At 43.4% G+C, this 283,512-nt stretch overlaps 7 protein-coding genes and 3 long non-coding RNA genes across 20 annotated transcripts; 8 read left to right on the forward strand and 2 right to left on the reverse strand.

The window, feature by feature from the left end:
• Positions 1–283: 283 nt before the first annotated feature.
• MKRN1 (makorin ring finger protein 1) lies at positions 284–21,350 on the forward strand. Of its 2 annotated transcripts, none has more exons than XM_039570578.1 (9): positions 284–468; positions 7,580–7,708; positions 12,170–12,396; positions 15,071–15,211; positions 17,026–17,252; positions 17,732–17,946; positions 18,634–18,744; positions 19,187–19,325; positions 19,744–21,350. In XM_039570578.1, the coding sequence occupies exons 1-9, from the start codon at positions 299–301 to the stop codon at positions 19,954–19,956; spliced, it is 1,572 nt and encodes a 523-aa protein (XP_039426512.1). In that variant the 5' UTR covers positions 284–298; the 3' UTR covers positions 19,957–21,350. The 2 variants fall into 2 exon arrangements, with proteins under 2 accessions (XP_039426512.1, XP_039426513.1); XM_039570579.1 differs by having other exon boundaries at positions 19,187–19,301.
• A 4,306-nt stretch (positions 21,351–25,656) lies between these two features.
• RAB19 (RAB19, member RAS oncogene family) lies at positions 25,657–30,910 on the reverse strand. The gene is made up of 3 exons (XM_010410372.3): positions 30,533–30,910; positions 29,495–29,678; positions 25,657–27,431 (listed from the first exon to the last, which is right to left on the reverse strand). The coding sequence occupies exons 1-3, from the start codon at positions 30,725–30,727 to the stop codon at positions 27,166–27,168; spliced, it is 645 nt and encodes a 214-aa protein (XP_010408674.1). The 5' UTR covers positions 30,728–30,910; the 3' UTR covers positions 25,657–27,165.
• Positions 30,911–31,019: 109 nt separating this feature from the next.
• Positions 31,020–53,455, forward strand: SLC37A3 (solute carrier family 37 member 3). 2 transcript variants are annotated; one of them, XM_039571014.1, is made up of 15 exons: positions 31,020–31,113; positions 34,384–34,558; positions 34,661–34,775; positions 36,812–36,904; positions 37,346–37,429; positions 38,597–38,742; positions 39,362–39,458; positions 40,512–40,596; positions 41,651–41,835; positions 44,277–44,418; positions 45,647–45,748; positions 47,364–47,411; positions 48,218–48,369; positions 50,076–50,141; positions 50,967–53,455. In XM_039571014.1, exons 2-15 carry the CDS (start codon positions 34,458–34,460, stop codon positions 51,057–51,059), a joined length of 1,509 nt encoding a protein of 502 aa, XP_039426948.1. In that variant the 5' UTR covers positions 31,020–31,113; positions 34,384–34,457; the 3' UTR covers positions 51,060–53,455. The 2 variants fall into 2 exon arrangements, with proteins under 2 accessions (XP_039426948.1, XP_010408673.1); XM_010410371.4 differs by lacking the exon at positions 31,020–31,113 and adding an exon at positions 31,346–31,439.
• A 21,100-nt stretch (positions 53,456–74,555) lies between these two features.
• LOC109146097 lies at positions 74,556–78,849 on the forward strand. Of its 2 annotated transcripts, XR_002047895.3 has the most exons (3): positions 74,556–75,228; positions 75,698–77,782; positions 78,552–78,849. It is a non-coding gene; the product is annotated as an uncharacterized LOC109146097 (long non-coding RNA). The 2 variants fall into 2 exon arrangements; XR_002047894.3 differs by having other exon boundaries at positions 74,569–77,782.
• Positions 78,850–80,776: 1,927 nt separating this feature from the next.
• On the forward strand, positions 80,777–146,582 carry KDM7A (lysine demethylase 7A). 2 transcript variants are annotated; one of them, XM_039570813.1, is made up of 20 exons: positions 80,777–80,942; positions 106,642–106,727; positions 112,637–112,754; positions 113,613–113,773; positions 115,497–115,638; positions 115,898–116,084; positions 118,015–118,177; positions 120,829–120,916; positions 121,659–121,765; positions 123,971–124,062; positions 127,067–127,156; positions 128,019–128,228; positions 129,672–129,796; positions 130,302–130,459; positions 133,609–133,706; positions 135,965–136,113; positions 136,251–136,459; positions 136,804–136,889; positions 137,985–138,261; positions 138,872–146,582. In XM_039570813.1, the coding sequence occupies exons 1-20, from the start codon at positions 80,827–80,829 to the stop codon at positions 138,964–138,966; spliced, it is 2,757 nt and encodes a 918-aa protein (XP_039426747.1). In that variant the 5' UTR covers positions 80,777–80,826; the 3' UTR covers positions 138,967–146,582. The 2 variants fall into 2 exon arrangements, with proteins under 2 accessions (XP_039426747.1, XP_039426748.1); XM_039570814.1 differs by having other exon boundaries at positions 135,968–136,113.
• An 18,159-nt stretch (positions 146,583–164,741) lies between these two features.
• On the forward strand, positions 164,742–185,265 carry LOC104696180 (cystine/glutamate transporter-like). 2 transcript variants are annotated; one of them, XM_019292615.3, is made up of 12 exons: positions 164,742–167,042; positions 169,075–169,201; positions 169,956–170,071; positions 170,741–170,866; positions 174,451–174,550; positions 174,639–174,683; positions 174,882–175,005; positions 175,318–175,421; positions 177,294–177,390; positions 178,196–178,345; positions 180,646–180,820; positions 181,642–185,265. In XM_019292615.3, exons 1-12 carry the CDS (start codon positions 166,850–166,852, stop codon positions 181,704–181,706), a joined length of 1,422 nt encoding a protein of 473 aa, XP_019148160.1. In that variant the 5' UTR covers positions 164,742–166,849; the 3' UTR covers positions 181,707–185,265. The 2 variants fall into 2 exon arrangements, with proteins under 2 accessions (XP_019148160.1, XP_019148161.1); XM_019292616.3 differs by lacking the exon at positions 181,642–185,265 and adding an exon at positions 181,440–181,635.
• A 100-nt stretch (positions 185,266–185,365) lies between these two features.
• Positions 185,366–193,870, forward strand: LOC104696181 (protein mono-ADP-ribosyltransferase PARP12-like). Of its 3 annotated transcripts, none has more exons than XM_010410367.4 (9): positions 185,366–185,550; positions 187,168–187,208; positions 188,093–188,228; positions 188,707–188,827; positions 189,854–189,938; positions 190,743–190,818; positions 191,483–191,613; positions 192,991–193,142; positions 193,537–193,870. In XM_010410367.4, exons 3-9 carry the CDS (start codon positions 188,169–188,171, stop codon positions 193,815–193,817), a joined length of 906 nt encoding a protein of 301 aa, XP_010408669.1. In that variant the 5' UTR covers positions 185,366–185,550; positions 187,168–187,208; positions 188,093–188,168; the 3' UTR covers positions 193,818–193,870. The 3 variants fall into 3 exon arrangements, with proteins under 3 accessions (XP_010408669.1, XP_019148162.1, XP_019148163.1); XM_019292617.2 differs by lacking the exon at positions 185,366–185,550 and adding an exon at positions 185,574–185,897; XM_019292618.1 differs by lacking the exons at positions 185,366–185,550; positions 187,168–187,208 and having other exon boundaries at positions 188,162–188,228; positions 188,793–188,827.
• A 3,909-nt stretch (positions 193,871–197,779) lies between these two features.
• LOC109146143 lies at positions 197,780–207,564 on the forward strand. Of its 2 annotated transcripts, XR_002047972.3 has the most exons (4): positions 197,780–200,366; positions 201,944–202,023; positions 202,837–202,945; positions 204,558–207,564. It is a non-coding gene; the product is annotated as an uncharacterized LOC109146143 (long non-coding RNA). The 2 variants fall into 2 exon arrangements; XR_005604639.1 differs by having other exon boundaries at positions 197,780–202,023.
• Positions 207,565–234,596: 27,032 nt separating this feature from the next.
• AKR1D1 (aldo-keto reductase family 1 member D1) lies at positions 234,597–269,500 on the reverse strand. Its single transcript, XM_039571482.1, has 9 exons — positions 269,213–269,500; positions 252,828–252,995; positions 248,354–248,470; positions 243,848–243,925; positions 241,395–241,517; positions 239,552–239,661; positions 238,905–239,070; positions 238,060–238,142; positions 234,597–234,761 (listed from the first exon to the last, which is right to left on the reverse strand). The coding sequence occupies exons 1-9, from the start codon at positions 269,303–269,305 to the stop codon at positions 234,719–234,721; spliced, it is 981 nt and encodes a 326-aa protein (XP_039427416.1). The 5' UTR covers positions 269,306–269,500; the 3' UTR covers positions 234,597–234,718.
• Positions 269,501–269,603: 103 nt separating this feature from the next.
• LOC109146151 lies at positions 269,604–278,801 on the forward strand. 3 transcript variants are annotated; one of them, XR_002047990.3, is made up of 5 exons: positions 269,604–272,499; positions 272,689–272,745; positions 273,705–274,065; positions 274,955–275,111; positions 275,294–278,801. It is a non-coding gene; the product is annotated as an uncharacterized LOC109146151 (long non-coding RNA). The 3 variants fall into 3 exon arrangements; XR_005604637.1 differs by having other exon boundaries at positions 269,604–269,898; positions 272,379–272,499; positions 273,705–275,111; XR_005604636.1 differs by having other exon boundaries at positions 273,705–275,111.
• The last annotated feature ends 4,711 nt before the right edge of the window (positions 278,802–283,512 follow it).

Consider the following 283,512-nt stretch of genomic DNA (forward strand, 5'->3'; position numbering starts at 1 on the left):
CGCCGGGGGATCCCGCCAGGGCGAGGCGGGCCCCGTGCCCGGGCGCGGGGCTGCGCCGGGCGCGCTCCCGCCGGCGCCACGGGGACGCGCGCGGGGCCCGCGCTCCCAGCGGCCGCGCGGGGGCAGCACCGGCGCAGCCCCGCCCCCCGGCGCGTTCGCGCGCGGCCGCCCCGCTCGGCCAATGGGAGCCGCCGCTCGGCCGGGGGGGCGGGGCCTCCGCCGCGCCCCGCCCCTCGCGGCCGGAAGGATCCGCTCCCGGAAGTTCCGGCGCTGCCGCCGCTCTGCGGGATAAACAGTAATGGCGGAGGCGGTGGCGGCGCTGGAGACAACGGCGGGCGCGGCGGCCGCGGCCCTGGGGTCACCCACGGCGGCTGCGGGAGCGGCGGCCGTCGCCTTCGACTTCGCGGCCGTGCCGCCGCCCTCCGCGGGGCCGGCGGGAGGCGGCTGGACCAAGCAGGTCACCTGCAGGTACGCGCCGGCCGCGGCGGGTGGGGGGGGGGGGGGGGGGGGGGGGATGGGGAAGGGAAGCGGGCGGGCGCGGCCGCCCTTCCCTACCCTTCTTTTCCTTTCCCTTCCCTTCTTCCCGCACTGCCCCCCGCCCCGGGGCCTTTTCCCCCACCGCCGCCGCGCCCCCCCCGCCCCTCCCCCCATGGTCACGTACGCGCCGCGCGCGCCCGCCCGCGGCGCGCACCGGCCCCGCCCCGCGCGCGTCCCCGGGGGCGGCGAACGGACCCGGCCCCGGGCGGGAGCGGCCCCGGGCGGGGCTACCGGCGGGGGTGGCGCGGCCGCGGCGCCGCCATCCGGGCCGCCGGTGGGGGCGGTGCGGCCCGCGGGCTTTCTGCAGCCGCGGCCTCGTGCGAGGGTGTTCTGCGGCCTAGCGCCTGCGGCTGCCGCGCCGGGGCGCCGGGAGCGTTCCCGTCGCCTCGCAGGGAGCCCTGGGCCGCTCTGCATTGTGCGCGAACGGGCCCGGGGTGGTCGGCGCGAAGGACGCCGTGTAAAAGGAAGTCCTGCAGCCGCGTTCCGCAAAGCGCGACAAAGCAGGAAATGCAGCGTAATTTAAATGCTTGTGCGTTTCAATCGAAATTTAAAATTGGGAATTCATTCGTGACTGATATAGGGAAAACCACTCATTAAACCGGAGAACAGGAATAAGTCAGGACATGTTGCAAAATGTTCGAAGTGGCTCTGCCTGTGTCACATCGAGATTCTGTGTGCTGCGTCATTTCCTATCTGTGTTTTGCCTTAAACTATATTTCTGATAAATCTTCTCTCTGGGGTTATGCAAGCCGAACTGCGTGTTTTAAAGCTTGCCAGATGAACTATTTTTAAACCTACACTGCTGGTCGGTTGGCAAGCAGAAAGGAATTTAAAACAGTTTTGTGAACGTAGACATATATTAGTTAATATAAAAGCAAGGGATAATCCAAGATTAACATCGAGGAGCGTCTCCTGATTTTTTAAAATGTACTTATTTAAATAAATTTTTAAAAAATTAAATTACATTTAACATGTTTCTGGGCAAATGAATTCCAAGTCACTTGGAAGCAAAAAGGAGCATCCCTTGATTAGGAAGGAAGAGGCTCCCGATCTTGATGGAGTGTTTTTTATATCTCTTCTGCTTGTTTTTTCCCCCCATTTGTTCCAGTGGCAAATTGCAGCAGCAGCATGAGGAACCGCTGCTCGGCTTTCGCAGGGAGCTCGCTCGCTGTGTCTGTTTCACGTGCCCTGCAGTGTTGAAAGCGTCCCTGTTCGCTGTTGCCCCACATTTATTTTGGCTAATGCCCAGCTAACTGCATCCCTTTGGGAAGCGCCGTTTGGCAGCGCTCTCGGGCTGCTGCTGCAGGCAGAGAGTTTCGCCTGCGAATCCCCGGGTTAATGTTTGATGCCGGTGATGAGGAAATGACCGGGAGCCGTGCTTAGCTCAGCTTTAAGTGAGGCGCAAGGTCAGTGCTCGCTCTATTTAACTTTGCCTCGTAATTTCTAGAGATCGAAAGGCTCAATTAGGCAAATTGGATTCGTGAGACAGAATAGGTATAGATGCAGGATCGATTTACCGAAGACAGTGACTGCCATGGTACAGATGCAGTCAAGTTCACCAGTGTCCTGCAGTGCAGGGAGTCTAGGGAATAAATTTATTTGCAAACACTCAGGCCGAGTGGGAAGCTAAAGCTACTCTTTTGTAATGGTTAATGTGCTTTAATGTGAGCTTAAACAATGGGATCTTGGCCTTGGATCTAATGAACGTCTCCATTCTTTGTTCTCTTAGGCTAATCCTGCTAGTTATCCCATTGCTTGCTTTATTAATTTTTATGGGAGCATTCAAGTTAGAGGGAGAATAGCTTTACTCAGGCTTTAAAGTGAAATTAGCAATTTTGGCTTGCCCTTCTGGGAACCTGTGATAAAAGTTTTGGATTTCTAGGTTTGGTTTCGATAGGACATGTTCATATTTAAGAAGATAAGTTTTTTACTATTAAATTTTGTTTTACCTTTATAAATGAGCGGGAGGATTTAACAGTAAGATAAAGGAATTAAATTTCAAAACGAAGGTTTTTAGTGTAGGAGGTAGAGCAGTTTCTCTTTGAGTAATGCTGCACAATTCTTTTTGTTCGCAGGCTTTTTTAGTTGAATCATCGTATGGGTGACAGTAAATGCTGCCTCAGAAACTTTTGGGAGATAGTCCCTTCAGTCTAAGGAGCTAGCATGTGATGGCTGGTGCAGAAATAACTGCTGTTTTATCGGAACTGGAAGGTTTAGAATTGGTAGCATAAGTTCTTGCTGCTCCTTTGAATGTCTGATATGATAAATAGGTTGGTTAATGAGTTTTAATACACCAGTGTGGTATCCTTGGGATGGATGATTAGCATCTCAGAGTGAGAGACACAGTGACTAAGATGAAGGACTTCGATTTCTCCTACACGTACAGTTTTGCTGCTGTTACCCTTCTCCTTTTCTTGCAGCTAAAGTTTAGAAGTCTTAGGGTGAAATATAGGAAATCATGTTCCCTAAGGGATGATGAAAATAAGTTGGGTTTTTTTTTACTTTTGTGGTTTAGCAGTTTCAAGGCTTTCATTTTGTAAAAATTTATACCATTTTCATCTAGAATAAATAGCAGGGGAACAAAGCTAATTCCAAATTAGTTTAATGTTACGATCTTTTTCTTACTGATATATTTGAAATAAGAAAAAGAATGGTGGTCCTTACCAAGTTCCTCAGTCCTTCCAGTTCAGATGGCTACATGGTTTTATGGAGCAGTGCTATAGCCAACCTTTTTTTTCCAAAGGCTTGACAATGTTTGTTCTGTGCTTGTGTTTTCCAGATGTCATGCGACATTAAAAGTCATCAAGTTGACGTAAACAAATAACATTTCATTTATTTGTTTGAGAACTGAATGTAAATAAAACCCGTAGTGACTAAGTGGTGTATTTTAAGAGCTGTCTATGTGTTTGTACCTTAGCTGTTTTTCCTGAAAACCTGGGTCAGGTATTTTTTTTTCTTTTCATGTGAAGAATGTGCATCAGTAAAGTAATGCCACCTTAATTCAGTGCAGCATCAGGGTGTAGGGCACAAACCTCCTGGTAGCCTGCCTGGATTTCATGGCTGCTCTGGTCTGCATCTCCTGATAACTTCTGAAGGAGGTTATGGAAAAGGAACAAGGAGCTAAAATGCTATTAAGATCAACTTTTTTTCCCCCCTTTTTCTTCAGGTTATTGACTCCAGCAGAATTTCATTAGCCAGTAATGTGGCTGAATGCCCACGAGCTGTGCTAGAGCAGTGTGCTTAGCCTCCTCTTTCCTGCTACCGTCTTCCCAGGAATTCTCGGTCTCTGTATGGCACCTGAAGAAGCTAATGAGTGCAGATGGCTGTTATCCTGAGCTTCCCCATCTGCCAGTCATGGCAGCGTCATGGGTTTAGAAGGAGGTTTGCTGTTGGGTTGGGTGTAACATTCCTACTTAGCTGAACCAGTAGTTTGATAAACAAATTAACATTACCTGAGAGCAGAAACCTGAAGTAAAGAAGAGAACCCATCTGAATAAGGAAACCCATTGCAAGCTTCCTAAGCTCTAGAAGGAAGCATTGCCTATTGAGAAATACCCATGAAAATCAGGATATGCTATTTTGATCAAGGCATTCATAACTAGACACGTGTTGAACCTTTTTCAGTGATAAAATGCCAGTGCAGGCAATTATTAATTTTGTCTGGTTGTTCCGTGTGTTGGTGTCACTCATGTCTTGTACAATCATGCAGTGAACTGAGCTGGAGAAATGATCTGGACTTAGACCCTGATGAGTTCTCTGGTCTGGTTCCCCAAGCAACTTAACCAAATTACACTTGTATATTTGAATTGGAAGGACAGAGAGCCCTGCCAGAATAAGTGCTTTTTTGGATGACAGCATCACAGAGGCTCAGCGAAAATCCAGTTATATACTTGTCTTGATCTAGTTTTATTTTTTCAGATGAAGTTACATGTGTTCTCTAACTACTTGACCAAATGCAAATTTCAGATATCCTTCTACATGTTGCTGTAAAAGGCAGATAACTCATATTTCTCAGTTTTAAGGATGCTTTCTTACTATAACCAGAATGAAGAGGGTGGTATCACTGTTGAGTAGGGTTAAATTGAATACTCTGCATGTGTAAAGATGCTCTCCAAAATAAATTTCATTATCTTTTCCCAAAAATAATGCACTCTGTTTATTTTTTTACATGGCCAAAGTATGTTTTAGCCTAACACTGCAATTTGACATGTAAAGTGTTAAATTCTTTGTGACCTTAAAGTAAAAATCTTACCTCTCAGTGAGGAGGAGGGTTGTGGAGGAAGTTGGGGTGTAATCCTAAGACAAATACATTTTTTTCCCCTCCCACTCCAGCCTTCTTGTTCAAATAATATTAAGTTTGCTGTATAGGATCGATGGCCTTTAAAAGTGATGTGTGAATTAGAGCCTGGGAGTGTTTTATGTTTATTTTTTCCTTTTATAGCCCACTATTTCAATGTAATAAATTATGACAACTTTTAGAATTGTGCAGAATCTGTATTTGCAGAGGATTTTTTAACATAAACTGGGAAGGAAGGAAAGGGATTTGGAGCTTCATTTTCCCTATCAAGCAGTGGGAGAATCTCATTTTGGGGCTTAGGTACTTAACGTAAGTCGTGTTGACCAAATAGTTTCTATCAGATGTCCTCACTTCAGGCAGGTACCTTTCTGTCAGTCACTTACTTCAGCTGTAGTGGTGTCCCAACACTTTGTTGGCTCAAGGAGCAGAGTGGCTGTGCAGGGTGGTTGGGCAGTGATCTGATCCAGATTAAAAATAACCGTGGGGGCAGCAAAAGGAATGTCAGGTTCCATTGCAGCCATTTCCTGGTCTGTGTCAGCGGGTGGCTGCGAAGTTGCTGCCCCAGCACATGGGGAAGTGATGCTGTGTGGAAGTAAGCAAAGGGTGGAGACAGCATTTGTTGAAGAACAAACGTTAAACAAACTGCATTCTTTTCTTTTACCCTCTTGGTGCAACTCCCACTTCTTGAAAGCAATTGAGCCAGAAATTCCAGTTATATTCTGGTTCCATTACTTCATGGGTGGTTGGGTTTGGTTTTGGTTTGGGGTTTTTTTTGTGTGTGTTTGGGGAGGAGGGGGATTCAGTAGGGGTTTTTTCAGTTGGTTTTGGTTTGGTTTTTTTTCTTGCTTTTGAGGTGGGTCTTTGTAGGTGGGTTAAGCTGTTGGGTGGGTGGGGGGTTGTGGGTGTGACTTTTGGGGTTTTTTGTGTGGTTTTTGTTCACAGTGGAGAGTGCTGGTTGTATAGCAGGGATGGGTCTTGTTCTGTTTCTGCAACACGCTGCTCCTGGTGTGTGCTGGCATAGCTGTTTGTGCTGCCACCTGACCCCGCAGAGCCTCATCTGGGTCTTACAGTGCTTATTTTTTATGTAGGATCGCATTTCTTACCTGGTTAATATGTGTCTACAGGATACAGACAGGGGATTTGGAGAGTGAATTTGAGTGTGAATTGCAGCCTGATGGCAAGTGTCAGCTTGTGGTCTGTAAAGCTAGTTTAGATTTTTTTTTATTCTTAGTATGTTGAATACACTGTTAGTATTGCACATGGAGGGTTATCAGCTCTTTAAACACTCAGCCTCAGGTTTTAATATTTCCTTAAAACTGGATTGCAGGGGTAGCTCTGCTTATGTCACTTGGTGCGTTGTTCACTGGCTTTATCTGACTTCATAAAAGTACGGTAGACTAAGTAGCTCTGTAGGAGTGCGTGCAGTTCAACATCTTAGCACCTTTCCTGGCCAGGAATATCAACTTGAATGTACTGCTTTGTGAAGAGTTGTCCTAATCTTAGTTGTGGCTGCTGAAAGATGATCCCTGTGTCTCTTGTGCTGGCTGTGAGGCTGCACTCAGCTGCTTGGAGGGCCTGGTTCTGCTGACTGTGCAAAGTGCTGAAAGTGTGCAACAGGAGGAGGGCAGGACTGCCCCATTCAGCAGCAGCGTGGGCTTAGATGGGTATAATCTGCTTCTCAGCCTTCCCTCAAGTGGTATTTTGTATGAGACCTAAATCCTCACAAGTTTTCTTGTTTACTAGGTCTTCATATTTCCAGTGAGTTCAGAGTTTGCAACTTGGTACCTGGGGGCAGTGTGGCTTCTTTCTAAACTGAAGTGTTGGTAAACATTTATGGATTCAGTTTTTACACAGGATTTTTTTTCCCCTTTTTTCTTGGCTAATACTTTTATGTGGATTGGGAAAGGTGTACCTGAACTTTTACTTTCAGTTGTGGTTTTGATGTGAATGTACTGAATCTGAACAATTATGGTGCATTAAATTCCAAGAAGCTTGTTCTTCTAGGTTAAAAATTTTAAAAAAATTGAAAACTACTCTTCAGTTTTCTTGAATAACTGAATTGAAGATGCTAAATTAAACATGTGCTATTTGACATACAAAAATTGATCAAACTGTCCTCAAAAGCTTTGAAACTGTCCACGTTTTTCAAGACAAGCAGGACAGTGTTGAAGCAGGGTGCTTTGATTATTGATTTGGCTCCTATTGCAGAACTAATGTGTGTGTTTTGTCAGATGTAATTATCCATCATAAACATGTTTTGCATTCTTGGAGAGGAAATCACATTTGATTGAATTATTTATGAATCCAGAATATATTTAAGATCTTGGGCGATTTAGGGTGTGTCTGGGTTTGATTCTTGTGTTCACTGGAGAGTTTCTGTAAGGTTTTTTCTTGTGTCAGAACTTAGGGCCTACAAGTAAAACTTAGTGCCCATCTACTTGGTCCAAGACGCTTTCCTCTTCGTGTCCTAGCCCAGGAGAACTTTGCTTTACAAGTTTGGTTTTTTTCCGCCAGGCTTTTGTAAGAGCAAGTCCCTAAATGTGCAGCACAGTTCATTGGAGTAGCTGAGGCTTCATCTTTCCTCAGATGTTCTTATTTTTATGGTTATACTGGGGCAGGGTCCCATGAGTCTTTAGTGCTGTTCTTAATGCAGCATACCTTGATTTATAGAATAACAGGATCATCCAAATACTTTGTTTACAATTTCAGTGCTTCTCCTTAAGCCACCATTTTCTTCTCTTACAGGTACTTCATGCATGGAGTCTGCAAGGAAGGAGACAACTGCCGCTACTCCCATGACCTCTCCACCAGTCAGTCTGCCATGGTGTGCAGGTATTACCAGCGAGGATGCTGTGCTTATGGAGATCATTGCAGGTAAAGAAATGCCCCAGGCCATCCTGCAGGAGTCTTTTCACTGTATTTCTGAGTAAAGAGCTCAGGGAAAACCAGTAAATCTTAGTGTTTTCCTCTTTTGTTGACACTTCAGAAATTTATAAGAATAGCTTTTCACAGACTGTCTTCTCTTGGTAAATACCAGTGTTTGCTATGCAAATAAATGGTTAATAAATAAATTGGTTAATAAATAGACTGGCTTTCATAAAAGTGATAGTTGTCAGGGCATGGAGTTTTATTTTTCATTAATAACGTGAGTTGATTAACTGAAATCTGAGACTACATTCAGACTAGCTGAATAGATGAAACTGAGTTACACTATTTAAGTGATCATAATAGCCTGAACAGGTAGGAATTTATTTATTTTCCTGGTGTTGTCTCTTGAGGAATTGGTACTCTGACACTGGAACTACCATTTTGGAAAAATAACTGGAGTTTGTCATGTAAGTTCTAAAATGTTGCCCATACAAAATAGCTTTACTTTATGAAAACATATTATGAATTAATCTATACCCCTGAAATTATAATTAAAAAATTGTGAGGAAAGAAAACACATAGTTTCCCGGTGGAGCAAAGCTTTACAAGGGCTTGGGAATGTTTGTATCATCATACATTCATTTTATTAAAACTTGTCAGAAGTTTTAACATTCTGTCTTACTGCAGGTCTAATTTATGATTAAACATTTGCATCATGATTTTATATGGTAATTCATAGTTGGCTTTGCTTTCATTTTAATGAAGGATTGCTATGTGTAAGAAAGATAACAAAGAAAACCTCTCTGTAGTCTTGTATTTGCTAGTGTTGTTTTTTTGGTCACATAGTTCAGTGGTCTTCAAACTTCAGATCATGCACCCCATCAGCTCAAGGTTTTTGAGCTCCCACCAACATGCATATTTATTTATAGTTTACATATATATCTACATCTACTACTGTACTAATGTTATATACATTATAAAACATTATTAAAAAATCAGAATTTTAAGAAGGGTGTATTAAAGGTGAAATGAAAAATATTTAATAAGAATTTTATGAATAGTTCAAAACTATCTTTACTGTCACTAAAAGCCTTCTTAATATTTTTTTTACTGACAGTAATGTTGATTCAGTGGCCTTCCTTATTTTTTTTAAAATCTCAGTGTAACATTTTGTTAAACAGTTATTTGAAGGTCTCATTCTAAGTTCAGTTTATTTCAGTCCTTGGTTTTAATGATGGTAGTAGCTGAAAAAGATCTTTCACAAAGCTGTGCAGATCCAAAAGGAAGTGTATTGTTGGCTGCATGTACTAATGTGTGATAAATTTAGCTAGTAAGTTTCCACCTTCCCTGATGTCAATCAGCTGCTAGGGCAGATTAACTGGAAGGTGTTGCATTTTTATATTTTTAGCAAATGGGTTCAAAATACACTGGAATTCTGAATTTGAAAGATTTTTAAACATGTTAGAGAAATCACTTTCCAAGTTTTTAAAGTGTACAAGATATGAAAGGTTTTTCGTAGTTGACACATTTGGGTAGTTTTTGGCAATAAAATCATATAATGGTGGAAATACTGGATTTTCAAAATGTTGTCTCCATACCACAAATTTCCTTCAAAAAGCAGTTTTCTGTTCATAGAACGACTTTATCTTGGAGGGACAGTTTGAATGTGGTTGAGTTTGGTTCATTTGGATTTGTTGGGGTTTTTTTTAATATCTGCTTAGCAGCATACTGCTGGCAGTGACTTTTCATCACAGAAAAGGGCAGCCCATTTGGACCACTTGTCTTTGTGAAATAAATGTGCATAACTCATTTGTGATGCTTTTTAAGTGCTTTACCATGAGATAATCAGCAAACCTCTGTGTGGTACAGAAGATTTTCCTGGTGGCTCTCCATCTTATAACTGGGGTAAACATTTGACTGATTAAAAGTCTATATTGATGACATTCTCTTGGGTGCTTCTGGATCCATCTTTGCTACAATATCTTGCCTATGAGTGATGCAGTGATGATTTTCTGGTGGTGTGCTATCCTTGTAACCTTACCCTGGAATCTCTTTTTGTGATCAGAGCAGCTGCTCCTTCAGTGATTTTCCTAGCACAGTTTTTCCATAAAGCATTGTTTTTATTCAAGTAGTTGTCTACTGTTGAGAATATATCTCCTCCAGTGAATCTTTTTGTCTTTATTAAAGAAGCAATTTGTTGAGAATGTTTCTCTTCTGGTGCATATTTTCCTTGGTGTCTCACAAAAAGTAGTTCAGCATTGAAACAGAATCTAGCAAGTATCATAAGCTGAGACATGTGAAAAACATCTGTACTTTTCCTTCTGCCATACAGCAAACTTCCCACACTGCAAAATTTGTTCTACTACTTGTTTTTTCAAATCTCTAGCAATGTTTTCTGTGTTTCCCAACAGTATTTGCTGACAAAGGAATGTGTTTTACTTTGTCACCATATTGTTTTCCATGAGTTATTCAGTCATTTTTACCACAGCAGGAAGAAAAAGTTGACCAGTGGCATATGGTTTTTTGTCTTTCATTGTTATGTAACAAGCCTCAAAAGAGGCTTCTAAACTCTTATTGTGAAGTTCTGCAAAGTACTGGATTGAGTGTTACATGACTTGAAACATCTTGGAAAAAATTGTGGAGGTTTGTCTTTGTGTTCTGGATGTTTTGATTTTCAATGTCTTGCTAGTGGAGATGGCTTCCTACTTTCAGTAGCTAATATCTCAAGGTACAGTATACACTGAGGGCATGGTTCTTCATTAATAGTAGTGGATGTAAATCCATATTTCAGATTGCCTTCTTGGTAATCTTGATTTATTCTGTGGTTCCCCTCCCCCTGAGTTCAAGATCTGATTAGGTTGGCATTGTTTTACTTTGGAGTGTGACTGATGAGGAGCTTGTAGTAGGCGTAGAAATGTTAGCTCTGACATTTTCTTGTTGGCTTTTGCTCACATTATCAGTGTTGTCACCAGCCCACAGTTGCAGGCATCTTTTCAAGCCACTTGTTCACTTTGTCAGGGTTAGTTTAGGTACAACAAGATCAGATAATCTGTTGATTCATTAAGTGGGTACAAGCAAACTGCAATATGTCACAATATGCTGAAAGTGAGCAGACAAGGGGGGTGCCACTGTCGACCCACTGGGTGATGGAACACCTGCTCCTTCAGGGCACCTCACACGTACCACACATGGGCACTCTGGCGTGTGGGCTGTGAGGACACTGCCATCAACATGGATCATAATAATAATAATAATTTATTGTATTTTTTAAGGGGAAGAAACCCACTAAGTTGTAGTATTTTCTTCCTGCACCCCAGTGGGTTGCCTTGGGCACCTCGTATGGTGGACACACATCTGAGGCCACAGATGTACAGATCTGAAGGCTTGAGTTTTAAATTCGTGCTTTATAGGATTAGGATTTCCAAGCTGACATTTGGTTTGGAGCACCTCTTTAATATGCAAGAGCTGGGACACTTCATTGTTTCTAATCTGACACAAGCTAAATGAATCACAGTCACATCAAACTTCTGTATGATCTCAAAAAATTACCTCCCGTTGTCCTTGAAATTAGTCAGCAAATATCTAAGTCTACAACAGTATATTTGTAATTTATTTTTCCCATGTAGCCCCCTAGTTGCTGGAAGACAGATTTTTGAGGGAAATGGTGCCTTCCTGCGTACTGTGGGTGGTAGGGCTCAAAGTGTTCTGATTATCATATTCCACAATGAGCTGAAAGAGGCATTAGAAACAAGTGCTCAAATTCAGTGTAAGATCTGCATGAGGCAAGGTGCTTAGACACAGGAAAAGAGTCATTTATACTGGTGGGGATCTCTGAATCTGTGCCAGCAGAGGCCAGGTTGCCCAAGGCATTGTCCAGTCAAGTTCTGAATATCTGCAACCATGAAGACTATGCACCCATTCTAGTGTTTAACTACTCTTACAGCAATTTTTTTTCCTGATATCCATACCTGTAACTTCCCATTTTGGACTGATGTCTACTGACTGTCATCCTATCACTGCCCCTCTTCGAAGACTCTGGCTGATCTTTCCTGTGGCTTCCCATGAGATAGTTGGAGACAGCAGTGTCTGTCCTTAGTCTTCTCTTTATAAAGCTGAACAAATTCATTTTTCTCATTCAGTAATACTGTACATGTGCAATAGGTACCTGACCGCTTTGGGACATATTTGAAGCTTGTTCTGTGTAAGTTAAGTAAGAATTGTGTACACTGCTCTTTTTTTCTCCAAAATTTCAGAGTACCTTGTGTTTCTTTGAGCAGTGCTGACATATTGCACAAGTGGAAGCATATCTCTATAAGGGGTCATCAGTGTCTTTCTCTTCCAAGCCATTCTGGATCCTCCTTCCACACAGCATGTTTACGTCTTCCTTAGTTTATTTTCAGTACATGGGGCTGCTGTCTGGAGGTATTTTTTTGTGGAAAGTTGACACGATGTGTTTTAACTTTTCAGGTATGAACATACCAAGCCTCTAATACAAGAAGAAGTGGCTGATGTGAATCCAGAGGTGGAAATCTATCCATCAGTGTCCTCAGACTTTGCATCGCTCCCTGAAACAGTTGAAGAATTTATTGCTGAGGTAGAAGATGAAAATACGGATCTGGCAGCAGCAGGAGTCGGGGCTGAAGACTGGGTGAATGCGGTGGAGTTTGTCCCTGGGCAGCCGTACTGTGGACGTGGTAAGCTGATCATGGGAAAACAGTGAATTCCCATCACGGCTCAACAGTTTCTGTGTAGTGCATTTATTTTCAGGCTTTTGAGTACAGCTGTTCATATTTATTGATCAGTTAAAGTGAGCTTAGGTTTTCCCACATGAGTAGTCGGACTGACTGTTCCATTCTGAAACCAGATAGATGTATTTCATTACACTCTCTGCATGACTGGCTTTCTCTTGCTATGTTTCAGAGTGACTTGAGAATCTCCTTAGAGGTTTAGTTTGCCTATGGGATGGGAGATGAAATTACTCGTCATGCAATTAATATTGCTACTCTGGAGAGATAATCTGCTGCCTTTGTGTTTTGGGGTTGGGTGATTTGGTTTGGGGTAGTTTTGCAGTCTTGTAGAGGTTTTTCAGTGGAGATACAGGTTCCTGTAGAAGGAATTGAAGCCTAATGCTTACTTTTATGAATCCTGTGGCCAGAGGCTGAAAATGATGTATTCTAGTTACCTTTCTGGAACTCAGCTTTCTAATACTGTGACATAACGAGCTATTTCTAATAGCTCATTATGAGAATGAGACTGAAGAAGCTCATTGAATGGGACCAGACTGTTTGAGTAGCATATTTGTCATCTGTTTTTCCTGCCGAAGGATAAGAGAGTCTTAAAATTTAAGTGAAAAGTAGGCTGAAGGTGTTCACTTTACCATAATTTCTAATATTTGTCTCTCTAAGGCCGTGAGTACTTACATAATTGTTTGAATTGAAAATGGAAACCTTGCATCCAGAAGAGTTTGAAGCAGTCAGAGTGCTCAGATTATACTACTTTGTCTCCACAGCACTGCTCAGATTCTCAGGTTTGAAAAGAGAATGACCTCAGTGTTACAGGGTGCTGCTTGGAGCCTCCTGCCTTCCAATTTGAGGAGGGTGAAGAGAAATGGTCTAGTGTTGTTGAGAAGTTTGATGATGGAATTTTATAATAGATCTGTGACTGGAGTATATCCCAAAGGAATGAAAACTTGACCACTACCTGTTAATGTGCCACCTTACTGTCATAAAAGATACAGCTTCTGTGCTTGTTGAGACAAAGGATTTTTGAAAATATTTTAATCAGAATATATTAGTTTAGATTGGAAGGAACCTCTGGACTTGATCGAGTTAATTTCCTGCTTAAAGGTTGCCAGGGCCTTTGTTCAGCTGAATCTCTATCCTCAGAGATGTTCAAAGGGCCATAACCTCTGGGTATCCTTTGCAGTGTTTGACTTCTTTCACAAAGAAAGCCTGTTTCCTAGTATGTAATTGGATTTTTCCCTGCCTCAGCTTGCCTTCTGTCTCTTGTCATGTGCACATCTGAGAAGAGTCAGTCTCTTTTCTTGGGCTTCAGCCACATTAATGACTGGCTGGCCCTCCACTGGAATCAGTTCATTGCTAGTTTGAACAGCCAGAGATCTTTTAAATACACACAGTCCTTACAGAAGAGCTGGTGCTTCTTCCTGAAGTCTAGGTAATTCATTATACTGTTAACTTAGTTACTAAAGCAGTTCCTTTTTCTAGGGGTTAGGCTTATTTTTCATGCAAACTTGTGCCAGATTAGGTTAAATAATGTTCTCTTGTGTGAAACTTGTTGTAATCTCTGTTTTACAGCCTTTGAAACTTGATGTATTTTAATGTACAAGCATACTGATCTGTTTCTGTTCTGAACAGTGCTACATGAAGCTAATTCCCATGGTGACTTTAAAAAACACTTTACTTTTCGTAAGCAGCTGTCTTTGTTAAGCTACAGAAATAAAAATGTGTGCAGTGTGTTCCAGTGTATGCCTTAAAGCAGATTATTCTTGTCACATCGCTGGAGAAATGCACAGATACTTGGAAACTTCAAAATGAAACTTATTTCTCAAGGTTGCCTAGAAGCCTGTGTGTTTAAAATTGTCATACAAATGATAAAGATTCAAGGTTGCCAATCTAACTGTACATAGCTTGGACTATAATGCTCACCTTTTACCATGATTCTCTGATTTGGGACTAAACCTGGTATCTTGAAGATGACTTCAGGACCTAGCATAGAAAATAGTGATGGTTCTTCAGGTATGAAGAAATGGAAATATGACACATTTCCATACTTTTTCTGCAGCTATTGCTGCTCAATGTTCTGCAGTAATTGAGGAAGAGTAGAAAGGCAGAAATACAAGAAACACTCAACTGGGTGTCTGCTTGCTGTTAATAAAAGATTAATGTGTTTGATGCTACAAAGTGTGTCCTAAAGTGCAAGCAGGTGGTGTGTGAATCAAAGGTAACAAACCAGTTTTTCCACGAGCATGAATTTAACCCTGTTGACTGGGAAATGGGCAGTGAGAAGGTGGGGATTGAGTCCACCTACTGGTGAGCAGAGATTTGGAAAACAGCAAACAGAATCCTAGAGAACAAATGCTACACTGAGGGATGTTGGATTGGTAACTGCTGAGACCGGGAAGCTTTCTGACTTTCTAATTGTGCTTTCAAAGAGGAAGTGAAACAGTAACTGATACAGTGCAGTGCATACAGAGGATATACACACTGTTCTAGCTTCACACTAAAAGAGTTTCTTCTGAATATCTAATCTATACCCACCCTCTTTCAGATTGAATTTTAGTTTGAAACTGTTACCCTTGTGGTATTACTACATGCCTTTGTAAAAAGTCTCTCTTCTTCTTTCTTTTAGGCCCCCTTCAGGTCCTGGAAGGCTGCAGTAAGGTCACCCCGGAGCCTTCTCTTCTCCAGGCCGAAGAGCCCCAACTCTCTGAGCCTTTCCTCATAGGGGAGGTGTTCGATCCCTCTAACCATCTTCATGGCCCTCAACTAGGTAAAAAAAATCTGTGACAACATTAACTCGAGCAAACACTGGCAAATGCAACGGTTGAGGGAATAGAAACTGAATGGTAGTTGTGATCTTTGTTATGTCTTTTGGAAGTGGAGACCATGGATTTCAAATGGGAGGGCAAGTGGGATTTCAATAAGTAAGTACATATTTTCATGTTACGCTGAGCTACTCAGAAGAGTATGTAGAGCCTAGTGTATGGTTTCTTGTTACTTTTCTTGGTGCTGGTTCACTGGAACTTGTTGGGAGGAAGAGGTAATGAACTTACTTTGTTTGGGAATCTCTGACTGAAAATGAGTGAGCAGGTTGCCAGGTGCCCTGTTACTTAGTTACTCACTTGCTTTGAAAAGTATGTTTCTAACAAACATTGCTCCAAGATCAGCCTGAGTGACCCCTACAATTAGAGGTGGTTCAAGAAGCAGACTTGATCTTATCTTTGAGAGCTAATACTTTTCTGCACTAATCTTCGATACTTGCATGTTCCTCAAAACTTAAGTCACAGGGAGCTGCATTGCTTTTTCTTTGTCCTAAAACTAACAGACTGATACATGCCTACTGTTATGTCCTTGCTCCATGGGGATGAAAACTGTGCGAGTGTGCAGCCTCTGATTAATTTTGAGAAGGAGTCTGTCCTTCAGTTTAGCTGATCCAAGTATGCCTTTGGTAGTTTTTGCTTGTTTCTCCAAATCTAGTACTTGAAGGGCTTCTGAAAGTTACACCTTCTTATAGCATCGATGACTTGTTACTCTTGTAACAGCTTCTGGTTGTGTAAATGAACTCCAGCTGTTGTTCTGCCTGGTGTTTACTCTGAATATAGTAATGCTTTGTGTTTATTACATCTTCAGTTTCACACTGGCTGCTTTTGTCTTGTAATTCAGTAATCATCCTACTTATGTAACAATCTCAAAAGGCTGATTTGTGGTGAGGCAGGCAAGCATGTGTTTGAGGTACAGGGAGGAAGTGTTCAGCTGTCTAAAGGGCAAAAAGATACAGATTTCAGTTCAGATTAGAATTAGGTAAGGGAATTTACTTAGGATTTTGCAAAACTGTTGGCTAGCTTAGAATGCAGTGAAAATAGCCTGAATTTCAGTTTCTTAGGTTCATGTGTCTGGTTAATTGACCAGATAGATACCTGTTTAGGATAGGCATTTTGACAAATAAGTAGAATGGAGTTAGTTTGAGAGGCGTGGACACCACTTTTCTGTCAATCCTAGAGATGCGTGGGAGTCCAGAAATGAAAGTTTGTTCAGTGTTCTGGCTAAACAAGAGTGTGCTCATTAGCCTGCACATAAACTACTGATGTGGTGTTGCCATACTAGCATTTTGTTATGCTGGATACACCTTTATTACTTCAGCTGTGTAATTTCTGGGAAAAACCTGTTAACTTTAGCTGATGTGAAAATTTTAGCTGAAGTGAAATTGATTCAGTGAGAATCAATTGAAAGCAGTGAGAGATTTGTAGCCTTATTTAATGGTTGCTGAACCAGAGTCTGTCTAACAGTGTATTTAAGCTGCTGAGGACTAGTGCGATTTTTCTAGTGTGGAGGTAGCCTGTAAATGGATCTTCCCTGACCACTAAAACTTTGATAGCTTTAATCTTGTCTGGGTTGAAGGATGAAGAAACTGGTCTTGAAATTTCTTGAGTGGGGACAATAATTTGGTTCAGGTTGAGGGTATGTGAACTTGAACTGAAATGAAGCTAAGTAGTTTCTATTATTCCGTTTGGGTAACCTGAGTGTTCTTACTCCCGGTGCTCAGAATCTGAATGTGCTGCCTACTGTTCTTAATTCTGTTCCTAGCTGCTCCTTTCTGTGCTGAAGCACCCTTGCAGGAAATGGTGATTGAAGAAGAATACGAGAAGCAGCAGGCAGATGTGGAGATGAAGAAGGAGCTGTGCCCTTACGCTGCATTAGGAGAATGTCGTTATGGAGAAAACTGCGTGTACATCCATGGGGATGTGTGTGATATGTGTGGCCTGCAGGTCTTGCATCCCATTGATGCTGCACAGCGATCTCAGCACATAAAGGTAAGCAAACAACTGTCTGGTGTTTAACAGCTGTAAGTTATTGCTTCCTAGCTCCCCTCAATCACTTGTTACTAATTCCCTTTCATTTGAAGGTGTGTGCAGGTCAGGCAGTGAATGACACTCTTGGTTGTAAACTAGACTGTTTCCTGCCAGGGCCATACTCAAAAGCAGCTGGATTTCCTTATCTGTGTTGGGAGAGCAGTCTGCTTAAAGATACTGAAGCTTTGTTCTTTGCCTAGTAAAAGTGGATGGTCTTTTAGATTGCCTTTTCATGTTTAAAAGCAGTGTCTGAAGGAAGGAATTCGAACTCTGAATTGATTGTTCCCCATTACTTGAGCAAATTTTGAGGATAAAGATTTTTTTCAGCTTAATCACACTATTTCAATATGCAAAACACCAAACTGAGTTTAAAAACCTGCTTAGACCTCACCAGGTGACCAGTTGTCTCTGTAGTTGTTTTCTTTGTGTCTCCTTTTCAGTCTTGCATTGAAGCTCACGAGAAGGACATGGAGCTTTCCTTTGCCGTCCAGCGTAGTAAAGACATGGTGTGCGGGATCTGCATGGAGGTGGTGTATGAGAAGGCAAATCCTAGTGAGCGCCGCTTTGGGATCCTCTCCAACTGCAGCCACACTTACTGTCTCAAGTGCATCCGCAAGTGGAGGAGTGCTAAACAGTTTGAGAGCAAGATTATAAAGTGAGGCACTTTCCCATTTCCATTGTACTTTGTTACTGTGGAAGAACTTAGTAACTTGTGACAACTTGCAACAGACTTCCAGATGCAGACTGCACAGAGACTGCATTTAATGCATACTAACTTTTAGTTTAGGAGTGAAATAATTGTTAGGGATAACATTTACACTCTGATTTGGTTAATAAGGGTTAAGTTTGCTAAACGCAATGGTAGTAAATAACTGTTGTTTATTTAGTAGCATGTTGTCCAGTTGTTACTGTTTATGTCTTGGACACCCAGGCAGGAATCTGGAAACAGATTAACCAGTTCAGAATGTATTAAGAATGCTTAATTCATTTCTGCGTTAGAGCATTATTCAGTTGGCAAAACATTTCTCCATTTAAGCCTGTTCTAGAAAATACAGAGTTCCAATCAAATAAATATAGGAATAATACCAAAATAAATTTATTTAATTCTAAAGAAAAAGGAGTCTGTGTGAAGTGTTTTTTCAAGCTTTTCTGAGCCAAGCTGACCAGCTGCCATTGCCATTGAGTTCTTGAAGAACAGTTTAGGTTATCTTCATGTATAAGAGAGTCTAGAGTATATGAGTACAGTACCTCTTTAAGGATGGATATTTGCCATGACTTATTATATAGGAGAGAGAGCGCCCTGTAATGTAGAATTTTGCAGCACAGTCTGTTCATTTCCCAGGTCCTGCCCAGAATGCCGGATCACATCTAACTTTGTCATTCCAAGTGAGTACTGGGTGGAGGAGAAGGAAGAGAAGCAGAAACTCATTCAGAAATACAAGGAGGCAATGAGGTATGAGCAATGCAGCCTTTTATCAAACTGAGACTGCAGAGATAGACACACATGGAGAAGAAGGGTGTTGATGTAAAGTCCCTTGTCACACCTCCTTTCCACCACCGTGTGAAATGCGTCTTTACCTATCTGCCCACAGATGCATGCACACAGTCCCAAAGGTATTCCTGTGTTCTTTCACCCCAGTCTGTCCCTTCTCTACACAAAACACTGGTGGTGTAGCCATAAGACAGTCCTAGCTCATGCACTGCACACCACTGGTGTCCCTCTGCATGCATCAGTCCACACATAGTGTAATAAATAATTTCTGCATGTAGGTCTTTTACTCACAAAATACCACATGCTCCTGGTACCTGAGATCCTTGTGGGCTGCAGGTAAATGCAATTCTGGAATCTGATTGGGCTCTGCTGTCAGTAAGGCTTGCGATATTTTCCTTTCCAGCAACAAGCCGTGCAGGTATTTTGATGAAGGCCGTGGGAGCTGTCCATTTGGAGGGAACTGTTTTTACAAGCATGAATATCCTGATGGCCGCCAAGAGGAGCCACAAAGACCCAAAGTAGGAACCTCAAGTAGATACCGGGTCAGTGCTGCTGTTTAATTGCCCTTTCCATAGAGAGAGAGCAGAAGAGGGGTGTACATTATGTCTTCTGCCTTGAGAAGAGGATAGGGAAATATTGACTCTTCTTTTTTCCACTTCTGATAGACCTCTGTAATGGTGAATTTGAAGGAAGCAGTGCTCTAAAGTTTGTGAATGCTGGAGGCCAAGATGGAAAGACTAAATTTTAAAAACTTTCCTACAACATACTTGAAGTAGAAATGTTGGGTAGCATTAATAAGGGTGTGTAAGGGTAAATTCTGCTGGAGGTCAGTATCTCCCTGAAAGAGAAATGTGATTTCTTGCATGTCAGAAAGTACTCCAGGGGCACTGTCAGCCTCTGGAAAGGCTCCTGCTTTGTACCAGTTGGTTACCTGGGGAAATCCTTGTGTTCCATTTGCAGGCCCAGCGGAGGAATCGGTTCTGGGAGTTCATCGAGGAGCGAGAGAATGGTGATCCCTTTGAAACCGACGAGGATGAGGTGGTGACCTTTGAGCTCGGTGAGATGTTGCTTATGCTGTTGGCAGCTGGAGGTGATGATGAGCTAACGGATTCTGAGGATGAGTGGGACTTATTTCATGATGAGCTGGAAGATTATTATGATTTGGATCTATAGCACCTGTCAGTGGAGTGTGGACTGTTGTCTTGGCTTCAGGCAGTAGCTATTACCTGTGGTGTTGTGGCAGTGCCTGTGTTTCTCCTAGGCAGGCCGATCAATTCCAGGTGCTGTTGTAATAACTTTTACCCAGGGTCTGTCTCTTCCCCTCCCCTCCTCTCCCACCCCAGGAGTGTTGTTTTTCCTCTGTTTAAACAAATAACAAGAAATAAATCTTTAAAATGTTAGTTTTTGTAAAAATAAATTTAACTGTCAAACAGTTAGCTTAGGTTTGTTGCTTCATCTGTGTACCCAACAGAGTTCACCCAGTTCCAGGGTTAAAGTGTTTACAGGACTTCCACACTCATTTTGAAGAGCCCAGATACAAAAATGAGCAGTGGCCATGCAGTGGGGATGTAAATTGGCTGATGGCCTTTATTCTGTCTTTGTACCAATATTTCTGATTTCAGGCCAGATAAAAATATTCTTTCTGGAATCAGCTCCGTTCCAGCCCCCTCATGTACACGTCTTCATTTGTGACTTTTGGTCTCTGTTTACTTGCACATTACTATTACTACTGTGTAACCAGAACCAGGTGTGAACGTTCTGGATTTTTACTGTGTTTAGCATGAAAGGAAAATGTCTTTGTGAAAGGAGAACTCTCTATGTGTATATACAGATAAATGTAGAGTTGGACCTCAAGGATGGGGAGACTCTGTGTAAGTTAAAAATAACAAAACCATCTTTCATCCCCTCTTGGTGCATGAAGTCTAGCCTCCAGTTGGACATGAAACTGGTCTAGTGGTCTCAGCCCAGACTGGGAAACGATCCTGACTATCGCTTAACTTGATAGATGGCACTCCCTTAATACACCAGCTCTCTTTCATGTGTATGATTAGGGTTGTCCAGGAGCAGAAATCCGGTTAGCCAAGGTGGGGTCAGAGGAACACCAGAGAGGACCCTTTAGCTTTATCGCTCTGTAAGTTTTAGAACTTCATGTAAACACTTAAGCCGTGAGCTTTGCTAGAAACTCGCTGTGCCTCCCAGCTGCTTTGGGGTACCTGTGCCTCTCTGCAGCTGAGATGGGCAGGTTGCCTGGTAAAGCTGTTCAGTTTATGTGAGTTACTGCTTACAAAGGCAGTCGTGCAGTTTCTGGCTGTAATTTGCATTGAGAAATTACTTTGCCACCAAAGCCCCAGCACAGGAATTTTAACCTTGCATTACATTATTGCTGTTTTTTATTGACTTGTGGATGCCCCGTGATCTGTTCTCCTGCTGCTCTTGTCCCCTAGACTGCCTCTCCTTTCACTTTTAAATGGAATGAGAAATTGTTCTGAGGTCTATAATGTATTGTTTTGCAGCTGCCTTTTGTAAGAAGCACTTTTCCCAAATAAAAAAAGTTAAAAAAAATTAAACAAGAAGTCAGTCTGTTCTTTTAAGTTTGAAGTGTCTGGTTTTTAACTTATTTTTGTGTGTATTTCTGTAAATACCAAGACATTTATGTCACTTATTCTTAACTCCTGCAGAGCCATGTTATGCTTAATACAGGATTCTAGCATTGTTAGAGCCTTTCCAGCAAAGAGCCTGTAACGCAAGGGACACATTCTGAACAGACAGCTGAGACAGCTGATATATTGAAGGAATATCTGGGGCCATTAGTAAGAACAGACATGTCTTGCTTTCTCAGAAGTAAGTTCTACGCTATTGTGTTCATTCTGTTTGCACTGAACAAAGCCAGCTGCAGGATATACCCTTATCCATAGTTTTGTATCATAATGCTGTTTGGACAGCAAATCCAAGCACTGCTACAGGCAACTTCCTGAGGCTCCACGTGCTTGAAGTCTGTGTGTGTTCAGATAGAAGCATTTTTCTGCAGAAATACACGAAGGTGGAATTAAACTGCTGGAAGCATACTCAGATGCTGGGGGATATGATTAAAAAAAGTTTAAGTGAGCAGAGTAAAAGCCTTCCTGCCCTACATTGTGAACATTAGTTTTTACATCCTATTGGAAAGTTTGATTCAAATGTGAGTTTGTAACAAAGCTGTGTTCTGATGGAAAAAGATAATGAACTTACCAGCCAGAGCACACATGTGAGCTTGCTTTCCTAAGGGGTCAGGAGGGGGGTGTGCTTTACTCTCTGCCTGGCTGTACATGTGGCACTGTGGTGGCTGCTGCTCCCGAAGCTTCTTCCTGTACGTGTTAGAGAGGAGGCTGAGAATACCCAGATGAGTGATTTGCTTTGGTGGAGGCTGGTGGGTGGAGCTGCACGGCCACTGATGTGTTCATGTGCATCGTGACAAGTAGTTCCTCTTGCTTTGAACTGTGCTGTGGTTCCTGTTGTGCAGGTTCAGGAACTGCCTGTATTTGTCCCCAAGCCAGTACTGCTGGGTGCTACTTCCCGTCTGAACTGTGCTCTGGGAGGCTTGTTTCTCAGCTGCCTGGAGCATTGTGATTCCCACCCCCACCAACCCCAGACTGGGACAGCTGAAAACGGTAGGGCCTCTGAAATAAGTATGTTAGTAGGCTGCTTTTCCTCTGTGAGAACAGGAATAAATTCAGCAGAATTAAGACAAGCTTATAATGTAAGAAGATTGAGGGTGACAACTTAGGCTGTGCTATATTCTCTTCAAGGAAATACTTAAAGTACAGAAACTGAAGAGGCCAAAGAGAGTACTGTCAAGATGGAAAAGGTATAAAGTCTCCATAAACTTGCACCAGCAGAATCTTAATTTCACATCAAAAATCTTAAGAAAAAGATGGATGCTCTCACTTCAGGTGCCTTGACTTTACTTCCTAGGCCAGAATATATACATTTAGTTTGATACAGACCTTTTCCTCTTGTGAGAAGTGCAGTGAGTGTGCTACCTGTTCTCCCTGCTCTGAACGTGATCATACAAGGTAAGAGCACTTGTTAAAACTTCTGCTGCTTTAGTTCAAATGGTGGTAGCACAGCTGGCCTTGGTGGCCCAAGGTGGATTGTAATCTTTGAGGAAATGCCTCAAAGGCGCATTTAATGAAATACTAAGTAAATTTCCTGCTACTGCAGGTACAGAGGAACTTTGTGTTTGGAGGGTACCATGAGCTATGGGGTGTCTCATGTTTGGAACAAAACTTGTGTAGATGAAATTATTAATGCTGCAGCAACTTAAAATGAGGGAATCCACATGTAATCCTTTAGGATTGAGATACAATCCAGGGCTGTGCTGCAGGGATCAAGGAGCTACACAGTCAGTTTAATGCTAGCATTAGAAAGGCATTAAACTGTAGTTGTGGTGAGCCTCACTTCACGTTAGCAAAACTAGACTTAGGAGTGAAAGCTATATAAGCAGTGGTGTTCATGGACACAGCAGTAACAAGGAAATGTGGGATTGCAAATATGCTGACCTCTTGCCCTGTTAGCCAGGGGTGTGCTGTTTGTCACTCGCTGTCAAGCCACAGTCAACCCCTGCTTGATGTGACTGCATTGACAGAAGCTGTGCAGGCAGCTGAGTGAAGGTAGATTTACAACCGCAGCATTAGAAAAAGTGCTTTAAAAGATTTTTGAAAGCCCTACCCGTCTGAAACTGAATTCCTATTACAAGGTGAAATACTCTTAAGACACAGGGGCCCTTGGCCTGTCTAGAACTATTCTCAAAGGACTGTCATATCCCAGCATTGCCTGTTGGTGTAGTTCTAGTTCTTAACACAGTTGCCTAAGAGTGGTGCTTGAAAATTTTTTCAGGAGCCAGTTTGCTGAGCAATGACTATTTAGGCCCCTCACAGACACCTGCAGGCAAACGTGGTGTTCTGGGAGCTGAGAGCCATGAAAATGCCTGCTGGCAGCCCACATCAGGAAGGGGCAGCTGTAACAGCACTGCTGTTAGAGCACTCACCTGGCTGGGGGAACTGCCAGTTCCTTGTCCAAAACCACAGGCATGCATCTTATTCCTGAAAGAAGGCTCCAGGATAGAGTGCTCCACCACTGTTCAGAGTCTGAAAATGGTCTCCCTTCCAACTACACTTAAACATTAACTGGAGTGATTAGATAAGAACCTCAAGCTTTTGTAATTGAGAGCCTGTCCTCTGCATATGAAACAAAGCTTGACCACATAGGCAGTGCTGTGTACCTTCCACATCATTTGGCTGCTGTTGTGTTGGCTTTTAACTAGTCAGCTTCTGGGAGGTGTCAGTTTGGGACATTTTAAAATATTTCTAATTATTTTTTAACCCTGTTCCACCAATAAGTACTGCTTCATCTCATTTGGCCTGGTTGTGACACCAGTGCAAGTAATGTGCCACAGCAAAGATCCAAATACTTCTTCCCAGTAGATAAGAACTTAATAAATGAGCTCATCTTCAAGCTGAATGTGCAGCTCTTAAAAGTGAAACCTGTGGGACAGTAATAGTTTTCAAAATAGTGTTGTAAACAACTTTATAACCCTTTGTACAAATGCATTAATGATGCTGTCAAGAAGCACTTGGAATTTGATATGATTTGCATATGATGCTAGGGAACAAACCATTAACAGAAGGTTCCATAGCAGTTAATGCTACTTTGCCTTGTCATAGCTGTGTGTTTCCATCTGCTCTCTGATGGGGAACAGCAGAACCACAGAGATTATGCTGAGCTTGTATTTTAATCTAGTGGTTCTCACAGTCTAGAATACTAGGCTATAGTAAGGGGATTTTTTAAGAGTTCATAGCTTCATGTATTACCTCATGAGTAACAGTGTTACCAATATACTCCGAAGAACCTCCTTAGCAAGTGCTGCTCTTCACTCATGCCAGGACATCTGGAAAAGCGACCATGTGGAAACCATTCAGTGTAACTGCCCAAAGGCCTCCTGGAAAATGCCAAATGGAACCAACCAAAAGAGGTCACACTCCTGGTATTGCTGCACAATGGGTAGGTGTCTAAAACTAGTTTCTTGGAGGAGTAGGAAGCCTGTTAGACCTGTTAAAGGAAAGGGAACAGTCACAAGCCTGTTCTCCCTGATCCTGTGTTGCACAGCTTTTTGCCAAGGAAGGTCTTGCTTTGCCAGTAGCTCCATATGTGGGGGAAGGGAATGGCAAGAGCCCTGTAAGCTGGCAGTGCTGGGCACTCAGGATCACATCAGCCTGCAGAAGTCTCCATAGTGAGGGTAAGCAAAATAACTTCATACAGTAGCAGCTAATTAAGATGGTAAACCAAATGAACCGTGCAAAGTTAACACACTGCTGGTACCATCCTTCCTGTAACTCTTGACCAATGAAAGATTGTAACTGGAGATGAAAGCAATACTTTTTCTATTGCAGTCTTCTGGAAGATACTACAAAAAAAAAAAAAAAAAAACACCAAAACCAAAAATGATGGATTACAAACTACTACCAGGAATAGAAATATTAAGCTTACATTTGACTGCTTTTGTAGTGACAAGAGCTGTAGAAACTAGTTTGTTTGGAAGCTGGCTTGCCACTTTGAAAGGCTATGGTATTTACAGTTGCTTAAATGTGCAAACCGAAATGCAAGTACTAGGCTAGTAAAAATGAAGAAGGAATAAAGATTTAAAAAGTAAACATGAGAAGGAGGAAGCCTGAAGATGAAGCTTTCTCCACAGCAGGCTATAGTAAAGAGAGTAGCATGGATGATTCCTCCCTCAGTTTACACAGACCTGCATTAACCCCTGCTCTTTGCGTGTAATAGCAAAGAATCTAGCCAGAGAAAGCATTAAGAATATTAGAAATATATCCAAGACTATTATTCAACGATTCATTCTCCTTTATTTTTTTTTTTTGTGCTTCTCAGACAAGATTTTCCAGCAATACTTGCTACATGTTTTTCCCTATTTTTCAAGGACTTAGGAAAGAGGGGCAGCCAGCCATTGGGTAAGCTGGCAACACTCCAGCCTTCCCAAGGCTGCTTTGCATGTAACACAAACTGTGTTTTATCATTACAGAGTTTGAGTTGCAGTTCATAGCTTAACAGTGACTAAGTGATACACTTTGGTGCACATGGACTGCAGTCAAAAAAACTTCATCTGATATTTCTTTCCTCCTCCTCCTTCCCTGTTTCCATCTACTGGGAAAAAAAAATTGCAAAAAAACAACAGAAAAAAACCCCTCAAAACCCTCACCAAAAAAAGCCTCAGCCCAAAGCCTTCATTCAGCTCAGGTATACAGAAAAAGTAAGCCCCAAGTAGCAGAGCTTGCAACTGGGAGGAGCAATCCAAACCCTTCCATTGCTACCACAGTGTTCAGTCTCCACGGCAGTAGCAGATAATTCACCTAGGGTAGCTCTCTGGTGCACCCCATACCATTGCCTTACCACCCTAACACAATTAAAATTTTTAATTTTTTACCTAATTTAAACCATCTTACCCCTTGCTGAGTTTTACAGGAGCTTGCACCCATCTTTCACACTCCCTTGAAAATCTACAGGCAAAACTCTCAGGCTGCCATTGGCCCATCGCACAAGCTACAGAAGGCTTTTGGTTAAAATCAGCACATCAAAAGCAGGACAAGGTTAGCAGGAAGGAATGAAAAAAAAGGTCCTTTCACTGGAAGCTTCGCTGCTCCCAGCAAGTCCATGTAGCAAGATGCAGATCAGGATTGGAAACAATCCTGACTATAACAAAGTGAAAGGCAACTTTTCTCACCCCAGGAAGAAGTGTATCATATTCTGCCTGCTACGCAACCCCAGAGATGTCTCCAGGTTTGTCTGGTGAGGAGCTCAGGGCAGATGTGAAATCCTGTACTCTTTCACAAATGTTATTAAGCTCCTTGGGATGGGTGGCTACCTGCCTGACATCAGGAGAGCTCCTAAATGAAAGTTTAGGCAGGAGTGGGTTAGTGCTGTCCAAGCACGTGTCAGACTTTTTACAGCCACTGGCAGAGAGGAAAGTGCTTGTATTTAAAACCAGCAACGCAGCTTAGAAGGGTCAGTGCAGAGCTCTGGTGCAAATTTATCTTCTGACACAGCCAGAAAGACATGTAAGGATATAATTAAAGGCAATAATTTTTATAGTTCTCTTTGGTTAAGGCAAGGGCTGGCAGCTTCCTGAGTCCTCTCAGCTCAGAAGTTGCTATGTTCAAAGCAACCTGTGCTACCAACAGCAACAATGATCTCTGAAAATACTCACAAGCCAAACTGCAAGGTAGAAATATCAAAAGGTGGCTTGAGGCCACATAGAACACTTTCATCAACTGAATAAAATTGAATCAAACAGCCTCAGAAGAATGGCAATTTCCAAGTTCTCCCTGAAGTCTCTCTTCAACAGGAACACTGGGTCTTCTCCACACTTGGACTGGCAATCACTGGCCTGGAGTCAAGACTGAAGCTGTTTGGAGGGTTCTCCCCATGAAGTTGTAAGGTATTTCGGGCTATCAGCTCCTTAGCCATTAATGTGAACACCTCTTCTATGTTTTGAGCTTCTTTTGCTGATGTCTCCAGCACAGCTAAGAGCCCATGCTTCTCTGCCAGGGTGCAGGCATCTTCAAACAGCACTTGGCGCTTGTCCAGCGAATCTGATTTGTTCCCTTAAAAGAAGGCAAAGAGATACTTCAATCACTTAGTCTTTCAGAAATTTATTTTTAAATGCCATGCATTAATTCAGTTTTGTTAAACAATAGATTTATGTTGGGAGTAAGAGTTACTGGAAAGAACAAGATGTGAGTACATCAGAGCCACAAATACAGACCGCGGATCAAAACTGCAGCAAATCATACGACAGCAAATGAGACGAAATCCAAGAAAAAACTAAAAACCTGTGTTCATCTAATTACTTAGTGTAGGTAGTGGGGCTAAAGGATTATTTGGCAGCAACTGTTGGTCCTATTCCCTAGTGGGTTTAAATGTTAAATAGCATTTAAGTTGAATATTTTTTTTAAAAAATATTTTAAGATTATGTAAAAAACCAAAAATTCAGATCAGCTACGTTAATGCCTACAATATCTACTTAAGTTGTTGTTGCACATATAGATTAAACTTCTACTTGCAGCACTTTAGTGAAAATCTACCAGAAGCCATGAAACACCTCAGACAAAATACCTTTGTATATTTAGGCAGTTGCTGCACGTGTGGATTCATCAGTTCTAGTAGCTGGCTGAAGTCTACATTTGTAGTTTCAAGACAGCTCTTCATGAAATTCATGTCTTGAATTTGAAGCATATGTAAGCCAACTACCCTCCCATTAAGTCCCTTTCAGTTCTTCTAAAGGAAAAACCAAAAAAACCCACAAAGCCAACCCACCCCACAAAAGAAAAAAACCCCAGCAAAACAGCCAAAAAAACCTAAAAAGCTCCAGCTTGAGGGTTATTTGCCTTCTTAAAAAGAACCCACCCACCTTTTCCTCCTTCAGTTCCATATAGGAAAGTTAGGTTTCTTAGCCTTACCCTCCTGCTAGAAAGGTGTATAACATGACTAAGTGTAATTAAACGTACAAAGACTTCTGCCAAAGTAAGTAAAGCAAACAGCACCAGCTTTGGAAGAAAGCACCAAGCTGGATCCTTAACAAAAGCTTTATTTTTACTAACTTCAGAACTTATCTCTTTAAAAAAACCCCAACAACCACCACCAGCCTCCACCACACACAGATAAGTCTCGTCCTTTAGATTCATGACAGAACTTAGAAAAACCCTGCCAAAGTGTAGTGATTTACACCTCCGCTGCCCCCAGTTCCAAGCACTGCATTAGACGCAGGTCAGAACTTATCGTGTGCTTCTTCCAGAGGAAGGACAGGCGGAACCCCCGCAGCACAAGCACTGAAGGTGCTGGGAACAGAGGCAGCAGCTCAGGGGCCCTGCCTGGGGCTCAGCGCTGCCCCAGCCCGGGCTGCGACGGCTGCATGCGCTGCTCTCTGCACACTGCGACAGCTCAGCCTCGGGAATGTAAACAAACGCTCTGGCGTCTCACCACACCAGCGCTCTCACTTGCAGCTTCTTCCTTGGGGAAAGGAAGAGCAATAATAACCATGAAACCCAAGGGAAAGGAACCACGCGGCTTCCTACCAGCTCCATTCCTGGCAATTGCTAGTCATTGCTTTCCTCAGGAGGCAGTTTCCTGAGTGCTAGGGGAATGCAAGCAGACTGCTCCACGCTCTGCAAAAGCCGTCTCCCCATCTATTGTCTTACCTGCTCGGAATCCCATTACAGAGCAATGTGGATGCATATCAAGAGAACAGAGAAGAAAGATGAGAACCGGGAGTTGTGTTGCTCTGTGCATTCCCCTTCACCTTGAATTATTGAGCTGCTACATTCCTGTGCATCAGGAGTACAGCGTCAGGCTTATTGCAATTCTAACCTCAACAAGGTGGTCCCTTGCCTCCAGCCTGGCACCAAAGCTTGTTGTGTTATTCCAACAGGAAAGGAACAACTGAAAAAGGTTTTGCTGTTTGCAATGGGTTTGGTCCTGACAGGACCAGGCTGTGACTTTCCTCATTTTTTTAAGCTTAGGCTAAATTGACACACTTTGTGATCTCTTTTAATTAGAACTGCATTCTTCCTTAATGCATAGTGTATAGATGCTTCAAGTAGTGGTAGGAAACAAGGGAGATTTTATATTAAAAAGCTACATAACACAAGATTTAAAACTAAAATCCTACCAATTAACATCATGACCAAGTTTGCAGCACCATACTTTTCAATTTCATGAATCCAATGAGGAATGGATTCAAATGTGGACCTCCTAGTAAGGTCATAGGCAAGGATGGCCCCATGGGCGCTCCTGTAATAAGACTGGGTTATTGTCCGGAAGCGCTCTTGACCGGCTGTGTCCCACACTTGGATCTGTAAGAGAAAGGACAGCAGTTGTAAAGACCCGTGAATATCACTTTCCTACGTGCTTGCCGTCAGCATTTGAAACCCTTTGTCTAGAAGGCAGCCAGACCTGTCCCAGCTCACTCTACTACACCAGTGTGGCTTTGCCCTCTCTAGATCTGAAAAGCCATTTACAAGCCTGTAAAGTCAATCTACACAGACCAAAGAGGAAGCTGCAAGGGTAAATCCAGCTTTGCAAAGAGGCCAAGAAGCCCAGTTTCAACAACTGTAGTAAAAGATGTAGAACATTACAGGCTTTTAATAGCAAAAGAACAGCAAAGAACCCTAATACAGGACTGGGCAGAGCAAATCTATATATAAAGGGCAAGCATCCAAAATTTCATCTGCACACAGAGGGAAGTTCTAGCTGACAATTTCTTCTGGTGTTTGTCTTGGAAGTCTTCTTCCTTCAAATTAAGCATACATCAAAGTGGAGCCTTTGCAAACTTTGGGGATTTTCCCTCCTTGGTGTCCCAGCTCAAACCCCCACACCTCTGGAGGGAAGAGACATCCCCTCCCAACTAGAGCCGTCTTCCAAAGAACTCCCTGCACGCAACGCACGAGTCCTCTTCTCAAGCAGAGAAGTCACGAGAGCAAGTATGTACCCAAATTAGGGTGACTGCTTCCCCCAGGGCATCTCCCTGAGAGAAAGCTCCACTAGCAAACTACCCTGGTTAGAAAGGCAGTCAGCTTTCTCCAGCTGCCTTCAGCAGGGCCGAGCAGGAGATGCTGTGCATCCCGCCACTTCCTGGCACCTGCACGGGAAGGATGGCACGACCAAGGTGCTGCTCGCCAGGAGGCTCGGGCTCGCTCCCGCCACCGACCTTTACTTTCTTGCCGTCGATATCCATCGAGCGCACGGTGAAGTCGACGCCGATGGTGTTCTGCTGCTTCTCGTTGTACTGCCCTGTCTTGAACCGGTGCACCACGCACGTCTTGCCCACGTTGGAGTCTCCGATCAGGATGATCTTGAAGAGGTAGTCGAAGGCATCGTCCGTGCCGGAGCTGGGGAACGGCATCGCGGCTCCCGGGCGGGCCTGCGGCGAGGCGGAGCAGGAGCCGCGGGCCCAGGAAGGAGCCCGGGCCCAGGAAGGAGCCCTGTCCAGGCGCTCACCTGCCGGCGCTGCCCTGCCGGGACAGGTAGCGCCGCTTGGCCCCGCCCGGCCGCGGGGCCGGCGGGAGCTGTAGTCCGCCCTCTGCCCTCCCTTCCCTTGCCCGCCGCCCCGCCCCGGGCTCGGCCGGGCCGCGGGGCCGGCGCCGCTCGCTCCCGCCCCGCGCAGGGGGCGGGCAGGGCCCCGGCGGCGGCCGCGGCCGGACTACAGCTCCCGCCGCTCCGCGGGACCGCCCGGAAGAGCCGCCGCCTCCTCCCGCCGACTTCCTCCGGCCGCGCTGGGCGCCGCGCACGGTACGCGGGGCCGGGCGGCTCCCGGGGCGCGGGGCGGCGGCCGAGGTGCGGGGCCGGGCCGCGGCGGGGCAGCGGCGGTGCCGGAGCCGCAGCTGGGGCGAGCCCTGCGCTGCCCGCTCGGCCCCGCTCCCCGCCCCGCCCAGGACGCGGCCCCAGCGCCGGGAGCGGAGCGGTGGGGCTGGGCTGGGCTGGGCTGGGCTGGGCGGCCGTGCCCGCGGCGGGAGCGCGGCCCGGCAGCCCGGATCATGGTCGGAGCATCCCGGTGCTCGGGGCAGCCCGTTGTCCTTCCCGGACAGCATCCGGCCGGGCATCCGCGGTGACAGACGGTGTGCTTGCGCTGGCTGCGGAGGGCCCGGCGTGGGTTTGGGGTTGTGCCGCTGTTCTGCTGTCTGCCTGGAAAAATGGCATACGAGTGCGGGGGGTTGTTGGTTTGGTTTTGATGGGGTTTTGCTTGGTTTTTAAAATTACTATTATTTTAAGGAAAAAAAAAAAATCCCTTCGTTTGATTTTCACATTGGAAGTCCCAGGAATGTTAACTGGGACAGGAATGTTAATGCTGCACTTTCCTGCCGGCTTTGGAGGGCAGTAGGGTAGCATTAAGGATGTTTGTTTTGAAATTAAGGTGTCTTATTTTGACTTTAAGTGAAGGGATAAAGCAGAACACCGAGGAGAGCTTAACAAATAAGGGTGAAAGCCTAACAAAAGCTTACTCAAAATACCGGCTGGCTGAAGGTAAATAGAGCTAAGTAGTTAGACAAGGCAGTCTAACACTCTAAAAGCATGCCTTCCTTTCTTAAAGGTATGTGCTTCATTGTCTTGAGTTCTGTGGGTCATCTTGCTGCCCAGTTCTTGCTTCTCCTCCACTACAAAGTTACTGTGGTGTTCTCACAATAATTAGAAGACTAACTTTAAGGAATGAACTGGTTGCACACTTTTCTAGCCTAGGGAGAATGCCAGTTTTGAATACAGAAAGGGCAGGATGAAGAAAGAGGGAAAACACAATATTTCGTGGTTATCTCTACACTGTGAAAGTGTCCTGTGCCAGAAGGCCTTCTAGAAAACTAGCTGAGATTGGAAAGCTCTGAAGAACAGATTGTTTCAATAGTAAATGCTGTTAAAAAAAAAAGAGGTGACTCTAAGGTCAAACCAGGTCTTAGCTTTAAAAGGGCTCAGTATCTTGGACAAATAAGATCTGTATTTGCATATGTTGACATGAAGCAAGTAGTAAATCTTGTGCTTTGGGCTGCAAACTGATTACTCAAGGAAGGAACTTTTCCCCACAGCATTGCACAACTAGCAGTGTTTTGCTTTCCTCGGGACAGCTCTGTTATCTGCCTGGTGGGAGGGGAGGGAGAGGCAAGGAAGCTCTTGTGTTTGACCAGCAGAGCGTGTGGTTCACAGGCCCGTGAGGACCAGGGAGCTGGGAAATTGGAGTGCCTTGGCTTCCCTTCTGCGTGCAGCTTGTATGGGGGTCAGCCCTGAGCTGTAGGGGTACTGCTGCCTGGAAGGGAGTAGCACCGTGTGATACTTAATGCAGCTGCTGAGTCTTCATTCACTGGTGCTGAGAAATGGTCTGGGACCTCAGGTGAAGGTAGTATCAAGACTACTTGCAAAGCTGTCTCTTCCAGGGCTAGTCTTGCCTTCTCACAGCTCCACTTGTAGGCACTTTTTTTTCCTCTGTGTGAACCCAAGCACTCTAGGCACATGTTCCTGCAAGGAGGTGCCGGTACACCAGGGTGCTCTGTGCCAGCTGGAGCAGTGGCAGTGTGGCTCAAGTGCACCTGGGCTGTGTAGATGGAGACAGATGGTGTCAGGTCTTGTACAGACTCACTGCATTTGTGCTGGATGAGAATGGAGGTGTTCAGGTGTGGTGTAGGATAAACATGACTCCAGTGTCTCAAAGCTGTCATGGCTGGCCCGTGTTACTCAGAGGGTCTCTGTGCCAGACTCCGTTTTGGAGGTCAGATGTGATGTTGCTTTCCATGATGGTTCCTGTATCCAGCAGTAGCTGGATATTGCTGTTAGTCAGGCACGTGTCATCACTGAGAGAACGGGGAGGGGAGGCTGCCAGCAGTGAAAGGTGTCTTGATGAACCTTTAAAAAGGAGGAACAGAAAGTCTGTGTGAAATAAATGGTTTTCAGCAGCAGTAATTTGGATGAGAGACTGGGCAATGACTTCCAATTTCTCCAAGTGAGGTTATGAAACTGAACTTGTAAAATCTTCTATCAGATGTGCAAATAATTACAAACCATGCCTGTAGATACAGAAGAACACAAAGGCATTATCTTCTGTCTTATTTCAGTGCTGATCCTTTGGGGAAACAGGGGTGGTGCTTTATTGTACCTCTCCTCAGCATTCAGAATGTTTGTGGTGTTGGCATGTCTTCTGAAACATGTGGAGAGAGATTCACCCGCTTGCTGGCAGTGGGGCTGTTTCCCAAAATCTGTTAGCAGAAATGGTCCCTCGGCCATGCCAGTGCAGCTGGGGGAGTGGAGCAGTGTGACATGGAACAGCATGAGGAAATTGTTTGTCTGTCATGGCCTTTCCTCAGTGCTGATAATTTCTGGTTATCTCGAAGTTGAGGCAGATGTCACCCATGCCCTACAGGTAGGGACAGGAAGGTGTGACTTGTCATGTGCTGTATTAATGAGTTAGTGACAGATGGAGCTGTAATGTCAGGCTTGAGAATAAATAGGCAAAGATTCCAGCTGTTGGATTTCAGCACTGTCCTCACAGTTACTTCCCTTTTTCCATCTATGCAAGTCCACTCTTGGAAATATTCTTTCAATTAATGAGGCAGTCAGATTGCAAACTCTTCTCCACCCATAAATGCTGCTCTTGTGGCTTCATCACCCATCTGTGTCCAGCCAGGTAGCAGTGGAAAGCTCTTACTTATGGCCACTCTGTAGTGCACCATGTGTGTAAGTGGTGCAGAATGGTCTTTAATGGGGGAATGCTGGAAACTGGTAGATCCAGGGGGTACTCTTTGGTCCTGGGCACTGAAGAGGCATCTGCTAGGAGAGAAACAAAAAAGAAGTGCCATGAGGGTACTGGGAGAATGGGAATAACAAGACACCTTAAGCCATAGAAGGTACTGAGGAATGTGCAAGTGATGAGATGGGTAGTGGTGTGAAACTGGTGGAAAGGCATGGCATAGAGTTGTTCCATCTGAATTCGAGCTGTTTGGGGAGCAGAGCTGTACTTCATATATGTGTTTTAATTCAAATATGTTTTCTCTTCTCCTCCCTTCCCACCTTCTTCTATTTAAGTGAGAAGAAAAATGACCTAATCACCATCCAGCCCTCGTGGCCAAGGCAGGAGCAGGGATAGGGCTGCCAGGAACATGGCTGTGCCTGGAAGCTTCCGGAGGCAGCCTGCCAACAGAGGCCTTGTGTCCCACTGCACCCACCATCATATTGTTGTGTTCCTGCTGACCTTCTTCAGGTAGGTTGAGTGTATCTCTGCTCAGAGATTTGTATTTTCCCCCTTTCCCCCTTAACATCCAGAGAAAATTCAGCCAACCTGTGTCTGTGTGTTTTCTGGCAGTTATTCCCTGCTCCATGCCTCCAGAAAGACATTCAGTAATGTCAAAGTCAGCATTTCCAGCCAATGGACTCCCTCCTGCCTAAACAGCACGGCCCCTGAGCTCCGGCCATACGAGGTAAGGACACAAGGGAGAAGGGAGTGCAAGGAAAGGTGGGCAGCTGCCAGTGGGCTGAGCTTGTGGGGCTGAAGAGGCCCCTTAGGTGTTCCTCACTTCTCAGAATGTGAGGGGGAACTTTAGGAGTTGGCATTGTAGTGTTATGGATCACCAGGCAAGTCTGAAATCTTCCCTAGTGGTACCCAGAGGGAAACTTCTTGAGAAGCTACAGTGTTCCAAAGGAAATGGGGGCCCCAACAGAGTCTGCAATAGCCAGAAGCATGGAGGAGGGGGAAACAGGGACTCTTCCTCTGGAGCGTTGGAGGCAATAAACCAAAGCAGTTAATGGGCTTACAGAGAGTTCTGTGAAATCCTGGCTGTGCTTTCTCTGTGGCAGTGGTGCTGCTGCCACTCTCTTAAAAGGATAGCCAAACCAGGAGAGAAGAGAGCTATCTGAGCATGCTAGCTGCTTATCCTAAGTTGATAGTGAAGAATGATGTTTTATCTTGCATCTAAAAGGTCTGATTTCCATGCTGAGCATCCAGTACGCCTTGTCTTTAAAATCCTGGCTTCAGTGAAAGCAGAGGGAGTTTGGCAGTGCTTGCTTGCAGGAAAGGAAGTTTTAAAGTGCTTGGTTCTCACAAATGGGAATGCAAGAACTACCTCCTGGTTCCTACCATAGGGTGTTTAGGGCCATGCTTGTTTTTTGTAATGCTTTGTCCTGATGCTTTTGAGAAGTGGAAGAAATCTCACATTAACAGCTTGGTCACAGGCCATGAGATCTATTAGAGCAGGGAGTTACAAGTCAGCTGCTGGAGCGTTGCCTGCATTAGAAATCATTGGTTATTTGAATGTTTGACAGAAGGAACAGAAGGATGATAAATGCTGACTTCTTGTGATAAGTGAGAATAGTAAATTTCACTTGTAATGTGTTCAGGATTTTATAGTATGGCCAAAAGGAGCGAGCATCCCAGGGATGCTAAAACAAAATACAAGGTGTTTCTGTTTAGTTCTTTAACTGACTTTCAGACAACTAGTATATTTTGGAAGCTGTTTTGTTTTGGTTTTTTTAATATATAGATGATTTGGTGTTTGCTGGATGTTGAGATGCGTGTCTGAACAAGAAAAATGGTCAAACTGGTCCTTTAGGTATCAATTTAGGTTCCATCTGTTAAACTAAGTGGACGTATGAGTAGTGTTGTCTGTGCAAGATGTTCTCCTGGAGAGCTAGAATCAAGCTGAAGCTGATGATATTTGAGTTAGGCATATCTGTAGGTTGGGCTTGGGTTGTGTTTGTTTGTTTTCTAATGGAGGCGTGGTGAGAAGGGAAGAAAACTTTGTTCTGATTAACTTTATTCATTCTTCAAGTTATCCTCAAAGCTTGCTTTTTTAACCTGATTTCATTAATCTTTCTTTGGGGACAAGTGAGACTTTTCCCCTTTTTTTGATCATATTGAAAGTAAAGTGAAACTCAGGGTAAGCAAAAAACCTAACAACATTAGTGACTGGAGTTTGTTGTAAATAGTTTCCAACCAGTCTACTTCTTCCCCTTGTTCTTTTTGTGGTCTTTCTTTTCTGTTTGTTTTCTGTCATTTCTTATTTTGGCTGCTGCCACATATACTTCAAGGGAATTATTTATTTAATGAAGACAGCGAGAGAAGTACAGAAGAGATGCTGCACATAAAACAGAATATGCCTTTATTGTATTATTCATTAAAATGCTCATCAGTGTCTCAGAGTAAGAAGCTGTCTAACAGTTGCATGGTTGTTAGAAGTAGGGTTTGTTTTGCCAGTCGTTTGTCTTGATCCAGGTGAAAGGAACATTTCTCCCTTCTGGTTTGCTAGCTTGCCTTTTAGAAGTGAAACAAAGTGTCAGTGGACATTTTCTGCCAGAAGATAATGCCAGAATTGTTCCTGATTTGATAATTAAAGTCTTGGAGGAATGGGAGCTTGCTTGGGCCAGATGCTGTTCTGCTTTGGAGCTGGGGTTTCCACTGAAAAAGAGTAGAATGAGCTATGCCTCTCCCTGTTCACCTGTCAAATTTTTCTCTCTTTAGCTCTGGAACAGCAGCCATTTATTTCCTAATGCAGAAGAAGCAACTCTCTTCCTAGGGACACTGGACACCATCTTTTTGTTTTCCTATGCTGTGGTGAGTAAAGCTAACCCCAAGCTGCTCAGCTTTGGTTGACTCTTACTGGGAACATCTCACCCACAATAAAAAGCTTAGTTCAGAGGCAAATCTTTTCTCTTTCGGTTTCTGTTAGTTCTGCCCATGCCTGTCACCCATATGAAGATGCTTGTTAGCAAACACAAGGGAAGTACTATCACTTCAGAATTTCTTACACTCCTGTCACCAGGGAGGACTAGTTCTGTCTCTCCAAGAGTTCTCAGCTGAATTCTTTCAAACAAGAAATGTAATGAGCAGCTACGAGCAGGGTTTCTTTGGTGACAAGAGAAGTGGTTAGAATCAAACTGTACGTTGGTATAATGGCGGTGTTTGGATTAGTTTGGCCTTTCTATGTCATTTTAATTCTTACAGCTATGGGGTGTAAATCTTCTGGCTTTATTTAATGCTGTGTTTTGTTCTCAGGGTCTCTTTGTCAGTGGCATAGTTGGGGACCGCCTGAATTTACGCTGGGTTTTGTCTTTTGGCATGTGTTCCTCTGCTCTGGTGGTAAGTTGGAATGTAGTAGTGGGATTTAAAGATCTTCCTTAGGGTTTCTGGGCAGGGTGTTGCTGTAGGGGAGAAGAGGCTCTGTTTCTGTGTGAGTCTGCTCGTGAGCTGTAGCTGTACCTCAGTGTCTCAAAGCCTGCAGGTATAACTTGGTGCTGGATGCATGTACTGCATTGTCTAAAGTACTGAGTGTAGATGACTCCCCCTTCCTGAAATGTCTAGTTCTGGACACTGTGTTAGAAGGAAATTCCTAAGTCTGAGGCACTGCCTAGAGACTTGATGAACAGCTTTTGTTCAAGATTGGTGTATTTGGACTTTTGGGGACTTAACTTAATCTCTGAGACCATGTATGTTGTTATCGAGGCTTTTGCTTCCAAACACAATCTTCACTCTGTTCTTTAAAGGACGTGCTAACAATCCCAGGCACTCATGTACTTATTGTATGTAATTGCTGGGAGGGTATGTGTCAAAAAAGAGTATCTGCTTAAAAAAAAAGTGTTCTTCAAGTTCAAACCACTGCAGATAAGTGTGAATCTGTTTTATCTCATGGTGGTTTTCTGGCTATTAAAGTAGTAGTAAAATGTGTGGAGTGTGTTTGATTTACCCAGTGGCTACAAACCCTACTGTGACCTATTGGGCTCTGCAAACACGTGACTACAAGTGTGCCTCAAGCACCCTGTGCCACAATGTGTGTTTATTTTGGCTGGTTTGGGTTAGAGCACTTAGTAATTTGAGACCTGGCTGTAGTATTTATGTTAAATTTGGTGAAGATCCATGACCTGTGAGGGTTCTGTGTTTGCAGAGAGCCTCATGGATTAGGATGTCAGTACAGCAGCAGATCAAGAGGCTACTCTATTTTTAGTGTTGTCACTGAAAGTATTTGTCTCTTCCTTCTCCTCTGCTGTTGTAACTGTGCTGTTTGGGGAGACAAAAGTCTTTTGGAGAGGAAGTGCCATGATAGCACGTTTGTCTCTGGAGTCAGAGCTCTGCTGGCTCAGCAGAGGGTGCTGTGAGTCCTGTGCTGTCTCAAACAATGCCAGCCTGGCCTCTGCCCTGGCCCTGCACAGCTCCCTGAAAGCTTGTTCCTTTTTTTAGCACCGCACTCCTGAATGTCTTTCATCAGTAGCCTCAGGGTGTCTTCTCTGTTTTCCCCCTGCTCCTCTCTAGGTGTTCTCCTTTGGCACACTCACAGAATGGTTGCATTTCTACAACAAGTGGTTCTACTGCTGTCTCTGGGTTGTGAATGGCTTGCTGCAGTCCACTGGCTGGCCCTGTGTGGTTGCTGTCATGGGAAATTGGTTTGGAAAAGCTGGGTAAGTTGAGTTGTCTTCAGTGACTCACTTTCTGACCTGCTGAGCAACAGATCATGCTGAAATTCTCAAATCAGAAAGGCCAACTGTTAGATCATAATTAAAATTAGGTAGGATGAAATGTGCCTTCCTTGTTACATTCTCTCTCTCTTTCTCATTTTTCTGGAGCCACAGCACAGCCTGGTGTGAACACAACTGTGTGTGTTAAAAGCACAGAGTCAAACTTCAAAAATCCCTTAGAGTGACTCAATTTTAATTTTCATACCACTGGAAAACCTGTTTCTGTCTACTTACCAATAAAGAGAGCAAATAGTAACTGACTCCTGGTAGATTCTACTCTCTCTCTGGGGTATTGCGGAGGAGTTCTAGTCAGTTTGTAACCTAGTTGCCAGCTCACTCTGCTTTAACACAGATGTTTCAGGGTTCCTTGCTTATCTATTTGACCCCTCCAAGTTATTATGTGTTTTGTTTTAAGTGAACTTTGTGTCTCTTTGAAGTGGTCAGGGAAAATGGTGTAACTTTATTCATAAGTTAAAGTTCACTTGAATGTTTTGTTTTGGTCTTGTTTGTAATGTCATCTGTCCTCACATTGCCTGCTTCAAATCTTTTTCCCCTTCTGCAGGAGAGGTTTTGTGTTTGGACTCTGGAGTGCCTGTGCATCTGTGGGAAATATCCTTGGGGCATTCCTTGCCTCCTGCGTTCTCAAATATGGCTATGAGGTAGGTATTGCTGCCTGGCTTCTAGCTGCACCTGCATGTCTGAATGGGTTATGAGACACTGGCTTCTTATCCCATCTTTGAGGGGCAGCAGCCTCATGTGTCCAATTTCATCTTACTGAGTTCTGTGGAGGTAAGCAGTAGGCAGAATAGAAAGGCTATTCCTTTCCTGACTCTTCCAAACTGGGAGAAATGAGCTTGAGACTCCTCTGTAAACAGGACTGATGTTACTGAGGAGCTCTAGTGTCACATTATACCTTCTTCTGATTTGGGTGGCTTCAAGTGCTCTTCAGAGTCATCCAGCACAGGTTCTCAGTTGACTGGAGTCACTGGAGCTGGAAGGGCATGGAGGCATAGCTGCTGTGAGTGGGAAGAGGCCATGCTGTCCTGTGGCAGTGGACAACTGAGCACAGGGAATGGGAGTGACCCAGCACATCTTGCAGCATGGGGTCTCTGAGGACAGGCTGGCAGAGCTGAGCTGGTCACTCTGGACATGAGAAGGCTTAGGGTACCAAGAGCAGCCTTCCAAAGCCTGGGAGAAGATTGCTGAGAAATCAGAGCCAGACTTTTTCCTGGACTACACTGTGAGAGAGCGAAAAAGCAGTGGGTATAAAGTGAAGCAGGGATGGTTCCAACTGGATATTTGGGAAACTATTTTCCTATGATGTAAAGCAATGGAACAAGGGGACAGAGCCTGTAGGATCTGTCTTTGGAGGATTTCAAGATCTGATTGACTAAAGCTCTGAACAATCTTGTCTGAATTTGGTGTCTGACCCTTCTTTGAGCAGTCCCCTCCAATAGAGCTGTATCTCTGGTTGAGTTGTCTCAGCTGCTTCCTCACTGCTGTCACCTCAGTACAGATAGGCCTAGATAGGACCCAGTCTATTCAGGAGATGCAGAGATCACTTGTTTCCAAGTGTTATGGATGCAGTCTGGGTTGTTGTAGCTGTGTTTGCTCTCTAATGAGGCTGGAATGTAAAGAAACCCTCATTAGTGAGGGAGGTGTGTGTGACTGAAAGTGCTTTAAAGAAGAATGCTTTTTTTATTCCTCTTCAGTATGCTTTCTTGGTGACTGCCTCCGTACAGTTTGCTGGAGGAGTCATTGTGTTCTTCGGGCTCCTGACGTCGCCGAAGGAAGTGGGTGAGTGGAAGAGCTGTGCTATTTCAGTCCCTTCATGGAAAGCAGAGCTGCAGCTTTCCAGGTAGTTCTACTCATTCTGACAGCATTTATCCTCAGGGCTCTTACCAAATGGTCTTGCACCTTAGTGCATTTAATGGAGCAAATGCTTTACTTGCCAAGATCACACTAAATGCTACCCTGCATCACGTGAATAGGGTCTGGATATTTTTTAAAAGCAAAATAAAACGGCCTGGCTTTAACATCTCCATTAGGATATGCCTAATTATCAGTTTTTCTTCACCTGAAACATCAGTATTTGTTAAAGAAACAGCAGACAAACTGATAACTGGTTGTTGTAGGAGAAAACTATGGCAAGCCTTAACTGTGCAAAGGGAAGGGAGAGTAGTTTTGGTCTGCAGGACTGCCACAGATAAATAACTCTTGGGTTGGATGTGTTTCTTCTCTGAAAAGGTGGCAGGCAAGTCAGAGTGTAGGAGGAAAACAAAAGAACTTTGGGGCTTTGACAGGGCCGTGGAGGAGGTTTCCCAGGTGCCTGCAAAGGCTGTAAAGTTGGTAGCGCTAAAGCTGCCATAAAGAGTGCTCATAAGAGTGCTCTGCATCCCAGGATGCACAATGCAGTTCCCAGGCCTTCCATTCCAGCAAAGGCACGAACAGGCAGCAGGTGTCTGTGTCCCTGCTGCTACACTCAGCCTCCACATTCAAGGGTGGTGGCACCCAGGAGCCAGGGCTGAGGATCCCAACCCCTCAATAAGGGGGGAAATGCACTAATTTGTTGTGTCTTCCAACTAATGGCCAGACACTCAGAACAGACAAAGCCGACGCCAGGATCAGACAATACTTTCAAGAGCCCTAGAAGACAAAGGGTAGAAACTGGCGGCACTGCAGAACACCATCTAGAAGAGTTTCTAAGCCAAAGGAAGATGGAGGTATGGGAGAGCAAGGGAATTGCTAGAAGGTAGAATTGCTTAAAAGAAGTGAGCATAGCTTTAGAGTGGGGAGAGGGTGAACAGGCTGTGGTCCGTTTTTCCTGTTGCTTATTCCTTGTAAAACTTAGGCCTCCCTGAGCTTGGAGCAGATGAAGATGAAGTCAGTGTGGAAGAAGATGCCAACAGACCTCTGATGGGCAATGACGATGTAGATGATGATGACCGGAATTACTCCATTCAAGCAACTGACAATGACAACCAGCCCAAGGCCATTGGCTTTTTCCAAGCTTGTTGCCTTCCTGGTGTAGTACTGGTGAGGACACAGGTTCTTAAGTAAGAGCTGACTTATCTGTTAAACGTAAAGCTGGCTTTTTGCGTTGTCAGGATTTGTTCACATCATTGTTAATATGTTGACCATATGTTGTAGTGGTTGACATCTGATGTCTCACACTGTTGAAATGTTGGGGTTGGGCCTGTTATCCTTGTGTGCATGGATGATACTGTCTGGGTGTGTGGTGTGTGTTGCTCTTCCCATCCTGCTTCATGGAGTGCATGTAATGAGCAGGGGAAGGGGAGCAGAGATCCTGCCCTTCCTGCTGTGAATTTGGAAGGGAGACCATGAGCAAAGGTGGCTGTAGGATGCTTCCTTGGTAAGATAGATGCCTGCCCTGAGGAGTGGGGTTCTCACTCCTAACTGAGCATCACACAGAGCTCTGTGGCACTGATACTGAGATTTGGGGTTTTTTAGTTACTGTAAAGCAGAAAGCTGGCCTGAAAAGCCTGAATTGGCATGATGTGACAGCTGGCAAAGTGTGTGGGATTTCTTAGGAACAACAGGAAACCAAGGCCTGGTGATGCAGTTTCCACATATCCTTGTCCTGACCCTTGAAAACTTGTGCTTCTGTATCAGCAGTATTGCCCAATTCATGTTCAGCTGAAAAGTTAACCTGTCATTAAAAACCAGTGTTAACCTTCTGCGTCTGTGGGCTGTCCCCTCTGAGTACTACAGCCAGTACAAGAAAGGGGGCAGAGTGGCTGGCTCAGCAGAACAGTGGGAACTGTCTGGATTTGTCATGGAGCAGAGCTACTGAATGGGCAGTGTTGCCAGGTATCTTTAATGAGCAAAGCAGTTGACTGTTGTGATTAAAGAAACAGGAAATCTGGAAGGGGTGGGTGGAAACCTAGAAATGTCAGTGTGTTGAATGCAGGACAACCCCAGTTCTGTTGTTAAGGCCTTAGTTGAGGGATGGCAAAAGAGAGCAAACCCATCTTGAGTTCTTTCCTCCTCTGGTAAATGCCTTACACAAAATGTTAGTGGTGGCATCTGCCTCAGTTGATGTGTGACCTTTTTCACTGGCCTGAGCAAAAGGAGATGGCAGCAACTGAGGTTGCTGGCTTCGTAGTTTGGGTTTTGAGGACACGTTCCACACCCTAATCCAGCAACCTGAACACCTCTGAGTTTTATCTGATGTCAGATTAGTGCCCAGCCAAACAGGGATACCATGTCAGATTGGTGAGAGACCAAATACTGAGAGAATCTCCAAAGCCTTGTCAAGATTCTACAAAGAATTTATTTGACATATTTTTTCTGTAGCTTCTCTCATCTCCTGCTGAGTGATACAGTGGAAGAGTTTTAGTGCAGACAGCTTTCCCCTGAGCCTCTAGGAATTCAGTGTTTAATCACTCAGACAATCTGGTGGACAGTTTCTTAGTGCATTGAAATAAATATCACTTTGTACAGTGCACTTTTCACACCCAGAGGCAGGAGAACTCTACCAAACATCCCCATGTCTTCCATATATGGTGGAAATTAGTTTGTGTCCTGTAAGAGTGAAAAAGCATTAATAATACAGCTAAAAAGTCTGTATCTATTAAAATAATATAAATTCAGAAGAGATGATTTTGTGGAGTTTAATATGTAAAAAGATCTGCTTTTTAAAATTCAAAATCAAGTGTCCATATGCACACAGTCTCAAAGGCTGTGCTTTAGCATCTTCATCCTTGTTTGCCTCTTCAAGTGGGTTCCTTGAACTGCTGTGTCGGTGTTTATCAGGCGGCTTTACTGAAACAGGGTGACCTGTCCCTCCACATGCTGGGCCAGCAGTCCCTGAGAACTAATCTTGGCCACACACATGAGGGCTCTGAAGGAGGAGATCTGCTAGCTAAGGACAAATTGAGCCCAGCAGCCAGAAGAAGGAGGTTGTCTCAGTTGTTGGGTTTGAAAGCCCGTGCTCAGCTTTGGCCACACCTTTCATCCCGTGTCCGGGAATACCTGCCTGGGGATTACGGATGAAGCTTTCTCTTCTGGTGCTGTAAGCAGATGAGCCTTTTGAGCAGCGCAAGATAGCACAGAGGAACCACTTCACAGAACTTTTCTCAGCATGATGCACAGATGACTAAATCTCAGGCTTGTTTCATGTCACGTGGTTGGCTCCCTTCTCTTCAGAAGGTGAATTAAATTTTCTTTTTTTTTTTTTTTGAAGCCTGATGTCATCTCCTCTCAAGATTACACTGAAAGTGTTTTAACCCATTGCATTCAGTGATAAAAAATAACCTTCTTGTCAGTGATTTTTGTATGCCTGGGTTCCCTTTGATGTTCAGCATTAAGCTTTCATGATGCTGCCTTCTTACATGAAATTCAGAAGCGCTTTCCCATGAAAGCTTTAGCTGGATCCAGAGCTTTATGGGAATAAGCAGAAGTGCTGTTTGCATTTCTCAAGTGCTAACTGCTCGCTGGCCCTCTCTTTGTTCCAGTACTCCTTGGCCTATGCCTGCTTGAAGCTGGTGAATTACTCATTCTTCTTCTGGCTGCCCTTCTACCTCAGCAACAACTTTGGATGGAAAGAAGCAGAAGCTGACCAGCTCTCGATCTGGTATGATGTGGGAGGAATCATAGGTGAGTGAGCAGGGGAGTGACATCTTCTTGCAGCTGCCTGCATAGTGTTTGAGAATGAAAGACAGTGAATGCAGCCAGAGCAGTAGTGTTCAGTGGGATCTCACTTTCACTGAATGTGGGAAAAGTCTAGTTATGTATGTGGCTGCTTGGCTTTTTTTTTTCCTTAAAAAAGTATATGACCCCCTAAAGAGTTTACATTTAACTGAAGGGCACTGTCACACTCTTGAAAATTACCCCCAGCTGGCACTTTTCTTCACTGACTAGGACTTCTTGAAAAGTGCTGTGTACAAAATGGGGCCCCTGCTTGCTACTTCCTTTCTGACAGGTACCCTGGGGGAAGATTTAGATCTGGGCTTAGTGGGTTCTGTACTGTCCTGTCTGTCCTATGTTTTTAAGGACAGACTCATTGCAGATCTCAGCAGAGCAGGCACCAACTGTGTTATGTTCAGAAATTAAATGTAATTGCTCTTGTTCCTGCTGGCTGCAAAATCTGACCCAGTTCCTCCAGAATAAAGAATATATTGTATATGTGTTTAGACTTCCAATCTCCTGTGCTCAGGTTCTTGCTTTATTCCCTTGTCCAGTTAGCTTTCCTATAATAGACATCCTCATTTGGGTCTGTTCAGGGTCAGTGTTTTTGCCTCTGTGGCCTTTTCTGCATTAGGCTTTCTCAGCATTCTGGCTTTTACCAGCAGAGCAGTTCCTGCAGAGGTAGCAGTGGTACGTAAGGTGATTTTTATTGGCCTTTGGCATTTGTTGCATTCAGTTGCACCTGCCCTACGTAGGTGAAGACAGCAGGGAATGTGAGGCCCCTGTGTAACAGTGCTTTTCCTGTGAGAAAAGAGCTGCCTGTTCTTGCACTTTCAGTTAAAGGAACGAGCCACAGTGTTCAGCTTGCTTAATCCAGCGTTGTGGTGGTCGTAGAGTTGTGATTGTCCTATATGGGAAGAGAAGGAAAGTAGGAGCATTGGCTAGTTGCATACCAGAAAAAAAGAAGTAATACATTCCCAATAGAGCACTATGAGTAGTTTTCCCTGCTTTATCTGAGACACTTAAATTTACTGTTGTCTCTGTGTCCTGGGCAGTAAGGGCAGGAAACGTAGCTCTCAGGATTTTAGAGGGAATGTGTATTGATGAGGAAGCCAGAGGCCACTGCACTCAGTGAAATGAGCTTTGTTCAAGGTGTCAGCATCCTGATCTTGACAGTGATATTTTTCTTTTTGAACAGGTGGGACTATCCAGGGCTTGATTTCTGACGTGCTGCAGAAGAGAGCCCCAGTGCTAGCAGTGAGCCTGCTCTTCGCTGTGGGCTCTCTCTTTGGATACAGCCGTGAGTATGCGTGTGCTGCACAGGGATAAGAGGTTCATTCAGTGCATCCTAGGGAGAACCAGAGTACAGCCTGTTCTCATTATGTTTTCTGGTCTTGAAACTGCTTCTGGATCAGAATGGTGCCTTTTGATCTATTTTGCTCAAGTGCGGCTCTGCACAGAAAGAAATCTGTTCTCTGGTTAATGGGGTGGAAATGAATTCTCTGAGTGGCTGCATTTCCCTATAGTGGTGAGTTATGGTACTGGTCCTTCTGGTACTGATCCTCCTTCAGTGTCAGTGAGATTTTTGGCATTGTCATTGTGTCAACACCATAACTGGTAGAACAAGAAATCTCGGGTGCTTCCCTATACTATGAGGAAAGAGAATCTGTGGACAGATCTGTACTGGAGTACATATACACTACACAGAGGCAGGAGAAGCTCTTAGACTTCACTACTTACACTTCTGTAAGTGGTGAAATTGGAGAGTTTCTGCCTCTTTTATGATAGATATAGTTCTTGCTGTCTGGCTATTGAAAGGAATCTCAGGAAAACAAGAGTGTAAGGAGATGGGAAGATGTAATTCCTGTGAAACATCTTATGAAGCACTTCTAGGGGTGGCAGGTATGTGTCTTCAGACAATGTCCTGTAGTACCAGAGTGATTTAACTCACTGGGATGCTGTTTCACTTCTCTGTGTGTTCCTCCAAAATGGGGTGGTGGTCCAGACAGACTTTTATAGAGCACTTTGAGATCTGTGGGTAGAAAACTGCCAGAGCTGGACATGAGAAGTGTGGCTTTTGGAAGCATGCAGGCTTACTCAGATGGTCTCGAAGTAAGGTCAATAAGTTATTGAATAGCAAGGATTGGGTTTGGTGGAGTTTTTGTAGGCTCTTGTGCTAGCTCATTGCTTTAAAAAGTGAATTGGAAGTAAACATGAAATTACTGCTGATGAGGTTTGAAGTTTGTACTAGACAGCAGAGCAGCCAGAGCACCAGGTGCCTTGTGCTTAACTCAAAATGTGCTGCTGTCCAGACAGATACAGAAGTCTCAGGTGATCCAAGGTTCCTGCAGTGTGATAATTCAGCTTCCATCAGCCAAAACAGGAAACCTTATTATGCCCATAGTGTGTTGCACCCAAGAGTAATAATGGCCTGAGAATCTGTGAAGAGGGTGCACCTTGCCTTGCACAGGAACTTGCCATGTGTGGGCCCTGAGTGGAAGTGAGTAAGGAATTCAGGTGATGCCTGGAAGTGAGGTATCAGGGAAAACTGTCAGAAAAGCACTGAGGGACTGTAATGGGAAACTAGCTGCATGTACACGTGCTGCTGGGAAGGCAAGGAGAACCTGTAGGTGCTCAGACATGGCTTTGTAAAGAGGAATTAGGAGATGGGGGTTTGCATGTTTTGCTTTATTGTGCAGCATTGTTTGGGAAGTTGCTGGGTTACTACCTCCAGGTCCAATCTCTGTACTTTAAAAAATGTTTTGGAAAATGGAGAATGAGTGAAAAGGCTTATTCAAATGTTGAATACTTTATGATGAGAGAGTTTGAGCTGAGCCTGACTTCCCCAGAGAGACAGATGAAGGATTCTCTTACTACTCAAGTTTATTTACCCTCACCTGGTCTTTCTCTTGCAGGTTCCCCAAACAGCAAACCTATCAATGCTGTGATCATGGCAATTACAGGTAACTTCTCAAAAGCCGCTGTTATGCTGGTAGACATCTAAATGTGTTGCAGAGCAATCAGTAACACCAGCCAGGTGGTGGTAAGGTGTTTGTGTGTGCTGCCATCTCTGATGATTTTGCAGAAAGGGTGAAAACTGGGGCCCAGTTTCTGTTACCTTTGGAAAACAGCTGTAGGAAAACTGCCTTACAGAGGGAGGTATAGAATAGTGGCCTGGAGCTGAGGGGATCTGCCTTGGCTCAGTATGATGAAGGTGGATTTATGCCAAATTACCAGTGATCTTGTATCTGAGGAACTGGGTATATGGCAGAGTCATGAGCTGCAGCTCAAATTTGAGGGTGTTTGTCAGAATCCAAAATACCCTGTGTACTGTGAGAGGTCACAAGCTTTTTGTGCCACCACACATACTGTGCTGTGTTATGGAATTAAGCCTGCATGAATAGAGCCTTTCTTTCCAAACACTCTTATTTCAGAACTCTCTGTCCTGTTGTTGTGGGTCCTTTTTTTTTGCCTTCCATCTCCTCCTCCATGAACTGTTGGAGACTGAGGCTGTAGCATGGGGGTATGATACTCCAAAGTAATTAAAACGTTCTTGTTGGCTGTTTCTGTGTGGGTACTCCAGATATCCAGGGTGTTCCATGACTGTATGTTTCAGGTACCCCTCTGCTTGCAGTTACGCTCTGAGCACTGTCCCTAGACTTAATTATTGTCCTGAGCTTTGCATGGTAGAAAATCTGGGTTTTGAAGGTGTTTTGTTGAGAATCTGAGTATTTGTTTTGCACCAAGGCTGTTGTCTTGTCATTTTCAGGGTTTTTCATTGGAGGCCCCTCTAACATGATCAGTTCTGCAATTTCTGCTGACCTGGGGCGTCAGGATCTGGTGAAAGGCAGCAGCGAGGCTCTGGCAACAGTCACGGGAATTGTGGATGGAACAGGCAGTATTGGTGCTGCTGTGGGTCAGGTGAGGCTGCCAAAGGAAAAGAGAGGTCTGGGGAAGGAAGAAAAGTGTCTGTTGTGGTTACAGATGTTAGTACATTCCTCAATCCAGAGTTGTATGGGGAGAGAAAGAGAGAGTTGGGGGATTTTTAAAATAATTAAGAAACAACCAAGGGAACCTGTCTGTTTTAACAAAGTTTCCAGTGGAAACAATGTAATTAAGAACTAAACTAAGTATTAATAGTGCTAATGTTAAGGCACTTTTGTAGTTCAAATGAATTTTAGATACTTTCATATCCTGAACTTCAAAAAGCTTCGCAAAGAGTGAAAAAATATTTTGCAAGTTGGAGATTTTTTGTTTTGAGGTGATAGGAAAACCTTCTCTTACAGAAAAGCATATCTCTATAACTGAGTAAAATTGGAATACTTTGGAATGTTACAGCATTTATGGAGCGATTTAAAATTTGCTCTTATTTGTGCTTGCGCTTTTTATCTGTGGATATCTTTTACACCTTGTAAATCCAGCCCCACTTGCTTCAATAGTCCTTACAGTATGCTGCCAGAGGTCTGAGGACTAGAGTGTTGCAGAGGAGGAAGCTGACAGTGTGCCCACTGGGGATGTTTTCTTCTCAAATACAAGTGTTAGCTACGTGAAAGAACACAGTGGTGCTTTGGGGAGGATTTAGGAGAGGCATCGGAGCCAGTTCTACTCCAGGCATCCTGCAGTGGTGGTAAAATACCAGGGATGCAGGCAAGGCGTGCGAGTTCCTTTTCTAGAAAGGGATTTGGGTTTGTGCTTGCCATTGATTGCCTGAAAAATACAATCATTCAGTCGCTCCTTTGTGGGATAGATGCTGCTTATCTCCTCTGAACATGGAAAATTACAAGTGCTCTGAGGACATGTATAAGTGCACTGTTACACTCAGTGTTCTTCTGGCATCCTCTCGGTGTTTTTGTCTTCCCACACACATACCATCCAAACTCACGTCATCATAAAAATTGGGTCTTTGGTTCTGAGAGATTCCACCTGCCTCCCCTTCCAACACTGCATTTATTCCAGCAGAGACAACCACGACGTCATTCCGGGGGTGTGTGAATAACAGCAAATGCACAATGAGCGTGTTAGAAATTCAGATCCTGTCCTGATACACCCAGAAGTGAAGAAGGGAGGCCCTGTGCAGCATCTGAATATAAATCTGCTAATAAGGGATACATTTTCTTGTGTGGCCTGGGCTGCCCAATTGAGCCAGGGTGCAGCTCAGAACAGAGTGTAGTCTCAAGTGTCTTGCCTGGATGAAGGGTTAAGTAGTTACTGGTTGCACAACCCTTGAAAATGTGTCTTGTGTAATTTATAAGCCATTCTAGAGCTTTTAGCTCTTCTGAGAGTACTTACATCCACTTATGTCCCAGTGTTCCGTGCAAAAACCTCGTATTCAGCAGAGTCAATTTGTCACCCTTTGAAACTGTAGTTCAGTTCTGTCTTTGTGCTGCTCTGAGTTACTGTAAAGCTTCAGGATGGTGTCTCTGCTTTGCTGAAACTGTGGGTTTCATACAGAAAAAGGCTGCTGTCCTGAGTCATCTCTTCTGACAGGAAAAGACCAGTTGGAAGATTTTGTGATCAGCTCTGTGTAGAGTGTCAACAGCCCACAAAGTCTAGGAAATGAAAGTGTTATGCCTGAAAGTCATGCTTATCTCCCCAGTTTGAATAATATTTTTTTCATTTCTATTTAGTATCTAGTGTCTTTGATCCAGGAGAACCTGGGATGGATGTGGGTTTTCTATTTCTTCATTCTAATGGTAAGAAATCACCGTTTTTAAAAATTCTTTGTCAAAGCTCAATTTGCCATAGGAGGTTTTTGTGAGAACCTGGGAATTGTGACTTCAGATACCATTCTCAAAGTGGCCTGTGGTGTGGCTTTGCCTCAGGTTGTCTAAGTCAGGTGGGTTCATTTTGGATCCTTTACAGTCCTGTTACCCAACAGGAACTGAGATTGTAGCAGAGACACAAAAATACTTGCCCAAAAATACCTGTATGCATTTCCTAAAGCTCGTACCACCTTACTGACTTCCAAGGCTGGACTTCTCCCTCCTGTGTCTCCATGATACACAGTTTCTAGTATTTTCAGAGAGCTGAAGTGAAGCTGCTTGTTTGTTAGGTCTTGAAGATTAGTGGAAGGAGTGATGAGGGTGTTGAAACTAAACTGAAAATGCCTTGCCCCTGTTTTGCTGCTGGGGCAGAGAATGGTTGAGGCCCTGATGTCCACTCAGCATCACCACAGTGGTGAACATTGCACAATTCACTTGGTCTTCCCTGCTGGAAGTGCCAGGAGAGGTCTTTGCATCTGTGCTGACAATGGAGAAGGCCACTTTGGTAACCAGCAGAGGTGGTGAGGAGGAAGGTCACTGAGGACCTGAAGATCTCATCTTTCATAAAGGGTGATCATGACAGCTGAAATTGTATGAGCTTTCCTGCAAGCTCAGTCCTTCCTCTGCTGTGCCACTCTGTCATTCCTTCTCTTAGCCTGTATCTTTCTGGGATGGCCTTGGGTGCACATTGGAGTGGGGGTGGCTGCAGCTGTGGTTGCTCTGTGCTGACTGTCTTGGATTTGCTTCTTTCCACAGACGAGTTCAACAGTCCTGTTCATTTCACCGTTGATAGTGAGGGAGATCAGGTTGCTGCTGCACGAGCGGCGCCTGCGAATGCTGGCAGAGTGACTTCTGCTCCCCTCTGGAAGGACTGCTGTATGGAACTGACAGCTGAGACACTCATCAAAGCCCTGGGAGACTTGTTTGGTACATCCTCCAGGTTTGGACTGATTCAAAATGACTCCACAAGACTTGATTGAGTCGCCTTAGGCAAGCTCAGTCGTGAAGTACCAAATACCCATCCTGAGACCACCCTGTCACGGAGCTGCTGACCTAAGCCAGACAATCCATGGGACTGACGGATTGTCCCAGCCTCCCAGGCTCTTCCATGCCAGCAGTCACACCAGGGTCTTCTGTTGGGTGTCTCATTCCTCTACCTTTTCTTATTTATTTCTGGATGTGCTGACCAAAGTCAGCTGTTTGAAACTGACGGTTTTTGGGAGGCTGTCTTGCAATGAATCTTGATGGTCTTTTGTGCTGGTGAAATCATACAGTGCAGTTCATGGATAGTCCTAAATTTAAGATCACCTTAGCTTTTAGAAAGGGCAAAAATAATTATTTGGAATTTACGCTGTCCAGTTGTTTAAAAACTGCTGTTGCTAAATCTCTGCACAGATGGACCTCTGCTATCCCCTAGTTATTAACTGTTATATATTCCAGTAGAGTCACATAGAGAAGTTACCTCTGTACTTGTTTTTAACATTTTTTAATAATGTTACTAATCTCTGAGAAATGAGATTTCATGGTTTTTTAAGCTATTGAATGGCGTGCAATACTTTACTGTGATCTCTGAAATAGGCCTTAGTAGGTCCTTTGTATCTAAAGGATCCTTGAATGGCTTCAGGGATCAGTAATGGGACACAAATACTTTCACTACTGCTTTGTTTATTGAACCTGATCAATACTGACCAAAATGGGTGTGAGGTGACCTTCTGAAGGAAACTGATGTCACTGACTTCATACTCCTTGGGCGATTGCTCATCTCTAGCAAAGAAGGATCAGAATGGAATTAAAGGAATTTAAGGGACCTGTCTGCTCTCAGACATGGGCTTCCAGACAGGGACTGAAGCGTACTCGTGGAGTCGCATTAACGAGCAACTGCTGCTCTCTTCCCCCACGCTCCTGTAGCTATGGCTGCATAGGGAACCTCAAGCTCCAGGGTTTGAAAGCTTGAGTTGTATCTTGAAGGGAAAGGTAGCTGCAAGTCTACCTGCAAGCACAAAAAACAAGTGGCTGCACTTGGTGTGGTGTTGTTGGAATGCTTTGCAGTACTGTGGTAAGCGGGATGACCAACTGACACCTCTAACATTTGTTGGTGATCTTAAAGGGATCACTGAGTAACTTCTCAAAAAATTGCTTTGTCTTTATGCCTTGAGATGTTTTATTGCAATAGGTCTGTGTTAACCTGCAGAACTTGTGAGCAAAGACTCCATCTAACTAGTCAGCAATGCCTGGGTGGGGGTGGAGAGCAGCAAAATTCTTGGAGCTGATAATTTGAAACTTTTAAAATGGGAACAGTTGCCTTTTCAAAATGTACAGTGATTTAATTTTATTTTTTAATTGATGAATGTCAATTTTTAGTCATGTGTTGATTGTAATGAGTGGAACATCATTAGTGCCTTACGGTTTTGCAGTTTTGAACAGTTGCTTGGTGATTGCTGCTTCTGCAGTTATATCTCCATGCACAGCTTTGCTTAATGTGGAACTCAGTTGCTCCATTTTAGACTTTTTTTGAGTCTTTCTCTCTGGGTGGAGGTAATTGTTGCATCTTTTTGTTAACCCTCAGAATATTTCAGTGCTTGGGAAAATGATGCCATTAAGCTGATACGGGACCTGAGTCCTGTTCTTGACTCTTCTCATTCCCATTCCAATTTTTGCCTGTATAATTAGAGCCGGAGACTGAGAATCTATCATCCTGTTCTCAGAATTATGCCCTGGGGTTAGTGTTCACATCCCAAGCTACTCATTAGCCCCTGTACAAATAGAATGAAAACTCCCTGAAATTTAGTTCTAAAATTGATGGCGGCACCGTTTACCCCAGCCACGGCGTCTGAAAATCTCTGGTTTCAAATTCCAACCTGGATGAACTTTTTGGCTGCCTCTCTGGGCAGCAGATAAGCAGCTGATGAAAGGTGGGGTGGGAAAGGGATGTTGCTGGGGTCGGGGGGAAGGAGAGGCCGGCCCCTGTAACAAATGGCTTCCTGTAAACAGTTCTGTCCCCTCTTGAGAAGTGTCAGGAGTGATGGAGCGCCGAGCCCGGGCTGCCCAGCCGCTGCATCCAAGCGTGCGGCGCTTTGGGGCCACCCGCAATTAGTGAGGCGTGCCTATGGCCTCAGGATTGCTGCTGTTGTTGTTGTCCTGGATTTTCACTACTGTGTGTTTCTCCAGGGTGCTCTGAAGGAGAAAGGTTTTCAATCTGGTCATGTCCGAACTGATCTCACGTGAATAAACGTACTTCGACTTGATCTGGGCTTGTTCTTCCGTGTGCTTTGTTCCACTCTCCCCGGTGTGGTTCTGCTGAGCGTCCTCCTCTTCCTCCTCCTCACAGGTCTGGCTCTAGCAGCTGCTTTTCACTCAACTGCTGTGAAGGCCTGAGCCCTGGCTAGTGCTGAAACCAAACCCTCATCCCAGCCTAAAAGGGGACCATGTTCCCTGGGCTGCAGTTTGGCACTCCTCCTGATCAGGCTCACAGGAAGTTTTGTGCAAGTCCCCTAACAGAGATGCCCATAATGGTATAATTAATGGCCTTAAATAAAGGAACCAGACCATATACTTGGTTTTATTAATTTATTTCTTTGTTGATCTGCATGTAGAAGTCAGGTGTTCTTCCCCTGGAACTAAATGTACCATGTGCCTGTGGGCCCTGCTGTGCCTTCTCTCCTGTGGCTTGTTCCTTTAAACATGAATCCACATCCTTGCTTAGCTGTGTTTAAATGGACACAGTGGGGAACTTGGTAATTGTGTTTGTGTTTTATAGTTTATATTAAATTCCAAGTTGAGCACAATACCAGACCACTGGAGAAACTCCTGTGCCTGCATGTTCTGTCCCTCAGCCCTGAGTAGTTTGGTGGTGCTAGGATGCTATTCCTCAAGAAAACTAACAGTTCATATTTTTACCCCTTCTCTGTCACTTTTTTTCCCCACCTACTCATCAGGAACTTTCCAGCCTACTCTGGAAGTACTCTGAGGAGTAGAGCTTTGCCTGAGTATCTGAAAATGCTGAGAGTAGCAAACCCCATCACCACCGCTGTGACTGTGATCTCCAGAGCTGAATGTGTGGGCAAGCAAGAGAGGAGGAATTGCTTAACTTCAGAAGTGCAAAGGAAATGCACAAGGAACTGATCTCTGAGTGTTTTAGACAACGCCAGGATGTGACAGACTGACCAAACTGGTATTAAAAGAAAAGGTGTGCTTCAGCCCTGTAACACTTGTCTGTATCAAGGAAAGGCCTTGCAGTAGATGCCCTACAAGCAATGCTGCTGCATCCTGGTTTTCTTGGAAGCGTGGAACCCAAAAGATCTGGATGTCTGCCTGGTGGGTACCACAGTGCTCTCCAAAGCAGGGAGAATTGAGCTGCTGCCCTAAGTGCTGGGCAGCCTTACGGAGCATGTGAGCTGCTTGTCCTCACCAAACCCAGGAGAGCAGCTTTCCCTTCTGCAGGAGAGTGGGAGGAGAAGCAGCAGCATGCTTTAGGGGTTGTTTTCTGCCAGAGGGAAAAGGACAAAAAGTATTTTGAGATAGTCCCACAGACCTCACCAGTTCAAGCACTGGCTGCTCAGGGATGTCTTGGACACGCTGCTCTTTGGTTATTCTCCTGTAATTTAACCCTCTATCCAGCTGTGGCCAAAGTGCTCTGCCAAACCTGTTTGAAATTTCTCCCCTCCTTCTTTTCTAGGTTCTTTTCTAACTGGAATTGCCTATGGGGATGTTTTGGGTTCTGTATTGCAGAAGTTTTCTAAGGCACAGCATGCCCACCTTCCTGCATCTTTGTCAAGCCTTATCTAATCCTTTTAGTAAACAGCCTCCCGCTCGCAGGAGGCTGTAAATACAAGCTCTTAGGATGCTGTGTGAGGCTGGACTGGGGCTCCCTGTGGTATCTATATGCCCAAGAAAACATGCCCCATCCCTGGAAGTGTTTAAGCCCAGGCCGGATGGGCTCTGAGCAATCTGGTCTAGTGGAAAGTGTCTGTGCTTACAGGAGGGGGGTTGGAACTAGATGAACATTAAGGTCCTTTCTAACTCAAACCATTCTGTGATTCTATTAAAGCCTCTCTAAAGGAGAGTTGCTTAGTACAAAGATGAATTTAGGCAATTACTGGGAACATTTCTTTTGGTTCTCCTGCACTGGTGATGATATTTGTATACATTTGGATCCCAGGAGGTTCTCTTGGAATGTCTCCTTTGTCCAGGGCTGTGACAGCATGCAGGTGCAGTAGCCAAACTGGAAAGTACTCCTGGAGCAGAGAGCAAGCTTTGTTACTCTCTTCTAAAGTTTAAGAGTACTGCCAGGAGAAGAAAGACTGCTGCTGAGAATAGAGAAGTCCAAGTAAAGTATTTGGAGACAATCTATTTTGTTTGGGAATAGATTTTGAAGTGGCAGGTGGAGTTGGTGGACTTGGAGGTGAGTTGGTGATGTCTCTGTCCTTTTGGTGTTCTTCCCCTGTTGTGAAGCAAAGGGAATCTGTACAACACCACCTCTTGTCCTTGAGGGCCACAGAAGTAGCAATAGAATTTGGAGTGTACCAGTGGAATGACAGCAGCTAAGGAGGAGATTACTTACATGTGCTAATTAAATCTTGTTTCTTTATAATGCAGTTAGCAAAGTATTGGGGATTTGGGCTGGGTTGCTTTCTCTGGGCTCCTGGATTCCAACACGACCCCAGAGAACTCCTATACCTGGACACCTGTGTCCTCACTCCTTTTCCTGTTAGGTGGGACCCATTTCTAGAAACTCACTCATCTGCTCTGGGGTGCATGGCAGAGAAAAGGATGTCGGGCTGACAAGAGCTGGTGCTTGCCTGCAGCGAGTGCCAAAGATGACAAAGCAGTTGGGTTTCAGCCCACTGCACTATCCAGCCAGAAGGATGGGAGTGTTTGAGAGGCAGTTTCATTGGGACTGGCTCAGATATCCATTTATCTCTTCTTCATCCTCCTTGCTCTCTGCTGTAACTCCTGCATCCTTCTTGGAATAGTAAGATTTCAGTTCTTCCAGTCAGTAGCAGGTTCATCCCAGGACTGCTTATCAAGTCATGGCAACAAATAGGGCAGACGACAACAAGCAGCTGTGCTCATTCCTCTGGAAGGCAAAGGAGCTGTTCGTGGGGATGGATACAAAGGTGGGAGCCCTGCCCGTGAGAGCAGTCCTGTGTCAGCATCAGGGACTTGGGAATCAGCCCACGCGCCCAAAATGTCTGGAGCTTTGTCTCTCTGTGTATCTCTGAAGCTCCCAGGCTCATTTTTAAACCCTGCCTTGGTCCTTCGTGCTCAGGTGGCATCAGGGCTGGTTTCCCTGAGGGAAGGAGGAAGGGGAACATGGAGCTTGGTTCCAGCAAGCTGGGTGCCAGCCTGGTTATGAGGGAATCTGGCCTTTGCTCCCAGATGGCAAAATCCCACTTGCTTTATGCACCTGGTTCCACTGTACTTCGTCACCTGCCTTGGCTGCTATTTTGCTCTCAGTTGAATGAGGATCTCTGCCTGACTTCTCCAACTTGATTGAGCACAGTTTTCTCAACTGCCTTCACTTCTTACAAAGAAAGGGAGCAGGGAGTTGTTTTGGAGGGTTTATCGTAGGACAAGGACTAGGTTTGCTGGCTTTTCTTTGCTCTTCTCTTCCTAATTCCACTGCTTCACCTCAGTTTACCTGTTTGACCTCAGATGTACAGGACCATTTTTTCTGTCCCCAGTCTGTTTTCTTTGCTGCAGCCTTTGTGGTAGCTTGTCTCCAGGACCAGCGAAGGAGACAGTATTTTCTGTGCTAACAAAGGCAGCATTGTTGTAATGCTGTTGCAGAGTGGGTGGATGTGATTGCCAACAGACATATTCCTTCTGCTAGGGTGTGGATTAAGGCTCAAGGTGACTTTATTCCTTCATAAATTCACTGACTTTCCCCAGGGAACTGAAGGGGCAGGACTGGGAGGGAAGAAGTATGATAAATGAAAGTGTTGGAAGGAAATGCACTTACATAGGCCACGCTACCTAAAGAACAAATGCATGCTCTGAGAGGAGCTCTCACCATTGCTTAAGGTACCACTCAGAGGGTTAAAAAACCCAGGAGGATGTTTAGCTGATAAGTTGAGCACGGCTCCCTGCAGGCTGCTCTCCCAGCGTAATTGCCTGGGTAAGTGGATTAGTGAGCAGCAGCGGGGCTTGTTCAGGGTTAGGCAGGCTCTGAGGGAGCGAGCAGAGCCCTGTCCCTCACAAGAGGACAAGATGCAGGCAGCGCTTGCTGCGGGGAGCAGCGCTGCTCCCTTCCAGCCAGACGTGTTTGATGCCAAAAGCTGTGGCTGACGGTTGGTTGTCATTGCGGGGGCTCGCTGGAAGGGTCCCATGGAAACAGTTCCTTTCAGAGCTATCACTTGTCCTTATCTGCCGCGAGGTGGGTATGGTGACAGCAAATCACATCTTGGGACACTTCTTTGCCTTTGTTGCCATGGGAATCGGTGTCTTCTGCAGCTTTGTCTTCTGTGAAAAAAAAGAGGGGTATTGTTACCTCCCCTGGCTTGCCCACCAAAATGTGCTGAGGGTGAGAGGGGGGTTGTGGTCAGCCACAGAGCACCGGCAGAAAAGCTCCATGCTGGGGACAGACTGCGAGGTCACTTTGCTTTAAATCTCAGCCAGCCACGCAGGTCCCTCTGCGGTAGTTGCCACACCTGCCCTGTGGGGTGGGGATGCAGAGCACAAAGGGAGGCACCCTGGCCCAGGTGGCCCTGCTCCACCAGCCCTGCATGTCAGATGCTATCAGACCTTGCCAGAGTAACAGGGCTGGGACTTGCCCTTGCATCCACTCCATGGTTAGGTAGAAGAATCTGGGTCGTGTCCGACGTGCCAAAACATGACATTGGTTCAAAAGCCTGGCATGGCCCAGAGATTCAAACATGGGAACTCAGATGGGGTCCCCTGCCTTTGGGGGAGTTGTAGGGTATGGACAGAGGTGTACCAGATTTGTAGGAAAGCTACTGTGTTTTGTTTCCCTTCCTGGGTGACTGAGTAGCCCCAGCAGGGATGTGGGAGCCATGCAGCTGGTGCTTCCTTCACAAGCAGGAGGTGAAGGCACTGCAGAGCCACTGAGGGGACCCAAGGATTTGCCACAAAGCAGGACCCCAGCTGGGTTCCTAACCCAGGATCTGCATCTCTCCTGTGATTCAGTTCATGATCAAGCCCCTTTGAGTGTGGTAGGGAACTCCCTGTGTTTGTACCATACATCTCACCCCTTCCTCCCAGCCCACACTTGTGTCATTTCTTTAGAATTGCAACTGATCTCTATTTTAGTTACACTTCTAGTGTGGATTCCAATATGCAATTAAAAGGTGTCTATCTGCCCAAAACTCCTACGTAATACAGTGGTGGTGTTATTTCCCCTGTGCTGAGGAACTGAGTCAGAGAGAGGCTAAATGACACGTCTGAGGTTACCCAAAGGGGCTGGGAGCTGCTGGGAACTACATCTGGAAGTTCCTCTCACTGTTGCCAGAGCCCTCACCTCTTCTTATGTGGCACTGGATGTGGGGCATCGCCCTGCTCTGCTCCCAGCCTTTCATCTCAGCCTGGGCCCTTGGACTCTGAAACGAGCCATAAATACAATCAGCCCTTTTCAAGGGGAAGGAGTGATTTATCTCAAGCTCTAAACTTTTGGCAGTGGAATTAAAAGTAGAATTTGAACTAGTCTGTGCAAAAAAACCCACAATTACAATCCAGTGCTTTTGCTTAGACTTTGATGTTTGTGCTGCTTCATGCTATGCAAAGATACTTTTTAATGTTCATCCATTCAAACTAGAAGTGGTTAAACGTAGAAATATAGGTAAGAACTGTGGAAGTCTAGAGCAGCAGGAAAATACCATAGGAGTTTAATCTGGGATAGAAAGAAAACTTACAATTTTCTCCGAAGTGTGTGCAATTTTTTTAAATATAAAAAAACCCCCACCTTTGTAATCAGCTGGCTTGAGTCGTTCAAAAATGCAGGAAGTTTCACTTTCTAGTCTAAGAGATGCATGTTTCCATGCTTATTCTTTTGCATATGTATGAGTATATACACATATAAATACATGAAATGCTCACACTGTTGTAGCTCAAACAGTTTTTCTATATTTTTCTCTGTTCAAATGGTGTTGCTTATTCTCTGAGGATATTCATCCCAAAACTCACTTTAACAGAAATGGGCTTCACTTACAGCTTGAAGCTGTTTTTGTTGCCTTTGACCTCTGCTTGTGATAGGGCTTTCTTGGAAGTAGTCACGGATATTGAAATAAAATGATGGGATAAAAACAATGAATAATAGAGGGTGGGCAACTACTGCGTCACCATGAAATACTGCCAATGGAACTTGCTGAGCTCCATCCCGGCTTGGTCTGGCTACCTATGTCTCATTGCTGAGTTCTTCAAAATGTGCCACTACAGCCAGCTGATGCAGCCAGCTAACCACAGGGAAATGGTACAGCTTCAAAGCTCTGGGAATAATAAAAGTCATGTCTGCCACTGTCTGCTTACTCACCCTTGAAACGAGCTGGTATGAAGGCAGCAGAGAGCAGTTTAGGCTCACAGAGTGACTCGTAGGCTGTGATGTGTTAGAAATTAGTCATGTTTCTGTCTGTGCTTCTGATTTTGCTCAGAGGTTGTCTGCAGTGCCTTGGTCTCTGCCTGCTGTCGTGGACATTGGGCAAGGCAGGAGAGGCAGGGAGTGATGGGGACAAAGGGAGGCCTCTGGAAAGGAAAACTAAGCCCTCTGATCTGCCCCACCACGTGTGGGGAACGCACAGAGCAGCGCTGGAAAACAGCCCTCCATGCCAGCATGGCTGTGTCGTTGCCTCTGGTCAGGGATTTGCACAGCGAGGGATAAGAATTCCTGGTGCTGCCGGCAGGCAGGCATGATAGAGGTTGGGAAGTGCGTGGATATGGCATTTGAAGGCACAAGGGGATGCTTTATTGGCACGGGGCTTCTTGTTCAGTGCCTTCCCCAGTGTGGACACCTCTACGAGGTCTTTTACCTTTGTCAGAAGAAGGGAAGGGAAGGTGGCCCCATTGTTCTCTGGCTTGAAGCTAGCTTCCCCTCCCTGAAACTGTGGGGCCAGCGGGGGGCTGCTTTGGTGGTGTTTTTCTTTCATGAGTCTGAAGTGGGTTAACTTGATTTTCAAACACCTTCCTCCAGCCTTTCCTTATTGTACAGCCATATACTTCTGCTGGCAGGCTGTAAACCAGCAGTTAAACCCAAATCCCTTTCCGGTGGGCGCTGTGAACCCCCTGTCCCCCCTCCCCACTGCCTGGGGCTCAGCCCTGCTCTGCTGCTTTTGAAGACAGGCCTACAGACGTGCATCCACCATGGCCACAGGGCATGCTGGAAGTGGACGCTTGCTGGCTGCTGTGCCTAGAGCCCCGTTTAGCCCAGGGAGCTGCAGACACCATGGGACAAAGCCAGGCCCTTTGTTCCCCTTGTTCTGTCCCAGGAGCACATGAAGGCTGCTGGCATTTCCACTCACTGTCCATGTGAGTGAAGACCTCCTGTGGACACCCATCACACATGGGATACCAGCACTGAGGCGAAGTGCAGTGAGAAACAGCTAGGGGAAATGAACCCAGGGGTGGCACCTCATTGTCCTCACCCTCCAAAACTTGGTGTCCAGTGCTCAGGGAGGGAACAACGATGTTGTGGTACTGCTGGTGCCACATGGGGAATGTAAAGGGCCTGAGCAGTGGGTGGTCTGATTTGAGGGATGTGCAGTGCTGTGTTTCCCCATGTACTATGGGTGTCCTGGGTTGTAAAGCCTGCTGAGAGAGCTGGGTGCTGCTGGAGCCCAGTTCTTATCTAATGCTTTTTCTTTCTGCCCAGTACCAGGTCACAGGGGACACAGGCAGAGTGGTGGCAGAGCAGCAGAGGGGATGCCCACCCACCTGGCATATTCCCCTGGCACGCCCACCGACAGATGTGGTGCTGCACGATCCCACCTGCAGCTCGCAGCTGTTATGGCAAGCAAACCTGCCTTTCAAATACGAGCTGAGCAACAGTGACAAATCTGAGCAGAAGGGCAGTTCTGGCTGTGGCTGTATTTAACCCGTAAGAGGCCACCTCGCAGGTGAGGGCAGCTCCCTGCTGTGGGGGCCTGCAAAGGGACCCCCTCCTAGGGTGGACCCGGTGCTGCTGGCAAAACGCAGAGCCCTGTGTTGGGTTGGGACTGCTTTAATGTTTAACAGGCACGGGTGCACCTGTGCAGCACAGGCGGTGCAGCAGGAGGCCGGTGGCACTCAAAAGAGAAGGCGGTTTTACAGCCCGTGCTGCAGGCGCTTTCTGAAATGTTAATGTCACATCATCTTGCTTCTACTTTTCTGAAGTGGTGAAGCCCAGCTCGAGTAAAAATCTTCCATTGCAGCTAATGATAGCTGCACATATCAGTTCTTTTGAGCAGCTGGGAATTAATAGTGAATATTTTATCCTTTAAAATGCTGGGCAAACATTAACTAATCCTCTCAACACCCATCTGGGATAGGTAAATACTACTCTCTCCCAGGTGCAGAAACTAAAGAGGAAAAGTTATGTGATTTGATTAAAGCCACAGAGGGAATCAGGTGGGGGTAGAGATGGGAGCTTTTAACAGCTTGTGCCTGTGCTTGGGCTCATTACAGGTGCTACCTCTCAGACAGTGTTCTTTTATAAGCTCAGCTGTAGTGGTGGGGAAATGGGCTGGTGTCTGCTTAGCGCTACGAGAAGTGAACCAGCTGATACATGAGCAGCCAGGGTCTGTGAGTAGCATGGGCTAAAGCAGGGGCTTTTGGGGACAGGAGTTCCAGGAAGCACATGGCTCTGCAAAAGCCCTCTCACTTTGAAGTCAGTTAAGTTTTGACCCATCACCTTCAAGGCCAGACTTAAAACTTGTTTCTTCCAGGCTGAGTTTGCCATGGATGGGGAGTGCCCCGCAAGGGCTTAGTCCCAAGCTGCCTGTCTTTAAAGTGGGTGATAAATGTTGTCTGTAGAGCTGGGCTTGTTATCTTTGGGATTTACATCCGAGATAGGGTGGCGGGACAGACCCGTGTTTGCAGACCTGGAGAGAAAGCTGAGCGCCCATCCCGAGGAGGGGGCTGCTGCCGCTGCCTAGGCTCAGCATTCCCGCAGTGCCTGCTGCTGTCTTGGGGTCGGGGCCAGGGTGTCTCTGGGGCAGCAGTGCCTGGTGCTCCACAGAGTCACAGGACACTTCCCTCCTTTTCTTCGTGGTTGGGATTTTAAACAGCCTTGTAGCGAGGGAGTTCTCTCCTTGTGCTTAATTGCACCACGCTAACCTCTGCCTGCTCCTAGTCCCAGGGCGGGTTGGTTCATCTCCTCCTTGCTTGTTTTCGCATCTTGGACCTGGCCAGGGCTTTAGTTTACAGGTGACAGACAAAATTCAGTGGAAATGTTTGTCTGTGAAGCTGCTCTCACCTGCAAAGGTAAAGGTCACTTCTGTGCTTCCAAGTAGTGCTGGCGTTTACCGAGTGTTTGCCCATCGGACTGTGACCACAGCCACTTCAGGGCAGTCTCCATCCATGGGAAAGCCCTTGTTTGTTATCCCCTATCCTGTTTCAGATGCAGTCTGAGGCAAGGCCATGTAGTTGGGGGTCTGTGTGATGGGTTGCCAGAGAAGGCTCCTGTCTCTGCTGCCTTGCGCCTGGGCTCTTTTAATTAGAGACACATGGTTCATTATTTAAAAGAATATACTTTGCTGGTTGTTTGTTAGGATCTTGTATCTGAGAGTGCTGCAGCTTGTGAGCCTTAAATTAAGCTGCAGGAAGGACACTGAGCACCTGGGGAAGGGGCTGCTGCAGAACCGGAGCCTATTGTTCTCTCCCTGAATTGTGGGGAAGCTCTTTCCCCGTGCTGGCTCTTTTACTTGGGAGCCAACTAATGCACACGGCAGTTTGCTTCTCTCTCCATCTGTTCCAACTTCAGTTTATTCACGGCTCTGTAGGTATTGTACACTCAGCTGCTTTTTTTTTTTTTTTGGGATGGAAGAGCCTCCCCTTTTCATGGTTCACTTACTCATTTTGTAGGTCTCTGGCTTCCTTGTCAAGATTTCTCTTTTGTCGTATTAATTGGTCTTAAATCTATAGTCAGGTGCTGCCTGCGTGCTTCCCGTGTACACCTTAACCATCTGCTGGGTTTCATCTCCATGGCACCCAGGCCAAATTCCAGCTCTGGTAATGACAACCTGCCTCCCTGCATTTTTCCTGTGCTTTTAATTGGCTTTAGTTCACTTCTTTTTTGTTGCTTTTTTTTTTTTCCCCCTGTCCTAATGTGCTCCTCCACTCAGTGATGGGGGTGGGGGGGGGGGGTGGTTTGGGGTGGCGAGGGGCTCCAGGCTGCCAGCACCCACCTGGAACCAAGATGTCCAGCACCACAAGCAGCAGCCACAACACAACATGATGACTAGAGAGTGAAATGGCAAATGCACGTTTTCAGCACTGAAAGCAGTGGCATGACTTTCAGAGGCACACACTGAATTTTGCATTTCCCCGAAGTTCTTTCAGGGAGAGAATAGGTAGCTTTCTGAAACTGGTGCTGTTTCTTCCTGCCGGCCCTTCTGTCCAAACAGATCAGCTGTAGTCCCTGCAGGAGGGCAGAACAACAACTGATAATGTTTACCCTTGTCTTAGCACTCCTAGATTCCGATACTTGCAGGATAAAAGCTGATGTGTCCGAGTGATCCCAGAACGTACTGAAGCTCCAGGAGTCTGGCTGGTGCTGTTGCCTGGCTTATCTGGCACTTTAATAGCACAGCAGTTGTTAGCTTTACAACCGGGTTTTGGGAGGACCAGACTGATGTCTGTGTTTGGGAATTGCTCTGTGCAGCAACATGGTTTTCTGGGAGAGAGCAGGTTCTTGCTACTCTTTCCCCCCCCCCTTTTTTAAAAATACTTGAGTCTCATTATCATTGAAAAGATTCTCTAATGCTCAGAACTTGCTTAAAAGCGTGGCCTGAACTCCTTATTCACTTTTTCTATTTCTTCCTAGCCTGGAAGGCTAATCCTGTTACTTCCAGTGACAGCTCCAGCCGTGGGGGTGAGCCACTGGTATGGCCCTGACTCACCTGTGCTCTCTGACTGGGAGTCCTTACTGCCACAGCCTGGCTCCTGTTGTCTCACTGCGTGCTGTATGCATGACTGTGGGCACCCAGACAGTGGGAGGGAGGCATGGAAGGACTCATGGACAGCCTGGAGCTGCCAATACTCATTGAGAGGGTGGGTCCCTGCTCTGGATGGCAGAAATACCTGCCTCTTATCCAGCCTTTTATGGCAGGTAAAATCTTACTGGTCAAGAGCACAACAGTGGTAGAGACTGGATTGTAGGCAGGGCAATGATGAGCACCATTTTTTGCTTCAGTAGGCAAAACATCCATGGGATTTCAAATTCCTGGTGGAGGTTTCTACTGCTTTGGAAACACCAAAGGAAGGATTGGCATTTTGGGAGTATTCAAGGGAGTACTGCCATGTGAAGTTATATCACCTTCTTATGTGAACCAGTGGAAGGGCTTGTCCTTGCAGAAGTCCTCTTGCCCGCCACAGACCTTCCCTTGAAAGAGCAGTAAGCTGCCTGTGTTCCCTTTCTCTTAGAATCAGAATTGCTTAGGTTGGAAAAGACCTTTAAGATCATCATGTGCAACCATAAACCTAGCATAGCCAAGAGGATAAAGTACCTGTTCCAAAGTCTGCCCTAGCAAAGCAGCATTGAGCACGGAGGAAGAAAGACTATCTCTTATCAATGAGCAAAGCAGTACAGCTAGCAATAAACCCAGGTTCACTGAAGAACCCTGCGAGCCTCAATCCAACAAAGTCCTTGCAATATGAAACATTATTTGTCTTGTGAGGTCTTTATGAAGATGATGGCCTGCTCAGCAGTGATAGGCATGCACACACGTGCAGGTAGGAAAGTGTCTGTCCTGAAGTAGAGTCCAAGTCATTGAAACAGGTGGCAGGGGCAGGAGAAAGGAAGGGCTGTGGATCCTGTTTCCCTGACAGGGCATAGGCTGACTATAGTTCAGATTTTAACAGTATTTGGAAGCATGGAGATGTGGGGAGGAGGATTCCCTGAATGTTGCTTGCTGGGACGCTTCATAGCATGACCTTTGGTGCATCTCTGAGTGAGTAAATGTCCTTAGGGATTTGGTCTTTTACTTTTGAGACCTGGGACTTCAGCACCAACTTTCCAACTCTGAAATAGACTTTTAACCATGGCAGCATCCTTAGTTTGCTACAAGGTAAGGCTTCTAGATCAGCAATACACTGGGTCAGATTTGATTGTTTCAGTTGTGTGGGTTGGTTTACCAGTGTAGAGGGTCAGCACTCTGCTTGTGTGTGTCCCAACACCCTGTAGCTCTAATGTCTGTAGTGATGGAACAGTTTGTGAATCCTAGTGGATCCATCACTGCTCCTGTGAGAGAGAGAAGTGGGTTTTCAATTTTTACAAGGAGGTGGTGTGGCATAGAAGAAATGAGGCTTTTAAGCTCAGTGTCAGAGGAGAGGGTGCTGGCACGGTTGTGAGCAATGCCTCAGGTGGGCAGCATCCTGCCTTCCCCATGGGGATGCTTACAGCAGGGCGCAGAGGTCTCCCCTGGTTAACGACTCTGTCAGTGCTCCCTTCTCCCGCCTCTTTCCCTGTTCCCACAGATCAGATCAGCCCTCTGTGCCACAGCCTGTCATCTGATTTATGGGAGCCATAAACTGCAGAGCAGAAAGAAATAAAAATACTAAACACTTAGTTTTTTAAAAGGCCAACAGTGCATTGAAGTCTCGGTGATAATTTGCTCATAAAGAAATATTATGCTTCAGATCATAATCCCAAGCTGCAGATGGAGGCTGAGGTCTGGCCTGAGTCTCCCACACTTAGGCTGTAAAAGGAAGGCAATGGGATGAAAAAAGCACATAACATGTGGGGATTAGGCTCTGCTGTCTTGCTGTCCATCACCTCTGGTGCCTGGGAGGTCTTGTGGAGAGGTGCTGATGTTCTCCAGAAAAAGATCTGTCCTGTGTTGGAAGGACAGTGGGCTCATGGAGGGATGAGAGGCAAGAAGGGAGGGGAGAATAATAATCCATGAGCAACAGTCAAACAGCTGAGATTTATAGGCTGTATGCAAGTGCCCAAGTGATGAGTTGAGGGCTGTTTCCCTTGGACTGAGCGGGGGGCTCACCTATGTTGTCTGTAGTATTGCCAGCACGGCCAGCCAAATGCTTGTTGGCGCTGCTTGGGCAGCAGTAGCCTTTAGTAATTGTTGTTGAACACTGATTTTTTGGTCAATACAGGTGGGTCTCTCGGCTTCCAGAGGTGAAAACCAGCCCTCTGCCAGCAAGAGCAGAGAAACAGTAGGTGTGTGAGCAGGTGAGACCTGCACTGGTGTCAGTGTTTGACTGCTAAAGAGGTCTCCCAGCTGCCCCAGGCAGGGGCCTGTTCTGGGTGGATGAAATTCCTTTCTGGTTTGGCTTCCTGCTGCAAACACTGTCTGTGTCTGTTTACCTACTGGGCTTGCACTGGGGACAGGCACCTGGTGGTTAAAAGCAATGCATTTCTTCAAAGGAGATCAAGGACTGCACGGCCATTTCAGTGCAGATGTATTTTCTCCTATCTGATCTTCTCCACCTTACCCTGTCAAAACCACCTGTTAGTACACTGCCATCTCAAAAGAATCTTGCTGTGATGCTGGTAGGGCTGCAGAAGGGTAGTAAGGTTATCAACCATGTTTTTTTTCTTTTTTTCCTTCTGTCCTTTCTTTATATCCTCCTGGCAGGAAGGCTGCTGGCAGCACCGTCTGTGTCCTGGACAACACAGAGCTTAGTTGCCTTTCTCAACTCTTCTTCCTACAAGAAACTATCCTTTGAAGGGAAACCTTTCTTTCTCAGATACATCCTAAACATGGTGATGTAGGGCCACTTATAAAGACACGGGAACTGGGAGGAAATTGTCACTTAGGGTTTTTCCTTGATTTTTTTTTCTCTAATAATAAAAATGAACAGATATTCCATGAATCCCTAACTCTTCTCTGGGACTCAGAACATTCATGAAGCCTGCTATTCCAACTCTGTTCCAGGTGCAGCCATAGCAGTGGTGAATTATGTTCTCCCCAAGGCCTGCTGGCCACACTGCCCCTGACACTGCCTGCTGTGCAGTTTGGGTTTGCAGTGAGAGCACACTGCTACTCATACACTGCTTGGCAAGCCTGTAACCCCCAGCTCCTTTTTCACTGGGCAATTACCTGGCCAGTCTGTTCCCAGCCCATGTGCATGCCTGTTGTTACTCCTCCCCAGGCCAGATTTTTGCACTCCCGTTCCTGTGCATCATAAGGCTGCTGTTGACCCAAAAGCTGAATTTCTCAAGGTAGTTTTGTATCCTCGGTTTGCTGACAGCGTGATCGTTCTCCCAGGCTACATTTAAAGGGTTGTTATAACTCTTTGAGAACTATTGAGTTCAGCCTTGCTGCTTCTCAAAGGCTTGCTGGCGGTCTCAGCAGACACATGTTAATGGTAACCAAAGGGGCAGGGTACTGCTTTTCAACAAGTACTTTCTTAATTAAAATAAGAAGGCTTTAACAAAAACAGATTCAAAGCATAAGTAGCCTGGTTGAAAAGGGAATCTGAAGTATTTGACTTCCCCCACAAAGATGCCGCTCAGGGAGTTCTGGGGTGGTCCTGGGCTAAGCAGTGCCTGTGCTCCAGTGGCAGGAGCTCCTGCGCTTCTTGTGCAAGCAGGAGAGTTTCAAACACTCTTCATCAAGGGCATGAGTCTAGTTTAACTCTCCCTGGGGAAAAAAAAAGTCACTTTTACCTTGTAAATTAATCCAGTCAAGAGTGTTCTCTCCTCTGCAGCCCTTTACAGCATTGACTACCATAGGAGAAACTTGTCCAGGAGAGAGGGCTCACAAGCCATTTCTCCTCTAGTTTGACTAGGCAGTTCATTTTTTTGGGGAAATCAAAACTTTCAACACTTCTGGCTGCCTCCATCTTTCCCCTAGTGTTTCCTGAAATGTTTAACAGCATCCTCTTTGCTTGTTTACCAGAGACTGAGTTCCTCTTTGCGGTCAAGGTTTCTCTTCCCTCCTCCTTAGTCACTGAGAAGTAAGGACCTTGTTAGTGCATCTTTGCAGGGAAAACAGATGATCCTGATGGTCAAAAGGCATCATTTCTTCTGGTAAGTGGCTGCAGAAGTGGAACTTTGTTCCTTTCTCCAGTTGTATTTCCTTCTGCAAACATGAGGGAGAATGGATGATTGCTCCCACCAGACAAAAAGTAATTTGTAAGTGTGGTGAGTGTTTAGTGATGCCTTTCAATAGCACACAAAAAGGAAGAGGTTCTGAACTTCATTCCCCCCAGACCCTGCCTTTGATTAGAGATGACAGGTGATGTGCCTGCGCAGGTTTGGCATTAGTCACTGGTACCATGCGAACAGCAACAAACATCTGGCTTCTAATAGGGCTGAAAGAGTGGCCCTTTATGGGTCACAATAAGCAATAGAAGCGTGTTCTCATCTGGTGCCAGAAGTGGTTGATAAATCACCGATTGCTCTGACAAAATGCTTAGAAATGAAGAATGCTTCCAGGAACTTTACTTGGGTGTTCTTAACTCTGACCTTCACAGAGCACAGATACTTACAAAGAAGAATCCACAGATACTGTTCATTATAAAGTATATACATAAGTCCCCTTTAAACAACAGAACTATATGCTCCCTGGACACCTGCAGGTCTGGATAAGCAAGGAAGCACACCTGTGCATCGTGCTGCAATTCCGTGTAGCCTTGTCTGTTGGCTATGAGGCCCCAGGCTGTTAGACACACTGGTTTGGGCAGCAGCTGCACAGCAATTGAAACCTTTTTGGCTCTTTTGCTTGTGAGCCTGCAGGGAAGCCGAGGGTAGCAGAGGATCTTTGGCTGCTCTGCTGGTGGGGAGGGAGTTATAACTGCTGTGTAACCTCTTCTCGCTGGGTAACGTGATCACTGCAACAGACGTAAGTAGTGGTGATCCCAGGCCAGGCAGAATTCAAAGCATGCCACCTGCTCAGAAACTCTTTTGATTTGATTTTGTTTCTGGTGCCGTCCTGCCCAGTGATACCTTTGAAAGGCTGCACTCACAGCTCCATCCATCAGCACTTCTCTCCCAGGTTTGATCAGCAATGAGCTCTCACCTTCCTTTCCACTGTGTCCTCCTTGCAGGTCCTCTGTGTGTACCCTTGCTGCCTCCAGTGGGGTGACCATTCTCCATGTCTGCCAGGGTCACTTTTCCCCCCAAAGGAAAGGTGTCTCAGGAGCAGCAGATAGAAAAACAGCCCTGGGAACTCTGCATTTCTTTTAGAGGTGAGCTGGCTTGTGTGGGCTTAATGGCCTGACAAGAGGCTGGCTGTGGGAACATTGTGGTGTTGTGTCTCCCTGCACACAACTCCCAGTGATGGGAGATCTAGCCCTGTTGCTCTCATCTGATGCTGCGGTGCCACACTGACTCTGCTACCCACCCTGCTTGTCCAGTGGCAAAGTGATTAATTTTCTAAGTGACATCATATATTGAACACTTTAAGTTGGAGCACTGGAGGTGTAATTAGATTAAGGTACAATTCCAGCTGAAGGGGAGACACTTAAAACATGCAGTGTAATCTGCCTTCTTGATGGAGAATTTCCTCCTAAACCTGGGTACGCTTTTGGGCATCGCTCGGGTGCAAAACTGTTTTGTCACAAGTGGAGGAAGGACCTTGATGGAGAGGGGTGCAGTAGCAGAGCAGAGCTGGCTCCTCAGGCACGAGGTGGTGAAGAGAGCCTGTCTCATGACCCAAAGTGGTGCAGTGGATGTCTCTGAGCAGATGGGCACTGTATGCTTTCTCTGTATGTCTCTTTTATTCCTAGGGAACCTGCACAATATGCTTTTCAAGTCTGCTGCTCCAGAAGAGCAACTAAACACCTGCTGAACTTTGATCATGTGAGTCTTGTTGTTAATAAGTTACAAACTGACCTGAATGCTTTGCAGGAGCCAAAGGCAGCATGGGGGAAGTTCTCTGCTTTTCAGTAAGAGGCACTTTGTAAGAGTTACACCTCATCCCATGCCCATCAGCTTCATTAACTCAGGCAGCCCCTCCAAGCTCGGATTTCAAAATGGCTCTTGTATTAGTTTCAGGTCTGGGCTGATGCAGCCGGTTCTCCTGCTGCTGAAATGCCACTCTGCAGGTACACCAGCTTGCTGCTGACCTGGGGGAGCAGAGCTGCTGTGTCCCCTTTTGCCTGGGGAAATAGGGAGGGGTCATGGAAGAGGCATGGAGAGAGGCCAGAAGCTCTGCCACCGACCTGCTGCCCAGCAGGTCTTTCCCCTTTCTTTCCCAGGTCTTTCTGCTTTCCTCCAGTCTTTCCCCTTTCTCTGACTTTTTGAAGATTAAGGCCTTTTGCTTCTATGTGGCTTTTTGCTTTATCTGCTCTCACAGACTTCTCTTATTTGGTGGCTTTGGGAACAACTGCCTTGCTTCTGCAACTTACATGTTGCTGAGAATCTCTTGTCCATCAAACTCAGTATGATTCCTGCTGATAAAGCACAAATATACTTTACAAGAGATGCTGAGGCTTCACTATGAAGCAGGAAAACTCAAAGAAGGAAGTGATGCTGTTTAGATTCAAGGTTTCTACCCTTTTTTCTTTTTTTAAGTAGGAATTTTACAGCTTTCTTTAGCAAAAATGTATTCCTGAACAAAGTGTGTCTGGAGACCTCCTTGTTGGTGGCCATAGAAGTTTTTTGCAATAACTTATTTAGAATTTATTTAAAATATACCAAATATAATGAAAAAAATAGGAAGAGAAACTGCACTTTGGGTAGAGCCTTCCTCTTTAATGGCACTCCTTAGTACCAGAAAATGTCAAAAACTGTTTTCCCAGAACAAGACTGAGAAATGGGTTTAGTTATATACTGCCTCCTCACCATCCCTGTCCCTTGTGGACACCCTCAGGCTCTGTCAGCAGCACCCCTACAGTAAGTGTCTTGGTGCTTGTTCCTGGACCCTGTTGTTTTGTGCCAGAGCTCCCAGCACTGCAGTCCAAACAGAGGAGCAGGAGTGTACTGGGGCTCCTTTGTGGTCTTAGGTGCTGTCCCTCAGGAACAAGCTTTTCCCTTAGGTTTGGACCTTTTCTTTCTTTCTTTGCTTATGTTCCATTTGCCATATTGTTCAAATGACACCCAGATCATTGCGGGTATTTCTGTGCGTGGCTAAGATTGGTTGTGTGAGAGATGTGCTGGTGGAGAGGAGCGAGACAGCCAAGGGTGGCCAGGGCAGGGACTGCACAAGGCAGCGTGCTGAGTCCAGATGAGCCATACCTCTCTGGGGCTCTCTCGCTGGAGCTGATCCATGTGTTACAGCTGGGACCAGGGAGCACTGTAGTCCTTTGGGAAGTGGTATGGGCGCCGTGGGGACACCCTGCTCCCTGCACTAGAGAGACCTGGCTTTCCCCTTCTTCTCTCTGTCCTGGTCATTCCAGTGCCAGCGTGCAGTGGCAGTGGGAGGAGAGCTAACAGTTTGCTGTAGCTGGGGGCGCTTGGCGATTACAGCTCTGCCCTGAGACAAGGCAATCTGGATCCTGCCACCAGCCCTGCAGGACTTGGGGGGTTGCAATGCTGCAGCCACAGACGTGGCTCGCAGAGAGGGTGCCACAGCCACTGCTTGACAGAGCAGTGGAGGTTTGGCAGAGGTATCTCTGCTGCTCCTAAGGCTGGGAGGGATACAGGCGGCGTGATGGGTGCTCAGTGCATCCCGATGTCCATGCTCAGAGACCTGCTCCCTCACTGCCCCTTCTAGCCAGTGGCACCAGCCCTTGATCAGTGACGGGGGGCTAGGGCAGCCCTCCCACGCTCCTCTGCAGGACCTGGTGACCATTCCACACCCGCCAAAGGCATCACAGCGTCCATCTGTCAGCACTGCTCTGCAGCCCCTGCTCCGTACCTGCCCTCTGGGGCAGGAGCAGCGTGGGCCCGTGTGCCAGACGGGCACGTACGGCAGGGCCAGGGCAGGAGGCTTTCCGCGTTCGAGGGCTCCCTTCAACAAAGCCGTGTCTGTCCTGCTCCCACTATTTCTGCCTGTGCGGTTGGGGACCGGGGGGTGGAGGAGCACAAAGGACCCCAGACAATAGGGCGAGCGGGAGCATTCCTCACACCCATGGCGGCAGGCAAACGGGCTTTGTCTGCAGCCGCTGCCTCCCTCCGTGGCGGGGGCAGGCGCTGCCGTCCGTGCTCGCTGCTCCTTTGTTCCCTCGCTGCCTGCCAGGGGTGAGACAGGCAGGTGAGCGGCGGCGAGGCAGGGGGCTGGCGACGTGCGGGCGGCGGCCGCATATTAATGGATTTCTCCAGCCTGTCGCTGGGTGTTTGACTTGATTCATGAGACTCCTCCGTCGGATGCGGCCGGCAGGGAGAGCGAGCAGGGAGACAGCTATTGTCTGCCAGGCCTGGGGCCCTGCCGGTGCTGCTCCGGCGGCTGCCACAGCCCCAAAAGCACTTCGCACCTTTGCCCCGCTGTCCGTCCCGGCCGGGGTGTCCGTCTGTCCAGGCCGGGGCGCGGTGGGACTGTCTGGTACCGCACCCCACGCGTGCCCCTGCGGCTGGAGCTGCGCTGGGGAGAAGGCAGGTGGGCAGCAGGCAGCTCCCCAAACACAGCACCTCGGAGTGCGGGAGCATCATGCCCCAGTCGTGGTGGGCTGTGTCCAGGCAGGGCTGCATCCAAGGGGGGCTTGTGCAACTAAAACCACTTCCATCCAGTGCCTCAGTGACACCAGAAAAATGCTTTTGGTGTTTGTTTGGTTGTTGTTTTTTGTTTTTTTTTAATGGCTGCTGTAGGTGCCACATTACATTTTATGACTGGCTATAATTTTTAAACAAAGCAAATAGGCAGCTGGTGGACAGGTATTAACCAGGCAGCAGTCAGCCTGTCTTGACAAGGCTGATTCAGGTACAGCATTTGATAATGCTCATGTGGGAAGGGTGTGGATGATAATCCCAGAGGAGAAAAACAAACTGGATAGAGTGCACTCCATCATGCTGACAAAGACCTGAATTGTACATGCTGGGGTGCAAATAGGATTGTTTGCATATTCAGCTGACTCGCTCTTCCCATTTCCCATCCCCGAACATAGGTGGTGCCTGAGCTCCTTGGGGAGCTGTTTGAGTTGGGGGGACAAATGTGTATGGGGGAGGGGGGTAAAGGAGCATGTGGAGGAGGAATGAGAGCAGAGAGGGTGCTGATTTCAGGGGCTACAATAGAAAGGGCCTAGCTGGTGGGGAAAATGCTTCGGGGATAGGATTTATCGGACTGAATATAGGAAGCTACAGATAAGCTTGTCTGACAGGCTTCCTTTTATATCCCTGACATGCAGTTTATCCCACTCTGAACTAGACATTTGCTCTCCAGAGCAAAATAAAGGTCCAAGATTTGATTTCTTTTTTTTCCCTTTCTTTCTTTTTCTCAGCTGTCAAGGGATAAAGCTGAACTGAGGCGGGGAAAGGAGCATTTATTCCCAGTGGGTAAAGAGAGGAAGGCTGAAATGAAGGATTTTCTCCAATGATAGCACTCCCAGAGCAGCAAACCCCACCTCTGAGTTTCCAGTAAATCTGCAGGGAGTACAAAGCAAACCAATCAAGAAATGTCAAGGTGTATTTGCTGTCCTACTAACCTGGTGCCCCATTCCCTCTCTGGCACATGCTGCTGGGACACAAAGGTGCATCCCAATGCTGTGTGTCGGGGAGGGAGCATGGCCGTGAGCCCAGCTGGGGCAAGGTGACCAAATGGCTCCCAACTCCTGCTCTCCAGCCATCACAGAAAGGGGGTGCTGGAGGTGAGCTGCCTGTTTTGGGAACAGTGGTGCTTGGGGTCTGTGCCAGTCCTTTGTACCATGCTCTCAACGAGGCAGAAATCCAACTGTAAAGAGGAACTCACACACACTTATCTGCAGCTGAAGCCAAGCAGCTTATGTTAGAGATCACTTAGACTTGACTGCTGTCAAATACTGGCTGCAAGTGAGATGGGTTTCCTCAGTGCCATATTTTACTTGGTGGCACATCTAGAACTTTTGGAAAGAGCTTTCTGAAATAAGCTCATCTTCAAGTTTTTTGCAGGTGTCTTTTTTACTTTTTCTTTTTTTTTCTTCTTCTTATAAAGAGAATTGGGCAATGACAGAATTTTCATGAAAGTTACCTCTTATTCTCTTGCTTCATATCCCAATGAACTATAAAGGAAATGCTGATAAATTTGGTATATTCCCCATCTAATGTTCCTCTGTGCTGTCCTCAGAGCATGTCCTACCCCTAGTTGCTCTGTTAACTTGTCTCTGCTTATAACACTCCGTACATAAAACACAACTGGGCGCTTTTTGCTCTGATTAAAATCATGCTGTGCAATAGGAAATACAAATTAGCTCTGGTCTTTGGGCTCCTGACAAGTTTCCAGTGCCGCTTTCAACACCACAGAGATTGTGTAACTCCATCTGTGCGTGCTCTGTGTGGTGACGTCTCCCCCTCCGTCATGAGCTGGGCTGGCTGCCACTCATCCAGGTTCAGCTATTAATACTTCAAGCAGCTTTTAGAACTGAAGGAGGAAGAGATGTTGCCAGCAGCTGGGTGAAATGCAGAAACCAGCTTTTCCTTGCTAGGGGACTGTGTGGGAAGGGTTAAAAGAAGAAGGATTTCCTAGGTAATTCCCTCAGTCTTGATGTTTGTGCAAATACCTCCCTCTTCAATGAATGATTGAGGAACTCAGCACAGGAGAGCCAATGCTTCAGTACAAGATTAACCCCTGAAGGAAGAGCACAGTAGCCTCTTATTCAAACTAGAGCTTAAGTTTGTGCTGCCATGAAGCGCACGGCACTTTCCTGCCTTCTCCAGGGATTCAAGCCAGGCACACTGTGTTACATCATTTCAGTGTTGCTCACAGAAGGGCTGAGGCTCCAGCTATCGTGTCATGTTTTCAGCAGAAACCTGTAAGTCTCGGCGACTTCCTCTGAGGATGCTGAAGCAAACAGTGCCCAGACCTGTGAGTGAACAAGTTGCAAATGACATCGCCAGTTTGAAACGGTGCGTGGGCACGACGTGGGCGAATGTTCCCTGCACTGGGTGTTTTCTAAAGGTCTCTGAAGCATGAGGCATGACTGAATGACTTCTGTTTTCTTTAAATGATGAGTGGGAGAATTTTGAATCGTTGGTCTGCTTTTATTTTTGTTAAACGTGTGTGGGCTGGCAACATGACTCAGTATTTTCTCTGCAGATAAAAAGATCATACTGCCAATTCTGGGTATATTTCTGACAGCTTCCTACAGAGAACTGGAACACTTTTTCAGTCCAGAGCTTTGCTTTTTGGTAGCCTTAAGCCTATTGATGTGAAAATAAGTGATTTTAAAAATGAGTGTTTTGCCAAAATGTACATAAATACACTGAAGAAATGACCAAACATGGGGAAAGTCCCTCTACCTCCATGTTTTCCCAACAGTTTATCTGATTTTTTCACGGCCATCAATGTCTGATTTTTCTTTCTGATTCTCCCTAGCCTCAGTTGCTGCTGGGCCATCTCTTTGACTGCTGGATATCATCTCTGGTGTTTATTTAGCCATCCATGTCCTGCTGGGTGACAGCCACCATCCTGTGACTGATGGCTGTGAGTTGTCCCCACCTCCAAAGAGACAAGTAGGCATATTTGTGGGTGCATGTATGTAGTTCAGGCAGAAGTCCCCAAAAACTCCCCTTTCTCCCTTCTGGCAACCTCCCTGCCCCGCTCTCCCTTCTTCATCCTCCCTTTATGCCATGTACAGTGTATGGTGTGTGCTCTGGGAGATACACAAAGCCAGCCATGGGCTTTGGATGCTTTCATTGTGCGACAATGAGTGCCCTCTTCTCCCATGCCCTCTTCTCCACTAATGTGCAGTGTGCTGGTGGTTATGTCTTTGATAAGAACAGGTTTCTTGCTAAGACCCCCACCTGTAATCATAACTCAACATTCTAGAGCTACCAATAAACCACTTTTCCCTGCTGATAGCAGCCCTCAGCCCCGTGGACCTTGCTGAAGGTCTGTGAATGGCTAGAGAATAACAGACTAACAGATGAAAGATGTTGCACAGCAAAGGTTATCTGTGAAGATGATGTGCCTGTAGATTCCTTCTGTAGAGTGTGCAGAATGAAATGAATTCCATACACTCTGCTTATTTGATTGCTAACTTCAACCACAGAAGAATTCCCACATTCAGTCCCTAGGAATGGCCTTGGCTAATGTGACCTCTACTTAGCACCATGACCCAAACCCCACTGTGATCCTGACTCTATACTGGCCCATACAACAGTGAGCTGTACCTGACCCATACATGCACAAGCATGTATTACAGTACTAGGCAACTGTATCATCTTCCTATCATTCCAGTTCCTCAGTCCCAAGATCTTCTTCCTGTTCTTGGTGTTTTTTGCACCTTCCACTGTCCACCCATGGCAATACTTCACCCCGAGCTTAAGGCTGAGCACATCCATCATCCCTACAGACCTCATCAGAAGCCACTTGAAGTGGTTGACTCAAGTGCCTTTGCACATTTATCTCATAATGATAAGAAACAGGTGGCAGGCCTTATAGTTTCTCCACAATCTTCACATTATTCAGGAATAATCCTACACTTTAAGCCCTTTTTACCCCACAGCCTGATTCTAGCCTTAAGGATAAACTATCAGCCAGCATTCCTTGAAACACAAGCAGAAGCACTCTGCCTTACTGAGTACCAGCACTCAGGCTTGCCCTGAAGAGCAAGAGGTGGTGCTCTTTAGTCCTTGGTGTCCCAATCTCTAACCCTGACTTCAGAATCTGAAGAGCTGATGCTCTTTACTTACAGTCCTGTACTTCTGAGTGCTAGAGTCACTCACCCCTGCCAGCCCCAGCCCAGACTGTGTTTCTAATGGTTTTGCTGGAATCTAGGCACAGAGATGGAAGCAGCCACTGGGACTTGCTTGGTGTACAAACTGTAAGTTGTGTTTTTCAGAGGTTGTGCTTGATGGGGCAGAGCATGGTTTGGTGGATTTTAGGGTGGAAAGATTATGTTTGGGCACGGCTTGAAGGACTAACTGGCTTGCTCAGCTGCTAAGGGGATGGTAGGCTGGGTACAAAATGGGGCATGGGGGACTGTAACAGTGTCTGTACATCAGTGAGCGAGCAGGGAGTCATGGTGTGTGGCACTGATCACTCTCCTTTCCTAAAACAAGCTTCACTGTTCCTGTCTTCTTACTTCTCACTGCCCTTCCACTGGTTCTTCACCACTGTCTCCAGCTTTTTTCCTCCAGCCTATGGATTTCCAGAGCTACCTGCTGCTCTAGAGTTGGTTCTCCAGCCCTTCCACGCCCTGTGTCATTGCTGTCTTGCCTGCTTTTGGCAGCCAGAGCTCATCCAGAGGCCGAGCATATGAACCCTATGTTGCCTATTAGAAGGCAGTCTGCTGACTGTATTTCACGTTGGTGTGTCTTGCTGGTTAGGAGACAAGAATGGAGAGTGCTACAGCCCCAGGTGTCTTCAGGTGTCATTGTGTTGCTGTGAATAATGAGCTTGCTTCTGAAGATTTTTGGGGATTGGCCTTTAAACTTGCTTCACTTATTTACACTGAAGGTAGGTATTGGAATTTTTTTGTTTCTGAACTGCATTTAATAAGACTGTCATAGAAAAGCTCTCATATTTCTGGGAAGAATACTTATTAAAAGAGGTTTTGTAATTGTTATGGTGTGCGGCCCTCAGCTTTCCTGAAATTTTGCTGTGTTACATTCAAATATAGTCTAGTGTGAGAAGCTTGGACTTCGAACTTTGAAAGAAAGCTTGGAAAGAGAAAAGTTAACAGCAGGTCAGACTGAGGGAGGTGGAGCTGCCTTATGCTGCTTTTTCTCCAACAGATGAACTTGGTATTCCCCGCCTGCTTAAGGAGTGCCTACAGTAGACTGAACCATCAACACACCTTGTGCTGACATAAATCACAGTGGCAAAACGATATTGCTTGTGGCAGTAGGCAAAGTGCTTATTAAATAGTGAGCATTACTTTGCATGCTTAAGATCACAACTACTCTCTTTAAAAAAAAAAAAGTTTTTTCCATAATCAAGGCCAGTGAAGGGCACAGGGTGCTGAGACCAGCCTGCTTCCTCATTCTTTGCACTCTCACTGATGGGCTGCTTTCCTCTGTGTCAAGTGAAAACTTCCTCACCCAACCCAGTAGTGCTGCACTCACCCTGAGCCCAGTCAGGTCTCCTCCCCATGTAGCACGTCTGGCAGCCTCACCCCATGTCTCCCGGGAATACCCACCCTATTCCCATGTGCCTTACCAAGGTGTTCAACGGGTTTGTCGCTTGTGGACACTTCCTGATACGCAACACGTGTGCATTTTTACAGCCAATTTGGATCAAGTCATCACTCCAGCTGGTAACTGCAGCTTCCAGATAAGACTGACCATGTGACAATGTAAGAAACACCCAATTAAGGAGCAAGGAATTGTCCATTTTCAGACTTCAGAGTGGCTACATACACCAACACTTTGTTGCACAGACACAGAATAACAACTCTAACTGGAACAGTTCTCTTGGTAGTCGTTACACTGCCTGTAATTGTTTCTGCAAGAGTTTGCAGGCCTTACCATCCTGGGTGTGCCTTTGAATCAGAGTAATAAAGGGAAACACTATTTTTAATGAGAGAGCCTTTTGGTATGTATTATTTCTTGAAACTCTGAAATCATCATTTGTTAACTTACTGGTGTTTTTTGCCCCTAATAAATTTTACATCAGCTTTTTAGAGGACTGCTGGGTCTGTGGCCACATTTAGAGTTGCTGAAATACTGGGATGTGTTGGAAAACTAAAGAGTACTGAAACATCCACAAATAATGTTCTGCAGGTCAGAACCTTGTGCACTTTCTAAATAGGTCAGGGTTTGGTTTGAGAATCTGGTGTTTTTTGAAGATACCCTTTACACTTCCTTTATTTCTCTGTTTCGTTCTCCATTCACAGAGTCTGCATGCTGGATTTATTTGTTTTACATTTCTTTGCTGTCCATTTTGCTGCCAAATCATCATCTCGTGTTGCTTGTCTTATATAAATGTTAACATTAGCAAGCTTTACAGTAACAGTCTGGAAAGGAAACATTTACTTCTGAGCTTCCCTCTGCTAAACAAACCTACAGCGTTTGCTTTTTTGTGGCTACTGGTGGTTAAGGCCATGGGTTGTAAAACTGTAAGGCTGTAGGCAGTGTCTATTACAGTTATGATCACTGTAACATGCACTTCAACATATTTACCGTTTCGCTTTTAAATTGGTACATTCAGCGTGGAGGACATGGCTCCCCATTCCCTCATACAGTATAATCTCCATAGGTCCTTGAAAGGCTGCAGGAAAAAAACAACTCTGTTTTAAATGCTACGTTTTTGTTCTCGATGACACATAATGAAAGCATCAGTGTTACTTTTGTGTCCTGAAAGAAAGGGTGATAGCATGGAGTGGAACAGTGATTCACACGTAGGCAGAGAACTTGACAAGAAATAAACCATTGCAACACCGAGTTGAGCAGCATGGAAACACTGGCTTGTCCAGGCTTCCTAAAATCAGATGTCGCTCCGAGAGAAAGCACCACTGCACGTCCCCTAGCCTTCCGTGTATGGAATTCGCTTTGTGCCTGATGGCTTTGAGAAAACATTTTCCAGAAAGTGCAGCAAACGAATGCTACGTCATTGATTGTCTGTGCCCCGTGGCTGGGTCTTCAATTGCTGGACCACATAAGGGGAGTTCAGCAGGAACCGACGGAGAAGACCTGCGTGGGTCCCCGTGCCCCGAGCAGGGCCGGCCTGTCCCCGCCAGCGGCCGGGCTGAGGCCAGGGTCGGCGGCGAGGGGGCGAGAGGTGGCAGCACGGGCGCTGCGCGACCCCTGCTCCGAGCGAACTCCGCCGGCTCGTCAGAGGGGTGTCCGGCCGGGGCAGGGCCGGGACACGGCAGGGCAGGGCAGGGCAGGGCAGGCCGGGCCGCCCCGAGCGCCGCCGCCGCCGCCGCGCTCGTTACATAACGGGGGGGGCCGGCGCGCGCCGCATCCCGCGCCCGCCTCCACGCGTGTCCTCGCGGCACCCCCGCCCCGCCCCCTCCCCGCGTGACACCGCGGGGGGGGGGGGGCCCAGCGCGTGCCTTCCCCCGCCCCGCCTCCCGGGAGGGGCGGCACGTGCGCGCCCCGCCCCGCCCCGCGCGCTCGACGGGGAATCGCTCCGCCCCCGACCCTCGCCGCGCATGCTCAGTCCCCGCCGCTTCGGGCGGCGCGGGGCGGGGCGCGGAGTGTTCTGCGGGGCGCAGGCGCGGCGGGGACGGTCGCCAGGCGGGGCGGCCGGGGCGGGCCTTCCCCCCGCCCCCCTCCCATCCCCGTCCCCATCCTCCTCCTCCTCCCGCCTCCGCGGGGGCCGGGTGACGCACGTGCGCGCGCCCCCGCGCGCTGTTGTCCGCTCGCTCCCGTGCCGCCCGCCCCGTGCGCGTGCCTGCCGGCGGCGGGGGGCGCGCGCGGCGTGCGGGGCCGGCACGCGCGCTGTTGTTATTGGCGGCGCCGCCGCGGCCGCGGCGGAGGGAGCGGGGCGGGGGGGAACGGGACGGGACGGGGAGGAGCGGAGCGGGGCGGGCGGCTCAGTCAGGGAGTTCTTTAAAGATGGCCGGAGCGACGGCCGCCGCTGCGACCCCCGTGTACTGCGTGTGCCGCGAACCCTACGACGTGAGCCGCTTCATGATCGAGTGCGACATCTGCAAGGACTGGTTCCACGGCAGGTAAGGCGCCGCGAGCCGTGCCGGGGCCGGGCGGCGCGGCGGGGCAGCTGCCGGGGCGGGCGGCCGGGCGACACCGGGCACAGGCGGTGGCAGTCACCTTCTCCCCTCCCGCCGGGGGGGACAATGGCTGCGCGGCGGCAGCACGGGGGGAGCGGCGGGCGCTCGCCCCGTCCGGCTCCCCCCCCCCCCCCCGCTCCCGGCGGGGACAGTGCCGGCGCCGGCGGGGGCGGTCGTCCCCGGGCACATGGGTCCGCGGCTGCGAGGGGGCGGACGGGCCGGGCCAGGCGGCCGGGCGGGGGGGGCCGGTTACGAAAGAGCAACAGATGCGGGGCTGGCGGGGCCGGGGCCACCCCGAAGTTGTGCCGACTGTGCGGAGGCGTCGCGTGTCCCCCCGCGACCCGGGGGGGTCTCTCCCGGGACAGGGCGGTCTCCCAGCGGAGAAGTGCGGGCGCTGGGGTTGTCCCCGGCCGGGTGCGAGCTCCAGGCTGCCCGTGCGTTTTGTTCGGGGGGCGGCAGAGGAGGAGAAAGAGGGTCGCCCCGCACCGCTCGCCGCTTTGACGTTTCCAGCCTGGTCCCGAGCGGCCGCCGCCGCCGCCGCGCGTGTGATTTGCGAGCCGAGCGTGTGAATAATAAAAGGCCCGTCGGCAGCCGCTGCGAGCGGCAGGAAGCGGCGGCGGTGGGGATTCACGGGCAGTTAAACAAAGGAGCAAGTTGGGGGCCCGCGGCAGCGGCGGCAGCGGCTCGGCCGGGCCAGGGTTGCGGGGCCGCTCGGTGCCGCCCCCGCCGTGCGGGGAGCGCCGGGGCGCGCGCGGCGCCCGTGATTGACAGCCCGGCGTTTAAATACCCCGAGCGGCGACAACAACAGCGCCGGCCGCCCGCGCCGCGCCCCCTGCCGGCCAGGGCCCGCAGCGCCGCCCCGACCCTGCCCGCGGGGGCCGGGTGCGGGGTCCTGGTTGTTTGGGTTTGCTTTTTTCTTCGTTTATTTTCCTGTTTCTTCCCCTCAAATGGTAAAAGACAAACGCCGGCAAAAAGTAGGTTGTGTATCTGGGTACTGCTTAACAGTAATTGTTACACACGGGTGTTCTCTTACCACGTTTTAGGACGAAAGGAAGGTTCCCAGCATTTCAGATGTTTACTCGTGTGTACGTCGAGTTGATTTGTTCTTTCTCCATGGGCTTCGAACTGCAGTATAATAGAAAGTGTGAAAAGGGCTCTGTAAACAGTAAAAACTGTCAAAGCAGGATTGTTGTACCTTAAAAACAACCTCTCATTAATATTTTTAACTAGACTGCTACTACTCTTGCCAGTACTGTTGTTTAGAGCAAGACATACAACAGCTCTTTTGGGTTACAACAGCTTAATACAAGTTTGTCAGAACTCGGTCACTGCCTGCAATAAAGGTGCAGGCATTGCCTGAAGGTGTTTGTACAGTTACAGGTTCTTTCTCTTCCAAGTCTTTTTCTGCGTTTGTGTAGTTGCTCTTTCAGAATGTCCTGGCAATTGCTCAGGTTCCATGCAGGCTTAACTTAAATGCCAGCTTTGTGCATCAGTATTACTGGGGTATGGGTGAATTAAATTTCTGAAATTGTTATGAGGAGGAAAGCATTACCTGATTCAAAGGTGGGACAGACCACTTGGTAGCTTTCTTGGATCTTGATCTGCAAAAAGCTCCACACAGGTTACCGTGATTGAGCTCTGTCATGTAATGGGTAGAAAAAGCCTGCTAGCACTGAACTGCTTTGATAGTCTGAAACCCTAAGAGTGGAAAATAAGCAAGCAGGCCAGCAAGAGCTGGCAACAGCCATGCTGCTTTGGGATTTAGCTGCATGCTCACCCAGTCCCATGACTAAGGAACAGGTTTTTGGGAGACACGTTGCCCCCTGCCAGCTGTGGTCTGCTCTGGGAGTGCCTTTCCCCTTGCTTTAAGAGTGTCTGAAGACTGTTACATAGCTTGTAAAAGAAAACACACACTCTCAAATCTTGAAGTTTTTGGTGGACTTTGTAGTTTCCTGTTTTCTTGATTTTATATTTTTTCTTTTTTTTCCCCTGGCCTGTGGAATGGGACTGATGTGTCTTCTGTCTTAAGAAACATATGAACCCAGACTGTGGTGTGCTAGCATGATACCTAGCACATATTATTGGATTGCGGACTCTTTGCTGCCTTCCTGTGTACAGTCAAGAGAGTGCCTGAGCAGTACAGTGGAGACAGTACAAAGTCTGTTCTGGCAGATTGTTACTTAGTCCCTTTAAATTTTTATGTGATTTTTTTTTTCTCTGCGTTCTTCATGTGCTTTCTGTCTTCAAATGATTGTACTTTGGTTTGCTGTTATCAATGTATTAGTACTATGAAATACGCATTTTATTGCTTCTGGCAAATATTTGTGTTAAAGCAAATGTTTTGTTGTGCCTGGCAAGGCTGTGAACCTGCATTGTGGGTTTCAGTTACTCTGAGTGGGCCTAACATCCAGCCACAGTCTGGTGTAATTACCCCTTGTGAACAAAAGAGCGTAACGCGGGTGCCTGCGCACTGTTTGAGGCTTCGTCGCCTTCCTGAACGGCTTGCAAGAGAGCAGAGACTAACGGAGCTTTAGATGTGACAAACTGTCAAAGCTTTCAGATGGGCAAATCCATTTATATTTTAGATAATTTTTGTGTTTTCCCCATCTTTTTCTCTGCTTTAAATAAAAATGTCACATTAAGCTGATTCCCGCTTTCTGGCTTGTCTAGAATGTACTCTAGCTAGAATGCAGCATAAAAAGTCCTTTATACTGCTCTGTGTGCTCAACTTTTTCTTGGATCTGTTCCGTAGCTCTTGAAACCTCTTTAATTTCTTGGTTTCATCTTCAAATGATATGTATCATTCTATGATACTTCTCATGCTGTCTCTGCCTTCCTTCGTTTTTTGATGCTTCGCCTCAGTTATTAGGTTAACTACATGCTGTCATCTTTTCTTGTATGTGTTTTTTGCTGTGATGTATTCTGTGCATAAGTTACATATCTTTTTTTAAACTGATCTTAAAGTCAGCTCTGTTCTTGAAATATATTTGTGAAATTTGTAGAAATCCTATTGTCAGCTTTGAAATTTTTGTCCTTTTTTCCGTCCATGATACGTGTACTTGACTCGATTAATATGCATTGCGTAGATGTGACTTATTCCTGTAGACTAGATTTCAGACAGGTCAGAACAAACTGAAATTTAAGCATATAATTCAGGTTTTGTCTGCACAGTGTAATGTTGTCTGTAATGTTTCAGGAGTAAAGTACTGTAGAATTGGCCTTTTGAGGAGGTTGGGTATGTAAAGCTGCACTGGTACCATACTAGTTGAAAAGGAGTGTGCGGAAGTCAGTCAGGTAAACTGAGAGTTAAAAATGCAGATGCCCCTACAAAGTCTTCTGTGTAGCACTTTTCCGGGGATGTTTTGTTTCTCAGCAAACACAGTGAACTTCTAACTTGCCTCCATGATGAATAGGTTAAGAAGTTATCAAATGTGTGCATGTCAATTACAGTAACGATCTTTGCCTTTTGAAATGCCTGCAACCTTTCTAATGTATTTTTTTGCATTTAAAAAAGATATTTGTCTTTTTTTTTTTTAAACAAAGGAAATATTTTACTATTCAAAGAATGTTTTACTATTCAAAGTTAGAGCAATGGGGCATAGAAAGGGAAAGCATCCTTTTTTTGTTTGTTTAAAATTAGCACTTCACCTGAAAATTTTGTAATGGTGTCAACTTTGGTGTCTTCCCCCTCAAAACCAAGAATTTTTTTTATGTTTACAGAAATAAATATTTAATTTCAGCAGCTTAGAGTGCAATAAGGGAAATACAGCACTAATCTGTATGTATGTACATGCTTCTGTTGCAGAGCAAAGTCAGATTGATTAAATTTATATGGAATTGTTTTTAAATTGATAGCTCTTCTTCTCAGGATTAATTCTGTATTTTGTATAGTCTTGAAAGAATCAGCTTTTCCCTTTCCTAGAGCAGTTCGTTGATGGTATTTTGCCATTAGGTGTTTGATGTTTTTTACAGCTTTGTCATTATTAGAAAACATTTAATAACATCATTTGAAAAGAAAGGTAATTCGTGTACTGTTTGAAGATTATCATTTAAACTGCAGATGCCTTGAGGCCTTTTTTCCTCAAATGGAGGAAAAATTCAATGCCAAAGTCACATCTGAGCAAAGTTCACGTAGAACATATTTTTTCTGATATTGTGTAGATTTAAACGTGTCTTTGGTGTCTGAAGAAACACAAAACTTCTCACCCGCTCCTTAATATGATCTCGATGTAAAATCAAGGTTTCCCTCTTACAGCTGTTAGGTTATGTGGTACAGGTCTCTCAGTACGCACTGATTTGTGCTCTGAAGGCAGGCTTTTTCCTTAAGAAGGCAATGCATGTGCTATAGTGACTACTTTTCCCGAATTGGCTCTTTGTTTTGGAGCTTTATACATGAGGTTCTGCACGATGGGCTTCGCCAACTCTTTGCTGCTGAAAGAGGCTGTCCCGCTCCTGGCTGCATGCTACTATAATTCCTCTTTTGCTGGTTCAGTGCTTGCCTGATTGGTAAATCAACTCTGCTCAGAAAACTGACAGAACCCATTCTCTTTCAGGGTTAGCTTTTTGTTGGGTTACTGAGCTGAGTGGGCTTGTCAAAGGCTAGGATGAGTCCGAGAGTGTTGCAAAACACTTGGAGGAATGTGTTGTTGGAGATGATACTGCTGGGAGAAGACAGAAGAGTTGCTCATTTTTCTTTCCCACTGCCCACTTGGGATTGATAGCTCACCCAGTTTTGTAGAGCCTTGTTTTTGTGTCTCAGTCACCATGTGTGATTCTGCCCAGACTCAGTTGCTCAGCTAGTGGGGTCCAAGGGAATCAAGGCATTTCCAGTGCAGCTGCAGGAGCACAACCCCAGAACATCATCTGTTTGCAGGGGTAGGTGAAGCTCTTGTATCTGTCTTGGAGTTGGAGAACAAGGCAATGGTGATGCTTATGTCGGGGAATGTGGAGATTGCAGAGAGACCTTTACAAGTGTTTTCTGGTGCAGACCTCTTTACAGAAAACTAAGGCCTTGTAGTTGACACATTCAGGGGCTTGAACTGAATCAACAAATCTTTGTCTGGTCAATAGGGCTTTGGTATGGCACCAGAGAACTCTCAAGCTTGACTTTCTGGCTTTTGTGATGTATAAGCCTTAAATTCTTCATGTGGCAATTTGGTGTATCTTAGGGAAGTGTTTTAGACCAAGGGAAAGCTAATGTGTTTAATCTTACTTTTCCTTGGCTTAGCCATGTTTCCTCAGAAGATGGAAGCCTCAACTTCAGTCAAATAAGCTGTGTACCCTCTGCCAAAGAATTAAGTAACTGGAAGTGACTTCAAGCTCTTCTAACAATACAAAATCTGAAACAGTTTTAGTTAAACTGAAATGAAACTAGTTATAATGAGGATGCTAGACAAGCACTTGTGTAACTGGGTGTCTGTTTCCAATCCTTTTATATTCATCATTTGGACAAACCATTTTTTTCCCCTTGGTTCCCATCTGTGAAGTGGGAAGACTTATTAATATATATTAAAGTTAGATGTGTTCTACCATAATAAGCACTGAAGAGTTAGTTGCAAGTATTCAAATTGCTTCAGTTTTTGAAACTGTGTTTCAAACATGTAGAATTGTGTGCAAGTTTTTCTCTTTATAGTTTTCTTGAAGAACTGGCTGTATTTGAAGTAGGTGTACTTTGAAAGTTAGCACTCCTTTCCTTGAGATCTGTAATTTTGTACTTTTTTTTTTTGCATTTGTTCTGGAATGAAACATAGATGTTTTAGCCTATGCCTTCTGATATAGTAACTAGGACAAGAAAAAAAACATGCTGTCCAATAAAGATCTGTAAGAGAACTGAATGGTACACAATTCAGCTTTTTTAATTAGAAGTCCAACAAGATTCTAGTGAGTTTCTAAACAGTTATTAAATGGTAATAGTTCTAATTTCTAAAGTACAAATTAATTATTACCTTTTCAGTGTTAGTTAAAAGATACAGAGGTTCAGATTTAGTAATTTAAATGCTACCTCTAATTTTCTGTAATATTATAGTTAGCCTATATTTTTGGTATAATTGTTTTTGTTTTGGCCATTCTTGACTGTGCAAATGAAAGCACTGTAAGTATTTGTGTAATTTAACTGTGAATTTTTTATTAGCTAGTTAATTTATGATGATTTTATATTTCAAAATGTCATTTGTTGATGCTCATGTAGCACTTCAGTATCTTCCTTTCCCTTTGTTATGTTTAATACATAAATGATTTGACTGAAGAATTCAAATGTTTTCAGAAGGCTCTGTTTTGTGACTTTTGTATCTAAAACTAGAGAGGTAAGAGGAGTCTGGTTGGGTGACTGCTGCTTGGTACACTTAACTTCTGTATATACCTACTAGGTGCTATAGTGCAGAATGTGAAATATATTATTTTTACTTTAAACTTACCTTGATCTGTTGATAATGATGAGTTCTCTTAGAACAACACAATGGCAGTAAAATGGCCAGAGTGGAGTATTACTCTGTTAACTGCCAGTGGGAAAAATCACATTATTTTGTTTTCATTCTTCATTTGTGGTTTCTAGCTTTTCTTTTTGTGGATAGTTTTCGAATTCATTAGCAGATTTTTTTAATGATCGGTGCAGTTTCAGTGCACTTCCTGCATCATCTTTTGAAAGATCATGCAACAATACAGTGTCTCCATTCTGTTCACATGACAGTTTGCACAAGTTGAAGATGAACTAATACTCTTCATGTAAATATTTGTACTTTCCCTACATCACTGTAAAATAAAATACCGTTGTCTCAAAACAGCTCTCAGTAATCAGTAAAGATTTACGTAGGTACAATACACATACTTAAAACCATAAGCATGCTCAAATTTTACCTTTGTCTCATTGCTCAAGTATGAAAATTCAATTAACAGCATTGCTGTTGCTTTATTATCAACATATCAGAGATATTTTAGTGAAATACAGAGCTTTTAAAAAAGCTAAGCTATTTTTCGTTTTTTCGGTCCTTTCTAACGTATTATAACATTAGCTCATGAATACACAGAACTAACAATCTGTGGAGTATGAATTGTCTTGAGATGTCTGCTGTGTGGTGGTAATATGGATTTATGTGGCTGGTTACCCTCCTCAGGTCAATTCTGCTTTTGAATGGAATTAATATTTAATACTGTTTTCTCCATTACTTCAGCATTAACTAAAGTAGACTTCAAAACTGGTGTTTCTTTTTGAAAATACGGAGTTCGTTGTTGCTCAGGCAGGCATAAATGCTGATGTTCACCACAAAAGCAAGAAAGCTTTTTTTTTAAACCCTCCCACATTATTCTGTCTTAAAAGCCATTTGGAGTAAGTATGATTGTTCTAGATTTTTAATATATTGTGGTATAAAGTCTATTTATTTTCATCTGAAACTGTCAGCTGATATTGCAGCTAGGGTGAGAAATTAATTTCATAAATTTAATTGTGTTTGTTCCATTTACATTAATACTTTATTCACTTAAAAGCTCTTTAAGCACTGTTCATGAAAATGAGTGCAAGGAAAGGTGACTCTCTGAGAAATGGAATCTTTGATATTGAAGAGATGGGATTCATCTGATCTGTCATTCTTGCCACTTATCAGGCGGTATTTTCTAAAGAGGGTGACATTTTTCTTTTGGGATATTGATGTTTGACTGCCAATAAACAGAGGCCAAATCAGATAAATGAAGAGCAGCCAAAGAAATTGCTGTCTTATTACCCAATAGTACTTACAAAACTTCTAGTTGTCTTGCTCAACATACTGATTTTTAGTTTTGTTTCAATAACAGGAATATTTGGATCTTTTCACTAAAGGATTACATCATGCTGTTGACTTGCAAAACTTGGTGTCAAGAACAAGCAGAACAAGAGAAATGAGGTGTTGGGAGTCACCATAGGGCTTTCGGTGGTACTGCTGGGCACATGTCTGAGGTGCAGAGTGCTGTACGGAGCAGTCTAGGAGCAGTACCAAAAGCAAGGTAGCTGTGCTAACGAGCCACTGTGCTCAGGCAAACATTGCCAGTCTGCCTCTCAGCATAGTGCTGTCCCTTATTTCATGAAGGTGTGCTGTGCTGACATATCACAGCCTCAAGCCCACTCTGTCCTAGGTATTTCTGTGTGCTCTATTGCTTATGTAACAGAGGACCAAAATCACGTCAAGAAAACTGGTGTGCACATGTAGTCTCTTAAATCTCAAGCTAAGTTCTGACTGCAGTATTTGTCTGCCCAGAGGACCCATCAGTGTGAGGCAAAGGTGAGCAGCAACTTGCTGCCTCTGATGCTGTGCTCTCCTGTGTGAACTAAAGTCAGGACATCTCGGGGCATCCGTTTGCATCTCCTAACACTGCAGTAAAATGTGCTGCTCTGATGGAATGAGTATGACAGAAGTAGTTTAGAATGCTGTTCCTATTCTTGCTAAGAACAAATGGGACAGCTGTAGTATTGAGTGACTGGACTGATGTCCTTGCTGAAAAGTGCTTATTTAACATTGAACTGAGTGAAAGCAGATGCCTTGGCTGTACCTTACTTACACTTCCAGCATGGTCAGCTGGCTTGTGCTTGAAGCATCATGAAACTGAAGGATTTAGGTATTAACTGGGGTTAGGAGTATCATTTGAGTAGATCAGAATTTGCAGAAGCAAAGGTGCAACTCTTAGGTGCTTCTGCAAATGTTACCTCCTGACCTTTGTATTTTACTGGTAAGGGTGGATTCCAGTTTCCCTTTGGTTTTTGGAATTGGTGTGTCAGCTGGGCATTGCCAGTGAGAATATACTGTACATTCTGTTTCCTGGTCCTTATTTGACTGTGGAAATAAAGTTGCTGTCTAATGAACAAACACAAACCCTCCACTTTAGAGAAGAATAAACCTTTTTACTCCTAGCTAGTTCTGATACTGAATAGATTTATTACTATAAGAAAGAACAAAATCTTGTATATAGATGAAAGGAAGGTATCACTGGTACCAGTGTTCAACCTCTCAATGCCAGGTGCTGTTACTTGCTTCTGGCAAAGAGATGCCTTGTGTACAAGTTGTCTTTTCCCAAAGATAGTTCCTTACATTAAGGAATAGATCTGAGATTTCTGTACAATCCTGTTTGCCTATTGCACATTAGTGCTCTTGTGCCTTTTTTCTTCCCCCCAGCATAGGAATGTCGGTGCTTCTGTCTAGTTGGCTGAATCTTTGTTTTTCATAGGGTTGCACTGCGTCTAATTCTCTTTTTTCTTTGATGTCTAAAATAGTGATGTTATGTGGGTACTGGGACAAGGAAATGAGCCAAAATCATGAAAAAGTGGTAAAACATGGGAAAAATAAAGCTTAAGCCTTTCATTATGATCAGTGAAATGATTTTGAGCAGACATCTTGTTTGTCTGGACTACACTTACATGAAACAGGCATGGTGTATTTACACCGTGTGATTAAGAGTGAACTGCAGTGCATTCCTTACTGCTTTTGGTACACGTGTGCGGAGAATGGAAGTGAATGCATCCCTGCACTATGCGATGGCAGTTCTCAATGCAAACTACATGGAAAATTCTCGGGGAGTTGCTGGTGGACCATAGCGGTGATGAAGCAGTAAAACCTCTATTTGCAATTTTCCATTCCAGGGCAACAGTACTAAACTCTAACATGATTTTCATGACACATTATTAAATGCTTTGAATATTCTTTTTTTCTGGGGTGGTTGTTTTTCCTTTTTCCTTTCTTTTCTTGTACTGCTAATAGGGAATTTGGAGACAGAAGTAGCAGATAAATGTTTTATATAAATGTGTTGGTTAACCTAGTAAAATAAAATTCTGTTTCTTATGCCAACCTGAGGAAGCTGGACAAGCATCTTTCTACATACACATTGCTCTGAGCCTCTGAGAAATTCATCAGCATTCTATGAAGCTTGTGCACCATGATACTTTGGAACAAGGTTTTTGTTAGGAAATGTGCTCTATCCCTTAATGTGCTTGCCATGTGTTTAGAAGAAAAACTGTAAATCTCTAAATGGTCATTGTTGGAAACATACTGACTATATGCCAAGAGGATCGGAGTAAAGTAGATACTTCCTTTTCAAAACTGTACCAGACACAAAATAACTGAATGGAACGTATGGTTTTCAGGTGTCTGAAAAATTGGAACTGAGATCAGAAGATTTTTCTGTTCACATGGGGTATCTACAAAGGGAGTAAGCAGCCTCATATAGAAGAGTCTTGTAGGCAAAAAGCTGGATGGAGAGAGATCAAGAAAGTAAAGACAATGCAGAAGAAAACTGTTATCAAAACAAAGAATATGTGGAGAATATTAACTTGTACTGCAAGAGTGTGAAGTTTTAGTTTGAACATTAATTTGTGACTGGAAAAAGCCTCTGTGCTAAAGTATCTGTTGCATAAAATAAATGTTGCAGTGACCAGTCACTCTGAAGTGATGTGAGGAAGATCCAAGTCCTAAAGGAGCCAGTGGGCTTGGTGATACTTGCTGATACAAATGCATGGTTGAGTTTTTGACTGGATGGAAGCTACTTTATGGTGTGCAGAACATAAGGAGCGATGATCAGCATTAAATTAAATTTGAAATGTAACTTCTAGTATCTTTCTCTGAATGGAATCTAACCTGAATCAGCTGCACCAAGTCCAATTTAATTTATTGCATTTTCTGAAGATAAATACATAGTTTGAGGTTGTCTTATGTAACTCTATGGCTTAAATTGCTAAAAGAAAAAAGATACCTTTTTAAAGAAAGCTGACTCTGAGTGTATTTAAATTGATGTACTACAAATTACATTGTAAGGTTGGGGAATTCTCATTCTTCAAATAGCTTGATTTATTTATTTTTTTTTAGGTATTTCTAGTTTTAGTTAGTTTCATAGCCAGTGCTATGTAATGTAAGAAACCCCTGATAAATAAACTTCTGTAATTGAATTGTGAGAAAAGCTTTATACTTCACATTCAGTGATATGTCAAACTCATTAAAGGCTCTTTAGAGATCATTGACCTCTAAATCTTTATCTAAGAAACACTTCTGGGAAAAGATTATTCTTCTGTCAAGTATTTACTACTTTTTGCTAATTATCAAAGAAAAACCTCTTTGGCACTCTCACATAATATTAGTGAAGGTTGTAAAGAAAACCAAAACATCATTATCACTTTCAAGCCAGAAAAGCAACACCTGTTAAGTGTTACTTATAATCCAAAAAGTCTGGCAGGTATGATGCAGATCTTAGGCAAATTTCAAGTCCTTGCCAGCTCTTGAAATATTTAGAGAAATTGACAGTTCTGCCTTTTTTAAAAGAAAAACAGGTACATTTGTAGTCTAGGGAATAGACTACTATATTCCTGTAGGAAGTGCTATTAAATCTGAAGACTGAAAAAAAGTATTAGTATATCTTAAGACTTGGAAAAGGTTGTGCTGTAATTCATGCTCACATTATCTATTTATTCACTAATGTCAGAAGCAGGGACCAGAACTTAAGATAATCTTGTCAGTGTCTGAGAGTTTTAACCAGACCCTTGTGTTCGGGTCATGTTACATTCTGTGTTGGGCCCATAATTCTTGGATACCTTTCTGTAGAGTAAGAAGTCCTAAGTGGGGGAGATAAAGGATATCTTTACATAAAAAGTGAGCTGGAGGTGAACATTCCCCTGAGACATGTGGGCTTGAACTCTCACAACCTAAATAAGCACTGCTGCCATCTCAGTTGGAAAAACAAAATAACTTCTCCCTTCATAACAATGTTTTAGTGCCCAGCACTTCGACAGTCCGGCAGCTGTGCCTGCCTCCTGGCTTAGATGCCAGGGAAAGTGGCACATGCTGGGTGGGAGCACAGGGTGAGCACAATAGTGGGTGCTTCTGGAATTTTCAAGTGAAGTGCTGAGGTGCTAGCTGACTGTAGGTACTTCTGAGGTTAGCCTTCTTCTGAATTTAAGTAGGCTTCAGGGACCAGCATCTTTAACTGGATATTGCCCTAATAGCCATATGTAGATGAATCTTTTCTTCTGTGTTCTTGCAATTTCGTTTTTTCCCCCCTCCTGTTTAGATGGATTTCATGTGCTTTGATCTGCGGCCGTTGCCATTTGTCCTGTCATTGGGCATTAGTGAGCAATGTCTGTTACCTTTCCCCTTCCATCAGGGCAATTTTCACACATTGATAGTTACACATATTGATAAGGTCGGAAATTTTCTCCCAAAGAATTAATTTTGTGTTTTTCACAATAAGTAAACCATAATGTCTCCTGTAATTTTTACAGGAGCAGTAATTCAGTATTCATTTCCAGGAGACCTTTTGCAAGAGGTCCTCTGCTTCATGTTTCATATTTTTCCTGTGCATTTCTTTGAACATTCTCGTTTGAGTCATGGGAATTTTGTCCTCTATGAAGAAGAAGGTATTTTAAGAGCTACATATGTGCACACTACACATATACTGATATATGGATAAAATCTTCTTTTTCCCGTATAAAAGCACTGGAGCTGAGTAGCACAGACTGTGAAGTCAAGGTTACCTCTAAAAGTGTTTGTGTATAAAATTTAGACTAAAACATGTGGATTTGTGCTTTTGCAAGTACTTCAGAGGACTCTAAATAGCATATGATAGAGCAAAAATGGTTTTGGTAACCTGGATCTGAACTCATAAGAATTTTAGATTAAAATCAGTATGTCAAATTATATCCAGAATAAAAATAATGAATGCAGATAGAATTCAGTGCTGATGTAATGCAATCCCCAAACTCTATTTAGCTTTGTTCTTCACTATTTGAAGTTTCCACATGGTCTGGAAATTACTGTGCTTCATTAATTCCATCTGAAGAGGATTGAACAGTTAGATTTCTGTAGCTAGAATAATGTGTAAAAGTAACTTCTTGATATGGTAGGATTGCACGGGTGCAGTTTTGACCAGCATGCCCCTCTGGTCCTCTATAAGCAGCTGAGAATCCAATAAAGATCTCCAAATTATAGGCATTATCTAGTTGATTGAAGGAGCTTTTTCTGCTTACTGCTCTGCCAGCCAGCCAATGTAACATCTGATATTTAGACTCATTATCTGTGTATCTGAAACAGTTTGCTTGTATCATAGCTTAAATAGAAGTTAATGTAATCAGATACTCCATCTGCTTTTGAAACGAGCATGGTGAGCTAGAGATGAGCCAGTTTGCTCTCAGATTTCTTCAGAAATGAAGCATCTGTCTCTACTTGCTATTGACTGCAAATCTATTTGCCTTATACAAGTAAGGTATTTCAAAGCTATAGGAGCCATCGTATTTTTGTGTTGTGATCAGAAGATGCAGAAATTATTCAGCTTAATAAAAAAGCTTGCTAAAAAGTTCTAGCAGTGTCTGAAAAATATTGCAGGCTGGAGGAAGAGTTACTCAGTTGAGGAGCAGATGAGTTGGAAAATGTCCTTGATTTTTATTTTTCATTTTTTATTTTTCTTAAAGGAGAACTATTTCATGAGTTTAATTTTGAAGCCAGTAAAAGCTTTATTTCAGGTACTGCTGCCGGGTCTCTGAATGCTACTGTGACTGTTCAGGCTACTTAGTAGAAGGCTCCAGGAGGTCTTTAAACCAATCTGGGTAAGAACTTTTTAACCCAGTTAGGGGGTAAAGTGTTTTTGGTGTAAGGAGCCAATTAAAAGGTGTGTAAAGCAGGCTGAAGCCAAGTTTGCTGTTGCTGCAGTCTGTAAAAGCAGAAAACAGACATACAGTAACCCAAGAATAAGGGATTTGCAGCAGTGGAGTTTTAAGTTGTGCTAATACTGGTTGCTGGTGCTAGAATGTGGGAGACAGAAAACTGTATCTCCTAATGTTGTTAGCAAAAAAGTCCTATTTTCAAATCATTCCTGACATCATTTTTCAATTGAAGTGGCACAGTTTAAAAACAATCATTAGTGTCCTAATGATTGCCCCTCAGGCCAGGAAGTCATTGTGGGTTTGTTGTTGTTCGACTCCAAATCCTTTTTTATCACTTGAGATACTTGAGAACAAGACAGATCTGATGGTGTCTACTGACAGTGTTACTCAGGATGTCATAAGCTTTGCAGACTGTGTATTGCATAAAATAACAGTGCTGATAGTACTTGTCAGGCTTCACAATCTTTTTAAACAGCTCATCTTTATTAGGCAACATGATCTTTCTAAACAACTCATCTTTATTAGACAACCGGAATAACCAGCTCGTACTCTCTCTGTAGGAGTCTGCAGTCCGTGCACTTTGTAGATGAGGAACATTCAACACTTCTAGCTGTCAAGAAGGAGATGGAACTGCTGAAGACATACCAAAAAATTTCCAAATGAATTTAAAAATGCTTAGAGTGCAGATTGCCTAAAAGAGGTGGTTGAACTAATATTAATGTTAGAGACAATTGTTACATAAAAATAATATAATAAATGTTTTTTTGTGAGACTTTGATGTAGGTAATTATGGAATTTAGAAAGTGCTGTGAGTATGCAAGAACCATTAGTGAGATTTTGTTGTGATCACTCTCTAAAAAACACAGGTATCTTCCCACTTCAGAGTGGTCCTCATGCATCTCTCAAATTAGAAGGTGGGAGTTTAGCTGAAAGTTTGTGCTTTTGATCTTCTTCTGCTTTATGGAAAACTGTTTGATGTGGTTTAGAAGTGTAGCTTCCAAACTGTTTGGATTACTTGTTTTATAGTTACTGTTGTACTTCAATGTATTACTGGAAAGAGTGTTTTGTAGGCAAATACTATATTGGTAGTAGCATAATGTCATACACCTGCCCAGAACTTGCCTCAGCTACTCCTGTAGCTGGAGCTACAGATAATTGGTCTCAGGGATCTGATTAGACACTTCATCAGAGCAGGACTGGGATGCCTAAAAGAAGTCAGACTAAGACCGTCTTTATGCTGTGCTGTCTAAGAAACCCTTGGTTCACATATGATGTTTAGTGCCAATGTGTCCATCTCTTGGACTTGGTAGTGCCTCTCTTGATGTTGTGTGGGGTATGTGGTTGAAGTCAAGGAGGTTTTTCAGGTGCAGGCAGGGATGTTCCCTGCAGTTTAACTGGTAAGGTGTTGGCAGTTTGTCTGTTAGGCCACAGTAGTTCTGAGTCTTAGTGAATAATGAAGTCCCAGCTGTGGGTCTGACCAGGGGCAAGTCCTGCTTCCCGTATCCCTCTCTCCGAATTACATAGTCCTCTTCCCTCTCTCATAGATTGCCTCTGACAGCGGCCCAGCTGTGCTGTAATCTGACTTGATAAACAGGCAAAAGACTGGCTAGGTTAGTTTCTGTCAGATTAGTGAATAAAAACAGGTTGCCTTGTAACCAGGCAAGTACCAGGGCTGCTGCAGGGAAGGGGAGTGGGAGTGCTTTCTTGGAAGGGAATGAATAACCTGCCTCTTCCAGTGGCTGCAAGCCGTTGAATCAATGCAAGCTATGTCATGTAATTGCTTCCTAAGATTTGTTTGTCATTTTGGATTGAACCTCAGTTTCTCTTCATAGGGTGTGTGTTTATAATTCCATTAATTTCAGTCTTTTTTCCTTCCTTTCCAACGCCTTCTCTCTTTGAAACAAGTAACTAATATGTCTGTTCTGTGTATAAAAGGTCCTTGCTCTACCTAATAGGAAACTGCTCTGGAAATGGAACTGAAATTCCTGTTGTTTGCAGTCAAAAGACTTGGTTGGGATGCGAGTAGATCTTAAAACCGTATAATACGCAGTATTCCATTAAGATGGCTATTGAGAATTGACAGGAGTCTGTGTGGAAGTTGGAGCTGAGGAAGATTAGGACAAAAAGCTAAGAACCTAAAAGTTGAGGCAGGCAAATATGTGTAGACTGTATATCATAGAATCGCTGTGGTCAGAAAAGATCTCGTAAGATTATCTGAGTCTAACCATTAAACTAACACTGTCATGTTCACCACTAATCCATGTCCCCAAGCACTATATCCACATGGTTTTTGAACACTTAGAGGTGGTGATTCCATTTTATATATATATATATATGTATGTATATATATATAATTAAGGACATGTAATAAGCAGCTTTAATTTGCTGTGTTAAGTTGTCGTAGTTGCTTCATTCCTGAATGAGTGAACGTTTAATTAACCTGTATACTGACTTCCCTTTTCCAGCCTTTTGTTATCTCTGTAGAGCTTAGGATATTTCTTCCTTTTTTTCTGCTGGGGAAATAATGGTAGCAATTTTAGTAGTAGTTTGTTCTTGGGTAGAATACAACCACACACAGAGGCACTCAATTAAGATGTCTGTTTCAAGATGGGTATGGAGGCTGTTTTAAATGGTTGAAGATTTTGTAGTGTGGTGCTGGGGTTGTTTTTTTGTTGTTTCTGTTGTTTGGTTTTTTTGTTTTTATAGAATCAAGACAAGAGTGTCAGTTCTGCCTTTAAACCCTCTGGTTTGAAGGTATTATTTTAAAGTACTTAATTTTCGCTTGTTGTAAGTTTGGGATTTTTTTTTTTTTTTCTTATTTATAAGCACAATTAGAATAACCCTGTCTGGGAATTGAAATAAGGCAAATTACCTAAATAAGATGCAGTTATGTGTCAGGGCGGTTTACTAGATTCTGTTTTATCTTAGGGGGGAAGAAGTTAACTGTTGACTTGGAGTCTTGAGGAAGAGATAAAAATACATCACTGAAGAACTTTCTTAATCACCTATAAAACTTTTGTCATTAGTGTATACAGAAGAAGTTATTCTCTGTCTTAAATAACTAATGTGTTTTCTTCTCTTTGTTTAGGGCCCATACTACTTAATAGTGCTGTTCTAGACTGTGCCTTATAACCAGAACTGAAATTCATGTTGGCTGTGGTCAGATAAATTGGGACTCCAGTGTTCCTAGAATTAATTGAAATCCAATGTTAATCCTTTTTCCTGCATCAATTGTGGGAAGAACAGGATAGTTCTCATTTATTTCAACAGGCTTAAAGCAGTTGCAACTTCACTAAGACACAGTGCCTGAAGTCAGATTGGACTATTGTTCCTCCTTCTCTTTGGGGTGTCAGTCTGGCCACACTGGGAAAATCAATGGAGAAGGAGGAGTCTGAACTGCTATAGAGAATCTTTCTGAATTCCTTAGCAGTGTGCTTTGCTTCATATCTGAAGGTTTACACAGATTGCTGGTTTTAAAGTGCTAAAAAGAATTTCTTCATGTCAGACCAATGTACATTTTTCTTTCTTTCCTAGAAATCTTGTGTCATGATTCACTTGCTGGTATCATCCTTGTTTCTCTCAATGGTTTCATACTGAAATAAGGCCTTCAGCTATCACAGCTGCTTTTAAAATACTTTTTTTTTTCTTCTCTGCTCTCACTGACAAGCTGTTTAGTTTTGAGGTCTGCTGTAGTTTTTTTATATGTTATTTATTTGATTGTCTTGAGGCAGCTTATTTTGCCAAAATCTACACTAAAAGATTCAGACGAAAAGGTTCAGGTTCATTCGGACCTTCTTTTTTGTAAAAGAGTGATTTTAAAAGGACAGGAACAAAATTAATTGTAAATACTCTTTTAAATCAGCTTGATGCAATCAGTCTGGCTGGGAAGAATAAGTAGAAATCTCCTTTGGCACAGGAAGGACGAAGAAATTTGCTATGTGCTTAATAGACGATACTAAGCAGAAGGAACACATCAAAAGCACTTCAGTAATGTTAACTTGGCTCAATCAGTAAATTGTCATTAGGAAAAGTAACTTCTCATAAACTGCTACACATAATGCACGATGGTTGCTGCCACTATGGGTTAACCTGGACTGCATGTCTCTTCCTAGAAGTCTTACATTGTAGTGAAAATGTTGTTTGATCTCACTGTATATTTTTGCGCATAAAGCTGTTTGGATTTTCTGAGCATTTAATTCTTTCACTTCAGTTTGAACAGTCATTTGACTTCATTCTGCCTAAATTCCTAGTAGTTATATGAAATGCTTGTGTAGAAAATCAGCTTTCCACACAATCTTTTCACCAGTGATTAGAGATAAGAACATGTTGATTATGCCAAATATTCAGTTGTCAAAGTATTTTCTAAAAGTAATGACCTTCTCTCCTACCTTCATTCTAACAATTTCAATAAATTAAACTTACTGTACTTAAAATCCAGATCTTGGAAAAAATTGTGTTGGGTTTCAAAAACATACCAGTTTGTTTTCAGACTGGACTGATATTATGGAATGGAAGAGTCAGTTTACACATAATGTACATCACTATTTTTTCCTTGAGCTTTTAGGTAACATGATGATTATGTTGACTATGTGGCTACTTTCTCAATGCAAGTAGAAAGTTTGTTGTATTTGTGACTGAATCTATTTCATTTTGTAACTTGATAGCTTTGTTCCATTGACCATAATTTTCCTATTAGGTTTCTACTTTCAGAAACCATTCCTTAGAATTAGGCTTTCTTTGACAAGATGTCATATACTGATTTTATTTATTTGAACCTCTGTGCTTTGAGGGAGTGAAAAGCACTGTTACTTGAGAAAGAAATTATGTATACTGATTTTCTTTCTCAATGGAAAAATGTGCAAGAGTACTGCCATTAAAAGTGTTTTCCGAAAGGACAACACTAGAATTGCTATCAAACTTCAAATTTTATCTCAGGAGGTGCAGGAAGTCTGAAACTTTGGAAGGCCCTTTGGAATTCAAAATAGATCATATACCTGTCTGCATGTTTGGGTTATTGCAATACCTCATTTCAGAGAAATATTACATAATTTAAAAGCAGTAGGGTTGAATTATAGTAGGGAAGTCTAAACCTATGTAATGAACATCAGTGTTTTTAATGTGCAATTTGGTGGTTAATCATAAGTAGACCAAGGCCTCTTAGGACTTTGGAAGTACCAGAACAGATGTGTCTGAGCAATCAAAGGTCAGAGTTTTATGTATATTATGGCATGCAGCATTGTTGTTCTTGGGATTCTTATCTGTGTTGAAGGATGATGCAATGTTTAATAAGTTAGTATATCTTTAGGTGTTTTTGAGAGTTGGCCTTACATGTCATTTTTCTGTCCTTAAGAACTTGGTTGGTGGAATGTGTTTGAGTGAATATGTGCTAAAGCTAGGTAAGCTGCTGGGCCAACATGCATATATCCTGTACATATCTAAAAAATGATTTTGTTTTTTATTCTGGAGAAAATTGGTAATTTTGAGAGAGGGGAATGTTTGCTACAGATAGAAAAACAGAATAACTGCTGTTTTAAAAATAATTTTTAAGTGTAGTTATGCATGTTCTTTGGGTTGTGTTTATATCAGTTGCTCCCTTTTAAAAGGTATTTTGTTTTGCAAAGTGAATATGGCAAAAGTAAAACCTCTTAATATTTTTATGCTGAGTATTCTTTTTGGTAATTTAAGGTAGCAATTCTATATCTAGTGTATAGAAGTTGGTCACTTTTCAAAAATTATTTCATTTCAGAAGTAAATCCTTGTAAGCTTATCGTGATTCCGAAACTGTTACCATGCTTATCATGGTAAGATGAAGAGATAGTGGAAGGAAACACCAGCTTTCTCACGTTGCTTTGTGGTTTCTTTTGGTCTGTTTTGTTTTCTTTGGTGTAACTGCATGCATTTTGAAGAGTGGGGCTGGAGGGGAAATCTGTCTAGCTTAGGGTCCAGGTTTTTAAAGCTCACTACATTTATTTTAAATTTTAAATTCTTCTTCAAATGAACTTCATTCTTTAATCTGTTTTTGTGCTGTGGGATGGTACGGAGTCTATCAATAGTATTATCACGCTGACTTTGTCTTTCTATTCCTAATTAAGTATTTTTTTATTGTCCTGTAACAAGTGGCAGATGTGGCTGTTTGGTTGTGGCAGTGACATCTTTAGTGCTTCCATTGTTTTGACCTGTAAATACTGTCTACTTGGCATCTCTTTCCTGCTTGGAGAGCATAGGCTTAAATTAAATGACTAACCAGAATTCCTTAAAATCTGCCAGACAGACTTCCTACCCCATACTTTTCTTTGCATTCTTGGGATGGAGTAGGAGAAGCTGTTATTTGCGTAACTTGCAAGCTCACTAATTAATTTTGGCAAGAATTATGATCGTTTTTTTGGGTTTGTTACGCTCAGATTAGGACTGAAAGTAGCAACTGCAGACCTTGTTACAGATAAAATGAAAAGTTTGCTATAATGCTTGCCTACTACTTAGAGTTATTTGCTCAGTATATTAATAGAAATAGCTCTCATCCCTGGTGATTTGAAATTCAATATGAAGGCCTGATAGTAAAAGGTATATTATCAGCATAAGATTGCTGAACAGTCATCTCCTTCCTATTTAGCAATCATTTTTAGAAAGACAAAATAGAGATGAAGTAACAGAATATTTTCTTTCATCTGTCTTCTTGAAAATAGCGTTGTTATCTATTTGCTAAATATACATATAAGTTATATATACATATAAGGGTAACATGCACCATTTTATTTTTTATTTCTAGGAATCTTACTGTTAAGGTTTCTAAAACCTATTTGAAAAAGTGAGTTGAGTGGCAGTTTTTGTCTTTCGGATCAGCTTATTGAACTGACTTGTCATGTGGCTGCCTGATGGTTTGGATTTGGGGAGAGAAACAATGGAAGCCCATGGTCAGGCAGTTGGAGAAAGGAGGGTGGGACTTTTTTTTTAGCAGTGACAGCTATGTTCAGTTTAATGCTATGAGAAGCTGTACCCTGCGGTAGTGACTTCAGATTTTTTGACAATTAAGGCTGTGCTGGTACTAATGAATCTTTGCTACCTCTAGAATTGCCTTGTTCCTTTCCTCATCACTGTTAAGACACAGCAGAGACTCACTATCTATATATCTTCTTGGCTGTTCTGTGGATGACTGGAAATTGAGAAAGCATTTTGGCGATCTGCTCTGTCAGATAATAGGAAACATGCTTATACCCCTAGTAATTGTCTATAGTCCTGCCTTCTTGGTAACAGGGAACATGCTTTAATACCCTTAGTCTTTTTCCACTCTTCCAGGATTTTTGTTGATTTGTTTTCTTCCTACTGGATGTCAAGACCTGTGCTTTTTTCCTCCTTTTACGGATAAAGCCTGCAGTGCTCGCTGAGGCATATCAGGGAAAGGTTGTGGGTGCTGATGCAAGGGTGGACGTGAAGAGGACGTGCTGAGTTCTTGCTCAGAAACAGGATGGTAGAGAAAGAAAAAGGTTGTCCATAGTGTTTATTCAGGGAGAATATAAGGGGATCTTGGAAAACATAATTTTTAGTAATTTTATAGCTTGGAAAAGATGCCAGGTTTTGTGCTTAACTAAACATACTAGCAAGAGCCCCATACCTGCATTTTTGCTGCACAATGACCACAAAAAATGTCAGACTGTTCAGGTCAGACTGTGGAAAACCAAGAGATCTTGGGGCCTGAACTTCATGTGTCCCAATAATAAATAAGAGACTTTAAAAAACTGGCTCAGTTTTGAGCTGTAAATCAATATCTAATTGTAAAATAATATGTATCCAACAATATCTGTTGAAGAACTAGTGCTAGACATGCCTGTGATGTCCTGTGCTGTTTCGTCATCTGCTAGGTGAAGCTTACAGGTGCAAAGTGTCGTGCTGGTTTGGAGAGAAGCAGAAGCTATTGTAGGAGACTGCCTGAAAAGTCCAAGTGCATCTAGAAAGATGAGCCTGTAAGATTGTTTTGCACATGCTCCTGAAAGAGGTGGGAAAGGACCTTATGGAACTGAAGCAGTAGGGGGAAGGAACAGAAGAGGGAAGCCAAGAGGATGATGTCCCATATACAGCCCATCTTCTTGACAAATTAGCTCTTTTCCCTATTGATGGTGATTCATCTGTTTTCTGCTGTCCTTTTATTAGATCACTGAGAATTGCTTACATCTCTCAATTTTCGAGGTTTTATTTTCAGGATGTTGTATACAGGAAATCTCAGAATTTTCCTAGTAGGAATATCTTCCTGGTTTAATCTAGGAATTAAACTGGGAAAATGGGTGTCTACACCTTGCTCATTTCTTGACTTTTATAGTGCTATTTGTGTAATCAGTCTCTTCTACATTTGGAATCTTATATAATGGTAGAGCACATATACTACTTGTTTTAATAAATCAGCTTTTCAAGTAGTCTTACACCCTTAAGAACACTGAAAATAAGGCCTTCGATCAAGAGTGCTTTGGATTTTTTTTCTTAAACCAGGATTCTTTCAGTCATGCCAGCAAAGGCAGTTAAGCAATCTCTAAAATGTTGTGCTTGGTAACAACAGAAGTAGGGAAGAGAAAAGCCAGGCTGGATTGAGAGCAAGCAGGTATTAGATGTGGAAGGTGCAGCAGCCTGTGTGGTGACTGACATGGATCCAATGTTTATTCACACTGTGCTGCAGTAGGAGAGATGTGCCAGGTGCCTTGGGTGGCTTACAGTGTACAGCCATGCAGTCTCCAGGGATAATACTTCTTCTAACTGTCTTGGACTTTGCAAACTCCTTGTACAAGACTTTCCAGCATAGTTGTGAAATAGTTGTTGAATCTGTCATTCTGAATTATCGGTACTTAAATTGTAAATTAATAACAATACTGCAGAAGAGAACAGCCTCTGCAGGACTTCCCCCATCACTGTGAAAGAAGCCCTTTTGGCCCTTTACCAAAAAGCAGTGGTCTACTAGTGCTTGTCAGAGATGTTAGAGTCCTCTTCTGATTGTTTTGGTTTAAACTTTCTGCTTTTACATAGCTACAAATTTAATGATCAAATGGAAAGCTGAGACTAAATCAAAAACGTTCGCCTTCCAGTGAGACTTAAGTCGGGAGAATGGGTTCCTCCAACTTCTAGTAGCCAGAGATTTCTTCAGATGCCAGGGATGGGCATGTTCTTGTGTGTGAAAAAACTTACCACTTCACACTTCTTTTGCTACCTCTTGCTGACCTTGCCTTGACACTAAACACTTTGGGAAGTTGGGAGTGTCTGACCACTCTGAGACCGATGTAATGAAATCTGTTTTTAACTAATTTTTTTTACCTTGCTACTCCCTCTAGGGCATTGCAAGTGAAATGGGGCCTGGTTAGCCTTTCCACCTTCATGAGCAGAATTAAAGGTGTATTTCTGCATAGTCTTGTACCATTGTTTTTTCTTTTTAATTAGTATTACTGTATTTTATTGTGTAATACTGTAGGCCTTCCACTGTTCCTGAGGATTAGTCTGTGACCTCCCTGTAGGAGATGAGCAATTCAGAAACTAGGTAATATATACTCAAGACATTTCAACCCAAATGGATTGGGTTGATTGCAAGGTGAAGGGTAATAATATTTCATACAGGAAGACATCAGTGGATTGGGAGTGTTGCAGTGTTTGTTAATGTTTTCCAGGCTCTCTGCTACCTCTTGGTGACCTTGTTTTGATGCTTGAGGTCTGAAGTTGCGTTTACCACAGTAATTGATTGCTTGCTAGTAGCCAGAGTGATTAATGTCAGATTCATCTGTGTATGTTGGAGAAAGAGATGCAGGGAAGTGACTTGTAATGGTGCTGTGTGTGATTGATGTGCTCTGTGGCATCCCTGGCAATGCTTGTTCTTGCAGGTGCTGGCACCTCGTTTGCCCTCTGCTTCAGTCAGGCATCTGCTGCTGGATTCACTTCCATGATCTCCAATTAGTGTTTTGTGTTTCCAGTGCCGCATTTATGGCATAAATAGTAGACTGAAAATGTTTGCTTCCCTTACTGAATGGCTATTCCATCCATTGTAATACTATTCCAGTCTCTGTACACAAAATCCCATGTGCCTCCATTAAAGGTTATGGAGTTAATCATTAGTGCTAAGCCTGAAAATAAAGCAGAAATTCTGTTATCTGTAACATTCAATAAGAGACAATAAAATTAAGATTCTTAAACAGAATAGGACAAATAGTTGTCAAAGCTGGAGGCTATTTTTACTGTATTTTTATGCAAAGTTCTTACTGTTAGCAAGATAATCTGATTGGAGTGATGATGAATGTATCAGATAAACACCAAGAAAAAGGGAAGGGAATAAATGAAGTGCAAACTTGATCAAGATACAGTTCAACATAAATATCTTTAGCTGTTCAAAAATTAGAAATTTAGCTAAAATAATGAGATTCCTAAAGATTTATAAAACCAGCCTTCTCATTTGGGGCTTTTAGAGTGTACATTTTAAAACAATTTTCTTATAATGCATAGGATTATGAGTCATTAATCTATTCTATAAAAAGAGAGAGAACACAAGCAGAAGGAAATGGGACATGCATTTTTAAAGACTGCTTCTGGCTTCCTTTTTGTTTGTATGTCAGCTGGATTTTCATGTAATAATGATTCTTGTAGCTGTGGTCTTAAAGCAGATGCTAAATATTGCAAGAATTGTGATGGACTGTGGCAGCTGATTGTATTTAGATTTTAAAATAGTATGCATATAAAAAAGCTAAATAATTTCTGGATTTCGTGTGCTATGTAGGGAATGGGGAAGTAGAACTTGCTGAATGTTTAGAGGGAACTCAGCATGCACTTCTATTTGATAGTTACGTGGGAGATGCTCTTCAGGTTCAGATTGGATTGGCTCATTGTGCTTTCAGTGCTAGACTGTTTCTTGTATTGTTTTGGCAGCATGTACTGACACTTGCTGGAGCGTGTCAGCAGTTTTGGCACAAGGCTGCTGAGGAAAAGACTTTGTGTAGCTGGATCATTTCAAAGCTTCAGTATCTGAGCACTCATTACATTTGATATGAAATGGGTTACGTGACTGGGGTGGTGTTCCAGCTCTTATGTTACTAGAGTGCACTGAGTGTACGTACCTAATTTTGGTGTAAATGTTCAGGGTTGTATTCTTTTTTTCTGTATGAACTGTAAAGTCAGCAATTTTGTAAGTGTCAATGAACTTTTCAGAGAATGAAGAACTCTGCCAGGATTCAGACCAGCAAGCAGGGATTACTTGTTTTTTTTCTTAAGAACTTCGTGCAAAAGCACATGTTCTCCAATTAACCTCTAGGGTTTCAGCTTCTAAGAAAATGTACTTCACTGACTTTAAAATTTTGTTGTTTAGAGATCAGCAGAGTAGATGCTTTGTCATGACTGTTGCAAAGATTTTGCTTTTAATCGCATTTTAACTGTTTTATCTGGAAAAAAAATGCTCTGAGAAAACATTACATCTCTCAAATGCTCTTTAAAATACTTGCTGCTATTTTCAGCCCAAACCAGTTCTACTAGGTTGTTTGTGTGGTCACTTGTGTAGCTTACAAAGCCAGTTCTATTGTAAAGATTTCAAGAAGAACATGAAAGTATTCTTCATTAATTTGTCTTGGGGGGTAGGAGTCAGTTATGTGCTTTTTACAGAAAGAAAAAGCAAGACAAGAAAAATATCCATTATATCTTCTATAAATTAACAGCACATAAACCTGAGATTGTTTTTTTCTTGACTCATAGCTTCTGTGAGCAAAATTGCTTGAATTATTTTGTATAAACTGTTTCCAGTAATTAGGATCAAAGTTTTGGGGTCAATGGTGTATATATATTGTGGATTTGCTTATTTTTAAAGGAATTTGATTCTTGTTTCCTGTTTATGATTTTTTTAATGGCATTCTGTGTTCAGTGATAAATTATTACTCAAAATTTATGTGGCAACCCAGTAGTTGAGATAATCTGGTATCTCATTATCATTTTGTAGAGTAAGCATGTTTTGATAAAAGCCTGAGATTTAATTATTTTTTAGCTTGAAAAGTAAACCCTGTGTGCATTCTCATTAACATGTAAAAAATATTATTCCAGCTGCGTTGGGGTAGAGGAGCACCATGCTGTTGACATTGATCTATACCATTGTCCCAACTGTGCAATTCTCCATGGACCTTCTCTAAGTAAGTATGGGTTATTCAGATTTCATCTTACATGTTTGGACTGTTTTCTCTCCACATACAAATGCAAAGGACTGTTCAGAAGAATATTCAAGATGAATTTGATTATTTAGAAGGTACTGGTTTTACATGACGAACTCTGAGCTGATTAAAAACCCACAGAACAAACAAACCATCCTGAAAGCCTCCCTGATGTGGAGATGCAGATAGGATAAAATACAATGCACGACTATAGATTGGAGAAATCAAAGTGCACAGAGTTAGTAGAAAACATTCTGGACTTGGCAGAGAGGGAGAGAATGAAAATTAGGGAATCATCATTTTTAAAAAAAAAGGAACATACAAAGATGGCTTCAAGGTTCATGTATTTTAATTATCAAAGTTCTGATAAATACCTAAGTAGGCAACCTTGAAAAAATGTACAAGTTAGGTGTCTTTCCTTTCTTGATGGTTGTAGGTTATGTGCCACAATAGTCAAACACAACTTTCCAACAGTGAAAGCAGAATATGAACATCCTATGAGTGGTGTTTGTTTGTGCTTTTCATTGTTTGTTTTTGATTTTGTTTCCTCCCTCCATTTATGTCCTTGAAAGTTACACAGTTCCAAATCTCAGGTTCTGATTTATAAACAAGGTCAAAATGAGTTGCCAGAAGAGTCTGATACAGAGCAACAAGAGACATCTCTTTGGTTCTCCTTTCAGTAGATAAATTTGCTGTAGAGATCTGCAGTGGAAAATTGAAACATATTTTCTTTTGGTGACTACTGAAAGGATACTGCTTTATTGGACTCCCTAGATTTCCCCCCATGTCTTCCCTTCTCAAGCAGAAACAGTATTATGAAAAATCTAAAAATAAATGTCACCTTTCCAACCATGAATTAAATTTCTGTGTTCAGACCTGAAAAGTATAAGCAATGTGTCTTTACCCTCCAAGCACTGAGCCATGGTCATTTGTGTTTTCTGATGCGGGTTTGTTTGTGGATTTTGTTGTTGTTGATTTTGGGGGTTTGGTTTTTTTTTGGTTTTTGGTTTTTTCCCTTGAAGACACCACATAATGTTTTATAGTCAATGCTGACTTAAGATATATAATAGTTTCAAATCTGAATTTACTTTACGTTTAGAAATAAGTCTAAAACCACCGTCAGTGATAGTCTTGTGGGGTATGAACAAAATGGTTAAGCATCAATTGCTGATTTAATTAATACATGTTGCATGATATGTATCTTCTGTAATATATGAGTTCAAGGTCTGTCAGCTAAAAGGTAAGATAAATGCTGGTTTATGTAGTTGTAGTTTTTAGTACTCCAGTGGTCATTTTCAGTTCAAAAACTGCATGTTTGTCTTATAAGTCAGAATACAAACAACAGCCATTTTTTTCCTTACCTTTCTGTCTCTTTTTTTCTGTGTAATAGAGGGACTAGGAAGAGAAGAGGGATCATATCAAACTTTTCAAAATTTGAAATTTCTTTTTGAAATTTGAAATTTCTTTTCTCTTCTTGATTAGTGGGAACTAGTCTGCTTCACCCTGATGCCTGTAAAATAACCTTTCTTGTAGTGTAAGTGATGTCTTACCTGCAGCAATTTGACAGTGAGATAAGAGGGATTTTTGTTTTGGAAGTCTTTTCAAAAAGACAAGAATCTGTGGTAAAAATTATCCTTGTTATTTCATATTGCCTCAAGTGTGTAGATCATCTAGATTTAGTAGAAGCTTCGACATGTCAGTTACCAACCCAAACAGAGGTGATATAATTAAATATGTCTTCACATTGAATTTCATTAATTGTTCTCAGCTGTCAGAATCAAATCTCTGGCAATTTGTAGTTTGGGCCCTACTTCCTTCAGTTTTTAAAGAGACTGATAATGTCTCATGTTCCAGTTCAGTCATATGAAATTATGTATGTAAGTTAAAAAGGCATTTTAATGTACGGCTTCATATTCTAAAACAACTTTGTCTAAGAGTTTTCAAAGAGACAAAAATTCAGCTAAGAGGGCAAGTATATATCTGTGATTGCAACAGAATTTATAATCAAATGAGGTAGTGCAAAAAATTTACTTAAAATATACAAGAAACACATACTTTATAGTACAAATGGATGGGTACTTTCAGTATCTTACAAAATTGATTATGTAAAAGTTCCAATAATGAAAAGAAAGCTACTGAGTGTTAGATGGAAAGATAAAATTGACTAATCAATTCCTTCATCTATTTAAAAGAAAAAAATCCTCTTCATGATTTGAAATAACAATTTTGCAAGACCTTTAGTAAGCAGCCATGTGTATAAAATGATAAATCCTAAAATCCAAAATAATTTTAGAAAACAGCAATTAAAAAAATAGTAATATACTGTGGAGGGTTTTTTTTTAGATTGTTTGATTTAGAGTATTCATATTCATTTTGTTAGTTTCAGAGTTCTCTCAGTGATCCTTAAGTCTGAAAATGCTCTATTTGCATGAATCTGTGAGTCAGATGTTTCACCAGCTTATGATGTCCAGAGCTTTGAGAAAGCACAAGGTTCAATAAGTCCTAATAAGAGTGTGGTTGTCAAGACATTACTTTCTTTATATGGTTTTGCCTTCTCAGTTCTGTAAATACCCTCCAACCAATATATTTTTGTTTTTGGTATTAATGCCCATGCTTGCTCTGAGCTGAGAATATGAGATGTTGTACCAGGCCTTAGAAGGGTATTCTACGATTTACTGTGTGCTCCTTAAAACTTTTCAGTCTTCCTGTGCAAACATTTTTCTTGCCTTTTTGGTCACTGGGAATCTCCAGTGCCCCTTCCAGGGCTTGGGGCCTCATTGTACATGTGTACATCTCTTGATGGTCTCCATTTGAAGTGTAGCAGATGGTGGTCTCTGAGGGAAACAGTCCAGTAGTGAGAGAAGGCAGGGAAGAGTGTTTGCCTGAGCAGAGACAGTTACTGGCCCACTGTTTTGAGTGTATGCGGAAGGTAATTAAAAAAAAAACCAAAAAAAACCAAACCAAAACATAATCTTTACACTTAATTTTCATTAAAACTTCCAGGACACACTTTTCTTTTTCTCACCCTCCCTGCAGCTGTCTTGTGTAGTTCTTAGTGTTGTCACAACTGGTTTTACCTCAATTTTTAGAAACACCAAGGGTGAACACTGGTTCCTTCCTTAATTTGAGCATTAGGATCCATTCAGTTAAAGTGGTTTTTTTTTCCCAGTTGTTTCTGTAATGTCTAAAGGGGTTAAAAAAGCTCTAGAATTAAGAGATACGTAAGCAGAGAAAGTTTTCATTACTGTTTCCTCTTCTTCAGTGTTCCCTCATGAAAGGATGATGTACATTGGTCAAGTACAAGCAAAAGAATGATTTTATTTTCTGATTTGTAAGTGTTGGAAAGACAGACTTTAAAAAGTGTTTCTATGCTATAAAATCTCTTAAGCAGCTGTATCATCTTACAATTTTAATGAGCTGTTGTAACAGCAGTGAATTTATGGGGAACTACTCTGCTGAAAATTAGTATTAGCCACTAATTTCTTGTATTATTATTTATGACTGAGAAAATAGCTTTGAAAACTTAATAAACCTGTCTTCATTATTTATGAAGTTTTACAGTATTTGGATAGTTGGCTCATTAAGCAGCACTGGTTTTCAGGTTAGCAAAGATCTATAAATGTCAGTTTATTCTCTTAAATGTCTTCTTCTAAAGGGTCCATATTGTTATGTCTGTAGGAAACAGCACATCAATAGGAATTATTCCCTCTTAAGTGTAATGACTATAAGATGTCCGTTATTCCTGTGGAACCAACTGTTTTTTTCTGGAGAAGCAGCAATTTCTTTTTCTTTTTTAGAAACTATTTTCCCCCCCCTCATACATCCCCAGCTTCCTATTTCAGTGAGCTGTGTTTCCAGTATTGCTAATGCTTTTTTACATTTTGGATATGTCATGACTTAGGTGAATTTAAGAATGAGCTCTTCCATGAAGTTAAAATTTGTATTAATGCAGTGGTTTTGCTGGATGTTGTATTTACATTTCAGGCTGTTTGGCAGACAGTTATAAAACACTACTTTTGTTGACAAATAACATCAGCTTTTTCCTCTTCTGAGTTTCCTCAGGATATATACAACTAAATTTCTGTTTAATATTAGTGGTTAAATTATAGATCTGATGTCAGTAAATCTTCTTGGGGCAGTCTTCCAGTAGCAGCTGTCTAGCTGGGGAGCATTTGGCTTTTTTAGCAAAAACTGAAATGCAGCCTTAAAATTACTGGACCCTTAGTGTGTTTCTTAATACTGTAAGTGATATGCTGGCAAGTCAATAGATTAGAAGGGTAGGAAGTTCACCACTCTAGGAGTTTGTTTCCCAAATGATGAGATGGTGGTCCCTTTTGCAGAGGCACCTCTTGATGACTTAATTGGGCTTCTCAGCCTGTTGAGAGTTTGAGGATGAGAAAGGTAGGTTTGTTTGTAGAGAGGGAAAGTGCTCTAAAGAGCAGTGTACTAACAAACAGATGATACCACCAAGGGCTTCCATTCAAGGCTGTAAGCTTGTGTTCTTTATAAATGAAGACGAAAAATGAGTGGTTGATGAAACTGAATCAATAAAATACCCATTATGAAATGATTTGTCGTGAAATTATGAAAATTTGAAGACAGGCAGTTAAGTTAACCATGATATCATAAGTCACTTTGTCCTCTCCTTCACTCAAGGTCAAAAAATTCAAATGGGGAGGCTACATACAGCTCACAATGTTTTACAGAACAATCATCCAATATGTAAACGGGGCTTATAAGTAATGACTTTTTACTGAGGTCTTTAGTGATAGGACAATGGATGATGGCTTTAAACTGAAAGAGAGTAGATTTAGATTAGAGAAGAAATTCTTTCCTGTGAGAGTGGTGAGACGCAGGCACAGGTTGCCCAGAGAAGTGATGCATGCCTCATCCTGGGAGTGTTCAAGGCCAGGTTGGATGGGGCTTTGAGCAACCTGGGAGAGTGGAAGGTGTCCCTGTTCATACCAGGATACTGAAACTAGATGATCTTCAATGTTCCTTCCAACTCAACCATGCTATGATTCTGTGAAAGTATATATACTCTTTTTTCATTTGAGTATCTGTCGTTTGTCATGGGGAGATCACCACAACAAGTTTTTATGAGAATGTCTAGTGTTTCAATTTCCTTGGCCCTTTAAGTATAAGGAGCTGTTAGAAATGCAGTTGTTGCTATTGAACTATTAGTTTTGGATTCCTGAAATTGTAATAGAACTTTAATTTATCCTTTGTTTTTTATTAATATGTTGTAGCAGTGCATTAAAAGCTTCAAACTGCTCAGAAGTTGTATGTTTTGGAGTGCAGTGCCTTTGCTACATGTATTGTAAAGATCACACCTGCCCAAAACAGTTTGCATACAAAACTATTGTGGAGGCATAAGGAATGGAAATGGTAGTGAATAGCAGTAATATTATCAGATATGGGTGTACTTATGGGGTGTTGATAGCACACTGGGATTAAGTCTTGTTAACCTTGTGTGAATATGTAAAATGAAGTCTCTGGCTATTCAAGAGGTGTCATCCTTTTGTTGATTAAAAAAAAAGGTCTGAGCTTTAAAAAATTCAACTACAATTTTTAGTTTTGTTGCTGATTTTTTAGATTTGTGCAGCTTTCAGGCTGCACCTGTTTACTTGTGTTGGATTGGCTATGGAATCTTAAATTGTGTATAGTGTGCGCTGAGATTCTCTTATAGAAGGAGCTATAAAAGTATAGAGAGTACTGTGTCCTGCAGATTTCTTTTGTTGCAAATAGGTAGAGTTTTACCTGATTAAAGAAATAAGGTTTGTTAATTACAGTAATGTGATTGAGGCATGTCTGTCTGACTGATGGGATGACTGCTAATCTGAGTCGTCTGATTTAACTAATTCCATGTTTAATCCTTCTGAAACTTGTAGTGAAGAAGAGGAGAAACTGGCACAGACATGACTACACAGAGCCAGATGATGGTTCCAAACCAGTGCAGGCTGGAACACGGACCTTTGTTAAACAGCTGCGGGCTCGCTCTTTCCCAAGGTACAGAACCTTACTTCCATATTTTGGTTGGAAAACACAGAGAAATGTCATCTGAGTGTGTCTCAAGGGAGGTGACTGATGTTTCTCTGCTTCACAAAGTGAAGGTTGAGGATGACTTCTTCCTTCTTTGGAATTCTTCCCAGTGCATCCCTATTTCAGATGGGTACAGTTGCCTTTTCATGCAGTAGTTTCTCCTGTTCAGTTTTGCACTGGGATGGGTTGTCTGTTGGGACTGCTGCAGGGCAGTCTGAGGGGTTTAGAGTTTTGGGGTGGGGTGGTTTTTTTTTTTTGTTTGTTTGTTTGTTTTTGGTTTTGTTTTGTGTTTGTGCTCTTACTGTCAGAATATTGCCTGTCTACTCCTGTAGTTCAGGAAGAGTTCTCAGTTCCATTCCAAGTACCATAGAACGTTCACATGAGCTTGTAGTCTACCCATTCTCACATGCTTTAGAAGAAAGCAGAGAAACATGCTTATACTTTGATCCTGAGCTTGGCTGGCTATCTCACTGAAACATAATGACTTAACAATTCTTTAGAGCAGCTGCTGGTGGTGGTTGTTACTAGCAAAATGTACTTTAATGCCTCCTCTGAGAATTTCTTTTCCCCATCCTTTTAAATTACTCTTTTCAGTCATATAGAAGGATTATGAGTTTCCAGATTATGCAAGACGGTAAGTTTCTTTGCTTGTTGAGGTTGTTTATTTTGTCTTTAGTTAAATGCTTAATAAAACAGTACTGTGTGTTTCTTTTGGATTCAGATGTAGCCATTCCCATCTGTCCTCCCCCAAACTGAGACTTTTTTTATTTCAGTAGTGCTTGGAGGATGCTCTTCTGCTAATACTGCATCATTTTTTTCCACCAGTGCTGATGAAGTAATTTTGAAAATGCATGGAAGCCAGCTGACACAAAGATACCTGGAGAAACATGGGTTTGATGTTCCCATTATGGTTCCTAAGTTAGATGGTCTGGGACTCAGACTTCCTCCACCGACTTTCTCCGTTTTAGATGTGGAACGCTATGTAGGTAAGAGTCACTCTGGAGTACTTATTAAAATGATCCTGTCTGTAAATTAAAATAAACACTTGCATGATTATAAGAGCTTCCAGAGTGCTAAATATTTATTCTAAATTCAAGACTAGCAGAGAGTAAAATTAAAGCTGTGGTTTGGAGTGTTTTTTTTCTTCCTCTCTCTCTCTCTCTTTTTTTTTTTTTTTTTTTTTTTTTTTTTTTTTTTTTTTTTTTTTTTTTGGTGTGTGTGTGTGTGTGTATGTCTGTTTGGTAGATGTGTGATAGGACTACAGCCTTACTTCTCAACTTTCAAACCTGTTAATTTCAGTGCAAGCTATATGTGGGATGCTGGGTTTTTTTTCTGCAACATGTTGTAAACCAAGGATAATGGGAATTGAATTAGTCACTCTTAGGATTAATAAGTTTAATTATTGGTTAGGCTATGACAAAACTTAATGTTTTGGACTCAGTAAATTGGCCTTTCTGAATTAAATCTTCCTGAAAAATGTTCTACCTTGGCATCCTTTGCCAGGAAAGCTAGGGCTTCCCAAGAACCACTTCTTTCTTATCAGATCTCTTATCAGTCTGTAATTGTGCCAGCTTCATGTAAGCATGCAGTACAGACAGAGACCAAGCCAATTGCAGCAGCACATTTCCTGTAACACATGGAACAGTTGAGAAGTCTGAGTGTATTCTCATGATCACCTAATGTAATGATGGGTGCTGAAAATAGGTTTTCTGTCCATCAATATTTTACAAAGGCACCACAAGTGTTGTCACCATTGTGATGATAAATTGTAATGTGTTCTGCCTTAAAGATTAGTTATCACTGTGATATTTCTGAGTCTTTTCTTTTGGGTTTCTGCCTCTTTGGATTCAGAGAGAAACTTGATTGTCTCATCCTTATACATACATTTTGACCTGCCAAGTGTTACAGTTCAGGGAAAAAAATAGGAATGCCCCAGATTTACCTTTGTATTATTGAAATTAAAAATAAGAAAAAGGAATAAGTACTATTTCAGCTGGAATTTATCAAGATGATACAAACTTGCAGTCTTAAAGCAAATATGTTTATAATGTACATCTAGGCATGTTTCCAGCATTCCAGAATTAAGTGTCAAATTTGGTCATTGTGTAACTAAATGACCATAAACCAATGGCTAATATAGTGTTGTTGTTAGTCTTTGGCTTGTCTAGTTCTCTAAATGTATCACTTCAGAATACACGGTGTGTAACCCCCTCTGTTGTCATGAGAAATGAATCACACCCCTGATAATTATTCAGTGAAATTGCTTATTTGCAAGTTGTGTATGTATGTAAGGAAGGTAGGGGTTTGGTGATGGTTGAAAGGAAAAGTGAGGAAGAGATCTGCCTTGATAAATTTCTCCATGCTACTCTTAGCAATTGCAGCCATAAACCAATTTTTTTTTTTTTAAACAGATGCAGCCATTCTATACTACTCTTTCTTTTTGGTTAACCCCAGGAAAGGGGGTTATTTTAGAGTGGGATTTATTTTTAGAGTGTTTTCAGTTCTGTCCGTAGTTGATTATAGTAATTAAAGTTAAACTTAATAAAAAGTTGGTTTATACTGATCTCTCTTCCAAGAGAATAATGATAGTAGTGGAGTTTTTCTGCAGAAATGTTTTGATAAAGACTGGAAAAAAGTAAATTTTCTCTTAAATACCTGAAATGTCTTTTATCTGTGATAGCCTTAAAAAAGTAATCCTGTTTTTCACAGGTGGTGACAAAGTGATAGATGTCATAGATGTAGCAAGACAAGCAGACAGTAAAATGAAGCTCCATAATTACATTAAATACTTCACAAATCCTGACCGACCCAAAGTATTGAATGTGATCAGCCTGGAATTCTCGGACACAAAGTGAGTATTGACTTCAATTCCTTGAATGTAGGAAGTGGTTTTCACTGAGCTGAATAATATGTGTAGGAATATAATGCCTGTAGTGGGAAAGACAGGAGGAAGTGTATTTTATGTAGACAGCTACTGTGATGTAATGTGGGTATAAAACATGTTTATTAGTTCATAAGTAATGTCTTTGTAGGAAGCTGTCATTTCAAAAGAGGTGTGCTTACTCCTGTTTATATTAACAGTTCTTTTTTGTTTATTTGTTTTTTAAAAGGATGTCTGAATTAGTGGAAGTACCAGACATTGCCAGAAAGCTTTCGTGGGTGGAAAATTATTGGCCAGATGATTCTGTCTTCCCTAAGCCTTTTGTTCAGAAGTATTGCTTAATGGGTGTCCAGGACAGCTATACTGACTTTCATATCGATTTTGGAGGAACATCAGTTTGGTACCACGTTCTCTGGGTATGAATGCTTCTTGATTTACAGAGTCACAGAATATGCTCAGTTGGAAGGAACCCATCATGATCATTGAGTCCAACTCCTGGCCCTGCCCAGGACATCCCAAGAGTTACACCATGTGCCTGAGAGCAATGTTCAAATGCTTCTTGAGCCCTGTCAGGCTTGGTGCTGTGACCCCTGCCCTGGGGAGCCTGTTCCAGTGTACAACCACCTCTAGGATGACTATGACCATATGAAGCAAAAGTTATTCAGTGTGTAGCCTTCTGTTGTGACATTATCACCTGCATGAAATTTTGTGCTTGCAACACCGAGGGAGGAGCTTGAAAGTGAATTGCTGGTCTCTGGTGTTGCTTGGACAGGTGCACTCTTTGCTGGGTTAAGAACTGGCTGGATGGCCAGGCCCAGAGAGTGGTGGTGAAAGGTGCTGCATCCAGCTGGCGGCCAGTCACCAGTGGTGTCCCTCAGGGGTCTGTGCTGGGGCTGGTTCTGTTCAATATTTTTATTGACAACATGGATGAGGGTATGGAGTTTTTCATTAGTAAATTTGCAGATGACTCTAAGCGGGGAGCTTGTGTCGATCTGTTGGAAGGCAGGAGGGCTCTGCAGAGAGACCTGGCAGGGTTGGATGGATGGGCAGAGTCCAGTAGGATGAAGTAAGTCCAAGTGCCGAGTCCTGTATTTTGGCCACAATAACCCCCTGCAACGCTATAGGCTGGGGACAGTGTGGCTGGACAGTGCCCAGGCAGAAGGGGACCTGGGGGTGCTGGTCAACAGCCGACTGAACATGAGCCAGCAGTGTGCCCTGGTGGCCAAGAAGGCCAATGGCATCCTGGCCTGTATCAGAAATAGTGTGGCCAGCAGGACCAGGGAGGTCATTCTTCCTGTACTCAGCACTGGTGAAGGCCGCACCTCGAGTATTGTGTCCAGTTCTGGGCCCCTCAGCTCAGGAAGGACACTGAGACACCTGAACGTGTCCGAAGGAGGGCAGCAAGGTTGGTGAGGGGCTTGGAACCTATGAGGAACGACTGAGGGAGCTGGCGTTGTTTAGCCTGGAGAAAAGGAGACTCAGAGGTGACCGTATCACACTCTACAGCTCCCTGAAAGGTGGTTGTAGCCAGGTGGGGTTGGTCTCTTTCTCCAGGCAGCAACTGACAGAACAAGAGGACACGGGCTTAAGCTGCGCCAGGGGAAATATAGGTTGGATATTAGGAAAAAGTTTTTCATGGAAAGAGTGGTGAAGTGCTGGAATTGTCTGCCCAGGGAGGTGGTGGAATCACCATCCCTGGATGTGTTTAAGAAAAGATTGGATGTGGCACTCAGTGCCATGGTTTAGTTGAGGTGTTAGGGCGTGGACTCGATGATCTTGGAGATCTCTTCCAACCTGGTGATTCTGTGTGACTCTGTGATTTTTATGCTTTTATTTTAGCATGCTGTTGGTGACTTGTAGACTGTAATTGGTTGACTGATCACTTTAGTAGACTTGTGAGTGATATAGTGAGGTTTTAGTAGGAAAAAAAATAATTGCATGAAGATCATTGGCCTACTCAATTTTTTATTCTTCTCACAAATTTGACCACATGTACATCATAGAAGTGGCGAAGTGGTTTCATCTTACATTTTCTCATTTGGAAGGTGTGTGCATATCCATAAATTGTTTATGAAAACTGGAGTTTTTTATACTCCAGTGAAAAGTTTTGCTTGGTTTGTTTACTTCTTTTAAATCACAAGACACCAACTGGTTCATGTGCTGTGTCTAAGCTCTTGGTGGATTGCAGTTGTGAGGCACTGGGCTGGGAGGCCTGAACATGCCATAGTGGGAAGATGGAATGCTTGCCATTTCGGTCAATCTGTTACTTCATTAGGAGTGACTTAGAGGTTGTAGTGTACCTCTAGGAGAATACTAATTTATTTATTTGATGTATTTGTCTAATAGGGTGAGAAGATATTCTATTTGATCAAGCCCACTGATGAAAATTTGGCTCTCTATGAGTCCTGGAGTTCATCTGTCACCCAGAGTGAAGTATATTTTGGGGACAAGGTTGACAAGTGTTACAAGTGTGTTGTGAAGCAAGGACACACTTTATTTGTTCCAACAGGTAAGATTTTACCCTAACTGTTAGGACTTAGCATGTTTAATCACCAGAAATTATGAATATAATAAAGTAATTGCATTATCAAAATTTGGTATCCTCTAAAATTATGGATGAGAGAATAATAAAAAATTAGAAATTTAGATTTTCAGAACAAGTAATTAGCTTTTAAGATTGGCTGACAGCCGTAACAATTATCAGGGAACGAAAGGGTATTTGTTACCCAATTAGAAGACAACAAATTAAAGTTTAATTTGATTATCAGGGAAGTAGTTCCAGTTAATAGAGCACAGATTGTTCACTATTTGATAAGTATCCAGACTGAACTCTTATTCTAATTTTATAATACAGTTTTATTTTTACAGATTTCAGTATTGCAAGGCCTACTAGGCATAATTATTACAACAACATCACATAAACTTGTTATGCTGCAGGCTAGAGTATTAAAAATACAAGTTGGGTGGTTTTTTTGATTTGCTTTTGTGAGAAATGCCAAAACAATTCAACTTCTTTATTAAAGAAGAAAACACAGAAAAATCCTTCAAACTAAATACCCCACCCTACCCAAACTCCCAAATACTATAAACTTACAAATCTTTAATAAATCAAACCATATTTTGCCAATAAACTGACTGCCAGTTTTTTTGTATTTTTGCTTATCCGACTTATCCCTATAAATGGTTTTTATTATTTTATTATTAAAAATTTGTACTGGTGCTGTCTTCCCCTGTTTTTGGGGAAAGAAAGCTTTAAATGATGGAGCATGAAAATGATTTCCAATTCTACTTCTGGAAGAAGCCTTGAAGATTATGTGCAGTATGTTATTCCATCGTGCACTTTCTAGACTACTGCATTTTTCTCATAGCTCGGTTCTGTACCTGTGAGGTTCAGTGTTTACTGTTCTAGTTCACAGCTTGTGCAGAATAAGTACTACCTGATGAGCACCTCTGTGTGCTCTTGACATTCCTGAGCAGTAGAGCTTTTAAAACCATATCTTTCTGGCAAGAGATGGCATTAATTATCCATGTATCTAAGTTCATACAGCTATGAGCAAAGAAAGCAGAATTACAGAATGAAGAATTTTATTGTGACTCACAGAAAATAGTTACTGCTTTCTCAGTAATCAGCTGAATCTGAGCTCTCACTGTATTTCAGCGTGTAAACACATAAAAAAATGATACTTTCAAATATAAATGTGTGTCTACACATGTGCATGTATGTGTATACACACATACTTTTTCATATACATATGATGGAGTACAGTGTAAAAACCAATAAATTCAACCAGGTTTCAAGCCAAGTGTTTAAAAAAATTGGAAATTGTGTAAGACTGAGTAAAGACTTTGAAAAAAATCCAACTCTGATCTTTGGTGAAAACCACTTGCTGTTTCTGCTTGCACCGATGCTAGAGGGTGTCATAATTATTTTATAATCTTTGAAATATGTTCAGAGTAGTTTTCTGATCTAAAATTAATCTTGCATGTAGGTGAATAGCATCTACTGGGAGGCTCTTTAGAGTTATTTAAGTATTATTCAAGATATGCTGTGTGGTCTACACCAAATTTTCATTCCTTGTTATGTAGACCTTGATCAAAAGTGCAGCATAATAATAGCAAGAAGGAATGTAAAAAAATCAAAGCCTTTAGTTGATGCAGGTATACCATAAAACTGTTCATTATTAGCTGAATTAGGATTGTATGCTAGTTTGTAATACATAGTTGTTTGTGATTTGGTCTGATCTTTTCTCTAATTGGGAAGCTTCCTGTGTTTGTACATCTTGCCTACACTCAGTGAAGCCATGAAATAGTCTGCAAATGTCTGTCCAAGTCATCTTCTGTCAAAGATCATCTGTAGGCATGCAAAATCAGAAAAAAGATCTTGACAGAAGAAAGTCAACTTGTAATTTATTTACATTAGAGCTCCACAGGATAAATTTCACAGATAAGTTCTTTTAATCAGGAAGCTCGTGTAATGTGTTCTTTTGTGTACTTAGTTGAAATTATCCAGTAGTAATTAGCTAGATCGATAGCATGATGTTGGCCATGCTTTACCAAGTTGAATAGTGGATTTCATAAGGACAATATTTCAATTATGTGACAAATTTTATAGAGTGTCTAGACTGGGTTTTAAACTGATCATAATTTCAGTTGACTTAGAATGACTGTATTTAGAAAATTTGTGGGACCACTTCTGCATTTCTATTTGAGAAACTTCAGTATTGCTAAATGACTTTATGTTGTGCATACAGCCCAGTTACTGTAAGCAACATGTAAATATTGAAAGACATATAATTTTGTTTTATTTTTATGACTTGATCTTTTGTTCATTATATTTTTCTCCTCCTGAGTTGTTTATATTTGTGGATCGGAGTGAAAACTTCAGGAATTTTTACTTGAAAAGTTGGCTTTGCATCCTTACCTCCCCTCCCAGTGGTAAATGTTTTAAGCTTCACTTGTTCAGAAAATTACAGTTCCACCAGATTTCTGAAACTGTAGTTTACATGTTGTTAAAATTTATATTACTTGTTCCTAGCACAGAATACAAATTCATTTGCTTTCTTTCCTTTCAGGAACAGCCTTTTTACTTATATGTGTATTTAAAAACAGTCTTAGAATAATTCATACGTATGTATTAAGTTTCACAATCTGTCGTTTCAGGCTGGATTCACGCTGTGCTCACATCTCAGGATTGTATGGCTTTTGGAGGAAACTTTTTGCACAACCTCAACATTGGCATGCAGCTCAGGTTAGTCTCAGCTCTTCCTGTACTTTTGCCCCAGTAAGTAGGATATTCTTTTCATAGAGATTTTTCTTCATGCGCTTAACCAGGATCAAATTGGTACAGGCTCTTTAACAGACAATAGTGGCATTTTCAGTTAGAATGTATCAAGCACATTCTCTTATTTTACTTCTGCAAAGTTTGTTTCAAAAGCAAAAGGAAGGCTATGCAAGAATTTAAGTGACTAAAAGGAGGGGAAAAAAAAAAAAGAGAAAAAACTCTACTTTGGAGATTAGTGTAAGTGAGTAAAACAAAACTAAGCAAGCCCAGGTGTGCGACACTGAGTTGAAATGAGCATCCTCAAGTCAGCATTGCTCTAAGGGCAGCTGTATTTAGTTTTTGTCCAAGATGTAGAGCTGTCTTCTAAACATATTGTTTTTATTTATTACAGTGGAATCCTGATAAAATTCCATCTGTTAAAAGATCACACATTGGGTTTGTATCCTAGTTTTATGAAGTCCAACTTTATTCTTAGAAGTGCCGCAGTCAAACTTGATAAGGTCAGAGCCTGAATGAGACCAGAGTTCAATCTTGTCTGTGGTCTTGTTGGGGTTTAACTATGTGGTACTTGACTTCTTTTATTTATCATGGCCATGGTTATTTTATTTCATTTTATTTTGGACATTGTGTCAATTTAAATGATTACATAGTTGAATAATGAATCTGATAATTACAACATTCATGTTTTGTAATATTTGCATTTATTCAGGTGTTATGAAATGGAGAAGAGACTAAAAACCCCAGATCTTTTCAAATTTCCTTTCTTTGAAGCCATCTGTTGGTTTGTGGCCAAAAACTTACTGGAAACATTGAAAGGTAATGCTTGTTTTGTTTTAAGAGATGCACATGTATCTGCTTTTATAATTCTTTTTCTCCTAAGTGATAATGGACCATGGCATTAGTTTTTTTTCTCAGGCTTCTTTCATATCAGTTAAGATCTTTTAATGTCTTTTAATAGCCTTTCCTTTGAGCAAATGGTTCTGTGAAATGATCCCACTAACTTACATCTATGGATTTCTTCTTGGTGGCTTCACAGCTGAACACAGAAGTTTTCTTGCACTTCTACAAATTATCTCTTCTCCTTTCAGCAAATTAAAGCCTTGAACACCACTTGTTTCCTAAGTGAGCATTTAAAGTCTTGGGGTGAGCCTAGAGAAACTCAGAAATCTTGCCAAATAGAACAAACTTGCAGAAAATTTTTCCTTCCAAGAAGAGTATTTTTATCTTGAAAGCTTGCGTTGATTTGTCTCATTCATGCATATTTAGTGTTTACAAACTCGTCAGAAGACATAGGAGCTGTGTTCCTGCTGGAAAAGCAGTGGAACACGTATGTTTCTGTAAGATCTAGCTAACTATATGCTGTGTCTGTTTGTCCCACTCTTCCCCTTCCCCTTTTTATCCCATGACTCCTTGAGTCCATAGGCTGGGAGCCTCTGGTGGCTTGTGTTTTAGGGGAGGGCTGTGAAGCTTATTCTCATGTTATGTTTCATCTTTGGTTTAGCAGATGTTTTGTTGCTGAACAATGCTCTGACCTATCAACTCATCATAAAAAATAAAAATGAATGTTTCCGTGGCTAGGGTGAAGGTTATATTGGGTTTTGGCATCAAGACTCACATGAATTAGGTGTTTGCTAGTCAGAATCCATTGTTTTATGAATAAAGGATGATGCTAGTTTGGTTGTATTAGGGTAATGGTGATGTCCAACTGTTAGCAGTACTTTATATGAAATTCAGGTCAGTAAGGAAAATCAACACAGCATGTCTTCCTGGTTCTTTTTATAAAATGGCAGCAGGGTCACAAACATTTTGATTTTGACTTTTTGTTGGCAGAAAGTGTTTCGTGATAAGTATTATTGCATTCACCTAAATTATTTTTCTTAATTCTTGGGGTTTCAAAATAGGCAATTTGTGCTGTTGTTAATGCATCCTGTACTCATTAATTTGAATTACTTTCAGTTCATGCAGTTGTTTCTATTGCATCTAAAAAATTCAGCCTGTGGTACTGCACTGTATTCTTAAAATTTTATCAACTGAGTCAGCTAATGGGCAGGAAGGTTTCTGCTGCCAGTACCTCTCATACCCTTTAACAAGTAGGAGGCCTTTGAGAGAAGAACAGCTGTTTACTCACAGAACCTTCCTTTTTCTGCCAGCTTCCTAATACATTATCCATGAGAACAGTGTTTTATTAGTGTATTCTTTTAAGGGAATAAAATGAGCCAAATGGTTCTAGTGTTGATCCATTTGCTACTGACAAGTGGAAATATTTGTCAGGAACATGAGGAAAGGTTTTAATCTCCTTTTGTCTGCTTATGGAGGATTTGTCTTTTCTCTACTTCTTTTACCCCCATGAAGCAAAAGAGAGAGTGAAAAGGAATTGCAATTGCTTGGGAACACCATCTTCCTTCACTAAGAAGAGAAGCTTCTGTGGCAGAGTGGTTTCCACCCCCTGTCCCGTTTGATTTTGGGAGGAAAAATGATGTAAACCATATGAGGGGGAACTGTGATAATTGGAAGGGTGACAAAAAATGTTTGGGAAGTGGAAGTATGCTAGTGTGAGCCATTTGCATATGTATGGAGATAAGCAATGCGAATTCTAATTTAGAGATACATCCCACATCCTGCTGGTCCCCTTTGACTAAAATATTTCTCAATGAAGTAAGACTGTCTTTTTTCTTCAAATGTTATTTTTCGTTCTGTATTTTAGATCTGGGTTCTTTTTCCCTAATTGACCTTTAAGTATGTTGTAAACTAACCCTAATTCACACAAGACTAAGTTAAGAAAAGGTTTTATGTAGAAGCACTTTAGGGTTGGATTTGGTTTTTTTGTTGTCATTGTTGTTGTTACAGTATGCATGTAAATGCAGGATGTCAAGTTTCATTTGCTTGCACAATTTTTCCTTTATTGTGCTGTTGCACAATGGCAGCTTTATTGACCGAAGGGTAGAAGAAGACGGGTAGAAGGGTATACTGAAGGTCTTCGCTGTTAGTGTGTTTCTAAATTGGTTTCTGTATCCTTTTTAGAACTGAGGGAAGATGGTTTCCAGCCTCCAAGCTATTTAGTGCAAGGAGTGAAGGCTTTACTTACTGCTTTAAAGTTATGGATGAAAAAAGAAGTAAGTATAAGTGTTGTTTGCTATTTTGGTGAGCTCTGTTTTGATTTAGAACTAAGTGAAGGTCTATGCCCTTTTAAAGTTTATTTTTATCTGTTAATGAGTACTGAAAAAGTCTATTGAAAGTATATACTGCTGATTTGGGGAAGAATCATAATGACAATTTTATATTCCATGATGCTAATAAAGTCTGTTAGACCATTTAATAAGCTCAAGTATTGTAGCTGATTGAAGTAGAATCTTGCTTTTTACCTCAGGATGGGATAAGAATGCCAGAGGATAAGGTGATAAGATGGGGCTTTTTGTAAGAAATGTGTTTATGTAGTCAATCCTAGGCTGAGGCAGTGGAGGGATGGAATGCCATGATGTTTAGCTTCTTCCATTCATGTCAGTGGTTTGGAAAGCACATTTCAGCTACACCTGCTGAAGAGTAGGTTTAGATTCAGATCGAGGAATATTAACTTCAATTGAATACTGTCCTTGCTCAACATTGATTGACTCTTGTGAAATCATAAGTATGCCATCAGTGCTGGCTTTGCTGGTGCTCTTCTCTTCAAGAAAGCTTGTTTGTTTTGGCACAGAACTGGGTCTGGTCTAACTCCATGTGTTTTTTCATGTGTCTGTGCTTATAAGCCCTCTTGGAACTGGTGCTCCTGGGAAGTGCTGTTCACTGACAGGCGGTTTGGTTCTTACTGAGGGTATTAATTCTGGTTTGTTGCTGCCTGTGATGATTTGAACTGGCTCTTTGAGATCTCTCAAAGCTCTTTCTGCCCACAAGTTCTACTTGTAAGAGAATTTACTATACAACACTTATGACAATTGCACAATGCTGCATCCAACAGTATGAGCTTTGTGGAAGTAAACATGAGGTGCAAATGCAGAAATGGTTTTTACGTGTGGAATGTGCTGGGGTCCAGCCTGTGTAGCATTACTGATCCCAGATGAAGCTCTGGTGACCCTCTGAGTTGGTTCTCCAGTGTCTCTTGGTCTCTGCTGTTCAGAATGAAAGCTTGCTAATGTGTAATGTAGTAGTGTTTACAGGATGCTGGGCCTAAGCTGTTAAACCATGTGTGAATCCAAGCTATCTCTGCATCTGTGGCATGGATAATAAGCAAGCTAAGTGATCAGGCTACTGAACTGAGATCAAACATAGCCTATATAAATTCTTATTGTGATTTGAAATTGGATTCAAATTCCTTTTTTCTAGATTGCTGTAGTATAGTATTGTAGCATTTGTATACTGTCTAGTAGCCCACTAAGTATTTTGATTAATACTTCATGTGGAATGTGATATGTTTTCTGCTTTTCTGTGGAACAGAAATCAATTGCACTTGCTGCATTCCGAATGCTTGTTAATGAGGGCTGTGAGTATTCCCAAACCACTGGATGAGCAGACACACCCGTTGTGGGTTTCACCCCAAGACAGGGAGGAAAGTGCAGAGCATCAGTGATTTAGCCACAGTGTTGTCTGCTGTCCACCAGCTGTCATGTTTCATACCCTGCATCCATCTTTTCTGGCTACTGCCTTGTACACGAGCCAGTCTTGTCTATGCGGCAGACCTTGTGGGTGATAGCTTTGTAGCTGTAGGCAGGTGAGGACAGGAGGAGCTTTGTACATTGCTGTTTGGTCTGCTCATGCTGAGGATTTCAGACAGTTTCTGAAAAAGGAATGACAACTGTGTGCTCCCCAAATGAGAGCCCTACTCATGAGGTTTCACATTTGTGTCATGGAGTATGTCTTTCCAACGTAGGTGAATTATCTTAGAGGATTGTTTCGTGCCACTTTCTAGAGAATTTCAAACTCATCTTCTTTTGAAGGAGGGAAGTAGGAAGGACTGAATGGTCCTAAAATGACCAACAACTTGATGGAAAAATTATATGGTTTAGTGACAGAGGTGCTGTTTTCTCCAGGGTGAATGTGTAGAGGTGATACATTCAGAGAACGAGCCATGGTAAATAATAGCAGCTGATTTAATCTTCCCTGTAGAATTAGAGGCACTGAAATGAATGATTATATCATGATTGTATGTTGATGTTGGGTTTTTCTGGGAGGGGGAGAAAGCATTTGTTTTAATGACTGAGAGGAAGCCAGGTTCAATGAAATGCACATACAGTATTGAATTGCTTCTAGCAATCATTTTGCTGCTGAATCTCATTTTTGAAATGTGGCTAGCTGAAAGTGTTTGGGATGTTTTTCCATTTAAATAGTTGATTACAGGAATTCAAGTCAGTCATTCTAGCTTGTGTGTTAAGTGATGTTTTATCTGTTTAATCCTAAGTAAAAGTGTTTTGAGGGACCTTTAAGCTACATACAAAATATTTTTTGCTACATCTAACTGTAGAATGTTTGGATTTTTGTTGTGTGTGTGTATATATATGAAATCTGTCTCTGATAGTTTCAGAGGATTAAAGAGAACATAAACTCTTACAGCTTTCTGCATTTTTTTATAAAAAATGGGTATTTTTTCTGAGTTGCATTTTCCAACCTACTACATTATAAATAAGCTAAAAAGGTAATTTGTAGGAATTAGATGTCAGGAAGATGTCTCAAAACCTGCATCTTGGTTACTCATGATTATTCTTGATTTGCTCTTGCGATTTAATTTTTGTTGGGGTGAAATTGCCTTAGTCTTAAGATGTTTTTAAAGTTGTGACTCTAATGAATGTCAGAAGTATTGCTCTATACTGACCATGGTAAAGGGAAAATAGGTGATTACTGTACTGAGGGTAAAAAAAAATTAAGTGGTTGTCAGTATGGCTTTGTCTTATCTCTTCTTTGGATTCTTGGAGACGTTGAGAGATATCTGCTCACTACTAAAGCTTGGACTGGAAGCTACTGTGTGTGTGTATCAGTCCTGGCAGTTTGGAGTCATTATTACAGAAATGAATCTGGTTTTTCTTTTACTTTTATTTTTTTTCCCTTGTGGTTTTATTTCATACTATTTCTGCTTTTATCTGGAAAAAAACCAAAACAGCTAAGTATCTTTTCTTCCCCCTTTGCATACAGCTTGTAACAGAACATGCCTTTGAAATTCCAGACAACATTAGGCCTGGGCATCTCATCAAAGAGCTCTCTAAAGTGATTCGTTCTGTAGAGGTAAGAACGGAGGCAACCCTACGTAAGCCTGCAGGAAATAAATCTTTGAATCAGGGAACTCCATAGTAGTTATGCTTCTGTTTGACCATATTCACCTTTTAATTTATTTAACATTCATTTAATAATAGAACATCAAGAGGAAAACTGTTGGGAATACTAAGCTATGGGTATTTCAGATAAAGAAAATGGATAGTGAACGCTTTATGTACTTTTTGTTAATTTTTAGATTTTAATGGTGAAATCAGTTGTAGGTTAGTATTTCTAAAATGTAGTTACTTATAACTATTTAAAATAATTACTGTTAATGTGTTGTTAGAGATTTTAATCTGAAATTCTGTGCATATTCCATACTCCTATTCACTTGTTTGTTACTTCAGGTCCAGTTGTCATCTCTTCTGCTCACTTTTGTGTTTTGTGGCTGTTTGTTACATAGTCAGTGGGGGAGGGTTTCCCTTTTGTTTTGGTTTTTTTAATTCTCTCCCATACCAGTGTTCTGCTCCTTTATTCCTCAGTGATTATTGATTCTTGAAAAATTCTCATATTTCTATGTGAAGAGAACTGATCTGAGGGGATGTGATCTGTTGTGTACAACACATGTCTATCCTATGCTGCCTTCCTGAATAAAACCTTGTGTTTTGTTGGCACTACCATTGTGGAGTAGCACAAAAGCCTCAAATGGGAAAGAGGTGTGCAGTAGAACTAAACTTTGGACATCAAATCCAAATGAAATATGTAGTATTTCTCTAAAAGGTCTAACAATTTTCCTTACATAATTTACATTTAATTAGATTAATAAGAAGCAGCACTTAAGCATGTGGATTTATTCCTCTGAGACTATTCTGAAAAGTGCTTTTAATTACAGGAGGAAAACAGCAAATTAGTTAAAACTCAGGGAATTCTTGGGGTGTCTCCAACTTCACGATCTTCACATGAGACAGCTTCCCCTCACCACTCCAGACGAAGGGTGAGGAAGCTGCGAGACCATGCTACCAAAACTCCTTCTAATCTGGACATCCTGGAACTCCACACTAGGGAGGTACTGAAAAGGCTGGAGATGTCACCATGGGAAGAGGCAAGTATGAAGTCATGTGCAAGGAAAAACAAAACCAGAGTAGATTTCTAATCTATGTTGAAAAGAAAATGGTTTTAAGATGCATAGGAATACAGAGTAGAACTCTTTGTCATGTGAGATATGGATAGGTTTGGTTCTGGTTTCTTTTGATTTTTCCCGGTAGGAATATCTCTTTTCCTTGATAATTGTTTTGTGGAGGTTCCTTCAACATTTTGTTTCCGAGGGTGCCCTGAATCCACTACCCACTTCAAGTACAGTTTTTGAATTAGGTCTGATGTTGTTGTCAAGTGGTACTTTTAATCAGTTCTGTGAAGGAAAGGGAACTTGGAAATCCTTGGCTTGGTGAGGCTCTGAGCCAGCTTGCTTCTCTGTCTTTTTACATAGCTGTTTCTTATAGTTCAGTTACTATAATTGATTAGCCTTGGTTTTTTGGTCATGTTCCTATTTCCTTTATTACTGTACCTACCTACCAGTAAGCCTCAGGCTACCTTTGGTCTCTGTATTGGGGCTGAGGACTTTGTGGTTGTATTGCAAAAGTATCATGAGGCAAATGAGTGAAATGTAGTATCTTGAAAAATACTTTTTTTTGAGGTTTGATGATGTTATTTCAAAGAACAGCAGCAGAAGCTGAAGGGCTAAGAGAATGGAAATAAGTAGCTTTCTGAGAATAAGAAATTATGACATATTTAGTTGGGACAGGATGGACTGTCATAGTGGAGATATAATTATTTGGGTCCTTATGTTGGTGTTCATAACGCATGGAACAAGAGACATTCATTTAGCCCCTAAAGACATGAAGCTGAATTTAAAATTTACCACAAATAGTTAACCCATGCAGTTCATTGCTCCTGAACAAATGTTTAGGAGTATCAGTCATTGTCCTTCAATGTAGAAATAAAAGGATCATTATCAGTATGGATTTGTAAAAAAGAAAAATTATTTTACATGGTCCTAGTTTGGGACGTAATTGTATTGCTGATTGCTTCAGAGTATATCTCAAATGTAAATTGCTTTCAGCTAAAAAAGTTCTGCTTATGGCAGGTTACTTTTCATTACTGATGTTTTGCTGTGCTCTAAATCAGTTCTGAGATACTAATTTCAGAGAAGCACATACCCAATCCAGGATTTGCTGTAGCAGTTCCAAGCCCATCTTTCAGCTGGCCTGTCTCTATTGGTATTTCTCCAAAGGAAACATAAAAGGAGTATTATAGGAAAGTTGTATTTGTTTTAGATGCTTCAGGAGAGTATAGATGGTTCAAGGAAGGAGAAGGTGCAGTCGTCTTCTGAAGTTCTTTACATCCCAACATGTTTTGTCTGTGCTTTTTTCAGTTGCTTATCCAGGTGGTAACCATCCTAGTAATGAATTTGATCTTTTATGGAGTGCAGAAAAACAATTGAATTCATTGGAATGAATAATTAGCAAAATTGGTTTTACTTCTTTAGGATATCACAAGCTCAAAACTGAATGGGAGGTTTAACAAGCCGTTTCAGCCCTCTTCTACAGTACCTGAATGGAGAACGAAAGACAATGATCTTCGCCTTCTGCTGTCAAATGGAAGAATAATTAGGTATAAAGGATTGATTGTGGATAGTTTTTCCTGGTCATTATGGTCTGAGTATGCTAATTGTTAATATTTCTAGTTGTAGAGCTCTAAGTTCTTACCACTAAGTGTCGGGTTAGGAATACAGAAGGAATGTCTGTGTCTGCTGTCCCCTAGTGGAGCCACAGTTAGGGAGTGAAGAGGAAGGGGGATTCTTTGCATGTTCCTTTGTTACAGCATTTCATTCCGTTGGCTCAGTGGGGTCTATACTGAAGGGAATGCTTCAAAGTAGAAAAAGTTATGTATCTGTCTATTAGAGTGCTTCTCATTAAAAGTACTCTGGTGTTAAACTTGTATCCTTATGGAAATGACAGTTACGTAGGAAGTAAATGGGAATACCTACAATTCAGAATGAAGAGATGAGCATAAGACAACATTACTGTTATATCTTGAGAGTGTGTTGTAAATAATAAAAGGAAAACAGTTGCTTAAGGTTTTTAAGAGTAACATGACTTTTTTTTCTTGTGAGAAGAGACGAGAGACGTCCATTTACAGATCGAAGTCTTTACACAGCAGATAGTGAAGATGAAGATGACAGGACAAGGTCGAAAAAGACAGCTGTGAAGGTAGAAGACCAGCCCTCAGGATGTGAAGGAGAAGGGAATGCAGATGCCCAGAAACCACTGAACAGTAAGATTGTCTCCAAGTCTTATCAGTTGAACATTTTGATGGCCTCAGTGAGGGTCTAACTACTGTTAGTTAGTCTGACTGAAATATTACAGCATATGAAGAGGATAAAGAAATAAATTAGAGGAGTAGTATTAGAAGTTACACAGAACATTTCTCAAATATTATCTGTCCACTGAAGAAGCTAACAGAATAGAGATGAAAAGTAAAACTCATCCTTTTATGTTAGTGCTGTCTTGAATGCTATGGACAGCATTTTTCACAGCGGAGGTTTAATTGGCGTTCTGAATGAGTATTTGTTACTCTACGTCTGCTTCATAATGTAAGAATGCTGATTTGATTTTGTTTTTAAAACCAAAATATACCTTATTGTGAAAAGCTCATCACATCATTTCACTGTAGAGAATGAAAGATCATATTTGTAGATAATTTTAAAGCTATCTTGTATTTCACTTTTTCTGTTCCATTTGACAATTTCATACTTGCTTATACAATTTTGTATGTTTTACTAATGAATTGCTTTATTCCATACAAGTGATAAGACATAGTTTAGCATTAATAAAATCTTACACTTCCAACCTGCAAGGTTAGGAAAGAATTTAGGTAATCTGTAAAGCACTTTAATCCCACTTTCCAGTGCTTTAAACCATCCTTCACTAGGAACTAATCTTTTCTTGGTCTTTCTGTGGCCTCAAGCTCTCCTGCCAAGTGTTCAGCAGTGTATTAGTAAAGTATCAATATTGAATGCCTGTTGCCAATGCCTACTTTTAACATCACTATCTGTGTGCAGATAGAATTAGTCCTTGACACAGCTGTTCAGCTCTCTGCTTAATTGTAGGTCACATGCTTTCACAGTAGAGCTTACAAGGGCTCAGGAGGTATGTACTAGGAAACTGAAGTCAACACTTAAAATAAGACTCCTCTAGAGACTTACAGTTCCCTGAGTTTCCTGGACAACAGTCCATAACATTTGACTCTGCTGTCAGCCTGAATAAAATATTTAATTATTTTCATTTATAAAGCAAACTATAATCCCTGTTGACTGTGCTTCCAGATGTCACAGAGGACAGTATTAGAAAACCTGCACATGAATGAGGTCTTTCTTGGGTATTCTTGAAACAACAGGGCAAACAGCTTGTTGAGTGAAGGCTTACTGTAGTGTTTTTCCACTTCCAAAATTAAACTAAGTAAATCAAACTAAATTTTTCACTTTAATCAAAGATTAAATCATACAGAGAAATAGTAAATTTTCTTCAAAATCGTTGCTCTTATTTGATACAGAATGAATATGGCAGTGAGTATCCAAATGTATTAAATGTACTTAGAACTGGAAGTGAATGTTGAGATTGTTCTTCCAAAAATTGAGTGCTCAGGACTATTGCTGATATTTTTAATTGAGTATTGAGCATCTTCAAACTTCCCTATTACCTATATGTGATCATTTTACCTTAACTGAGACTCTAGGGAGAGGGGTAAGGTATTGTCTGCAGAGAATTCCAGAGAAGGAACTACCTGTTCCTATAACAGCTGCTGACTTCCATTGTTCTCTCTGGGATTGAGGCCAAGAGGAATGTCCACAGACAGATGCCTTTAAACAGATCAAGCTCTATCTAGCTTTGTGTGTCATGCCAAGATGATGGTTTTAAATGGTGACCCAGAGGTATCAGAGAGACAAAGATCAAGTGCTGTCCTTAATTGAGCAAGGTGCTTTGTGTGGATGAAGAGAAGGTGATTTGAGATTTTTCTAAATTCACAGTGTCTTAGCCTGATCTCACAGATAATGACTACTCTCACTCACCCAATTTCAGGAGTATTCCTCCTGGTCTCTGAAGGCATACAGAGCCATAGATTTTCTTGGAAAAGACAGTAGTCTAAAGGAAAATTCTTTTGATCTCTGAAATTATATTTTCTGTATTGTTCGTGCTATTGCTTATCCTAGAATCTTGTTTGCCTTTTTGAAATGAGCCAAAGGCATGAGTTATCATCAGAAATCCCTCAGGTTGGTTTGAGCTGCAGTAGTTAAAAATATTAATTTTATTGTTGTATGTTGAGCAATAATTTATCTAGCTTAATTTCCTATACAGTGGTGTTGCTCATTTAATGTGCTTGGATATTCCTTGTGGTTCTTTCTAATACTATCTTTAGTTATAGTCTTCTCTAGCTTCTGGTCCCAGCTGTTCAATTCACTCACTTTCTGATAATAAGTCTCATTCTTAGCTTTCTTCTGACTCTAAAAATAATTACCACTGTGTAGTGTTTGGAAATCAATAATATCCCTTAAAATATATTTGGTGCCTAATTGTGATGTTTGCCACAGTCTTCAATAGGAGCAAACCTGTACTAGAATTGCACTGTATATATGGTTACAGGTACATCCTTTATTCTTGCATAATTATGGTTAGGAAGAATTGTGTTCTGTTTATGTGGTTTCATATAAAACTATGCTGAAAACAAACCAACATTTCAATTTTACTTGTCTTCATTCCAGAGTTAATTTCTGATCTGTGTAGCTTTACGTTCAGCATAGTTTTGTATGAAACTACTAATCCTTTAAAAGTCATGTTTCTTTCTTTATCCCCTATTTCCTTGACACACAGTCATAATTTTTTTATTCTACCTTGCTTTTCTCCAAAAAACTTGTGCTACCTAGGCTGCAGATTGTCATCTTTAAGGAATTTATACTTAATCCAGATTTTTGCCAGCAGCTGTGACACAGGTATACATACAGCTCACTGGCCTTGAGCCTTGGAATCCAAACACTTAGAAATGTGTTTCCTGCTTGTGGTTCTTTGGGACAAATGCTGTCTTTTAAGGGTACAAGCTGTTGAGATCTGCTCTGACTCCAGCCTGTACACAAAAGCAGAACTGCCCAAGGTGCCACCTCTGGAGTAGGTGCTCTGTGGGAGAGAAGAAACACAAGCTCCTGTTGCATCTGATTTCTCTTCCTGTCTTTATCTGCTCAGTTGCTTGAGGAGTCTATTAGACAACTCACTGTAGTTCTAAGCAAACTTGTGAACCAGATCAGTGTGTGCATTTGCCTTTGTTTACAGACTGTTAAAAACTAAATATGTGTTTCTTGGTTTTTGCTTCAAAAATAATTGTTATTAACGTAGTAAATCTTGTGTCTTATATTTTAATTCTTCTCTCTGCAGTGTTCTTTGAAAGTGTGAAATCAGAACTCAGGAACGGATCCTCAGAGTACTCTGATATTTCTGATTCAGAAGAATCTGAGCCTGATTGCACTACACAGGTACATCTAGAAAAAAGCCACAGAAATTAATGATGCAATTAAATGTAATTTTGCTCACGTCCTTCACATTTATCTGGTCAAAGTTTGTGTTAAAGCAGCAATGACAAAGTATTCTTGTTCAGATTAATATCTCAAACAATGTTCTGCTTCATTCTTAATTTATTCTAGTGTTGAGAAAAAAGATGATAAGATATGCTAACCTGAGCCAAGTTTTATGATTTCATTGTCATTGGGGTGGGGTTGGCAGAGGATGAGCCCTGCTCTGGAGCAAGCAAAGTCTGAGAAAAGTCAGATCCTAATTGCTTTATTTATTTCTTTAATAACAAGTCTAAATTTTATCATTCGAATTATGATTATCTCCCACACAGTTTCATTTTAGAGCATTCATTTAGAAACAATCTTACAGGTATTCAGTTTTATAAACAACCTGAAGTGGCTAAATCCTATTCAGGTATTTTAGACTATTGGAAATAGATGGGAGTTCTCATTTGGGAATTTGAGGGTCTAAATTGTGGTGATTTCTTCAGAACTAAACAAAATATGAATGCACACATATGTATAGAGATTTACAAATATATTTTAATACAACTTCTAGAATTTAGAAATGTGTATATATCTATAAATAAGTATTTTTTCATTTCATTAATTTTCATTGCAAATTGGGTTTGTACTTAGTAATTTAAATTTTTATTGGTTAGCAGTAAGGTGAAGTGATTACCTCACATTTTTGTTTTGTGCTTCTGGAAGGCTAGTGCCTTGATCTTTATTTCAGTTGTCAGCCTATTATAAGACTTTACAAGAAGTCTTTAAGTTCCTCCTCTTTCCATGGTGGTTGAGATTGTTTTTTTTTTTTTTTTTTTTGATACTTGATGTCTTTCATCATTACCTAATCTAGATGTTGGAATAAGTGATAGGAACCTTCTGGTTTCCTAAACTATATTGCTAGCAATTTTGGCTCACAAGGCTTCCTTTTCTAAGACAGAATCAGTAGTTACTCAGAGGTGATATATTTCATCTTCACAGGAGAATGTTTTATATTTATGCTATACTTACTCTCTTAGTTCTTTCCATATTCTCCTGCTTTTTAATTTCTAATAGTATCTAATGGAATAACTTTTCTGCATGTTTAAATTTGTCTTTTGTAATGACATATCCAAAACTAATTCTCTTGGTAGCAGCTGTAAATCCTTTTAACGTTTTTATATTATACTGAAGATGATCTTAAGAAAAGAATACCTTTTTTACTAACACTGAATTATAGTTATAATTTAATTGCCCATTTGTGTCACTTTCTAAGGGTCAAAGATTAGGAAGCTGCTCATGTGAATGAAACTATTGTATAAAAATGCCTCTTGGTGATGAAATGCACTTCATTCATTCCAGTTCTGTTTTGATGATGAGGATAGTGATGTCAGTCTTTAAGGACTAGGACTGCTCCATGTTCTGCTCTTCCGTTTTCAACACTTCTGCTGAGTGTCACATATATTCCTTGGCTTGAAAAAAAAATTGTGATGTTCTCTGTACTTGTTGAAAATAGATTAGTCTGAATTACCAAGATGGAACATATGTACTGTAGCCCTTGCTTCGTGTAAAGGCATATTGAGTCACATATGGTTGCTCCACCTTTGAGAAGCTCCTGCCCATACAAGCTGTAATCTCAGCAGGAGCTGAAAAGCTCTTTCATTCATGAAATGAGGCTGTGCCTCTGTAAGAGAGGCAACAGCTGTTGTGTCTCTGTTCCTGCTGTGTTCTGGATTTACCTGAGAGCATCTGTCATTCATCAGAGATGGTGCTGTTGAAAGTTACATTTTGTGAGAGCAGGAACCAGAAGCAGTTTTCTGGGGCAGAATGTGTCCTGTTGTATATAATAGGCATCAATTCTGTCTGCTGCTTGGAACCATACTTCTGTGGTTTTTCCCTGTACTTGGATATTGAAGATAAGAATAATTAATGCTCTCATTAAAGAGAATGCAGTGATTTGTGTATGGTGTAATGTGTGGTGGTTTGTAAGAAATGGATTTTGGAGATGCTTTCTATATTGTGGAACATGTACTTATCAGCATTACAAAATTGGGATGTATAGCATCTCAACCACTATATTCAGATTAACTGCATTCTGGATACTGTAAGAATATTTATATTTATATAAATATAGAAAAAGTTGGACCTCAAAGCTTTTGAATTCTTCACTTAGCATAAATTAAGATAGAGTCTCCACTTAGGAGGTCTGGTGACCATTCTGTTTCCTCTTGTTTCAGCAGAAGGATTCCTCCACAGAGGAGTCAGAAAGCTCAGGTGAAGAAGAGAAGCAGGAAGTAACATCAAATTTCAAAGAGGAATCTAAGGTCACAAGAGACCTTTGTCAAAATACCCAGAAGCCATCCAGAAATGAAACTCCCAGTAAAAAGTAAGTATATGGTGGGCATTTTTTATAAACTGTTAGACCTTTTAGCATGTATTTATGGTTTTACTTTATAGCAATGTAAAAATCAGTCCTTCATAGGTTCTGTTTTGAACTGCTTACTACTCCTTTGGTTTTCCTAGGGAATGTCCTACCTCGACAAGTACAGAAGAAGAAGCTATTCAGGGCATGCTTTCTATGGCAGGATTGCACTATACTACATGTTTACCAGGTCATACTCAAAGCACAGACTGCACAAATAAAAGAACCTCTCTTCAGGAACACAGAAGCTACCCCAGGAGTCGGCATAAAGACATAAAGACATCTCAGAGCCACAAAACCATAGAATGTGGTAGGTATCTGAACTAATGACACTGCTGCTCCCTGTTCTTGGACACAGTGCTCAGAATAATCACTCACAGCTACATTTTTAGATTTGTAGTTATTAGATTAGTAGCTTTTAAATAAATCAGACTGACATTTAAAAAGATGTGCTCTTTGGTTTTGCTTTGTTGTGGATTTTTTTTCTATAAAAAAGTAAATATTACTTTTGAAAACTGGGGCAAACTTAGCTTGTCATCAGAACACCCCTTCTAAATATTTCCATCTAAAAGTTTTGTGGCATCCTTACAAGAATGAGAAAGTTGTGGCAAGATTGAAAGTATTAAAATTTAAGCTTGTTGTACTTCTCTTTAGCTAGGTCTGTGAAGGAGGAGGAAGGAGACTTGGGAACTTCAGCATGGACTAGACACCTGAACGAAGCTTCAAGGATTACCCCTCAGGTAAAGCAATACTTAAAACATACTGAACACATTTTTATAGGAGAAAAGATCATGAAATTTTAAGTACAAAAGGCATGGTGGACAGGTCTTTATACACTGTGTGTGTGACAGATACTTCTGGTTCTAGTAACTGGATTATTTTTGTCATGCATTTTTTCACTGTTGTTGTTTTGAATTTTTGCCTTTCAAATTCTCTTCTCTCGTGGTGCCTAATATTTAGGTGTTCAGGGCAGTATCTTGAAAAATAAAAAATACTGCATTAAAAAAGTGTGGATTTATATTCATTCTAACTGGGGAAGCAGTTTGTTGTTTATTCATTGTTACTCCCAGCCAGAACATCAGAACAAGTGGAACATGTTGATAGTATGTATAGTAAAGATACTTGCTTAGGAAATTGGTACTGCCAAACTGATAGCTTTCAACAGCTAGGTAGGAATATTTTTGTCTTCTGATGTCCAGCTGGAATCCAGCAAGGAATGAAAAATTGTGTGTGTCTTACACTCTGAACTTTTCTAGTATTTCTGAACTTGTCTGTATTAGAATAATTAATTCAATAGAACAACTGAAGTTGCAAAATTACAACCTTTAAATAGCAGTGTTTTTTAACTGCATGCTTTGTGCAGAAGTGTTTGTTTCCTAGGAATATCTGACTACATGGTACTCCTTTCCAGTTTGTAATTCCCAATTTAGCATTTGTTCTCTCATCAGCTGAATATTGAAAACAAATTACCTATTAAAGTAGTCAGTGGTTATGATGTGGCTTGTTACAGTGGCTGGTTTAATCAAGAACAATTGCATTTGTTTTGGTCACTGAAAGCTGCAAACAAAACATAGAGAAATTGAGTACATTAGTATGTGTACTTAAACTGTAGAATTGCCCTTAGGTGCATATGGAAAAGCTTGCAGAGACTATGTTGTATGCTATCTTTAAGAGGTATCTATACTGAAAGAAATGATGGACTCATAAAATGGTCAGATACTGGTGGCACCGAAACACCTGTTTCAAAGACACAGTAGTATAATCGGAGAAATTGGGGTGAACCCGTCGCCAGAAGCCACTAACTTGTACATTTTTTCTTCTCATTTCCATACTAGGATGCAAATAAAACTCACAAATCTATCAAGAAGGAGGGTGCATCAGAAGCCAATCTTAAGGTTCAGGAAAACAGAAGCATAGTCCACAACAACAGCTTGAGTTTTCAGCATGGCAAATATACACGAGACTCCAGCCTAATGCAAGGAGAATGTCAGCTGAGTGATGGCAGCCTTAGCCCTGACAGGCCCTATGGTGAAACGTCCCTGTCTGTACCACTGCACCCAACAAAGAGGCCAGCATCAAATCCACCCCCTATCAGCAACCAGGCAACAAAAGGTAATGCTTATCTCCATCCCCTTGCCCAAGTGGTGCGGGGAGGAAAGGAAAAGACTAAACGCAGAAACTGAGTAAAGGACAGGATTAGACCTTGAGGAAAAATACGAAATGAGCGTGCTGTGGACACTCAAATTTTGGCATAGAATATGGGGAGGTGGAATTAAGAGAGATCTAACTGGCCTAAATCAGATTTGCTTATTGAGATGAAGGTTTAAAAGTTTTAACACTTCAGAAACAGTCTCATGAGCATACTATCTAGTTCTTAGTTTCTAGTTTATATTCTATAATTTACTCAAGGGAATAACTTGAGTAAAATTCAGGAAGCTCAGTTTAGGTTCTCCCCTATTACACCCACTGCCCTTCATAGACTGGAAATATTTGTAAATAATATACTCATTTAATTTATGATAATTCTAGTCAGAGTTTAGGGAAAACAGTTCCTGTTTGTTTTTTTTTTTTTTTAAACTATTCTGATTCCCTATTTGCTTTTCAAACTGATTCCGGTGAAAATTTTGCCTGCTTCAGCTTGGAAGCTGGGTTTCGCTGTTGTTCTGCAATGATTAAAATTCATTCTGAATTCCTGACTGAAGTCCTTGCTTGGGTTTTTCAGGCAAACGTCCAAAGAAAGGAATGGCAACTGCTAAACAGCGCCTTGGGAAGATCCTGAAGCTGAACCGGAATGGCCATGCGCGCTTCTTTGTTTAATGTAGCTGCTACTTCTACTACTGCTGTCTTTCCTACACAGACCAGTATTGAGGGCAACAGAGCCTGGAGCTACTGTTATTCCTCTGCTTGAAGCAGACTTGCATGTACCATAGAAAACACTGCCTGATGAACAAAAGAAAGAAAGAAAAAAGAGAAAAAAAAAACAAAGAAAAAAAAAAAACCACACAAAAAAAACCAACCCAATGCTGCATTTTCACTGTGCCACACCTGCTCAGCAATAACCATATGGGAATGGGGAAATCTTCAGAGAGACATGGACTGTGAGAAATAGTCTCTCATCAGGGCTTGAATATCATTTGTTGCTGGTAGTTTCTGACCTAAATTAATGAGGGGAAGATGATGAAGGTGGTTTATCAATAATTTATTTCTGATAGATTTTTCACAACTTTAAAATTCATTTAAGAAACTATTTATTTGGAAGACTTTTTTCTGTGGGGGGTTATTAATTTAGATTTAATAATGTGAAAGTTTTAAATTGTTTTGATAATGTGTGTTTGGTGCAGTGGAGAGCCACATTCATTGTGATCAGTCTGGACTCATAAATTTGATATTCAGGTTATAGTCTTAAATAGGGGTGAGATGCTTTATTAATTATTTTTTAAATTAAGGCATAAGGAATCTTATTTTTTTTCCTGCTTTTTGTAAGCTATTGGCTGGGCTTCTGTTGACTTGCAAGTTGCATATTCTCTGCCAGCTTGATTATTTTTTTTAATGTCCTTTTTAATATCAGATTTATTTATTTAATGGACTAGAAGGGACTGCTAAAGACAGAAGAATTTTTTTATGTCAGTCCAGGCTCTAACTTGTTTTAAGCAGCACCTCTTTCCTCCAAATCTGAGTGCATATTTTCCTCCTGATGATCCATCTGTGATGATTTTCTTCTGTAAAAAGACTCCCTGAAATTTGTATTTGTACAAGTTATTTAAGAGTTGGTAGAAAGGAGGAAGACCCAATATATCTTTTGGAGGAACGGGGGCATCAGTTAAGATGTTTCTTCAGAACAGTTGCTCTCAAATAACTCATGAGCTATACGTTGCAGTCCTAAGATTTGGCATTTTACTTAATGTAGCATGGAAGAAGCATTAAAGTGTTGTTATTGTACGTTAAACACATTTTATTGAAGAGTCATGAGAGCAGGAGAACGTGTGTTGCTTTCAAAGCTGGGTGAGACAGCAAATTAGAAGTCTTAACTGGTCCATATATATATAAGCCTTTAAGTAGCTTACTGGTATCAGAATGATCATTTGTGTCAGGCTTCACACAGAGCTGATAGCAAATGCCAATTCTGAATTGCTGTAAATAATTTTGATTTAAAATTTGTATTTTTCTGTAATATAAAATTAAATATTTAACTTTTGAGGGACGGGGATGAAGGCGGAAAGGGGAATACTTTTACTTGATTCTGGAAAAAGGGCATTTTGCAGGGTCCAGCCAAAATGTAAACATTAATATGCTAGTCACAATATTGTTGGTTGGTTGGTTGGGGTTTGTTTTTTTTTTTTTTTTTTTTGATTGGTAAGAGTAAAAATATTCCTGCATAGCTGTCCAAGTCATGAAATGGATTTAATTTTCCACAACAGTTTTTCCTTCCTCCATATTCTATACTGGAATAATTTTCTCTTGTGGTTTAAAAACAAAGTCAGTTTTATTTTCCAGAATATTTGTGCAGAGTTATTTTTATTTAGGCTAGATTACGAATGCCTTTAGAAATTTGTGGAGGTAGTTCTGATGTCCGGTGTTCTTTATTGCTGCAGGGTCAGAACCAGTTACAGCTATGTTACCCTGTTTCTAAGCAGAGAAACATCAGAGTATAGTGCTACTGCAAAAAAGTCAGGTAGCTTTCATAGCTTTACTTCATCTGGAGCTTGAAAATTATAATTTGGGAGTATTTTTTACAGCCCTACTTTTACTTTATAATGACTTGACTTGTTTTGTGACTTGTATGGGTGAATTTTTAAACTTTTTTTTTTCGTTTGCTAATTAATGTTCCACAAAAGCAAGTTTTTAGTCTTTTAATTTTTTTTTTTAATTTAACACAAGTTATCAACCTTTAGAATATTGGGAATGGAGGTAGTTAAGGATTTCTAAAAAGCAGAAGATAAGCTAAGAAGTACTCTACAGGTGCTGAAGATGACTATAAGGACTTGCTGTTCTCAGGTGCTATGTTTTCTAGATGGAAATAGTTGAAAGAGAATATTTTAACTATCTTCTAACATGTTCTCACCAAAGTTAAGTCGAATAAATAAATGATGTTGTCAGTATTAGTTAAAATTATATACCTGTATAAATTTTCTTTTTGTTTAAACTTGAGCAAGTGGTTTAATTCCTGCCAGGCTTTGGAACTGTTTTAGCTTTAGTATATTGAACCAAACTGTTTCCTTCCTGCTGGCTGGACAATTTCTAATGATGGAAAACTCCAGGGTAGGGCAGCAGTCAGATTCGGAGCAGAATGAAGAATGAGTTCTCTCTCCTTAAAGACAGATTTTTGTCTGAAGTAAAAGTATGCCAGAATAGAATCTGGAGTAAGGAATTTTAAAATACTGAGTATGCTTTCTTGTACATGTGACTGGCTTATTCAGAGTCTCTTTTCTGACCATCCACACTATTTATCTGTATCTTACTGTTGAAACAGAGATATGGCTGGACCCATATATATTATTTTTTCTTGGTTTTATCCTTTCTTTTACTCTGTTTTCTACCTTTTTTTTTCCCAAGTGGCTCTCCACTGTCATGAATTTATGTAATACTCTCTTCATAGGCTGTCAACAAGCAGAGGTTCATTCCCATTTTCTTCAAATATCCATGCTTCCAGCAGAAGTTAAATCTGATGTTCCAACTCAGAACAAGTAATTTAAAAGAAATTGCCATGTTGAGCAGTATTTAAAAAAAAAAAAAAGAAAAACAACAAAGGGGGGAAAAAAGAAATCTCCTGGTAGCTCATGAAGAGGATGTGGTGACCTCACTTGTTTTGTGTACTTGTATGTGAGATATATTTATTGTGTTCTAGCTGAAATCACTTCTGCACCAATCTTTCTGTAGATGGACTGAACCTTGTGTTGTTGTACTGGAGAGAAGAAGCCCAGTTTTTTTCCTTGCTGTCTCACTTGGGGTGGAAGAGGGAGGGAGCAGGGAACACTGGCTGGACAACAGCAGATTATGCCTGCTCTGGTAACTCGTTTTCAAGGATAATCTTTTTTGAAAAGTCAAAGAACTCGGATTTGGCATAAAACTCAATTTTATTGTTTTTAAAATTTTTTTGTAGACAGAACAGTAGGAAATGAAATATTGCAGGGGTTTTCCCACTCCCTTAAGTTCTCACGTTCTTACAATTGCAAAAAAAGAAACAAACACGAAAATGGAAAGACCACCCAGAAACTATATCAAAGACTCTTCCAGCAACTTTCCCTTTTCTTCTCCTACTATACTTGCTAATAAACCCTGGCTACAGGGTAGCCTTTGTTGACCTCTGAGGTAGATTACCTATGCAACCTATAATACTCTACATGAATTCATTCTTAAAGAGAATTTTGGAAGGGTTAGATGTTGAGAGTTAAAATTGTTGTTTTCTGATCACATGGGGGGTTTTGGGGTTTTGATTTTTTTTTTTTTTTTTTTTTGGTGGTTGAAGTGCTTGTGTTACCTTTGGTAGAGATGTAAGAGAGCACAGTGTCATGATCACATTTTAGATGCTTCAGCTTTCCCTGGGCTTTGCTCTAAGGCATAAGCTACCTTCATTCACAAGGCCATAAATTTTAAGTGTGAAAAATTTTTGCAGGATTTCAAAGCCAGAGCTGGTGAGAATCTTGCCTACCCCCTCTTTGGTAGCTGTGGAGACTAAGCAGAACTGAAACTATGACCCAGTGAATGACCCGGTGACTAGTGCCCTCTTTAGGCTCCACATGCCCACACTCCCACCATGACCCCCAAGTCTTGTGTCTTTCCAGAGTGTCATTCACAGAATACTTCCAGACCATTAGAAGCTGTTTGTAGTTCTGGGGCTGAGTGAGCCCAGTGCTACTCTTTGACAGAAGAAATACAAATGGAACCAAGGGCCTTACTGTTTATTGTTAAACAAGATGCAAAGCTGCAACATCCATTTTTCCAAAAAATAAACCCAACAAAAAAAACACCCTGGTAACCCTCTTAGTGGGAGAGTATGAATGAAAAGTCATACAGTGGATGGGAAATAAAAGTAGCACTGATAAGGAAATGCATGTTCTTCATAGGCTGCATTTCTGTTTGGAAGAAAAAGACTTTTTCTACTTTTAATATAAATTAAGCCATAAGAGTTTCATGCTGTGGGAAGGGAATGAAAGGGATCACTTTAAGAGATTATATTGATACGTGTTGTCACTTCTGCTGGGAAATGTCTATTGCTGCCAATGCTTTGGTGAAACTTTTTTTTAGAAAAAAAAAACGAACGTGGAATTTGAAAAAAAAAGGGGGCTAGTTCTTGGCTATATTTACTAGTTTTGTAGTAATGTTTTGCTGGCCCATTTTGTCTTTTCCTCCTTTTTCTACTCTCATAGTCTAATTTCTATCTTTCCTTCTTAATGTTTCTGAAAATATTAGCTTGTCTGCTCAGTAGGGGTCGGTGTATGTGTGTCTTCCTTTTTACAGAAACGCACTACTGTGTTAAGTATTTGGCTGGGAAATGGGATGCTGCAGCTTTAAGAGCATTTTTTTCAATTCATAACAGTATTTCCCATCCTCTTTTGCCTGCAGGCAGGGAAAGTGTATGTACAGTATTTATTTTGTTTTGATTTTACTTTAAATTTGTAAGTTTCTATAAGTAGTTCACATTGATTATTCTAGGGGGAGGACAAGTGGCTTTGTTTAAATTTGTATTTGATATTCATAGTTTCCACTTTCTGTACTTTAAAATACTGAAATTAAAAAATCGTATGCTTATGTTTTGATTTTAGCACTCGAAAGTGTTTAATTTCTTCAGACTTCTGCTCATTTACTTCAGTGTAAATACAGTAAAATGTACAGAATATCGTCAGGAGAAAAATGCTTTTCTAGGTCCAATCTCTGTGCCCTTTGCTTGTCACATTTCAAAGAAGAAATTTTGTGGAGAAATGTGAGGGAATATTCTCATGCCAATTTTTAAAAAATTTTTTTTCGAAGTGCAAGTTTCATTTCAATCCAGGTATATTATATGGCAACTAAATGCATTTTGTGAAGATGTGTATATTCTTTTTGAATCCTAATATAAAAAGGAGATGGCAGTGTTTGTGATTCATCGTATTATCAGATCTAGATCTGTAAGAAGGGTGTCAAATGGTATTTTTGTATTCCTGCTCTTGGTTTTTGTTGGGGTTTGTTTCATGCTACTGATGGCTGACTCATCTCTTGATTTATTGGTTGTTTTGGTTTTTTCTTTTTTCCTTGAAAGTGTGTGCAGTTTCTGGAAGAAGAGCTTTCTCTTTCACACTTACATACGCTTAGTCATACTTGCTTTTGTCCTGGAGGGCTTCCCTGCTGATTTTTCCCTCCAGACATCATCATGTGTTTTGCAGCTGCCAGTGCACCCTATTGTGACCCTGTGGCAGTGCAGTGTTTGCATGTGGGTGCTTTACTAGGGGAGATGAAAGCATTGCTGCCCCGCACTGCAGCTTGGTGTAATGCCTTTTCTTCTGCACCACTGACCTGATGCAGAGCTGTGCTGGGGGTCATTTCTGGGAGCTTGAGATAAATGATGCACCAATGGCATTGGAAGAACCAGGTGGCAAAAGGGGTTTGATACGAGCATCCTCTTCAGCTGTTCAGGTTTGCTTCTTAGCCTGACTTCCAGTTTACAGAGAATTTATGGTTGACTAAAACAACTCGGAGATCTGTTCATTGACTGAATTGTGCCAGGTGCTTTACAGACAAAGAACAAGAATGCCAACCTCATCAAACCCTGTACTGCTTAATGGAACAGTTTAAAAAAACCACAACAAACTGGGAAGTTCTGTGGCCTGAAGTTTAAAACATGATAGTGTTATAGATTTCGGGAGCAGAACCTTCTGTGCTGTTTCAAAAACAAATTTCATTTGAGTGGAGTAAGAAATCATGAGGAAAAATCATGAGTCAAATACAGGGGTTGAAGATGAAGTATTTATACATCCAGAAATCTGTTCCCGTTGTAGTTTGACATGTCTTTACATCTTTTCAATTAATGTGTTAAAACTGATTTTAAATTTGGTTAGCCCAAGATTTGCCAAAGATCTGAAAGAGCTGTTTGTCTGTCAGAGCAACTGCATATTTTGAAAAGGTATGAATCACTGTGATGGAAGAGCACTGCTACAACCTATGCATTTTCATCAAACTCTCATCTGGATTTGTCACATTCAACTCGCTGCTCGTAGTAATGTGTTGGTCTTAGTGATAGACTTCAGAGAGCTCCTCAGTGGGCCACAAGTACAAGTTTAATACCCATATAAAAACCTACAAAAGCAACTTTACTATTTGGCCTTCTGTTTTTTGCCAGTGACACTTCAGAGGTTTTTTTCTGTGACAGTGGATAATACAATAATACACTGGAAAACATGAAATGTCTCAAGTGCTGCTTTAAATGCTACTGGATAGCCTTCAGCAGCTGGAGCCATATTTTCATTAAAAGTCAGAGTTTCTGGTCTTCTGCTTTTCTGTTTGCAGAGGATGGAGAAATAATTACCTGGATTGTTCTTTCCTAAGGGACAGATGGATTTTAAAGATTTCAAAGCTACCAAATCCAGCAAAAGAATTGAATTTCTAAAGTCAGGGAATGAACAAGATACCCTTCTTGGTATCTGAAGACTAAAGTTACTGATTTTGGTTTTTAATTAACAGTATTCTGCTGTGTTTGAGATAAAGTACCCCCTTGTAAAGTGCCTACAGACTGGCTTTTAATTTCTGTACATTTAGTGAAGTTCAGCTCTCTCTAGAGGGTTTGTCCTGACTTGCTTAAATTGTGAGGCTTTTGTGGTGGCAGCTCATTAGTTAGCATGTTCAACCAAACCTTTTCTAGTTCATTTTGTTTAGGTGGAACATCAGATTGATGATGGAAACCTGACTAATAGCATGAATATGGTGAAGTCAATCATGCTGAGTGTTAGTTTCTGTAGCAACTTAGTTTTTTCTTTGTATACAAGTATTTGTCCTGGGAGCTCTTGAAATTACACTTTTTAGTGCTGGTAAGTAATGTCAGCTGTCCCAAGCCAAGCGTTAATGAGGACTGCAACTGTAAAACCAGAATGTTATTGTTACTCCTTCTGATACAGCCAGGATTGTTAGACACATTGGTTTCTACAATGGTAGTGACTGAAGTTTTTACCTGCAGAAAAAACAGCTGGTGATCAAGCCAGTGAATAAAATCTGTCATTGCCAGAGCTCAGTATTCCACCTAACAGCTGGCTAATAGCACAGTTTGCTTTGTCTAGACTAAGGCCTGATTTCTCTAAAGCCAATTATATTCAGTCTTTAGAATAACTACTGCAAATTTTTGAAGAATTGTGTTTGGCTTAATAGATCTATTTATCTGTACTGCTTCTGCTGTATTTGCTTTGGTCTTGGAAAAAATATTCTACTTTGGAACATATAAGTCAACTAAAAAAAAACCACTATACAAAGAATCTGCTTGTTTGTGATGCTTCGCCCCAAAGTTTATTTCTTGTAAGAAATTTTTGCTGCAATGAGTGTGAGTAAAGTTCCCATCCATACTCGGAGAATGTAGTATCTATCTGGAAGAAACATGTGCCCATGAATCATACACCTTGATGGTAAGTCATAAAGATACAAGTTGGCTTTTTGTTCTGGTTAAGCTAAAAGCCAGCAAAACTCTAGAAACTGCTACTCTGCTCTCCTAAAATAGGATGTAGGCTATGGAAAATTTGGTTTAACTTGGCGGCAGCAATTTCAGCCTAGTAATAGTTCGAAGAAGACACTAGATCTTGTGCTTCATTCTTAAGCTGATTCCTAGTTACAAAGGATTTTTTACTTTTTTACAAAAGGTCTTTGAATAGTTCTGGCCTAGTAAAAAATTTCCTGTGCTCAACCAGCCCTTGTAGAAAGGGTTTTAAATTCCATCATGTTGTGGTTACTGGACAGACCTGTTCCCATGTGTTAAAGCATTGCACCTCTGGAAGGAGAGTATTCAAAGTGTATTTGCCATGCCAGCTGTCCTAAAAGTAATGTCAGAAGTGATTGGTCAGATGAAGTTCCTCCTTGAGAGGAACCATTTTGCTTCCAAGTCTGTTCATATTCAGCCCAGGTCTCCTGGGAGTGGGGAGAAGACAAATCCATGAGCTGTGCAGTCCACTACTGTGAATTGAGTTGATGATATTGCAAAGACTGCTGGAGAGCTGTGCCTGTCATTAAGCACCACAAGTGATGCTGAATTGTTGCAGTCTGGGGAGGGAGACCAAGCATTAAATGGGACATGGCATGTGAAGGATCCCTTTTCCCTCAAGCTTTTGCAGCAGCTCAGAAAAGAGGAATTGGTGACATGCTTTGGGAAAACTCAAAAACACTGTATAACCTGCCTCTTCTGGTGCTACAGGAAGTTACTTTAGACACTGGTTCTGTTAATGCATTTTCTCCACTATTAAGAGGATTTCACTTTAGGAAGTTCAGTTTGTACAGAACCCTGAAAGATACTTCATGTTAAACATCCCAGTTTCCTTATGAATGAGGTTTGTAAGGGGAAGTGATCTGTACTGGAACAACTGAAGTATTTGGAGAGTGGGAATTCCTGTGTAACACTCATGGTTCTGATGTAGGACACTTCCTCCATACAAACCTTATGCACTCTCAATACAGGGCCACTGCTATGCCCTCGTAGCTTATAGACTGCTTTCAGTAGTGTTGCTATTCATTTTCTGTTGCCTCTAATCTCAAAGAATTTTGAATGGTATAAAATGGCAGCTACCAAACTCCAGTAATATTAGCTATGATTAAAGGAATGTCTTCGCTAATCCTTTTATTATACATTTCAATAGACACCAAAATAGTGCTGTCAATACTCTTGAAGTACTTAAATTCTTTTCCACTCGGTCAGGACATTTAGCCATTTCTGTATTTTTTTTCCTCACTGATGCGAACTCTTGCTGTATTTTACAGCTCGTGGCTTGAAGAAAAAGCGGAGTTACTGTTCTGTGCCACCCTGTTGTGGTTCACTGAAAAGGACTGAAAGATTGGGAACAACACAAAAAAGAAATCACTGATCTGTTAAACATTCTGTGGAGCCCATACCTCCAGTCATTAGCTGAAGCACTAGAGCACAGGTTGTGGTATAACTTGATGTCTTAAAGATGTCATGTTGACTAATCAGATCAAAATGTACAGAGTGGTAGAGAATAGAAAGGAAGTCATATGTATAAAATGAAGTGATTTTTTATGAATTAGCTACAGGAATACTAGATTTTTTCACTCTCACCTGCATGAAGGAGTTGAGCTGAATAGGCTTAATACCTGAAATACTTCAACTAAGGTGATAGAAATCACTGCAAGTATCAGGGCCAAAATAGGGCTCGTTTCTGCTGGAAGCACCACTGTTTGTTTGGGTTTTTATTTGGGAAGAATCTGCTTAGATTTGCACACCTTGTCTACCCTTTATTTCTAACCAGCTCATATACTGAACATGCATATGACAATTCTGATGAGGTTAGTATTAATGCCTCAGCTGATGTAGTGACATATCTTTAAATATGTTCTTCTAAGGGTTTCCAAGTGATGCTGCGGTTTGCTCTTTTGGGATCCGTGGCCAAGACTTAGGATGATCCAGACCTCCCAGTGCTTTTGTGGAGAAAAGTGATCTTGCTGCCTCCTAGCCTGTTGTGGGAGGGAGGCAAGATGACCCTCTCTGCTGCCTGGGAGTTGGTTTCTCCTATGCAGGAATTCATTGTAGGGGAAGGCTTTGGATTGTGATGCTGAATGTTAACCTTTGTTTTGCTAATGTGTTGAGGGCCTCAGGGATGTACTGGTGAGGGAAGGGGTCAGAGTAATCCAAAGTCAGCAGAGTATTCCAGCCCTGGCAGCCCCTGTGGTGTGCAGAGCATGGAAAGGGTGGAATCCTGAAAGACATCCCTGTGTTCCCCTGTGTGTGGGCATAAGCAACAGCCAGGCTGAGGCCTGACCAGTCTCACCAGGGTCATCTGAGAGGATGGCTCCCATCCCCAGCCACTGCCCGCTGGGGACAGTGGCCCGATGGGGAAGGGGTTTTGGTATTCCCTTCCTTCCGTGGCCTCCTCTTGTCCTTTGTACGGATGTCAGGTCTGGAGAGGTTAAGCATATTCCTGTGATAAACGTGACAAAAAATAACAGCTGCTACCTGGAATGGTGTGAGCTTTCTTATAAATGCAACCTCTGGGGTCAGCTTGGGTTTTGAGCATTTTGAAGTGTTACTAAAGTCTTGCTTTTCCAAACAAATTTTTCACTTACACTACTGGCATAATATGGAGGGAACCTCTCCATTTGGCAATTTTGGAAAAGTTCTTTCTAAACGATTGCCATTTTGGTATGTTTCATTCTCCTTTTGTTACTTTGAAACTGAGTGGAATGTAGCTTTGTCCAATGTTTGAGTCACATAGTAATGTAGCAGCTTTGCCTGGAAAGCCGTGTGAGCAGCACTGAATCATCAGGATTTCTGTCACTGCGGTAACGGGATGGAAGGAGGTTGAACAGACACATTTCGTTTTTGTATAAAAACATCTAATCCAAACATCTCTTGTGGAGAATTATTTAAAAACTCTGGATCCCTCTGCTTGAAGAAGATTGGGCTATAATGATTCTGGCTGGTTTTGCAAAGGATCTGAATTGGAGGATATTTCCTGACTTAATTTTTTTTTTTTATTTAACTTTTCATGTTTTGACTAGTCTACTGTTGCAACCAAGTTTGATACAAGTTAAAAGTCAAAAATCTAATAAATCTTAAATGCATTATTTCTATAGATTTTTAGTTTTTGTAGCTGGAGGCTACAGAATCTCTGTGAGCATTTTAGAGATCTATGATGATTTTTACTTCTTCTCCACTTAATTTGTTTGGCTATGCTTTGCAGTGTTTCTGCATTGAAGTACTGAGTCCTTTTCTCTGATGTGATTCTCATATGTACTAAGACATCTCCGGCCTTCCTTTCTACATTTTTCAAATATTCCAAATCTTTGGGGATGTTTCTGAATGCAACTCTTGCTAGCTGATTTTCCTGTCTCCTCAAATGCTATTGATATTCTAAGATGCTAAATAATGTGAGCCCAAAGGTTGGCACACCTGTGAACAGCTGGTAAAACTCAACAGCCCAAAGAACTTTCAAATCAACACCATCAAGATCATCATCAAGAACATCAATACTTGGGAAGTTAAAAAAGTGTAACAGTAAAATTTAGAAAAAGAGGTTTTTCTCTCTTGGAGATGTTGTGGCAAGGGACTTTTAGATCACTTTCAAACATAGAACCTGCATCACTTTTATTTTGCAAGGTATCTTAGAGGTGTGCAGAAGAAAAGGTGCATATTTGTGTCCATGTGTATGCAGCTTACTTAATTACTTCATGTTTTTCCCACAGGTAGGGATTGACTTCTGAGGTAAATACTGTCTACACAGGAATGCAGTTGGACACAGGGCCAGGCTGTGCCTCTGATCCATGGTGTAATCCACTTCTCTCTCTTTCTCTATGACAGCACCTGAGCAAAATCTAGGTTTTGGAAGCCCATAGTTTGCACTTCCTGTGTGGGATAAGGGACAGTGTTCATGTAGAAGCAGCAAATGAAAAAAAAAGGAAAGTATGCTGAAGATTGTGGGGAAAAATGAACCCTCTGATGTTACTCAGGTCAGCTGTTGAATAATTCTGTGCCAAGTCATCAGAAGGATGTCCTGGACAAAACATTTCTAAAAGGAGCCTTTCTAATGCAAGCTGCTGGGTTTAATAGCTCTGATGTGAGGCATCTTGGGTGTGTACAGAAAATGGACAGGATTAACAACAATTTCTACTAGCACACCCTTAAGAAACTGCCTGATGCCTCTTTCTGAAATTTCCCAGTAGATCAAGTCAGTTATTGACGGCAAGGTTCTGAGCAAAGGCAGATGTGGTGCCAAGATTATGTTTCTACGACCTGGCTGGTGGAGTGTGTATAATAAAATAATATAAATTCATTTATACATGTATTCACATATTCATATATTTAAATATCTTTATAAAGAAATCAGAAGGTGTTCTGCAGTGCTATAATGTCATATTCTAATGGACAGCCAGAAAGGGAGTGGAGACCATTGCTAGTGGCAGTCTTTGCAAAAACTCTTATATTGTTTTCTTTCCTCCCTGTTGTTTCACTTGGGGGTTACTGCTTGTCCTTTGTGATGTATCCTTTCTGGGATGGCAGCTGTTGGGTGCTGGATGCTTGTACAGTGCCTAAAAAAGAGATTTAGTTAACACCTTGAGCCAGGATTAGTTATAATTTAACTTTCTGTAGTATTTTTACCCATGCTATTTGAGTAGAACAGAATTTCCCATTCTATCCATTCCATTCCAATCTCAGAAGATGGTAGGGGTAACTCCTTCCTCTTTCCCTCTTGCTGCCCTGCAGACTCAGCATGAAGAATGCTTCAACAGACATAAATATTTAGGAAGGATGTATTTCCTTGGCTGTGGGTTATACAAGACTGGAAAGCACAGAAAATGAAATTATTTCTTCTGCTAGGAATAAGATGTGAAACTTTGTGATTTTTATGAAAAAAGCCTTAAATGGGATAAGGATGTGTTCATTCCCTTTAGCCACATCTGCAAGCAGTGAGGAATGAAAGCCTTTACATCACTCCCAGGATATGTGGCTCATTTTATGCTTCCGCTTCACACGTTTCTTGAGTATAGAAGAGAATAATGTCAGAAAGCTGTGTTTTTATTCAAAGCTGTATTTTTATCCTTAAGCTCTTAACACAGGGAAGTTAGTCCAGTATTCCAGACCACCAGGAGGAGCTCATGACACAGCCCGTAGCCTTAGCCTCCTGCCTCCGAGCCTTTGAGAATTTCTCCAGAGGGAACTTCAAGTCCGAACAGTGCAGGGGCAGCCGTCGTGCTGGCATTTGACACAGGAATCCACAAAATAAAACTGCACCTGGAAAAGGTGAAACGATCCAAACCCGGGGCCAGGTGGGACAACGTGCCATGGGCTGATACTGGGAAGTGAGAGAATGTGATTATCCATCACATTTTGATGGCTTTGTTTATAACAGAGAATCCTGGCCTCAAACTTTACTTCCAAAATCTTTTTCCCCTTGGTAAAAAAATAAGGCATAAGATGGCATAAAGACCAGCTGGCAGCCAGAAGAGGGGAGTGTTCCCGTGGTACAGTGCTTTTAAAAATTTTAGTAAAGCTCTTTATAGGCAAGTCAGTAAGGCCACTTTGCTCACTAATGGGAATGTTCCCAGCTATCCAAGGGTGGCAGAACAAATTTGTAAGTTAAAGGCTGGTAGTTTTTATTGTGGAAATGATGCTTGATTTCACAAAGCACAGAGCTTCACCTTGCAGCTAAGTTTCCTCTGCTCAGGACAAAGCAGGACAGAACCACCAACATTGAAATTGATGAATAAATGATTTTAACAACTTTCTGCAAAACTGCAGGATGAATGAGAAGAACCCACTGTCTGTCACATCTATTCTGCTCTCTGTCTATTTTTAACTTGTTTTAAAATTTAGTATTCAACATTGTCTCAAGACTAACCAGTTCCCTTTTCACTGAGGCAAGAGACTAATGTATGTAACCCAGTGACTGTGGGTACCTTTCTTCTTGCTGAAATAAATTAATACTGAACAGAGTCTTTTTATCATAGCCATGCTCTTATCAGACCTTCTCCCTTTATATTGCTTCCTTCCCCAGCCATTGTGGAAACAGACATCCTGCCCAAGGCATCGAAATCCGCAATCTGCTGCTTCTTCTGTGGAGCCTCTGGATTTTTGCCAGCAGCCCCTTGAGGTGGTCCCAGATGTGATTGCTTTTTCTGTGCTACCCTGAAAATATCCGGTAAAAACAAAGGACTGCACTCACCCCAGTTACCGCTTTGGAGGCCAGCACTTCCTCTGCTCTCAGGGATGTACAGTGGGAGATGTTAGGCGTGATGTACCCCAGAGAAACCAGGACTGAAATGGCAGGGTCACAGTCAAAGGGATATTCCTACAATAGAATAAAGCCAATCTTTTGATTGCATCTCTCAGCTGTTCCTCAAGTTTACTTCCAGTTCCCATAACCCAGGAGATGTGTATGGGGGGTGCCTTTCCCACAGCATTCTTCTGCAGGGAAAATGCAAGTTCCTTGCACCTACATTGTGTGTCAAAGGAGATTAGATTGGGTTTTAATACTGCTTTTCTTCAGTGGCGGGGGGGGGGGGAGCAAACAATTATATTTTTATTTCAAAGTAACTCGGACTTAAAATAGCCACTGCCTTAAACAAAAACCAAAATGGTTTTTTTTTGACTCCATAGCTTTTTTGGGAAAAAGGCTGGGGAAGAGAGGAGGGAAATACCAGCTTGTGACAGTTTTTGTGGCTTAGATCTGTGGGGGGTATGTACTATTCTGGTAGGCTTGGAATTTTCAGTAGTCCTGTCTATCAGAAAACCAATATTGTAGTCCTGGCTGTTACTGTCAGTGGTTGAAGATGCCCATGTGAAGGCAGAGCAACTGCATCTTCCTGCTGGTTTCCCTGTGTAATGTCTTATAACCTTTTACTTTTTTCTTGGTTCTTTCATCTTCCCTGCAGCTCCCCTGCTCTAGATTGCCTGACAGAGTTCCCATAGCCTACTTTGCTCCATAGGTGTTTGTGCATGCAGTAAAATATTCAGAAGGATTTTAGACTGGTCATCAATTTTTAGACGTTCACTCCTCGAGGGAGGACGGGTGAAAATCCAATGCAATCTTTTCTGTGAGTTTGTGGTTAAAGATACTTACTTGGGTGTCACAGAAGAGAAAGAAAAACTTCAAGTGGCTCTTTATTGGGATCCATCTTGAAATCTATCTGTCACTAAAATGAAAAGATTGGAGGGAATTCAAATGAAGAGAAGAAAAAAATGGATCCCAGAGAAATATACACACGCCATGCCTCAACAGTTCTAGAAAGCCATGTGTTGTTCAGCTGGGCTGAGGAATTGTTACCATTGAAGGCACTTTATTGCTACTTTAAACTATGAAAGACCTCTGCTCTGCAATTTGTTTTCGTAACTGAAAGTACGTGGAGAAAGTTGATGTTGTCCCTTGGGTTTTGCAATGTCTTTTGGTGGAGGAACGTTTATGCAGACACTGGAATTACTACAGCTTTTCAGGACCGCAACTTACTGAGTTATTCTCCCTCATGTCTCCTCACCAGTCTGCAGATAAACCCAGCCAGCTTTCTGAGATCCAGCTATGGCTGTCCTTGGGGCCATGTGGTAAGTTCATCATGTTGGGGATGTGAGGGCTTGTCCAAGGCCTTCAGGTTTATTTCCAGAAACAGAACTGTATCTCTGTGGCATCTGTTCTGTTAAATATTGACTTTCTATCAGCAGTGTTAGAGGTAAGGAACCTCCCTAGAAAAAAATCAGCTCATGGGGATTTGCATGATGTTTCTATGACTGCAGCACGATTTTTTTAGTTTGGTTGGGTTTTTGTTTGAAGTTGGGACAGAGAAGTGTTTTGAAGCATCTTTTCATGCAAGGCAGGAACATCACTTTGACAAAGCACAGGGGCTGGTACTCAGTCCTTTGCAAGCAAGACTGACAAGGCAGAGCACCTCTAGTGACTGTAGGTCTGAGATGCATTTTAAACAATGCATGCCTATTTGTTGTTACTTTTCAGAAAATGCCCTGACCTTGCAGAGTTTTCTTAACACTGTGTGCAATGCCACCTCCAGCCAGAAACACAGGACCCTCTGTAAGCAAACAGCCTGAAATAAAGGGCCAGAGATGGGTTGTGAAGAGTCAAGAGAGCTTGAGCCTACAGCATGATGAAAACTTTTACAAGAGGGGAAAATGCAGGAACTAAATCTGATGGTTCATGAAAAACTCGTGGTAACACATAAATGGATGTGCAGCCAAGAAAGAGGTAAGTATATTTGTGCAGTTGCAAGAACAGTGGCAATGCAAGACCAGCCTACAGCTGTTGCATGTGGCACAGTCTCGACTCTTTTACATCAGAAGGAACACTGTGAAATGCTGTTAGGTGAGATCTGTACCTGTCCCTCTACCTATGGTGTGAGCTGACTGCTAGTCAAGGAGAGCCCATGTCAGCTGATGGGAAGAGAGGGTTTTAAAGGGTTGATGCACCACTTGGTACCCATTTATTCCTGAGCTCTTCTGCCAAGGCTTCCATGAGGAAACCAAGTGTGTGGGTGGGAGCTCTTGCCCTGTCTTTCATATGTGTGTGTTACCCAAACCACAGCAAAGGAGAGACACAGAAACATTGCTGTGTAAAGACACCACAAGAAGCTGACTGCAGAGCAGGGACCTCTGCTGCACCCCCGGGTCTCCAGCCTGGTAACCTGAGAGTTGGCTGTAGTTTTTTCATTTCCAGGAAAGAGGCTGATGCTATTGACCCTGAGTATTATTTGCCTAATGAAATACAGGGAACTGAGGGGTGGGAGCTAGATATGAGCATCTGTGGCTTGCTGTTTTTCCTCCCTCTCCTTCCCTGGAAGAGTTTTGCAAGAATGCCTCTGTACTGCCAGAACATGAGTGCTGATGGCTGGTAGAAACATCCCTGCTCCAAGGGTGTCATATCCTGGAATGCTCTACTTTGCTCTCTGCAGCTCTTACAGATGAAAACCACGTGGCTGGAGCCTTCCTGCCTGATGGAGGAGCCACAGTCTCAGTACTCCAAGGATCCTTGTAGCAAGATGTTGTTTTGCTAGATGCCCTCAGCCTTTAATGGTTCTAGAGAGCCCCTCATGTCTGGAGCCCTGCCTGTGACACTGAGCCCAGCTGTCACCTCGTCTCTGTGGCCCAAGCAGAGCAGGGGTGCTGCAGGGACTCGCCCGTGGAGCAGACTGGCCTCAGCCTGTGCTGCTGGACCAGGTGGGCTCTGCCAGAGCTGCTTGTTTCAGCAGCTACTGCCACTGAAGGCAGAGGGAGGTAGGTCATGTATCAAGCTGGTTTCTGGATAGTGTGACATCTTTGTCTGTTAAAAAGCCCAAATGGATTTGCAGATCCCAAAGAAAACACCATCTGCCTCATTACTGAGCTGCATTCTGTTCCTGCTCTACCCCCCAGTTATATTCCCCAACAGGGATTTATTGCTCCTTTTCAATCTGATGTTTTAATCTCCTATTCCCCTGTCTTCCTGTGGTTGCCCCTGTTGATTCCCTTTCCAGAGCTGCTGCTCCTACTTGTGTGTCCCCTGCCTTTGCCAGCTGGAGTGAGACACTTGAGAGGGAGTGTCTCCCTCAGAAGCAGCTTTACCTGCCCACCCCTCCTGTCTGCCAAAAGAGAGGAGCTGCTCTGGAAACACAACAAAGGAAAATACTGCCACAAAGTCGCACTGGTCCTGCCCTTGCCTCAGCGTTCTTGTGAGCCAGACATTAAACACCAGAGCTGGTGTGCACAGGCCCTGGGCTTTTCAGGAGACACCAAAACCTGAGGGGGGGGCATTGTATCGTGCTGCCCCTAGTCCTGTGTAAGACAACTCGCTCCAAAGCAAAATAAGGAAGGGGAATGTACACATGCACACAGCTTGGCCAAGGTCCGTGCTGCCTTCGTGGTCAAGAAGTTCTTGCTCTGAAGAAGCTACAGCAAAGCAGGGAGAAAAGTGGCCCTGGCTGCTTGCTTTGCAGAGATAAACAGTTGGTGGCAGCTGAAAATGAGGCTTTTAGTGATAAGGCTGTTTTTCCCTGCAGGTGGAAACTGTCTGGGAAGAAGGACCAAGGCACTCCTCATTTGAAGAGCTTTCAGGAAAGCCTGACAATTACATATTTCAGAACATGTACTCTTAGATGAATAATCAAAATATTTGAGGCTAATGTGGCCAGCGATGTGGCACGGCAGGGACATAGTGTTTGCACTCAAGTGCCAAATCTACACCCCTCCTCTGTGTTCCAATGTCTACGGCATGTGCTGTACAGCAAGTCCTTTCTGTCCCAGAAAGGGACAGGTTTCCTGTGGTTTGTCCTCTGGTGCCTATTTTTTAGCTTTTCCTGCTGAGAGCATGCAAGCCGCCAGTGATGCCGTCGGCTGGAAGTGAGCGAGCGGCTGCGGCGGGCCCGCGTCACCCCAGGATTGTCCGTGTTGGCTGCGCAGCCCAGGCGGCATGTGCCAGGCGTTGTGCAGCTGCAGGGCTCGGTGCCAGCGGCAGGGGCTCTGCCTGTGCTGCAGAAAGCCTGATTCAGCAGCAAAATCCTCAAGCTGTCTCCAAGGCCTTCTGGAAAAACCATCTGCAGGCATCCCACGTGGGTGGGAACAGTCACTGCCGGATGTACTTGCTGGCTCGCTCCGTCTTCGCACGGCATTGGGACAGGGCACCCCCAAAGGCGCCACCTCGAGGATCCAAGGCTCCTTGCTGCTTGAGGGTGTGAACAAAGTACAAGGGTTTGTGTTTTCTTTGTTTCTTTACCCTGGAGGTCTTCACCTGAAGTTTGCTGAAACATGGGGAAAGACTCGTTGGCTTCCCCTTGTCTTGGGACTGAAATTACGGCTTGCTTCTCCATCAGCCACATGTGTGTAGCATTGTGCTGACACCTTTTATAGTTACATTTCTCAGGATAAAACAAAAAGAGTGTAGGGGAGGAAGGGGAAAAAAACACAATAAACCTTTTCCTTCACCTAAAAGAGCATTAAGTGGCTGGGGAGGGATGAGAGGGTTACAGGAATTGACAGAACTTAGTGATTTGGTATCCTCTGTTCCTGCTGCCGAGTAGCCACCAGTTAAGTAGAAACAGTTGAATGCGTGTGGGATAATCTCTTATTGCTGCTCCAACTGTCTTGTCTCCACTGATATGCAGGTTATGTTGCATCTTCTTTCTGGATGTGCTTTATGAAAGTACAGCAAGAGGCTAGATGTGCTTTGCATGTGAGTACAGTTGCATAATGTATGACCTGGGGCTTGGATCTGGGCTGTTTGATCTGGAATGGTAACTTTTTCCCAGCTTTTTGCACCAAACTGGTGTTAGGATGCCTGTCAGGGGGCAGCCAAAGAGACACCGGGAATGGAGAGGGTGATTGTTTGACAACCTTGACCATGCTGGTGAGTCCAGTGAGCAACACTGGTCATCACCTGCCTCTTTGTTTGTCCCTGTGTCTCTCCAGAGCTCAGCACCAAAGGGCCAGGTCAGCTGTTATCAGAGGCTGCACTGGGGTGGAATGTGGCTGGCAGGGTCTGGCAGCTCCTGGTAGTGGTGGTAAGGTCTGGGGATGCTCAGCAAAGTGCTGACTGAAAGCAAGCATTCTTGGTGGCCCATGGGTCCTATTCTGAACAGGGCTGAGGAGTATTCCTGACTCATTCCAGCTGATTATATTTCAGTCCCAGGCTTTGACAAGTGCAGAAGCCCAAACTGTGGCCAGAGGACTCAGTCTCCCTGAAAACCCATCTTTGTGTGGCAGGGGAGGCCCACATGGTTCACCAGCACTGTGACAGGGAACAAGGGCTTGACCCCAGCTGTGTAGTTGCTCCCCTGGAAGTGTTTTTCCTTCTCCGGAAGCAGTGCCTCAGCTGGTGCAGACTGTGCTGGTCCCAGTGACATGTGGAGGCTGTTACGTGCTTGCAGTTTATTTTCTTTCTCCTTAGATGTTTTGTGATGCCTTCCCAATTCGATTACTAATGTTTTTCATAATTACATTTCAGCAGCTGCATCAGTCTGGAATTTGTACAGATGTCCTGAATTTTGCGATGTTCTCACTTGCATGAGGCACCTGTCAAAAAGCACTGATGCCACGGAGAGGGTGTCCCACAAGGCAGCCAGCACTGCTGCAGCCCCTGCCAGAGCAGTGGTCTTCCTCAGGCAAACAGTCTCCTTGTCCCACCTCTACCTGGTGAGCAGTAGCTGCCCTGAACAGTCCCCTTGTTCTCCTTGTCTTACATGGCAAGTCAGCTGGGGACAGAAACAAGCAGAGGTTTGAACTGCTGCTGCCTGCACAGCAAGGACTCCTAGGATGGAGCCATGTGGAAATGCAGGGGCTAGGGATACACTGGCTGGCATTGTTTAAAGGCATCCAGGAGGGGAGCTGAATTCAGATCTTAGATATTCAGGATGGTGACTCCTTGGTACTGGCCACAATGACCCCAAATCCGAGTGCCTCACAGGACTACAGTGCAGTCCTATAAGGGAAAATCCTCCCTTCCTCTCTCCATACATATTCTGCATTTGTGCTGAGCTACAGTGACAAGGAAAAGAAAACACATGGTATTTCTTCCTTTGTGCAGCCTGCAGCAGAGCCTTGCTGGGCTGCCCTGGCTGTGGACAAAGGAAACCTCCTCCCGAGACACCCCGCAGGGCTCAGATTTGCCACTGAAGCAGGAGACATAGTGACCTCTGTTTCAACATGAATAATCGCAATTGTAGTTCCTGCCCCTCCACTGATGCAGGTCTTTATTAGACCTGACTGGGTCCATAACCTCTGCTGGCTGCAGGTTCTCCCAGCTGCTGGAGTGCTGTGTGAAGTGCTGTTTGTACTTCCTTCTATTCATGCTGACCTTACCTGCCATGAATGATGCAATCATGCGGACAAGATCACAGGGAGGTTCAAAGTCCAGGATGGAAAAAGGAGAGGGAGGAAAAAAAACCATGCCAAAAATAGAGTTTCCAAGGCTAAAGGTCATTTCAGTGTGGGGCTCAGAGGACATCAGAGACATGCTGGAGCCTCCAGATAGGAGGGAAACATCCACTTGGTGCCTTTCACTGCCTGTAGCTCTCTGTGCTTAAGCCATCATAGCTTGCAGCAGTGTTGAGTCCACAGACTTCAGGGAAACCCAAAGAGAAGTGAGTCTCTGGGGCTCGTGGAGCCCTGGCTGCTGGGGAGGGAGGGGTGACAAGGACCATCACCAAAGGCTGCTATGAGCTGATCTGTGAGGGTGAGCACGTGGAGGCCTCTGCAGTGATAGATGACATAGCCATGGGTAACAGCCACAAGGAGTGGTTGGGATGTTCTGAGTGGCCATTGGGAAAAGCTTCTCCACAGAACAGTGGTGCAGCACTGGAACAGGTTACCCAGAGATGTCAGGGACTCTTAAGGGGGTTTAAGACTTGGCTAGACAAAACAATGGATGATCTGAGCTAGTGTTGGCAAAAGTCCTGCTTCTTATGGGAGACAGGGCCAGAGGCACCCAGGTGTCCTTCCCAGCAGAGACTTCCATGACTGTACTTACATTAAAATTGAATAAACATGCCCTTGTGTTGACTTAACCTTCCCAGTGAGCATGTTGATCTGGTTTTGTTGACATGCTTGTTCCTAGAATCCGATTCTCACTAAATACAAGTGAAAACGGGGGGTGGGCTGTATGTTACCTGAAAAAACATGAGTTAGGTGTTTGAATAGTTTCTGGTGCCATGCCCCTGGCTCTGGGAAGCTAGCAGGGGCTGCACTGCCTGAGATGATATGGTGCCATATCATATAAAAAGACATACGCTGTCTTTTTAGAAGTCACTGCTCCCTGTTACCCAGGACAGACCAGGATGTGTGCTCCTGTGCTGTCTCATGGGGGATGAGGTGGAGGTCAGAGAAAAAGGTCTTGTTCCCCTTCCTTCCATCAGAGGCTGGGGAAGGGTAAGGAATTAATCTGAAACTTTGTGTAGTAAAATACAAATCCCCGTTGCCTGAAAGTTGCTGGATAAGAGCCAAAAAGGCCTACCAAGGATACATGTTCCTTCCAGCATAATTGTATATTTGGCTTATATTTTAATAAATGAGTAACAGCTGAGCAGAGAGGCCAAAAGGAGAGACTCCCCCCATTCTGAGGTATGTTCAAGGCAGAGGTTGGGCTGTGTGCGAGTCAGGTGCCAGAGTGGGTGATTTAGCATAAAACACTGAGGTTTAACTGTGGATTAGACCATGAGTAGCAAGCAAAGTGAGTGACTAATGAAAGTGTAAAGGGTTGTTGTTTTTTAATGTTTATATTTTCTTTTGAATTCCTTGAAGGAGGGAAGAGAAGGAGCAAATCCAGGCACTGAGGTCGAGTCTGCAGGAAACTGGAGGCCTGAGGTGATAAATCATCAGCACTGCAGTGAGATTAAGGGGGAAACTAATGTAATATATGAAGCAATATAGAAAGAGGAATTTTATTACTTCAGTCAGCTCTCAAAGGATTCCATTCCAGATGGTTAAAGCTGGGTAGATCAGGAACCCCTGTTGATGGGGCCCACCATCTGACAACAGCAAAAGCAGCAGAGGGTTTCTTCTGACTCCAGCAGGGTTTCACCAGGAGAGAGCTGTCTCCATAGCAGGATAAAATAGCCAGTATTAGTGAGGAATTACCTCTTTGTGAGGAAAGCTGGTGATGAGCATGGCCATTTTGGCGTTTTCCCCCTTTCAGGAGATGTGTCTTGTCCTTGCAGAATATTTATGGAGAGGCTTAGGCATTAGTCTGCAGCTCTAAAGCACCGTGGGGTTCTGGATGATGGTGCCACTGGCCTATTGCTGATGGGAATACTGGCCCCGATAAAGACCCCACCATAGCAGCCCTGCAGAGCAACAGCCCCAGGGATGAGTAAGAGCTCCCCAGAGAGCAGCCTGAGGCTCTCAAACTTGCTTTTTTGTTAAGTCACCAAGCAGTGTCTAGGAAGCAGTATCTTTTATAGCCCTCAGCCAAGGCCTGAGGTAAAACAAAGGCCTGGTTCATGGAGGAATTTTCCCTGCAGGAGCAAGAACTGTTGCACATTGGCACTGCCCAGCTCCAGGTCAAAGGCAGACAAACCCCGAGACCTCAGCACTGCTGCAGTGCCACAAACCATTGGAATAAGGGGCAATGTTTCTCTATTAGCAATTTTTTTTTTTTTTAATTTGAAGTGCTTGAGAAGAATTCTCATTTGGGGAGTTTGGCTGCACTTTGCTACAACATTAGACTTCTCTGTTGGGTGTCTTCTGCTAGAAATGTTTAGATTTATTTTTGTTTTTGTTCTGTCTTATGCAGCTAAGAAAACAGTTTCAAATAGGACAAATTGTCTTGTTCCAGGAAGGAGGTCTGATCTGGAGAGTGAAAACAGCTTGCTTCTTGGAGGACTGTCTACAAAAGAACAAAGCTCTGAGGACACTTCCCTGCACTGTGCCCCACTAGAGATAATGTAGAGCCAAGATGTTGGCCTCAGGAAGAACAGCTATGTGAGACAGTGTCTTGTTAAGTGTTTTGTTTTCTTCTTTGCCTAGGGTTCCTGTGCTCCAGTGCCTGGTGCTCTGGGTGTTGTTGCTCCTTTGGACCTGATGGGCTGGGGGGCAAATGCTTTCGGTATTCCCTGCTCCTGCTTGTAAGAAAGAGGAATCGTGTTAGTTCTTCACGCAGGGATGCCAATGCACTCTTCTGAGAGTCTTTAAGAGCTGGTGCTGTAGAAGAAGACTGGAGTCTTTTTTAATCAGGTGTGCATCTCTCCAGATTTGTGTTTGGTGTGTCACTGGCAACGTGTGAGGAAGAAATACTCATGAAAGGACCAATGCTCCTGCACAACGACATAAATGGGAAATCAGTTCTGGATACACAGAAGTGCAAGTTCCTTGTGGCAGTTTGAATGGTGCGTTATAATCGGATGCCTAGAAAAATGAGATGACATTATACAATCGGTGCATCCTGTGAAAATCCATCAGCACTACTATTATAAAACATCTCCATTTGTAACGTCTGCTTTGGCAGACTGGTTGTTCTGAAGAATTTTAAACTTGATGTAGAATATAAATCCTGGTAGGAAGGAGCTCTGAAGCCAACAGGAATTTAGCTGCTTGAAAACCTTGCTCTTGGTTTAGTCCAATTTTTAGCCAAAGTGTGGAGTCAATACTTTTAAGTTCTCAGTTGAAAGGTCATCCTCCTATCACTAAGAGGTCCAGACTCACCATACCATCAGCCTGTTTTCTAGAAGAAGTTACCCTTGTCTGAAGGGTAACTGGAAATGCCTATATGAGATTATAGAAGTGCTGTGACCTGAGCCAAAAGCAATTTTGCTGTCAAGGCAAAAAAAATTTTTCATTAAGACAGAAATGTTAGGAAATAGTAGTCTTTTGATAGACAGTTCACAAGATGATATTTGTGAAACTCTGTAGAAGAAGCCAATGGAAATTATTTTTACATTTACACCTAAGGCAATTGCATGGATTTATTACTACATCTGGGGCTGCAAACCTGAGCCTGATTTATTAACTACTGTTCCTTTTGGTTTCTTATCCAGGGTGGCAAACCAGCTGTAGAAAGTTGAAAAGAAGTTGAGCTTCACGTCTTGTCCTTTCAGCCTGTTTCTCGTGTTCATTTTGGTCTATAAACAAACATCTCTCAGGTCTCCTAAATAGATATTCTGATTCAGTTCCCAGAACAGACCACCATCAGCCTCATTAAAGCTTATTTATGTTACTTTCATGCATGAATAAAAAAGCTCCCATTCACTGCTGATTTTATTTAGTTAGATTCTGTGCCTTGTGGTAGACATTGAATTGGAATGGCATTTTTGGCATCAAAAAAGAAAAAATAGTGAGACTGCAAGGAATAGCTTGATGCCTGCATTCTTGCAGTACGAAAACGAAGGGGTTAACCTGTTCTTGGCTGTATGATATTGATTGAGGACACAAAGAAAACACAGCTGTAAATATTTAGGAATATTCCCTAGTAGCTGGGGTGTTTTTTGGGGGGGTAGGTCATTGAAGTGGGACTCTGGAGGTACAGTCTGTTTTCCCAGGGATGCCACCCACTTCCTGCGTGGTAGGAGGAGGAAAGTCACTCGTTGTTCTAGGTCTCAGCTCCCCAGCTGAGAATGATGCTGTCTCCCTCCTCTCCTTTTCCAGCTTGCTTGTTTATCTCACTAACTTTTCATCAGAGTAACATCCACTCTGCCTCTGTGCTGAGCACAGTGGGTCCTGCTCTTGGCTGGGGCTTCTAGACAACACTACGAATAACAGACATGATTCTCTCTCTGTGCCTGTCTTCTCCCTCTCTGTCCATGCTCCAGTGCTTGTGAGGTAAGATTAACAGCTAAAAAACCCCAAATCAACAATAAAGCCAGTGTAAATGAAGAATGAGGGAGGAAAGATCCAGTATGTGTGATAAGTTGTGAAATAGGTTTGAGTAATGTTTTTCTCCAGCCCTGCTGACTGATGATCTATCTCATGTAAAGGTACTGCATTTTGGGACAAGAAGGATTTCAGCCTATCGTTTAAGTCAAAGGGGCGAACAAAAAGCAGCTTTGCCTGTTTCCTTTGTGCTAAGCACATTGTGAATATTCTTAAGCATTGCCACAAGGATTAACATCCCTGAATTTTAATGTGCCTGGTGCTGGAATGTAGCTGCTGGAAAGCAGAGCAGGCAGGAATGGTCTCTCTGGGCTCTGTAGGCTCTGCTAGGTGACTCTTTGAAGTTCTATTCAATAGCTTTCTATTACTCTTTATGTTTTTTTTCCTTTTCCGCCTTTTTCCCCTCCTCCTTCAACCACTTCTGGAACAAGTACTGATAGATTTAATGTTTCTAAAATTTACTGGACTGGACTCTTTTATCTCCACATACTTTTGCATGGCAGTAGTATTAAAATTAGGAAAAAAAAAAAAAGCATGGGGACAGAAGTACGGAGTTTGGTGTTTACTTTGGATCATTAACCTGGCCTGTAAATTTGATTTGATCTCTCCTTTTTTTTGTTCCTCCCCTGCTCTCTCTGTGTAATTTCAGACTCTGCAAAGAGACGCTGTCTTCTGCTGCTTCGGGATCCCAGCAAGAAATGGGAGTCTGATGGATTGTAAATGTTACCTGCTTTGTTTAAAACGCAGCCAAACAGATAAGTGCACTTTCAATTATCTCCAAACAGTGCTTTAGACATAGCTGTGCACAGCATCTCGGTTCAGTTTGGTGAGGCTCTGTGCTTCACGCCTGCAAATGAATGCTGTGTGGGTCTCATTTCAGCTGAGAAATACCAGACGATATTGGTATTTCACATTAAGGTAATTAATTGGTGTCTGAGGGAACTGCAGCTGAGGGGTTGGGAGGCTCCCAGGGTTCTTTCCCTGCTCTTCCATAGCTGCTGTCTCCCGCAGCCCTGTGAGGTTTTGGGACTCTGAGGAGCAGCTCTGTGGGACCAGAGGAGGCTGACGTGACCCATCTGAGCCGTAAAGAGTCCTCCGGGACTCATTAGAGGTTTAATAACTAGGCTTGGCTGGTTTGATTGAGAAGATGCTTGTGCAGGCTTGGCACAATCTCAGAGAAACCAGCTCGTGCTGCTGGCAGGAGAAAGGGCTTTCTGCATGTGCTTGTCGTATGTGTGCAGAGAAAGTGATAACCCTGCTTCCTCCTGCCGGCTTCCAGGTGGGAAAAGAGCTGGGGATGGGGGAGAAAAGACCTTGGTTACACTGAGTTTGCACAGGGCATGCAAAGAAGTATTGTGGGTGAGTTGTAACAAGAATGGTCCCCTCAAAGTTAGGGAATCTAACTCTACCATCTCTCTACCAAGAAAGCAATTTCTGGCTGCTTAGGTCTGCTTCTAGAGGTGACCACTGTCTCCTTGTGGACACACCACTGCAATTACTAAATTATTCAAGAAACCCATAAAATAGGGTCTCACGTAAAGCACAATTTTGTAATAATATACAGCCATGGAGCTGGAGCAAATATTCACCATAATGCAATTTACTGTGTTAGAATAATGAAAAAAGCATTGAAGCTGGGTGTGTGAGCATTGTTGGGGATGTGTGGCAGGAGGCCGGACAAGAGCCAAATTACCTACTCCAGACTTGTCTTGCCTGCTCTGCCAGGGATAATTACCAGTGTAAAACATCTACCTGGCTATTAGGAAAACTAGAGACCTGTTTGCTGCAGCAAATTAGGCTGCAGTAACTGACCTGAATTCGTGTTACCTTCCTAAACAAAAGGTGAGTTTCTTGGTGAAGTTGCCAATTTAGGAGTGATAGAGATGGGAGAGACAAGGAGGGGAAGGGAGAGGCTGCTGCACTTTGCGAGAACTGAATCTGGATCAACTCATGATCCCTGAAGTGTCTGAAGTTCCTTCTTTTCTAGGAAAAACTTCACTGCTGCTATTACCAAGAATTTTTTAATATTAATAGAAGAAATGACATGTCTGTTAGTAATGACTAAGTTCTGTCTTACAATTGTAAACAGTATTTATTCCTGACTCTTCAATACTTTGAAAGCAAAAAGGCTTGACGCTGTATTAAGAAACACTGATAAAATGGAGCTCTAGGGAGACAATCAGGGCTAGTTCATTCAGCAAGGATGGATAGGAAGTTCAAAAAGCTTAAATCATCTCTGTGCACCAACTAATGCAGCTTAATGTTTTTCTAACCTCAGAGGTTCTCAAGGTCTTGATTGTTAGGTTGGCAACTTTAAATCTGTTTTTTGCCAGTGAGCTGAAATCAATGTACCCCCGTATTAGGTCGCATTAAATTAACCCTAAGCTGGCCAGTTCCAGTCTGGGCACTCTGATATTGATCAAAGTCAAATCTGGAAATCATCCTGAAGTGTGGCTGGCATGCAACATGTGGTGCCTGGAAGAAGAAGCAGCAGAAAACACTTAGAGTGTCTCTCGGGAGCTGTACTGATGAGAGGGATGATACCAAGGGTGTTCTATGCACCTGTGGTTTGGCTGGTGCTTCCTGAAGCTGAGGAGAACAGATTCAACAGCTCTTAACAGGTTACTGAAAAAAAAATTTGTCCAGAAAAGAAGATCCTCGAAACCCTAACTCCTTGTCTTACAGGTGAACCTTGAGGAAACTTGGGAGACTGTAGCTCCTGAATGCATGACCTTCCCCTGTGATTAGACAAAAGCCATGGGGAAAGACAAGAAAGAAGAGGCCATCTTCCTGAGGAAAAAGATAACCTTGCTGCGGGCTTTCTCGCTGCTCATTGGCAGCATGGTTGGCAGTGGCATCTTTATTTCCCCCAAAGGAGTACTGAAAAACTCTGGCAGCGTGGGCTTCTCCCTGGTCGTCTGGTTCTCCTGTGGGCTCCTCTCCATGTTTGGTGAGTGGTGGGCTTTGGCAGCCTTTGCTTAAGCACCTGGGAAGTGAGGGGAGCCTGCACATTTTTATGTTTAGAAAGTTGGGAGATGAATAAACCCAAAATTCCTGGTTCCTACTGCAACAAAGGTTTAAGAAGTCAGGGAGTGACAGTGACTGTGAACGGAGGCAGCATGGTCTCCGCCAGGAAAGCTGGGAGAGAATGTGGGGATTCCTTCTGTAAGGTGGAAAGGAGATGTAGGCACCTAAAAGGGAATCTGAGGGCTGTGCTGTGCTTTTCACAGACACTGTGAAGGGGGCAGGAAGGGACAGTCCCAATATGCCATATGGGATCCCCTTTCTGTCGGGGAGAATAGCGAAGCACTGAACTGGAATGCCTGCGGAGCTGCAGGGTATGCACCCGCCTGGGGTGGGTGTCTGGGTGTCTGTCAGAAATGGTGTGGGTATGTCTGATGCTGCCTGGGAGCAGGAGATGGAGCAGATCAGCCCCACTTTCTGTGTGTTACTGTTGGATTGATTTCTGTCATTTAATACCAGTCTTTTCTCACGAAGGTTGTCTTTTGGATGGCAGTTTCATTCTGTTTCTTTTGAAATAATATAGCTCTTAAAAGTTACAGTGGATAAAACACATGGCTTTTAGTTTCTTTCATTAACTGTATAACATCACCACCTCAGAAACTCTCTAAAGGTGCTATTAGGACAACTGCAAGTTCTTCCAGCCCAGAAGAGAAATCTGATGCTTATTACAGTGTGTGACTTTAACATTCTTCTTCTGTTGTAACTTACTTAAGAAAAAAACAACAAGGAGAAATACTACATGTGAAAAAAACCACTCTGACACTGTGACATGTACATGCAAGTTTAGAAATTGAGACATTCAGTTGTTAATAGGGCAACAAGTTGTTCTTTCTCTTAGTATATGTGTACCAATATTTCACATTGCAACCTCTGTGAGGTCGTTTGGTGAATTATACACTTCTGCTTAAAGGAAAGCTTACAATATAATGGGAGCATGGTGTTTCTTTTAACCAAGAAGAGCAGTAAATGATAGTGTGTGTGCTAATCACATAGCCAAGCTCTGCACTTGCAAAGGTTTCTCCCTCTGCAGCATCCTTTGATACACTCTGCTGGAAGGGCCTTGGGAGCCTCTTTATCAAGTTATTGCATTTTGTAGCTGGATTTGTTGGTTTGTTCTTCCCTTTTATCAGCTTGACGACCTCCCCATATAATTTCTCTGACACTTCTTTGCAGTATTTTAAAAGGCCTGCTTTCTTTTATGCTTTTTTTTTCTTTCAACTGAAGCATATATACAAGTCCATTGCATGAGTTCAGCAACACACTTACATGCATGCTTGAGGCATGCATGTCTCAAGGGACCCACTGGAATAAATGAAATGGGCTGTCTGCCTGTATTTGATGCTTTGAACAGGAATTCTGCACAAATTTTCCAGCAGGGAAGCAGGAAACATTGAGGTTGTCACCATCCTGCACGACCTGAATGTGGCATGATTGCTATGGGACTTGGAGGCATGGCCATGTCACAACTGGATTCAAAGGAGGGAAGGGATTTATGTGAAGATGCAAGATAAGAACACGAGAATGTGGCCTGGGATTAAAAACATGATTGGGATGACCAGTTCAGCCATGGCTTGTGGCTGAGCTGCTGTAGCTGCTTTGTAAGCACCCTTTCACCAGTCTAACTGTGAGGAGAAGCAAGAATCCAGGGTATTTTTCAAAGGAAACTTCTTGTTGCTCTGTGCAGCATTTCTATGACACACCCTTCTGCGGAGCTTCCATGGAAATGTTGTAACATTAACCACAAAATAGACAATTTCTTTCCACCTGACAGGTAAGCCAATTACTTCAAAACACGGCAGTACACAAAAATAGGGAAAAGTAGTTCTGTTAAATCTCTTTCTCTTCCTCTCATTCGCTCCTTATCTTAAATGGATTTGTTCAATCTCTGAAAAATCACACAGAAAAGAGAAAATCCATGGGATTATTTGCTTGGTACATTTCTACCTGAACTTTTCCAGGTGCCTTGTGCTATGCAGAGCTTGGAACAAGAATCACCAAGTCTGGAGGACATTATATCTACATTTTGGAGACACTAGGGCCTCTGCCAAGCTTCTTATTCCTGTGGGCAGAGTTTTTTGCTATCAGGTAAGAGATTTGGTTTGCTTGTCTCTTCCTGGATGCAGTGATAATTTAAAATACCTAAAGTTATGGTGCCAGGTAACAGTCCAGGCAGTTCATAAAGGAAAGAGTAGAAACAAGTTGAATGATTTTAAAAGATTTTTCAGTGATAAAAGGAAGAAGATGCAAAGTAGAAATAGTTACAAATGTTAAATGTGTTCTGTACTTGAAGAATAGCTCTCTTCTGCCCTGGCAGATGGTATCCCCCAAGAGCTGTGGTGTATTTCAGAGACTGACAATAGATGCCAGATTTATTTCAGGTCTTCTGTTTTCAGTGTGAAACTTCTTTGATTTTTCCAGATTCGGAAAGTGGAGACAACTTTCTGACTTAGTCCCAAGTTAAATAATTTATAAAATTGTGAGCTACTTCTTTTTTTAACATTAAAAAGGAAGTCCTCACCTCTCAATAACCTGTATCCTTCATGTAAGCTGAGATGAAGCAGGACATATGAACCACGCTGCTTTGCTCAGTATGATTAATCTCAACTTTTCCTTTCAAGTTGGAAATTAATCATTTTGCAGCATGTGGTTTTTAACCCATTTCCTGAGAAAAACCTATGAGAAAAACTCAATGGGAATTCACCATCTGCATGGGTAAGAGGATTAAGCCAGGTGGGGAAACTTGCTCCCCTTCCCAAGTTTAGTGCAGTTTTAACTCATGCCATTTTTCAGCCATCCTCAGAGCAGTTTGTGCTTGGTTCCCCCCACACTCCCCATCCAGGCCTGCCAACAGTGCTGTGGTTTCCTTGGCATTTGGACGCTACATGCTGGAGCCATTTTTTGCCCCCTGTGCTGCCCCTGTGCCTGCGGTGAAGCTCGTGTCTCTCCTGGGCTACTGTAAGTACTAACACTTATGGGATTGTCCATCCTGGCCTCTCTGCCCTGGACTAGGAGCACTTATGGGCTTTCCTGGCACAACCGTGAGATAGGAGTCCTGTCTTACCTCCTTGGCCACCCAAAATATTCTGATTCAAGGTGATGGTGTTGGGCCACTGTATTTTCCAGGAAGGGGAATGGGCCTCCCTCTTGACCAGCTGGAGCCCTAGGTAGGGGGATTTTGCCAAGTGTGGGAGCAGAAACTCTCCATGTGTAATTGTGCAAAAGCTACATGGGTTGTGGGTGTAAGGCTCAAGGTTTTGGACTCCTCCCCTGATGCATCCAGCCCATGAAGCTGTCCTGCCTGCTCCAGACTGGTGTGGACTGGCACAGGGAATCTGCAAAGTGGGCTGCTGAGATGTTCCACACTCCTCCCCCAGGCAGGTGTGGATCACCCAGCAGGAACCAGGTTCCTGCTGCCTTTTAGGAACATAACTCAGCAGCCTCTTTGAACACTGTATGCTGGACCACACCTGTAATGTTTTCTGACATCTCTCACCCCAGGCATCCTCTCTAAGGCATAAAGATGCGGCCTTCCCCCAGCATCCCCAGGGCAGGGAGAGCTGCTGTATTTTTTCCTGTGTGTGTCGAGCACAGGCTGCAGCTGTAGCAGTGTGGTCTTCTCTCCAGACACGGTCCTCACCCTCAATTCCTGGAGTGTCACCTGGAGCGCACGGCTGCAGACGGCTCTCTCTGTTGTCAAACTCCTGGCTCTTGCACTCATCATCGTGCCAGGGATGATGCTGCTGGCCCAGGGTAGGTGTTGCTGCATGGCTGAAGGAAGGTGCTCACTGGTCCCCTCGTCATGGCTTTTATCGGTCCCAAGTGACAAGTGCAGTGCTCACTTAGCTGCCAGGAGCTTTCTCTGTGCATGTGCTGGATGTTGTAGCGGGTTGGGTTTGTAACCGGGCGGAAACACCGATTTAGTGTAGTCGTTTGGTCCAAAATACTCATTACTGTTTACCTTCTGTGAGATAAGAATTAGGAGAAATGCAAAGCAGGCACCAACTTTGAAAGAATATAAAGAAGTTTATTAACAGACTTAAAAGAAGAAAAGAAAAATCATACCACACTTTCAGAACTCTTCTCCTCTCCCCACCTTCTTCCCTTCTCCCACTGACAACGTAAAAAGACAACTCTTAAGATGTTCAGTCTGTTTACCACTTCCACAATAACCTTGTTCAGTCCATTTAGGAAGAGGAGTCTCTCTGCTCGCATGTGAGTCCCTTCCCCCAGCTTGCAGCTTTTCCCACAACTGCTTTCGAGGGTCCACTCTTGAAGGTTTTTGGGGTACAATTTTAAGGTTGAGCTGTTCAGAAACAAAAGTTCTCTTCATCCATCTCTGGGAGCATTTAATCTCTAAGAACAGAGGCCCTCCTCCTTCCCTGGGAGCAAAGGGTCATCCTCATCTTCATCTTTAGGACTATCTCTGGGATCATCTCTAGGAACTGAGGTTTTCTCCTTTCCCATTTGGAGCAGAAGTCCTCATCTGGTTCATCTCTCCCTGTCCAAACTTCTCATTAAATTACAGCTGCGTCAGCATCTGCCTATCTCGGCGCAGGTGCTTTTGTTAACAAGCACGAGTTGAACACTCCACCCTCTATATCTTCTTGAAATTACAACGGGTACTCGGATATATCATAGCTTTACAACAGAATTTCAGCTTTAAGCATCTTCTCTCTCTCTTCTCTCAGGTTTTTAGCTCTTCACAGCACTAAAAGGGTTAATCTCACCTAGGCCTTGTGGCTGGAATGTGGCTTATTGAAGTGGAGAGGGGGGGGAGCCCAGCTGCTCCGGCTGCCCACAGCCCTGCTGTGGGGGGGATTCTGCGAGTGGAACAGGGCCCATCGGCTCCAGGATGGCCGTGGCCCAGCCTGGCCCGAGCAGGGCCTGGGCCGGGCCCGCTGACCCCGCACGGGGCCTGCAGCCACCTGTCCCAGCACTGGAAACAAGAGAGAGCCTCTGCCTCAGGGTTTCTATTCTTAAGTGTGTATCACAGAGGCGGTCACAACTTTAAGTGGCTCAAACAATTGTCCATATTCAAACTGGCCAGCTGATAGGTTCTGTCAGGTCGTAGAGGAAGCTGTAAGAAGAATATCACTTCTGAGACTTAGCTTGCTAACCTATGACAATGTGAATTAGCTGGGAGCTGAGACCGGTGTAGCTGGCACAAGCCGCATCATTGCACTGCGCTGATGCACCTGGCTGGGTGGTGCTTTCTCCAAAATTTAGTGGGTCTTAGTGCCAGAGGATGTGTGATCCTACCCGGAGTCATACAGGCGCCTTCCTCTGCAGATGGTCTTTCTTTGGAGTCAGGCTTGCCTGTTTCCAGTGTGGCTCAAAATCTTTCCAAAGCAGCACGTATCTGATAGACGTTTAGGATGTGACAGCATCCCCTGAGCCAGTCACACTGTGCAATGAGTTACCAGCCCTCAGTGGAGCCCTGGTAATGGCATCTCTAACCTTTCTGTGGCTAAAGCTAATGTTTTTTACCTCCAGATTGAGATGGGTGGTAATTTAGTGAATTTACAATGATCTTGGTACAGGATTTCATGCCCACATGCAGAGTGGGAGAGGAAAACCCTACCAGTAGTATCTTCTGTGAACAATACGAGAGTATTGGCTTTAATCCAAGCCTCGGTTTATAGAAGAGCCCAAGGCATTCCCACTCAAGGGATGAAGCCTGCTCCCTCTTCATGCTATTACCTTCTTCTGCAGAGAAAACACCACAGGCAGTGGGCTCCATGTTCATGTTTCTTTCTGATGTCTGGAGCTGGCTCCTTTGAACATGCAAAGATCCCCTTGGGCTGGCAGTGCCTCTGAACTAAATGACTGCCCTGCAGCTAGGAATCCTGAGCCATTATTGTTAGGAATGCCTTCAAATGACAATCTGGAGCCCTGGCACCTGTCCCCTGGCGGGGAGGATAAGTGCAGGTGACATCTGGAGGGAGAATTCACCAAGAGACTCCAGTATGACAGGCTGTATTTAATGTGACTCATGGGGGACTGTAAATTGCTCATTAATGCGTTGCAGGCAATAAATCCTTTTCATGCACCATCACTTACCAGCCATCATTTCAGAACATAAAAAAAGTACCCCAACAGGCCCACTCCTATATTTTGGGTTAGTTTTCTTCAAACCTATTTTCAATTTGAATTTTTTTTGTGCTTAAAAATCAGTTTTGTGCTTTTGAATAATTTTGCCTAATTCCTCTGCCTTATGCTGCTTTTTTTGGTTGCACTTTTGTCCTTTCCTCTGCCATTACCTTCTCTTTGGCTCAGGCTTATTTTAGAGACTTGCTGGGCCAGTGTTTCAAACCCAAGTGCCCAAATCTCGTCACTGAACTTCTTGCAGAAGCACCTCCATAGAAGTGGCCTGACTTTGTATGCTCCATGCCATGTCACACCTTGCCTGGTGAAGCCCAACTAGGCAAGATTCACACCTCTTACTCTTAAAGAGACTTTATTATAAAAAATTGAACATCGACGTGGAACTGAACCTTGGGTTACCTGGATTTGAAAATGTTGGGAATGCAGCTCCTTTTGACTGTGTTTGAATGGGAGGCCATTCAGCATTTGTCTCTTCCCCAAGTGTTTTTTTTTATTATTTAGAGAAAATCCTGACTCTGATTTTTTTTTTGGTATGTTTTGGTTTATTATTTCAAGTAGAGAACTGGAAGGAAAATTAGGGGACTTGGTAAATAACTGAGACACCTCTACTTCGAAAATTTTATTTGCTTTGCACTCACCTGTGGGTGAGTGGTGGTGGGTCAGACCGGCAGTTCCCTGCTCCTGTCCCCTCCTCCAGCCTGGTTCCCATGCTCTGGCCGGCACAGGGCTGGGGTCAGTGCTCCAGCAGCAGGAAACAGGAGGGAGCATAGTGAGAACTGAGTTAGCCGCCTCACTGGCTGCACCACATCAAAGGGGGAGTGCGTGTCCAGCTGCTGAGGGGGCTGGGGACAAAACATGGGGGTCAATCCAACAAATTAATTTTGGGCCTGAGGAAAGGAGAGGACAATGTCAATCCTCTCATCTCCACGATCTCCTGTTCCCATAGCAAGGTCTGTTGGAAACAACTAGCTACTGTTGTTGCCCTTCCTGAAATGCCTCCCGTAGCTGGACAAGGTATAGTTGGGTTTTTTTTATGTCGCTGTAGGAAAGTAAACATATCAGCAACAGCCCTGAAATTAAAGCAATGAAATGAATTTGAATACCTGGCTCCAAGGAAATCACACTCTTCCCAGGTCTGGGCAAGTGATACAAGGGATGTTATCCTACAGGGAAGAAAGCCTGTCTCTGACATTTTCCTACTCTGTGTCCATTGTTTATCTCCTCTGCAGGCCACACCGAACACTTCCAGGATGCTTTCGACCGACAGTCTCTGGTTCTGGATAAGCTCCCCCTGGCTTTCTATGCAGGCATGTTCGCATACTCAGGCTGGTAGGTGCGATGGGAGGGCACGTCACAGCAGCAGACAGGCGCCCTCAGCATGACTCAGACTCTCACCCCATCTCTTCCCATCGTGCAGGTTTCAGACCAGCTTTGTGCGTGAAGAGTTGGTCAAACCTGAACGGTAAGGCTGGGAGGAAGCTGCCCTGGGTTACCAGCCTCGGGGGTAGCACAGCTTTCCCAAGTGCAGTACGGGAGGAATATGTTTGTGGGTTCACCTGACTGCAATCAATTGTACTACCAGATAAAATCTGCAGTAATAGTGTGCATAACAAGGGATAGCAGCTTGTTCTTTGTGTATGTGTTTTCTCCTTTCTTGTAGAAATATCCCCCTGGCTGTCATCGTGTCTGTGATCACGGTAATTGTGGGGTACATGCTCACCAATGTCTCGTATTACACAGTCCTGGGAACACAAGATGTTCTGGCTTCTCCTGCTGTGGCTGTGGTGAGTTGTCATTGCTATTGTTATCTCCTCAGTGTGGCCAGCTTATGCTGTGGTCATGGCAAGTCTTTCAGAGATGATTTTCCTATAAAATGCTTTATTGCTTTGTAATTTTTCTTGATTACTGGGCAACAGTAACTTCTTCTAGTTGTGCTTAAAAGATAATGAAAAATAACCTGCAGATGACAGTAGAAAAGGTGAGATTTATGACTTATATATCACTCCTTCAATGGAAGAAGTTTTCGGGTTTTTTTGACCCTGATGTCACCTAGAGATCACCACATGTTCCTCAAGTCATGTTTTTTCTTCCTCCAGAGCTTTGTGCAGCGAGCCTTCAAAAGCCTGATCTCCGTGGTCCCTGTCCTTGTCGCACTGTCCTGCTTTGGAACCATGAATGGAGGAATCTTCACATTTTCAAGGTCACATCCCTAAGGATCTATTATGCTTTTGGCTTACTGAATCAGAGGGAAGCACCAGCAACCTGTGCAACTACCCATCCACATGGTGGCATTTTAGCCACTCTTGTGGGAAAAATAAGGCTTTTGACTCCCAAGTTGTCAGCTACAGGATGGTCCCTTTTGGCTAAGTGTCTACTCTTTCTATTTCTGGCCAGGTCCAGACTTTGGTATCTAGGTCTGGTCACAAAGAAAGATTTTTATCTTCTCCCCTACCCTTCAGTTTAAATCCCCAGTTTAAATTGAAATGTCAATGTTTTTGGTGAACTAAAGGCTTTGTTGATGTTGGCAGCTGCTCAGTGAGACCGAGTCTTCTTTCACTGGGTTCACTCAGCTGTGCTGCTCCAGGGCATGGGGTCCCTCTGTTGTGAGGCTCTCTAGGCAAACTCTCCCTTGAGGACTTTCCTTTGAAGTCTGTGAAATGTCATTGGGGTGGGCTACCCCTAAAGTAATAGTCAAGGTTCAAGAAGTCTTGTTATAGCAATAAGAAAAGCTTTGTTCCATGGAAAAATTAACTTGCCAGCTTCAATGTCTGACACAGTCCCTGTCCTTATGGGAGCCTTGAAATTGGAGAGGAGGGCAGACCTTATGAAGAAGGATGTTGTGCTGGTCCTGTGGAGCTGAGCAAACTCTGTGGTGGGTTCTGCTTCACAGCTTTGATTGCAAAGGGAAAAATCAGTTGATCTGAAAGGAATGTTTCATAGCATGAAAGCTAATGAATTATCTGATCCACTACCCTGAAGTCCTGTATTAAATACAGGTGTGGATGATCCTTCCCATTAGCTGCTCTAGATAGTGGTTTTCTTTGAGGATGAGAAGTCTCTGCACAGCACAGAGGTTCTTTGCATCCCTTATCAACCTTCTCTTCCCCATCCTGGCATCATTAACATAATCACTGCAGAAAGCCCATATAAACACTGATGGGGCCTCCCTGGCTGCCTGCCAGCCACACCCCTGCAAAGCCACAGAGACAGCAATAAAACTGGTTGTACACTTGTGTCCCAGCTGCTTTGGGCCCTGCTCCAGCCCAGCTGATGCTCTGGCATGGTTTGTTTGTGGATATTAAATTTATAAAATTGGATGTGATTGTCTTCTCCTTAATTGCTCTTTCATGAGTCAAAGAAGGATGGAAGCAAGGAACTCTGCTCTCATTTTGTAGCTGTTCTTGTGTGTAGCTAGCCTCTTGGCAGTATGACAAACTGTATTTTCCAGCAGCTGACCAGAGGATTGGAAATCATCTGCCATTTGAGGAGATTGCACTTTGTATTTTCTATATATGTACACACAAGAATATAGGCTTCAAAACTCACAATCCCCTTCCATAAACTCACCAGCTTCTCTTATTAAGGACTGAAGTTTGTAATCCCTCCATTTCCTTTTCACTGGAAAAGTAATTAATCTTTCACTGGAAAGATTAATTACTTTTCTGATGGCAAGAGACCTTCTTACTCCTGTTTCCAGCCTGAGATCATTCATGGTCACTTTGGACGTGCCCAAAGGTCTCTGCTAACAAGGCACCCAAGGAGACACTGCCAGTGGTTCTGATGGTGGGCTCTGCACTGCATTGAACTGGTCCTGGGAGAGCTATGGGAACCCAGCCTTGGGGTTTTCTTCCAAATGCCCCCAAAATGGAAGCTGTCCCTGCCCATGGCAGGGGGGATGGGTTCCAACCCAAGACATTTGATGATTCTATGAAGGTGCAGCTAAAGGCAGAACTGTGGACTTGTGCTGGGAAACGGAGAGGGTGCCCTGATACCTCAAGTCAGTCCAGTGACTGATCTCATTTCTAGTCTGGATGTAGGATGTTAATGCACAGGGCTGCCTGTCTTTTCCTAGGACTCTGTTTGTGGCTTCCAGGGAAGGACAGTGGCCTCCCCTCTTCTCCATGATCCACATTCGACGGCATACACCCCTTCCTGCTGTCATGTTAATGGTAAGGAGATCTGGCTGTGTGACGTTCTGTTCGTTTGCAGTCTTGTCTCTCTTGCAAAGACTGGTTAAACTGAGGAGTTTTAAAGGGTGTTGAGACATTAAATTACCCCTGGAAAATAAAGAAGGCAGGATACAGAAAATGGCTGGAAAGTACTAAGTCCCCTTGAGCCAGCAGTGGTACCCAACTGTACAGCCTTGAAGTCCCTGCCTTATAACCTTAGACAGCTTTTTTAAAAGTATTGTCCCTACCATCTGCCACAGGTGTTGCTTGATATTGCCTTATGAAAACACCTCTGCCTGGCTTTTGCTATTTGGAAATTGAAAATTCCCAGGTGTGGTGGAAATGCAAGGAATGAGCATTTGTAGAGATAATCTGGTCTGATACTTTGGTTTGTTCAGGGGGGTTTTTTATGGCAGTGGTCCAGCTCCATCCTAACTGTGCTGCAGTGCCTGTTGCAGCTTGGCTGACCTACTAAAAACTTAGCAGATGTCGTTATAGATAGCCTGTGTACAAGCAGTGCAGGCTTTTGGATCATGCATGTTTTAATTGCCCTGTCTTGAACATGAAGCATCAAAGATGGTACTGATCTTGAAATGATCTCTCCTTTCTGTAGCACTACAGAATAGCGCCTTTAGGTCTTTTGCCTTCAGTCTGTGACATTCTTTTGTAAAGTTCTCTGACCTCCAAAATGTTGGGGCTGTGAAGTAGTTGCAGGGGAGTTGGAGGAGGTGATCCGTATTACCCTTCCTAATCAGAGTACCATAGCAAGGCTTTAATGACTGTATTTCATGTTCACAATGCTCAGTTCCCTTTGGTCACTGCCATGGTGTGCATTGGAGACATCTACCATCTACTGAACTTCTTCAGCTTTTCCCGATGGCTCTTCATAGGATTAGCCACCCTCGGGCTCATCGTCCATCGCCACCGTCACCCAGAGCTGCACAGCCCCTTCAAGGTAAATGCACAGCACACACCTGGCAGCCAAGAATGTGCAGGCCTGTCATTCCTCTCTTTGATTTGCTAATTTACAGCATTACATGGCCATGGTAGCCCTTTAGGCTCCAAGGGGTCTCAATCCCTGATGCTTAGTAATGCATATGGGGAGCTCCTGAAATTGGTTGATGTGCCCAAACAGTCAGATGTGGTAAAACCTATAAAGCCAGTTCTACATGGAGTCACCAGACTGCTTGCTACAGGGGACAAAGTTTCAGGCTTGGAGCTGGCAGATGTACAGAAAGCAGTGCTCTCACTCATCTCTTGTGGGCTACAAGGAGGGACTCTTACCTGGATGTTATTTCAGTGGTAGGTAAGTCTCAGCTCTAGCTGTGAGAAGCAGGAGTGTATCAGGCTTGGGGAAAAAGGAGCATGGGCAGAGGGGTCCAGGGAGAAAATCTGACTTGGGAGGAATCATCTGCTGGTATAGAAATACTGTCTATTGTAAAGCAGTGGGCCCCTTTTGTGGCCTTTCTCATGCTGCTGGGTGCTGGGATCTTCCTCATGTCAGCAGGGGATGCTGGAGCTGGTTGCTGGAGCAGCTTTCCTGCACTCAGGCACATTTCCCACTGCTGGATAATGTGCAGAAGGTATCAGGCTGGGGCAGTGCTTGAGGCGGGCGCAGTTTTTTCCTGACTCTCGTCGCCCCTGCATGGTGCCTCCAGCCAGAAGCTCCCGGGGAAGAGAGAGGACCTCCAGAGCTGCTGGCACCAGGCAGTGAGGAGCTCAGGGGTCAGAAACACTTCCTGCAGCCCGCAGGGCTCCTCCATGAGCTGTGCGTGTCCTCCTGCAAAGTTTGGGGTAATTTTTCTTCTCAGTCTTTGCATTTAGCAGAGGCCTTGAGGTTTCCCAGTTTGTTGGTTGGCTGTATTCGTGTACTCCTCCAGGACCAAACTGAATACATTTTTGCTTTATCTTTCAAACCAAGCTTCTCAGGGGAGGTTTATTAGTGGGTGGCACTGCTGCTGCTTTCAGATGCTGAGATTTTGCCCGGTTGTTTTGTTTTTTTAACAGAGATTCAGACTTCTAGCGGGTCCTAAATGCTGATTGAGCGAGGGAGGGAAATACTGGCCTTTTGGTCAGTTGGGCTGATTTCCCTCCGCCTTTTCCCCAGTTTTTATCAGTTCTGTGCAAGAGGAAGGGCTGCGGGCAGGTGGCGCGGGCACGTGCTGCGCTCTAGCGGCCGCACACGGGCCGTCCCCTGCCGCTGCCCGGTGGAGAACGGAGCGCGACATGCGTGTGACTCTGCTGGTACTTAAACTCTCTACGGCATTTTGGGTTAAAAACGGTGAGAAAACACGGGAAGGAGGAGGGAGCAGTCTGCTCGCACACCTCTCAAGCAGATGTGCAGTGTGACTGTGTGCATGTAGGAATGGCTGGCAGGGGATGCTCCGGGTGGAAAGACAACAAGAGTACCTAAGTTTGATGGCTGGATGCCTGCCACACCTAGAGCAACTGATCTCTTCCAACTCGGCATGTTGAGCATCCAAAATACAATCTTTATTACTGGTAAAGATTGTCACCCTAGATGAGAGCAGCTCCTTCATTCCACCAGCCATGGCGAGAAGTTACTTGGCTGAGTTTGGATCCAGAGACAGAGGGATTGTTTCACAGTTTTATTATTTACTGCAGTATTCCTATTTGCTCTCCAAATAACCCAGATGAATTGGCTCACCCAATAGGGTATGCCTGAAGTGCTGAGTGCTGCTTTGATTTTCACCATGGTGTCGCTGAATCTCATGTTCTTGGTGCAGGTACTACAGAGATAGAGTCTGGTTTGTCTTGGTTTAGTCACTATAAATCTCAGGTGAGCTGGAGGAAGGGCAAAACAAGTAGTGAGTTTTATAAGCAAAGAACAGTTTGATTCAAAGTGTCACTACTTTCTTGGCTTCAGATTTTCCCTCAGCAGTTTTTAGGTGGCAAGTAGGGCTGTGTGTGTGTGTGCATGCACAGGAGCAGGACATTCACAGAGCAGTGGGGTGTAGGGTGGCTTCTCCTCCTGCTTGGCTTCCAGTTGCAAACGAAGTTTAAATTTTGGTGCACATGAATATAGGAGGCATGCACCTCACAGGGCACACTGGGCTTTGAAGCTGATGCAGTTGTTTGCAGTCTGATTGTACAGAGACACTCTGCAGGACAGGATATGATTCTTCTCATCTTCTTTAGGTGGAGAAATGAATACAGTGTGTGTTGGCACATACAGAGACTGATTGGCTACAGCCACCAGTTTTCCCTGATAGTCTTCTGTGCTCTTTTCCCCAGGTTCCCCTGTTTGTTCCTGTCTCTTTTACCATCATCTGCCTCTTCACAGTGGCAATGTCTTTCTACTCAGACCCTGTGAGCATTAGCATTGGATGCACCATGGTTTTGAGTGGTTTTCCAGTCTACTACCTCATAATTCACAGGCAGATGTCAGACCGCTGTCGCAACCTGTTTTGTAAGTATGCACTTGACTTCCAGTATTGTGGACCTAAAGAGGCTCAGGGGTGGGGATGCTGGTTTGCTCCCAGGGCTCATCTCTAATGCAAATGGCTCCTCGACCAACAGACCTCATGAAACCTTAATCATGACCCCTGGCACTCCTCCAATGTCTTTCCCAATGCACAGCCTCCATGGCCAAATTTGTTTTAACAAAGACAAAGCTGAGGTCTACCAACAGGGGGAACAGAGACGGTTGCTTTTGCACCGCATCCCTGGATCCTACTGAACTTCATCATGTCTTTGGGATCGCTAGGTCTGGGTCAAATTTGTCTGACACGGAGCGACAAGACGAAAAGTTAGGATGGAGAGACAGGCAGACACTGTAACCTCACGCACAAACTTACTAGCTGAAAGGCTGGGGAGAGGACTGGTAGGAGAAGAGTGCTGCCAGAGGCCTGTCCTCTTGGCGAAGAGGCCAGGATGGTTTGGGCACAAATGTGGCCATGGAAATGAAGTACATCTCCACTCCATGCAGTGCCTAGTACAGATTTCCTTTGGATGTAGGCATGGTGGTACAATGCTTTTTCAGAAATGAGAGCCCAGGTTTGAATTTAATTTGTTATTTCTGTTACAAGTCTTGTTTTCCTTTGATCTGGTGTTGGATGGAGGTGCATTAGTAACCACTGAATAGAAGAAAACATACAGCAAGAAAGGAAACAGATACAGTGATCTGCCAACATAAAGTGCTCCAGCCATCAGTGCTGATGTTCTGATTTTCAGCCATATCTCAGGATTTCCTCTGGACTAAGCTTCCTTCCTTTTTTTCCACCCTTTCAGATTATCTTACACACAAACTACAGTTACTGCTGGAAGTTGTCCAACAAGAAATCAAGACTTACTGAGAAAACCATCAGAAACTCACAGAAGACGATAAAAATATATTACTCCATTTTTGACACCTTTGATCCTACCAAAAGCAGGCCATGCTTTTATTCTTTTTAGTCAGTGCAAATGAGGATGACTGAGCCAAAACCATGCTGCAAGTGTTCCTAAGCTTGCCAATTGGGATCTCTTCCTGCCCTTTTTTCAGAAGAGCAAATTAGTTCTCTGAAATGAGCTTGCTTTGCCTGCAGTGTCTTTGAAACCAAGATCCTAATTTTGCAGCCTAGCCCAGTCTTGAGTAAAACTGAGTGTGTGTGTGTGTGTGTGTGTGAGTACAGAGACAATATTTTGTTTTCCTAACTTGGCAAATAGAGGAAGGAGGCATGTTGCAGAACTTAGAATCCAATACATGGAAGCCAAATGCAAGTTTCAAACAGAACCACTGTAGTAGCCTCGTTGTGGACAAGGGGAAAGGTTGGGGACAGCAAGTTAGAGATAAGGTAGATTGATTGGAAAGGGGAAGGCAGGGGGATAAAATTTTGTTCACCAGAAAGTGAAGGTTCAGCTAATGAGAAGATATTTGAAATTCAAGTATTAGCAAAGTAAGATCATAATGTTTTTGCTTTGATTTTTGTATAAGCAGGATGAGTTTTTTTAGCTTGCAAATAATCTTTCAACTTTGAATTTTACTTTTATGGAATGACATTTTAAAATGTACAAATGCATTAAAAAAAATCAGCTAAATATCAACTAGAATATGACAGAATAGATCCTGGTCCCACCCCTGACTTCCCAGATCTATTCCTCACCAGTGAAGTTGAAAACTCAAAATTTGGCCCAGCTCCAGTGAAATACAATTCCTCCTTTAATTAGACAGGACCACTGATGAGACTTGGGCAGGTTCCTGAATAAGCACATCTTTTAGTGCTGTAAGAAGAAGTGAGTGACTTCACATCCAAGCTTTAACTTGCTGATTGCACATGACTTGCTGATTCAATCCATAAATCTTAATTTGAGATAATGGCATGAGAAAGGTTTCCATTATTGGATTACTTTAGTTTACATTATTAATGAGACAATGTTATGTCCAGATAAAACAGTAATTAGCCGTTTACAATCATGTAATTGTTAATCGGTTCCTAAAAGATGGGAAGTAGCATGCTGAGACTCCTGCTGGAAAGAGGAACAGCAGAACATGGAGCATTTTTTAATCCTTTGTATCAAACATTTATGTACCTAAAATAAAAACAAAATACCATTTACAAACCAAACGTAATCTACTGAAACATGTAAAATTTCGGAACTAAAGTTGGGGTTTTTTCAAAGCAATTGAGAATTATTATTCTTGTAATGACTGCTTCCTGTTCCTGTGCTGAATTAAGCTGGGAGAGCAACAGTGTGGTTGCAGGGCTTGCTTCCCCACTAGCCTCTCACAATTTAATTTACAAGCTGCTGGACACTGTCCAACAGGAAATACAGTCTCGCTGGGAAAATCCTCACTATGGAAACCATCACAATTTACAGGAGAAGGTACTGGCTTTAAATGATAGAATGGATTCAAGAGAGATCTGGAAATGCTTCCAGGTTCCCAGACAAGAGCCAGTCCCTCCTTGTGCCAGGCTTTGCTGAAGCTGAACCCCCTGGAACACCTTCCCACCGTGGCCATTGTCCCCAGGGATGGCGATACCCACAGCACCCCATGGCTGGGATCCAGTGTGGGTGGCTGGGGGACCAATCTGCAGAAGACTTTGCAGAACCAGGTGAGCCCAATCACCCCAACATTTCCTGAGACCACCCACTTAGGTACTGGTTTGGGGGATTTTACACATCTTAAGGTAGAAGCACGAGGTACTGCCAGCCTGGTCCGAGGCTGCAATACCCCTGTGAACACAGTGTGCACTTGTTGTGGCATCATTACTCCCACATCTAACCTTGGAGCAGTCTGAAATTGCAACAGAGCTGCTGTGTTTCACAGAGGCACAGAGAAAGGGTGAAATGTCCCTTCTTTGTCCATTTCCTCTGAAGAGAAAACATGAACGAGAATTGAAATTCCTGGGAGGAGACTTTGTAACACTACCTGCTGGACCATGGTTTCTTTATAAAGGATAAATCATTTGATGTATGCAGGGAAACCACACTTGGGTGTCTCTGCTGACTGGGCAGGAATATGATCTTGCAGGGCTATACATAGGATGACTGCTCCAAGACCTGTCAGATACTGGAAATGCAGACAGATATAGTACCATGGTTGAGAAATCAGAGGTTCAACAGCTCCACAAATGACATTGCAATTAAAAGGGATAATAATAAAAAATACTATGTTTGGAAAGTATCAGTTTACGGTGAGCTCAAGTTTCCAGTTTGTGGAGAGTTGTTTGTTTTTAGAGAGGATGGTGTGCTTCTCCCAGCAAAGATATGTAAACATTTTCTACCAAGCCAGAATGCTCTTCCTAAAGCTGCTATCTCATGCTTACTGAAGCTCCTAGGCCTCAGTAGGCCTCAGTAGGCCTAAGAGCTTCAAGAACAGCCAGAAGCGAGAGAGTTCAACTTCATAAACACATCTGTGGATTTTGTTTTGGTTTTTTGTGTGTGTGTGCGTGCAGTAGGGGTTTTGTGGTTTTTTTGGTTGTTGGGTTGGTTGGTTTGTTCGTTTTAATGCTACGTCTATAGGATGCACTCAGAGCGCACCCTTTCCGGAGACTCAGAAATTTGTGTTTCAGCCACTACTAATCTGGTGTGACTGGATCACCAGGAAAGAAAAATGTTCTGGGCAATTCAAGAATGCAAACTGTGGGGAAAAAAAAAAAAAGGTCAAAGAAATGCTTGCATCTGAACAAGTTTGCATAGTCAAGACTACTTGACTTGTTGTTAAGCTTTATGCCTCAGAGCTCTGCTGGGGAACGCTGTCAGCTTCTAAAAGGCTGGAGGTCATGCTGGAAAGCTCCTAAGCCTTGTCTGATTTCTGTGGGGAAGAGCAGAGAGGAGCACCAGACTTCAAGGTACAGGAACATAAACACCTGGGACTGTGCAGAGCTCGGAGGGCTGAGTGAGCCTGTCTCGTGGGGCTCCGTGCTCGGCACACACGTTTGTGTTACTCAGTGTGGCTCTGCTTGCTGCAAACCCCCCACCAGTGCCATCACTAACCCTGGGGAGAGTGGCACCCACTTTCTGCACTGAGATTTGCGGGTCACTTTGCAAGCCAACGCCAGCTGCTGGCTTTCCAAGAATGATGTCCAGCAGAAGCTGCTCCTTGCAGGAAGGAGAAGGTCCGGAATACCCCAGCCACCGGCAGGCTGGGAGTGTGGGGGTTCAGAATGTCACCATGGAGAATGGCTCTGTCTGGCGTGGGGTCTTGGGAGAGACGGGCAGGCCGTGTTTGGCAGAGGCAAGACAGAGAGCAGGAGGAGAAACAAAGAGTAGGATAGTTAAAGGGAAATTGGGAGAGGAGACTGTAATCTGTAGTCGTCGGAGATGTAAAACATGTAACCTTAGAAACTGAAGTTTTGTAGCTGCTGAACTGTTAGTTTGTAACAGCATATAAAGATGTGCCTTGTACAATAAAAGTTGGCTTTGCATGCACCCGGCCAAGTCCGTGTTCAATCACCGACAGGGAGGAACTGGCTTTAGGTTAAGTGCTGGTGTGCGGTGACGGGAACCCAGAAGTAGGGATAAACTCTGGTTCGTAGTGATGTTGGTTTTGCAGATCACCGCCGAAGCCCTGGGCCGGCCTGCTCGTGCTTGGCAGGTGCGCATGCGTCTGTGGCATTAACCGGGAGGAAATGTTACTCAGCCCCGCTTCCTAAGCTACCGGGAGAGAGAGGCAGCCGTGGTCCCACGGCAGGAGGCTGCGAGGGAGGCTGTGAGGTACACATGTGCTGTGGGGAGTTCACGGGGAGCTCTCACAGGCCAGCTGTGTTTTGCTTTCGAAGGCGTTACTGCACCCGGGGCACCTTTGCCATGCGGAGCAAGGGTTGCGCAGGCTCATCCAGCCTGGCCGGCACAGGGCTGATGCCCTCAGCTCCCGAGGGTGGTGACAGGGCAGCCCGAGGACAGAGCTGTGCCAGGGCAATGGCGTATGCCGGGCTCTGACAGCCTTCCCAGGCTGCAGCTGAGCGGGGAGGGTCGGACACACAGGAAGTTCAGGATTTTATAGCTTGTGGGCTTGGCTTTAAGGTCTGCTGGAGGGATACCTGCTTGCACTTTGTCATACTGTAAGTTGTATCTTCATTCATTCGTCTTTTCTTCTTGAGTAAGGGAAAAGGTAGCATGAGGTTGCTTTTTAAGTATAAAATTTCTTCTGTATAAAGTTACTCCTGTTAAGATATAAAAAGCAACTTTACGATTGCACAAGACCACATAGCGAAATCTTCAGCTAAACGTGAAGGGCACTAGCTGTCTTGCCAGTGAAATATTTCTGTCTGCTTTTTAAGTGTTTCACCTCTGTTTATTTCTAGTTGGGGGTTAGTTGGTGAGTGGAAAATCCCAGCACGGAGCAGAAATGCTGGAAAGTGAAAAAGAAAGTGAGACACAAGCGGACATTTTTGAAAGCTCATGTGATTAGGGCAGACTGGGAGCCCCATCTTGGCAGGGGAGCTGGCAGGGGTTGGCATCCATCTCTGGAGTGGGGATAGAGGGAAGAGAGAAGGGGACAGCAGTGGAGAAAAGCTGCCTGGAAACCACCATCCCACCCCACTTCCCTGCTTTTCTTTCCATTTTTCCTCTCCCCACCTCCCCCCTCAAATCCCATCCTTCAAATCCACAAATTTCAAATTCTTCAGCCATGCCAGCAGCAGCAGCATGGTGCTGTGCAGAGGGGAAAAAAGGGACAGCCATGTCAAAAAAAAAAAAAATCTCCTGGTAGTACTGGATCTCTTGAATGTCCTGCAATGGGGGAGAAGGAGAATTTGGAGCATTTTTCTAGGAAAAGGCCTGGCCAGTGTTACTGTGTACACAGTGCCACTGTGGTCTGAAGGCAGCACTGGAACAAGCTCTGTCTGCGAAGGAGATCCAGGTTCTTCCTTGCTCTTTGTTCGGGCAGTCCAGGGCTGCCAAGCCTTTGTTTCATGGACCTTTGCACTGTAAACAGCTCTATGAGAGAGCTGCTCCTGTAACGATTTCCTCCCATTGGCCTGCTCTGAATACTCCTGATCCCTGCCAAAGAACAAAGGGCGTCAGAGCTGGATACATGATCATTTCCAGTTTCTGTTTCAATATTGTGCTCAGATTCTTCAGGCAGCTCAGAGTAGCTCTGTCACAGACCCTTGCAATCTTGATGGCTGGCAGGTGGGCAGCTTTTGGCTATGGATGTGTGATCCATGATAGGCAACGTTGTAGGGGCAGTAAAGTGATGAGATACATAAAAAAGTGTTGTCTGGGTCCAAAACTGGGAGAATAAATGGAGGGTGAAGCACAGCAGGAAGCAAAGTAAAATCCCATGAATTGGAATTATTGGTGGCTAGCTGTTCCATCTTCTCTTTATAGGTGCTGTGTCTAGGATAGAGTGCAAAGCAGAGACTTTGCTGGTAAGTAATGATATCCCCTCCTCCAAGTGACAGCTGCTCTCTCACTCCCCATTCTCAACAGGACAGCAAGGAGAAAAATAAGATGGGAAAGTTCATGAGCTGAGGTAAAGACAAGGTGATCACTGGACAAGACAGACTTGATTTAGGGGAAGTTAATTTATTGCCAGTTAAAATAGATTTAAATGATGAGGAAAAAAAATTAGATCACCTATTGCCCCCTCCACATATTCCCAGGTTCAACTTCACTCCTTCATTCCTGACTTTTCTATCTCCCCCTACCAAAGCAACGCAGAGGGGAAGGGAAATAGATGTTGTCCTCAGTCTGTAAGATTTGCCATCTACTCTTCCATCATTCTCAGAAACTTCTCATGCTTCAGCATGGTTCATTTCCCATGGGCGGCAGTCCTTCAGGATAAACATGCTCTAGCATGGGTTCCTCTCCATGGGCTGCAGCTTCCCTCAAGGCCTGTCCACGTGCTGCAGCATGGTGTTCTCCATGGGCTGCAGTGTGGATCTCTGCTCCATGGTCCTCCACAGGCTGCAGGGGAACAGCTGTCTCACCATGGCCTTCTCTATGGGCTGCAGGGAAATCTCTATGTCAAGTGTATTTTCTTACAATGTGATTTTTAGGAAGATACGTTTTAGGGAAAATCAGTGGCACAGGTCCAAGCCAGAGAGGTCAGGGTCGTTTCTGTGGTGCTTACCGTGACCCATAAATGTCCAAACACCAGGTCCTCAGTTCTGGGGCAAACCTCCACTTCCCAGCTGGAGGTGGTCTCCTTTTTTGAGAAGTTAATAGATTTCTGAACAGACCAGGGATATTGCATAGTTTGACAGCTTTGGAAAAGACCCCTACTTTGATCTGGATTTCTTTTCTGATGCAGGGCAGAGCAAGCAGCCAGGTGCCCATCAGCTCTTCTGCACTTGTGTTGTCTCCTGACTAATCCGTGTGCTCCTGAAATGGAGTATGTCTGGTATTGGCTCGATGATTCCAATCAGTGGATTGAGTATGGGAAAGAGGTGAGATTCATCTGCTGTTCATGCCAAAAGCTTTTGTTAAACCATCTTTGGAGAGTTACTTAGTGCATGTTGTTCTGCAGCTGGTGTGTTCTGCACGCACTGCTGGGTGCCCTTGCAGTGCTGCTCCAGTGCCTGGGTGGAATTGTCTTATTAATTACCACCCAAAGCAGGACTGGAGCTCTGTGAAAGCTTTCAAGGGACTGGCTTTGAAAGCGGGTGCATTTTTCAGAGCTGACAGACATCTTTTGGCTGGAGCTGACCACACAGGCTGAAGGCTGCTTTGTTGCTGTTGTTAGAAGCAGCTGTGCTCTGTGGGGTACCCCTCCGTCGCTGCAGAACAAAATGCTTGAAGCCTTAGAGACGTACTTCAGAACATCCTCCTGTGATAGGGACCTGGGGGAACATTGGTATTTCCCCACAGTAACACCTAAACAAAGGGTGGTTTCTAACAGGTGTCATTTCCTTGTTCTTTCTGCAGCACCCAGATCATGTCTCTGCCACTGTAACATCTGCATTTCTGGAGAATGAATATCTAGCTGACAAGAATGGTGTTATTTTTTTCAGGGCTGGTTCTCAGCAGTATAAGTTAGACTTTGCAGGTGAAGTATCTCCTTGTTTTAAGTTCATTACACAGTGCAGCTGGCTTGAAGGTTTTCACACTATGTTTGCACCTCTTTGAACAGCTCTTTTTCCTCCTGCAAATTTTCTCCAAGTAGAACTTGAGCAGCAGGTAAATTTCTCTGCAGTTTTGAGATGCCCCACTTGAGCTTCTACACGTGGGCATCTGTAGTCAAAAAACCATCCCTGACAATATTGTACACTCAGAAGAAGAGTTGAGAGTACATGCTTCATGGCACCTTACGCATTTGCGTTTATACAACTAAAAAGGAGAAATGAGAGAAAAGAAAGAAAGGCACTGAAAAGTCAAAAGGTGAAGAAGTGAGCCCATGGTGAACATCTTGCGAGCTACTTAGGAGGAGAGAAAGCACAGAATGCAGCAAACAAAAATTTAGGGCTGATTGCACAGAGAGAGAAATAGGAAAATTAAAAATGCTTTTCTGTTTCTAATTTATTTACCCATCTTAAAACTCCTGTTAGCTTTCCAAGCTTTAAGTGTTTCCTGGTATGAATAAAGAGTGCTGTTTAAAGGAGGAAACAATGGTTAATTAGCTATGTCACACAGCATGTGCTCTGTGATATTGTTACAGGACCAAGAAGGGAGAGCAGGCTTTCCTTTTAGCACCATGGTGCAGCCCTGTGCTGCCTGGAAAGCCAGGTTTGTAGCCCCCATTGCACTGAAAACTCTTTCCTGCTATAGGCCTGCCATCAGATGTGGTTTTCTCTGGCCAGCAGCCTGGATGTGAATACAAGTGCAGGTGCAGTTGGTGCTTGGTTGCCTTCAAGTTTCACAGCCTGTGCTAGCAGGTGGTTGAGCTTGCTGATATCCAAGTAGGAGCAGTGCAAGTGGGAATGGTTATGAAGTTTGGCCTGGGTGGGTGAGATAGAGGGAGTACCACAATGCAATATTCTGGGCTATCTCCTCTTTTATTTTTACTTAACATGTAAGAGCCTGTCCCTAGACAATGAATTATTTCATTATTGAGTTACTGTGTTTTTCTTTCAAGACATGGTCCAAACAAATGTGCTCTTTCAAACTCAAAGAAGAGTTATTCGACTGCCTAAACAGTCTGAAGGTGGACAAGATGGAAGGTAATACACATTCATTGGTTAACAGTGTCTCTAGAGGACAGCACCTTTCTACTAAGAAGTTCCTCCTACCTGCCTAGAATGCAATTTTGTATTTCTTAAATTCGTTTCTAGATACCTTTTGCTGACTGGCTTACCAGTACATTTTGCGGTGACAGTATTTGTAAATTATGCAATGCGTCTGTGAAGCTCTCTGGAGGGACATTTGGTGGCAGTCTCTGGCAGCTGTGAGAGACCACTAGAGAAGATTTGCTCTCTCTGTGAGAGGCAAGGCCACATAGGGCTGACACAACCATGCCAGGAATTTTTATTCCTTGATTTATGCCCCAACACTAATAAATAAACTGTGCAGTGATTAGGAGAGAGGGACTGCCAATCCCAAGAGCTGTGGTGCATATGGATGTCATCCCTTGGAAAGCTGAGGATACATTAAAACACAGAACAGGCAAATCCACTGAAATGAAGTGAACTAGAGGCACTTGAGATACCCTATCTTATGGCTTTTTCTAAAGGAAGTTCAGCTTAACAGAATTTGAACACATCTGCTATAAATGTTATTTATCCTACTGATTTATTTGAATTAGAGCTGTCTTTGTTTTAGAAAGTCACCAGCAGACAGTGCATGTGAAGCTGAGGGTTCAATTAAAGTTTTGGTTGAACCAAAGGTGTGTTCATTCAAAAAGAAAACAAACTATAGCTCCTGAATGGATGTCCGAAGGCTGCTTTAGAGCCTGTGGTTGGATTCTCCAGAAGGAGGATTTGATGAGGAGTATCACCAGCTGACTGGCTCGTTTTTCTGTTCTGTAGCCAAAATACGACTCTATCACATCCTGTCTATCCTCCACACTGGGACCAAACTGCGCTACCTGATATCGGGTTCAAGGTAGGACTTTCCAGCTCTCCAGTGGGTGGGGAGAGCTGTGTCCTGTACTGATTTTTCCAAGAGCATGATTCAAGGCAATTGAGATGTTACCAGCTTTTAAATGTGTCTTATAAAATAAGCAACTATGATGTGAAACAAGACTGACAGTTTCATATTCAGAACAGACGTGCATTTCCTGGGAGGCTCTCTGAGAACCCCTATGATACCACACAGGGTAAGGAAGGCCACTGCTGCTCATACCTGTCCTTTGTACTCTCCTCATCCTCTGATAAATCAGATGAATTGCATTTTAAGGGGGTATTTCCTTTAGCCCTGTAGGGAAGGAGTTAGAATGTCACATTAAGGTGAAACTTTCACTCTGCGTCAGCCTGAATACTACTGTGCATTTCGACTTCAGGTTACTCTGAGCTAAAAATAGTCCAGATGTTGAGGTGCATCCTCTAAAGGAAGCTCTCATGGGATTGCACTGATTTTCCTCAGTCAGTGCCTGTGCTTCCACATGGGGAGTGATGGTAAAGGAGGGTTTACAGGAAGAACAGAAGCAGCTTGTGATTTTTGTGGTAGGGCTTTTCAGCAGATCTGAGAAGGTTACTGGTTCCTTTGGAAGGACTGGGAGTTGTTCCTCTCAGTAATACCTTATTTTTGGTGCTTTAAAAATTTTCAGTTGATACAGCTCAGCTACGATTCCCAAGAATATGGAAAAATCAAGAGGCTGTTTGAGAAGACAATGAAAAATTACTGCATCAACCAACTGCAGAGGATCCAGAACCCAACTCTTTGGGACATTTTTCAGTGGTTTGTATCTGTTTTATTTCATTATCCTTACTGTATGAGAAGACTGGTATTTCCTGATCTGTTGTCCCCCATAGTCTACATTTGGAGCTGCCAAATTCAGCAGCCCAGCAGAGGTGAGACTGCCATGTATTTCTCTGCCCAGGTCTGGCTGGTGGCCCAGACTTATGACTGCCCCAAAACCTGGCTCCCAGGCCAGCTACCCTCCTCACTGGCTGTGCAGCCTTACACTGGCTGGTGATCACATGCTGGCACAAGCCCTCACTTGCTGCAGTTGCTGGGGCTGTGGACATCTGACCCATGAGACCCAAGGTCCTACTCCAGTTGCTGCATCCAGACCCCCATACATGTGCATGTATACAGATTGGGCCTCCATCACCAAGGTAAGAGTTAGAAAGGGAGTTTAAGGAGAAGACAGGACAGACATGGCCAGACAAGCCTACTAACCAGGCAGTGGCCTGTTTTTACACAACCAGTCCTTTTTGCCCCCTTATCCATCTGTTTTCCTGTTTGTCCTCCTTGGACTGCCTTGATCCCTCCATTCTCCCACCTACAGTTCCTCTGTAAAACATTCCATTATAAGTCCTGTGCAACCTCTAAATGCTCTTCTCTGTCCCATAACAGAAAATCCATTTTTTCATGGACAGTGCTCTCTTTTTGTTTCTGAGCTGGTCTGGACCCTTTCCATTGCTCAGGTGCTGGGTGTCCCTCTGATCCCTGAGGCTGAGGCTCCCCTGGGGCAGTCCTGGAAGGGGAGTGGGGCTCCTCTCTCTGTTACTGGGTTATTGGGATTGCATCTGTGTTCTTTTGTACGTGTAGAAATGAGCCTTTTATCCCTAGCAAGATGTGTGTGTGATTCCTGCTGGTGTTATTCAAAAAGTAAATTCTTTTCCTTCATAATAACTGAGCTTTGGTGCTTCAGGTTTATTCTTTTGGTTTTAGCCTCTTCCACATGAGAGTTAAAAAAAAAAGGAGCCTTTTTTTTTTTTTATAAAGATAGGGGCAGGGATTATACAGTCTTCACTGTGGCTTCATACAGCTCAGTTTTATAATCATATTTGTGTATTCAGGATTTATATAACACGGGAACTGACCAATTTCCAGTCAAGAGATGTTCATCTCTTTACTCTCTCATGTGGTGTGAAGTTGTGGGTGACACAGTCCATAGTGATGCTGAGAACTTTTTGTTTTGCTGGCAGGAGCCAACTGTGCAGCAGGGTACCAGCAGAAGTGCAAAGCAGGCAGTAACCCCACTGAGAGCGTTTTGTGTCACTGTTCCTCCATGACCCAGAAGTAGGAGGAGCTGAGTTGGGAAATTGTCCTTGTTTGAACCAGGATAACAAGTCTTTTTTTTTTTTTTTTTTTTTCCCCTGCCTGTAGGCAAAAAGAAAAGATGAAGAAGCTCAATAAATTGAAAGGGGTGGATGAGCGCCTCCTGTTCCATGGCACAAGTCCATCCCATGTGTCTGCCATCTGTGAGCAGAACTTTGACTGGAGACTCTGTGGAGCTCATGGGACAATGTATGGAAAAGGTACAAGTGCAGAAGGGTGTAGGGACTGTAGCAGCAGGGGCTGCAAACCCCAGCCAGGCTGGGGGATGTGGGTGCGAAGTGACAGATGGTTCCTGACCCATGCACTCCTGCCATTAGGGCACTCTCACCTGTGTGCATCTGCATTGCTTCAGGTAGCACCCACAGCAATCCCATTCCAGGAAGGGCTAGAAATACCTCTCTTTGCCTCAGGTACCTGCTCTTGGAGAGGTGGGTCTGGGAGGTTGATGGCAAAATGTGAACTGGAGTTTGTCGGGGCAGGAATGTCTATAGGGCCAGCTGGGGTTGTTGAATCGCTGCCTGCCAAAGTGCTGTTAGCATGTGTTTGTCCCTTGGCTGGTGTATTGTCTTACCTGTGGCTTTTTCTGTTCCCTAGGAAGCTACTTTGCCAGAGATGCCAGCTATTCCCATGAGTACTGCTCCTCCCACAGAGGGTGCTACAGCATGTTCGTCGCTCAGGTTCTTGTTGGAGACTTTGTGAGGGGAAACCCCCAGTACTGTCGCCCTCCACCCAGAGCCAGCAATTCAAACAGACTTTATGACAGCTGTGTGGATGACCTGACAGACCCTTCCATCTTTGTCATCTTTGAGAAGCAACAGATTTACCCTGCCTATATCTTGGAGTACAGTCTCAACACCAGCTGTGTGGTCTTGTAATGAATGGTGGAATCTCCTTTGAATTTACACTGAATAAATTACTTTTCAGTACATTTTTTTAATGTTTGTTCAATTTTAGTTGTAGCTTTAGAACACTTTGTAATGCAGTGGACCAATATCAATCCCCTGATGGTTTTGGGGGCATAGTTTTTTCTTAGGGTTTATTCTTTCCCCTGAAGAAGTGCTAAGCTTTAACATTCACTATATCTCTAGCCTGGAATGGGGATGTACCTGCCTTGCGTACCATGATGCAGTGACACCTGCTGAGTTACAATTACCTTGATCCACTGATACAGTCACTTAGGGTTGATTCCTGCCTGTGGTGGTGCTGATTATGCCAGAGGGAGGCTGGGCAGGGAATGTGGAAGAAGGAAAAGTGAAAGTACCTATGTCATGGTGCTCAAGAAAGGAATCATGGCCTGTCTTTCAAGTAAATGGCAGGAAGCTCCTGTATCCTCGAAGCTTTTTAATTAATGCTGGCAAAGAACTTTGCTTTGTTTCCTGGTCACATTGCTGACATCTCTTCTCACCTTGTTCTGCCGTGTCAAGTTGCATATCTCTGTGACACCCTGTCCTTCCTCTGTCCCCACTGGATTTAGGTCAAGAAAAGCAGGGGTATTGCAGCTGCTGAAGTTGAATCCCCACCATACCATGACACCAGCAGTGAGGAAGACCATGGCGAGCTGAGTAATGGCACACAGCAGTGTCCCAGCAGGGCTGTGGAAGCCAGTTCCTGCAGCAGTGAGTGGTGAGACACGGGGGCTCTGTGAGGGGTGGCTGCTGGCACGGCCACCTCCTTGCCACCCTGCAGGCTGACACTGGTGGTGGCTGTTTTGAATTACCCTGCTGCTGCTTGACATTTCTCTGGGGGACTGAGAAGCGCCTCAGTGACGTGTGCTGCAGCTGGGATGGAAAGCTTGAATTATGGTCATAGTACTTGAAACTTGATGGATAATGGGATAACATTTGAGATGACTGATAGCATGGAAACAAAAATGAATGGTTTATTTTAATACAGTCTTGTTGTGTAAGTTGTAATTCAGCAGAGGGAATCACAAGTGGTTCACTTGTGTATGCCATAGCTGGGAGGAACCAAGAGGAAGGTGTGTAGGATCTCATCAGCTTTTCTATAGCCTGATATCTTCAGGAATAATTGGTGCCCTTTTCTTTCTGAAAATTCAGAAAGATGGCTGCAATAAATCCCTGAGCTGCACTAATTAATGCACTTCTATGTCTCACTGCTTTTGCAGAAGCCTAAAGGTTGTTCTTTTGCAAATTAGTGATGTAGTCTTGTCAGCCACAGGTGAGCAGAGAACTTTCCACGCAGTCAAGAAGTAAAAATGAAAGTCACTTAAAGTGACTTTTTCCTGAATATATGGTATATTTTTTTTATTAAAAAAACCCCAACATATAGCAGCAAGTTATCTGCCACACACCTTTCTCCATTGAAAAACTGCAGTGATTTTGGAGAGCTGTTGCCTAGGATTTGTCAGTTGTCCTAGATCTGCATCCTGTGCCTTGCATAAACATGGATCTGAGCATTATTTGTACAAACAATACCAGAAAGTCTGTTTTAAGATGATAATTTTGTAACTATGTGGGATTACATAGAGATTTTTTTGTTTTACAGACTTGCTGCCTGGGTCTGGCACCCAATGGGTGCTGTGCATGGGCAGCCTTCACCTCACATTTGCCTTCCCCTGGCTGTTCCCAAGCTGCAGGCTTGCAAGGATGGGAAGGGACTGAATAGTGACTGTTCTCAGTTGTCACCCTGCCTTGGTCCTTGCAACATTCCATAGATTTCCTGCATGGCTTCATCAGCTTAAGGGGGCTTGCATGTGCAGCCTTTGGGCAGGACAGGGGCTGGGAGATGGAGGGTTTGGGAAGACTTGCTATTAGACAAAATGCTCTGTGGAATGATGCCCTTGTATAAATCATCTTCCCCCTTTCTTCTCCTCCATGATAGAAGAAACCACCCATCATGTGGGAGAAAGTTGTTTCCAGCAAGGTGGGCTTCAGAGTATGATTGCCAAATTCATCAGAGCCAGGAGAAGGTAAGGAAGAGCCTGCTGAGAAGCAGGCCAGGCACTGGAAAAGGGGGGGTTGTTGATGTGAAAAAGAGGAGGCCAGGCAGAGAACAGAGGACAGGTGCGAACATGCACAGTTTGGAAGAAAATTTGGTTTTCCAGTAAGTCTAAACTATTTCTGACTGCAGGGAGAGTTTCTCTCAGCCTCCAGCTGCCTCCAGAATTAGGTGCTATTAGGGTGTTGTGCTGAGAAGATCAAGCAGGGTCTGATGTGAGTGGCTGTAACTGTGCAATGGTGTGGGACTGCTGTGGGTTCTGCAGGTGCTGGAGTACCAGATCTGCCATGGAAGTTCTCCTTGAGGAGCCCATGCTCTTTCAGGGTCACTCTCTGCAACTCTCCCTTTGTGCCACTGCCCAAAGGAGCAGCCCTGCATCCAGTGGGGTGCTGCTGCTGTTTCCCCCTTGCCACGGCTGGATGGGGGGGGGGGCAGAGGCAGAGCATTCACCTGCTTGAAAACTGACCTAGCCAAAACCCCCACAAAACCCAAACCCAAAATATGGTGTTCAGCGTGAGCGGTTTCCAGGGCTGCTTGTGTCAACACCAACAAAGAGCTGAGCAGGCTGCAGCATGATTTTTAACTGGCATAAGATGATCCTGAACCTCTAGCCCAAGCAGATCTGGGAATCTAAAGCCAATAGACTTGGGAATATTTCAACCAGTGAGGTACTGGGAGCAGAAGCTGCTAGTAAAAATGAAAAACAACTTAATTTGGACTTTTGTTCAGTATCATAAATTTGCTAAAGCTTCTTCTCAACCTGAACCTCTGGCTGCCTCTGGAGTACCTGGGTGCCTTCAAAGTACTGAGCAGAAAGCATTTCTCAGCACCCTTTTAGATGAGAAATGCTTGCAAACCATCAGCAACATGTCCAGTAGTTGGCAGGCACCAAGCGTGGATCTATTGGCTTTTCATTCACTTTTTTTTTCCTGAAAAAAATTAAGATCTGTTGAGAAAGGGTGTAATTGTTTCTGACTCATGCATGTGACTGACAGTTTCAGAGTCACCAAGATGGTGCTGGAAAAGGTCTGGCCTGAGGAACACTGTGAGTAGCCAAACTGATTTCTGAGGGGTTTGCTGCTTCGTGTTTTAGCCAGACTGCCATGGGATGGGCAGGTGCTGGAGTGGGCTTGTTCTGCAGCAGCAGACTCTCTTTGTCATCTCCTGGACAGGCTGCTGTAGGCATCAGCAGCTTCTCCAGTAATTTCTTTAGCAATTGCTTTTGAGGAACCAGCAACAATTCAGAAGGATCAGTTGATGCATTTTGTACTCATATAAAGAATGTGTTTTTTCTACCTGTTCAAAAGTACTGTCTTTTTCTGCAAGGATGTTAGCTTAAGTGATCTTTTCATCATCATGTATTTCTAATTGATTTTATTGTGGTTCTCTTAGGGCTTCACAGCATCCCTAGCTTTAACACAGTTGGTTTTATATTCATGCAACTGGTCTAGGCTTTCTATTAAGTAACACCTTAGCAAGTTTTCAGGCTTTCTTTTCATTTAGTGGTGCTAAGTTTGACTTCTCAGCATTTTTAAGAAACCTTTTTAACAATTTTGACAGAATTTATTACAGGATGATTAAACAGCAGAAACCTAATGCTTGATTGAACATGCTGAATGACATATTATTTTCCAAAATGTTCAAACTGTTAAAAATCAACCTGAGCCCCATAACCTGGCATGACCACTGTATGGGTGCCAGGTGAAGAAAACACAGTTATTGTTCTTGGCATGACATGCTCAACAATTGCATTATTTAACAAGGCTGTTTCTAGATTGAGGGAATAATGATCCCAGATCACTGTGGTAATGATGGAGGTTGAGGGTTTGGGGAAGGGTAGGGGTCTTTAGTTAGGGGCCTGCAGGAGACAGGTCTCAGGCAATAACTTTTTCTATTTGCTCCTGTTCTTTTTCAGTGCCTGTTGTCTGGCATGTTGAGTCCTAGGCATTATTTCCCAGAGCAACTCAAACCATCTTTACAAGGTTGCTTTTACATCAAGCTTACAAATAGGAGCAATAGGGAAGGCTGACCTGGTTCCTATCCATCTGTTCTTAATAAGTTTAGATTTTCCTTCCAGATGGTTTACAGCGATGTCAGAGGGCCCATTAATTGGTGTGCCCGTGTTCAGCTTAGAAATGCTTGGGAAATGTCTACACATGATATCCCCACCATTGTGGGGAGCTTTGTCTTTACCCACTCCCAAGGAGAAGTTTTATTTCAATGTATGTTCTGTAAATAATTTTTCTTGGTCTGTATCTTCAGCTTTGGTCTCCTTAACTGTATTTTTTTTTCAGTATCATTTTCCATTGACTAAGTCCAAAGGAGGTGTTGGAAGTCACATTGGTCTCTGCTTAAACAATTTGTGCACCTTTTCATTCTTCCTTCTTGCAGGCTCTTTCTGAGTGCATTTTGCAGATAGACTTTTGCAACTTCCAATTTGTTTTTCTGTTAAAAATTCCTGTAGGTTTATGGGGCTTTTTTACTATGTTCTGTAGCATCCATCTCAAGCTGTGATCCATTCTGTTGTCCTGAAGGCCAGCTGACCTTCATTTTGTCTCTCAGCTCAAGCAAGTTCTTCTAAGAGTCTTTTTTCCTATCCTTTTTCCTCTTTGATCCTCATACAAACTGATCTCATTTTAGCAATGACAAAACCTGTGCCTTCACGTAAGTTATTTGACTGAAGGTCCTCACATCTATCCTAATGTCTTAAAAAACCCCATTTTTGTGTTTATTTGTTTGTTTTGTGGGTTTTTTTGATTGGTTGGTTGGTTTGGTTTGGTTGGATTTTTTTCACTGAACAAGTCAAATTCCTTACTAACAGAATGTCCTCTGTACATTTCCTTAGTCAGAAATGTGATTAGTTTCACTGCACGAAGTTGTGGGCTACTAACTAAACCTAAACTTTGTGACAATGCTATCAAAATAGTTTTCCTATACGGATCTCCTCCACCTGCTGCTATATCTGCACAGTCTGAGTAACTCCATGATGTGTCCTGCTCAATGGTTTTTCTTTTCCTTCCCAGATCGACCTTTGGATTAGTTTTCTTTTTTTCCCCCTCAACTTTGAGTTCTACTTGTTCCTGTTAACATGTGGCATCTAGGCAGTTTCCTGAGCTGAAACATAATTAATGAGACTCATAAGTAATGCTAAAGCTTCTTTTCATAACTGGGAAGAAAACTTGCAGGACTCTTCTCTACTAAATGCCATCAACCAACATAAAAATTAACATAATCCTCTAATGACTGTGAACTCAAGATGATTGTGAAAGCTGTTGTTCATAAAGAGAAGCAGCTCCTTGCAGTGGCACGAGGGACATGGACTGGGTAGCCAGGTGATCTATTCCTGCACCTGTGGAGGTTTTGTTGGGGAACTCAGGCAAATTCAGAAGTATTGACTTCTACAGGTGAAACATGGTTAACAACCAAATAATACTATTGTTATCTAACCAGGCTCAGGTGTCTGCTCAGTGCATATTCTGTGGGCTGGCACACTCAGAGGGCAGAAAATGGCATGCCTGGGTTTGAGCACAGGCAAAACGAAAATCCAAACCTTTTAGGACTTGTTTTCTTCCCTGAGGATTTGGAAGCTGGACAATTTTCTGGGCTGTGAAATGATGACAATAGTCCAGGAATTCCTGCAGAGTTTGGGTTTCCCTCTCAAGACTGCTGTTAAGCAAACTGCCAGAAACTGATAATCTTTTTCTTCTCCCTCCCTGTCCGTGTTCTCACTGCATGTCTTGTGCCTTGCCTCAGTGTCTCCCCACATGCATTTTGATGTATTCAGTGGCATCTCATAATTTTACTTATATCACTCATGAGAGGACCATCAGAGGCTGATGTCTGAATGTTGTTTATTTTCTTAACCAAACCAGAGCCTTTCAAAACTGCTTTAATCTGATTTTTTTTAATATATGTTGTGTGTGCATCTGTGAGGAGAGTGCTCTTTTCTATTGGGATTCCTAACAACTTACAGCAGAAGACAGTGCCAGAAAGCCCTCCTACATGCTGACAATTTGACCATTTTGAGACCTTTTTGAGAGCTGTGGTCATGTTCTCTTTTCTGGTGTGGAAGAGCTGAGGAGAAGGCAGCAAGCACCACAGACTGCCGAGATGGATGGGACTCTGGGGATGCACCAGTCCTCAACTGTGTGTGCTGTGGTGAGGAGGGAGCAGGGTCCAGGAAACAGCTTCTGGTGGGAGGTGGGGTTCAGCTGGAATTCACTGGGAAACTCCAAGTTGTAGGCAATTACCTCTGGTTAGCAAGTAAAATGCTGTTCTGCAAGTCCTTTAAGCCTTTTTTTTTTTTTTTTTTTTATGATGGATAATTCCTCTCTTTTTTTTCTAGTCTCCAAATAACTGTGCTCTTGCTTTAACCTCTGCACAGTCAGAGAAGACAATTCAGGCTGACCAGACTGGCACTCTCCAGTTTCAAGCAGGTTATTGGCAGTATGAGATCAACTTCAAAGGTGAAATATCTGTTTGCTTGATGTCCAATGCAGGTGGGATGTGACTGGTGCTGCAACGCAGCGTGTCTTGTAGGGGCAAGGCTTGCAGGCTGGGACACAAGAGGAGTGAGAATCTCTTTATTGATTTTAAGCAGTCAATGCTACAGCAGCATGGAGGAGAGTGTGGGAAGAAGGGGATTCTCCTCTGAGCAGGCACAAGGCCAAGTGCAGATATTGGTGCAAGGAAGGATAACAGCCCAAGCAGAAGGAGATGAAAGGAATGAGAGCTGAGGGTAGTTTTGGGAAGCCCCTGAACATGGCTGCAGGACTGACTGTGCCAGGTCTCTTGATCTTTTGGTCTGGATATCTCCAAGAAGCGAAGTGCTCCTTGAAACAGGGCAAAACGATCTGTTCTTCAGCTGTCAGACAGGTCTTCACGTGTACGTTCAGAGTCATTGCGAGTGACACTGAAAGTGGAGATGGAACAGGATAAAAGGGCAATACAGACTAAGCATACCCCAAAAAGAAGGTGACCCGAACTTCCCTGCGTTGCCGCAGCCCCTGCCAGAGCCCAGTTCCTGTCCCTAGGTGGCGGTGCCCGCCCGACCCAGGAGCCCCCGCCCGGAGGAGCCAGCCCAGCTCCGGAGCCCTGGGGCGGGCGCGGCTGAGGGCGAGCGGGGCGGCACCGCACTCGCCCAGCGCTGACTGACAGCAGGGCAGGGTTTGCAGGGTCCTGTCCTTCATGGGCGTCTGCACCGCAGCCAGGTCAGTGCCCCCTCCCCAGAAAGTCACGGTTTCATCGTGGCTCTTGAGCACGAGGTACTGATTAGTGCAGAGTGGGACCCACATCAGGCAGAGCTTGATGAGGATGTGAGAGGCAGGGAGTGCTGCAGAGTGCACCGGAGGGCTGCAGAGTTACTGCAAATGCTTTTGGCACTGCCAGAACCTCAGTCATTGCCCGTGTTCATCGTCCTGCACTATCTGTCCATCACTGACGCCCGCTCCGTGGGCAGGAGGGAAAGCTACCCGATGGTGCTGGATGGGCACAACCACTGGGCTGAATATGGAAAGCAAGTGAACATTTCCCTCTCATGCCCAGCACCCAACACCAGTCTCTCCCTTCCTGCTCTTCTTACCCCAAAGTGTAGGACAGACTGTATCATATCAGGACAAGAGGTGTACCAGAGCCCGCCCCTATCACTGGATGACAAAGATCCCCAAACAAAATTAGAAACTCAAGGCAGACTTGTAGCGATACTTTTCCAAACTGCTCTGCCTGCCTTCAGCAAATTTTGGCTTGGAGATCTCCTGCACCAGAGTTGGTATCTATATATGTAATAACCCTGGATGTGTTTTTCTTTCAGTAATTATTCCATAATTTCTTAAATCTGTAGAAAATTTTAGCTTCCACAACATCTTGTAGCAAATATTCCCACAGCTGAATGGGATATTGCTTGAGGGAGGCTCTCCTTTGTCTTGCTTTGAACTTAGCACCTGCTAGCTTTGTTTAATAAAAGGGATGCAGATATTCTCCCAGTGCTTTCTTCATCACTTCACACGTTTTTGCATTTTTTTCTCATTTTCCTCAATGCTCCCAGGAAACTCAGCTCTGAAAACAGGCTGCCTTTACAGATGGCTTGGGAATTTGTTGAAAACTCATTTTAATGTGAAAGTTCTGGTATGTGAGAAGAGCTCACTTCCTGCATACTTCTGCTGAAAAACAAATCCCAGAAAATCACCTGCTTTTCCCATCAAAACCATCAAATCTGGAGCCATCCCCATCTATAAACTCACTTGGAAATAACTCCAGAGCCTGGATTTGCACCTTCTTCTTCTGGGGAGCCTCTACTCTGCCTCTGAGGGCAGTCAGAGGAGGGTGAAGGGCATCAGGGAGCAAGGAGGGTGGCACTGCACAAGGGCAGTGAAGGGAGGTGACATGCACGCGTAATCAGATGGCACTGCAGTCACCAGCAGTCCTTAGTGGGGGACACAGAGAGAAGAGATGGGCATAAGAGAGACCCTCCAACCTGCTGTGCTCCAGGGACTGGCAAAGGGTGTGCAGTGACAGGACAAGGGGTGGCAGCTTTAAACTGAAAGAGGGTAAGCTTAAATGAGATATTAGGAAGAGATTCTTTACTGTGAGGGTGGGGAGGCACTGGAATAGGATGCCCAGGGAAACTGTGGATGCTCCATCCCTGGAAGTGTTCAAGGCCAGATTGAACAGAGCTTTGGGCAGTCTGTGGAAGGTGTTCCTGTCCATGGCAGGAGGGTTAGAACTAGATGATCTTTAAGGTCCCTTCCAACCCAAACTATTCTGTGATTCTACAATTCCAGGAAACACATCAGAGAGACCCTGATGCAGCTCAGACATGAGTCCATGATCTGACAGGTTTAGATCACTGGCCTTTCCCCATAACTTGTATAGATGCTAAATCCAACCTGTCTGTGACACACTGCCAATTGCTAACAAATATCTCTCTGCTTTGTCCAGAACAAGGCTGTCCCTATAACTTCTGCAGATGTGGTGCCATGCTTTCAGATTCACCTGTGCACTTTTGAATTTCAAGTTGCTTCACAGAAATACGTGCTAGACTTCAAAGGTAAAAAATCTGTGTACTTACCTCTTGACATACTTATGGGACAACTGCCATGCAGCTTCTTTTCCAAAATGCCATTGAAAATCCTTTTCTGCTTGAATGTGAAAGCAGTGAGGGAACATTTCATGGAGTACAGGCAGCCTCTATTAACACTGGAAGAGGAGAAGGGGAAGGAAGTGAAACATAAAATAAAGAGAATGGAAGCAGTTTTCGTGAACTAATCAAAATTGGTGGCTCTGGTCTGAGTAGAGACTTTTTAAAGTAGTGTCTCTGTCCCCTTGATATTATGATATGCTGAGCTAAGATTGTAAATATGGGAACCTTCCTTATATATTTGCAATTAGGAAATAAAGGGCTGAAATAAGGATACAAGTATGTTGAAGAGTATGATACTGGATAATTCATGATCGATGTGGTGTCCCTCTTGTGTACACACATTGTGGGTGGTTGTTGCGTGCATTGTAATTTGACTTCTTATATGAATTCATTTTATCCTGGTGCACAGTGAGCATGACATGCTGGTGACTCTGCTTTTCCTTGGGTGTGACTATCCCAAGCAGAAGCCCTCTCCCCCACCCCCCACCCCAAACTGCTGTGACCATTGCCTTCAGGGAGAGGAACAGGGAAGGAAAAAGGTCAGGGGCATAATAGCTTAAGCCAATGATGAACTGTATTTGAGTTTCTCTGGTACATATGCATCCTGGGCAGAGCTTAAAAATAAATTGTGTGCAATGATGGTCGCTCATGATATCTTATATTTAAAGGAGGCTGTAAGCTGTGGAAGGGAGCCTCGATTAAAATGTTAAAAAGCATGTACCTCATTCATGTCTAGAGGAGGTGGTGTGCATTGCCCTATAGTACCTTCCAAAGCTAATCCAAGGGAGCAAGAGGTAGGTAGGATGTCTCCTCAGGTCTGGGGCTGGAAGAAGTGCATGGCTTCTTTGGTGGCCTTGTTCAGCAGCTGGAAAAAGAAGTTTATTCAGGGCAAGTGAGCTGTAAGCAGACCAGGGAATCAGTGCTCAGACAGTGGCCAAGCACTGCCTTGGCAGCTCCTTCTGGCTTGTATCTTCCCATAGCTCCGCTCCATTACTGTGCTTTTGTAAGTGAGTGTGTATTCTTCTCCTTTCATCTTCCCTGGTGACAAAGCTGAGCCTGAGTCATCCAGCATAATCCAGGCACGTCACTGCATGGGAGCTGGTGGATCTGGCATTCACCGGAGAGGCTGCCAGGCTCCTGAGGTCTCTGCAGGCTCTGGGCTTCCCCAGCCTCTGAAGCATCATCTGATGCTGCTGTCTGGTGGGCAGCACCAGCTGCCAGGTTGTGAGGAGAGGCAGGAATTTTCCTGAGCAACTCTGGCAAGCAGCAGCACAATGAGAGCACCTGGGATGGGGATTGAAATACGAGGTGCTATGTCACATCAGTGGAAAACAGAAAAGATGTAGTGTGAGTAAGGCAGAGTCTAGAGGCCTGGAGAAGGACTCTGCAGTTCAGAGAGGCCTGGTTTTGTAATAGGCATCACACCACTATAAATGGATCAAAATGTTTGCTCTGTATCACCACTTGGAGTGAGGCAAAATTAAAAAGATGTCCATAAACCTCCCCATATCTTTCACAGGCAGCACTTCAGGTGACTGTGAGTGTTTTCCCTGTGCTTATCATCACAAGATCAGAGAGGAGATGGTCTCTTCTTTCAACACCACAAGAAGAGCTTGTGCTGGTTGGAAGTCAGGTCAGCAACTCTCTAAGGCTTGGTGGCTTTGGCGACAGATTCTGTGTGAAGGGAAGAAAACATGAAGTTGGGATACTCAGCTCCTCAGGCAATCACTACAGCATGAAAAGGCTGCACAGATACCTCCTTACCGACGGCAAAATGCCTGAAGCAGAAGCAGCAGGGAGCACAGGAGGGGCTGGATGTAGGAGCAGCACACGAGGCTAATCCCACTGTGTTTCACAGTGACATCTGCTCTCCTGGGCAGCATTCCCAGGAAACAAAAACCTCCTTTCTCATTCACAGTGCATTTATATTCTCTTTCAAAAAATGGTCCAGAGACACCTGAATCCTCATTCTGTGATAAAAATCTGCAGAAGTCCTAGCACTGCAGTAAGTGGCAGTAAGTAAAAGAACAAGAAAAGGTATGGGGTGTTATGCTCATTATTTTCTTGACTGTGGAAAATAATGTCTGTTTATTGAGTCCTCTCCTGCTTCAGAGTGACTCATTGATCTGCTGATGTAGACTGGGTGCAGGTAGGCTGGGTGGTGGGTTTGACAGCGTTGGCAGGCTGTCACTGTGGCAGGCATGCTGCGAAGGGGAGTGCACTGAGGAGACATCCCAGCGGCCTGGGGACTGCCAGGACAGCTTCCCACTTTCTGCTGATGACAAGTTACATGGCTGGGGTTGTTCAAAAAAGTTTGATGGAGATGGAAAAACACCATAATGGGATTTCTACAGTTGTGTTTTATATTCTTCTATTAAGGCTGGTATGGTGACAAGGTGGAAGAGCAGGTCCAACTGAGGCATGCATAGCCATAGAGCCTGGAGAAGACACAATTTTGGTTTGCCACACAGCCTGCTAGCGAGCTAGGAAGATGGGGAAATAAGGCTGACATCCTGGATGCTGTAGCCTAGAGCAGGAGGAAGAGTGGGACTGGAAAAGCAGAGATATCAGTTAGAGGGAATTTGTGCAGTGTTGCTGGAACAGGGATGCGTGGAGTCTTATAACAGTCAAGAAAAATAAAAGAGAAGAAAATGAATGTTCTGGTGGGAGCAAAAGCAGATGTTGGTAATCTGTTGTGGTTTAGGTGATCTTTTCCTGCTCTGATTCCTCTCCCAGTTCAGGAAAGGGATAGTTTTAATAATTTCTTAGGGTCTCAACACACATTGTGTGAACAATTTGTACCACAATAATTTTTTTTTTTTTTTTGGCCCGAAGAGGCTGGTATGGCCTGGCTGTGGTAAGGAGATGTAATGCAGGGATCATGGTTGAAGAGCTGTTGGTAATTTCTTTAGACAGGTCTAGGTTATGATATTATTAGGCATATTTATAGGCATGTGGCCAAGGAAGGAGAAGCTAACATTTTGCTGAAAGGCCAGTGTGGTGCATCTTGCTTCAGAGCTTCACTATAACAATGGACATTTGCTTCCAGCTTCCATTAGTAAGAGAGAGCAATTTATATAGAATACAAAGACAGAAGTTTTCTGAGGCAGTCCCTGAAACATGACCAGGAGACTCTCTTGTGGAAATCCCTTGTGTTTGTTAATCTTGGTCAAAATTGTTTCAAACAGTCAATCAGATGCTCCTTCACATACATCATTTTTCCTTCAGACTGGGACCATCCAGCACTGCCTGAAATAGGATATGAGGTAAATAAATATCTCTTCACACCTTCTCATCAGATTGGGAAAGGTTGTAGTCTGTAACAGCTTGCATCAGGTAAATCTAAAATACATGCCTGAGTCCAGGAACTGGCTTTATTAGTTTGCAAACGTGTTACTCCAAAATGTGCAGCTACAAGAGGGACAAGGATGGTTGAGCAGAAGAGCTTTGTAGGAGACACAGTTTTGTCCATTCACACCACGGTACTGTGTATCAAAATGGCCAGTGCACAGAAATGTTGGTTTATCCCTTGTGCCTTTAGTTTGACCTAAATGGCAGCCGATGATCTGATCTGGAGGTTGAGCCTTAGCGCTCACTATTCACGGGACTGTTTCTCTAAAAATGTCATGCTCTTGAATTTCAAATCAAAGCATGAGCTTTGGGAGACCATCAACTCATTTAGTATTGCTATAATTAGGTTAGCTCTTGTGTGTTTTTGAAACATCAGGCAGAGTGATTATAAATAAAGTTGCTTTGATGACTCACTACAGAAACACCAGGGCTTGTCTATGAGGATGAATCAGTGCACAAGGCAGATAAATGTGCACTTGATATAGAACAACAATTTCACCTTCTCTTTTCCAGTTGGACACCTGTTCTGAAATCCCAGTGCTTTGCTTCAGCTTGCTTAGGATTGCAGATGTTCTCTGTGTAGAAGAAATGTGCTCCTCTGAGTCCAATAGTTCCTTTGTATTAATGGACAAGCTCTCAGGGGAGGACTTTAGAGCATGCTGGGACAGGAGGGAGTGTGAGGGAAGGACCATGAACAAGTGAGAGAGGGCTCTGAAAAATCCCAGGCCATGATGGCACCCCCAGTGGGTGTTGGTGAGGTCCTTTGGGAGTGACCAGGGAGGTGTAACCAAAAGTGTTGTAACCCCTTGGTCTGCTTTGCATGAACTTTTTTTCCAGCCAGTAGCAAATAGAGGCAAATTGAAAACCTACTTCAGCAGACAAGGATCGCAGAATCCACAGGGTCTGGAGGACTCGAAGCCTGACACTTTGGCAACATTTCCAGCTGTTTGTATCCACTTTACTTCATTCCCCTGGGTAGCAGTGGAGCAATTCAGATACTGGCTGGGTCCCCATCCCGTTCTTGCAGTGTGTGGGTGGTTCCCCCTTGGCAGAAGGCAAACCCTCTTCCGCGCAGCCCCGGATCCCAGGCGCATTCCTCAGGAGCCGACCACTCCGATTCTCTGATTTATGATGGAAAAATAACCAAATCCAAAAGTGGGAGGGGAAATGAGGAAAAGGGGTTGGGGCCCTGTGGAATTAGATCTGGGTTTATAGAAAATGTATGTTTTAATTAGGAAAGCCCAGCAACTGAAAAGATTTTTATTATAATGATGGCTATTATAAACCTGGGGTTTATACTTGGGATGCATTCAAATTTTGTTTTGTAAGTCTGATTTTATATAAGACATTTTTAAAACTATCAGATTCTATGACCTTTTTTAGGAAAAAAAACAGCAAACCACTTTAAGTTGTACATACCCTCCCTGTTGGTAGAACAACAGGAGTTGGGGGAATGTTTTCTTTACTGTTTGGCTTCTTGCAACTGTAATGCTCTCATTCACAATGGAGAAGGCCAGAATTTTTTTTTCCTGAAATCTGAGAGGTTGATTAACCACAGCCAGAGGAGTGAGTGGACTGTTTCCCCAGGGTATGGAAGACCTACATTTAATCCCATCCTTGAACAGAACCTGAAGTTCCCCGTTTTGGGTGCCTCCCACTACCATTTCACAAATGGAGAGAGAACAGGATAGGATCACTTGGGCTCAAGGGTAGTAACCAGAGATGCCAGTCCAGATCTGAAGTTTTCCAAGGAAAAACAGCACCAAAACAGAATGTTCCTGGAAAAAAAAGAAGTGGTTCCAGTTGGCATGAGCATTTTCTACAAATTCAGAAAAAGCATTTAGTCAAAACCCTGGTGGTTTGATTCTTTGTTTTGTAGGTATAATGTGTAGTTTTATACATTTTCTTGTGTCAAACCTGATCACAGTTGAACAGAGTATGAGAAATTAGGAGACAGGTTTGATTTAAAGGCCAGTGATGGGATAGGTATAACTGGTTAAATGAATTTTACCCCTCTCATAGAGAGAGGAACTGAAAATGTTTCAATACATCCAAACAAATGACCCCTTCAGTTCTTCTCTGAGGACATGTATACTGGATTTTCAGAAATTGTGGTCTGCTTGTTGGCCAGTGTTTTGTCAGAAAAACTGTGGTCTGAGGCCAAAACATAGAGTGTTATTTCTATTGTTACTTAGAGTTCAGGGCTGCAGAAGAGCATGAGAGAGCAATGTTTGACCGTGATCTAGTTTCTTTATCCCTGGATGAGATGTGACTGGCATCTAGCATATTTTTTTAATTCTCTTCTTTCACATCAAAACAATCTTGTATTTCTGCATTAGGTTCTGTTATACTAGCAAAGTTTCTTTTAAATATATCTGAAGCACAACATTTTCCTGTAGGTAGAAAGAGTACATGGAAAAGAGAAGCCCGGGCTGGAGGTGAATGAGTGTCTCCTGTTCCACAGTACGAATCCATCTGATATGCCTGCTGCCTGTAAGCAGAATTTCAGCTGAAGGATCTCTGTGAGGCTCATGGGAGTGTATGGAAAGGGTACAAGGACATGGACTGTGTCTGCATCAGAATTCTTGGGGAGGTTTCCAGGGTGCAGGGAAAATGCTGTGCTTCCTACTCTGTGGGTTTGATCCTACCTATTTAGATTTTTTATAAGCAGTAAAGCAACAAAAATCAATGATGAAAGCTGCTAGATCAGCCCCATGTGTTGATACCTTAAAACAAACTCAAGCAGAAACACTTGGCAAGGGAGCTACCTGGGAAGGAAGGAGAAGAAGGTGCTTGTTGAGGAGTTGGCTGCCAAAATGCTGGTAATGGATATTTGTTACTTTGGTTATGCATTTTCTTACCCATGTTTTTTAATGATTCCCAGGAAGCTGCTTTTCTAGAGATGCCACTTGTTCTCATTGATGCTGTCCCTCCAGCACAGACCACCACAGCACATTTGTAAGTGAAGTTCTTGTTGGAGATTTTGTTCAGGGAAACCACAACTACCATTGCCTTCCAACCAGACCTGAGATTTCAGACATTTGAACTGCTTTGTAAATATGAAAAAGAAATCCTTCCATCTTTGTCATTTTTGAGAAGCACCAGATATACCTGGCATACATCTTGGAGGATATGCATTCATCCCGATAAAGATGATGTCAGAGGTAACAATGTCTCACCTGGAAATAACACTTCAAGGTTCGCCTTTTTTGAACTCTGTGTTGCATATAAGAACCTCATATCTGACATTCAGCTATACTGCAGCTGTTTCACTCACAGGAAGGAAACTACAAGTATGACTTATGGAATGGCTGAGTCCACTCTGAGAGTTGTTTTCCTTCTAAACAGGCTGGTAGCAGTTAAATCATAATAAATAATACAACCATCGCAGCGTGGCGATGATTTGGATACAAGTGCAATATAGATTTAAATGTGCATTGTGGTTAATTTCTAAAACTAATTGCTTCCATGTAAAGTACGGTACACAAGTAGATGTTTTTTAGGACATACTTGGGGAAATGAATATAGAAATGGGGAAAATGGAGCATAAAAAGCATGTTTGAGGGGTGACTCTCTGGAGTTGTTTTTCCATGGAGAGAAGATCATCAGCATTTTGTCAGTGTAAGAAAAGTAGACAATAGGCTCTGAGCTGTTTTTGTCCTGTGGTTTGGCTGCTTTGAATTTTGTGGCGAGAAAAGGCTTTCAGATCATATCCTAAAGGACTGTTACATCATGTTCCCTAATTTCTCTGCTGGTCCTATTTGGTTATCTTGCAATAAGAATCATAAGGGCTTTAATTCAGATGGAAAACAAAATATTCCTGGATAACAAAGAAGCAAATGACTCATTGATCTTCCTCAGCTTGCCTTGGTTATTGATTTTGTCCTGGAGCCAGAATGATGAGACCCATCTTCACATAACCCTTCTATGAGAACAGGTAGATGCCACAGCCTGTACTGTAGTCCAGTCATGCCACAAATCAAAACCACAGTCATTTCCTGCTCTTCTAGAAAGAGTGAAGTTGTTATTTTGCCAGTGTCTTCCTGAACTGCAGGCTGGGCTGGGATCTCACTTTAAAGTGCTCACACAACCTCCCTCCCAAAACCTGAAGGCTGAGTACGAAAGCTTCCTTGGATTCACAGCGGGATGTTGTGGTGGATTTCTCTCTGGTGCTGCCACGCAGGTGTGCAGCAGCCTGCTGTGTGCCTGGCCCTCCCATGTAGAGGGCAGTATTTGGATGTTAAACTGGGTCTGCTGGGGAGCAGTGGTGGTGCCATTGCAGGCAGCTGTTGCTCAGTTTTTGCTCACGGTGAGGGAAGAGCAAGTAATTTAGGACTGAGGTGACAGCGAGCTCTCCTGTGCTTGCCTGAGGGTCAGTCATGGGCCAGCTGGAAGCAGCTCCCTTCGGTTCTGCCCTGGTGCCAGCCCTTACACTCAGCCATCCCCCATGTGCAGCCCTGGCCCCTGTGGGTGTGGGAGCACTTCAGGAGACCCATAAAGGGGCCAGGGGTGCAAGGCACCATGGCTGCTTTGAGTCATGTTCATTTTGCTGGGAATGAGGTCTCCCACTCTTGCCCAAAGCTGAGTTTGGGGTCATAATGTTGGAAACACCTGAGTGTTGGTGGCCCCCATCCTGGCCAGCCACTGAGAAACACTGTGAGGAAGGAGTTCTGCAGTCTCTGCCAGTGGGAAACCCTGGAATGTAGGAAAATGATACTAGAAAACATCATGGGAAGCCCATAACTAACACTGGGGATGGAGTTTGCTTTGTTCCCTGATTGCTCTCGGGACTTCTCACCCTGTTTTTCTGTGTGAAGTCTGCCAGTTCCTCTGGTGACACTGTCCCAGACCAGACCTTCCCTGGGCTTAGGTCAAGAAAAGCAGGAGTATTGCAGCTGCTGAAGTTGAATCCCCACCATACCATGACACCAGCAGTGAGGAAGACCATGGCGAGCTGAGTAATGGCACACAGCAGTGTCCCAGCAGGGCTGTGGAGCCAGTTCCTGCAGCAGTGAGTGGTGAGACACGGGGGCTCTGTGAGGGGTGGCTGCTGGCACGGCCACCTCCTTGCCACCCTGCAGGCTGACACTGGTGGTGGCTGTTTTGAATTACCCTGCTGCTGCTTGACATTTCTCTGGGGGACTGAGAAGCGCCCCAGTGACGTGTGCTGCAGCTGGGATGGATGAGAGACTGTTCTGCCATCTGAACTTTCAGCTCTTTTCATATTTTCTGTAGGAAATCCCCAAAGTAAATTAGCCCCTGGACTGGACTCTTGCATTTGGTTTAATTCCACTGTCTTATATTTCTGAGGGGAATTGGGGGATTTCATCAGAAACTGAAGATTTTTCTCATGCAAACTAGTGAGCTCATCAGCAGCTTCGTGGACATAATGGATGTGGATCTTGTTTGCCATTTCTAAGCACAGGCCTTTTGAAATCAGGAGGTAAAGGTGAATTCCAGTTGTTGATAAAATTGTTCTTTTAACTTTCCAATTATCAGCATGCCAAATCCAAATCTGTTGTTGCTCCTCTAGCCCACCTGTCCTGCTAGGTGGTGTTGGGGTTTGCTGGGGTGTTGGTGCTTTGTGTTGCACTGTTATCAAATCTCATGTTCCTCCCCCTGAGGTGTTCCTGTCTGTTTGGATAGCCAACATTTCACTTCTGTGCAGTGACAGCCTGAGGAGCCCATTTCACTGATCGAGTAGTTTCTGACCAAGGGCTGGAGGTGCACGAGTCTGGGTATCTGAGATGGAGTCGTGCCATTACTGGGTACAAATATTTTCTCTGCAATGCAGAACACTCCTAAGGGATTTTAGTTAACTGCTTCCTGTGGCTGACTGCACACACACACACACACACACACACACACACACACGAGTCTGGTGTTATGTTTTGTATGGAAGTCACTTTTTGGATTCCCCGTTTAACAAAAACACTCTGCTTTGACAGGCTCCTAACAGAGCAAACACTGTTAGTGAAAGCACATACATGCAAACAACTCCTTCCTTCCAGCTCTGTTTTTAAACCTTGTAACTCCAAATCCAGCCACCTAATTTCATGTTTTTCTGAAGCTGAGGAGGGAGATGACTATAATTCAATTTCACAAAATGCTATTGGGCAGAGCATTTTGTATTTTTGAATGTGCAAACTCTGCTAGTGAAGTGCTGGAGGACTGAATGTAATATCTTGCTATTTGCATCTTCCTTGCTGTCTGGCAAGCTTTCACATGAGGGGTATCACACTATCACACCATTAGAGCACACTGTCCCTACATGGTCGAGTCCCAAAGGGGCTATTATAAATTTACTGTTATATATTGATTCAATTATTGTGTCACAAAGGTAAGAAGTGACTTCTGTTTTTTGTGGTGGAGAAGGAAGTGAAGGAGATAGACTTTGACCATTACTGGGGAATGAATACCTGCTGGGCATAGATGGCACAGCTGGCTGCACTATATTTACTGGAAGAGGATTTTGTGTCTGACAAGTAGATAAGGTGTTGTTTAACCACCAGGAAAGCCCCATGTATCTTTAAAATGATTACTTATTTACCCACCCCACAAATAACTGTGTCCCTATACACAAAGAAATGACTGTGATAAATGTAACAGTTTTCACTGCATGGGATTTTTAACACTCATGGGAAAAAATTGCTTTTGGTTCCTGCAGGTCTAGGTAAGCTTTCTGCAGGTTTAGGTAAGGTTCATAGAAAATGCTCTGGTTTAGTATTGGGGTGTGTCATAGGTTAGCAAGTAATGAGTATTTTGGACCAAACCACTACAGGGTGTCATATCATGGTGCCCCTTTTCTGGCACCAAGTATAGCTTGGAAGTTCAAAAAAGACCTTAGAACAATTAAAATTCCCTTTGAAATATTTATGGGGAAAAAAAAAAAATAAGAGAAGAAAAGAAAAGTACTTAAGGAACCAGAAGGCAAAGCAGAAAGAGAAAGAAATCCAGTGGCTTTTATGTCGATTTCAGGATCCCCTTTTCACACTTTGAATTGTCTCAATTTTTTTTTGTAAAACATGCCTCCATCCCAAAGCTATACCATCAACAGTCCTCCAGTCACTTTTTATAGTGAAGTGGCAGTCAGAGCAAGATTAAGGTAGTTTAATATTATCCCTTTTCAATTTAATTACTATTCATTATCAAATACTCTGTTGTTGCTGCAGAGAATTGCAGCTCTGGTCCATATTTTTCTCTTGGATGCAGGTAACTGCTCAGGGTGAAATTAAGCTGCATCAGTTGAGTTCTGTACTTTAGACTAAAACATGAAAGAGCAACACTAAATCCCCTCAAACCTCTGCCCTCTCAAAATTGCTAGCAGGTTAGAAAGCTGACTCAAATGTTGGGTTTGACCCAGAAAGCTGACTCAGGTGGAATTGCTGAAGGTCAAAGCCTTTGCCAGGATGCCACCTGCATGAACAGCACCAATTAGATGTTCTGTCTTGTGTGAATTACTCAACTCATTTGCTGGTATTAAAATGTAGGTGTTGAGATGGCTATCACTGATGCCACCAGTGTGGAAAGTTCTTTGAATATAAAGGCTGGATATGCAAAATTGAAATTTACAGCAGCAAATTTTAGATTTTCAGCAACCCTCCCTAGTTTTCAGGAAATAAGGAATCAAGTTTTTAAAGCTGAAATTGAATAGAAGCAAAGCTCTCATGAAGCAGCCAGAAGCATTTATTTCTGTGCTTCCTTGACACTTATTATTTACATCTGGTCCCCTCCAAAGCACCTTGGAGACAGCAGATACCTAAATGTGAGCTGGACCCTGAGGTCTGAGGTACTTCAAGCACATTCATTAATATGTCATTGTGGCTGTTCTAAATGAGTTTGCTTTGCCATCAGATACTGCAACATGAGCACAAAGCACTGCCTATTTTCAGAAGGTACAGGGTGTATAAAGACAAGCACCTAAGATAAGCAAGACAATCTAAATGTCAATATTTAGAAAATGCATCTCCATCAAATACACCAAAATAATATTGTTCTTTAAAGTGCACCCCTCAGTCTCTACTGTTGTTCAGTTGGTTCATTGTTCAGAAATCCTTGGATATTGCATAGACCAGAGGCTGAGATTCAACTGATCATTGCACAGAAAGGAGTGCAGGGTCTAAATAAATCTCAAATGCTTTTAATATACCAAGGACCTAATCATGCTTAGTTTCCCTTGGTATGTACATGAGATTTTCTTTCTCATCCTGCTGGTTCCAGTAAGCCTCTCTGTTCTTGGTTCTCTGCACGCTATTTCTCGTATAGGTTACAAATGTGTTGTCTTTACACAACTTTTACTGCATCATAGCTATTATCAAAAGGAAAGGGAAGGATATTTCAACACACACTAAAATAAGTATTGGGTTTTTTTCAAATTTGAACATATTGCAAAGACACTGCAATTTACTAAATTACTATGAATTAACTCTAAACAATTTTTATTTGAATAAATTCTGGAACTACTTTAGTTTTATAGTAGCATACTATGAACGCTAAATACATAAGCATGTAAAATTTTTCAGCCTTGACAGGACAACCCTTTTAGCTGAAGAAATTGATCATTCAATTTTTGATTTTTTCCCCAAGGATTTTCTCACCAAGGATTTAACAACATACAGACCTTAATAAATGACAGAGACAAACATCTGTCCTTAAATAGCAGCAATTTCTTCTGCCAATAAAATTGCTTTTCTTCCCCTGCACTGAGCCATGAGTTGGCAACACAAGGGCTGGGTGAGCAGAAGACAGCACACAGAGAGACCCCCATTTATTTAGACTGGGGATTACCATCTGGTTTTCTGCTCCTGCTACAAAATGACTCCTAATAATAGTGGGGGGAGCGGGGGGTGGTGTGTGCTCAAAACACAGAAAGAACACAACGTCCTTTCTCTAGCTGAGCAGGTCTTGTAATTTTTTTTTTTTTAACAGTATTTTAAAATACTCAATCCCTTTTTAGGAGGATGTATGTTCTTTGCCTCTTTAATTGCTCTTATTTTGCAAAGTTGAGTGAGAAGAAGTCCTATGGCTTAGGTCACACTCATCTGGATATTATTTCCTAATGCTTCTGACAAACAAATCAGTGAGTGCCCCCCTAGAAAGAATTAACGAGGATTCCCAGTTCACTATACATTTATTGAACTAATGGCTGCGTTTGCTTTGGGTTTCTTAGTTTGGCCAAGGCCTTCAAAAGTGATACTACTGATCTGAATTTTGTGTGCCACTGAAATGATGGCTCTGGCCACTTCACTTGCGATTTGCCTCACCTGCTTAGCAACTGTGACAATGGCCCATCGGATCGTCAGTGTCTCTGAAGGGTTTTGAAAACTTCGTGGTTCATGCCTGCTGGCCACTTTAGTACCTGCTTGTCTTTCTAGTTGCAACGTCCTTTAAAAGTAAACAAGAGGTTATCTTTGTGTTTCAAAAAGCCTAGCCTGTAGTGCACCTAGTCTGTCTTCCACAGGCATGTTTTGTATTTAAGCATCTCAGCACAGTGCTCTTCCTTTTATTTTAACTCCTCTCTAATCTCTAGAATAGGGCACTTTCTTACCTCTTGTCCTCCCTCCCTTCCACTCACCATGGTTTTATTTTCTCTATTTTCTGACCATTAAAAATCTTAATTTTAGATTTTTAGATTAATTCTAAGACTTTGCATGCAATGATAGGTACTTTTCTTTCTAAACAGTTTTGAGTAAACTTGTATTTAGATAGGTACACATATGATGTGAATGTTAGTACATATCAACACAAACTTTTCTCCAAATGAAGCCTGATTTGCAGTTTTTTAGAGAAAAATACATTTCCTGATACACTGTTAGGATTTTACATTTCTATGTGAATGAACCTGAGAGTACATGAGAACTTAGGATAAATCCTGAGATACAGGCATAAGTCAGATCCTATTTCCTTTAAAGCCTAGAAGGGGTGGATCAATATCCCAACATGAGTAAGGGGGCTGTGACATACTTGGCCTGGTTTGGGAAACAGAGAGTTTCTGCTTATAGCTCAGGATCATCAAAAGCTTATTTTCCACCCAGGGCCTCCTTGGGCTCCTTCATCTTTCCCAGAGAATGGTGAGGGAAGAAATTTGCATTTGTAACTGTGGACCAGCTCTCACAATGCAGCCACATCATCTAATTTTCTTGATCAGAGCCTGAGCCAAACCCATTGCTCTCTCCCTCAATGGAGCAGGAGCTTTGTTTGCTGCCATCCCTATCCGTAGGAGTCTGATAGTAGCAACAGTTTTCTGGGGAAAACTCTGTGGTGCAAGCAGGGCTTTCCCAAAGGAAACAAGGCTGCCCAGCCATGATGTGTGGAGCTGGGTGCAGGGAACCAACCCTTCAGGCCTGGGGGCTGTTTTAATGAAATAGCCAAGGAGGGTGTACAGAAAACACCTTCCTCAGTGCTTCTTTCTGTACAAGTTCCCTGCTACCTCCCCAGGGTTGACATCCTGGAAGCAGCAGAAGAGTACACCAAGGGCTTGTCCTGCTGTTGTGTGTTTTATAGGAAAAGAAGGGTAAAACAAACCAGACAACAATAATTGCAAAATATCTCTGCTCAGAAATGAGACAAACTGCCAGAGAGCTCTTATGCAAAAGAAAAAAAAAAGAAAAAAGAAAAAAAAAAGAAAAAAAAAGAAAAAAAATTCTGGAGATTCAGCTGTCCCACATAAACAGCTTCCTTTCAAAGTCAGAGTCTAGGGCAAACAGGCACACATTCATGTTCATTCTGCTCCTTGCTTCTCTTGCCCAGCAGGCTTTAGATATCAAATATGTGCCCCCCCCCCATCAGTGTTAGCATCGTTTCTGTCATAGCCACCACCAAATAGTGCAAGGTTGAAATTTAGCAGAATTTAGCACAATCTGTTTGGTTTGAGTAATTAATTAATCTTCCCCAGTTCTGTCTTTCCATGCAGGAGGAAAGGAATTTAAGGTTATCAGAAGTTGATGCTTGCTAGAACACAAGGTGCCCTCTGACAAGCAGGACTTCAGCTCCATTAAACATCCCCACGCCCTCAGAACAGAAAACTCAATGTTCTGTATTCTTATGGCTTGGAACAAGCAAATATTTCCTCACAAGCAAATATTTCCTCCTGTACATTTCTAAAGAGATCTCTCTTGCACAACGTCACTATGCATTCAGGCAGTTCACTCTAATTATCACTTTGTAACATTTTGCATCTGCTACTGTTAAGTTGCTGGAGTTGCTAGTATGTTTTCTTGAGTTGTTTTGTTTTTAAACAATTTGTTTCTGTCTGTCTGTCAACAGCTGCGCTCTTCATTTTATGCATTTTGTGTACACTCATTTTCTACAGTGTGTCTTGATACTGCAGCTCAGCTCCAAACTGGATCACACAGAAATCCTTTGACAGGCTGTCCTTTAGGCTTGCAGGTCATCCCTAATTTCAGGTTTTCTTCCAGACTCATGGAATTTGTTCTTGAATAACAAATAATACAATTTAAGCCCTCACAGAAGTGTAACAACTGCCAATGGAACTTTTACAGGGTTTTCTCAGTGTGCCAAAGAGCTCTCCAGCCTCAGCCAGGACCAGGCTGGAACACGTGGGTGAGATGTTTAAATCCTTGGAGTTAGCTGGTGTCACCCGCTCCATCAAGGTGGGGGTCATTCTCTTCTCCCAGGTAATAAGCAACAGCACCACAGGAAATGACCACAAGTTGCACCAGGGGAGGTTTAAATTGGATATTAGGAAAAATTTCTTCACAGAAAGGGCAGTCAAACACTGCAACAGGCTGCCCAGGGAAATGGTGGAGTCACCATCCCTGGAGGCATTTAAGACTTGTGTAGATGTGGCACTTGGGGACATGGTTTAGTGTGAACTTGGCACTGCTGGTTTAACAGTTGGACTCAGTGGTCTCAGAGGTTGTTTCCAACCTTACTGATTCTGTTGTGGATTCCATCCCATTTGTAGTAAAATAATGGAAGTACAAAAAAACCACAGAATAAAAGTATAGTGCTTTAAAAAGTTTATTGTAAGTTTATTTTTATAGTTCCAAATTAAATACATTTTCAATGAAATGTTTCAATCATTTTTAAAAATAACAGAGTTGTATCCAATGGAAAGACTGTTGTCTAATATATCTCTAAGGCAATATCTCTTGAAAAGCCTACTGCAAAATTTCTGATGTTCCTGTTCATAGATCTTGTCCCGATTTCTTTCTTTCTGTGATCGATCAGTGCATTTTCTTAAGTGTGGATTTGTTAGATTTAGTGGGTTCTTTCCTTTCTAAATTGTACCAGTAATAATTTCAGATGGTGCTGCATTGCCACAAACCTGGGCAGACTTGCATCCAGTAACAGTGGCGTGCTGAGACTGGTTGAGGTGCTCAAATGGATGAGGACACCTGTGTGTTTCATTATTCTTCTGCTGGTGTTTAAGAACATTCAAGTCACCAATTAAGCAATTAGATCCGTATCAGTATTTGCTTGGTCTTATCTTCCTGATAAGATAACCTGGGCAGTAGCAGTTTGGATAAAACTCAGGGATCAAATACCTCAGGAGGAAAAGCTGAAGTTGGTGTAACTGAGACAGTGACATTGTTTCATGTTGCTCTGTGTGGCTGTCTTATTGCTGACGGCAACAGCTAGCACTGTCACGATGCTCTAAGCAGTAAGGCACACTAAAGCAAAACTCCAGTGATGTTACTGTGCTTCATAATTTTCAGCCACAAGCAGGATATGGGCACCTCAGTTTTAGGATTCAGCTTTGGTAAGGTATGAATTTGAGGCTGCTAAACGTCAGAGGTGTGAATTGCCATGTAGTGGTGGGATTCCATGCTGTTCATGACTAGGGGTTGGCCCAGCCTGCCCTGCCCCTGGCAGGTGTGGGTGTGTCCAGAAGGCTGAAATGGGCCGTGTCTCAGGGGCAGAGAGGGTTAAGCCACTTTGAACAAAGGCTTGATTCATGTCTTTTCTTCCTCGAAGGGAATGAGAGAAAGAAACAGAAGTAAAATACAGCAAAAGCTGTTGTGAAACAAGCCCGTTGCTGTTCTCTGAAAAACAAGTATGTGGGGATTCATTTTTAGAGGCGTGCTGGAGCAGCGGGGCACTGGAGGGTGGCCACAGCCACTCTTCCTCCAGGGGCTGTCACTGCCCTGCCAGTGCCAAGGACTAAAATTGGCTGGCTTCTTAGAAGAGGACGTGGTCCTGACCGTGTGCCACAAAAAATGTCTGCTGTGCAAAACCACAAGCTCTTTCCCACTCCAAAGCAAAATCTTTGATAGTAGCTGTTCCTGCAGTAATCAGGGGATGTCTGCTGTGGGAAGGGGACTCCTTTCTGTCAGCATATCAAGGGTCTGGGGGGTGTCTGCCATGTCAGACAGGTGTTTGTCTGTGTAAATGAACATACTTTTCATGGCCAACTGAAAGGTTAATTTTTAGCTGACAATTGAAAAGTTAAAATAAGCAAAATCATCTAGGGAAAACAGCTGCTAATAAGTTTCTATGGTTCATAGCAGTGTTGACAAATTTTACCACACACAGCGAGGCTATTGATTCTGGCAGCATCCTTGACCATCAAGAAAGTAGTTATTATAGAAATTTTTGGCACTGATTTATTAAGGGATGGCTATTTAGTATGTGGACATCCAGAAATGTAAGGGACTGCACTTCTTGAAGCTGGGGGAATGTCACAAAACTGCAATGTATTGCTCTCACACGGTTGCCAATGTGTGCATCTTAGCATACAGCTCCAGCAGTTTCTTGCAAGTTCCCCAGAATGTGCTGCTAAATGGAAGTCTAGAAATAGTAATTACGGATTTCAAATAGTCCCAGGTAAGACCACAAAAAAGGATTTGGAACATAGGGAGCTGTGGACTTTTATGTTATTTATTATTAGCTATTAAATGAAATCACACTCCATTAGGCAAATTCTCTGAGAACACAGAGGAATATATATGTCTTTGAAAAAATGTGTTTGTGACATAGCTACATCACAACTTTTAAAATTGCTTTTATTCTGAAAGTGCTAAAACCCATAAACTTTAAATGAGACTTTTCAAAACAGGATTCAAACTTTTCAATCCAATTGCAACATGTTTTATTTGAATACACACACTGAAACATAAAATGATGACAACAATTATTCCTGGAAGGTATTAAAAAGTTGATCTGTATGCATAAATTGAATTATGGCTCTGGCAAAGGTGCACTATAACCAAACAGACACAGTATAAATACTTCATACTCCTCTAACATCTACTGCCAAGGTCCTCTAATCATTTTAAATCAATTCAGACTGTTGCTGTGAGATAGCCTGCCTGTACTCTATTAGACATGCACAAAAATAAGAAGATTAAAGAAACTGTCAAGAGGACAAAAGTAATTTCTTGAAAAACTTAGCGAGGGAAGGCCAGAAGCGAAGGTAGTGAAGATGGCACCAGCTGCAGTCTCAAGGACTGGCTGTTCAAATTCCTGAGTGACACAGAGAAACCATAGGGGAGCCCAGCTGCCAAGAACTCTAAAGGCATTTCAACAGCACATTTGTGAAGTGCAATTTTGCAAAAGACTTGTAAACTGACCACACTGGGCAGGTTTTCCTGGGATTAGCAAAAGACATGGTCTTGCCATGTAAACTGCTGCTCTGCCAGACCTGATCTTCTGCTACAAAGCATAGTTTTCCTCATGGAATAGATGTTACAGTGTTCCTTGGATATTAGTGTTGTTAAATAACAACAATAACCACAAGGAAGCAGCTCTCCAACATGGAAAATTTTAATATTTGCACAGAGCAAGGCTTGCTGCAGTGAAAATCAATGTGTTAGAATAGGAGGGATGAAGCAACCCAGCAGTAGTGTGTGTTGTGTCCTCCACCCACCCCAGGGCCATAGGAGTGTGTGTTTTGTTGCTATGCCAGCTACAAGTCAGCACTGAAAACTCACTGCCCATGCACAACTATGAGCTTCTAGTAAGTAATGACAATTAAAAAAACCTAATGGAAAGGTGTATCAGAAAGTGGGGTCACTGTTTGGACCCAGATGCGTGCTCTGGGGGTAATTGAATTCGAGGCTTGGAGATACATCCATCTTGCAGTAATGAGGAACCACCAAACCCAGTGGCCTGGACTGCCAAAGCCTCTTTGCCTCTGTAAAGTGACTGTGTAATGTAAATCAGTGTTGATCTTGTTGCAGGACTCCAGGACTTCATCAGAAAATAGAGAATATCACATTGAATTTTAATAACACAATGGTCAGTTTGTGAAGAATAAGGCAGATGACCTAACACAACTTTTTACCTTCAGTCTGTTGAGGTTTACCCAGGGTCCATGTGCTGATGGCAGCAAACGTAGGATGCACTGTGAAGGTCCAGAGCTGGGGAAGAGGTTTTAGCTACATTTTCTCCTATGTCTTTGGAGTCTTTCTCTCTAGGACATCTTCCACAAACCATGTCCAGAGTGCCAGCTGTATGAAAAAGAAGGAGGATCCTTGGAAACCATATGCAGGTGGCCTGAGCCAAGCTGAAAGGGGAGAGAAAGGACAGACAGCCTAGGCAGGTGATGAAGCATATGTTCTACAAATCCAGACTGCCTTTAGCTAAAGCAAACAAAGCAAGCTGGGGAAAGTTACAATGGTTTAGATTTCCTAAGTACAACAATTTTTATTTTATTTTTAAACAATTTTCCCTGAAGGAATGTCCTTTTATTTTAAATTGGAGAAGGCTGACAACTCATCCTATGAAAATTTTTTCCTATTGCTGGAAAGAATTTTTTTTTTTTTTTTTTTTTTTGCTAATCCAAAACATTATTTTCCCCTCTCATATTCATCATCCACCTTTCAGTATAACTCCATCACCATTTCAGCTCAGTACTTGCTGGTTATTTAGAAAAAAATTTCTCCAACAGACAGATTTTCCATGATTTTTCTCTTATTATTTTTGCTAAATAACCTGATCTGATGTGGCAGTTTGTATACTTTAGATTTACAACTTTCTCAAGTGCTCAGATGACATGACATGGAAATGACACCTAACCCAGCTGCTCAGTGCCAAAAAACAGTGCTGGAAAGAGAATGGGCAGCTCCTCGAGGCCCATCCCTTTGTGCTAGTAAGATATAAACATCCAGTTCAGAAGTCTGCACTCCAACATCTCAGAAAGCTTCCCAATGGCCCCAAGAAAACCTGGAGGTCTGTGGTAAAAGACCTGGCACCTTTGTGTGTTATTTGATGGGAAGAGTAGAGAGTGAGTGCACCCTGGCAGGGAGGGTTGAGTCCCTGTTGGCTAGAGCAAGAGGCAGAGACTGTGATGGGCAGTAAGAGAAGATTTGCTTTACACTTAGGTAAAATGTTTTGTACCAATATGGACAATTCAGCCCTGCTACAGATTGCTGGGGACTCCCATTCAGGAGTCTTTAAGAATACCTGTCAAAATGGTATGGCTGCTTCATTCTGGGGTTGGATGTCCTTCTCTGGCCCTCTCCAGATTCTTCTCTGTATTTTTTCTATAGTTGACAAAACATTTGTTAGCTGTTTTGTCCTCTCCTGCCATGACTAATCTACAGTAATCACTTGTTGCGGTGGCTAAGTTCACTTTACACCCCCCAAGTTCCCCTGCAAGTGGTCTGTCCTTACAACACTGTGCTAGAAAGTTCTCCCTTTGTCTAGATTCTGCTGGCCACTGGCCCTCTCCCCCTCCCATCTCTTTTCCCATTGGCCCCTGTTATGCCATTCAACCTTGCCTCTGCCTCCTAGCCCTCAGACTGTTGGTTTTGGATGCCCTGCCCGCCTTTGGGAGTTTTCAGGATAAAACTGGAGTGGGCTTTTGGTTTTGTGTTCTTCTTGCCTCTGTTCCCTTCGGGCTGTTGCCATTAAACACCTCAGAATTGCATGCAGAGAACCCCTCTCACCTCTCTGTCTCCAGTTCATGCACTGCCTGTGGGTGTGTGAGCGGCTGTTCACGACCACCTGTGAAGGTGAGATCGTGTGCACGCGTAGGTGCTGGCAGAGCGCTGCCTAAGAGGGCCACGAGGGACCCAGCAGGGACAAACGCGGCATCGATCCACCAAAGCTCTCATACAATACTCACTTCTGAAGGAATTTTCCACCATTTCCTCTGAAACAGCATAGACTATTGGCACTCTAAGCCTCTAACCAGAGGGAAAAAAATAACAGCTGGAACATCACCTATCTAAGATCATATCCAGAGGAAATCCTCAGAAGTTATAAGGACCCTGGGCATCTCCTGAAACGATGGCTTTCAAAGGGTTTAGCAGGATCACACCTTCATACCTCATCTTTGTAACCATCCCAAATTAACCTGTGGCCACCTTTTCCATTTCTGAGACCACATCTATTCCAGCCATGCTCAAACCCATCTCACTATCCACACACAGATTCTCCAAAATTGTGCGTTGATTAGCAATCCCGTGAAGGTGGAGACTCTCTGTGATGCTTGATCCAGGAGTTTGCTGATGGGAATAAAGTCAGTGCACAGGGACCCATGAATGCCAGTGATACAGAAGTGACTCCAGGAGGATTTAGACATCCACGTGGTGGTGGAGGTCAGTGCAGGCAGGGCAATGACATTGGCTGCAGCCCTGAGAGGAGCATTAGAGTATTTTGCTCTTCTGGCACCAGCAAAATGAATCACTGTGGTAAAGTCTGAGATCCATTTGTGCCTATTGCTGGGAACAGGAAGAGGAGCAAGTAAATAAGACTGGATGTGTTATGGCTAGCTGTCTTTTGTTCTGTTTGATCACTTGAAAAGACAGATGACTGCTTACTTTAGGCTATTAGGCATGTTTGTTATACATAAGGATTCATGGACTTTCAGTCATGCTTTTTTAAAAAAACTTGCTAAAATTATACTGAGCATTAATTAAAATCCTGTGACTGTTCTGAATGAAGATAGTGGTTAAGTACCAAGGCTCTGGGTACATGCACTGCTCTCTAGACTGTGCTGTTATAATGTTTCCTTTTTTTAAAAGGCAGCACAAACTCACAAGAAGAGAAATGTGGATAAATAATGTGTTAATGGCAAATTTAAGCATAGACACACATATAAATAAATTTTCATAACTTTATTATGATTTATTACCAAAGCCAAAATATTTCCAGAGGAGTAGTTTTCCATTGAAGGAGAACATTCTGTGGAGATGTGACAACATAACAACAACCTTTACACCTTGTTTGGAAGAGGAAAATTTTAATAAAACATGAAAGGCCAAGTAATTTTATTCCACTAATTACTAAAAATCCAGAAAACAATTAACCGTGGGCAAATCCTAAGAAATTACTCGTCTCAGAACTTGTTCAGAGGAATTTATTCACAGAAAGTTCACATTGAACACCACATTTAGTAACTAGCAAAATACATTTTTTAATGATGATCACTTAGGCTGTAGAAAAAGAAACCAGCAAAAAAAGAAAAGAAAAAAAAGGTCATTGCTTTGCACATAAATCTCTCTTGTGTAGCTCTCTCTGTCAAGACCTTTGTTGGGGGACTGATCCCAGAAGGAAAGCAATCTTCTGGAAATTAAAGCCAAGTGGAATGTTTCCCAGATGGGTGGAAAGTCCCATCTTAATGCATAATAGTAGTTACAAATAGGTGAGAGCCATTCTTGTAGGATCCTGGGAGTGCCCTTTGGGTTTCCTGCTATAAACAGTAGGCATTAAAGACAAACTTCAACCTTCCTGATGAACTGAAGCACTGAACTCAGGTGCTCAGAAGGCTGCAAGAATTCTCTGGCAGAGACAGTTGTGATGTGTCTAAATCATATAAACTGAAAAAGCCTTGAAAGCACAGGTTTAACAGAGCTCCTGAAACCTTGTGCTAGGACACTTCCTCCAAAAATGTCAAGGAGAACAGATATTTTAAGGTCAAAAAAGGGTGGAAACCGAGATGTTCTACAGTCTTGCTTAATGCTCTGCTCTGCTTATTGACTGAAAAAGTGATTTGGTTAAAAGGTGGTGGAATTTCTTTTTGTTCTTCTCACTGAGTTTCTGAGAGGCCAAATACTTAGGCTGTGGATTTTCAGAGGGAAAATCTTCATGTTTTTCTCAAGAAGCAAGGTAAATTGCAAACAGGAGCCTTCCTACAACCAAAACATGAATGTTTAATTCACTCTGAAAGTAGGCTGAGCCTTACAACTCTCTGAACTTTCCTCCGACAGCCGTGCCCCTCGAAGGTTCTCTGAGGTCCTGCTGCCCACCACAGCCCCAGATGCAATTTTAGAGTCACAAAACCTGTGGGATCAAATGTCAGCCCTGCAGTTGTTGGCACTAGAGCATCCAAGGCCCTCATCCTGCAAATTAAGATTGTAACAGATCTCCTTCCACCTAGTGCTCTCCTACATTGCGGGGGATAACTCACAAAACTGTATGTGAATGGCCCAGTGCAGAGCATGGATTTGAGCCCCCTGGACCCACACGTAGGAGGAATTCGGAGTGTTAAATGTTACTTATCTCAAGCTTCTCTTTTTGCTTTTTCTTGCCCGCCTGCTTTAATTTTCAAGGTCTAAGGAAGCTGCAAATACAGGCATCCCAGCCCCAGAGGCAGGGGATGTGAGGTGTTCCTGTACTGTGCAGCCCTTACAGGATGAATTCTCCCACTCTCTCCTGGTTCTGTGTGGGCACATCCAGGCCCCTGCCGAGGCAACAGGGCTGACAGAGCCCATGAGCACGAGCTGCTCCCAAAGGCAGGTGCAGCAGAGCTGTGCACAGGTTGCTTTCCTGCAAAGCTGCCTGGTGGGCCAGTCAATGACCTGGGCACGCTCACTGCTATAAGCTTGGGCTTCCTCAAACTGGGAAATACAGGAAAGGCAAGGGGAGGGAGTTATTTCACAGCAATTCCTGCTAAGACTGTGATTCATTTATTTGTTCTTCTATGAACACCCTAGCCAGATGACTAAGGCAGATCTGCAGACTGATGACCCAGAAACAGTAGAGATAAATTGCATATGCGGGGGAAAGGAAAAATAAGTTAAAAGCTATATTCAGACTGTTGTCTTCCTACTTTCAGTGGTTTGCCTCCCAGCATAAGCCCTGGCCTACACCAAGGACATAGCACACAGATTTGCTCAGGGACTTTTCTTTTTTTTCCTTCTTCTTCCTCATCTCAGGGTGGGATATTTGAGGTTACCTATACCCGTGACTTTTGAAATTAGCAGCACATAAGCTCACTACAGCTGCTGGGTCTCTCAGGTGGGAGGGTTAGGATGGCCTATTTCCTTTTCTTGTTAAAGTTCAAGCTGCTGAGATGGAGGCTGCTGGGTTTACTGCACCTTTCCTTTCCTTCAGGTAAGATACTTGTCCTTGCAGGGCAGGTGGAAAGGAAAAGGAGGTGTGTCAAGTGTAATAAATCTCTTTTGATTGCTTGGGTTGCTGAGCTCCTGCTGGGGGGGTAGGAGCTTGTCTCTTCCCTTATTAGAGGATGGGTCTGTGAGATGACTGAGTTGGCTTCTGACGAATTGAAGATAGACTGGATAAATGTAGGGGGACCTTCAGTATTTTGTTTGATTTTTTAAAATTTATTTTGACTGCAATGATATTCCCTGGGAGGTTGTCTGTGGTGCCACTGCTGGGTTTGGGCTGCTGGGTTGCTCTCAGCCTGTGATTCCTTAGTGCCAGTGAAGTGTTGCACTTCTTGGGGTGCTCTGGATGCCTATGGAACTCGATGTGCCTTCTCCCAGCACTGGCTTGTGGAAACACGTGGCAGGACTCTGTAGAGGGCAGGATTACAAGCCTGCGAGTGTGCATACCTGTGGGAAGCTGCAATCATAAATACACTCAACCTCTTGGCTGAAAAGCTCTAAATATCTCTGTTTTCTGGTCTTCCTTTTGGAACACTGGAGGGTTTTTTTTAAAGGTGCTTTTATGAAATACAGCTTGAAAGTATTAAGCCCCAAGCAGCATGTGACCCTAGCACTACAAAAATCCCTCTAGAGCACTCAGTCATATAATCCTGTGTGCAGCATGCAGGGCAAGATGGGAAAGTTCTTCTCATCACATTCCTCTGTCCAGGTGGCAAGGCAGTATCTGACGTGGAGGTGCTGAGCAGTGGCCATTACAGGACACTTCAAACCCCAACACCCTTGTTTGACCCTTTAATAACTGTAGCTATGATTTCCAGAAAGTGGCCCTGCATAGTTAAAAATTCATACAAATTTCAATATTATGCTCTTTGATTTCTTCAATCTTTTTTTACTATTTCCTCAAATATATGAATATTTTTGCATTCCTGTACCGTGATATAGGGTCTAAGTGTAGAGGCTAATGCAGCTCCCTTATTAAATGGTTTGCAGCAGGAGAATATTGGCTTCTCTCCATACCACACTAAGCATATCAGTCTCCATAATCCATCAGCTGGCTTCCTCACCACCATTTTTACCCTTTTCCGGTCTTGATTCTGCCAGAGACTGAATTCTGTGGGGCACATCAGACCTTTATTCCACACAACGTTCATAAACCTTCACAGAGTCAAAGTTACTGAAAAGCATATAATGAGTTTTCCTAGTGCTTCTGTCTCTTAATTAGTTTTAGTTTGTAATTTCTCATGGTTAGCACAGAGTATCCACATTTCCATTATAAATGCGACTGGAAAGATGTACTTCACACCCAATACTCTTTAAATGCTGAGTTTTCCCAGAGCTGGGGAATAGTTTAGGTGCGTGACCTTTCCCTGGAGGTGGGCCATATCAAGGCCTCTTTCCTCAATGAACAGGAGGAATCCAGAAAAATGAAGGCAAGCATCCAAGTAATCTCTGCAGGGAGTGACAGTGTGTGAAGGGAACCCTCACTCAGCAGTCAAGTTTGATTTAGCTGTTCATACATGTAGCAAAAAGAAACTTGGGAGAGAGGAGAGAACAAGAATGGATGTGTTTAGCTGCAAAGAGGGTCAAGGAATGAAGTTTGGAGCAGGCAAAGAAAGTCACAGAAGGTCAATCACTTAAGTCTGTGGAGTGCTGGAACTACGGGGTGAGAAGGAGGTGCAAATCAATGCCTGAATTCAGTTGTTTCTGTAGTATCTCTGTGCAGCCTGCTAGGGTGTGTGTTTGCTAAGGGGTGCTGCAGGGCTTGCTGTCACTGTAGCAATAAATGCCAGAAATGCAGTGAAGCTCACATTTATTCATATTGTGATGGCATTGATATCATCCTTTCCAACACAGGATCTTCTCTGATAGTATAACTGGTGTTGTGTCCAAAAGAAACAGCAAAGAGAGCAACTCTCATAGCACAGGGATGAGCCATAGTACAAGGGGGGAAAGGTTTGATCCCTGTTCTTTGGGAGTGTTTTCCTGTCACCAGTGACCAGACTGAGCTCTGGACTGCAAGTGCCCTCCTTCCCAGGAAAGTACATTATGATTCTCAGCTATTTCCCCCTTTTACCCCGATGAGTGTCTCATGCGAAGTTGAAAAGTTCTGTGTAGTGGATGGGGCCTGATGCCTTCCATGAGACTGTATGGCTTGGTAACTGGATAAGGTGAGACATGTAGGTTAAAACCCCCGTAAAGATTTGAACCTGACTTGCTGTGTCACTTCTCAGTGCTCTGAGTGCTGAGGAAAGGGAGCTACAACGCCCCCCTTCCTCCTACCTTGCACTCTGAAAGTGCTTTCATGGCCTCAAACCCTTGCACACCCAAAAACCAATTCTGGAAACACAGGGCTGTGAGCAAAGTAACTTGGTGGTCTTGGAGAGGTGTAGATTGCCAAGGAAATTCATGACTCCTGTGAGCTCTAAATGCCATGACTAGAAAAAAATTAGTAGAAATCCTAAATCAATGCCTAACTTTCCTGTTTTGTTGCTTCTCCTTCTCTGTTCTCTGAGGACTGTACTTCACAGGGGACCAGAGAGACGGCATGTTGAATGAGGGTGTGGATTTCTGATCCCTGACTTAGAAGAACCGTTTTGAATATTGGTGATTCCTCTTTGAAGTTCCTCAAGTACAGATCAATATAGTTAATGACATGTAAAGACAATCTTCTCATAATCCTGTAGAAAAAAAAAGCAGGACTGCACACCCACCACTGAAAAGCAGGGACTGAATACAAAGTATGGTGCCAAACAGCTGGTTTGGGCTGCTCTGGACTGCTTGGGTCCATCACTGCTGAACCTGTGGGATGGTGGGTTCAATTTGCTGGGAAACCTCCCTGTGTCACATACGGGCAGGGTGTCACCCTGTAGGTGGAAGCTGAGGCAGCGGCATGAGGAGCAAAGTAGTTTTCCTAGGAGACCACAAAGACAAATTACCCATGGCAAGATATCCCCAGGGTCTGTCCTGGCTTGGGAGAACAACACTGGTCAGGTTAACTGGGGGAAAAGACAACTTGGGAAGAGTTTCCTTGCAGTGAGGGCATGGGGCTTCCATTTGGTGCATCTGTACCTTGTGTCAGCAGAGACACTCCAGATTTTTATGTGTTGGAATGTCAGCGGGATCCTACCCAATGTCCTCAGCACCCTGCCCTTGCACAGACTTTTGTTATGTGTGAGGTTCCTCTGAGACATGTTCTAGGTCATCATCAGCTCTCATTTACCTTTTAATTGAGTGTATGTTTATCCTGGTGGAGGATTTTGCCTTTGTTGTGTTCAATGACCTTGGGCTGATCTGAGACCTCCATCCAAGTAGCTCTGCAGTCTACAGAGAAAAACTGCGCAGCTTCCTCCAGTGGTGCCCCTGGTGCCCATGTGTGAGTGTTTATACACACATGCGTTGTCTTCCTTTCCAGCTCCTTCTTTCTGTCCTCTTTTTCCATTTGGTTCTGCTTTGCATTTGATTTGCAATGTGTTGTCCTGTTGTGAGTATTGCTCATGCATGTTGAGTTAGGGTTCCCCAAGGAGTCTGGCATTGGAAAATTAAGTTTTTTTGGCTTTTGCACTGTCAAAGCCCTTTATTATAAGCTGGTGGTTTTGCTCCTGGGTAGTAGGACGTTGGGAAGAGCTGAAACATGGCACTGCTGAGAATCAATTAGTGTAAAAACTGCACTAGTACCCAACTACATGCTGATTACTCTGCCCCCAAAGACAAATGTGTTTGCAGTTTAGGTCACAAGTGAAACAAGCCTGTTGACTCTCATTCTAACATGTCACTCTCTTACGGACTTTCTTCTCCACCCCAGTGCTTACCTCTAGACGTGTGACTTTTCTTGTTGAGAGCTGGGAAAAATGTTTTCAACCAGCAGATCCCTCTCTTCCTCTTCCCCAAGAAAATAAGGAAATTGTCTTGCAAGTACCAAACGGATTTATTTCAAAGTGTTTTGGTTTGGCAGATAGCAACAAGGAGACTGTGGTTCTACTCACAGTAGAAAGATAGTATCTCATCTTAAATCTTCAAATTGGACTTACTCTACACAAGGGATCTGAGTTTGTCCTCAGTGTTTGCTGTGGAGATATGAGAAATGTCTTGCACATCCCAGGCATTGATTTATTTTCCTTTAAAAGTCCCTATAACTCTGGCTTTGCTTCCACACTTAAAAGATTCACACACTAAATTGAAGAATCAACTCTGATTCTAGTTACAAGATGATCTTAATTAGTTAAGGAATGTATCAGCCTCTCTGCTGCTGAATAACTTTGCATACCCCAAGAATGTGGTAATGGTTAAATATTCTGCCAGTCTGGAGATGAGCAGCTTTTGGGGTTTGTTGGATTCCAGAAAAGAAAGAAGTGAAGAAGCTGTATCAGATGAGGATCCTGCTGCATGCAGCCAAAGGCAGTGCCTTTTGTGGTCACCTATCCTCTCTGACTGTTTGCAAAACTCACTATTTGCCCTCAATTATCATTACGCTTTGACCAGGAGAAGAGATCTCATTTTTACACCCAGCTCTGTGGCACTCAGGCCCTACTGGCAGGCAAAGGGTGAAAACTACAGGAGGTACTTTCTTCCTTTCCCGGTGTCCATTTCTGTCTACCCAAAATTGCATCCTAATTCTGGCTGATGTCTTGATATGGCCACTTGCCTTTTCCTCCACAGAACACATTTTACACTCTTGTAAAGCCTCTTGGCAGCTTTGTGGTATGAAAACATGATAGAAATCCAAAGGGCATTCTTTAATGTTAGACTGTAAAAATGTACACAGAGTCCATCCCATTTTGTTTCTTACTATTTTCCCTATTCCTCTTGTGGGCACAGCATTAGGGAAAATCGGGTGTATGTCCTTTCTGAAACAGATTCCTATTCCAGATGCTTACTCTTGGGGAAGATGAAGCTCTGCCTCCCCGTGGGGAAACAAATTCATCTTCCCGTGCAGTGCAGGGTGGGGTGATGTCGGCACGTTGCACGATAACTGTGCCAGTGCCTCCTTGTTGCTTCACTGGCTAAATGTGAGCACGCACATGCCCAAGGCTGCTGCACTCCAAAGCCCCGTGCTCTGCCCTGAGCTTGTGTAACAACAGGGAATGCCAGGTAAGCCCAGGCTCTAATGAACTGCTGTGGCAACTGCTATGCTGCTGGGGATGTTAGCACATCACCTGGGTTTCTGCTGACCAGACCAGCTCTTAGTCTGCTAAAAGTGCTGCATCATTTTTTCTCTTTGCTGTAAAGTCACTTGTGCCTAGCTGAAGCAAACATCTTTGGTCTGTATTTCACTTCACTTTGCAGCTATACAGGGTCACAAACAACTCAGGTTATTTACCACAAAAGTGAGTAAATTTTCCCAGTACGTGATTGGGTCTATTCTTGTCATGTGTGAGAGCAGGAGGTGCTGGAGCCTCCTCTGTCCATGCCTGACCCTTCCAGTTGGAGCAGGGCTGTACATGACCATTCCAATGATGTGTAGGCCAGTAAGACTCTGAAATGTGCTAGATAGAAGCAGATCCTACTTGGGGCTGTGGTTTGGTTTTTTCTCTCTCCTTGTGCAGCTGCTGGTTGAATGGGTTTCCCAAGCTCCCATCTGTAGGCCTGTTTATTTCCCCATGAAAACCTTTTCTTTGTGGGGCAAGTTGGAGAACAATGGGGAGCAATTGTCTGAAACTGAGCAGAGTGGGGGGAAAAAGTAGGCTATATGTCAGTAGCAGTTTTGTAACTGATGGAAACTAGTATGGGAGCATTTGCCCCTGGGAAGAGGCTGAATCTTTTCTCATCAGATGCAGATGAGGCAATGCAAAGGAGGAGGAGGAGGATTCTATTAAAATTAGAGGGGGGAGGAATTTGATGGCATGACTTGGGCTGGAGGAACTCTCACAATCTGTCCTGCCTTATTTAATCAGTATAGGTCAAAGATTTGATTATATGCTATTCCCTGTTAGAGAGGTTTCAGCATATTGTCTTCCTTACTCACATGTACAAGGTCATCACCTGCTTTATTAGAATCTCAAGTGCTGCCTGACCTCTGGGATGGGGATGCCTGGAAAAAGCAGTGAGCAGCAAAGGGGCTGATGTGAGCATTTAAGCTAAGCACTGGTTGACATTTGCAGTTGTAGAAAACACGAGCTTTGCCAAACCTGGCCTGAACGTTGGCTGTGACTGGAGAATTGCACCTGGTCAAGTTACAGTGCAAAAATTTGTACAGTGCTACTGTTAAGCAGTTGAGCCTTGTGAGCTCTATTTAGGGCTTGTACTTGTGAAGCAACTGGAATAACATGTTGGGTATGGTGGCAACTCCTCCTCTCTGGCACTTGAATTTAGACTTGGATTTTATTCAGTTTTTTGCCCAGGACCTCAGCTGTTTGCAAAGGGGCAAAGCAGGGCTCGTGATAGAGGTTCTGGACACCCCATGGTGCAGAGTTCCACCTGACCTTGGGATTGTCCTTAGACCTGCACCAGGAGGTTTCTAATATAGCTGAGGAGAAAGAAGGCGCATCCCCCCCTCTTTTGTTTGTTATTTCCCCCTCTGGTCTAAGTGGGTAGCGGAATAAAATGGGAATTGCCCTTGGGTAACCTCCAGGAAACAGAATTCTCCTTTGCTGGCATGGCTTTATGAATGGATTTATAAATGCTACATGAAGGCCAGCCCTGATGAAGGGGCCTGACTTCTCCAGTGGTGTCTACTGAGCTCATGCTGGGATGCATTTGCACTTGACTCTATTGGGAGCCTTCCCTGCTCCTCCTGTGAAGTAGTCATCCCTGTCCCTCTTTGTCTCAGCTCTGAGGAGCACACCATGACCATACAGAAGAGTTTCCGTGAACTGTATGCTCTGGCATTTTCCTGTTCCAGTCACTCCAGGGATAATAAATAGCAGTGGTAATAAATAAAAGCAGATGCTATAGACTGAAGCTTATGTATGACACATTTTCCAACGTACACACGTTCTAGTACACGAAGTACTCTCTCTCTCTCTGTGCATGGTTTAGTTTCTTCTCTGATACCCCTTCTGTGGCAGGAAACTGGGGTGCTTGGGCTCAGGAGGAAGGCAAAATAGCCTTCTGCAGATGTGGGTATGGGCAGATGCACCTATAGGCTGCAAACTTGTGGTCTGAAAAAGAAATTCGTGCTGAAGGAGTCAGTCTTCCTTACTCCAGTGTACGTGCTTCTGCCTTCATGTTTATAAGAATTTTTAAGTGAACAGAAATTTTCTTTGGTTAATACCAGTTAGTGAAGCATGAAAGAAGTTTAAGAGATTTTTAATCTCATGAGATGAGGACCTCCCTAGCTGTAGCTCCAGGTTGTGTATGCAATGCTAGGTAACACCACCCTTGAATAGCAAGTACAGTGTAATAAAAGTGTCATACACTGTCTTGTGTTTTACTGAGGTCCTAGGCTGAGGGGAGGGTGGTGTGTATGGGAATATGAACATGCTTGTAACGCTTTAGGGCTTGAATTAGTTCCATGTGGAGCCAGCTGGGGTGTACCTACGGAATAAAGCTCACGTGTGCAGCTGCAGAACACTCTGGTCAAAGTTAAATGGGCTTCACTGCATGAAGCAGTGCACAAACCTAGTCAATATCAACAAATGTGCATAGCTATCAGATTCAATTAGTTCACCACTCTTGACTTTCTCTTACTCGATCTGAAAAGGAAATGGTGCTGGTTTGGACCACGTGACCCCTCTGTGGTCTCTTCCAACTTTACCCATTCTGTGATTCTGATTCTGCCTCACACCCACTGAAGTGTAATGTTTTGTTTCAGATTAAGTGAAGAATATTCCATTAAGTGGAACCAATTTGGCTTAAACTAGTGAACCTGTTTTTAGGAGAAATCTTCAGTTTTATCAGTGGTTGGTCTTGAGCCTTCAGTGTTCAGCATTAAAGCCTGCTAAGCCAAAACCAGAATTTCAGTTAATTAGATAGATTTGATCTTCAGTAGCAAAAAGAGACTGACAAGATAAAAAGAAGTAAATGTCATGTTTTTAATGCTGATTTGAACAGCCTCACACGAAGACAAAGCGTCAAATGTTGAGTCTCTCTCAGCAAAGCCTAACAGCACTGGCTGTCCAGACCCACCTTGTTTTCAGTATTCATCATTGAAGGGATACTCTGGATGGTCACGCCACCTGTGGAGAAGTCAGATTGGACAAGTGAGCTCCTTGAGTGAAGCAGGATTTCAAATCACTGCAGTTGTCCTGTGCCCAGCAAACCTCTTCCTTGTGATATATATGTGCTCTTCATGGAAGGCTCTTCTACTTATTCAGAAGCTGTTCTGCCCTGAATAACTGTACCTGCAGACTTGGAAGCAAACCTATGTATTTAAGGAGAGGACAGTGAAGGAGCATTTTTCAGGCCTACAGGCTGCATACCTTAAGGAGAGATGGGGAAAACCAGCAAGAGCCTGGATGTCAGCTATTCTCGCTATTTAACTCAGGTGAATAGAAGTGTTTTAGGAAAGGGGGATGGCTTCACCATGTGTGCATTGTGGAAGGGGAAGACTTTGTTCAGATGTCTAGAAAGACCCCTAGAAATAAGGGCTATATATGAAGAAGAGGTGGAGACACCAGACTGTTCTACTTTGTCTTATGCCCTTAGAGCTGGCATGAACAGGTCTGGGATGGTGCTTTCCCCAAGCAGCTGCCATACCTAAACTAGGTCTGTCTGTCCTCTAGCTCAGCCTAGATGCTCTGCCAGCATCTACAGTGGCTGAGAATATACAAATAAGCTTTGGGATGACCCAGTCCAGGGGAGAAAGGGATGTTCATGGGTGCATCCTAACAAAGGTAGAGATGCTTCAGGCTTTGTTTTAGAATCTGCATGCTCAGGGAGGATGCACAATCCAAGATCATGATAAAAGGCAAGAAGGGTCAACTTCAGGTGAAAAAATAACGCTGTGTTTGCCCATTATTGGCAGACTTGAGAGAGAGGTAGCTGTTTTCTGTAGTGGGTTTTCTTGTTTGTTTGAGAAGATGGTGCTAAATCACAAGCCCTGGCTTGACAAACACTTTCCATTAGCTAAACGAAAAATTTCTGAAGAGCATTCTCAGGTGCACCATGGCAGCTGGCTGCCTTGCCTTACAGCAGAGCACAACAAATACTGGCATTTATCCAGCTGTGAGTTGTTCCAGTCTGGAAAGGACACATTTCACAATATTGAAGGTAACTAACTGGAAGGCATCAAACATTTTGAATTGGTTGTGTCAAAACATTTCATTCTGATATTCAGCCAAGATCAAGTGTTTACACATTAACAGATTGAGTTGGTTGAAAAAGAGCCCCAAAAAACAAAACAAGCCACAACACTTTGGCTTGTTTGACTTCAGTATAATGTGATAATGTCTGAGTTGCCAGTGTCATTATCTCTACTTTTCATCTGTAGAGCATGCTTGCTAATCAGATCTCACATATTCAAAAGTCTGAGTCCTTTGAGTGAAAATAATTCACTTGGAGGAGTCACTGCAGCTTGGCATAACTGGTAAGGAAAAACATCCATAGCAAAGAATGGGAGCATAAGATAACTTAATGTAAAACTTGCCCTGCACAATGCTTCTAGATTTCTCCAAGAGGACAAGAAACAATTTCAGATTAAGATTTCCTGAAGTACTCATATTTCTATAAAACCTCCATTTTCTTCTCAGATGCTTAACTTGCTAATTCATTCCACTGATTGTGTTATCCTGTATGTATGTATGTATCCTGTTTGTACTCATACCATCAGAACAACAGGTTTGCACACAGTACCCTTATGGTAGCTGATAATAGGAAGAATCAGAGAAAAGCTGGATTTTCTCCATTCCTGCTGGCATTTGCACTCCAGCAGTCAAAGGTTTTGCATGAAGTTGACTAACCAAAAGTCTTTCTGTGTCGTGGTTTGACTTTTTCAGATATATATTGCTGGATGAAATAAGAAATATGTTTAGGCTAATTTGTCTGATGCAGTCTCAATTCCAGACACTTCAGTGTGGTAACGCACAGCAGGCATATATATCTATATATATAAATCTATATATCTGCTCCTTACATGGCAACATCACTTTTCTGATAAGGTTTTTTTCATAGCTGAGATCAGACTGTACTTAAACATTTTTCCCCAACCTGGAGTCCAGTGAAAACTAGACCTGCCAATGTCCATCCTATGCATCCTGTTTTCCTTATCCTTGGTGGCCTGCTGTGACCAATTTCAGTCTAATAAAGCAAAGTATTTAATTTATTAGTTTTTTAGATTGGTGGCTTAGAAAGTTCTTCTCCTGTGGGCATTTGCAGCCTTTAACTTTGTTTCTGGAAAATGCTCTTGCATTTGCACCAAGGTTACATTTTGTGTATATAATTTTTAAAATTTGAATGCTGCTATAACTCAATTTTGCTATATAAAACCAAAGTGTTTCAGATACCAAAACACACTTAAGAATCTCCTAGGCCATTTGTGAGAAGTCTTCTCGAACTAAGTACTGCTAATTGATGGAAGACTATTTTAAATTTTAAGGAACTAAAGCTTCAGAGCACCTGGCTGAGCTTAAATGTGAAAGATGAACTCCATTATGATGCTTTTAACTTAGTGAATATTTTGAATCATATTATGCAGCACAGTAAGTGGTTTGTTTGTTTCTTTGCAACATTTCCCCATATCTTTTGAGCAATGGTCAACATTTTAGAGTGCTATTGATGCTGTTACCAATGCTTTTCATTTCATGCTACAGTTTGGCAGGACACAGATAATCCAAAGTAAAAAGAGAAAGGCATGGAAATTAGTCTCTAGCATTTGGCTACATATTGAGTGCCCTGAAAAGGGGAAAACAAAGTTTGGCCATAAACCACAGATGCTTTTGAACTGAAGGAAAAACAAACAGCCTCATCCTCTGGAAGAAGGGATGTTGGGCCAGTCTGAGTTTTCTGGGATAACACAGTGAAGCAGAACTATATTGGGTGGTAAGCTTTAGATGACAAGCAGCAAGAGATCAAGCCTTGTTAGCTCTTGGAAGCGATATCTAGGAAGTGGTCTAGCAGTCAAACAAGCTTCCTGTTTTCCTTAGAAGAAGGAACAACTCAATTTTATTTGAATTTCAACTCCAATATCCACACTTCTAGACAGGGATGATGCTATGCTTTATCAGTATCTGAGACCATCATTTCCACATAGCAGAAAGAGTTTAAGGAAATGGAGTAGAGATGGAATAGCCAGATATAGTCACTTTCTACTAGGTGGGCTTTGGCAACCTGAGCTGTAGGCAAGAATTTTACACTTATTTTTGCAACAGGTTTGGGAGCATATTCAGGCTGCATTAAAAGTCTGTCATGTTTAAGCCTTACCTTAAAATAAGGTTGTTTATGCAAAAGTTAATATTAAAAGGAAGTGTTGGGGTTTTTTTTAATTCTCTGAAAGGACAGGAATGCTCTGCGAGGATCTAGGATTTCTCCTGTACTTACATTAACAGTTCCACATAACGAACATTTTTGTTCAGGGCTTCAATTTCTTTCATCTCTTTCTCAGTGAGGGAGAAGTCAAAGATCTAATGGAGGAGATGTTAGGAATGTGTTAGCATTTCTTGCCATAATCAACCTTCATATGTTCCAGATTCCAGAAGTACAATCCCTCCTTCTCCCTGTATCTCTCCCACAAACCCATGCTTACTTGCATTTGCAGGAGTCTCGAGGACATGAATAAGACCAGTCACATTTGCCTACACCCTTTTTGCAAGAAGGGGAAGGTAGTTTGGCAATACTGAGCCACCAGCTTTGAAAGCAATGTATTTCCAGGGAAAGCAGAGAGCAGTGCTGCAAGGGATGCAGGAACAAATTCATCTTATTTGTGGGTGGTGTCAAGCCAGGTGTTTTCTGGTGGCGTGGTTGTGAACCTCTCTGTCACACTTGTATGCAGCAACCCTGCCCTAGCACAGCTGTCCCATACCTGAAGACGGGGCAGAACATTCAGTCATTCCTGAGCTCCTGCAGCCTTGGGCTGCTGACCTACTGAGTTACCTCATCTCACTTGTGCTCCTCACTGCAGCAGCTGGTGCTCTGGGACACACCACCAGCTGGAGCTTTAGCTGCTCCAGAGGGTTAAAAGACACCAACATTTTCTCTATGCATTGCTCTATTATTGTCACATCTTGTTACCATTTAGCAGTGGGGACAAAAAGCATCAAATGCAGCAAAGTTTGCCATTGGTCAAGTCCTACATATTTCTACAGAAAGAATGGGGAGATTACCTTCTCTAGGGGCTAAGCCAATGTAAGTGGATTCATCCATGTACTACTGGGGTATGAATATACCTGGAAATTCTCTCTGATGCGTTGTGGATTGAAACTTTTTGGGATGACCACCACCCCTCGCTGGACATTGAAACGCAAAGCAATCTGTGCTGCAGTCTTGTTGTACTTCTTGCCAATGGCATTCAGCACAGGATCCTTCAGTAAAGGAGGGGAGGAAACATTTACCCTGGAAGAAAAGTGGGAAGAAAAAGAAAACAAAAAACCTCCTCATCTTTAATATCAAAACATAGGGGCATCTACTAGTTTGTGGTCAGAACAGTGCACCTTTTGACAAGTAGGGTGAAAGATGGGAGAAAAGCTTTGGCTCTTAGGTTGGCGGGTTGTCAAAGCCAACTTCCTACGTGATGTCCTAACGTTGACTTAGTTTCTCCTTCCTCACCTAAGCCTCACACATTCCCAGTTCCAAACACTTGCCTTCTGTTAGAGGAGACCTGAGGCAACCTCCTATGCAGACACCTGGCATTCTTTGATGACAGCATGCAGCAGGAGTGTTGAAAGTTTATACTCACAACAGTAATATTTAGATACTGAAGTTCAAAACCACTTTAAAAAATGGGGGCAGAGGTATTTTGCACAGAGATCCAGGAGTGGTGAACTATGTTTCCCTGGATATTGTCCTCCTATTAGAAAGTAACATGGGGACTCACCATGATTCATCCCTTGAGGTTCCCAAAGGGCTGTACCCAACAATAACAATGTCATGTTGTCTGCAAAATTCTAGGAGTTTGGGTTGGGTGAAGTAGGGGTGGCATTCTACCTACAAGAGTAACATAGAAAGAAGGATTAATCAACAGGGCAAGATAGAGAAGCAGAAGATATCCCAGATTTTGTGAGATCTACAGACTAGGTGATGCTTTCAGGAAAGGATATGTGTAAGTTAGGGAATAGGAAAACATAATCTGTGGTTATTATTCTAATTATACATTTCTGGGTGATTGATTTTTTGGGTTTGTTTTTTTTTTTTTTTTGATGGACAGCAGATTAACATCTGCAACTATAATTTGGCTACAGGGAACTTTTGTTGGCCCTCAGTGGAAAGGTGGCAATAAGTGGGGGGTTATGGAGGTGAGGGAAGCTCACTAGACAAGTAGACTGAGAAGGCAACCCATCTCATGTGGGACAGTTCTCCATTTTTCTGCCTCTTGCATTCAGGGTGACTAATCAGATGTTGTTTTTAGGGAAGTGTTGGCATAAACTGTCCCAGTTAGAAAGGTGGGGGGCATGTACAAAAGGTGAGATTACGACCTTGTTGCGAGCTCTGCTCTCCCACATTGCAAACTGCTCCCTCACAGGCATGGATTTTCTGGCTGTGATCTCAGACTCTGGGAAATGGATGTCTAAAAGGTGACAGAGCAACCGCTGTTTGCAGTGGTTACTATCTGGCAAGTCTGAAGCTATCTGGCACATCTAAGCTTGCTGGCCAGCTGCCCTAAGCTGGCCTTAATCTTTTGCCTGGTTTTCCTCGACCCCAGGAAGCATCAGCAATGCTCAGTGCAGTCTTAGGGGCACGCCAGAAACAGCAATTGCATTTTGCACCCGCTGGACATGTTAATACCAGGGAAGGGTGCTGGAATTTCCTATTCTCGCAGGCAGCCCTTCCCTCCAGGCCAAATGTAGAAATGAAAGCTGTGGCCAGCCTCCTTGCCCTGCCTCATGGCCAGTCCAGCCCTCCAAGACACGTGCTGGGAGTGGGAAGTTGGTCCTGGTTGGTCCCTGGCCTCTTCTCTATTACTGCTAATGTGGATATTTGTTTGTGCCAGATGAGTCAGAAGAGCTTCCCAGTGATTTCTAGGAAATGCAGTGACCTGCCAAAGGCCAGAGCCAAAGGTACTGGGCACTCAGATGGGTTGCTGCCACTTGTCACCTTCCCAGAGCCCCGCTGCTGTAATTTAACTCGGATGTGCCTGTCATCCTCATGGGATTGTTTAGCGCGGGCCAGCCACTCAACGGGGTCTCCATTAATTGAGCGTTTTCTCTATCTCTTACAAATGTCTTAGAGGAGAAGTACAAGAGAGCAAGTACAGGAAATTTAGGAGTTGCTCCTAATGGCTTTTACACTTGAGAAGCCTGGAGTGACTCAGAATCTGTAGGGTTGGGTTGGTGTCAGCTAAGGTAGACATGGCTTCATTGAGGACTGGTTAGCTCTGAATGGTTTTCTTGGGAATTTCTGGACTTGAAATAAGGTACAAGGCAGAGATCTAAGATCTGCTTTGACTCAGCATTCAACCTTGTTATGGAGCTTTGGCACAGAGGCACCAGTTTTATAGGCCTGGAGCAGAAATTGAGGAAAGTGATTGCTCCAGAGCCTTCAAATATTGATCTTTAGCCCAGATAGGAAGAGTAATATTTTCAAGCTGGAAATGGAAGTATGGAGGGCATCTGTGGCAAAGTACACATCACCTTTCCATACATGGTGGCTTAGGCTGTGTTTGCCTCTGTGTTCCCCAAAGTGGCACCATGGCAGGCACTGCCCTTGGCTTGCAGGCATACCTGGTTGCTGACAGGTTTGTACTTAAGTCCTGGCTTGTTCATGATCATCTCCAGTTGCCTGCGGTTGAAATTGGATACTCCAATAGACTTTGCCAAGCCTGCATCTTTACATGCCTCCAGAGCCTGCAAAGAAAGCAAAGAGAAGAGGAGTCTCACATGTTGGCTTGATTTCTTGGAGCATGCATTTTAGAGAGAGGTGGAAGATAGACCATTATTGAGACTTCAGAAAGCCCTTTGCTGCAGCAGAACTAACAGCTCTGTTAGCATGAGGGCCGGTGTTGTCCAGGCAAACCAAACTCTATTCCTGTGTCAACATGCTTTCCGGACCAAATCCTAATGTTTTATACCTCCTGTGAGGGTAGAATTTGTCTGAAGACCAGAAAGATTTAACCTGAGATATAGATACTTAAGTGCCAGGCAGCCGCTTGTAAAGAGTTTTGCTTACTTTATGCTGCTTTAGCAGTGCCTCAAAGCTGGAGAATGAAAAGTGAACAAAACAGATTGCTTTCCTGATAAGTCAATTCACTCCTTTTGATTGTAAGACAGTTTTTTGTATGAAGTCTCTCTCCAGTGAAATCCCCTAAATATCTGGCAAGGCACATCACAAAACCTGCACAAAAAACATCCATACAGTATAAAGCAGAAAAAAAAAAAGGTGGATGGGAGAGAGGCATTCTAGATATATTGCATTTTAGACAAATCCGAATAGCTGAGAAACTCTTATGAATACTGGATATGATTATGTTCCCTGGTCTTCATTAGCTTCATCTGCTGGGTTGTTAAGGGGAAAGGGGGTCCTTTCCCATGGTCTTCCCATTTGCTGCCAGAAACTCTGCACACAAATAATTCAGTGACTGTTTGAGGCAGAGCAGACCCCACCATGGAGCTGGATGCCCCTCCAGATTTTGTTATTCTTTCTGTCTCACAGGAGCTGAAAGTAGGGAGGTAAGAGGCACTTTGTGTTTGATGACCTCTGGTTGGCCTCATATGCCTTCTATCACTCAGTGACAAGCCAGCAAATACAGTCATCTGGATTAATTTTTGCCTGCTAGCACCACACTGAGAGAGTGAAATTATCTGGATTGAGTTGAGCCATTTTAATTTAGATTGATGCTGCTATTTGCAGGCACTCCCCACCACCTATTTTTCTCCTGGTTTATTAGATGAAGAGAGAGGCCTGCTATAGAATACCCTTTACATTAAATACCAGCTCAAAGATAAAACTATAACAGTGTTGGGAGAGATATTGCTTTCGATATCTGAGCAACCATCCTGTGAAAAGAGAGGAATGAATTGCATCAGCCAAAGTCAAGTGTAACATAAACAGCTAACGTGGAAGTCCCCCTTTCCCCCAGGAGCCAAACTGGATGGCTCAGCTGCCAAGGGAAAGTTCAGGCCCACCCCGGGCTCTCTTCCACTTCAAATTTCACTCAGAATTTCACCCTATTCATCTTTATCTGCTGTACCTCGAGTAGAGCTAAATTGGGACATAACTATCCAGATCTGGACATTGCAAGCTGAAGTGGAGCACATAGTAGCACCTCTTATCTCTCTTGGTGTGAACTGGGTGTAATTAGTGATGCTATTTCATCAGACTTGGTGCAGAAGGAGAGCTGAGCAGAGCTCTGGCCATGAACTAAAGAGGTGTCCATGGCTTTGCGAGGCAGAAATGTGAGGAGATTGCTAATCTCACACTTTCTGCCTCACCCAAGATCCTGAAGCCAAGTGACATTAGGGTTAATGAGACATCTGCCTAAAGGACTGGAGCACATCACAAACAAATATAAGATGCAATCTTTCAGGCAAATGCTACTTCTCTCCAAGTTTTCTTACCAGAAAAATCTTGTGTTCCCATCTGATAAGTAAATTTAGAAGTGAGCGAACTTGTTCTAATGGCAAGTGATGGTAAGGTGTTGGTCTTTGTTTTTTGGGGTTTTTTTGAGGGAGGAAGGTGTTGGTTTGTTGGTTTTTTGTTTTGGTTTTTTTGTTTTTTTTTTTTAAATAGAGTGTTTTGCTTGATTGATTGGGTTTTTTTATGGTGAGCTTTAGGGCAAAACCTCTTTTTTTCTGCAAGTGAAAAGATTTTATTTTTTTTAAGATGATCCAGTCTCTTCTTAGGGCTCCAACTTTCTCTTTCTGTAAAGATCTGATAAAGGGGAAGGATTGGTAAAAATCTAATGATAAAAGCTTCAAGTAGTGAATGTAGAGTGCACTCTCTGAAAGAAGGGATGTGGATGTCTGATATTTCAACAATGTTTTGTCATAAAAATAATTAAATTATAGAAAAAAGAAACATGCTTAAGGACAGAAGTAAAATTTATCCATGGAGATAATAGAATTCCATCCATTTCCCCCGGCAATTTGCTTCAGTTGCGTTTATGAAAACCACAAGTAAAAACAAGAATGAGTATCTGTGGGTTTAAAGCATATATGGGTGGGTGATGTGTGCTTACCTCCCAAGTGGCACATAAGTCTGTCTCATGGTAGATAAATTTCCCATTTTCATCTTTTGGGTAGAGTGCATCTCCAGGCTGAAAAGTAAAACCATACTTCTGTGCTTTAAAGAAAAATTTTTCACTCCTTAGAGCAAAAATGTTTTCACGGACTCTGTTTCTACTAGTAAACGACAAAAAAGAAGTTGAGTAGTTTTCTGAAACACCCTAAGTTCAGCAGGTCATTCATGCTGGCCTTACCACATCCTCCTCTGCTAGATCACCCTTGGATACACTCCTGAACTGTCACATGAGAGTACACTCAGGAGTTCCTGGATGGCCTTGTTTTTCAGTAAACTTTTGACCTTTATGTTATGGCATCCAAAAGACTCATCTCCTTCCAAAGGGCTGGGTTAGAGTACCATCCTGCATTCTCTTCTACTTCTTCCCTCTTTTCTTTTTAGCCCTTCCTTTGCCTCCTGCTTGTGTCCCAGGCACTTGAGCACTGGACTAAGCTGGTACTCTCCCCCAACAGCTGGAGGGTCCAAGAGCTACTAGCAGTAAGGGACTATGGGCATAGCTAACCTCTTAAGTGCATTATCCACCTTTCTTTGGATGCTAGAAGCTCCTTCTTCCGATCTCTATACTCTTTGTAGAGAACTTCAGGGATGGTTTATGAGCTGATATCTCACAAGCACAGCTTTCTCTTATTTGCTGGTCATTTCACTGCTGTTGCAGGCAATGCATTAACATCTCCCTCCCCTGTGTCTGATCACAATTTCACTTTTGTGTTTTGCTGGGGTTTAGTTTTTCTTTTTTTTGAACAGAAACCCTTCAGTGATGTTTGACATTTGATCTGACTTCAAACTGCTACATTTCAAAGGCCTGGGTACAAGATGTTGACGTGGTAACTCCTTGGGAACATGCAGCTGTGACTAATATGATCAGTAACTATCACCTCCCAATTCAATCGAGTTCAAATCCAAGGCATTTAATGGGAAAAGTGAGCCTAAGGAAAACACAGCCTCGGATTTCAGAGGGCCAAGGTCTCAGTTACAGACATAAGCCTGTCTCCTCCAAATGTGCTGATTTTCCTCAGCAAATTCCACAAAGACGATTTGTTGCTTTTCTTGCGCTGTCTTCCTGGAAAAAAGAATATCTTAACTAGATGGAGATAGGTGACTTTGGGTACTTTTTTTTTTTTCTGTTAGAAGGCAAAGTGTTTGCCATCATAACATGAGGTGGAGAAGCTTTATTTGCAAAAGTACCCCATGGTATTTTGGAAAAAAACCATTCATCCCATGATACCCCAGCACATTTTTCAAGGACTGCAAGTTCAACATACAGCAGTTGGACTTGTTTAAGTTCAGGAAATGAGTCTGAATTCAGGATTGTTTTACTCTGTCCCACTTCTAATTCATCAATTTCTATTCCACTCTTTTTTATAGTAGTCAATAGGCAGCAATTACATCAACTAATTTACCATCCTCCCATTTTCCTCTATTTCTATCACTTGTGTTTTAAAAAATGAACCAAGTTAGCATGAATGGTGCTTGAAGACGAACTTCTCTTGACTGAGATGTGGTGTGAACTACTGTGGATTTCTACAGTGGTCAATCCTTCCTCCTATCTGCAGAGAACTGTGCAAGGTGTCAAAGTGCAGTTGTCTCTGCTTGATAGTCTCCAGGCAAAACTTTCTCTACCAAGCTATCTTTTAATGCAAGGGAATTTTTGAATGGAAGAACTGCCTGCAGATGGATAAAGCGCTGAGAGAAAGGCAGTGTTTTGATGGTGACGGGGTGGTGGTTATGGGGTCTTTGAGAAGGTCTTTCAGAAGCTGGTCGCATATTTTAGCTCTGGGTTCTCATGAACTACACCATACCAGTCAGTCCCAGAAATGCTGATGTCTTCTCTTGCAGTTCTCTTTGAGATAGCCTTGTGCTTTACACTGGATGTGAGGTGGCTTGCTACCATGCTGCTGCACGAGCACTGAAATCAGTGTGTCAACACCATACAGTCACTGTCATTATGCAGGGAACACACCTTATCATGTCATGTTCGAAGTCTGGAGGCACTCCAAAAGATACCAGACAGCTTACTTGCCAGTTTAAAACCCAGCAGTTGTTAACCACTGAGAGGAAAAGTCCTGCTCCCATTATAATAATTTTCTTACCAACACAGATGCAGGAAGACAGATTTGCCCATCCCATTGCTTTCATGAAATGGTCTTTGGCAAGCAGGCTTTCTCAAGAAAGCCATTTTAACAACCTGTGAATACCTGTCCTATAAACAGAAGGGCAACAGGAAGTCAAATAGTGAAGCCAGTGGTCTGTTTGGAGTTATTGTTTTAAAATGACAAGATACTTAGACGAGACTTGTTCAGTGTAATACTAAAATACCTGCTTTCCTGTCATACCACAGAATCACACAGTTGGGATGGATTTGCAGATCATTTAGTGCACAGGCTGATGCTTACTGATGAATTAGTCATCTGAGAAGAGTCCCCTAAAAAACCTGCTGGTGGGTATGAGCTCCCCAGGCAGAGGGCACGTGGTGGCCCAGAGGAGACCTGTTCCTGCTGGTCATCTGCCTTGCTAGGGTAGAGGGGCTGAGCACCACTCCTGGGGGGCTAAAGGCAGGAAGGACAGAAGTCCTGAATGGGGAATCTACATGGGGAAAAATACAGGGAGGTGTAGGCTAATGTTGGTAGGTCAGCGAATAATTTCACCCCCTGTGTTGGCCATCCGTGAGCTGTGGAAAAGCAGTGGGACTTTGCTGACTGGTGCTCTCTGAAGCCGTAGTCCTCTTGCTCTGCCTAAAAGCCCTTGACAAATTGCTGGCTGGGCTCTGCAGGGGCATATTTCTTACTGTTTTCAGAGTGGTACTGTAAGTTCTGTCTCAAGTACGTCGCTGGTTCCAACCAGAGACTGTGTTTCCTAGAAGACTTCTGGGGAGAAAAGCATGAATGTTTGCAGACTAGGGGGGAGTAGGAGTTTCTTAGAGTTACACCTGCATACTCCTCATCAAAGGCAAGCTTCACAGGCAGGATGGGTGTATTTGTGAGAGAGGGAGCGCAGAAAGGAAACCTGTCACCACTGCAAAAGGATGGGGTTTTTTCTTGTTGTATTTGACACAGAAAAGTGTATATTTTTCAGGCAGAAATTGACTTCTTTTTTTCTCTCCTCTCATGAGAAACATGAATGAATGTCTAGGTCTGCTACTCCTTTAACAGCTCAAGATTGTTGATACAAGCCTCAGGGAGTCAGATGTACATTACTTTAAAGCCAGCTGTCTATATCTTTATATTGTGAGACAATGACCTTCACTATGTGGGAGAATGAACTACTAAAGAATACAAACACAAGAAGAGGGAAACAGGAAATTGCTAGTGGTGGGAAATTTTCAAAAATGTACCCAAAAGGATTCCATACGTGTGACTGTATAAATAAAATTTTAATATCAGAGTCTGGTTACTCCTATACAGGTCTTAATAGGATATGGCCTCCTCAAGGGAAAAAAAGGGTTGCAAGTGTAATGTGATAGCTGCATTGGTAAATGGCTTCCTATCTGATAGTTCTGGTAATTTTGAGTCTGCAGCAAAATATTATTTTAATAATCAGAGAACTATCTTTCTTGCAAGAAGAGGCCAGTTTAGAGCTCAAACCTTGTTCAGAAACAGTTAACCAACTAATTGCCTGATCCTGTTGTCTCTTAGAAGGATTTAATTAGTTCTAGTTCAAAACCATTTAAATGTTTTGAATATCATTCTCCTAATTTCATTTGGCTCTATATATGTACTTGTAGAGGAAAATTGTAAAGCAAGGTACAAAGAGCTGTGAAAGCAGAACACATGTGGACTTGCAAGAGGGAGGCATGCAACTCTGATGTGAGCTCCCTGCATTCAAAGAGTTTGCCTGTAAGTTGCCCACAGCCAGCAGTATGAAGGAATATCAGCCTTGAACTTTTAAGAATGAGAGATGGACAGCCCATATTTGGCACCAGTTGTGATCTACTGAAGCTGAGCACTGCAGTTATGGAGATTAAGATCATAACCATGATTTGCCCAGCAGCTTTAATTTGGGACTGATTAAGGAAACCAACCTGGGGACTTTTTTGCCTTTCCCTCTCCCACTCCAAGCTTTGCCCCCAGCCTGTTGCTGCTTTGTATGACCTCTTACCTCCAGTGACTCCCTCCTCATGGCTCACAGAGGATTCAGACACATGTACTGCTTCAGCTATGGTAATTTTTTCATAGTAGGAACTGCTCAACCCCTGTTGGAAGACCTGTCCTTCCAGCAGAAAGACTCTAAGCACCATCTGTCCTGGCCTGTTCTCACACCCCTTGTAAGCCTTTCTTTGGGTGGGTAGCACACAGAAATACATATATGCAATACATATCAAAATATATATGTTTTCTGCCCAAAATACTATTGACAATATAGGCTGGAAGCTGCAAGGAATACGCTAGAAGGAGACCTTGGTTCAAGCCAAGCTCATGCACTTTTTCCAAGCAATTTTTCTTTTTACCTTGAAAGCCATTGGCAGCTCAATAATGTAGAGGTCCACGTAGTCCAGCTGCAGGATCTTCAGGGTTTTCTCCAGCGTGGGACGCACCAGCTCTGGGGGATGGCAGGTATTCCACAGCTGGGGAGGCAAGCACAGGCTTTTTTTGGGTGCCAGGAGGAAGAGTGAGCCAGCTGAATCCCTGCAGCACACACTCCCTCCCTCTTGTCCTTCTGACAGGGCTCATTATGCACAGTGCAAAGACATCATGGTCTACATCCCTGCAAGGCAGAGGTGAGGGCCTTACCTTGCCTTCTGTCAGAGCCAGGTGCAGAGGCTAAGACAGGAATTCTTGCCCAGGACTGATGAAGTGTTGACCCAGTAAAGCCATTATGTATTTTTTTATTACAACAGAGGTTCTTCTGAGCTGAGTATATTGCAAACTCTTGCTCAATGAACTTAGATTCCTTTTGTTTTCCAAGCATGTGCTTTCACTGAAAAACTTTGTTCCCACAAGGAATCTGTGGTCAGTTTTATGCTTGAAGGCAGAAGCTCGGATCATGTGAGTTAGCTATTGAACAGCCAAGCACCCAGCACAAAGAGAATCTTCTGGTTTTCTCCTGTGGTCGTGGAGCCTGAGAGACTGCCTGACTAGGGAAGTTTTCACTTATTCCCCAGTCCTCACAGGAAGATGTGTTTGTGTTTAGTCACTGTAATGCAGGCGTGAGGAGTTAAAGTCTTCTGTACCTCTTTAATCCCAACTGCTTCCTTTCAGGGTTGTGCCCTGAGATTGCTATGGAGTGTGCTTAGCTGGTGAGTGCTCAATACTATCTCTAACTGAACTCTGCTGATGCACGTCTCTTGCAAGAATAAAACCATAGCATGGTAATTAGTAACCAAGAGCTCTTTGTAAACTGATTGAGTTTTGTCGATTTTACCAGCAGCAGAATTAACACACAACAGAAGGTTTAAAGTGCCATTTGAATGCACACAATAAGTTGGGTTATTTTCTTCTCTCTTTTTTTTTTTTTTTCAACTTACAAAACTAACATGTGAAGTGTCATGTTGAGGTTTTTGTCACTTTTGTTGGTTGGAAAAACCTGCTATTTGCTGGTATGGTCATTGTCTAGTCAGTTCTGCCACCAAAGCTGACAGGCACTGTATGCCAAGGCATAGAATGAATTTGTTCTAAAGACACAAAACTTGAATTGTGATTTGTGGGAGAAGATGTTGATTATAGGTGTCAAGGGGTATAGCTTGGCTGAAGTTTAAGGTATTTTAACTGCTTGTTTGTTTTAAACCAAGTTAGAGTTATTCCCCAGGAAAACAATCTGCTCAGTTCAGCCCAAAGCAAGGACACCTTAAGTTGTACCGAGAGCAGGACATCTGACCCTGCCCTAAGCTGACAAACCAAAACACCTGGAAATTCATACTAGGCCCTTCTCAGCTGTGTCCTGCACGGTGTGAAGAGTTTATGATCAGTAACAGTGGAAAGAGGCTGAGGTGTACTACAGTAAAGGGACCGAGGTCGTGTTCTCAAGAGTTTTAAGCTGTTCCACTGGATTTATTGAAAGCCTTTGGTCTATGTATTTTTTTAAAGCATTTTACATGCAAAATGATCTTAACTTGTATTTAAGTACGGAAATGACTTTGTAGACCCTTGATGTTCAGTTTGTTACTGTGTTTTAGAAATTTGGTAACATGAGACATAGTGCTTAGAAGTAGTTTTTCTGAGTGCCCTTTCTAGCCCAGTACTATTAAGCTCAGTATTTGCCAGTAAATATACTTCCCTTTAAAAAACTGCAGAGGTTCTAAAGAACCAGCCTTTAAAAACAGCAAACATTTGTACTATGTCAAGACATCGATGCCATGGAAACTTCAGAGTTTCATAACTGTTTTCATGATTTGTACAAGTTATTGTATTATCTACCTAAGTAGAACCCATGTTGATGTTTGAGCAGTCAAAGCTGCCAGCTGGCTTTGGCATTTTAGGACACCACATTTCCTGGAAATGTTACTTCTAGTTTAATGAAAGAAATATCCTGGGATGAAAGAGGAGACCAGAAAGGTCTTGCTGTATAAGCCAAGTGAGATGTTGGCAGTTGATATAAAACCTCTAAAATTTCTGGATGCTGAGCTGCTCTGCCTGATCAGGCAGCCAGCAGCGAGAGCCAAGTGCAAGTGCTGATGATTTCAACTGGCAGATGCAGTGCGATCACACCAGGTCACTGTTCCAGCAACGCTGCCACTCAGCAGGGCTGCTCTCCTTAGTCCCCGCTGATGGATCAGCCTTCCATCTGCAGCATCTTTGCTTAAGGAAAGATCTGCACCAGGGGCTTGAGACTGAAGGGTCTTGGGAATTTCCAGTACTTCTGATGTCAGTAAGGCAGAAAACAGAACTAACTTCTGTAGTGCCTACTGCTTCCAAGAATGGTCTGCTGTATCTACCTGGAAGACGCAAGAGTTCATATCAGTTGGTTATTGATGAATGCCTGAGGTATCTACTGGGTTGAGGTTTGCCTGTAGTTTGTAAGATACCTGAGTTTGTAAGGTACATAAAACTAGAGATACATAAGGCAAGGGTTATCCATTCCTGCTCCTTCTGGGATGTTCAGAGCTGCTGTGAAAGTTTTGAGTGAAACCTGTGAAAATCCTAGGTTGTGATGGATTGAATTGGTTGCAGAGTATTTTTCACTTCTGCCTTTGAACTCTTTTAAAGATTGTAGAAATGCTATCATGGACGATCACCCTGAGCAGCTGATGTTTTGTCAAGCACAAACAGGACACAACTGTAAGAGAAACACACGTGTGTGTGTCGTCTCACAGACACATGGCAGGCTGGGAGCACAGGCACTGGCTGTTGTGGTACTGTGTGTTGCAGACCTGTGACTTGCAGGAGCTGCTGTTTTCCAAATGACTCAATGTTTAAGTAGTGACTATCAACTAGGAAGGTCATCTGGTGATCACATCAGACTACTGAATACAGAAGGGCTTAACAAATAAAGGAAGTTTGAAAATTTTACCAGGAGAGGTGCTTTCACAGAGCCTAAAGGTTGATATGGGAAAATAAAGTGCAGGGGAAGCAGCTGGGAAAGTTGAAATACTCGAAATTGTTAGGACATCTGGTTCTAACCTTTTGGCACAACTCAGTGGTTTTGATTTCAATATTACTGATAATTTGCAGTAATGAAACTGTAAAACCAAATATTGAAACCAAATATATTCACTCATCCAAATCAACATATTTGGCACATGAGAGACTGAGAAATTCCCCTGATAAAGGCAGAAAATTTGAGAACGTGAGGCTTTTCTCAGAATGGCAAGGTTGTTATCAGTAGAACCAAGCAGGAAACTTGGAAAAGAGTTGCATATTTTACAGACTGGAAATTGCTGTACTTGGAAATTGGTCTATAGCTGCTGAAAATCCACTTGGTCTGCAAACTATCCAATCTGAAGCTTAGTTTTCCCAGATCATAGAACTTAACTGAATTGCTCACAGTAAGCCAGGCCTCTCATCCCATGGGATCTTTCACTCTAGGAACACTGGTGTTTATTTGCAAGTCTGTTGAGTAATTGTGGATTACGTCTTATTTGGGAAAGGAGAAAGGGAAAATATTAGGCTGATATGTTCAAAGAAGCACTGCAGGAAGGACTATTTGAGGCTATAAACTTCCTTAGAAACTGGACAGGCACCATCAGTCTTTATTCTGCGATGTGCAATGAGCTCTCTTTTACCTGGGATAATTCATTGTAGTTGTGACAGCTTTTGTCAGACCTTTCATTGGACAAGGGAATTCATTCTTTTAGGAGAGAGTCAGCTCATAGGTTAAGACTTGAATGCATAAAGTAGCTCACGCATTATTCCAGCCTCGTTGCTCTAGAGCAGAAGTGTAATGACATCTTCTCTCCAAGTAAGTTGATTCCTCATCCTAAAACTTTTTAATGACAGGTGATACAGTAACTAAGGGTGTAGCTTGATGAGTAATTTTCTGGCAGTAGTACCAATGTAAGCACTTGCTATTCTCCCATACACAGACACTGGCATGCACGTGCTTGCTCCCACCCCCTTCATTATGCAACCTCATGGCAAACCTGTACAGGGAATTACTCTAACAGAAAAAACCTCATTTGCAGGGTCATTGTCCAGATGGGGCTCTGTGTGTGTCCACACAATGTGTGGCACAGTAAAAGGTTAGGCAGCACTTTAGGCTGAGTGTAGCCATGGTTTTAACTTGCAGGTACCTACAATACTAAGCAGAATGGATGTTGCATGGTTCCCACTGCTCTCAGAGATTCAGAGAACAACAGTGATTCCTGTGCCTCACAGCAAACCTAGTGTTCATAAAGATCTGCAGCATTCTGGTAATGCTAGGAAAGAAAAATAAAGGATGTTGGATCTGGAAGGAAGCATGCCAGATGTTGACCGCCAGCATTCTTAAGAAAGACCATTCACAGAAATCCTGGATTTAATGTAAATAATCTGAGTGCAGGTTCTCACCTTGCCACAGTAAAATATGTCTTCTCGCTTGATCTTCCCCTCAGCAATCTTCTCCCGGATGGCTTGTCCCACTTCATGCTCATTGAAGTAGACAAAGGCACCATCAATGTGGCGGTAACCAGCATCAATGGCAATCTTCACTGCCTCCAGACAGGAACCTTTGGGAGTCTGATGGGAGAAGGAAAAGAATGAAAATCATTTCAGCCTTCTGCTTACCTCATCTTCAGTGCTAGAGAGCCCCTGAGATATGTGCAAGATTTGTGCTGCAATTCATCCTGAGTGACCATCCCTTATCTCCCCAGATAACTGTGTTCCAACTTCTAAATAAAAAAGTGCTGTGCACTTTTCGTCAAAACTCTTGAGCATGTGGAATTAGGCTGGGAAAGGACAGGAAAGCAAAAAATTGTCTCACTGTGTCTGTGAAAGAGACAGTACTAGCGTCCTTAGGAAGTAGAAGTGAATGCATTTGATATGAAAATAATTTCAGTATTTCTTATCTAGAGAGTAAAGGCTTTCCTACAACAGCCGTTTGATAAAATCCCCTACTCAAGTGGAAGATAACTTTTTGGTTGAGCAAAGCTGGTCAACCACCTGCTGATCAGAGGCTGTTTGAATATCTTGGACCTTTAAGCAGTGCAGGAGTTTGGATTTGACTTCTTTCTCCTGAAATCAACTTACCATTGATGGTATCACAATCTGACAGTCAGGACTATCTACTGGTCTTCCCAGTTTTGGACAGCTGCTTTACTGTGTGGTTAAGAACCAGTAGTTGCTTTAGTATATATTTATATACATTTTACTGCCTCAGTTTAAGATGAGCCCAAGAAACCTCCTAATAAGTCCAAGTGACATTTTTGTACTGTGTGCTGCATTTATGTTTGCCCATCGTTGCCAGAATTCAGAGTAAGCTTGTTTTTTCAGAACTGTCATATTTTCCATATTTTCCATTAGCCAATGTGGCAAGCAAAATTACATGTAGTTCCAAACCAAGCAAAAAAGCATAGAACTGGTTACTGAAATTATTTTTTCTGGTCACTGGAATTGTACTGAAAACATCTTATGGCTCCTACACTTTTTATAATGAGAGAGCAGTTCTAGGTGGTGGTGGCCAAGGGTGTGCAGCAGCACTATTCTCCCATCCTTTTCATGGACACTGCTCTGCTGTAACAGGGACATCTGATTCACTTTAAGAAAAACAGAAGTAGGGTAAGTCAAACTGCTCTGCTGTGCTGCTGTCTGTCAACAACAAGTGGCAAGAGTTGGATTTTGCTATCTGCAAGTGCAGGGCCAAGACCACACTGCTTCTCCTATGAAGAAAACACATGCTGGAGACATCAGGAAATGAGACAGTATGAAGGGAGGATGTCAAATTTGTTGGTTTTGCCAATGCCAAGGGAAGACAAGAAGCAGGACTGGCAGTAGTGTTGTTGGGAAGGACCATTTTTCACCATAGCAATAGCTCTTGCTCCTCTCCCTCCTAGCTGTCCTTTTACAGATGCCACTGGCTTGGCCGTCCATGAGTTTGTCATGAAAGAAACAGCTGCTCTTCCACCACCTGCTGAACTAGAAAGTGTGAAACTCATAGCTGCTATAGGATGCTTCAGTGATTAAGAACATTGCTCTTCCCTTCCATGTTCAATGAAAGAAAAGACTTTGAAGGACTGCTAAAGATGCCTGGGGTTGTCTTCACCCCTTGTCTTTCAGTCCCAGAACTGTAGGCTGGTGACAGATCATTCTGGGATAATGGGCCCATATTCCAGCCTGCTTGCTCAGTGCTCCATCCTGGCTGACTCTCTGGGACACAAATGGACCCACTTCTGTTTGGGCTTGGGGGGAGCTTTCTGCTCCAGCATGCAGTGCCTAAAGGTTACTTAAAATGCAAAGCCGCTCACACGTGCCCTGATTTATTACAGAGCTGAATGAGGGCTGAGAAGCAAAACGGCACAGTTTGGCACTCTAGAGTATTTACAGTGATGATGCAATACTGTGTGCTTAATTGAGGGAGACAACGAAACACTTGTTTCAGTGCTTTGCTGCTTTTATTGTGGGAGCCTCCCAAAAGCACACTTGGCCCCTGGCAGGGCCCTTTCCTGGTTGTTAGTCAGATGTAATGAAGACCACAGCAGCTACCAGCTTTTCAGGCACACTCAATGGCTACTTTTCACTTGGGGCATGCCGGGCAGCGTTACAGAAGTGCGAGGCATGGAGCAGTGACAACCTCCAACATGTTCTCTGCTTTGTCCCTGCCTGAACCTGCAGGAGAGGTTTGAGAGAGGCATCAGGAAGAAAGCTCTGACACGAGTATTACAAGCCTGCAGTGACTGGTGACAGTAACCTCAGACCTCTGCCCCAGCACGAGGTTGGAGCCGCAGTTGCAAAGCTCAGGCTGAGTGACACAGAGCAACAGGGCTCACCTTAAAGGTCTGGGGAGCTCAAGCCTAAGTGATTATTAGTTATCTGAAAGGCAAGTGTATTTCCAAAAGTGCTATCCGTGTTTTTTCTCTCTGAAACATGATTCTGCAAACAGTGTATCTTTCTAGATTTCTTCAGTCTGTTTGACTTTTACCGTTCGAGCGTATGAAAGCAGAACATTTAGAGGACAGTGATGCATTACCATGATACAGCTTTTGAAAAAAAAAATTTTTTTTTTTACTTTTTCCGTTTTTTGGAGAGACTGAAAATGGGATGTGAGTCTGGTACTAGAATTTCCCCTCTTTGCACTCTTGAGAGATTGCATGAACACAGCTCCCTTTTGTTTCCTGAAGCTGTAAACTAAACTCTAACAATTAAGGAAATGTTGATTATTGAGTTGCGTCCTTTCTCGGTCACCAGGGCCAGTTTAGTCAGTAAGAAAAGCAGAAGGAATAGGTGAGGAAAGGTAGAGTCTCACATGTAAGGCAACAGCACAGTTTCAGACATGGAAGGAGGGTAGAATAGAGGGAAATGCTTGCTGTTACTGCATCTGCTTTTGGCTGAATCAGTTGACTTGTGTTAGAGCTGAACTTCTGTCTATTTCTTAATCTTTTACATGGGACTTACGTCTGTACAAATAATCTTGTGAAAGACCCCTCCATCTCAAGGAATAACCTTATTCTTTAGGGGCTTGGAGTGGCTTTTTTTGGATCAGGTCTTGATTAGCAATGGCTGGAGGTGGGTTTACATTACATGTATATGTTTTTATTGCACTAGTCCATTTCATCTGATGTGGTATATTAGTTCTTACAGACTCTGACCTAAGGTGCTTCATATAAAAATGCAAAGCAATCTAGGGAACGGTTTTTGGAAAATATTGCCTCTATTGAACTGTCCCAGCTGAAGGTCTGAGACATCTGTGAGTCTGAAAACTTTATACCATATGTTTATTTTCATTCTAATGGAGAAACTATCATTTCTGGCATTTCACATATTTAATCCTTCCAAATTCTGCAGTAATGGGCTGTGGTAAATTGTGCTGATGAGTTGCACAGACTAGTCATGTTGTGGTATTGCCACTTTTTAGAAGTGTTGCTTTAGGTGTCGTATCTTATTCCATTGTTTCCTGACACACCATACTAAAGTTGGATGACTCAAACCACCACTGCTCATCCATCTTTCCATCAGAGAAGGCACAGACCTGGATCTTTCCCCTCTGCTTCACTGCTCAGTCTGAGGTGTTTAAATCTCTTCTGTCTTTTCATGGAATTGGTCTTCAGTAGTGACCAGATCAAAGGTTACCAACTGAAAACCAACTTTTATTTAAGTGCAGATAAAAATTTGCAATGTGTCTATGTTGTATCAGTGTCAGCACCATTTATCACAGCAGCTGATGGAACAGCATCTCCCAGGCTGTTTGGCCATGGGCACACTTATTCTACTCAGAACCCCAGACCTCTTTCCCCTCCTTCCTGCAGGTTGTACTCCCTTAGTACATTACCTAAAATGCAGTTGCCTACGCTGTCTACTCACTCCAGACAGGGTTTTATTCTTGCACTATTCCTGAATGAACAGGGCTCACTTTTAGAGCAGTACAAATACCAGATGAGGTACTGAAATGTCTCTGTGTTATAAACCTTTGTGCTTTGTTAGTAGTAATTCAGGACTTTCTAGCTTTGGCCCTAAGACAAATTTCTGCTTCTTTATTACTTTTTATTTAAGTGTAGATAAAAGGTGTTCTTGATCCTTAGCCATAATTAATGTTTCAGTTTCTAATCAGCGTGCCTTGCAACTATGCTACTTTGATCAAGGACTTGTTTCAGAACTGGAGTTTTATAACCACTTGTGCACTGTAAGTCGGATATTTATCTTCAGTGCTTTTGCAGATAGTCACTAATTTGTGCCAAAGAACCGTATTAAATTTATTGCATGTTTTATGATAAAAGAATAACTGCTTGGTTGACGAGGAGGACTTGCTCAATCACTAATAAATTTCTTCAATAGCATCTGTGTTATTTTTAAGATCATGAAGTTTAAGGAAACAAGAGACACAATTATTCCCTCTATCAATCAGTAGCTTGTAAACCGGCTGATTTACCACCATGCATGACAGTTTTAACTGGTATCTGTTTCCTTCAGGCTCCATGATAAATAAATCCAACAGAAGGGCTGGGGAAGCAGACTCATACATGCACCTTCACTGAAAGAGAGGAAGCAGCAATTTGGCCCCTTCTCCACAGATGAAGTAGCCAAATGGCCAGTTACCACTTTCTGTGAGTCTGAAAAAGCAATGTGCTTCATCAATTCTGTCTGTCTGAAAGGGTCTGCTCTCTTTTTCCTCTGAGACCATAAACTTTCCTAATTTTTAATGTTTATTCCAGACACCTTCCATCACATCCCATTTTGTCAAAAACTATTCTCCCTACCACAGCAAATGGTTCAGCTTCAGTTTTGTTCGTGAGTGCACATGACCAAACCACAGGAGAATGTTTTTATGCAGGCATACCCATGACTTTTTCTCTTCCCACTCAAGTAGAATAGTATTTGCTCAGCAGTGTTAGTGCTTGTCTGACTTATTACTGTTATTTAGTGTCACAGTTCAGCTGCCCTTCAATTCTTTTGTTTTTTCTAAAGCATCTTTTTCTGGTCAGCAATTTCCATTGGCTTTCCAGCTGATTAAGAGGGTTATCTCCAAAGACACAGCTAACAGGACACATTGGCAGTAGATTATAATCTTGTAAAACCATGTGAATTGCTACTGTAGTCACTGCTTTTATGTCTTAACATCAGTATTGTCATTTATTCTTTATAAGTGCATACAGTAAAGGAAAACGGGCTCAGGCTCAGGCTCTCAGATTCTGCTCTGCCCTGTTTTACAGGAGCAGCTTTAGAGAGTTGCATGCACGAGTGTCAGCAGCACATGACAGCAGAGGAAGCAGCCCTTCAGGGAAGAAGCCCTTTACCTTAGTCCTGAGCATCTCACCTGTTTAGTGCAATGCTTTCCGGTCTCTCAGCTGGGAATAATGATCTAGGGGGGAAAAGCTTGAGGTGTTAGGAGACACAGGGCCATCTTCTGGAAAAATCTGAGTTTAGCTGCAGCAGAATTACACAAGACATCCAAGCCGTGGGCCAAGTGCTCCAGTCCAAACCTATAATTTAGGATGTGGAGCCGCTGTTTAGGAATCTTAGTCAGCTAAATACAGGAAGGAGAAAGTAGGTACATTCCTGGGCTCAGAGCCTCCTTCACCAGAGCTCAGCACTCACACACAGATTCTTATGCAAGTTTCTAGAAGCCCAATTGCTTATTTCTATTTGCCTGTTTTCTGGACAAGCTGGCAAAAAGGATTGGCTTAAGATGTTAGGAACAGAGCATAGAAAGCATGTGTACTGAAGGCCCTGCAGGAAAGCACAGGTTGAGTTTACAAAGCTGGAGGATATGAGCCACACAAGGGTACATTCTTAGAATTGTTTAATCTTGTAAAAGAGAAGCTGTACTGTACACCTCTTTCTTGGAAAATGCAACCGCCAGCACATCCCTCTCTCTTGTACACAGGAAAATCTGGCTTTCGTTCCCCGGAAGCATTGGCAGCCACCATCCAGGAAGCAAAACCCAGCAAAGGGTTCTCTGCAAAAGCAGGTAGAGCTGGGAATGGAGGCAGAGAACACAGCTAAGAGCCACAGGCTGCTGTGCTGGCCCAGAACTTTGCTTTATGTCTTCCAGCATCTTGCCTTGGAAGGTGGAGGACAGCAAATATGTGCAGAGAAGATGGGGGAATGGTGACACTTGTGGCCTTGTGTCCCACCATGAATGAGGGTCCCTCTAACCTGATGCTCTATCGGTGGCCTGAAGCAGGGGTTTGTCTGTACAACAGAAATTAGGACTGCATAACTACAGATTTAGCATTTCTAGAATTCCTGTGACATTGTTATTCTAGGATTTAGCCAAAGCTGTCTTCAGGAAAGCCTTATTATTGTTGCTGGCAGAGGGTGCTGGAGTTATTTTTAACACCTAACTGCAGAATCCTCAGTTTTAGGAACTCTGCAACTTTTCACTGGACACAAAGTCAGTTAATGCAAGGTGAAGCTAAAGAGCTGCCATACCTTTCTGCTGGCAGCTAGAGGATTAAAGCAACCAAGCACATGATAGGCACACCTGGGACCCCATGCTCACAAGGCTAGTGGGGTGGACTGGGAAACTTTCCTGAAGAGCTGGAGGACACAGTAGCCCTCTGGCTGGCCCTGGAAAGCATGGATCTATCTGGGAGGGTGGGTGCTATCAAAATACCCTTCAGACAGGCACTGCAATCGTGGGGATGTGTGAGGTAAAAGTGGAAGATAAAGCACCAGCTGGTGCAATAAAAGAGAATAAAAGGTTGCCAGTAGCTCTTCTGCTTCATTCCCTAAAGTTAAAGGGGAGAGGTTTCTGGCGCCAGTTCGAAGAAGTGTTTGCAAAGGCAAATGTAAGACTTGGGGAATTCCACCACCTAGTTAGCTGAACCAACAAGAGTTGGCTTTGAAGCCTAGAGAGGCATTTTCTGCACAGTGCTTTCAAGTTTTGACAAATCTGGCCTCCTAGGTCAACCAAAGAGACAATCCAGATGTTAGCTTCCCACATGAGCTGCAAGAACATGCTTACACTGTTTTTTGGAGAACTGCGGGGAATCAGGGACACATGGGAGTGCACAGCCATATTTAATGTATGGAGTCGGTCAGGGACATTTTAAAAATGGACCTTTGCCTGGAAAACTGGGCTGTAAATGTTCTTGCCAAAAAGCGTATCTTTCAGTTGTGGTAATCCCGATTACTCACTCGTAGGGGTTCAGTTTTTCCCCTCTACAACAATGCCAGTGATTCCCTGTCTCATCTTCTGTGAAACAATCTTCTTAACTTTTATTTAGATAGAATGACTTTCCCTGTGGCTCTTGAGCAGGCTTTAAAAAAACCCAGAATATTTAGAAAGCCATAGGGAAAGAGAAGAATAAAAGTACTATTTTTTGGGTGTCAATATTTGGCTTAGTATTATTGCACTGGTAACAGCCAACTTTGTAGTTTTTGGAAGAGGGGTATATTGAAACAGCTAGTGTTTGTCACTGCAGCACACAGCTATGGAATGGAAAAGGTCTGTTCCCTGTTTGGTTACCTTTCAAATAAGAATCCTCGTGACCGGTTTTGAGTAGTGCTACTGTCCTAAAAGCTTATCTGGATTAACTCTCTATTAGTTTTGGATCTGGACTGATTAAACACGATTATACCCCCTGTCATAGACAGACATGTAGTTTGGTGGGTCATGGTGGCACCTGATATCCACCATCCAAAAGTTGTCCTGACTCCCAGATGAAGTTGTCACTTCCTAAAGGCCCCCTTGTTCTGGGAGCATTCTCCTCTGGAGTGCTCTTGCCGAGTCCAAGTCTGCACGTGTTGGTGCCGCGTTTGGGAGCCAAATGACACAGTGCCAGGGTGGCTGCAAGAGCCAGCCCCTCTGCTTGGATTAGGCAGGCATCACTGCACAAGGCCAGGCAATTATCTGGCTGTCAACGGATTCATTAGTGCAAGTCCTCGGCTCTGCAGGGGGATATGCCTCTTGGTCCTGGAGCAGACTGAAAATGATTTCATGTAGCAGCTGAGATGTCAGCATAGGTTAGAGGTACTATTGTTTTAAGAAGAAGGGTTTTTGTTTAAGGCATGCTTGGGTGGCTGGGGGGAGGCGAAAAAGTCATTCTGAGAACAATATGCTCCTCAGAGCAAACTAAAAAATTCACCATTTTCCAGGACCAGCGATTCTGTGCCCATTTTGCTCAAAGTCCTCCCTTTTTGTAGCTAGAAAGTTAGTCCTTCATTCACACACATCTACAAGGCTGGGCTCTTCCTCATTAGGAATTTTATAAGTTGACCACTTCAGTAACTGCAGCTTTTAATCTGCTACACACGATTAGACATTAATTGTGTTCACAACCGGAAACGGAAGCCATTACCACAAAGTAGAGATTAGTAATACTATCAATTTATTTTCTATTAAACTTCAGGTTTCATGGAAATGAAGAACCACAGAGACTGCATCAGAGAAGATACATGGAGGAAAAAGAGCATTTTGCAACTTCAACAATGTTTTAGAACCAGGGACTTTGTGCAAATCAAAGTATCAGGAACAAAGTTTGTGTCTCCAAGAAAGTTGCATGCAAGAATCTCTTTCCTCCAGATTGACTTGTGTGGTAAGTCATTTTATCAAATCCAAATTTAAAATCTGACATTAATAGGTAAGGTACAGTTCTTACACAAAAGCTAGGAGTTTCTGAGTCTGCCAAATTTCAGGAAAAAAAGCATCTGCCTTTTCTAATTACCTGATTTTTCTAATTGTATGACTTAGGTTTCCTTTCTTAGTGAGATAAAGACGCAATCTTGCATTTTTGCAAGCCAAAAATGTTCCATTGTATTACACAAGATCACAGGGAGCTAGCAGTAACTGAGGCATCAAGAGGTGGTTGCAGGCAGAGGAGGAGAGGTCAAGGCTAAACATGAAGGAAGTGTTGAAGACAACAAAACGGAGGAAGACTGCTCCAGTGGCAGAACAGAGAAGTTGTACGGTTGAGGAAAAAAGGAGAGCACAAGATAAATCAGAGGTAGTAAACCTGCCACTTGAGCATGTAAGAAAGGGAATTCTAAAATGTGTCACGAAACAGTAAGACTTTAGCAAAAGTCATTGATGAAATCAGAACTTGTTCTGAGATCCTTTTGATTTAGCTTAACCTTCTAGTGTGTGCCCTCACCTCTTTGTTGTAAGGAGTTTGATCTGTGAAAGCACTCTTTCATGTGTGAAACCACTTATTCCCTGGCATATTTGCCATCTCTGTAGCAAACAGCATGGATGATTTAAGGCAATACTAGAGCCCAATCACTGCAGTTTCTTGAATCCTCACACAAGCTTCTGCCTAAGAGCCAAGTTGGTCTGTTGCCTGCTAAAAGCTGATGCCCACTGCTGCACCTCCTCAAGGCATCTGGGCACCAAATACCAAGAAATCCTGCCTTGATCTGCTCTTGGCAACTGGGTCTTGCCAGTAACTGACTTAGCTGAGGAATAAGGAATAAAATCTGAGCAATAATCGGTGGGGGCATCACTCAACACCAGGATACCAGCCACTGAAGGAAAGGCATGCCATCTGCAGTCTGTGCAAGCAAAATTGATGCAGTACAGTTTAGTCCTTCAAGCACTAAACTAACTGAGTCATGACTCCATGAGCGCTCTGGCTCCAGATATTTTGTTTCAGGATAAATATTGTTCAGTGTGAAGGCCAGGCTAAGAGTTTACTAACAGGCAGGCAACGAGCCCTCCAGGACACACAGCAGATCACGCACAGTTGTCTTTCTGGGCTGCTTCCCTTCACCCCTGACTCAAGTGTACAAATCTCCACTTGGGTGTATGGCTTTAGGATATCCTCAGAGACCGAGGTAACATGAGGCTACCCTCTGAAACATCTCAGAAATGCCAACCCCGGGAGACCACATGTTGCTGTGTGTGGCTCCACTGCTCCAAAGCGCTCCCTGAAGACAAGAAGGACTAATACTGCATGAGGTAGTACTGCTGCTTGAAAAGAAAGCAGCTTGAGAAAGCCAGTGGTGGTTACCAAAAGGGTCTGTAAAGGGACACAATGTCTTATGGAAATGCTAGTTAGGAGATACAGCCCAATAACTTAAAAAAAAAAATTTTTTTTCAGGAATTTTATTAGCCTCTTAGGTTCAGGGCCTAAATAAGATAATTGTAACCAAATATCCCAGCTGACTCCCTCAGCTCTGTTCAAATTGGGTTCCCAATATTTTACCTCTGAAAAAAATATTTCCCTGGCATTACATCTGGTAATTTCATGTAGCTTCGTAAAGATCACTTCATTAGAGAGCTAACTTCACACTCAGTATTTGCTGAGTTCAAACACATATTCATGTGTAATCACTTACATGAGAAGGACGGAGGTATTTTCTTTGCATGTTTATTTTAATAGCATGTCATGGGAAATAAGATAAAGCTGTAAGAACACTTGGATGTTAGAACAGTTCCTGCTCTTGTCACTGCCTCTCTCATCTCTTTCAAGAAAAAGTCCAGAAGTCAAGTTTACCTCAGGAGGAAGACAGTTGTCAGAGTCAGAGTAGGAGAAATTTATAGGCAAGAGATCAAGAAGTGGAAGCCTTTAAGCTCAACTGTCTGCAGAGATCTCAGGTGTGTCACTTCTCTCTGGGAGTCTCAATACATGATTCATTTTGCAGCTTTGGGTCAGGCCAGGTGACTTTCTTTACAAGTTACCTGAAATCATTGCTGTCTTTAGCCAATTGTACTTCAGAAGCCAGTGGTGGCCAGGAGGAAAACAGGGGGAATTAAGTTGTGTGTAATTCCTCCCTTACTGCAGCTCAGAGATCCAGATCCTGTCATGAGGACAAATCATTTATTATCTCTTTTGACTTAACAGCAGCCTATGGCAGCTCCAAAGGCAGGCAGCCTGCAGCAGGGGTGCAGCCAGCACCGTTAAGAGTGATTGAAAAAATTTCTGCATGCACATCCTTGTGCAAGGAACTTTTTGGCATAAATGATCCTATGAGAGCATTAGAGGCTGTTAGACCTGTACAACGAAAAGTTACTCTGTTCAGCTTCTAGCTTGGGTGTAAAAAGTAATTCAGGGTGCCAAAACAGTGTTTTTACTTATCCAAACCAGATTTTTTTAACTTGGTCACTCAGACTGGATCTGGGAGCCCTGGATGAACTTTTCCTCTCCCTGATTCAAACCAGCAATTTCTTCTTAAACAAAACCCAGACTGTCTGGGCATTCACAAGGGTTACTTTGTGGTAGTTAAAGATTTGGGGAAATGGGTCTCTCTTCCTCCTGGCTGGATGCCATACCAAGTTCTTCAGCATCCAACACTGTGGGGCTGGTGGGCAGTGCGCTTTCCCATGGGGAGGGTGCTTCTCCTGCTCCAGCCTGTGCATGTTTCTTCTTGTCTCTCTCTAACTATCACATACCCCACGATCACGTTATTTCCCTGAGCTGTCTGATATGAGTTTAATCCCCAGAGGCTGAGAGGAGGACTGAATCTGGTTTCCCACCGCCCATGTGGATTCCCTTACCAGCGGGCTATTCAGGGAAAGGCAACTTCTACCTCCAAGTGCTTTAATAATTCTTTGATTCCTCAGCTTGTACTGCCAGTGCCCAAAATGAAATGCTTTGCCATTTGTTTTGCCTGAAACTATTCCACAAAACTGCTTCCAATTTATGAATGGATTTGGCTACCTCAGAACCTCATTTTTAGCTAAGTCGTAACTTGCCAACAGCCCTCACCCAGTGCTATTCTTGAGCGCTTTGCCCAATCTTATGTTTCAGAAGCAGCGCCTCTGTACAGTGCGGTTGCTACAACCTTCCCTCCAAGCCCTGTCCTCCCTCAGTCAAAACAGGAAGGCAGGAGAGGAGCTGTGGCCAAGGCCCCTTGACCTTCCAGGGAAACAGCGAGTATTTATGTGGAGACACTGGACTGATGATCTTAGCTGTGTTGACAGGGATGAGTTATAAAGTGAAGCAGGCATAAGTGCAGCTTTAACGAGGCATAGGGTTTCCAGGATTTAGGAGTGTTTTTAGCACCTTTCCCCTCTAAGACTGCTCATCCCCACACTTCATCTGCTTCCAGATGGGTACCAGTGCCACTCAATAGGCTGTGCTGGGAGCTAAGAATCAGTGCTGGGAAGTGGTGGGAGCCTGGCATGGACTTACCTGGTTCTACCATAGCACAGGGCAATGCCAGGGGCTCATCAAGGGGCCTGTCCTCCTCTACCACCCTCCCCTGTGGGGCTGCCCTCTCCCTCCTCCCCCCCATCTACTTAATACCCTGGAGAATTGGGTCAACAGCTTGGGGGCCCTCAGGGAGGGGGAGCTGGACACAGTGCATCTGCTGGAGCCTTGGCAGAGCTGCTCCTGCACTCACAGGACTTTGCCAGAAGGATGCACAGAGCCAAACAGAGGTAGAATTGGCATCAAATTTTAAAGCTGTCTGGAGTGCTCTGGTAGTCCTGATTCACAGTTCCCACTGTGGTTCCCACCCAAACCCATGAGGAGAAGGAATATTTGGGAAGTGAAGAGAGAATAGGGGAAGGAGTCAGTGCCTGAGATATCCACTTTTTCACTCGAGTCCATCCTTGCTAGGATAAACAGCCTAATTTTTCGTGTAGGCAAGAATCTAATACAAATCATGCATTTCCTTCCTTGCGTGAAGGAGAATGAAAAACCAACTTCAACACACTGAGATCTGCCTGCAAAAGAAAATTTAGCTTAATAGTTATACAATTATTGCATTCCTTTATTTAATAATAAGGATAGGAAACACCAATTAAACCTGTAAAAAACTTTTTATATGCTTCTCACGATAAATAACCTGAATTTATGACAAATTCAATTCTATGACCCAGTGAAGATTCCTTTCTTCCTGTTAGCAGATGAACTGATAGCCAATGGATTCATTGTACTTTCTTGCTGTGGTAGGAGAGTAAAGCAAAAAGAAACCCCCACCATTGCACTTTTCAGTCTCAAAGAATTAGCTGAATTGTCATCCCAGCCTCTACCCCGTCAGAAGAAAAGCTCTCTCACATCCAGGGGGAAAGAGCATTCAATGAAAATGAGTCTGATTATCAAATAGACCTTTTCCACAGTGGTCCAGCTCTGCTCCTGTTGAGCGATGTACTACATTGAGTCAGTAAACTCGTGCAGGGGACTGACTTCGTATCTTTCGTTGATATAGATGTATCTTTTGTTGAGTATTTCACAACCAGAAAAGCATGACTTTCCCAAAGTCGTCTTTGGGAGAAAAATTAAGTTATTTAAGATGAGCAAGGCAAGCTGCTGACACATTTCAGATTTGAAGGCACTGCTGTTCAGTTTATGCAGACAAAGCCTGAAACGTGAAAGCTGGCCTCCTGCCTTTGTTTTCTTGTAACCGACTGCCGGAGAAGCCGATTTCCCCGCTCTGCGCCTAACTAGATCTGCCTGGTTTGCTTAACCAGCGAGCACATTCCTGCACTTCAGGAAGAACACTCCAGGCTCATTACGAGCTACTGGGCTACAGCACAACACTGAGAAAACAGATTTGTTTTGGACAAGCTGCTCTGACATGGAGGTGCCAGGGTGAATAACCCTGGTGGAAAAAAAAAAATCAAAGCAACAAGCTAACATAAAATCAAAAACCTGCCTGCAAGAGCAAGATGAATAATCTGACAAATGAATGGCTCTGTATTTTGTATCAAAGCACGAAATGACTAGAAGTTGCAGGGATCTGACTCATGAGCAGAAATAGAGTGCTGGGGCTGGCTTGAGCCGTCGCTACCACCAGCTGCCTGCCCCCACCGCTGGAGAATGGGTGGCTTAGATGCTGCTTCTTAAGCAATTCAGCCACAAAAGGCTACAGCTAAGCATTTTAAGGGAAACGTGTCAGCGCTAGTTTATAGCCTCACTCCTTAGGATAAACCTTGAAACGGTCCTGGGTTGCCACAAAGCCTTTCAGCTGTTGAGGCAGGAGGAACAGGGCAGACACTTCGCCAGGCATCTCAGTGGAAGTTGCACCAGGCACAAGTCAGCACTCGGCAAAGCAGCTTGTCCCAGCCAAGCAGCGCTCCGCTGCCACGGCGAGGAGCCGACAGAAGTCTCCCTCATCCCCCTTATCAGCAAAGCAGCCTTTTTGAAACGGGCAAATTTTAAGCTGTGACCTATTTAAACATCCTGCCCCATCACCGACCAGCAGCACAATTCTGCAACAAATCCCATAGCACGCTGCTGCCGCTGCGTTTCCCCAGCTGCTCTTTGTGACAAGTTCTTCGACTCAAATAGCAGTCCTAATCCGAGCGTAAAGCTCCAGCCCAGCTCCACCAGATAAACATACATTGTTTCACCCGGTCTTCTGCGAAAATGAGACTGTGGCAAGTGCCTTATCTGTGGCAAGTGCCTTATCACTGCTATTTTCTCTACCTCTTCTCAGCTCCTCCTCCCACCCGTAACTTTCTAACGTGTTTATCATGTAGAAAGAGAAAGACAGCTCAGAAAATCAAACTCCTACAAACTCAGGGAGAAGGAGAAAGGGTGATTGGATATATGCACCCATCCCTACTGAGGGTACAGTTACACAGCAGCTTCAATTGCTCTAAATTGGAGTTGCCGTAGCAATGCCTGCCCTGCCTGCATCATCCTGTCCCCCCCACTTTCTGTCAGCAGAAAACAAAGGACGTACATGCAAAAAGCCACTACCTGGGGCTGTTTTGGCTGAAAACGAGCCCTACCTAAAAATTACTCATTTTGGCTCATTGCGTTCCGTGCAAAGGCTCGCTGTACACCTCGAACCACAGGAGGGCAAAGGAAGCATCAGGGGGAGAAGAAGCAGCTCTGTTGCTCTGTTGATTTTGGAACAGCTGGATTCCTGGAGAATGAATTCTTATCAGGGTAACAGCAGTGCCGAAAAGCTGCCTCCATAAGGGGAATCGCACCCAGCTCCCCTCTCAGGTCCGTCAGGTTACTTGCTACTCTAGGCTCCCTCCTCAGCCTTGCCTGATGCCACAGTATTGGGCCACGGCTTGTCCGGGCTGCAGGCGGGAAGTGTAGCAAGGTAGGAACTCTTGTGCTGGCAGCTGCATTTTTCTTAACTTAAAACTAGGGCAAAAATTGCAACTTGATGGTTCGGGGCATGATGTACACGTCTGGAAAAAGATGTTTCAAGTTCATTCAGAGCTATTTTGACACTGAATTATGCAACATTCTGCTTTGCTATATCAAAACTCCTGCTAGAAACCTTAATTTTGTTTCAGTAACCATTATTCAAATAATGCACTAGCTGAAAATATCTCCAGAAAGTCTAGTGATGTGGGGGACGATGCCCAGGCTCTGAAGTAATGAATTCCTACTGATTCTCCCCATCGTTAAGTGAGATCTGCAGTCCTGGGGACGTCTTACACCCTTTCTGCATCACTCATGCATTGCCTGCAGTAGTGTTTATTGAAAATTCAACACCGTTATTGATGCACCATAGTCCATTTAGTGGTTGGTAAATGGCTTTAATCAAGAGTTTTCTTTAAAAAGGTAATTTTAAATATCTGTGATATGTGGAGTCATACACACAACATTGCATCGCAACTATTACACAAGAAGGGTTCTGGCCACTATGTCTCTTTCCCAACTCTTCAAACAAACAAAAAAGACAACTGATGAAAGATCAGGCAGTTTAGGAGAGCTTTAAAAGGCAGTGGCTACCGAATTGCCTTTGCGCTCCCAGGTGCGCAGAGGGAAGAAGCATCAGGTGTGCTTCCCCAGCCTCCACGGGTGCAGCCGACCGGCACGGTCAGACGGGATGCCTGCCCGGCGCAAAACCGAAGGATGCAGAATATTTGAGAGTGGTTTGGCCTCTGGCAGTCAGCTGTGGGAGCCGCAGGAATCAGGATGCAGGAATTTGGGTCTTTGTTTCAGGAACATTACTTGGAAAGTGTCGGGGCCAGCCGCAAGACGGTCCGAAATCCCTCATTTTATTTACGCTCGGCGCAGGGGGCAAGGCAGGGGACCCGACGGCACCGTCCCTCCTGGCTCCGGGGGCCCGAGGGCTCCTGGCCTCCTTGCCGGGAGCCGGCGCTCGCTGGGGGTCCCATCCCTTCCCGACCCGGGCATTGCACGGCACCGTCTCGACTCCAGATTCCCCGCGCCCCTGCCCGTGCGCCCAGCGGCGCGGGGCGGTGGGCGACGGTGGCAGCTGCAGCACACCGCGAGCTGGGCGGCATTTTTCCTTATTTCTTCCCACCTTTGCCTCATCTGCGGGCCGCGCACTGCCCGCGCTGCTCATAGTAGAGCTGAGTCTTTAACTTCGCACACGGGGAAAGGAGCAAAGAGAGAAGTAGCCGGGACGGGAGGAAAGGAGGGGGGTAGCCGCGGCTCGGGGGGCTGCCAGCGAGTGCAGCCGGCACCTGTCCCCGGACTTACTTTCTGGGGGTCGGCGTAGGTGCCCAGCCCCAAGAGCGGGATGCTGTTGCCGTCACTCAGCGGAATGCGGTGGCTCTCGGCGGTGAGGTTCATCGTGCCGGCAGGTAGGGCCGCCCCGGACCCGGGGCTGACTCCGTAGGGGGCGGGAGCCGCCGCTTCGCAGCCAACCGCGGCCCCTGGCACCGGCACCCACCGACGGCTGGACGGAGCGGACCGGGGGCGGCTCTGCGGGGACCGAAGGACGAACTGCCCGCTCCCGCCGCCGCGGAGCGCCTTTTTGGGGGGCCGAGCCACGTGTGCCCGCGGCTGCCCTGCACCGCGCCCCGCCGCGCACCGCCCCGGCCCCGCCCCGGCCCCGCGGCCACCGGCTCCCCGCGCACCGCCCCGCGCAGCGACGGCCCCCGCCGCGACCCCCGCGGGCGACTCCGGCGGGGCTGCGCGCACGCGAAGGGCTGCTCCGTGCAAGCCTCAAGGTGGGCCCGTGGGCGACCTGCGCCTTCAGCGGCTTGGGGTATTGCTGCCCTACGCGGAGCTGCCGTCAGCAGGGCACGCGGCTTCCCGTGGTTTGGGGCGTCCGGTCTTGGAAATTTCTCCACAGAGGTGTAGAATAGTTTCCACCTCTCCTTTCCAGTGGTTGAAACCCACTACTGTAGAGGCAAGGAGGGAAGGAAGGAAATCCCAGACTGGTGAGTAGTTTCTCTGCCTCAGTGTGAGTCCCAAATTACAGTGAATGGGCTAAAGTTCCTCACTGTCTGGTTCTGCTCCACTGTGGAAAAAAATGTATGTATTTCTTAATGCTGATAGCTCAGAAGGAGAAAACGTCCTTTATGAAATTCATCACACGGTCCATTTCTGGTCCTCATAAAACACTCGGGGCCATGGTTTTACACCACTGCGAATGTACCTGCACTCTGTGCAGATGTACCCTGTCCTGAGCCACCTGCTTTGTGACCTGTATGTATGCTGAGTTCTCCCCGTTTGATCTGGAAGTGCATGGTCTTTTATGTCTTCCTAGATCAATTCGAAATTAAGTCCTCAGGGAACATTATTCTTCAGCCATAACAATGGTCGTTGCCTGGCAGATTATTTTATCTCCTCTAATACCCTACTTGGCTTTCTATGCATGGTAATAGTTCATCAGGTTATGCAATTCCAAGAGGGGTTAATGGATCCATTGTGATAAGTTATCTCTGCAGTTCTTGAAATCAACAGGTGTGCACTAGTTTGCATTTGGGGAAAGGTTAGTTGCTGCTAGGGCTGGGAACCTTCTTGGAGAATACTCTACCACGAGACCCTTTTAGTGTAACTGGTTAGCTACTTCAAGGGTCTCCTAAGAAGATGGAAAAATTGCCACTTCCACCTTTAGGAACATTCCAAGAACTTCAGGACTAAGTGCAAGCCAACTTGATCCCAGCCCAAAAATTTCTAGATAGTTAGGATGTCCTGCAGGACAAATGTAGGATGCTGTGGTGTGTGTAAAATGCTCCTTGGAAAGTGGACTGGATGTGATGGAGGTTTTCTGAGAGCCTGTGCTTTACCTGGACAGCACGGTGCAAAGAGCTCCCTGTAGGGTGGCTGGGTTCCATCTCAAAGGGGGAAGCTGAAGCAAACTGCAGCCTGGCTGTAGTTCCTGTGAGCAGGCTCTTCCTGCTAGACCCTGTCCTCTTGTTGCTGCAAGCTGTGGGTACCTGCAGGTGCAGGTATTTACCTGTGACATGGAGGAAGAAACCCAGGGATCACCCCCATGCCTCCCTGTTGTTCCCATGTAACTTATTACCATTTTCTACAGGAGAAGCTCCAATCTCCTCTCTCCATGCCAACCATGCTTTAAGCACGCCCTGTAGGAAGACAAGTCGTTGCCAGCTGCATGTCTGAGCTGTAGCCATCATTCTATTGTATTTTCAACAGAGGAGCAAACACATGGAGAGAGATGGAAATGGGGGGAGTAGAGAAGAGTCTGATGTGGCAGAGGATGTTCAGAGACCTCCTTATTTGCTGTCCCATACTAGCATTCCATGAAGAGGCTCTGCTGCCCAGCAGCTGATTCCTATCCCTTAGCTTCTATGCTCCAAGTCCACTCCACAACCTGTTTTTCTGTAACTCCTCCCAATCCAGCATCTTGTGAGGAGTTTTAAGGCACAGTTTGCTCATTTGCTTCGGGCTTGGAGCACATCCAGTTTGCTCACGTGCTCTGGCAAGAGAGCAACGCGTGCCCCGAGCTGCGCGTGATCCCGAGCTAAGCAAAGCACGGCTGTGTCTGCAGTGCCCGTCCCGGGGAGAAGAGCAAGTGCAAGGAGGCTCTCTGGCAGGAGTACACGAGCCTGATATGTGATAGCCTTCAGTGACAACTGTGAAAGAAGGTTTGATGGACTTGCCATAGCTCACAGAACGGGGAGCTCAGGCAGGAGAAGGGCTTGTGCTTCTAGGAACAGGCAGGCAAAGATGTCCATCACCTGTGGGGCAAGCCAGCCATCCCAGGCACTCTTGCCCTGCTACGAGCCCCCAGCACTCATCAGGGTAACAGGCAAAAGTCACCTCACTTCCAGCTTCACTGCTAGACTGGTCCTTACAAAACTAGCCAGTGTGCTTGCCTGAGAAACTGGAGAAAGGCAGAGGGTTTTACAAGTCCTTGCCTCCAACCCTGCACCTTAACTGACAGCAAATAGTCTGAACACCTTTAACACATGAGACTTTTAAAGTCCCATAGCTGCTCTAGCTCCCTACCCTACTGTTTCAGTGCCTTTGCAGATTTTATATTAAACCCCAGAAAACAGATAGGGAAATGCATTTCTTTCCCCCTTTACATCTGAGTTACTAATTCAAAAAAAACCTTATTTCATCGGAGCTAGAAATAAATACTAGCAGGTTTTTGGTTGATAATGAGTATCCTTTAAAGAACAAAGGAAGCTGAATAATGGAGCCTGGAGCCTGTCACATGCAATACTTGTTAGTAATAATTTCTGTTAGCTGTTCAGGGAAGCGCATTTCTCAATTTCAGAGCTTAAATGACTTAACCAGACTTTTTACGAGGACGCGGTATCTAGCAACCCTGACTGCAAAACAATGCAAGTTTCTAGAGGCAAAGCATTGGCTGCTGGTTGTTGTTGATCAGTAACAATTCAGGAGCTTTTATAAAATGCAGATGTGATCTCAGTTCTTTCTCTAGGAAACAAAAACAATGAAGTTTCAGCCTGGCCTGACTAGCAAGTAATGCGTGCTGCCATCCTATCAACACAAGTTTGCCTTCTCTCTTAAATCCCACAAAAACACCTTCAGAAGCAACTGAGGTAGGTTTGTGATTCATGTCTTGATGGTGCAGAGTTTTAGAATTGCATTAGTCATCTCAGACCTAAGTAAAGAGCAGGGATTTCAAAAGCAGTACCTTATATGTGTTCTGTTCCCCCCCCCCCGAATCTCCACACAAATAAAGTAGATTAAAAAAATAAAAAGAAAAATTAAATCTAAGTTTTTTGCAGGAAAAGTGGGTCAGACATCTGAGGATTCTTGCTGTTAAAAACTTGCAGAAATCTCAGGTAAAGAAAGTTCTTAACGGCCTCCTTACCTGGGCAAAACTCATCAGGCATCTTTTAAAGTAAAGAGGTCACCCTTTTACTCATTTTATCTCAAATTGCTGAGTACCCTGGGAACAGGAGAAAATGTGTGAGGCTTTTAAATATAGACTCCCCAGTTCTTGGAAGGAAGGAGAAAGAGTCATTGATTGAGAAGGACTGGTCCTGTCATCATTTATGTTTCATGTTTTCTTGGACATTCATGGATTGCCCCCTGTTGTTTTTTTTGGGTTTTTTTTAACTTGTTTCGGACAAGAGAATATGTTAAAAATAGTATTCTCCTGAATCATCTTGATCTGGGTGCATTTACACATTGTAGATTAGATTAGTGAGATTCTAGAGGTGGGTGACGTGTAGTGCCTAAAAATGAGCTTTTTTAAAAAAGGAAAATTGAAAGTACTTTTATAATACTTTATTTATTAGATAAAAAGCGCATGTTGCTATAGTTTCTATTTTGTCTATGAGTCTGCTCCACTCTGTATAATTATCTGCTAGAATGCATACTCTGCATGTGTTTTTAGTTAAAATTTCTTAAAACACGGTCTTAAAGTCTGCATATTTTCAGCCTAGTCCTTTAATAACTCACATAAAATAGCATGTGTCCATCCTGCATGTGGAATATCTGCTTATGTATTTTCAACTATTTAGCTTAGAGATTTTGGTAGCATGAGTCAAGACTAATATTTATTTTCTATTTTGCCATTACCTATAATAAACTAACAGATATCAAGGAAAACTTCTAGCTTCACTTTTAAACTCTAAGAAATAAGGTCTGTGTAGTTCTTAGTAGAGGGCCTATACGTGAAGTGAGACTGCTTTTTTAGTTCTTGCTACTTCTGCCACAAATGATATAAGCTGAACTGGAGAACACTTCTCTGGTTTAAAAAAAGATGTTGTAGCATCTTTTTATTCTATTTACACAGATTATCACAATAATCATCACAATGTACTTCTCGAGGACACCTGATGAGATGAGCGGTACCTTACACTGCCTGCGTGACTTCTTCACTTAGTGACCAAGGGATTCCTCATATGGAAGCATTTGTGATCTTTTCCCTTTGGTGATGTTTGTTGCACAATGAGGTTGATCACTGCCAGGACAACAGCCTGGGCTTTGTTGGGCAGTGTGATGTAATGGGCATTCTTAGTAGTTTTTATGCAAGCACCTTTTTTTCCCTAGCTGCTGCTGGTGCGTGTAAACTACTTGGCAAACAATGAAACACTAAAGTGATGTGTTCTCTTTTTATTTCAGTAACTTTTATGTCTGCTAAGGATTAGTTCTTGGTAAGTTCTTCTTTGAAAGATTACTTTCAAACTTTCAAGACTTACAGCTTGGCAGTGATGGGAATATGACATATGTACACTTTTTAGTGAAACTCTTCACTGTAAGTCCTGCAAAGCAGTATCTGTCCTCCAAAGACCTCATCTGGCCTGACTTTTCCAGCACCGATACAGCACTTCTGCTGGATCCCTAAGGACAGCATGAGGACAGGGAGAAAATGTGCCTACCACTTGTGCCTGTGGAGAGATTTAGGAAAATACTTGATGGCTGGGTCACTTATCCCTTCTGCTTCCTATAAATGCTCTGTGGCTGCAACTGCGATAAAAGGGAAATTCCTAAGTATCCTTGATGCTGTTCCACTGCTTCTAGTAGCATTGGACAAGTGAAGCCACTGCAAGCCTTTGATCGCCCCTGGGGTACAGGAGGAATGCCAGCAGCTGCTCCAGATTATGCTCCCACCACTCCCGTGGCTGTGGAGATGTGCTCACACTGCACTGAGGCACAGGGGCTTCCCCAGAGGCCAGCCTCAGTGGCCATCTCGGTCCACCCCTGTCCCCATGCCACCTTGGGACAGGTGCAGAGCCCCGGGCTGTGGCATCCCCTGGAATGCCACTGCCACAACCCATGTGCTGGGTGCTGTGGGATGCTCCTCCAGGGCGGGTGGCTGTACAAAGAGTGAGAGCCTGCTCAGCACTTTAACCCCCTCTGGTTTAGGTCGTAGTCACTGAGTGAGGCTGTGGTGGATGCTGTACTAGAAGCAGTAGCCACACAGAGAGTAGAGGAAGCAAAACCTCACAACATGAGAGCCAAATTAGCCAGGCTATTTATACATCTGTGGCACAGCACTAGAAGTACAACCCCTAATGTGCCCTTTTTCCTTTTGGTGTCCAGTTCAGGAGCTGAGTTGCTCCATTAGCACCCAGGGAGTGCTACTTATGAGCTGAAAATCCCTGTGGAGGATGACGAGCTCCTTTGGAGGATCAGAAACTGCTGGGAAAGGGAAAGAGATGCTCAGTTTGAAAAGTAATCCTCCTAATCCTTCGGAAAGGTAATCCTCTAGTCTTTACCAGTGTCATTTACATAGGCACTGCCTCATGAGCTTCCTCTCTTTTGGGCGCTGTCTTCATGCTCAAGTTTGGTGTTAGCAGGGCTTGCAGCAAATTGAGCCAGAAGCCAGTTTATTTCCTCCCCTGACACTCTGTTTACTGATTTATCACTTTCTTCTAGCAGCAGTGTCTCAGTTTTTGCTCCTGACTGTCTCTGCTCTGGCACATGCCCGACCTGGGAGCTGGTGAGTGCTGCCTCTCAGATCCCCAGCCAAAGGTCAGTAGTTGCATGGTGGCCTCTGGATTCCTCAGATACCGACCCTTGTCATGTGGGGAGGCATTAACCTTTGGCCCTGAGTAAGTGTCCTCATATCTCACCTCAGTTAGTCCAGCCTGCTATTTGATCCTGTCTAATACAAAGCCCTTTCCTTTGGCATCCTGCAAATCTAAGCCCTGTCTTGATGATTTCCAGCACACCATCCACCTGATACTGGTGGGAGATACCCTCTGTGTTGCACCCAGGGCTGAGTAAGCAGTGGAAGTAGAGGCAGCTCGAGAAGAGCTGATTGTGTGTTCGCAGCCCCTCCTGCCTCCCAAGGGAGCAGTGGTGGTGGCTCCCTCTGTGTAACCTCTCTTCTTCACCCAGAACAGGGATGGCTACTCTGGAAGGATACTGCCTGTATCACGCAACAAAGATGTTTCAAGAGTTTGAGGTTTGGGGTTTTTTTAACTCCTGATTCAGGGGGAGGGACTCACTGAGAGTCCCTTACTTTGAATCAGGCTCTTGGGACAGAGTTAGACTCATCACTAGGTCTTAGCATGCTCCAAAAATGTGAGATTTCTCTTGTGTCCTTTTAATGCAGAACTTGGTCAGGAGTTCACCTCAGTGCACCACCACTATTCCTGCCAACTCCCATGTTTACTTGATATGTAACCTCACACATCTCCCTTGGGCCCATCTCAGGGCTGTACAGTTCTTAGTTCAGCTCTGATGAATGATCATTTTACATCTGTGCGCTGGACAAACAGCTGTTTTCCATGTTACCTGCTTTAGGAGCCTCACTGGCATGTTGTTTCTTTCCTTGCCTCCAGCAACAAGCAGACACAAGTGACCAATTGCAACAGGGCTGCACCAGCATCTCCTTGCAGTCGGGACAGTGTGAAAAATGCACATCATTTTTACACAGCACACCATATGTCAAATGGCTGCAAGATAAAATAGCAGGGAGTGGGCACTGGCAGTCTCTATTCCATATCTTTTGCTATTCAAAAGGGTGAAAGCAACACAGGCTTGGAGATGAGAGTCCCAAAGTGGCCAATCCCCTTTGGTCACAACACTTCCAGCTGCAAGGCCCTTCTGGGGAAGCTCTTCCTTTGAGGTACATCTCACCTGGGCAGGAGCCAACATCATGAGGAGGAAATTATTAGCTTGTAAAGAGAACCCCACAGGTAAAGTCTGACCTCCTGCTGGTTTCTTTTCTTGCAGGTATTTCCCGTGGATGCTTTAAAAACAGATGGTATTGTGGGTTTTGCTGGTGCCACTTGCTAGTGGGCAATGCTCTGTGTCCAAAGGAACAGAAATTTAGAAGAGTAGGCTTTAAAACATCCCATTGATGCATTTTAGCCTACCTGCATTCTTTTTCATGTGTGCCAGAGTGCTTTAAAAAGCCAGATAAGCTCATCTTTGCGTGGGTTAGTCCTTGTCCTGGAGCTGGCAGCCCAGGAGGAGGGCAGTGTTGGTGGGAGCAGAGTGGTGCTGCCAAAGGATGTGAACCCCACTTGAGCGCCTGTGCTTTATGAGCAGAGTTTTTATCAGGGCTGGCGGGATTTACAGCTGTGTTCAACTCTTCATTCCACATTTCATTCCAAGGTGCTGCAAGCAGACCACAGGGCAGGCTTTTCCTCTGAGTAGGCTCTCAATTTGCAGTGGCCATTTCTTTTGTCTGCTTTGCAGACTAAAAAAAACTTTTTTCATCTTCTGCCTTTCTTTTCCCAAATTGCCACTGAACTGCTGATGTTCATATGTACATTGGCAGATCGAGAAATCTCCTGATGTATGGTGAAACATCATATTCTGCCAAGCTCTACCAGCCTATCACTTCCTTACCACCTTCCATACCACCTTGCCTTTGGAACTTCATCGTTAGGTTTACTCAAGCTTGTGCCCAAATATCTACCTTTTATGAAAGTCCCATCCTTCTACCCTACCAGTTTTCCATGCCTTCTCTCATCTTGTACAATGAGGCAACATGATGTTAACCTCCTCTCTCCGAGGCATTGTGTAGCATCTCTGCAAATCAAATGGTGGTGATCCAGTTTGGGATTAGGAAATAGAAAGAAGTGAACAATTCCTTGTTTACATAAGACTGGGAAAACTCTTGGGGCAGAGCTGGGGCTAGAACACAGAATAAATCATGGGACTGTCTGTCATAACAAGAAAGGGGGGCTTGCAGCAACTTCTTTTTCTGAGATGATTTGTCAAATCTCCTGTAATTGGTTTAGTAAACACTAATAGATAGGAAACAAAACAAAATGTTCTCTTCCAGCTTTCTTAGGCTGCATGGTATCTCTCACAGCCATATGGGATTAATGGTGGCTGTAGGGTAGGATTGTGTCATAAAACTTTTATTAAATGTTTTAAAGCCAATTAAAGAGACATTGCCAGTTTGAGCTTTCTAAGATTTTACAAAGTAAATTTTTTCCATTGTAGTCAAAGGGCCTTTGAAGTGCTAGATCCTGAAATTTTTAACCATTTAAGAAGTAAATTGCTGTATGTTCTCTGCTGATGCTGAGCCAATACTGTGACAGAAATTCAACTAGTTATGCACAGTACTGTTTTGGGCAGACAACAAATAAAATGCTCCAAAGTAGAAATTCATTTTTCCTATCTTCTTTCATTTACAGAAGTATTTTGAATCTTAATCGAAGCCTCATTAAGCGACATTTTAGACAGGAGGGTTTGGATTCTCCTACCAATCTGATGATGTGTCTTTCAGATAAACCTTTCTTAAAACCCTCAAGTCTCCAAACTGAGAAATGAGACCTTTTGTGAGTGTAATACTGGTTATTAGAAAATCCACATCTGAATTCTTGAATTTTGTTAAAAATCAAGCTTCCATTTCAGGTATACCGTTCCCCTTATCGTAAGGTGTAAAACGTCCTTTTTTCCTGTGGAGAGCATTCAGCCTACATTTCAAGGAGCAAGCAGCCCTTGACAGGAAAAGGATCTGCAGGGCTCCGTGTCTAGGGTAGAAAGGAGATGGGTGGATGTAGATGCAGTCACAGTTTGCTTTCATGGGCAGCGATGTACTTGCATTCATGTGAGAAATAGGAATCTTCTGATGGAGCTCAGGATATGCTTGGGTTTCTGGGCTGCAAGTACACACTGCTGGGTCATGCCCAGCCTTTCATCCTCCAGTACTCCGAAGTCCTCCTCAGGGCTGCTGCCTATCTCTTCATCCACTAGCATTTGCTCATACCAGGGGTAATTCCTTTTCAGTCGTTACTATGATTAAAACTCCAGGATCCTTGATCTTTAGATATGAGCCTGTCAGGGCACATCTTGGGCTGTTGTAGCATCCTCTGAAGGACAAAAGCATCCCTTGGATGTGGTCTACCTCTGTCTGTGAGAGGGCAGCAGAGGCTGAGGCAGCAATACCTTCCCCCTCTGCCCAATCCAATCTGTGCTCTTGGCGCTCATCCTCAGCTCTGCGTGTTGCAGAAGGCTGACATGTCCCTGCAGCGTGCCGGGTGATTTCCTGCACACTTGCAGGGCTGATGTGTGCTTTGGGGAGCCCATCAAGGCTGGAGGTGAGCAGGCCTTGGCACAGTGTCACCTCCTGGGCTCACAGCTCATTGCTCACCCACAGCTGGGACCTGACAGGCTTTTTTTGTCTCTGTTTTGTATAAATCTTCGTCACTGTAGCACTTCATCTGATATGACTAACACGCATGGTTTTTCTCTGCTCTCTCCCCTGAGGAAGGTGGGGGGAGACTTAGTGTGGGCAGTGCAGTATTTCTGCTTCGGTCTGGTTATTTTAGAAACAAACTTAAAAACATATGTTCATTTCAGTTCGTTTATGTGACAGAGACAAGGTCGAAGAGATATGCCTGGAAAGTGTAGCTGAAACCTCCCTAAGAGCTGGGTTGTGCTCAGGGATCAAGTTACATGGAGTTTATTGCAGGCTGGTATTTAAATTCACTATAGCCTGCCCCATCATTGTATTTTTAAGGTCCCTTTCTTTTACAAATCTCTTAATTTTGTCTCCTTCTCCTTTTTGCACTTTTTCCATTTGTTGTTCCTTTCAGGACAATTTCATTTTTTGAAATATTCCCTGTTCTGCAGAAATCATCATCTATACTATAGAAACACATTTGTACAAATCTTGATAGCCCAAATCTTCTCCTTGTCTAGATCCTCATTGTGTTGCATGTTGTGTCCTTGTTCCGCAATTCTACCTAAATTTCCACCCCTGGTGAGGCAGACTGTACCCTTGAAATACATGCGTGTTAATAAGGCAACAATTGGGATTGGCAGGAAATGGTGATGGAAGATTTCCTCATGAAAAAGTGAGGATTAGCAAGTCTGGTTTTCATTTTTCATCAAAGCAAAAGCAGAGTTTTGTAAATGATGGTGGGAGAAACCTGAGGAGGGGAGATTTCAGGAGATAAAAGCCTGTCTGCTGGGGCAGGAGGTGAGGGGGCAACTGGCTTCAAGACACAGCTCAGCTGAACCTGGATGTCAACCTGAAGCCCCTGCCTCTGTGAGTTTACTGGCTGGGACTGCTCCTCTCCTGACCAATGTTTAAAGACGTAGAAAGTGAGAAGAAAAATGAGAAAACAAATGGTGATTAACTTAATCAAGAGAGGAGAGCACCTGAGTGTGAAGTAGGAGACAGAAGTTCAAGTCCTTGCTAAAATCTGTCACAAAAAGTAATTAAACTTTCTCATTCATGTTCTCCTCCAGTGCTGTAATCCCCGTGACTGCCAAAGCTCATCCTGCTTCTTGCCAGTCAGACTTTCCTTGGGGCTGGGAACTTACAGACACTCGAGTTCTTCTTCTGGGAAAAAGTTGCCATAAAATGCTTCCCAGCACTTGCAAGATTGCAAATAGGATTTGATGAAGATGGTTCTAATTTGATTATACCTCTAAGCAACATCTTCTGGTTTTTTGCACAAGTATAGTTCAAAGTTTGTATTAAAAATGGGGCGGAAAGGTAAATTGGGATTTTTGGACGGGTTTTGGTAAAGAAAGCCTTGCACTTTGTTACTGTGGTGATACTACGGAAATGTGATTTGTGGGTCCAGGGAGAACCTAAGTTGTGAAAGAAAAAGCTGAGATTTTTGGTAGGAGCACATAATCTTGAGCACTCCTTTTGACTTTTCCTCCTAGTGATATTGGTGGGGATGTGGTTAATTTTAATGGGAACAGGATCAGCGTATAAACCATGATAAGCCTTCACTAAATGAAAACTGGAAAATGTCTACTGAACTGCTTTGAAATGTCTGAATGTAAGTAAAAGGGATCAGAGGCCTGTTTCTTGCTCAGAGAATGTATTTGACTCAGTGGACTAATAAATTTTCCCAGATTTTATTTGAAAAGTTAGTTAAATGAAAGGTCAGTCCCATTTGTAAACAAAGCTGTCTGAATTTATTGTTAAGTAAAAGCATCAGGGGCTTTTGCAGTACTTGCCTCTGTGGCTGAGTGCCGGCACAGTTGCTTTTTAGAAAGCTTAGTGCATATGATTCTTTTTTATTAGAAAATAAACAGAAAAGACATGCCAATCAGTAGCTTCAAAAGGTCCTCGCTGCAATATCAGTGTAAGAGCTGTGCAATGGCCTCCTGATGAAATGGGAAAGCAGACAAGTTGTTTTCAGGCACTTTGGTAGAAAATTGAAGCTCTGGCCAGCTTAGTGAAAGGTTTATGAACCTTCTGGGGAGTCTCTGCTACATTCGCCCAACCTACACCGAATTTTTTCACTGATACTTTGGAACCGGGTTAAAATCAGTAGTTTGAGAATTCAAACAAAACAGAAAAGGGCAGAGAGGGACACTGAGGATGGGAAATCTTGTGCAGATACCTGCAAAAACCAAAGCAGCTGTCTGCTGTGTTGCACTGACAGGAGTGCTGTGCAGAGCTGGAGGGATGGTTGCCTCACAAACTCTTGGGTAAGGACATCTTACTCACTCTCTCCCTATCCTGTGGCTGATATTGGCAGTGCTGCCTAGTTCTGATCACATTATCTGCCCAAACTAGAGGTCTATGAGGCATGTGAGCACCCTGCAATACAGCAGGAGAGATCAGCTCTGCTTAGGGATCCAGGCTGCATGAGCTCAGCAGCTGCAGAAGTGGGATTGCCTCTCCAGCTATCCCTAATTGTTTTGCCATGGCAATGCCAACTTCAGCACGAGCTAAGATTCTGCTTTTTGGGCAGGACCTGTTGCAGTGGTCACATCACTTAAGTCTAGTGTCTGGAGTGCTTTGCATCCCATGCCTGTGCCTCCTTTGCTTTTTTTATAATGTGGCTTGGACGTGGTGTCGTTTTACTAGAACAAGGCTTCTTAGGCACTGCTGTAACCAGAGATACCCTGACCTTACTGTCACATGCCGGCTATTTCTTGTGCCAAAACGAAAAGGCAAGAAAATAGAAACTAAAGGGATAGAGCAATCACCATGTATGTATTCACATTTCTCTCTCAGGAGCCTGTAAATTACCTAGTTTGTGGCAATGTTTCTGTTCGGGGTTTCTGCCTCATTTCTGCTTGGCAAATGGCTTTGGAGAGGCTTGGGAGGTTTTATTTGCTTTTTCAAGGGAGAGAGAAAAAAGGTAAGGGGGGTTTGACTGGGGCTGTCATGAGGCCAGTGAAGCTGCAGCACACCAGCTGGGAGCATGGCTCACTCTTGACGTGTGCTTAGCCAGGTTCACAGAGAGGATGGACAGCTAGCTGGGAAGGAAAGGACAGCCAAAAAGGTTATGTGGTCACATGGCCAGGTTTTCCTTGGGCTGGCCTTCAACCCCCTGTCCCCATCACCTTTCCTAGGCGAGGGTGTCTCTCGAGGCTTGTGTAAAAAAAGCTACACCCTTTTAATTGAAGCTGTGTGTTTAAGCAGGTTTCCAGTAAACTAGTGCATGTGCCTGGACTCTTATTTCAGCATGAAGTTTTTTTGGTTTTTTTTTTTTTTTTGACCTTTGTGTTATTTTAGCTTAGGAAAAACACTTAAGAGCAGACCGCAATTAATGTACCATTTTCATACCTCCTCAAAAAAATGCATTATATGGTGTTTAAACTTGTAGAAAATCAGGGAAGACAAAGCTTGATAAACTTTGGTTCCTTTCCAGAAAGGTGAAGAGGAAAAGATTTTTCTTGGATCTGGTTTTTCAGAGTGAACGCCAGGCAGTCTCTGCTGTGCCTCACTGTACCCAGGCTCCTTCCTATTATATCAGTGTGTGGTGCCTTATAGCAGCTCCCAAGACTTTAGCTTGTGACCTCTTAAAGAAAAATGCATGCTCCTCTGTAGAGAAGCTCAAGGATGAGAGCGTGGAAATTTCTGGCATTTGAAATTTTGTTTCAGTGTTCAAATTCTAGAAATGTATTTCTATTAAGTAATTAAGGGTCTGTTGACACTGAATGAAAATCACCTGAACATTAGGTTGCTGTATGGAAGAGTGACTTCTCGTGTGTTCTACCAGATGAGGAGACCTCATAATAGCCTAAAAGCTCTTCTGGAATCCCCAGCTGAAGGGACACAGCTTTTGTGATGGCTGCCTCTTGGCTCTAAGAGAGCTCATTTCTCTGAAAGTCAGAGCCCTTTTCTTGCCCACTCTGCCTTTGAACCAAGAAGCGTGAAACCTAAGGGATACTGTACGACTTCCTGAGTTTTGTGTTACGCGTGGATGGCTTGGCATTGTTCATGGTGAGCGTTCAGATAAACGGAGGGGCTTTGCATGCGGTGCGTCCCCTCTGAATTGTCCCACAGGGGCCTGTCCCACCGGACCACCTCGGCGGCTGAATGAACAGCAGCTGTTCATTAACAGGGAACAGAGATCCGGCGCTGGCCATAGGAAGTAAAGCCCCAGAGCACACTGCAGTAGCCTTGTTCTCCCTTTACAAAGCTGCTCTCTGTTAAACTGTGGTATTGACCCTCACTGGCGTACAAATGCCCTTCGTTAGGGTTTGCACGCTGTGTTATATGAGTCCGCAGTTAAAAAGCGAACGAACAAAACCTGCCTGTGGTAATTTACTGTAATGGCACTGGAAGTCAGCTTAATCAGGGAAAAAAAAATGATTGGGGTGATTATGCTCAACTGTAGTGCTGGAAGGAGCAGGACAGCTGGGCGCTGAGGTGGTGACTTCACCGGTGACTGTGGAGGAGATGGATTATTTGCAAAATCTCAGCCTGA

The sequence above is a fragment of the Corvus cornix genome, chromosome 1A (genome assembly GCF_000738735.6).
Source record: "Corvus cornix cornix isolate S_Up_H32 chromosome 1A, ASM73873v5, whole genome shotgun sequence".
Lineage (NCBI taxonomy): Eukaryota > Metazoa > Chordata > Aves > Passeriformes > Corvidae > Corvus > Corvus cornix.

Bases quoted from the DNA above. Each gene is read 5' to 3' on its own strand.
- SLC37A3 (XM_039571014.1), top strand. From the start codon at position 34,458: ATGGCTGTGCCTGGAAGCTTCCGGAGGCAGCCTGCCAACAGAGGCCTT. The intron at 36,905-37,345 runs GTGAGTAAAGCT...TTTTGTTCTCAG, and splicing joins TTTTGTTTTCCTATGCTGTG to GGTCTCTTTGTCAGTGGCAT. The intron at 44,419-45,646 runs GTGAGTGAGCAG...CTTTTTGAACAG, and splicing joins TGATGTGGGAGGAATCATAG to GTGGGACTATCCAGGGCTTG.
- RAB19 (XM_010410372.3), bottom strand. From the start codon at position 30,727: ATGCCGTTCCCCAGCTCCGGCACGGACGATGCCTTCGACTACCTCTTC. The intron at 29,679-30,532 runs GTCGGTGGCGGG...TTTCTCTTACAG, and splicing joins TCGACGGCAAGAAAGTAAAG to ATCCAAGTGTGGGACACAGC. The intron at 27,432-29,494 runs GTAGGATTTTAG...CCTTCTTTTAAG, and splicing joins CTTGGTCATGATGTTAATTG to GGAACAAATCAGATTCGCTG.
- KDM7A (XM_039570813.1), top strand. From the start codon at position 80,827: ATGGCCGGAGCGACGGCCGCCGCTGCGACCCCCGTGTACTGCGTGTGC. The intron at 112,755-113,612 runs GTACAGAACCTT...TTTTTCCACCAG, and splicing joins CGGGCTCGCTCTTTCCCAAG to TGCTGATGAAGTAATTTTGA. The intron at 116,085-118,014 runs GTATGAATGCTT...TTTGTCTAATAG, and splicing joins TTTGGTACCACGTTCTCTGG to GGTGAGAAGATATTCTATTT.
- MKRN1 (XM_039570578.1), top strand. From the start codon at position 299: ATGGCGGAGGCGGTGGCGGCGCTGGAGACAACGGCGGGCGCGGCGGCC. The intron at 7,709-12,169 runs GTAAAGAAATGC...TTAACTTTTCAG, and splicing joins GCTTATGGAGATCATTGCAG to GTATGAACATACCAAGCCTC. The intron at 15,212-17,025 runs GTAAAAAAAATC...TTCTGTTCCTAG, and splicing joins TCTTCATGGCCCTCAACTAG to CTGCTCCTTTCTGTGCTGAA.
- LOC104696180 (XM_019292615.3), top strand. From the start codon at position 166,850: ATGGGGAAAGACAAGAAAGAAGAGGCCATCTTCCTGAGGAAAAAGATA. The intron at 167,043-169,074 runs GTGAGTGGTGGG...GAACTTTTCCAG, and splicing joins TGGGCTCCTCTCCATGTTTG to GTGCCTTGTGCTATGCAGAG. The intron at 180,821-181,641 runs GTAAGTATGCAC...CCACCCTTTCAG, and splicing joins CCGCTGTCGCAACCTGTTTT to ATTATCTTACACACAAACTA.
- AKR1D1 (XM_039571482.1), bottom strand. From the start codon at position 269,305: ATGAACCTCACCGCCGAGAGCCACCGCATTCCGCTGAGTGACGGCAAC. The intron at 243,926-248,353 runs GTAAAAAGAAAA...TTTACTTTTCAG, and splicing joins AGCTGCCAATGGCTTTCAAG to CCTGGAGATGCACTCTACCC. The intron at 238,143-238,904 runs GTATATTCATAC...CTCCTCCATTAG, and splicing joins GCATCAGAGAGAATTTCCAG to ATCTTTGACTTCTCCCTCAC.
- LOC104696181 (XM_010410367.4), top strand. From the start codon at position 188,169: ATGGAGTATGTCTGGTATTGGCTCGATGATTCCAATCAGTGGATTGAG. The intron at 191,614-192,990 runs GTTTGTATCTGT...CCCTGCCTGTAG, and splicing joins CTTTGGGACATTTTTCAGTG to GCAAAAAGAAAAGATGAAGA. The intron at 193,143-193,536 runs GTACAAGTGCAG...TCTGTTCCCTAG, and splicing joins TGGGACAATGTATGGAAAAG to GAAGCTACTTTGCCAGAGAT.